At 42.3% G+C, this 258,205-nt stretch overlaps 2 protein-coding genes across 5 annotated transcripts; both read left to right on the top strand.

Moving 5' to 3' along the window:
• Nucleotides 1–96,150: 96,150 nt before the first annotated feature.
• Nucleotides 96,151–225,394, top strand: GALNT10 (polypeptide N-acetylgalactosaminyltransferase 10). 4 transcript variants are annotated; one of them, XM_033927749.1, is made up of 13 exons: nt 96,151–96,407; nt 121,847–121,951; nt 140,538–140,640; nt 150,586–150,724; nt 159,659–159,825; nt 188,030–188,215; nt 192,106–192,289; nt 193,680–193,797; nt 200,806–200,913; nt 206,707–206,928; nt 213,782–213,898; nt 219,724–219,873; nt 225,129–225,394. In XM_033927749.1, the coding sequence occupies exons 1-13, from the start codon at nt 96,240–96,242 to the stop codon at nt 225,294–225,296; spliced, it is 1,935 nt and encodes a 644-aa protein (XP_033783640.1). In that variant the 5' UTR covers nt 96,151–96,239; the 3' UTR covers nt 225,297–225,394. The 4 variants fall into 4 exon arrangements, with proteins under 4 accessions (XP_033783640.1, XP_033783639.1, XP_033783641.1 ...); XM_033927748.1 differs by having other exon boundaries at nt 121,847–121,957; XM_033927750.1 differs by lacking the exon at nt 121,847–121,951 and having other exon boundaries at nt 96,240–96,407.
• Nucleotides 225,395–240,775: 15,381 nt separating this feature from the next.
• Nucleotides 240,776–256,464, top strand: SAP30L (SAP30 like). Its single transcript, XM_033927681.1, has 4 exons — nt 240,776–241,153; nt 251,201–251,323; nt 252,632–252,730; nt 255,053–256,464. Exons 1-4 carry the CDS (start codon nt 240,917–240,919, stop codon nt 255,179–255,181), a joined length of 588 nt encoding a protein of 195 aa, XP_033783572.1. The 5' UTR covers nt 240,776–240,916; the 3' UTR covers nt 255,182–256,464.
• Nucleotides 256,465–258,205: the final 1,741 nt, after the last annotated feature.

The raw sequence follows: 258,205 nt of genomic DNA, 5'->3' as shown, positions 1-258,205 counted from the left end.
TGAATGTCCCACGCTGCTCCTGATGCTCATAGAGTTCCTAGGAACTCTATTCAGCGCGGCTCCCTGTGCTAATAACCGCTATCGCGGTTTAGGAAAAGGGGGGGTATATTAGAGTACAATCATTTTAGATAGTGAGATTTATTGTAGTTAAACATTTTTGGAGTCTAGAGGACATCAATTACTCTGGGGCCCTTTAACTATAGGCTGTGGTAAAAAGTGGCCTTGGCTGACAGGGAATGCCCATGACTACTTAACAGACTTGGCCATCTTACTCCAGGGTGCTTCCAACAGATATTCCACCAGAAATCTTTTCTACTTAAAATTCCCAGTATGCAACGATATAAAGTCTACCAGGCAAATTACCTTATCCATCCAATATCAGTTAGCAAAATGCGGGAACCGACTACCACTTACACTAGAATCTTGAGACCACTATCTGAGGTTCAGAAAACTCTTAAAAGCATTTCTGTACCAAGACAGGGAGCCAGTCCTGAAGTAACTGAAATGGTAATTGTAAAAGCTCATTTCTAAACTATCTAATGCAACTCCTGGGACAAAACGAAGAGCTAACAATGACCTACTTGTGACTATGTATTTGTAACTATGACCTAACTGTATTAACAGTTGTACTCATCTACCTGTACTAGCAACCCTATTGAATGTCCATGTCAAACTCTTCATTGTAACTTCTTGGGTAACTGACCCAACCTTTTTCAATGTAATCCAAACTTGAACTGAGTAAGTAAAGATGGAATAGAAAACCTGATTAACATGACATAACATGACATTATGAGCTCTTGTCCTTATTGGTCATAAAAAGCTCACTTTTATGAGTATTTATTAAACTCCTCATAATGTATGAACAATTTTAAATGTAAACCCCCCAGTTTGTTAACTGGGATGTGTAGTATTCAATTTAATTTAATTTCAGGTTAATTTCTAAGGACTGTTTTGCCCCAAACACAATACTTACCTGAACTCTTCACGCTCTTCTCATAAGTCCAAGACATCCATAAACAATAATTCCACAGCATTTGTCTCCAAATACGCTATCCTGTGCTGTCCCAACAGAGTTGCATTACATTTCATTTAATCAATAAGCTGCTTCGGGGGAGAAAAAAGTATCACATTATTTTTATCCTGTATGAGACTCCTCAATAACAACTCATTGGCGTGGCTACTGGAAAGGCTCAAAAAGCTCAACTTATATGTACTGACTGATGACGTCATTAGACGTGCAACTTTTCCAAACTTCAAATGATCCAATCAAAAATTATTTACTCAAAAGAATGCCTGCCATTCAACAGTGGTGTTTAAACCTTTTGGACATACTGAATTTAACTTGAAGATCGTTGCTCTTTTTGACGTAAGTGCCTTCCAATAGTGCCTCGGCGAATGCCCAGAACTAATTATTCCACAATTGTACATTTAAGCATTTCAAATGTATGTCTCAATTCTACACAGTGTGTGGCTAAAGGCACTCTTGATTTTTCATCTTCAGACAAATAAGCACATAAATTATATTACAAAATTGACATTTTGTATTGGCTCGTAAATTATAATGTCTGCCAGTGCCAGATCCACAAATGCAGAAGTATCACTCATAATATCACATAATGAGTATTGTTTGCAAGGTTGATGTCTCCCAATCGTTTCTTTCTGCACTAAAATCTTCTTTAGCAGTATGACATAACAAATCTCCAAAATTTCTATTTTTGACAAAGGTCACCATTAAACGTTTAGAAGAAAAACACAGGAGAGTTATAAGCAATGAAAAATGTTGATTAATTATCTTGGATATACTTCTAGAAGTCTGCATGGAATGACATCTGATGAAGTCAGAACATAAGAAGTTGCCTCCACTGGGTCAGACCAGAGGTCCATCTCGCCCAGCGGTCCGCTCCCGCGGCGGCCCATCAGGTCCGCGACCTGTGAAGTGGTTTCTGAACACCTCTACAACCTACCTCAAGTTCTATCTGTACCCCTCTATCCCCTTATCCTCCAGGAACCTATCCAAACCCTCCTTGAACCCTTGTACAGAGTTCTGGCCTATCACATCCTCCGGAAGCGCGTTCCATGTGTCCACCACCCTCTGGGTAAAAAAGAACTTCCTAGCATTTGTTCTAAACCTGTCCCCTTTCAATTTCTTCGAGTGACCCCTAGTGCTTGTGGCTCCCCACAGTTTGAAGAATCTGTCCTTATTTACTTTCTCTATGCCCTTTAGGATTTTGAAGGTTTCTATCATGTCCCCTCTAAGTCTCCTCTTCTCCAGGGAGAACAGCCCCAGCATTTTTAACCTGTCAGCGTATGAAAAATTTTCCATACCTTTTATCAGTTTAGTCGCCCTCCTCTGCACTCCCTCGAGTACCGCCATGTCCTTCTTGTGGTACGGCGCCCAGTACTGAACACAGTACTCCAGGTGTGGGCGCACCATTGCGCGATATAGCGGCATGATGACTTCCTTCGTCCTGGTTGTGATACCCTTTTTGATGATGCCCAGCATTCTGTTTGCTTTCTTTGAGGCTGTCGCACACTGCGCCGATGGTTTCAGTGATGTGTCTACCATCACCCCCAGGTCCCTTTCAAGGTTACTCACCCCTAGCTGTGTTCCCCCCATTTTGTAGCTGAACATCGGGTTCTTTTTCCCTACATGCATGACCTTGCATTTCTGTACGTTAAAACTCATTTGCCACTTTTTTGCCCAGTCTTCCAGTCTCGTTAGGTCCCTTTGCAGGTCTTCACAGTCTTCCGTGTTTCTAACCCTGCTGCAGAGTTTGGTGTCATCAGCAAATTTGATAACCTCACATTTTGTCCCCGTCTGACTTACTTTTTCTTTCAATAGAGCTGTTCAAGGGTTATGTAATGCTTTTTTTTTAATTATTTTTTTTTTTAGCTTGTTTGATCATCTTTTGGGGATATTTCCTCTCTTCCAATTGCATCTGTAATTTTGAAACATCTGTCAAATAGGTATCCGAGGTACTACAGATTCTTCAATATCTAACAAATTGTGCAAACGGAATACTAGTTTTTAAATGTAATGGGTGCATATTTGTCAGTTTCTTTTTTGTATACAGGGTCCAGAGAAGAGCGACAAAAATGGTTAAGGGACTGGAGGAGTTGCCGTTCAGTGAGAGATTAGAGAACCTGGGCCTCTTCTCCCTTGAAAAGAGCAGACTGAGAGGGGACATGATCAAAACATTCAACATATTGAAGTGAATAGATTTAGTAGAGAAAGAGAGATTGTTCACCCTCTCCAAGGTGGAGAGAACGAGAGGGCACTCGCTAAAGTTAAAAGGAGATAGATTCCGTACGAACGTAAGGAAGTTCTTCTTCACCCAGAGAGTGGTAGAAAACTGGAACGCTCTTCCGGAGGCTGTTATAGGGGAAAGCACCCTTCGGGAATTCAAGAAAAGGTTGGATAAGTTCCTATTGGAACAGAACCTATGCAGATAATGCTAGACTCAAATAGGGCACTGGGTTTTGACCTAAGGGCTGCCGCTTGAGCAGACTGCTGGGCACGATGGACCACTGAGTCTGACCCAGCAGCAGCAAATCTTATGTTCTTATTCTGCTGATATTGAAGACATACATCCAAAAAGTATATCTGTGTTTTCTGTAGGATAATTCAAATTTAATAGTTGCATGACACATATATTCAATTGAGTCACAAAATTCCTGAGAGGATTCAGAAGCCATCCAAATTAAAAATGTCATCTATAAAACACCACCAACAGAGTACTTGAGAAAAGGCAGGCAATCTATATATAAAATGCTCTTCAAACCATGACATACTGGTATATAAATTTATTTATTTATTCATTTTTCTATCCTGTCCTCCCAAGGGGGCTCAAAATGGTTTACATGAATTTATTCAGGTAGGCAAGCATTTTTCCCTGACTGTCCCAATGGGCTCACATAGTAACATAGTAGATGACGGCAGATAAAGACCCGAATGGTCCATCCAGTCTGCCCAACCTGATTCAATTTAAATTTTTTTTTTTTTTTCCTTCTTAGCTATTTCTGGGCGAGAATCCAAAGCTTTACCCGGTACTGTGCTTGGGTTCCAACTGCCGAAATCTCTGTTAAGACTTACTCCAGCCCATCTACACCCTCCCAGCCATTGAAGCCCTCCCCTGCCCATCCTCCTCCAAACGGCCATGCACAGACACAGACCGTACAAGTCTGCCCAGTAACTGGCCTAGTTCAATCTTTAATATTATTTTTTGATTCTAAATCTTCTGTGTTCATCCCACGCTTCTTTGAACTCAGTCACAGTTTTACTCTCCACCACCTCTCTCGGGAGCGCATTCCAGGCATCCACCACCCTCTCCGTAAAGTAGAATTTCCTAACATTGCCCCTGAATCTACCACCCCTCAACCTCAAATTATGTCCTCTGGTTTTACCATTTTCCTTTCTCTGGAAAAGATTTTGTTCTATGTTAATACCCTTTAAGTATTTGAACGTCTGAATCATATCTCCCCTGTCTCTCCTTTCCTCTAGGGTATACATATTCAGGGCTTCCAGTCTCTCCTCATACGTCTTCTGGCGCAAGCCTCCTATCATTTTCGTCACCCTCCTCTGGACCGCCTCAAGTCTTCTTACGTCTTTCGCCAGATACGGTCTCCAAAACTGAACACAATACTCCAAGTGGGGCCTCACCAATGACCTGTACAGGGGCATCAACACCTTCTTCCTTCTACTGACTACGCCTCTCTTTATACAGCCCAGAATCCTTCTGGCAGCAGCCACAATCTATCTAATGAACCTGGAGCAATGGGTGGGGGGATGGAGTGACTTGCCCAGGGTCACAAAGAACAGCGTGGATTTGAACCCACAACCTCAGGCTTTAACCACTGTGCCACACTCTCCCCCTCTTTGCCACGGTCGGGACAAAAGAAGCCCCCATACCTCCAATATCCTGTACTTGGCTCACTTTTACTACATTTTGATTTCTATAGTAGCGCAGTGGTTAAAGCTACAGCCTCAGCACCCTAAGGTTGTGGGTTCAAACCCAAGCTGCTCCTTGTGACCCTGGGCAAGCCATTTAATCCCCCCATTGCCCCAGGTACAATAGATAGATTGTGAGCCTACCCGGACAGACGGGGACAAATGCTTGAGTTCCTGAATAAATTCGTGTAAACCGTTCTGAGCTCCCCTGGGAGAACAGTAAAGAAAACTGAATAAAATAAATAAATATTGAAATCTCTCTCATATTGGATAACGGGTGTGGCAGACAGCAATAAAAGAGTTAATGGCATGATAGTTAAGAGAAGAAAGCTCTGTGATGTGTCTGTCTCTTGCTTCCCTAAGCACATGCTTATTTTGTTAAATGGTTAATCCAGGGTTCAGTGAGGGTGGGGGTGGAGAAAGATTGGTCATAGGCAAGAGAATAAGACAACTTCCTGACTAGAAGAATAGCAGGATGGATGGAAACGGAAGGAAACTTGAAGAGTAAGAAACAGAGGGAAATGGGAAGACAAGGAGGAGGTATGAGAGACGGGAGCAGAAATGGAGGAAGAGAGAAGATATATTGGGGGTGTGGGTCAGGTGATTAAATTAAACTAGAAAATAGGTAGAATGAATCTAAATGGAGAAAAAAGAAGGGAAATTAAAATTAGATACATGACAGCAAAGTTTAGGAAGCTGTTTAAATGTTTTAAAATATTTACAATTTGGATTTTCAACAAAAAATGTACCTCATGTATGAATACTTCTGTAATATACCATAATTGTAGAAAAACACCATAAACTGGATTTATGAGGAATCGAGTGAGAGTACTTGAAAAGACTCATGTTCGTGTCTGTAATATAAAGTACATGTAAATTTGTGTAAGTGTGACAAAGATGTACTGCAGAATCTCAAAAACGGTGCCAAAGAATTTTCTCTCACAGATTCTATCCCTGTCGCAGAAAGCAAAAAAAAAAAAAAAAATTCTAGCTAAAATCTGAACAAATAAATATTGATTTCCAAATCAGCTAGAACAGTGGTCTCAAACACGTGGCCCGGGGGCCACATGCGGCCCATCAGGTACTATTTTGAGGCCCTCATTATGTCTATCATAATCACAAAAGTAAAATAAAACAGTTTCTTGATCATATGTCTCTTTAGCTATAAATGACAATATTATTATTAAGACTTAGCCAAAAGGAAAGATTTATAAACTATAAAGAGTTTTACCTCATGCAAAATTGTGATTTCTTTAATAAGACATTAACTATTTTTTCTGAGGCCCTCCAAGTACCTACAAATCCAAAATGTGGCCCTGCAAAGGGTTTGAGTTGGAGACCACTGGCCTATAGGAAGAGGAGATGCAAATGTTAAAAGCCTTAGCCAATAGGGAGAGGAGGAAATAGTGAATGCTGCGGATGGTAAGACTGGATGGGCCATTTGGCCTTTATCTGCCATCATGTTTCTATAAACATAAAGTTCTATGACATCATAATGCAGTTGCAAAGAGCCTTAGCCTATAGCAGTGGTCTCAAACTCGTGGCCCACCAGGTACTATTTTGAGGCCCTCGGTATGTTTATCATAATCGCAAAAGTAAAATAAAACACTTTCTTAATCATATGTCTCTTTAGCTATAAATTACAATATTATTATTAAGATTTAGCCAAAAGGAAAGATTTATAAACTATAAAGAGTTTTACCTCATGCAAAGTTGTCATTTCTTTAATAAGACATTAACTATTTTTTCTGAGGCCCTCCAAGCACCTACAAATCCAAAATGTGGCCCTGCAAAGGGTTTGAGTTTGAGACCACTGAGCTAGAAGAACGCAGGTGATGAAACCGTACGCCTAGTAGTTGTAATGCGAAACGCTGATGCTCCTTCAACTCCCACATATTGGGAGACAATTTATAGAGCCGCAGGAAGTTGCATTGTGTGCCATCCTCTCCTGCTATCACATTCTGACTGCTGTGATTTAGTATAATTACATCCAGCCGACAGGGTAAAATCTATTTCTCTGAAATGCCCAGTTCTCTCTCATCAACGTTCTCTTCCGAATCTTGAACGGAGCTGCAGCCACCCGAGTTTAGTCGAGTTCAGGTTGCCTGCTTTTGGCCATCTGTTGCAGATGGGTTCTAAAGATGTAAGCACTTTTTTCTTTGAAAATATTTTTATTGAAGGAACCAGTCACGAGAGGTACAATCAGCAACCAAGCCAAAAAAGGAATAACAGCATAGATACAATAATCAGGTACACAATACAGCTAGGCCAGAGATCAGGCAGTCAAACATAACCTTCTCATGAAAGTTCACAATTTTCATGTTTGTAACAGAACAACCGGAAAACAAACCTCCCTCCCTCCCCCCGCCCCAAATCCCCCACCCCCCTCCCCTTGCATCCCAAGGAACCGACCCAACTTAGAATGAGTCCCAGCACGCCACATAGGCCACTGATTGCCAGCTAGTGGCATCCTTCTTGCGTTGCCTCTCCCATACCGCCATCTGGGACATACTAGCTCTCCATTGTTGAAACGTAGGGCACACACTACCCACCCAGTGCTGCAGAATTAGCTTCTTAACAAGCCCCAGGGCCACCAGCACAAAGCGTTGCAAAGGCGCAGAAATACCAGCCTCAGTTAGGGGGTCCGTGACACCAAGCAGCAGAGTCTTGTACGACCATTCCAGAGAGCACCCCAAAACATCCTCCACCTCTTGAAGTGCACGTACCCACAGCGGTCCCACCAAAGAGCATTCCAAAAAATGATGCACTAGCGTCCCCTTGAGAGCAGGACACCGGGTACAAAAGGCATCAGGCCACAGGCCCATAGTGTAGCCAACGCAGCGGGTTACATACGCCCTATGCACGATCTTAAGATGAATTTCATGTAAAGCAACGTTAGGAGTCGCCCCCGCACCATCCGCAAAGCATTGTGACAACTCATCAACCGTAACCTCTTCACCCAACTCAGAGCTCCAGCCATCTGCCATTCGGGACAGAAAAACGTCAGCAGGCCTCCAATCTCTCCCCAGTTTGTACCAAGCCGATAGCGAGTTAAATTCAAGGGAGAGGGAAAGGAAAGCCCTATCCAGCGGGGAAAAGGTGGGTAACTCCCCGGACGGCAGCCGAAGCGAAGAACAATAACTACGTAGTTGTAGATAGAACAGTAAGGACCCTGCAGTCCACGCCCAGTACTCCTGACATGCAAGAAAATCCGGCAGTCGCCCCGAACCCAGCTCCACAAGCTGGCCAACAAATCGGCACCCGGATCGACTAGCCCGCACAAAGAAGACATGTGTACCCGCAGGAAAAGCAGGATTAGCCACGAACTCCAAGAAAGGGGAGGGGCCCGACGAGCCCCCCACTTCTCTGCGCCACCAACCCCAAGCGGTCCGCAAAGGTCGCAACAAGGAAGCACAAGAGCCAGCCCTGGGTCTCAAGAGATTGAACACTGATACCGGGTCCGCCAACATGGACCAAAATCCCCGCGGGGCAAACTTAGTCTCACCCGTGTAGAGTTCGTGCACCCAACGAAGCAAAGCCGCCACGTTATAGAGACGAAGATCCGGGAGATTTACCCCTCCCTGAGACCGCTCTCTAATAAGCTTTGGGTAACCAATTCGCGCCCGTTTAGAGCGCCATATGAAAGATGAAACAATGCCTTTATATTTCCTAATATCTCTGCATGTGACCCACAGAGGCACCATCTGCAAAGGATAGAGCAACTTAGGTAAGAGGACCATCTTAAAAAGAGCAACGCGACCGAGAAAAGAAATCGGAAAGTCCATCCACCGCTTGCAAAGCGCTCCAACCGCATCTAGTTTGTCTAGCACATTTTTCCTATATACCACCCGAGGGTCCGCATGCAAAAACACTCCCAGGTATTTAAGCGTGCCCCCAGACCATTTTAATGGGAAAGAAGGATCATGGTGAGCCACACAGTGCGAGTGGACCGCCAAAGCTTCCGACTTTTCAAAATTAATACTCAGGCCGGAAAACATGCCAAATTGTTGGATAATCTGAATTAGTGCAGGCACTCCCGTAAGAACATCCCCCAAAAATATAAGCATATCATCAGCAAACAAATTGATTTTAAATTCTTGCGACCCCAGATGTATACCCCGCAGTGTTGTAGAGTGCCTGATCTTAATCGCTAAAGGTTCAAGGGCCAATACGAACAGCATAGGAGAGAGCGGACATCCCTGATGCGTGCCTCGAGCTAAGGAAAAGGAGGAGGTGAGCGCCCCATTCACCAAGATCTGTGCAGTCGGCTGCTCATATAGGGAACGAACCCCGGCCAGAAAGCTCCCCATGATACCCATCTGTGGTAAAATCCAAAATAGATAATCCCAGAGAACTTTATCAAATGCCTTTTCCGCATCCAGGCTGACAATAAGGGCATTCTCCTGGCCCTGGTGTTTCCGTAGCAGCGCCGGGTTCTGAAGCACAGATAGGGCTCGCAAAACATTAGCAGACGAATACCGCCCTGGGACAAACCCGGCCTGGTCCGGGTGAACCAGACCGGGCAAGACCTTGCCAAGTCGTGCAGCCATAATGGCCGCGAAGAGCTTAATATCCTGATTTAACAGGGATATAGGCCGATAGGACCCCAGCTGGTCCTCCGCCCTTCCAGGCTTCGGTAATACAACAATATGAGCATGAGTAAGCCGATGTGGAGACAAACCCCCCTCACACATGGCCTGACATAAAGCCTGAAAGGGACCAATAATCCTCTCCCCCAGCAATTTGTAGTATTCGGGGCCCAGTCCATCCGGGCCAGGAGCCTTCGCAAGCTTTAGAGCCCGTATAGCTCTCTGGATCTCAATGCCCTGCACTGGAGCGTTAAGTGCATCTCTCTGGTCCTGGGACAGCTCAGGAAGGGGAAGGCCTCGAAAAAACTCTGCTCTCTGCTCAGTGTCACAGCTCCCCCGATCGTATAGAGCCTGATAAAACTGTACAAAGCTCTGTTGAATAGCCTCGGGCGAAGTTGCCTCAGAGCCATCAGGAGCCCAGATTTTGGGAATATGTTGCCTGCGGGCCCTGTGGTTAACCAAGGAGGCCAGCAACTTCCCCGCCTTATTGCCCCACCTATGCAAACGGTATTTATACATCTGAATATCCCTTAGGGCCCTCTGCGCCAGCAAATCATTAATTTGACGTCGCAACTCCATGTATTGACTCTTAAGGGCTATGGAACTCTTTCTATGCAGCTCCCCCCGCACCTGGCCCAACTGGCGGGACAGATCCAGCAGAGCCTTATCCTGTACCTTCCGCTTATGGGAGGTGTAAGCTATAATTTTACCCCGTAGAACAGCTTTACTAGCCTCCCAGTATACCACCTCAGAAACATCAGAAGAGGAGTTATCGGCTAGATAAGAATCCCATTGATTTACCAAGAAAGTGCGGAAATCTTTATCCTCATACAAAGTGGGATTCATTCTCCAACCCGACAAGTTCCTCTGGGGCGCCTGGTGATCAAGAAGCTCCATCCAGACCATGTGATGATCGGAGAGTACTCCGTCCTCAATCATCACTCTCCGAACTCCGGACAAAAGGGGTGGGGCAACTAGCAAATAATCCAATCTACTGTGTGCTTTATGCACTGAGGAGTAAAAAGTAAAATCGGATTCGTCTGGATGGAGCGTGCGCCAAAGGTCCACAAGGCCCAACTGCGAGGCAACAAAATTGATCCCCTTGTGTTCCCCTTGAGGTAAACGAGGTCTGGGAGGCTTACAGTCAATTAGGGGGTCAGCAGTAATATTGAAATCTCCACCGAGCACCAATTGGTACTCGGAAAAGGGGGCAAGGGCAGCAACTAAAACAGAGAAAAAACGGTGAGAATACACATTAGGGGCATATATAGAGCAAAAAACATATTTCGTTCCCTGAAACACCCCTGCCCAGATTACATACCGGCCCTCAGGGTCCGAGATCAATTTGTGCATAGTACAAGTATGTTTCTTGTGGAAAAGCACAGCTATACCCCTCTGTCTGTTATTAAAGGACGCAAAGACAAGCTCACCCACCCAATCCCTGCGGAGCTTAGCATGCTCAGGCGCGTTGAGATGTGTCTCTTGAAGAAGCAAGACATCCACCTGTAATTTCCTACAGTACTGAAGTACCTTGCTACGCTTAACAGGAGAGTGCAACCCATCTACATTAAAGCTAGCAATCCTAACCCCCGGCATAAGAACCAGATATATCCAAAATACACAAAAAAGACCAAAGATCATACGGGACGGCAGCACCAGCCTCCCAGCCGAGCCGGCGCTCCGTCCACTCAGACAAGAATTCAGACTGAGCCAGATTCCTAGGATGCAATCCATACCCCAAACTACCCACCAACTCAACTTTCAACGTCTTCAAACAAACCCCCCCCAACAGACAAAATAACCCACCTCCCTCCCCTCCAGCAAACCCACCACCTCATCCCCCATCCACACTGGCGACCACACCCCCATGCCACCAACACCCACCGCACTCAAACACAGATGCTCACACTCCCCCCGCACCCTCCCCCAACCCCCCCCCCCCACGCAACTCCCGCCACAAGTACCGCTCGCAGCCATAACCAAACCAACATAAGATAAAACAGTGGAGAATAGAGGACAGGAAAACATCCCCGCCCCTGGACATAAAGACCAAACACAGAGGGTCACAAAATAGTAAAAGAGATCCAAAACAGCCAGCCCCGCACAACAAAACAAGGCAGCTAGCTCTCCTGAGCAGGTCAAAGAGGGATTCAGAATATAGTTATCAGAAGTCCAATCCTGCTCAAAAGCCGGCTGAAAGGGGCAGGAGCGTCCCCTCCCCAAGTATCTTGCCAACAAACCGCCAATGGCCCCGCAGTTCGTATCCGGTGGCAGCACAACTATATCCAAGCCAAGCAGCTCCATCCAAAGGGCAGCAAAGTAGTCCAAACAGGCAAGAATAGTCCTTGGCCTAGATGAGTCCCCAAAGCAAAAGTCTCCTAATCCTCTGGCAGGGATGCCCCCTGAAGAGCAAGCTCATTACTGAGCAGGGAGACTCTCAATGAAGCGCTTCAGCTCCTCTGCCTTAGAGACCGTAAAGGTGCGGTTCTCATGGGTCAAGCGCACCTTAGCCGGGTAGAGAAAGGCAAATCGAATTCCTCTGGAAACCAGTTGAGAGCAGTAAGGCGTGAAGGTTCTTCTCAGCTCCGCCACTTTAGTGGAGAAATCCTGAAATATCAGTAGTTTAGCGCCCTCGTATAGCAGATGTCGCGCCCTCTTAAACAGATCAAGTAAGCGGGCCTTAACAGCATAGTTGTGGAAGCGGGCCAGCACAGCTCGAGGTCTGGTACTACCATCTGAATCACGCCGGTGCCCCACACGATGGACACGCTCCACTACCACGGGTCCCTCAGCGTCCGGGAAGCCGAGCTCCTTGGGCAGCCAATGTTCAATCAAGTGCTTTAGCTCAGAATCTTGTACAGTCTCTGGTATTCCAATAAATCTAAGATTCTTTCTGCGAGCCCGATTCTCCTGATCTTCCACTTTCTCCTCCAGCTGGGAAACCCGGGCTTCCAGAGAAGCAAGCCTGCCATCCGCTATGCCAGCCCTGTCTTCTTGAGCCGAAATTCGCTCCTCTACTTGTTGCAGTTGAGCAGCCTGCCCCACCAGGGTATCTTTAAGGTCATCCATAGAGGCATGCAGCTTGGCCAGTTTTTCATCAAGCAGCTGCGAAAGGTGCCTCATGGAGACCTGCATCACCTCGTCCGGGGAGTGGGCCGTCACGGCATCTGTTTGGGTCTCCGCCATCTTGCTCGCCGGGCTCCCAGAGGTCTTAGTCGGCCGCGAAACCTTTGGCGGCATACTCTGCCGCTGGAGAATGCAAGTCTTGGTGGTGCTCAGCCCCCGGCCGGTTTCCTGTTCTTAGCAACCACTGCACCTTCAAAGATCTTGCAAGGGTCTATCAGTGTTGCCACAATGGGTTCAGTATCCTATACTTGGCTCACATAAGAAGCAGAGTATGAAGGGAGTAAGATGAATACATGCGAGGGAGGCAGAGTGGATCTCAGTCCAAAAGCTCACCAGCCAGCACGTGGTCCCCCGCCATCTTGTGCGCCGGGCTCCCTAAGGACTGTGGCGGCCGCAAAATCGCTGGCGGCATACTCCTCCGCCGAGGCGCGCAAGTCGCGTTTTCAGTCCTCCGCCGGTTCCCGGCGCCTAGCAACGGCTGCGCCGCATAGTTTTAAGCCGATTCTGGGCAGGATTGCGCCGGGAGGGGAGGAAGTCAAGGGAAGCAGAGCGGAGCTCGGTGCCCAGACGTCCGCTCAGGAACCAGCCATCACGTGACCCCCCAAGATGTAAGCACTTTTAATGTTTCCACGGTGCAAGGATTGTAAACTTTCGGGCAAAAAACTCCCTTTAATCCAGGGGTGTCCAATGTCGGTCCTCGAGGGCCGCAATCCAGTCGGGTTTTCAGGATTTCCCCAATGAATATGCATGAGATCTATTTGCATGCACTGCTTTCAATGCATATTCATTGGGGAAATCCTGAAAACCCGACTGGATTGCGGCCCTCGAGGACCGACATTGGACACCCCTGCAAATCGGCAGAGACTGCTGAATACTTCTTTCTGGATTAGTGATTCTCAAGATATGGGTTGCTGTTCAGGAAGACACTCTCTCACGTAGGGTTACCTTATGGCTCCAGAAAAAGGAACTCCAAAACTAGTGCTTAAAGGGAGCAGAAGAAACTCCAATATACAAACTGAGATAGATATTTAAATTTTTAAATGTTAGTACAGAGTCCTCAGTGTGAGGTAGTAAGCTACAAAGAGCAGATTACAAGGCATCTACTCGGCTGCTTATAGCCAAAGGCAGAAACTTACTGGGTTCCAGCCGCACACCATCATAGGCACTAATATAGTGCTCTTAAAAGTGCATTAAGTGATTAAATTAAACACTACATTGTAATGTTTCCTGATTTGGCCAGGGACACACAGAGGTGGAGAAAATAATTTTTGTTATTGAGACCAGCAATTACTGCCCTGGGTGCTACCTTTTTTTTCGGTATCCCTGTAAATGTATAGTCCATTATAAGTTGCATAAATTTGTTTTCTTTGAACCTTCACAACTGACAACATTCCTATCACTGTCAAGGCTGGAGAAAGCTCATGATGGATAGATGACTACCTTAGCACAGTTTTACCTATAACTGGGTTTTTTTTCTTCATTAATTGATTGCTTAAATTCCGTTTAATTTAATCTTGGATCTTAATATGAGGACTTGAGCGAGACTTAAGATAGAACCTATTTCTTGATTTTTATATATTATGTTTGATGTAATTTTTATATTTCTTGAATCTTGCTTTCTGTACAAGTGTATACTTGATTGTTATATTTGAAAATTTATAAATAAATTTAAAAAAAAATTAAAAATTAAACATTACATTGAAAGCAAAGGCAGGAAAACCCAGATGTCTCAATCCATCCTCCTTTTTCTGGAACCATATGGTAACCCTACCCTTATGGGATCCCTAGGTTTTTGTCGACTTGTGATCTGAGCACTAGGGGGTAGGTGGGGGTATGATGAGTTTAGGGGAGGGTGGGAGAACTATGCTGTGTTGTTATCTTAGGATTCCTGTGAAGGAACAATGCAAGTGGTCCTGAATTTCTTGTCAGAGGTTAGGAATTGGGAATGGGATGGGGGAGAGGTGTGGTTTAGAAAAAATCTGGTACTGATACTGGCTAGTATTATACTCAAAAATTCAATGCCAGGCCATGTCTGGTCTGGCACTCAATTTCCAGGTTTACAAAGCCAGCTAAATCATTGTTGGTAAATTGCGATATTTAACACTTCACTAGTTGTGGTAAGCCACCTAATCCCCTCCCCTTTTTTTTACTAAGCCGTAGGGTTTCTACCGCAGCCTGGGATGCTAAAAGGTCCAACGCTCATAGGAATTCTATGAGCATCGGAGAAGCATCAGAGCATTTAGTGGTAGAAACCTTTACTGTGGCATAGTAAAAAGGAAGGGGGGGAGGGGAGGAGATAGAGATAGGACTGACTTTTATGTGGTCCTATTTATGCAGTGACCTTGACTAGTTCAGTGCTAAATATCAGCATTGAATTGGCCAAATGCCGACTCTGCCCCCAGAACGCCTTCACAATAGCCACTAACCTGACATTTTCAGTGGCATTAACCACTTAAATGCCGGTGAAGATGAGCAGTTTGCCCCAAACAAGTGATTTAACTGGCCAGAAGACATTTCTGGCTGATTAAATTACTTTGAATGTCAACCTCCTGGTTACAAAAATAGGCAACTTTTTAGATGCCGAGCCTCAAAGTAGAGAGCTCGGGATAGTGACAGTGAAATATTTCCGTGCTGTGGAATCCAAGAGCTAATCAATAAATTAAGAAAGGATTCATTGCACAGAATGTCAGTCGAGCATTGAAGCCCAAGAGTACAGGAAAGTCTCTCATATATACATGACAGGCTTCTCTTAGAAAGGAGACAAGAACTTCCCTATCTTGTCCCAGAGGAAGAACCCTTCAGGCAGAGACATGGCTTGTGAATTTTTTTTTTTTTTTAGTATTTCCAAGAAGCAGAGACTTTAGATGCTGGGGACAGTCCTCATGCACTTATGTCAAAGCATTTCATAATCCTCAATGGGTTTCTTATCCCTCTACAATTCTGCTAGTGCCTCAAGATTCCAGTGTTGTTTGTTTTTTTATAATTCTTATATCTGTTTTTTAATTTGCGTTGTATTATATGTTCTGTTTTATAATATTTATATGATTATTTTGCATTAAAGTTTGCTTTAATGTAGGGATGAAACACAGCACACAGGATACGAGTCGGGCGGAGGCGTTGCCATAGGCTAGCTCTGAACCCTTTTATTATGCTTCTATGCTCATGGCATTTCATAATCCTCAATGGGTTTCTTATCCCTCTACAATTCTGCTAGTGCCTCAAGATTCCAGTGTTGTTTGTTTTTTATAATTCTTATATCTGTTTTTTAATTTGCGTTGTATTATATGTTCTGTTTTATAATATTTATATGATTATTTTGCATTAAAGTTTGCTTTAATGTAGGGATGAAACACAGCACACAGGATACGAGTCGGGCGGAGGCGTTGCCATAGGCTAGCTCTGAACCCTTTTATTATGCTTCTATGCTCATGACATCAAAGTACCTCCCTTGATTACATTTCTAATGATTGGTGGATACAAAGTCACATGCCTTTACATCGTGTCACCATCAACTCAGCAAGTAGTCAATGCCTGTCAACTGATGTCCTTTTCCAAATAAGGACTACTTAAATAAGATAAGGGTTAATTTGTGACAAGGAAGGGGGAAAGGGAATGATTCAGCATTCTGTCACAGGGACCAGGAAGTCAGTGTGCTGTCCTCGCCCTGATTCAGAATGGCGTCTCTACACTTTAATTTTAAGCTATATTAATACTTTTATGCGAGAGTATTTACAATAACAATTTGCTCCTGTTGCAGTCCCTCAGGTGAAACATTGCCATGCTGGGTATGCGTATATAAATACCCAGGAGCACATATAATGAATACTATATATTCTTAAATATATGCCAATCAGAGTATAAGACGAGGTACCCTTTTCCCCCATAAAAGGAGGAAAAAAAAATAAGATGGGGGAGGGGGTGTTTAACATTAATGTGTCCTACCAGTCTGGCAGGGCAGGGAAGGAGCAGGATGCAGAGCCTGGCAGAGCAGGGAGGGAGGGGGAACAAGATGTAAAGCAGGGCAGGGCACTGCATTAAAATATAACACACACATACTTTTTTTGGGGGAAAATGTTACCTCAGTTTATATTTGGATCAGTTTATATTTGAGTATATACGGTAAATCTTATGCTGAATAATAAAGACTATGGACAACCAATGTAACTGATAAAGCAAAGGGATTACATGATTGAACTCTCTTTTGTCATGGAGAAGTTTTGTAATATTTGAATTTTTTAAATTAATACCATCGTCCCATCTGGGAAGGGAATTGCAATGATGAAGGTGATTTAAGATTATGGAGTGGATGAGGTAGCAATGATCCCTTTTGTTAAGCAAAAATCAAAATGGACAAAGTCGTCAAAGTCGGAAAAAAGTAGAAAGAATTATCAAATGCCCACAGGGAATCTAAATTTACTTCCAATACAGAGACAAAACTCTTTTACCAATAATGGAAAGCTCCTGATTTCAGGGGCTAAAGTAGTTATAGAAGAGAAACGTTTTTACTTTGCTTGTCTGGTAGTTTGCTGGGTTGTTTATTTCTTGGATTAGTGAAGAGAATTCTATTTGAGTCACATTATAGAGATATACGATTCCAACAAGATGTCTTTGATTAATGGAGGGTTGAAGATTTGTGGTTCCTGGTGCTTGAAAGTTTAAGTGGAATTCTGGTCAGAAATGAGATGCTCGAGGTATAATGCCTTTCCTGTGGAATTATCAGTGCAAATACCACCCCCCTCCCCCTTTTACAAATCTGCATGGCAAAAGTCCCAAAACCCTTTAAATCTCTATGGGCTTTGGGGTAGTTAACAGAGCTGCAGCCGCTAGTATGGCTTTTGAATTGGGGGGAGGGGGGGTAATTAGAAGCAGTGTACTTGACATTTTGCCCCAGTATCAAATGGGTGCTAATTCATCTCTAGTGTTCCACCTATTTGTCTTCTATTTGTGTGTGGAGGCTTTTTAATGGAACATTCATCATTGCAATTATGTCTTCTTATTGCAATCTAATATAATAAAACGCTAGGCCGCGCATGCGCACTTCCTATGCGTGCGCCGGTTTTCCGTGAGCTGTAGCGACCCATAGGAAGTGCGCATGCGCGGCTTACGGTCTGGCCTGCTCCCTGTTGAAAGACGCAGCTCCCTTCCTGTAAGTTGGCCGTCCCCGCCGTCGTCATTCCCTTGTGCACCGTACTCTCTCCGCTCTCTCTCTTCCTCCCCCCCCCTCGAGTCGGATGTCGGCCGCAGTGGCTGCTGGCCGCGGCGCCTGTCGGCGGCTGCAGGCCGCGGCAGCCAAACCCGGAAAGCATTTTAACATGGAGTTCAAGAGGAAGGTATGGGGGGAGGAAAATACTGTACAGGGAAGTGGGGTGGGAGGGAAATGCTGCAACACACGGAAATGGAGGGGCAGAAAAGGGGTTGATGGACAGGGGAAGAGGTGCTGATGAACAGAGAGGGGGGTCAGAAAAATGAAGACAGGCCTACTGCTGGACAGGGGGAGCAGGAAGGAGGTGATGATGGACAGGGGGAGGTAAAACAAAGGGAGAAGGGATTCTGCTGGATAAGGTGAGCAGTGATGGGGTGGTGGAGGACACAGGGGAGGTAAAAGGAAGGGAGAATGGACAGGGGGAGCAGGCAAGGGGTGGTAGTGGACAGCCAAGGAAAAAAAAAAAAATGACAGACAGAAATACAGAAAGCGACAAAGGAGAGAGAAAAAAAAATAAAGACAGACACACACACATATATTCTAGCACCCGTTAATGTAATGGGCTATAAGATTAGTTATCAATAATTTTCTTCTCATTTATATTTGTAGGTTCATAGTCTAAAGCGCGCGAGGACAAAGGCGCGCCGACAACCGAGCGCGGGCAACTGAGCGCAGGACTTCATTGCGCCGAAGAAAAAACGTATTTTAAAGGGCTCTGACGGGGGGGTGTTGGTGGGGAACCTTCACCCCACTTTACTTAATAGAGATCGCGCTGGCGTTGGGGGGGGTTTGGGGGGTTGTAACCCCCCTCATTATACTGGAAACTTAACTTTTTCCCTGTTTTTTAGGGAAAAAGTTAAGTTTTCAGTATAATGTGGGGGGTTACACCCCCCCACCCCCCCAACATGGCAGCGTGAGGCAGCGCGATCCCTATTAAGTAGAGGGGGGGTTCCCCCCACACCCCTTGTCAGAGCCCTTTAAAATACGGGTTTTCTTCGGCGCAATTAAGCCCTGCGCTCAGTTGTCCACGCTCGGTGGTCGGCGCGCCTTTGTCCTTGCACGCTTTTGACCCGTCACCATATTTGTATGCATATGATGGATCCTCAGCAGGTTGTCTTGAGTTCATCATATACTCAATAATATAGCTAATTTCGTCATAGGATCATTTTTCATTTTTAAAACTTTTTTATTGAATTTTTCGTAAAACCATACAAACAGGAAAGACAATAACAGGTCATGGGACAAATACATAGATGAATATAATTGTTATTTGTGACCAAAGACATGTAGAGGCTGAGCCAGTATTATAAATCTTGCCTTCTAACATGTGCAGAAATCATCATAGGATCAAATTTTTTCTTTTATGCTTTTTTTTTTTTCTTCTATATGAAGAACTCAAGATAGGATGCCGAGATTCCATCATAACTCATATCTTCCACTTTCCAAGTATATGCCCAGTCTTTAAATCACAACTATTTTAGAACTTATCTTCGGGCCTCAGTACCACCACTCCGCCGCCATTAATATTTTTTAGCGGGAAGAATTACGTGAGAACTCCTCACTGGCCCATATAATTTGCTTAAATATTTTTACTTTTCACTACCATAATAATTTAACTTTTTTTTTTATATAAAGTGCCAAGTGCTTTAATTTAAACTTATCTTTATAGTTGTTTTTCTCATGCACACCTGGGAAAGACAGACCCGACATGTTTTGCATCAGAATGCTGTTTCAAGGGTCTCCCTACAATACAAAATGAGAGCATTAAGAACAACATTTTCCATTCAAAATGCTCCACTCTAACACCAACTCACCCCACACTTACCGCGGCCAATTTTATCATCCGATTCCCATTAATTTCAAAGAGTAAGATGGCGGCGGCGGATTTTTCCACCAAAATACTGGAAAATGCTTTAACATGTTTCTGTGGTAGCCTATTTGTGTGCAACCACCATGTTTTAAAGATTTCGATGGTACTTTGTGTGTCTGAGTGCTTCGAAACTGAGCTCCTTAATCACATACTGTGTTTCCCCGAAAAGAAGTCACTGTCTTATTTTAATTTTGGGCCCAAAAAACGCACTAGGTCTTATTTTAGAGTAGGGCTTATTTTTTTCATGTACATGATCATCTCTCCCTTCCTCTCCCCCACATGTGCAACATTTTTCCTCCCCTTTCAACCATCCCCTTGTGCCTTCCCTCTGCAGCATCTTTCTATCCCTCCATCCCTCGTGCAGCAGAACCCTTGCCCAGCTTCTATCCTTCCCTCCCTCCCTCCCATCCCTCGTGCAGCAGAACACTTGCCTAGCTTCCATCCTTCCCTTCCATCCCTTGTGCAGCAGAAACCTTGAGCACCTCCCACCGCTCCTGCCACGTAGCCGAACCCCCGCTGACCCTCCATCCTTCCCTCCCAACCGAACCCTGCCAACTGCGACCATAAATACCTTCTGTCAGAGCAGTGTTGGGCCGGCAGCACTCTAAACAGGCTGCTTCGCAGCTTTCTTGCCGCGTTACTGATGACATCATCAGTGATGCAGCAGAGGGACTTCCCCAGCGAGAAGGACACGAAGCAGCCTGTTTAGAGTGCTGCTGGCTCAACGCTGCTCTGCCGGAAGGTATTTATGGTTGTGGTCAGAAGCGTTCAGTTGGGAGGGAAGGATGGAGGGAAGGGGGCGCAGTGGGGGCAGGGGGAAGCACGGCTGCTAACTACTAGGGCTTATTTTTGGGGTAGGCCTTATTTTGGGGGAAACACGGTAGATATCAGGTCACTTTCAGTATTTTACAGTATGTATTGTAGAGAGAGACTACAGTTAAGCTTGATTTGCCGAAATATGGTACATAGAAACATATACAGGAAAAACGTATTTGGCATTTATTTTTTTCAATGAGGAAAAGCTGTGAATATATTTCAGTAAATCCAAGGAACATGGGACTACATTCAAGGAAAGACCTTACACAGGTGTTGGATGCCAGATGGTTCAAGGGAACAAGTGAGCATTCTTGAGTTCTTTGACCCATTCTATTATCCCCAGCCTACGGTCCAGATTCTGACGAGCAAGATTATTTAAAACCCCAAAAGTTCAATAGGAGGGAAATTAAAAAAAAAAAAAAGATGAAACTGAATCAGATCTCTATGGTGACAAGCAGCTTTTCTGCTGTCTTCCCACAGATGCATGTTAATGAAACAATTTTGAATACAAACATAATTTTGTAAGCAGAGATTAAAACAGGGACATTAAAACCTATGATTTTATTAAATGGGCTCTACATCACACATCAATTTATTCTGACTCATATGAAACAAAGTATCTGAACAGCTGGAAGCGGGGGGAGGTAGAAAAAGGATGCTTCAGACCTCAGTAATCATGCCACATGCTCAGCTGTTAACATTTTTAGTTTATCCCCTGCTTGGGAATGACAATCCAGCCAGCTTGTCGTCACCATGACTCTTATACATACAAGCCCCATCCACTGCAATAAAATGCATGTCAAAATACCCCTCCCCCACCTACTTACCCTTTGGAAATGTAATGTTTCACATTTTTATTCCTACCCTAGCATGCCAAATGCATAATGTTATAAGAAAGGTAATTAGAACTTAATTTATTTTTCATTTGAATACTTTGGCAGTGAAATGATGCTTCAAGAGAACATGGGTTGTTTACTACTGAAGAAGTTTTATCCTATATAATAAAACCCTAGCCGCGTATGCGCACTCATACCTGCGTGCTTCCGTGATCTCTGATCTGTGAGATGTAGGTCCGTGGCCGCAGGAGTGTGCATGCGCGAGTCCCCAGCATCTACTTACACTCGCCAGCAGGACTGGCCGCCAGCGCTGGACTCCCTGCTCTCCAAAAGATCGCGGTGTCGGCTCTTCTCACGAGAAGGTTTCCGACGCTGGCGGGGATTGAGAGGAGCCGCCGTGACAACTTTAAAACTTTTTTTTAAAAAATTTGCCTGGAGCAGGCCAGATTGTGGGGTGGGCAGGGAAGTGCCGACAAAAAAGACTACAGCCGCGAGCCGCTCAACAGGTCCAAGCAGGCAGCCAGCCACGCGATGGAGGACAGCACAATTTAAAAAAAGGTAACGTGCAGGGAGAAGCTGGGCCTGCCTGCGAGGAACGCAATAAGGGAAGGGGGGCCCTTGGAGCAGGCTAGACCATGGGAAGGGAAGGGGGAGGGTCCAAAAGGAGCAGACCACATTGTGGTAAGAGTAGGGAAGGGGTGGGGGAAAATGCTGCTACTGCTACACAGGGACCTGGAGGGGAAGGGAAATACCGCTGCTGCACAGGGAAGTGGGGGGCGGGGGAAGAAAATGCTGTTGCTGCTGCATGGGGAAATGCAGGGAAAAAATGACAGACAGCAGGAGGGAGGGAGACGGAAAGAAAGGAAGAAAGACACAGGGGCAGGGAGAGGGACAGAAAGACAGAGAAAGGGGGCCAGGGAGAAAGATAGACAGTGGGAGGGAGAGAGAAAGAAAGAAAGACAGACAGACATATATTCTAGCACCCGTTAATGTAATGGGCTTCAAGACTAGTTTATTTATATAATGCTTATAGCTTAAACAGTTTACATTGAATAGTAATCAAGTACTCTGTGTATTTTACCTATCTGTTCCAGCTGGCTCACAATTTAACTATGGTACCTGGAGCAATGGAGGGTTAAGTGACTTGCCCAGGGTCACAAGGAGCAGCGCTGGGATTGAACCCGCAACCTCAGGGTGCCGAGGCAGCTGCACCAACCATTAAGCCACTCCGATTCTCCATTCTGCAACATCATTATATGTGTAGTAGGGCTCCCAAAATGTGAGGAAGTTTTTAGAGCCCTTGGCTTTTATTTTATGATAGGTACTAAGGCGATATAAGAGGCCATGGGCCTACGTCAGTGGCATAATCAGGATACTGAATGGACGCCCATATACCACCATTGCCCCCTCCCCCCCCCCCAAGGGAGTAGGGATGGGATGGGAGCCAGGATGCACATTTCCCAAAGCAGACATATTACAATTAATAAATTCAGGGAAAAAATACTTGTTTTTCTACCTTTGTTGCCTAAGCATTGCATTGATCCTAGTGTCTCTTTTCTGCTTTTCTAGTTGGGGTTTTTTTTTAACTGTCTCCATGGTCTGTCCTTTTTACATTTCTTCTCTATATCCATCTTCCATTTTTCTTCTGTGTCTTAATTTACTGCCTTATAGTTTGTTTATCGTGCCTGATTGTGCTGATTTTACTTTAGCTTCAAATACAGTTCAACCTCCTATTACTGACCTTCAAGTGTGTTCATTCTGCTGCCCCTCAATATCTGTCCTCTCTTCTTATAAACCTCCCAGAGAATTCTGTTCCTCAGATAAGCCGCTCTTAGCTTTACCCTTCTCCTCCACTGCCAATTCCAGACTTCGTTCCTTTCATCTAGCTGCCCCCTATGCCTGTAATAAATTACCCGAGTTTGTCTGTCAAGCCCCTTCCCTTGTTTAAAAGCAGACTGAAAACCTTCCTTTTTGATACAGCCTTCAGTCCTTAACCCTACTTCTCTGCCCACCAACCCGATTGTGCTGATTTTACTTTAGCTTCAAATACAGTTCAACCTCCTATTACTGACCTTCAAGTGTGTTCATTCTGCTGCCCCTCAATATCTGTCCTCTCTTCTTATAAACCTCCCAGAGAATTCTGTTCCTCAGATAAGCCGCTCTTAGCTTTACCCTTCTCCTCCACTGCCAATTCCAGACTTCGTTCCTTTCATCTAGCTGCCCCCTATGCCTGTAATAAATTACCCGAGTTTGTCTGTCAAGCCCCTTCCCTTGTTTAAAAGCAGACTGAAAACCTTCCTTTTTGATACAGCCTTCAGTCCTTAACCCTACTTCTCTGCCCACCAACCCAGCCAGCTGATTAACCGTTCCCCTTAACTGTATCCATGACATCCTATTTGTCTGTCTTGTTTGTTTAGATTGTAAGCTCTTTTGAGCAGGGTCTGTCTTCTTTTTCTTTGTGACTCTCTACAGTGCTGTATGCGTCTGATAACATTGTAGAAATAATTAATAGTAGTAGTTTTACAGTTATTTCAGTTACCTTAGTGGGGTCCTGAGATGCTGCTCCTCGCACTCACACATGCTGGCATCATCTGAGCCAACCAAATTATTTCAGTCACCTGGTGCATCCGAGGAGGGGGCCTAAGGCTCTGATTGGCCCAGATGCGTAAGGCCCCTCCCCACTGCATTCCATTTTGAAAAGGCGGACCTGCTGGCTGGAAGGAGTGGGCATCCCTCTAGCCAGCCATCTAAGTAAGGTAAGGAGGAGAGGGCATTGTACACACGTGTGGTTGCACGGTGGCTGGAGAGAGCGGGCATCCTGCTGCGTGGGGATGCAGTTGCTTGGCGGGAAGGAGTGTGCATCTCTCCTGCTGCGAGGGGAGGGGGGTTATTAGTGGTGGCAACGTGGCAGGAGAGAGTGGGCATCTCTCTTGCCAAACTTTAATTTGGGTTGTTTTTTAATTATTTTAATTTGCATGGGGGAGACTTAGCAGTGTCAGGTGACTGTGCGACATGGCAGGAGAGAGTGGGCATCTCTCCTGCCGATCTTCAATTTGGTTTTTTTTGGAGGGGGTATTATTATTTTAATTTCATGGGGGGGTCTGAGCTGTCAAACCTTATTTTCCTGTCAGTGCCTAAGCCAATCAGTGCTCAGGCACTGATCAGAAAGTAAAGCAAGTTTCAAGTTTAAGTTTATTAGGATTTTATATACCGCCTATCAAGGTTATCTAAGCGGTTTTTACAATCAGGTACTCAAGCATTTCCCCTCTCTGTCCCGGTGGGCTCACAATCTATCTAATGTACCTGGGGCTACGGAGGATTAAGTGACTTGCCCAGGGTCACAAGGAGCAGCGCGGGGTTTGAACCCACAACCCCAGTAATGCTGAGGCTGTAGATCCAACCACTGCGCCACACACAGTTCAGACCCGTCAGTAAATTTTGGCTGCAAAGATGGTGCAACGAGGTTAGAGAATCACTTGGCGATTATAGAGAATTGCTTGGAGTGATTATTTTAATATTAATGACCTCATTGTACTACATTTGCATGGTAGTATCGGAGACTGTTAGAAAACTCAGAAAAGACCTCGCTGAGCCATTTTGATAATCCACCGCTAAAATACACGCACGCTAAATCAGCTGGAACTGGTTTAGCGAGCACATTAAAGGCAGATTTTAGTTTTGAGAATCTGCCCCTCTTTCCTTCCCTTCTGTGCTTCCCCCCCCCCCCCCCGTTGTCTGGTATCTCTCCTCTTTTTTTCAAGTCACTTAAACCTCTACTTGACAAAATATGTAAGTACCTGTATATAATAAGTAAACCAACAGGCAGCCAATCCACAAAATCCAGGATACAAAAATAAAAAGAGTAGATCACTAGAGGTCCAAAACTCCAATGCAAAATTTATTCACCACGTAAAGTAATTGATTAATTAAAAGCCAGACAGGGCCATGTTTTGGCCTCATAAGGGCTGCGTCAGGGGCTGTAAAAATCAAAAGGTGTTATTCAACAGGTGTCACCTATTGGCAATCGCTTTTCTCCTCTCCTCTCCCTTGCAAACTGCGACTGTTTCACGGCTTGATCCCACTACTTTCGACACTGGCCCGATCACTCATTGCAAATGCTATTTGTGTGTACACGTCTCTCTGTATTCGCTGTGATAGGGGATTAACAGATCCCGCAAATACAGAAAAATCGTGAATAACTTTTTTATATGTGATTCGCTGTTTTCTATTAAAAACCATCGTGAATATGGTGAAACTGCGAATACCATGGTGGGAGACCTGGCCTGTTCCTGAAGGAGAGGCAAAACACGGTGAAGAAAGTGCTGGGAATCGGCGATTCCTCTATGCAAGCTGACGTAATTTGGGGGGGGGGGAGGAGCTAGCAAGCTAAAAATCACGAATAATCGAAACCGCGATTGCTGAAACCGCGAATATGGAGGGAGAAATGTATAGTTACATATTCACAGAAACAAAATATGAATGAGGGTGGGAAGGAGACGCATTAGTGAATTCTAAAACCATGAACTGAATTTGCGCAGCAGGGAAGGGCAGATCACAATGTCATCTCGGAACATTTGAGTTAAAATTCAAATCAGCCTTTCTGATCAGGTTAATGACGAGCAGCAGACACAGTGTAGCATAAAGTGATATAGCAAGAAAAGCATAAGTGGGTGGGGGGTGAGAGGCAATCTTTAAGTGACAGAAGCTGATCAGTGATTCACAGCCCATGTAATCTTTACAAGAGTGCTTTTCTTTAGAGGCAGAACACTGTGAAAACATTTTCCTTGATTTAGGACATTATAATGAGTTGATTGCAGTGGAGGCCCTAAACTAGAGAGAAAAAAAAAAGGTGAGAAAAATAGCCAGGACACAGACAGTTGAATATAAATGTGAAAGGAATAAATACACCGCTCTATCGGCCTCAGCCCTGACCTGCAGTGCCTCCCATTAAATCGACTATTTCATCCTCCTACATTTCTGTTAGCACATCCTAATCTTAACTTAAGAACATGAAAATTGCCATACTGGGACAGACTGAAGGTCCATCAAGGCCAGTATCCTGTTTCCAACAGTGGCCAACCCAGGTCCCTAGTACCTGGCAGAAACCCAAAGAGTAGCAACATTCCAGAGCTCAGATTGTGATGTCATAATGCCTCATTCCACAAATGCCTAAGAGCCAACCTCATGAGTGATGTCACAATGCCTTGATTGTCCTATACTTGGCTCACATAAGAGTTGCCCTACTGGGACAGACTGAAGGTCCATCAAGGCCAGTATCCTGTTTCCAACAGTGGCCAACCCAGGTCCCTAGTACCTGGCAGAAACCCAAATAATAGCAACATTCCAGAGCTCAGATTGTGATGTCATAATGCCTCATTCCACAAATGCCTAAGAGCCAACCTCATGAGTGATGTCACAATGCCTTGATTGTCCTATACTTGGCTCACATAAGAGTTGCCCTACTGGGACAGACTGAAGGTCCATCAAGGCCAGTATCCTGTTTCCAACAGTGGCCAACCCAGGTCCCTAGTACCTGGCAGAAACCCAAATAATAGCAACATTCCAGAGCTCAGATTGTGATGTCATAATGCCTCATTCCACAAATGCCTAAGAGCCAACCTCATGAGTGATGTCACAATGCCTTGATTGTCCTATACTTGGCTCACATAAGAGTTGCCCTACTGGGACAGACTGAAGGTCCATCAAGGCCAGTATCCTGTTTCCAACAGTGGCCAACCCAGGTCCCTAGTACCTGGCAGAAACCCAAATAATAGCAACATTCCAGAGCTCAGATTGTTATGTCATAATGCCTCATTCCACAAATGCCTAAGAGCCAACCTCATGAGTGATGTCACAATGCCTTGATTGTCCTATACTTGGCTCACATAAGAGTTGCCCTACTGGGACAGACTGAAGGTCCATCAAGGCCAGTATCCTGTTTCCAACAGTGGCCAACCCAGGTCCCTAGTACCTGGCAGAAACCCAAATAATAGCAACATTCCAGAGCTCAGATTGTGATGTCATAATGCCTCATTCCACAAATGCCTAAGAGCCAACCTCATGAGTGATGTCACAATGCCTTGATTGTCCTATACTTGGCTCACATAAGAGTTGCCCTACTGGGACAGACTGAAGGTCCATCAAGGCCAGTATCCTGTTTCCAACAGTGGCCAACCCAGGTCCCTAGTACCTGGCAGAAACCCAAATAATAGCAACATTCCAGAGCTCAGATTGTTATGTCATAATGCCTCATTCCACAAATGCCTAAGAGCCAACCTCATGAGTGATGTCACAATGCCTTGATTGTCCTATACTTGGCTCACATAAGAGTTGCCCTACTGGGACAGACTGAAGGTCCATCAAGGCCAGTATCCTGTTTCCAACAGTGGCCAACCCAGGTCCCTAGTACCTGGCAGAAACCCAAATAATAGCAACATTCCAGAGCTCAGATTGTGATGTCATAATGCCTCATTCCACAAATGCCTAAGAGCCAACCTCATGAGTGATGTCACAATGCCTTGATTGTCCTATACTTGGCTCACATAAGAGTTGCCCTACTGGGACAGACTGAAGGTCCATCAAGGCCAGTATCCTGTTTCCAACAGTGGCCAACCCACTATCGGCAGCATTCATGGAACCGGCATAACAAAGGGGAAAATACCTTGATAAAGCCCCCTGGGCGAAACATAGCCTATGTTGGTGAAGAGCCCCTGCTATGCTTCTCTAAAAGAGATGAGTACTTTTCTAACTTTTCTATAATTAAAATATTTAAATAAGAAAAATAATTTATAAAAAAATATATAAAATAAGACCGATGAAGACTTTAGTGCAAACAACCCTGTGAATGAAATGCTCTCACAGCTTGCACCGCTGAGGTCCTAAACGAAAAAATATGTGTATCTAAGGTTATATATGTGATACTAATTGAACCTAATCTTGGAAAAGAAATATACTCTTTCTTGCCTTATTTGCTTGTATTTATCACATAAGAGTTGCCCTACTGGAACAGACTGAAGGTCCATCAAGGCCAGTATCCTGTTTCCAACAGTGGCCAACTCAGGTCCCAACTCCCTAGCTAGATCCCAAGTAGTAAAACAGATTCTATGCTGCTTATCCTAGGAATAAGCAGTGGATTTCCTCAGACCATCTCAATAATGGCCTATGGATTTCTCTTTTAGGAAATTGTCCATGCTTTTTTTTTAAACCCCGCTAAGCTAACTGATTTCACCACATTCTCCGGCGACAAGTTTGAGTTTAATTATACATTGCGTGCAGAAATATTTTCTCCAGTTGGTTTTCAATCTACTGCTTCATCGCATGCCCCCTAGTCCTAGTGTTTTTTGGAAAGAGTGAACAAGCGATTCACATCTACCCTTTCCACTCCACTCCATATTTTATAGACCTCTATCATATCACCCCTGAGCCGTCTCTTCTCCAAGCTAAAGAGCCCTAGCCGCTTTAGCCTCTCCTCATAGGGAAGTCATCCCACACTTTTTTTTTTAATCATTTTCGTCGCCCTTCTCTGTACCTTTTCTATTTACGCTATATTTTATTTTAGATACAGCGACCAGAACCGCACACAGTACTCAAGTTGCGGCCGTACCATAGAGCGATACAAAGGAATGATAACATTTTCATCTTTGTTTTCCTTTCCTAATAATTCCTAACATTCTATTTGCTTTCTTAGCTGCCGTCACCGCACACTGATACGAGGGTTTCAACATAGTGTGTGGCGCAGTGGTTAAACCTACAGCCTCAGCACCCTGGGGTTGTGGGTTCAAACCCACGCTGCTCCTTGTGACCCTGGGCAAGTCACTTAATCCCCCCCATTGCCCCAGGTACATTAGGTAGATTGTGAGCCCAACGGGACAGACAGGGAAAAATGCTTGAGTACCTGAATAAATTCATGTAAACTGTTCTGAGCTCCCTGGTGAGAATGGTATAGAAAAATTGAATAACTAGTGTGAAAAGCTTCAGTCTCTGATAACCAGAGCTGGTATTGTGACATCATAATGCCTCATTCCAGCAATGCCTAAGAGCCAACCTCCCCAGTGATGTCACAATGGCTTGATTTCCTATACTTGGCTTACTTTTACTATATTTTGATTTCTAGAGTGGCGCAGTGGTTAAAGCTACAGCCTCAGCACCCTGAGGTTGGGGGTTCAAACCCACACTGCTCCTTGTGACCCTGAGCAAGTTGCTTAATTCCCCCCCCCCCAATTGCCCCAGGTACATTAGATAGATTGTGAACCCACCAGGACAGACAGGGAAAAATGCTTGAGTACCTGAATAAATTAATGTAAACCGTTCTGAACTCCCTTGGGAGAATAGTATAGAAAATTGAATAAATAAATAAAAATAAAAAAAATATTCTCAGTGACTCCTAACACAGAACCCAGCATCACATAGCTTTAGTTCAGGTTCTTCTTGTGGGACCATGCATCACTTTGCACTTGCTCACATTAAGGGCTCCTTTTACGAAGGCTTGTTAGCGGTTTAATGCGTGTAATAGCGCACGCTAAACCGCCGGCCGCGCTAGCCACTACCGCCTCCTCTTGAGCAGGCGGTAGTTTTTTTGGCTAGCGCCGGGGGTTAGCACGTGACGAAAAGTCACGCGCGCTAAAGCCGCTAACGTGGCTTCGTAAATCACTTATAAATTATGTTTAATTATCTTTAAGACTCTGATCAATAAGACCCCTGCATTTTTATATCGATTTCTTATTCCTTATTCTACAAAGAGAACACTACGTTCCAGCGAACAAAATCTGCTCTCTGTCCCTTCGTTAAAAATTATCAATACAAGGAGACAATTTATTTTTTCATGTACTGCACCGCAGACATGGAACGCCCTTCCTATTTTTTTACGCGAGGAAAAAGAACTTGGAAAATTTAAAACTGAACTCAAAACCTTCCTTTTTAAAGATGCTTTTATAACATAATTTTAGTTTTAGTATCATGTTTTCCTATATGAAACCTGTGTTAATTATTTCCCTTTGTGTTTCCCCTCAATGTTTCTTCTTTACTTTATGAATTGTAGTTCATCCCTCCTCTCCCATGTTTATCAATGTTAATAATCACGAGTTCTTACCCATTATTTAAATAATTGTATGTACTGTATTGTTTGTTTTATTTTTTATATTTAATAATTGTTAAATTTAAAGTGTACATCGCTTAGAATATTTGATTAAGCGATTGATCAAGTCATCTAATAAACTTGAAACTTGAGCCCTAAATGCCATCTGCCATTTCGATGCCCAGTCTCACAAGGCCCTCTTGCAGTTTTTTGTTTGTTTCTGGCCCAGTAGAACAACAATAGGCAAAATGGATCACTGGAGACTAGGCTGACTTTAAAGGTCTCTTTTAACGGACATTCCTGTATCCCAAATCACAATTCAGCAGCCTAGCACGTCTACAAAATTATATCGATGCCATATAACTGGCAGAAAACGAAAGGATCTATATCTAGCATCAACAATTCTCCATAACCCCGCAAGATGTCTCCGCTCTGCATCTGAACATGTCTATCCTTTTGTTTCCTTTTCCTGTTTGGATGGTGTCAGGTCAAAAGCGCGCCGGGACAAAGGCGCGCGCAGACAATTGAGCGCAGCGCGGAGGCGCGCGCCACAGAAAATTACAGTTTTTACGGCTCCAACGGGGGGGGGGGGGGCGTGGGGGGGAATCCCCCCACTTTACTTAATAGAGATTGCGCCGTGTTGTGGGGGCGTTGTGGGGGGTTGTAACCCCCCACATTTTACTGAAAACTTCACTTTTTCCCTGTTTTTAGGGAAAAAGTTAAGTTTACAGTAAAATGTGGAGGGTTACAACCCCCCAAACCCTCCACAACGCCGGCGCGATCTCTATTAAGTAAACTGGGGGGGCTCCCCAACAAAAACCCCCGTCGGAGCCCCTAAAAACTGTAATTTTCTTTGGCGCGCGCCTCTGTCTTGCGCTCAGTTGTCGGCGCGTGCCTTTGTCTTTCGCCGAGTTGTCTATGAACCGTTTGGACTCACGAGACACTCCCACCTTCTTTATTGGAACTCTCTTCCTTGACCATTGTATATGGAACCTCCCTAACTTATTTCAGATTGGTTTTGAAATCACGTCTTTCTCTAGCACTTCCAGGCTCTGTGGGTGGCGTGGGTGAGTAGACGAAGGCACGAATAGCAATCTGTATAATAGTCTAATGGTTTTGTGGGTTTTAAAAAATCTGTTCTGCAGTTACTGTCTCCCACCTCTTTCTCGCCTGCCCTATTTGTAATGGTAGTGGTTTTCCTTCTTTGCCTTTTTCTTATACTGTTTGTAAACTGCTTTGATTACCCAAGGTTTATAAACAAACATAAGTCCCAGAGTCAGTGCTTTTTTAAAATTGCAGCAGTGTTCACTATTTCATTAATATTCATCACCGCTATCTATAGAAGTGGCAGTGCTGGACATACGAGGGATCTTCAAAAAGTTTCTGCACTTTTATTTTTTTAAACATGTAGGAATGCCACAAAGGAAGCACACACATGCAATCTTGGAGTCGAGAGGAGATGCTTCAAATGAATGGTCTCTCCCTCTTTTTATTGAGAATCATATCTCCATTAATTACTTAGTTAATGCTCTACAAGGTTATAATTTCATAATTCATTTACAGTGAGGATTAAACCATTGTTTATCTATATCATGTGTGTCTCAAAGCTACTATCTCATGTGACATATGAATACATAATAACAGTTATAATAAAGTGATTTCCAATGTGTACCTTTCTGATATGTCTCAAATCTTACTATGGCATGTGACAGTCCAAAGGTTATAATGCATGCTTCTTAAGCTCTCTTGATTAGCCTTGCTCAGGCAAAGTCTGATTGTTGCCCATATAAGGGATGCTTAAACAAGATAAGAGAAAAAGGGTAAATGTATGTCAGGTTAATATGTGGCAAGGGAGGGGGGAATGCCTCAGCCTTCTGCTCAAGGTGCAACCCTTGTCCTTGCTTAGAATGTATACGTGGCAGGAGGGAGTGGGAGAGGGAGAGGAAATGAGAAACAGGGCCTCAGAACCAAATCCAGGCCTGGATCCACACATAGGCCTCGATCCACACACAGGGCCTAGGTTGGTGTGCCGACCTGGCCTGCGTTCAGAACCACCTGCGTGTTAACCCTGCCTTTGTTCTGATGCCATGGATCAGAACTTATCAGATCTCCATCCCTACATAAACACTATTACCGTATTTCCCTGCATATAAGCTGCCCCCATGTATAGGCCACAGAAAAGGGAGGCCTATGTTTAAAAACCGTAAGATAAGCTGCCCCAAGGTTTTAGCCACAGATTATCTTCTGGTACCTCCCCTGCCTTTTAACATCATCCCCCCCACTCCCAGTACCTTTATCAGAGCCCCCTGGATGGCGAATCTCCAGCGGTGCAGGGTAGCCGCGATCCCCTGCCCCACCTGCTGAATGGCCGATGTCAGCTCTCGATGGACTTGCGAGAACTGACGTCAGTCACTCAGCAAGTGGTGCAGGGGCAGGCCGGATGCCGAAGAGATCGCGGCTGCCCTGCACCGTTGGAGATTCGCCATCCAGGGAGCTCCAATAAAGGTACCAGGGGTGGGGGGGGGATGATGTAAAGTCCTTACATAGGCCTCCCCATATAACTAGGCCACGCCCCATATTTGTAAAACCCATGTATAGGCTGAGGCCTATATATGGGGAAATACAGTAAATATCTGAAAAGCAAATTACATCACTACCAGCAAGGTGAGTTGGTGTGCCTGACTGGTCACATGACGTTCTATGACACGCCCTCTTACCACTTCTCCCGCCCCCAACCATTTCCCGTGAAAATATGAGTGTGGAAACTTTGTGAAGACCCCTTGCACATAGTAGACAGCTGTGACTGTCACTGCTATGCAGCTAAGAAGTTTAATTTTTTGGGTGTCCTACATTGTCACTTAACTACACCGACAGCTGATGAAATTCAGATACGATCTGCATAACTATGTCGAAAGCCTCTGGTCTACCCTCACTCCATCCTGCCACTATTCGGATAGACCCAGATTCCATAAATGGCACCTTATTTAAAAAATTTAATCGGCACTGATAATAAACAATTAGCACCTCAATTGGCTTAAATTAAAATTAATTGGATGATAGGCGCGTAGATCGGTAGGCACCTACCATTTGCACATAAACGTATAGTCCAACGTGTCTACCAGAAAATAGGCATGGGTGCAGGGGTCGGATTGTGGGCATGTTTTGGAGTTAGGTGCCTATTTTGGACCTAGGCACTGTGATAAGGAAACAAATGTGCTGGAAGGGAGAGGTTAGGCGACAACACAGTCTCATATGAACAAAACACTTTTTATTCACACTTTACAGAAAGTTATCTTGGCTTACCTCAGCTTACCTTACCCACAGCTCTGCCCTCAGCTGATGTCTAGGGAAAAATCAGGAGTTCACCTCTCTCGCTCAGGGTCCTGCCTGAGCGGACCCCAGGCTCATGCATATATTCTCCTTCCTGCCTGAGGACCGCCCCTGTGACTCAGAAGGACTGTTGAGCCCAGCGCATCCTGAGAGCTGTGGTTTCCGCACTATTGGGCCAGCGCCCTCTGCTGCCCGGTGATAGAATAACATCATTACTGATGTTAGAATCCCTGCCTCTTACGTAGGCCAAGAAAATCCTGCCACCTAAGGTTTAGACGCCTACCAGCACCTAAGTCCACCTTAGGCACCACTTGATTCTATTAAACGGTGTCTAACTTAAGAGTGACATGCGCTATGACTAGTCGGAAATACAAGGCCAGATATTCAGCCACTGAGTTTGGTGTTTTGCCTGCAATAGTTAAAATCCAGATAGTCGGCACCTGTCTCTGGGTTGCAGTTGGCATTGAATAACCGGATAGTGGCAAACAGCCATGTTATCATGATAGCGGCAATATTCCAACCACAATCGGGATAGCTAACCAGATAAAAAGAGGAGTGTGTGGCGCAGTGGTTGGATCTACAGCCTCAGCACCCTGGGGTTGTGGGTTCAAATCCAGCGCTGCTCCTTGTGACCCTGGGCAAGTCACTCAGTCCTCCATAGCCCCAGGTACGTTACATAGATTGTGAGCCCACCGGGACAGATAGGGAAAATGCTTGAGTACCTGATTGTAAAAACCGCTTAGATAACCTTGATAGGCAGTATATAAAATCCTAATAAACTTGATAACACGTGTTCTGTCCTAACTTTATACAGGTTATCTGACTATCACTGCCGTTTGGATAACTGTCAGGACTACCCACGCTCTATCCACACACTATCTGGGTAGGGCCGCTGAATATTCCCATAACCAAAATATAACTCCCCTGTATGCAGAAACGGTTCTCCAACAAACGCACATATTCAAATACTAAAATAAAACATTTTTGTGAAAGAGGAGAGATGAAGAGATAATGGTTACTGCGGACGGGCAGACTGGATGGGCCATTTGGCCTTTATCTGCCGTCCTGCTTCTATGTTTCTAAATTCTATCACCTCCAGCTTCCTTGTTCCTTATTTCCACATATTGATTTTCTCAAATCTATGGATTTAGTAGTTTGTAAAAGTTTATTGGCCGGTGAAATAATAACACTAAAGGATCTAAAATAGGCCTGAGGATTATTTTCCATTAGAGAAAACACATTTTCGATATTTCAAGAGCCTTAAGGTGGGAAATATTCTTCTGAAGGTTTCTGGAAAATAATACTCCGGATCGACAGAACCAAAAGCCCCACCTTCAGTGCAGAGAAGCTGGAGGAGCACGCATGGAGTCGTTAGGATAGTCTCCTCGGATGGATTTTGGTTTATATCACTGGAGGCAGAGTTCCAAGGCTTCCATCTGGACAACTTAGGGATATTCTGCTTCTTTTTTTTTTTTTTTTTTGTGAAACCATCTTCTTCATTTGTTCGACAGGTATATCTATCTTCTGTTCCCACTTGCCTCCAGGAATTGTATAATCAGGCCCATTAAAGCTGTGTTTCTGTCAAAGATGTTAGCACAGAGAGCACATTTTATGCTGCTATCAATAAACTCCTACTAAAAGTTATGGTAGCTACTGCAGTTGTTTTTTTCTAACTAGCTTTGCTCTGCTCGGTCTGGCAGGAAGATCACAGTTTCAATTCCACCTTGTAAAAATGCAATGAGCTACTATGAGTCCCAGGCACCAGTGGCATAGTAAGGGAGTGGGGGGGAGGTAGAGGTCCGCCCTGAGTGCGGTGCCCCTCCTCCTCTCTGCCACCCCCACTCATCTCCTTGCTTTTCCCCACACCTTTTTTTTTTCCTCCCCGGCGCAAGATTGCTGCCTGTGTCGGCATTGACGCTCTCTCTGACATCATTTCCGGGACCCACGCCTAGGAAGTGATGTCAAAGGGCAAGCCGACACTGATGTGGACATACTGCTCATGTCGGAGCAGTTAAAAGGTATGGGGAAAGGGAAGGGGGCACGTGCACAACAGGGGTGGGGCGCCTCCACCCTGGGCACTGGTCAGCTGTACTACGCCACAGCCAGGTACATTTTGAAAACAATTGGCTTCCTCTGATTTCCAAATGGATTTCCGACTGGGGATATCCAGAGGGCTGCATTTGGAATCATGCAAGAATTCATACGGTCCCATTTATGTGGTAAACTTGGTCAGTTAAGTGCTGAATATCAGCACTTAAGTGGCCAAGTACTGACTCTGCCCCTGGAACACCTCCATAATAGCTGGTTTGCTGTTCAATACTAACCGATTATTTTCAGCAGTACTAACTAGTTAAGCGTCATTGAAAATTAACGGGGTAAATGCTATTAAACTCCTAGTACGTTGGTACACTACCCCGGTTTTAATTAGTAAATGTACCAAGCAGAGTGATGCTACTTGTTGGAAAGGATGTGGTGAAAGAGGTACATTCTATCATATGTGGTGGGAATGTCAGAGGATCCAGAAGTTTTGGAAACAAGTATTTAAGTATGTAAGCAGATTAATTCAGATTCCACTTAAGCTGAATAAGAACATAAGAAGTTGCCTCCGCTGGGTCAGATCAGAGGTCCATCTCGCCCAGCAGTCCGCTCCCGCGGCGGCCCATCAGGTCCTGACTTATAAGGTGACCCTTGTCTAAAACCCTTTAATCCCCTTTATCCTTCTATCCTACCCTTTCATAATCCTATCCCTACCTCTTATCTGTATCCCTCAATCCCCGTGTCCTTCAGGAATGTATCCAATCCTTCTTTGAAACCCCGTAGTGTACTCTGTCCTATCACAACCTCCGGAAGTGCATTCCAGGTGTCCACCATGCTCTGAGTGAAAAAGAATTTCCTAGCATTGGTTCTAAACCTGTCCCCTTTTAACTTCTCTTAGTGCCCCCTTGTTCTTGTGGTTCTCAATAGGCTGAAGAATCTGTCCTTATCTACCTTCTCTATGCCTTTCAAGATCTTGAAAGTCTCTATCATGTCTCCCCTGAGTCTCCGCTTCTCCAGGGAGAAGAGCCCCAGCCTTTCTAACCTGTCTGTGTACGAAAGGTTTTCCATACCTTTTATCATTTTTGTCGCTCTTCTCTGAACCCTCTCAAGTATTGCCATGTCCTTCTTAAGGTACGGTGACCAATATTGGACACAGTACTCCAGATGCGGGCGCACCATCGCACTATACAGCGGCATGATGACTTCCTTTGTCCTGGTTGTAATGCCCTTCTTAATAATACCCAACATTCTGTTTGCTTTCTTCAAGGCTGCTGCGCATTGTGCCGTTGACTTCATTGTTGTCTCCACCAGCACCCCCAAGTCCTTTTCAAGGTTAATTTCCTCTAGTACTAATCCCCCCATTTTGTAGCTGAGCATCGGGTTCTTTTTCCCTATATGCATGACCATGCATTTCTCTATAGTGAAGTTCATTTGCCATTTATTTGCTGAAAGGGCATTGTTGGGAGTAAAAATAGAAGGTATAACACTTTCTCAGTCTAAACTTTTGGACTTGGCATTCATAGCTGCTAGAATGATACTAGCTCAACAATGGCGTACGCTAAATGTACCCATTTTAAGAGATGTGAGGGAACGTTTAGGTAATAGTGTGTGAAAAATATAGACTTTCGGCCCTTTTAACCAATCAATGGGCAAAATCTAATGATATATGGGAGAGTTATATTGAACTGGAAAAAAAAGCTCTATGAAAGAATTATACTACTCCTATGGTTTTGGAAACCAGGTCTCCTGGGGGGGGGGGGGCAGATAGGGAATGGGATTGTTTTAATTGTAGTAAAGATAAGATGTATTACTCTTACTAGTTTATTAAGCCTACGAATTATATTTAATGTTAATTGTGTGCTGTATTGAGATTACTGTATTAAAATTATTAAATAAAGAATTAAAAAAAAGAAAATTAACGGGGCGGAGATGTCTTCACAGAGGCCAATCCAAGTCACAAGTACCTGGCAAAACCTCAATAGTAGCAGCATTCCATGCTACTGATCCAGGGCAAGCAGTGGCTTCTCCCATGTCTGTCTCAACAGCAATTTAGGGACTTTTCCTCTAAACTGTGCAGAGAGTTGAGTCGGTTCAGCGAATGGCCACCAGGATGGTCTCAGGTCTCAAGGATCTCCCGTATGAGGAACGACTGGGTAAGTTGCAGCTGTACTCACTCGAGGAACGCAGAGAGAGGGGAGACATGATCGAGACGTTCAAATATGTCACGGGCCGTATCGAGGTGGAAGAGGATCTCTTTTTCCTTAAAGGACCCACGGCAACAAGAGGGCATCCGTTGAAAATCAGGGGTGGGAAATGTCATGGCGACACCAGAAAATATTTCTTCACCGAAAGGGTGGTTGATCGCTGGAATAATCTTCCACAACAGGTTATTGAGGCCAGCAGCGTGCCAGATTTTAAGAAAAGATGGGATTGGCATGTGGGATCTCTTCATGGAGGTAGTTAGGGGGTGGGCCATTAGTGTGGGCAGACTAGATGGGCCGTGGCCCTTTTCTCCCATACGAAGAAAGACTGAGCAAATTGCAGCTCTACACTCTCGAAGAGCGTAGGGAGAGGGGAGACATGATTGAGACATTTAAGTACATCACAGGATGGGTTGAGGTGGAAGATGATATCTTTCTTCTCAGGGGACCCTCGACCACAAGAGGACATCCGCTCAAACTCAGGGGAGGGAAGTTTCGTGGAGACGCCAGGAAGTACTTCTTCACGGAGAGAGTGATTGAGCGTTGGAACAAGCTTCCAGTGCAGGTGATCGAGGCACGCAGCACCCCAGACTTCAAGAACAAATGGGATACCTATGTGGGATCCCTACGAGGGTCATGCCAAGGGATAGGGTCACTAGGGTATAGACTTGAATGAGCGGGTCAGTAGAGTGGCAGTATAATTACAATTATACTTAAGGGGGTCAGTAGACAAGTGTGGGCAGACTTGATGGGCTGTAGCCCTTATCTGCCGTCATCTTTCTATGTTTCTACCGCCTGAGTTCTAGCGTGTGGCATGCTTCAGCCGCTCCACAGTCTGAATTGCATAGGGCAGGTGGTTCAAAGCACAAGAGCACGCCAACTTACCCCCACAATTAGAACACAGGTGGTGGCCTCCTGTACTGCTTAGACAGAACACTGACGATCACTCATTTCATGTGACGGGAAGAATTCATTTTACAGTTTCACAATCCCAGACCTACATGACTAGACAGCCCTGCAGACACAGGAGGGATTTGAAGAGGCGTGCAACCAGCTGTGAGAAGGCTGTAAATTGGCAAACAGACTCTTTAACTAACAAGCAGCTTCTCTGTATGCAAATGCAAATATATCCAAGTGAGAATACTGCCTTATGGTAATTACGGTGAAGTAATTGCCTGTCCCTGAGCTATTATCCAAGAAGCAAGTTGAAGACAGGAAAGATAGGAGACAGAAAGAGGGGTTCAGTGGTCGCTGTGTAGCAGAATAACATTTCTGCAGTAAAATGCTACGAAAGTCTTCCTTTTTTTTCTTATCCTAAATTAAACCTAATTCTTTAGTCCAACCATTAGTAAAGGAATTATTAAGCAGGAACAAGACAGCCATTCAAATCAGCTTAAAATTATTTTTAAAACAAACAGTTGGTAGTATGTGGTGCCTTATTCTCTTGAATTGGTTTTGGATAAAACCTGGATTTTTTTTATTTTTATTTTTTCTGTTACAGCTCCTCAAACTTGGAACTCCCTTCCTATTTATTTAAGAGAAGAAAATAACTTAGATAAATTTAAAAGTAAACTTAAGAGCTTTCTTTTTAAAGATGCCTATGATGCTACCGCTATAAACTCTTACAAGGTTACTATCTTATTCCCCTCCTATTGTTCTCTACCATAATTGTTCCTCTTTCTATCATCAATATTGTATTTCCTTACCCATTCATTCCTTCTGTTTCTTCTGTTATTGTTAGTTACTAATCTGTTATGTTTGCTTAGTGTCTACTTGTTTTTAATAACAAGCAAGAGCACAACGGACAATATGAAACACGACCTACTCCTATTGGAGCAATGGTCAAAGACCTGGCAACTGAGTTTCAATGCCAAGAAATGCAAAGTCATGCACCTTGGCAGTCAAAATCCATGCGAGACTTACACCCGAAATGGCGAAATCCTAGCAAGGACAGTTGCAGAACGGGACTTAGGGGTGATCATCAGTGAAGACATGAAGACTGCCAATCAAGTGGAGCAAGCTTCATCTAAGGCTAGGCAGATCATAGGATGTATACATAGGAGTTTCGTCAGCCGTAAGCCTGAAGTCATTATGCCGTTGTATAGATCTATGGTGAGGCCCCATCTGGAATATTGCGTGCAATTCTGGAGGCCTCATTACCGCAAGGATGTACTGAGGCTTGAGTCAGTCCAGCGAATGGCCACCCGGATGGTCTCGGGACTCAAGGATCTCCCGTATGAGGAATGGCTGGACAAATTACGGCTATACTTGCTCGAGGAACGCAGAGAGAGGGGAGACATGATCGAGACGTTCAAATACCTCACAGGCTGTATCGAGGTAGAAGAAGATATCTTCTTTTTCAAAGGTCCGACGGCGACAAGAGGACATCCATGGAAAATCAGGGGGGGGAAATTGCACGGCGACACCAGGAAATACTTTTTCACCGAAACAGTGGTTGATCGCTGGAATAGACTTCCACTTCAAGTGATCGAAGCAAGCAGCGTGCCTGATTTTAAGAGGAAATGGGATCGTCACGTGGGATCTCTGCACAGAGTTAAATAGGGGAGGGTTATTAGGGTGGGCAGACTAGATGGGCCGCGGCCCTTATCTGCCATCTTTTTCTATGTTTCTATGTTTCAGTTTTAATCTGTAATTTGAAAGATTTGTTCATCGCTTAGAAATTTGAGTAAGCGATTAATCAAATACACAGTAAACTTGAAACTTGAAACTTGATTCTATTAACAGCTCTGAGTGCAAAATGCAGCAGTTTTGGCCATTGATTGGAATCTCCAGTTTTTTTTGTTTTTGTTTTTTTTTCTTATTATGTATAACAATTTTTATTGAAAGAATCAAATAATCAGTACAATAGGATAATACAAAAATACATTCAATACAATAAGAATTACAATAATATTTCATACAAATTTAAATCATTCTTTCAAATTTAATTTCCATATGAATTAATTCAATCTTATCTACACCCCCCTTAATTCCATCCCCTACCCACTATCTTCCCCTAAATGAAATCCCTCACCCTGGATGAAAGTTGACAAAAATAAAGAATTAAAATAAATAACTGGAATGTAATTATTAAACCTAATTTTCATAATAAATCATTGATAACCAAACTTCGTATTTTTGGTGAAAGATTCTGAATATAAGGATCCCAAACGTCCATAAAAAGACGAGTTTTTTTAGGCGAACCTCGAACCTCCCAACTCTCAAATAAAAATAAGCGATGTAATTGATTCCTCCAATGCCAAAAACTTGGAGATTCTTTCTGCAACCAAAATTGCATAATACATTTATGCCCAATCATATAGGCTTTCTGAAATAAAAGACATTTTGGTTGGCCAAAAACCCCACAAGCTGATGCTTTACCAAAAATTATTCCCCTAGGACAACCCACTATCGAATTACCCCATAAAGAACCCCAAAATAATAGGATGGCAGACCAAAATGAGTTTTAACCGTTGGGCGGCCCTGGACAATTTGCTTGGCTCGTCCCTGCTTTCTGCATCAGCCCCTAAGATTGTAAATTCTCAGGGGATACCAAAATGCCTACTCAAAATGCCTACACTTGTACCTCAGGTGTAGCTTGCCTTGAAAACTGAAAAAGTGTGAATTAAGCTCCAAATCCTTTCCCCTTCGCCCTTCTTTCCAAATAATCAGTGCTGTTGTATATAACATGCAAGGCAGGCCTTCATTACTTTTCAATAAATATTCCAGAGTTTCTGATGCTATTTGAGAGGCAACTGCCATACAAATATGAAAAGCTACGGAGAACAATTATTACACATAATAAAATTCCACAAAAGGCGCTGGAAGAGGTAGCTGTAAGCTTATGTGTCATTGTGTGTACGTGGGTGAGAGGGGGGGTGGGGTCTGAAAATAAGGACAGGAAAGAGTACCGTGGTCTCAAAAGACCTTTAGCTCTGAGCAGTCTGACAGCTTCCTTTGAAAGCCTCTTGACACGGCCAGATCAATCAATACAGTCCATTTGACATCCATGGGGAGTCTGAGAGCTGGAGTGGAGGTGCTGAAGGGATCAAATTTAATAGACCTTCAGTCCATTTACTTGGCTATTAGAGGACTGGTGTTCTTTTAGGGACAATTAAACCCAATGGCCTCTTATCAGCAGAAGCTAACAGTGTGGACTGAGCAATGATGCGAACAGCTCTGAAAACAGGATAACAATTTAAAGCCTAGGAAAACGAGACACAAAGGAGTGCTGTGGTCCGATGCTCGCCTTGCCAGACTCATCAGGTTCTGGAAAAGAAAGGGCATAACCTGGAGAGTCACAGGATGAGGATTACAATTGTACAATGTGTCAGAAATAATGGTTTCAAGCTTCAAAGAATGCCCAAAATACCAGCCCGCTATTGCAGAGGCAGAAATCCTGTTGAGTGCAATCCAGAGCTTCTTTTCAAATGAAAGAGGCTCAACTCATGCACATTTATATTACGTAGGAATTTAAACGTCTCTATCATATCTCCCCTCTCCCACCTTTCCTCCAAAGTATACAGATTGAGATCTTTAAGTCTGTCCTCATACACCTTATGACGAAGACCACAAATCATTTTAGTAGCCTTTCTCTGGACTCACTCCATCCTGTTTATATCTCCAGAATTGTACACAATCTTCTAAATGAGGTCTCACCAGAGTCTTATACAGAGGCATCAATATCTCCTTTTTCCTACTGGCCATACCTCTCCCTATGCAATCTAGCATCCTTCTAGCTTCCGCCGTCACCTTTTCAACCTGTTTGGCCACCTTAAGATCATCACATACAATCCCATCCAAGTCCCGCTCTTCTGTCATATACATAAGTTTTTCACCCCCTAAACCAGTGGTTCCCAAACCTGTCCTGGGGGACCCCCAGCCAGTCAGGTTTTCCAGATATCCCTAATGAATATGCATGAGAGGGATTTGCATATAATGGAAGTGACAGGTATGCAAATCTCTCTCATGCATATTCATCAGGGATATCTTGAAAACCTGACTGGCTGGGGGTCCCCCAGGACAGGTTTGGGAACCACTGCCCTAAACTGTACTGCTCCTTTGGGTTTTTGCAGCCCACATGCATGACCTTGCATTTCTTAGCATTAAATTTTAGCTGCCAAATTTCAGACCATTCTTCAAGCTTCACACACATTAGTAAAAGGATACCTCAACAAATTGTGCATCTAAATTATAGACAAGCTCTAAATGCCCACATAGCAGTTACGCATAATTTTAGTAAACAAATGGCATTTACATTTAAGCATCAAAGTTATAGAACAGGGCTGCCCAAGTCCGGTCCTTGAGATCTACTGGCAGGCCAGGTTTTCAGGATATCTACAATGAATATGCATGAGAGAGATTTGCATACCAAGAAGGAGTGCAGGCAAATCTCTCTCATGCAGGTTCATTGTGGATATCCTGAAATCCTGGCCTGCCAGCCAGTACATCTCGAGGACCGGACTTGGGCAGCCCTGTTATAGAATGATAGAGATTAACTATAAGCCCTCTGGGGAAGGAAAATCTCTACTGTACATATATGTACATCACCCTGGGGCCAGATTTGGAATAGTGAGTCGGTGACATACCAAAGGTGGAGCGCCCCGGGTGCAGGGACCCCCAAGGTTGCCGGAGCAGTCGCAGGTCTATGGGTCCACCTGCGTGCAGCCGTCAGCTCTGCTGGTTCCTGCACCATCTGATGCTGAATTCCTGTTCTGGGGCGGAGGACTGGTGGAGCCAATAGCTGCACATAGGAGGTGCTCTGCCCCGGGTTCCCACCCCGCGAAGTTCGCCACTGCAGTGAGTAGTGAAATCTGAAATCCAAAGTCAACAAATGTTATGCTGTACCATAGGTGACTTTGATTGCATACGTTAGAAGTGCAAGGAGTAGGAAGAGACAATTTTGCATCAGCATCTGCAGCACTTGGGAGACCCAGCCCCCCCTTCCCCCCCCCCACCAACTATGTCCTCAGCTGTACTATCAAGATTAGCTGACATTTCTCAGCTTTTCTGTAATCAGAATTCCTTATGCAGATCTTGCTGACCTTGTGCAGCTCTAATATGTCACACAGACACTGCCAGTGAAAAATCTGAGCTTAGCCTCAGTTTTCTTATCTCCTTCAGTCTGGACAGAAAGCATTTCACTGACAGGATGATTACCACCTCCCCAGTCCTGGCCTTCACTGTTGCCGCTCCTGAAATGAAATCAACCCTCCTGGCGCTTAACATAGGACCTGCCAGTCCAGAAATCGTTTTCCTGGATGTGCATGAAATGGTTCACAGGGTTAAAGAAAGAAAACAACTGGCCTGTCTCAGCTCCTGCCACTCATTCTAGATCAGGGGTGGGCAATCCGGTCCGTGAGGGCCGGAATCCAGTCGGGTTTTCAGGATTTCCCCAATGAATATGCATGAGATCTATGTGCATGCACTGCTTTCAAAGCATAAAGAATTAAAAAAAAAACAAAAAACCTCCTTTATATTAGTGAGTCTGGTAATCTTTTATTCTGCAATTTTTAATCCAGTATAATCCAGCATTCTAACCTGATCTAACTAAATTTTTTCTCCTTTTTCATGACTTTTCTTTATGCAGGCTAGAAGTCCATTTGCTTTCTCAATTTATGTCTTTATGTTCAGTTACTGGCATATATATATTTCTTGATATAGTTCATGAAATATAAAATGAACCATCTAATAAAACTTTTATAACATGCTTGTAGTGCCTCGTAGATTTAACAAATCATTTCAAATTCAGTATTATTACTTAAATAACTTGTTTGACCACTATTCTGACCGAAAAGTCCAACAGATGTGTATTGTAGATCCCTTTTTTTCTAAAGAAAAAAGGAAAAGCTGCTTAGACCTCCATTTTGCAGAATGTCTCTCTATTTCCAGACGGATAAATAATATGATAACAAATTACTTGGGAGATCATTTCTTTTATCTTTCCTCATCTCTCCGAGTCACATTTTAATTAAATTGCCATCAATTTCTCAAGGAATGAGCCGTGCTTATTAAGATCCTGCCAGGGGAGGGATTTGTGCAACTGTTTTAAATGCTGCTTTATGCAGGAAGAATGGTCAAATCCAGAGCAGCTGAGTGGTCCATCCCTAAAAATTGTGGGAACAAGGAGAAATGAAATGTTCTCTGTTTTAGCTCCTCAAACCTGGAATGCTTTACCACTTTATATTAGACAGGAAAAAGACCTTCTCTCTTTTAAAAAACTTTTAAAAACATTTTTATTTAACGACGCTTTTAATAACTAAGCGACTAAACTAATGTGTATCTCTTTTTAAAATTACTTCCCCCTTCCCTATGTTTTTTATCCTTTTATGTTTTTTTCTTGCTTAAAATATTGTAACTTTTCCCTTTTTCCCTTTTGTATCATGTTTGTCACTAAGCCACATGTAAAAAGAAACTCTCTAGCACTTTGACTTTTTACTTGTCTCTTAATAATATTTGTTGTCTAACACATTGTCTTAAAATTGTTTTAAAGTTGTTTTAAAATTTGTTTGTTTCCTTTTACTTTATTTTAATATTGTTCATCGCTTAGAATGTTATTAATAGGCGATTTATCAAATAAATTTGAACTTGAACTTGGTCAAATGTATTTTAAGGATGCCTGGCATTAAGAACAAGTAGTGCCCAAAAGCTGAAACCCTGACCTGCAAGCTGCCTGCTCAGAGAATGCCAATGACAGGCAGGATATTAAGTACCCAATACACATAAACATAAATAAATAAATGTGAGAAAATCCCTCTGTGGCCTCCACCTACAGAATTAAGTAGGTGAAAATTGTAGTTTTACAGAATTAAGTAGGTGAAATTTATTTATTCCCTACCCAGGGCAAGATTCTCAAAACTTTTAACGCGGTCGCTAAACTGTTTTCCGGCAGTTCAGCCTGCACGCAATTTAGCGGTGGATTATCAAAATGGTTTATCTCTCTCTTTAGTGAGGTTTCTAGCAGTCTCTGACAATGGCCTGCAAATGTGCTCTTTAATATTGAAGAACATAAGAACATAAGAATTGCCGCTGCTGGGTCAGACCAGTAACATAGTAGATGACGGCAGATAAAGACCCGAATGGTCCATCCAGTCTGCCCAACCTGATTCAATTTAAATTTTTTAATTTTTTCTTCTTAGCTATTTCTGGGCAAGAATCCAAAGCTTTACCCGGTACTGTGCTTGGGTTCCAACTTCCGAAATCTCTGTTAAGACTTACTCCAGCCCATTTACACCCTCCCAGCCATTGAAGCCCTCCCCAGCCCATCCTCCACCAAACGGCCATACACAGACACAGACCGTGCAAGTCTGCCCAGTACTGGCCTTAGTTCAATATTTAATATTATTTTCTGATTCTAAATCCTCTGTGATCCATCATGCCCAGCAGTCCGATCACGCGGTGGCCCTTAGGTCAAAGACCAGTGCCCTATTAGAGTCTAGCCTTACTTGCATATGTTCTGTTCCAGTAGGAATTTATCCAACCTTGTCTTGAATCCCTGAAGGGTGTTTCCCCCTATAACAGCCTCCAGGAAGAGCGTTCCAGACTTCCACCACTCTCTGGGTGAAGAAGAACTTCCTTACGTTTGTACGGAATTTTTCCCTTCTAACTTTAGCGAGTACCCTGTCGTTCTCTCCACCTTGGAGAGGGTAAACAACCTGTCTTTATCTACTAAGTCAATTCCCTTCAATATCTTGAATGTTTCGGCGTCGGCTTTTGGCAACAAAAAGCAGCGACTGGTCCAGGGGTGCCGTTACAGCGCCAACACTTGTGCTTTGATTGTGACTAATGAAAAAAAAATGTGAATCTATATATTTTATAAGTGGAGGGTAATAAAATCACACTTGAGTTTTTGGGAGACACAGGCATGTTTCATGCATGCTTGTTAAAAGCCAACGTTTCTTCTTGAGTGCATGTATGAAACCCTTGTTTTGTGTGTTTCTGGATGTGGGTCTTGATTAAATTTTACATTAAAAACAAATTACAAGATTTATAGTAGTTTTTTTTGGAGAGAAAGGCATGCTTTATGTACGATTGATAAAAGTCAATGTTGCTTCTTCCCTTCTCTCCTTTCCATTCATCCAATAGTGCAGCAGGAGAGTGGGGTTTTGGGGGTTTTTTTAAACGGCATTTTTTAGCGCATGTATGTGCCTATCAGCGATGGCCACATGCAAATGTAGGAAATCTATACCTGCGCAATTTTTGGAGAATGTCTTGGGTTTTTAGATTCGGGATCAAAATGGCTGTGTTAGTAGACCGTCGCTTTTTTTTTTATTTTTTTTTTAATTATTTGTTTATAAAATTTTTCAATATTTCCAAGCGTATACATCTTGTACAGTAAAGTGAGATCAAACAACATATTAAACTAAAATTGCAAAATTATTACTACAAGGAAATACTGATCTAGCTGATCTCACACTAGTCCTCAATATTATTGGATCCATAATTAAGAGTAGAACATATATAATTCAAATTAATTAAATAAGAAAAATCCTTATCTGACTAAAGTGCAGGAAACTAACTTTCCATGGACGTTGTTATTCCTTTTTCTAGACATTTCATTGAGAGAAAGCTAATCAGTTGAGATGGTTCTGTAAATATATACTTCAATGATAAATATCTAACTACACATTTACATGGATATCTCAAAAAGAAAATACCCCCTATTTGAGTCACTCCAGGTTTTAGAATTAAAAAGTCTTTTCTTCTTTTTTGAGTCTCTAGACCGTCGCTTTTTAACGCGGGTTTTTGAAAAATCCCAGTTTTTAAGGTGTAAGCATCTTTCAAAATCTATTCACGTGCAGATGATAAAAGGGAATCAGAAAAAGTTATGCTGTGTTTTTGATATACGTATGTACATGGAGTATGTGCTTCCTCAGCTCCATTTATACTCGACAATACTCTTTATACTCAATTCCATTTATACTAAGATCATCCCTATATAGTTATTACTCTCCACAAATAAGTTGATGGTGAATCGATGCAGGTAGAGTCTAAAGAAGGCAATAGTGAAATAATATACAGTATACGTAATTTAATCATTCTAGCCTCTGTTCAATGGAAAGAGAAGATGATCAGATCATTTTAATGTCTGTGTATTAGGATTTCTGTTCCTGTTGATGGGAGATTCGATCACTACAACAGAGGTCTGCACGGGAACGGGGATCACAGGAATCTCGCGGGTTCTGCGGGGGTCCCGCAGGAATCCCCCTCTGGCCCACTGGACTCCCAAGGGCACCCCCCTGTAGCCAATGGGACTCCCACGGGGATGGAAGGCTTTGGAAGCAGGGTTTGTCCGTATAATATAATGAACCTCAGCCTTAGTAAAAGAGGGGGTTATAAGTTAATTACCAACTTCCTTTTGTATTTTCCCAGTATGTTCTTTCTTTACTATAAAAAATGTATTTCATCCCCTCTTACCTTTTGTTTATATTATAATTAATTTAGTGTATGTAATGTCTTTGTTTCCTAATGAATGTATATTTTACTGTACATCGCTTAGAAATCCGATTAAGCGATTAAACAAGACAACTAATAAACTTGAAACTTGAAAACAAAAAAAGGGTTCCACCAAAGAGATTCCACAAGGAAAACAGCAGCCGCAAACACAAAAGAAACTGTGGAATTGATGATCCTGTCAGAAGTAATTGCTGCTTTTTACGGGGACGGGCGGGGATGGAGGTAATTCCTTGCGGGGACGGAGAGGATCCTGACGGGGACGGAGAGGATCCCGGCGGGGACGGGTGGGGACGGAGAGGATCCTGACGGGGACGGGTGGGGACGGAGAGGATCCTGGCGGGGATGGGTGGGATTTCTGTCCCCGTGCAACTCTCTACACTACAACCTTTGCTGAGAACACACCTTTACACAGCCTGGAGACCTCTATACAAATCTTGCTGTTGTGAGCAATTAACCTTTACCAGGCCAGATTTCAAAGTCATTTACATAGATAAAGAGCAACTTACACGTATACACTTTATTATGAGGTGTTCTCAAGGGTCTGTTTACTCATAGGAAGAAAAAAGGAAGAGTTTGTATTTTCCAAGCCACATGTAATTTCCTATAAAAAGTAGCCATCTCATTTTGCGCTATATAACCCCGTGAGGATGAGGATAACCAGGAATTGTAACCTATTTGCATACCCGAAGATTTTAGGCTGTAAACTTAGGGCTCCTTTTACGAAGGAGCATTAGGGCATTAACGCGCGGAATAGCGCGCTCTAAATTGCCCTGTGCGCTAGCTGCTACCGCCTCCTTATGAGCAGGCGGTAGATTTTCAGCTAGCGCGCGCTAATCCGGTGCATGCGCTAAAACGCTTAGCACACCTTCGTCAAAGGAGCTTTTAGGTCTTATTTAGACAGGATGTTGCATTTCAAGCGAGCAAACAACAGTCCTGGTTGGGTAACTATATCAGCGGAGCCATGCTGTCCTATGGCGCTTTCAGAAAAAAATTAAGACAGTATTATTTGATAAATTTAGCTCTTAATTTGGGCTTTTATTCTTAACGCAATAATTTTACTGTATTAATTTAAATTTTTTATGTCTTTTTAAATAATAGGCTGTATTCTTACCATTACCATTTTGTATTTCACTGATTGTCCAGTTTTTCTCTTCTGGGGAAACCGCCTAGAATTCTTTTGAGTAAGGCGATATAAAAAAATAAAGTTATGTTATGTTATGAAAATACAATCTCTTCCTTTCATTCTACCTGCAGCAAGTTTCAGAGTGAAACTATATATTACATTACATTAGTGATTTCTATTCCGCCATTACCTTGCGGTTCAAGGCGGATTACATCCAAACTAAAACAAAAATTACATTCAAAATTTGAAGGACTAGAATAAGCGATGACATAGAATTTGTAAGGTAATATATGTTGGGTAAAGAGTTACCAAAGGGAAGTGGAGGTCTTTAGGAGGTAAGAATAGGGTAAAATTATGGGTTTTAGATAACGTTTGGTACATAAAAGAGTATTAGAGAGATCTAAGGGTAAATAGAGTGTTGGATATTGGGTTGGGATTGGTTGTGCTGGATAGGTTTTATGTGTTTTTTGAAGAGTATGGTTTTAATTTCTCTCCTGAAGGCTTTGTAGTCTGTAGTCGAAGATAACAGAGTGGTGATTTGTCTGTCCAGTTTAGCTGCTTTGGAGGCTATTAGGTTATATAGAGTTTTCACATTGAAAACGTGGCAAGTCCACGGAGTTTACAACGAATTGTAGATTTTGTATCAATTTGGAGCTCGCCCCCTACTAGAGGCTTGCACAGACATTTTCAGTTTGATTTTAGATTTTTCCTTTTTTTTTTCAAATTTGTTGATGTATATTAGAACTTTTTAATCTGCGCAAATCAATTGTGTGCATGTTAATTCATAGTTTACAGCACATTCAATTGATTTTATGGGCATTGATTTTTTTTTTTTTTTAAAGCATCTTAATAAACTGAATGTACATTCAGAAATACACATCCTTATCCCCTGCATGATTAACATCTTGCCTTGCTTCCTTCATATATCTTCCTCACTGTTCTCCTATGCTGATGTTTCACTGGTGTGTAATAATGGCCAGTTCAAATGAAGATGTAATTCAAATGGAGCACAATGTACTGTATAATTTCCAGCAAAACACTGTGATAAGTGCAGTAGCAGTTTACAGTATAGCCGTACAGCGAGAGATTAGAGAAACTGGGCCTCTTCTCCCTCGAAAAGAGGAGATTGAGAGGGGACATGATTGAAACATTCAAGATACTAAAGGGAATAGACTTAGTAGATAAAGACAGGTTGTTCACCCTCTCCAAGGTAGCGAGAACGAGAAGACACTCTCTAAAGTTAAAAGGAGACAGATTCCATACGAACGTAAGGAAGTTCTTCTTCATACAGAGAGTGGTAGAAAACTGGAACGCTCTTCCGGAGTCTGTCGTAGGGGAAAACAACCTCCAGGGATTCAAGACAAAGTTGGCCAAGTTCCTGCTCAACTGGAAAGTGCGTAGGTGAGGCTGGGCTCAATTAGAGCACTGGAATTTGACCAAGGGCCCGCTGCATGAGCGGACTGCTGGTCTGACCCAGCAGCGGCAATTCTTATGTTCTTATGTGTGGTTATTCTGCTAAAGGCTACAATTATGGGGACAATGGTAGTACCAAAACGTTACATAAAAAGAACTCATTACCTACCAAAATTCTAATGCAAAAGCCCTGTATGCAGGTTTATTTATTTACACTGTTCTCCCAGGGGAGCTCAGAATGGTTTATATGAATTTATTCAGGTACTCAAACATTTTTTTTTTTTTTTTGGGGGGGGAATTAAGTGACTTGCCCAGGGTCACAGAGAGCAGCCTGGGCTTGAACCCACAACCTCAGGGTGCTGAGGCTATAGCTTTAACCACTGTGCCACTCTAGAAATCAACATGTAGCAAAAGTGAGCCAAGTAGAGAACCATCAAGCCATTGTGACATCACTGATGAGGTTGGCTCTTAGGCATTGGTGGAATAAGGCATTATGACATCACAATACCGGCTTTGGTTAACACTATTCAATTTTCTATACTGTTCTCCCAGGGGAGCTCAGAATAATTTATATGAATTTATTCAGGTACTCAAACATTTTTCCCTGTCTGTCCCAGTGGACTTACAATCTATCTAATATACCTGGGGCAATGGGAGGGATTAAGTGACTTGGCCAAGGCACGCCTGGGTTTGAACCCACGACTTCAGAGTGCTGAGGCTGCAGCTTTAACCACTGCACCACAGCACACTAAATCCAGTGGTTCATAGACAACGGCGCAAAAGACAAAAGCGCGCCCGGAAAATTGAGCGCAGCGCGGAGGCGCGCGCAGCTCTAAATTACTTTTTTTAGGGCTCCAACGGGGGGGCGTGGGGGGAACCCCGCCACTTTACTTAATAGACATCGCGCCGGTGTTATGGGAGGTTTGGGGGGTTGTAACCCTCCACATTTTACTGTAAACTTAACTTTTTCCCTAAAAACAGGGAAAAAGTGAAGTTTTCAGTAAAATGTGGGGGGTTACAACCCCCCACGCCCCTCACAACGCCCCCACAACGCAGCGCGATGTCTATTAAGTAAAGTGCGGGGGTTCCCCCCCCACGCCCCCCCGTCGGAGCCCTAAAAACAGTAATTTAGAGCGGCGCGCACCTCCACGCTGCGCTCAATTGTCTGGGCGCGCCTTTGTCCCGGCGCGCTTTTGACCTGACACCAAATACAGTACACTTATGTATCTCAATGTAACTCACCCTGAGCTTAGATTTTGCAAAAGGTGGATAAAACATCTACTGTAGAATCCAAATTCATAATATGTGTGGAAATCTAGGCTTCACACTGTACTATGACTGTGGCCTCTGTTGGACCTGCATAATTGCACAGAGCCAAAAAGAACAGAAATCCTTTACAAAGCCTGGAAATATTCTTTTCTCAGCAAGAATCCTGTTGCGGGAGATTGGCCTGGGAACAATCGGTTGTTATTTTTGCTTTATTTTCAATGAAGCACTCTACCACCTGTGTCACAGAGAAGGGAAGCAAGCAAAATGCTCAAGATAGCACAGGGGGAAGTACTACACGCTGATGTGATGAATACATTAAAACCACAGCTGAGCTCAGTCTTAGAGGTCTGCAATTGTGGGGTAATTACTAAGGTCTTGCATGAGAGTATATGTGACACAAGAAAAAAAAAACTCCAAAAACTGAAAAGCGGAGACTTAGAGGAGACATGATAGAAACCTTCAAGATCATGAAGGGCATAGAAAGAGTAGACAGGGACAGATTTTTCAAATTACGGGGAACCACAAGTACAAGGGGGCACTCAGAGAAATTGAAAGGGGAAAGGTTTAGAACAAACGCCAGGAAGTACATGGATACATGGAACGCGCTACTGGAGGATGTGATAAGCAGGAGCACGCTACAGGGCTTCAAAGAGGGTCTGGACAGGTACCTGGAGGACAAAGGGATTGAGGGTTACAGTTAGGAGTAGAGGTAGGTATTAGGGATAGGATTAGAGGATTAGAGGCAGTTACAAAATTAGTCAGGGACACTGTTTAGGCAATTAGGCCTGATGGGCCGCCGCGAGAGCGGACCGCTGGGCAGGATGGACCTCTGGTCTGCCTCAGCGGAGGCAACTTCTTATGTTCTTATGTTAACTGCCACCAAACCTAAACAAGAGACCCACAAAGAGGCAGAGATAGTCAAAAGGTTCAGAGCGCGATCGCTTAAGGCAAAATACCTGAAAAGAACACAACGCAAAATAGTGCGTGAAAAACTTAAACAATGTGACGGTTGTAAAGGTGCCCTCAGTGTGAAGGAACAGCGAAGGGAGACAATACTCCAACGCTTCACAGATTCAGGTAGAGGTAATGTACCTCCACCCGCACACCATCACTGGGCACCCAGTGTGGGCAATAATCAACAGTGAAATAATCACAAATCAAAAAGTGAATAACAGGTATAGGCACTGAGCGACCACTCACTGAACCCTCCCCCCAGCCAACTCCCCAACAAAAAAATCGAAAAAGCATCGGACTTAGCTGTGTGATGTAACAAAGTCATTCAAAGGGCAAAAGCGCCACATTGGAAAGCTGGTCCTCAACCTGGCAGCTAGGCTTCAATGCTAAGAAATGTAAGGTCATGCACCTCGGAAGCGGAAATCCATGCAGGATGTACTTCTTGAATGGAGAAACTTTAACTAGGACTTCAGCAGAACGAGATTTAGGAGTAATCATCAGTGCAGACATGAAAACTGCCAATCAAGTGGAGAAGGCTTCATCTAAGGCAAGGCAGATATTGGGTTGTATCAACAGAAGTTTCGTCAGCCGAAAGCCTGAAGTCATAATGCCGTTGTACAGGGCCATGGTGAGACCTCATCTGGAGTACTGTGTGCAATTCTGGAGGCCACATTACAGTAAAGATGTGCGCAGAATTGAATCGGTTCAGCGGATGGCCACCAGGATGATCTCGGGGCTCAAGGGTCTCTCGTATGAAGAGAGACTGAACAAATTGCAACTCTACACTCTCGAGGAACGTAGGGAGAGGGGAGACATGATCGAAACATTTAAGTACCTCACGGGATGTGTCGAAGTGGAAGATGATATTTTCTTTCTCAAGGGACCCTTGGCCACAAGAGGGCACCTGCTCAAACTCAGGGGCGGAAAATTTCATGGTGACACCAGAAAATATTTCTTCACAGAGAGAGTGGTTGATCATTGGAACAAGCTTCCAGTGCAGGTGATCGAGGCAGACAGCGTGCCAGACTTTAAGAATAAATGGGATACCCATGTGGGATCCCTACGAGGGTCAAGATAAGGAAATTGGGTCATTAGGGCATAGACAGGGGGTGGGTAAACAGAGTGGGCAGACTTGATGGGCTGTAGCCCTTTTCTGCCGTCATCTTCTATGTTTCTATGAAAACCAGGTCCAACCAGCCTGGTTTCGGGAACACAATCCTTTCTTCAGGAACCCATGATCACAAAGTCACTGTGGGAGTCCGAGCCAGCTGGAGGGAGGGCGGAGCATATGTGAGACAGAGTATATGTGAGGCAGAGAGTAACTTGCACAAGCAAAGAAGCATTTGGTAAATAACAGCATACAGGGGGTGAATCATAGTGAGCGAGCAAGTGTGAAAACGACAAGTAGTGGGTCAGTATTGAGCTGGTGCCAGTAAGTGTAACTACACTGGTCACCACAGGCTAATGTAGACTCGGATATTAAGTGCAAAGATATATCCAGGCTCCGGGTGCCTCAGGTTCCACTTTCTAATGATTGTGGAAGACTGAATGGAATCGAAAAGGGAAACAGCCAGACACCACTATAGACCAGGAGCCAACTGAGTCAAATGCATACTTTGGGCAACGCAGAGCATAAAGAATACTGAAACACAAACACTTGGAAGAGAGAGAAAGCATAGAAGTGGATCAATGGACGTGACCTTTGAGAATCCAAGTAATGGATGATTTTGAATCACTCAAACTGCCTTTACAGCTGAGCCACGAAAGATATATTTCCAACTATTTTCTCATAAAGCATGTCTCGGATACATTGTCGTTCAGTTTTTTTGTATAACTGTTTATTTTTATAGAGGTAGGCATAGCCCCCCCCCCAAAAAAAAAAAAAAAAGCTTGTTTTTAAACTAGTTTTTCCCCAATTTTCAGGTATTTTTTTTTCAGTTTTCTCATATATTTTTTTAATGTGCACATAATGGGGGAAATTCTATAAACTGCACCCTAATCAGGGATGACTAACTGAATTCTTTGCAAAATGTAATGGTTTTTAATTGGTACTCTTCTCCCTCCGTATTCGTGGTTTTGTCAATCGTGGTTTCGATTATTCACGGTTTTTAGTATGCTGGCTCCTCCCCCCCATTACATCACTGAAATCGCTGATTCACACCTTTTAAAGAGAAAATCGCTGATTCCAAATTGCACAGAACATATCACTGATTCCCAGCGATTGTACAGTACAGAGAAAATCACTGATTAACACTGTTTACAGAGAAAATCGCTGATTCCCAGCAATGCACAGAAATAAATCGCTAATTCCCAGCAATGCCCTGATTTCAAGTTTCACAGAGAAAACCGCAGATCCCCAGCATTTAAAGATAAAATTGTTGATTCCCAGCACTGCACAGAGAAATCGCTGATTTCAAGTTTCACAGAGAAAACCGCTGATCCCCCAGCATTTAAAGATAATGTGCAGCGCAGCAGTGTGTTATTCAAAAGTTGCAATAAATGTTTTCAACTTAAATCGTGAATCTCGTATTTTTTTGGTTATTCGCGATTTCTCCTTATTCGCTCACGAGTTTTATTAGAATACCGCGAATAACATATGAAAGTTATGTGCGGTTTTTCAGTATTCGCTGTCCTGCTATTCCCCTATCACCGCGAATACGGAATCACCACGAATCACTCTTTAATCATTTTTAAACTTGACTATTGCAATTCTCTAATGTTAAATATTACACAAAAAGAAAAGAAACGCTTACAAATTATACAAAACACTGCCGTTAAGCTTATTTATAAAGGTAAAAAATATGATCATGTTACTCCCTTTCTGATTAAATCTCATTGGTTCCCCATTAATCATCGTATTACTTATAAAATCTTATTACTAACATTCAAAACTCTTGATACTAATGAGCCTCTATTCAAAAATAAAGTACTTATTCCATATAGTACCCCACAGAAGGGCGGTATATTAAATCCATGACCCTTTACTAGTAGAGATGCTAGAAGTCTCTGGCATGTAAGCAAGGGTGTCAGGTCAAAAGCGCGCCGGGACAAAGGCGCGCGCAGACAATTGAGCGCAGAGTGGAGGTGCGTGCCGCAGCAAATTACTGTTTTTAGGGCTCCGACGGGGGGGGCGTGGGGGGGAACCCCCCCACTTTACTTAATAGAGATCGCGCCGCATTGTGGGGGCGTTGTGGGGGGTTTGGGGGGTTGTAACCCCCCACATTTTACTGAAAACTTCACTTTTTCCCTGTTTTTAGGGAAAAAGTTAAGTTTACAGTAAAATGTGGAGGGTTACAACCCCCCAAACCCCCCACAACGCTGGCGCGATCTCTATTAAGTAAACTGGGGGGGGGCTCCCCAACAAAACCCCCCGTCGGGGCCCCTAAAAACTGTAATTTTCTTCGGCACGCGCCTCCGTCTTGCGCTCAGTTGTCGGCGCGCGCCTTTGTCTTTCGCGGGGTTGTCTATGAACCGTAAGCAAGGTACAGTCTTAGAGGTATAACTTGAACATGTCAATACAATGGCGATATAGGGAAGTTCATCACTTCATGCTTTTGCCAATATATGCATGCTATGCTAGTGGTCTGATATTGTGAGAAATCTACCAGGTTGAAATTGGATGCCGAATCCCTTTTACATAGTTAACAAGCAAACATATTCCTAAAATGAAGAACCGTGGAATATATGACATTGACTTTCGCCTTCTCCTACATTGCTGCCTTAAGAGATTTTTTTTCTATTTATGTTGAAAGGAAAGAACAAACTAGATATTTCATTTAAAAGTGGAAACCAGGAAGAGTTGAATGTTAAAAGTGCATTTCTCCTCACAGACAGCTAATTAAATATTTAACCAGAACAATAGCTCGTTAAGTATTTTCTGCATGTGTTGGCATAAAGACAACCCAATAGGTTTCCATGCTACAGTAAACTAATGTTAAGTTCCATGCTGCACTTGCAGTTTTCAGTAGGTCACTGTGCCCTTTTGAATGTCTTTGCCATTCAATTCCTACTGCATTAAGGTCTCATTATTTCCAGTCTATCCCCATAGGCATAGCAGCCTCTTGGAGCTGAAATTAGCTCAATAGTCAAGGCAATGATTTTGGTAAGGTTTTAAATTTGAGTGATAGTGAACTTTGTACAGTCCAGTGGGTTCAAAGATCTGAGGAAATATGTTATTTTCCCAACGGCAAGTTTGACGTCTTTCATTGGTTGACCAGAGAACTAGATTGAAGGCATACACTAGATGTGTTCTACTTGGATTTCAGCAAAGCCTTTGACACGTTCCTCATATGAAGTTTGTGAATGAACTGAACAGCATGAAGTTAGGACCCGAGAGGGGTGAACTGGATTAGAAACTGGTTGACTGAGAGATGGCACGGCATGGTGATCTATGGAATTCACTGACAGGAAAAACGATGAAGTAGTGGACTGCCTCGAGGACCAGTCTGAGATCTGATTCTGTTCAATATCTTTGTGAGCAATATTGCTGAGGTGTTAGAAGAAAAATCTTTCCTTTATGCAGCTGACCCAAACGTTTTCAACAAAATAGACACTGCCAAGGCTGCCTATTACATACCAGATCTTGATATCTTGATTCTTTTTGCGGCATCCTCCTTGATCCTGCTGGGCCTTATCCTTGTCCTTGCCTTGCACCTCCTTGGTTGGTGTCCTGTACTCCTATTTCCTTTCTGAGTACCTCTGACTTCTGATTCTCATTTCTGGGTTCTGAGTTCAAATAGCAAAGGTCATCACTACCCCCCACCCCCGTTCTCTATAGTAAGCTCCCTTTGGCAAAGGCAGACTTTTATAGACCACCAATTTGGTGGCCATGGTGAGGCAAACGGCTTTCGAATAACAACTATTTTGGAAAGTATTGTCTCAAGACAGATTTGAGCTGCTAATACGCTATAGGTGGAAGGTTCTGCATTTCTGTGCCAACACCCTAAGTTATTTAGGGGATGGGTCACTAAACAGCATCTGAACTTTTCAGTTGAACTCACTAACATTGTAATTAGCAGCCTAGTCACTAGCCTAATGAGGTAGAACAGAGCATAAACATGGTAACAAGAAAAGGCCTATGCCAAAGGCAGGTGTTACCAGATGTCTGGATTTCCCCGAACATGTCCTCCTATTGAGTGGGACTGGGCGGGCCTAAGGGGTCTGGATTTTCCGAACGGAAAATCTAGTAATGCTAGCCAAAGGGAACTTACTATAGAAAACAGGGGGGGGGGGGAAGATGCTGCACAAGGGGACGGGTGAGAGGGGAGGAAAGATGCTGCACATGGGGGGGGGGGTGATAAAGGAAAGAGGAAGAATTGGGGTGGAGGAGAGGAAATGAAAGATGATTGTTGTACATGAAAAAAATAAGACATCCCTGAAAATAAACCCCATAATTAATATAAAAGACACTGTCTTATTTCCGGGGAAACACGGTAGGAAATCTATGAGCATCACAGCATTTACCTCATCAGCTCGCAATAAAAACCTCTAGTGCAACTTGATGAAAGGGGCCCTAACTTAAGTCAGAACAAAGGGAAAAAATTAGAACATAAGAGTTGTTATATTGGAACAAACTGAAGGTCCATCATGCATGATATCCTGTTTCCAACAGCGGCCAACTCAGGTCACAAGTACCTGGCAAGATCGCAAAAAGTAAAACACATTGTGTGCTGCTTATTCTAGGAATAAGCAATGAATTTTTCCCAAGCCCATCCTAATAATGGCTTATGGACTTTTCTTTTAGAAAATGACCCAAACCTTTTTTATTTATCAAGTTTCAAGTTTCAAGTTTACTATTTCTCTTGATTAATCGCTTAATCAAATTCTAAGCGATGAACAATTTAAAATACATTCAATGAGAGACAAACAATACAAACTTTAAATAATAACATCAGGTAAGTGACTAATACATTATTCTCATTACACAAGGTAAGATAGGATTTTGAAATACAATTTATTTATATTTATATTTATTTGTATCATTTTATTGAACAAATTATCAAGAATAACTTCTTGTACAGTGTATGATCAAGGCAATCAACAAATATACCAAAGGAAAATAAAATGAAGATTTAAAAAATATATTCTTCTGCTTAATCAATTTTAAAGGCCCCTATTTATAATCCAAGCTGGTAATCTGAGTGAAAAAAAACAAAAAACTACATAGATATAACAATTTATCAACTAGGCGAAAAGCTGAGGGTGGATCACAGGAGCACATCACTTGACTAAGTTGTTACAACCTCACCTTCCAGACATTTCATAGAGAGAAAACCTGTTAGCTGTGAAGGTTCGAAGAACACATAATTAGAAGATTTATACTTTACATTTACATGAATAATGTAATAAAAATAAAGCCCCCATCGCAGTGACCCCGGGTTTAAGAAGCAAGAACTGTTTTCTGCGTTTCTTTTGTCACATCAGGGAATATTTGAACTCTCTGTCCCATAAATTCTTTGTGTCTATTTTTGAAATATAACTTTAAGATCCAATTCTTGTTAGGCAGCAGGACAACTGTAGCTAATAGGGTAGCTGGCTTAGCTACCTCCTGCATTGAGGTTTCCAGGATTCTGGTTAAATCCATCAGTTCGCCCTCTACCTGACGTTGTTCCTCCGAGATCTTTGTAGGGAGATAATATATTTTTGAGAAGGGAGGAAAATTATCTTCTGAGACATTAAGTACTTCCTTGAAATATTTCTTTAAAACTTCTTTAGTGGGCAATGAAGGTACCCTTGGAAAGTACAAAATTCTAAGATTATTTATTCGGCTGTTATTTTCCAATACTTCAAACTTTCTTCTTAAGTTGAGACTATCTCTAATTAAGGCTGTTTGCACTTCCTTTACTTCCAATATCTCTTTCTCAACTTTTTCTATATATATATATATATTTTTTTTTAAGTTTTAAGTTTATTAGGATTTTATATACCGCCTATCAAGGTTTTCTAAGCGGTTTTACAATCAGGTACTCGAGCATTTTCCCTATATTTGACTTCACAATCATTATATCCTGTTTAAATCCATTTAATTCCTCCCTTTGTTCAGACAATTTATTTTCTAAATCCTTTATTTGCGGTGATAATGTCTGTCACAGCGCAGTCACTAAATCCCATAAGGAATCCAGGATAACATTGGTAGGTTTAGGCAATGAAAATGTACTTGCAATTGTTGATACAGACTGGGATGTTCCTGGTGTCTTTCCCTCATGGAAGTCTTGTCTTTCACATTGGTCCCTCGTTGTCTTAACCACAGGAATATTCTCCAGTGCTTCGCTTGATTCAACCTCCCGAGATATAGTGTCTGCCTCTTTGGACTGACTACTTTCCCGTGGCGAGCTTGCACTCTGTGGTTGAGGGGCAGAGTTCTGGCATCGGGGCTCAGCATCGAGTCCAACCCAAGGAGACTTGCGGTAGCCTCACTCCTAGCCCGCGGCTCCAGCGGACGATTCCCCGACTGTGTCGGCTCCTGGCAGAGACGCCTCAAGAAGTCATCGAGAGTCGCCTGTGGAGGGGTCACCATGCGCATCGAGGCTCCAGAAACGCTTTTCCCTCTTCGCTTCGGCTTCAGGTTTGTCAAAACAGGAAAATTGGCTGACGAATTCTGTGAGCGTCTCTCACAGCCTCAGCAAATCGTGGCCGTCTTGGATCATCTCCCCAAATCTTTTTTTAAACCCTGCTAAGTTAACTATTTTCATCACATTTTCTGGCAACAAATCCCAAAGTTTAATTACACATTGAGTGAAGAAATATTTTATATTTAGTAGCTTCATTGAGTGCCCCCTAGTCCTAGTATTTTTGGAAAGACTAGTAAACAAGTGATTCACGCCTACCCATTCCACTCCACAGCACTTTATAGACCTCTATTATATCTCCCCTGAAATGTCTCTTTTCTAAGCTGAAGAGCCCTAATCCAAGCTAAATGAACTAGTTGGAGTGAAAGGTCATGCTTTCTGTGAAAAACATATTTTTAGGATTTGTCCCGCTTTCATGTGCTTGAATGTGGGATCCTTTTTTTTTAGAAAAAAATTTGAAATGTAAAAATGGCCAGTAATACTGAGATACAACAGGCATTTTTTTTTTTCAACTTCAGGTGCCACAATCAAACAAAACACAAAACCATGAACACCTGATAATCTATAAGGCATGTGAAGGATATGTTATATAGAAAAGGAAGAAAGACCTCAGAGACCTTATGTCAGAACAGATATTTAGCAATTCTTGACTTGAATAGATCAAATCTCAATCATTGGTCTAAAAACTCCCGGTTTATGCATTAACTGTGCTAAGAAAACTTTTTTCAAACAATTTTTTAATCATTTTTAAAGCTGAATTTCTTAAATAAAGCGCCATTATCAGCACTTATCTGTGTTGGTAGAGAAACATCACTTTTAAACTCCAGCACTGCTTCTTAAGCCCTATGGGGCTTCCGTTTCACCAAATATCGAGGCTTCAGCACGGGCAAAGTGCTGTGGATTTTCAGCGACTGATTCGTTCTTAAAAATGGCCCCATAGGTTTTAAGAAGCAGAAACTGGGAGTTTTTAGGCCAGTGATTGAGATATGACCTATTCAAGTCAAGAACTGCTAAATATCCGTTCTGATATTAAGATCTCTGAGGTTTTTTTCTCCCTTTTCTATATAACATATGCTTTATACGCCTTATAGATTATCAGGTATTCATGGTTTTGTGTTTTGTATAATGGGCATTTCCCTGTTGCCAAAGGACTCGATGTGAGAGAGTAAAGTGACTTGCTAAAGGCACAGGGTATATTAGTGGGATTTTAATGCTGGACTAGTCTGCCAATCAAGTGGAGCAGGCTTCGTCCAAGGCAAGACAAATCATGGGCTGCATACGAAGGGGTTTCGTCAGTCGTAAGGCAGAAGTCATTATGCCATTGTATAGATCCATGGTGAGGCCCCACCTGGAATACTGTGTGCAATTCTGGAGGCCGCATTATCGCAAGGATGTGCTGAGACTGGAGTCGGTGCAAAGAATGGCCACCCGGATGGTCTCGGGACTCAAGGATCTACCATACGAAAAACGGCTTGACAAATTACAGCTATACTCGCTCGAGGAGCGCAGAGAGAGGGGGGACATGATCGAGACGTTCAAGTATCTTACGGGCCGCATCGAGGCGGAGGAAGATATCTTCTTTTTCAAGGGTCCCACGACAACAAGAGGGCATCCGTTGAAAATCAGGGGCGGGAAACTACGAGGTGACACCAGGAAATTCTTTTTCACCGAAAGAGTGGTTGATCGCTGGAATAGTCTTCCACTACAGGTGATTGAGGCCAGCAGCGTGCCTGATTTTAAGGCCAAATGGGATCGGCACATGGGATCTATTCACAGGGCAAAGGTAGGGGAGGGACATTAAGGTGGGCAGACTGGATGGGCCGTGGGCCCTTATCTGCCATCTATTTCTATGTTTCTATGTTTCTATGACTCCCTGGTTCCCTATATGTAGCTTAGTAGTTAAAGTGCTGGGCTTAACATCCAGGGATGCCTGGTTCAAACTCCACTGATTCTTATGATCTTTGCAAGTCACTTAACTCTCCATTGCTTCAGGTACAAAATCAGATTGTGAGAGAGATAAGGAATACATACACCTTTTACCCTGATATCTCGCACTTCTCTCTCTCCTTTTCATCTTCCTCATTCCTACTGATTTGTTTATTTCCAATTGTAAACCATGTAAAAGCTATTTCATGGTTTACATGGCTATTTCATGGCCTTTTATGATTTATCAAAGAGCTGTAAATAAATAAGTGGAAATTTTGATTTATAGGCACTGCAGGTTCGTTGTTTCTTCCAGTTGTTCCTTTGGATGACCATTGGTGAAGTGGGTTGAAGGTCTCATCCACTTTCCAGTGGATAATACCATTGCTTCAGCTGGCCCAATTTTTTGTTGTAAATTGTAGAAAATAGGGTCTTGGATGAGGAAATGGATTGAGGCACATTAGCAGACGTGGACAGGGGCGTGCATCAAGCCACCACCTTTGAAAACTCAAGGAGAATCTGGGTCTTCTCATCAGCAGCTATTTCACCTACGTTCCTCATTCACATATCAAAAAAAAAAAAAAAAAATCTAAATCAAAACCTTGATCTTGTCTACATGACAAATGACAACGAGTGAACAGAATCTGGCTGAAAAACAGAAATTCTTTAAAATGCACACACACTTCTGTGATGGATCACTACAGCAGGAAGCTAGTGAAGATTTATTCTGAGAATTAATATATTTCGATCGATCCAGCATTTCCCCATTGTGATTACATCACAAATTATTGGACTTTCTGTCCACTCCATCGCAGTAAAGACATGTGCGCTGAATTATTCAGGAAAGTAGTTTATGCTACAGCTGCCTCTGTCAGTCTAAGGTCAGACTGGAGAAAGCAGAAAAACTTTGGTTTTGCCTAATTAATGCTTGTGAAAGATGACCATGAAATGACGGGTGCCCTGCCTGGAAAATATATTATTTCCAATGATGTTTGCTCTAAATCTCCGTCTCAGGGACCAAGGACTGTTAAGTAATTCAGGAGTCGATATTCAGCTGACTGGCCTTCTTTCTTGTTATTCCTAGATACTTTGCTTTATGCCACATGTTCCTGCTTGCCTTGATTGTTCCTGTTTGAATTCCAACTTTGGATGTTTGCAATGGTGAGTACTTTCTTAACTTAACCATTGTACTAAAGGCTAGTGTTGTTTAAACCCGCCTGTTTCATTAAGGCCAGTGCTATTAAAACGTGCTTTTAAACTGCACAGTGGAGTGAACTCTTTATTGCCCTCTTTAAAGGGACCCCTTCCCAGAGGTCACCCTATATACTGGGGTGCTCTGACATTATTTCAAGGTCATTTAATTGAAAAGTGGGAGTCTGTCAAATGGAATTTGTTTACAATTTTTCGTAACATCCGTACCTTGATCCAAAGGGTATCTGCAGAGAGATCCTAGTCAGAGTTTGCTCAGTAAGAGGTGTCATGAGAAGAATGGGCCTTAGGTAAGTTGAAAAAGTCATTCGACTTAGAAATGGGTTTTCAAACCATCCTCAGGACACACTTAGCCAGTGAAGTTTTCAGGATATACATGACTAGTATTTTAGCCCGGTACAATAACAGGTGCTAGAATATATGTCTGTGTGTCTTTATTTCTGTCTCTCTTCCCTGGCCCCCTTTGTCTGTCTGTCTTTCTGTGTCTCTCTCTACTCCTGTGTCTTTCATCTTTTCTTTCTATCTATCTGTCTCTCTCCCTGCCTCCTATGCAGCAGCATTTCTCTCCCACCACTTCCCTGTGCAGCAGCCACAGCAGGATTCCCTCCCCCTCCATTTCCCTCCCCCCACACCACTTCCCTGTGCAGCAGCAGCATTTCCCGTACCCCCCCCCCTTTCCTTCCCGCGGTCCTGACTAACCTTCCGATTCAAGCAGCGTCTGCAGCACTCTACATACTGCTGCTTCGGGGCCTTCAGTAGAAGGCCCCGAAGCAGCGTGTGTAGAGTGCTGCAGACGCTGCTTGAATCGGAAGGTTTCAGGACCCGCAGCCCTTGCCGGACCCAAAGTGAGCTCTGGGGATTTTTGGTTTTTTTTTACACGGGCCCAGCCGGAGCAGGAGGAGAAGCCTGGGAGGCAGCAATTAAAGTCCGTTCCGGCCCCTGCTGATGTTGCCCTGGCCAGTTCACATCCTTCAGGCTGCAAGAGACGCCACGTCCGACAGGCTCTGCACCGCCGCGTCCGACAGGCTCCGTGCCGCCGCGCGCTTACACACTCCTACCTTCGGGTCCCTACAGCTCACGGAAAATGGGAGCACGCAGGTGGGAGTGCACATGCACGCTTAGGGCTTTATTATAGTAGATATAAATTTGCATGAACTACCCTCAATTGTATGCAGAACTATTTCATTCATATTAATTAGGGGGCTCATGATCTAAAAGACAGGTCATCCAAGTGCCGATAATCAAACCAAATTTCTAGGGCTTGTTTAGAAAACTATTCAAGATGCAATTATTTGTGGACGGCATTTTCTGGCCAATAACTTGTTTCTCTGGTATAATTGATGAATTATTCATGACTTCTTTATATAAGCTTTGGTGTAAGTTTGCAGATATGATCTCTGAGAATTGTTTGTGTGTTTGCCTTATTATGTTAAAAAAAAAATAAAAAAATTTATGTATGTAAATTATGTAAACCGTTTAGCGTTAAACGGTATAGAAAATTTTAAAATAACTAAATAGACATATCCAAGGACTTTTTAGGCCTCTGAATGTTGATGTGCGCCCAGAGCTAAAAGGGACGTATCTGGAGGAGTGGTTAGGGCAGTTAGTGGGCGGGATGTGGGCCGACCTAAACTTAGTCGCCCTGCAGGGATAATCGAATGTTTCACGAGACTTCCTGGATGAAACTTATACGTTGTGAGTTACACTAAACTAAACTAAACCTTAAGTTTATATACCTCATCATCTCCACGGATGTTGTGGAGCTTGGCACGGTTTACAAGAACTTAAAATATAGGAAGAGAAGGAAAAAAAAGGTTTACATGAACTTATATATAGAAGAAAAGAGTAAGGGGGGATAGAATTACCTTTTGGTGAAAAGCCAGGTTTTCAGTTGCTTGCGGAATAATTGAAGGGAGCCCAGGTTCCGCAGCAGGGTAGTAAGATCGTTCCAAAGACCTATGATTCTGAAGAGAAGGGATTTTCCCAGTTTGCCTGCATAGCGAATACACGATGTAAAAGCAGGTATAAGTGCCATAAAGGTATGCAAAGTGACCAGATAACCACTGCAGAGACAACATAATGACCCACACACACTCCCCCAGTGTCACAAATATCAGAATAAAAATGTACATACCCATCTCCGGAACATCAGCACCTGCTAAGTCTAGTATAGCCTGCATACAGGTGTCTTAAGCAGCCTGGGGGTTGGGCTAGTGAACCCTAGAGAGGAGGACCCCAGGCCCATAAGCCACTCTAACCACTACATTCTGGTAGCGCATTCCAAGTGTCCACGACCCTTTGGGTGAAAAAAAACTTCCTTGCATTTGTTTTGAACCTATCTCCCTTCAGTTTCTCCGAATGCCCCCTCGTACTTGTTGTCCCCTTCAGTCTGAAGAATCTGTCCCTATCCACCCTCTCTATGCCCCTCATGATCTTGAAGGTCTCTATCAAATCTCCCCTGAGCCTCCTTTTTTCCAGAGAGAAGAGCCCCAGCCTATCCAACCTCTCGGCGTATGGGCAGTGTTCCAGCCCTTTTACCAGTTTCGTTGCTCTCCTTTGGACTCTCTCAAGTACCGCCATGTCCTTCTTGAGGTGTGGCGACCAATACTGAACGCAGTATTCCAGATGTGGACGCACCATCGCTCGATACAATGGCATGATGACTTCCCGTGTCCTGAGCAGCTCCTTCACTGTGTTCCTGGAGAGTAATTTGTATTACCCTCAATCATGTTGAAATGCACAGACAGATACCCAGTAAATGCAAAGCATAAATTAGGAAGAGAATTACGCAAACAAAATATGAAAGAAGCATCCCAAAACAGTCAAACATGGCATGTGCCACAACCCTAGAAGAATAAAATAGAAATGCATTTCCCAAAACTAACATATTCTTGTCAAATTCAAAATGAAAACACCTTTTTCTACCTTTGCTGTCTCAGATTTAGTTTTCTCTTTTGCTAACTCTTTCCAGTGGCTGCTGTCTATTTGTCTTTTCTCCTCTCTTCTCCTTTCTTCTTCCATTTCCTCTTATCTGCCTCTGACATAACAATCTTTCCTCCGTTTCTTTCTCTTCTGCCTGCCTACTCAAATTTCACCCTCTTTCATCCACAAGTTCTCCACTTCCTTCTTTTCACTTACATATCAATTTTCAATCTCCTTCACTCAGTCCCTAACTCTTCCATTTCTGACCCAAACAAATAAGAAAGACTGTGGAATCGATGTTCTTGATGCTAGTGTAAAATTAAGTCCTCAGAAAGTGCAAATACATCCACATGAAGAAACAATGTCAAAACTGTTTATTGGATATTTGTAGGATACAATTTTATCCACATGAAATAGCAGTAGTGCAGACCAAACACAGTCCGTGTTTCAGATGGAAAAGCCTTTTGCCTCAGGGGTCCCGATGTTGGGTGTATGATGGTATTGGACACTAGTGTGGATGAGAACGATGTTGCCAAGAAACCTCTTTCTGAAACAATGTAGGAAGCATAAAGTTCACCAACATTTTTTTTTTCCTACATTGCTTCAGAAAGTTTTCTTGGAGAAATCACTCTCATCCACACTAGTAACCAATGTTTTGCTTAAAAAAATAAATAAATCAGTGACTCGCTAAAAAACCTTTTTTTGTTAATCTTGAATACCTGTTAAAAAGTTTCCATTGATCTACGGAGGTTTTTGTGCCTATGAAGTTGCTTGTCCTTTCCAGTTAGACAAGGGTTTCCTTCCTAACATGGCTCTGAGGCTTTTCCTCTGGTATTTCAATTATAAGAAACCATATACCTTTTCTACTTGCTTCCACAAACAATATCACAGCTTTATTTGGATAAACAGTAGGGTTCCCCAGAGGTCTGTGCTGAGATTCTGCTTTTTAACATATTTATCAATGGTCTAGACTGAGATAGGAATAACTAGTGAGATAATTAAATTTGCTGACACAAAGTTGTTCACAGTTGTTAAATTGCAAGAGGATTGTGAAAAATTGCAAGAGGACCCTGGGAAACTGGGCATCAAAATGGCAGATGAAGTTTAATGTGAGCAAGTGCAAAGTGATGCATGAGGGAAAGAGGATCCTGAACTACTGAAGGAGTCTGGGACTGGTTTTCCTAAGTGTTGAACTAAATTTTCTCTTTAATAAAATGCTGAATTATGTTTAGCTGCAGACCTAACTTATCTCATGTTCTAGCCTGCCTGCACTGGGTGTTTTAGCTTGGGCATTCTAGCTTCTTATGGCTATCTCAGCATAAACGACATGTAACAGAAAGACTGCAGGGCTTAGATAAGTGACCTGCTAGAGACCTGTTAGTGTGAGCTTAGGACCAATGATTGTTAAGAAAAGTAACACGTGAAAAGTTTTTCCTAGAATTCAGTTGTACAGCCAGAAGAATGTATAAATATCTCTGTAATTTCCTGGTTTCTGGACTTCTGAAGCCAGCTTGGGGTTCAGGGGTCTGCATATGCTGAATAAACATCTGTGCTTTCTTCAAGTCTCTAAGTTTTGTGGCTGCCCAAAGTGACCTTTCACTACAGCTATGTGATGCTGGGTTCTATGTTGAGTCACTGCTTAGGAAAAGAATCTAGGTGCCATTGTTGAGGATACGTTGACACCCTCAGCTCAATGTGCGGCAGAGGCTAAGAAAGCAAATAGAATGTTAGGAATTATCAGGAAAGGAATGAAAAATAAAGATGAAAATGTTTTGACGACCTTGAATCACCCTATGGTTATGGCCACACCTCGAATACTATGCACAGTTCTGGTTGCCAATTAGAAAAGGTGCAGAGGACAATGAAAATGATAAAAGGGATGGGACTTCCCTATGAGGAAAGACTAAAGTGGCTAGGGCTCTTCGGCCTGGAGAAGAGACGGCTGAAGGGTGATATGAGAAATGTTTATAAAATACTAAAAGTGGAGTGGAAAGGGCAGATGTGAATTGCTTGTTCACTCTTTCCAAAAATACTAGGACTAGGGCATGCGATAAAGCTATTAAGTAGTAGATTTAAAACAAACTGGAGAAAATATTTCCTCACTCAACAGGTAATTAAACTCTGGAATTGATTGCTGGAGAATGTGGTGAAATTAGTTAGCTAAAAAAAGGTTTGGATAATTTCCTACACGAGAATTCCATAGGCCATTATTGAGATGAGGCTAGTCCATTGTAATGTAAGAAAAAAAAGTTGGTCATTTCCAGCGTCTGAAGCTCATCTTTCTTTGCACAGATTCCTTGCTGGCAAGCTTTTGCCTAGAAATCTTCTCTCTCCCTAATCTTGAGCTGTAGACACTAGAGAGCGATCAGGATTTATTGCTGTGCTGATTTGATGACTTGTCTTCCCTCTTAAGGACACAAGAAAATGATGGATTTCTTGGCAGTATGAGGGCAAGATCCATGAGTCTCTGCAGAAGATAAATTGCAGTCCTGGTGCCAGGCTATAGACAGACGCTTGTACGTCGGACATGTTTCTCTGAGCCTGTTCTTTCACACCAACTGCACAGCATGTTACTCTTATTTCTTCCAACCCCGACTTCCCTTTTCTCAGACTGTAGAACTGGCTTAATGTGCATTTCATTTGAGCAGGGGCTGGAGAATAAGCAAAGCATGACAAACGTAGTGCCATTCTTTGAGCTAAGGGGAACACGCAGGAGTTTTATAAGTCTGCAGTTCATCCAACCAGGTATAGGAAAGGAGACGTTTCTAATTCCTTGAAGCCTGAACATCTGAGTGAAAAATTTGGTCGAAACAAGAATTTTGGGCAGAAGCCACCAATGGTATTCCATTGGGGAGAAGCTGGCCCACATACAAAAAACACTTGCAATCTAAGAAGTACTTGCCAAATCTTTTTATTTCTCCTGATAGGAAAAAAGCAGCAGATCTGCAACCCTAATTTATCAAAATGTGTCTCTCGGTTTTACGGTCTCTGTTTGTTTTACGCTGTGTAAACTACGGGCTCCTTTTACTAAGCTGTGATAGCGGTTTGCAGGTGCTAAATTGCCACGCGCGTTAGTTCTAGCCGCGTAGCGTGGGTTTAGCGCACGCTAAAATTCTGTGTGCGCTAAAAACGCTATCGCAGCTTAGTAAAAGGAGCCCTAAGTATTTATAAGGCACTTCTGACATATGATTCATCAAGCTTCTCTCTTTTTTTTCTTGCTCCGTTTCCTTTTCTAGGTGGCTCCTCTCTCTCTTCTTGCCTTTCTCTGTGTCTCTCTCACCATGAGTCTTCTTTTTATTCAAAGACACATGGGCACCTGTTTCAGATTTTAAATCTTGAATCCATTTCGCCAATGTTCATAGAATTAAGCTAAAATGCCCCCCTCCCCCATATCTCCAACAACTGCTGGATGAAACACAAAAATATTCTAGAAGAGGCTCAAATATGTTTCTTTGTTGTTTTTTTTATTATTATTTATCATTTTATAATTATTTATCAAGTATAAATTTGTACAGAAAGTAAAATTTAAGTCAGAAGTAAGAACATAAGAAGTTGCCCCCGCTGAGTCAGACCAGAGGTCCATCTTGCTCAGCGGTCCGCTCCCGTGGCGGCCCATCAGGCCTAGTGCCTGAACAGTGGTCCCTGATTAATTTTGTAACTTACCTCTAATCTACCTCTACTCTTATCTGTACCCCTCAATCCCTTTGTCTTCCAAGTACCTATCCAAAGCTTCTTTGAACCCCTGTAGCGTGCTCCTGTTTATCACATCCTCTGATAGCGCGTTCCATGTATCCACCACCCTCTGTGTGAAAAAGAACTTCCTGTACATAATCGTATTAATCAGAATTGAATCCATAACATAAAATTTACTTAAATTTTAACTCAAGTCCTCCACAACGGATCAAGATGGAACAAGAGCGGATTTAATAATAGAAAATAATATATCATAGAAGAAATATGTTTCTTTGTTTTTTTTTAACTTTGCAGCGTAGGCAGCTTCTAGTGTTTGGGATCGGTCTCTTCTTTAGATGGGACCTCTTTCCATCACTGAAAACCAGAAGACAGATTGAACCCCCACCCCCCCAAAAAAAAAAAACCCCAAACAATTTGAAATTATAATTGTATGGTGATCAGCATAGAGCTGGATGGGAGGAAAAGACCCCCAGAAGCCTTTCCAGAGATTAACATTGAAATATCTCAATTGATTAGGCTAAACATTTTTTCCATTGGTCATTAAAAAAAAACCCAAACACCTCCCAGAGCCATTTTTGTGTAATCTTTCAAGTACTTCAATTCCTGCACACACTGTCCCCCAGATTCTACATGGGGCACCCAAAATTGAGTGCCCAAACTTAATTATGGCCCTCTTTTACTAAGTCGCAGTAGAGGTTTCTATCGTGGCCTGAAATGCTAAATGCTCTGAAGCTTCTAGGAATTCTACGAGTGTCAGAGCATTCAGGAAGTTAATCAAAACCTACCTTTTTGACAAATTCCTCTGATCTATCCACCCTCTTCCCTGCCTCGTCCTCTGATCTCGACTCACCCCAGACTCTTCACCGCCGTATGTAATACTGCTATTTGTAACACCGCTGCATGTAACTTACAGCAAATGTAACTACTCAGTATATGTCAACCTAGCTGACAAAACAACTGCACCGTTAATTTATCGTCTAAAATGTAAATGGAACATCACTGAAAATGTAACTTCGCTGTAAATGTACAGTCTCTTCATTTGTTAACCGCATAGAACTTCCGTGGTAGTTATAAGAATAAAGTTATTATTATTATTACTATTATTTAGGCCCAAATTCTGTAACCAGCACCTAAAGTTAGGCACCTATTTCGGAGGCGCCCAACTAGATACAAAGGCGCCTATCTAAATCGAGTAACGAGCTCAATTAAACTTTTTAATCAGCATTGATTGAAACCTAGGCGCCTATCAAGACAGCGCGATTCTGTAACAAGGCGCCTCTAAAAATTTAGGCGGCCTTCATAAAAATAGGCGCTATTCACGTTGGGCGTGGGCGTGGCTACACGTTAGACGCCTTGTTGCAGAATCGCTGCTCTTAAGCGTGCTTAAGCGCTCAGCTAGGCGCGTAACTTTTAGTTGTGCCTAGAGCTGGCCTATTTCTTGGGCGCCTCCAAAATAGGTTCCGCTCAGCGTGATTCATTAAACAGCACCCAATTTTACTTGAATCGCGCTGAACAGGGCCTAATTAGGCCCCTAACTTTTGGGCGCTTCTTATAGAATTTGCCCTTTAGTGCTCCAGGACATGGTAGAAACCTCTATTGCAGCTTAGTAAAAAAAAAAAAAAAAAAAAAAGGGGGGGGGGAGTGAAGAACTATTAATTAGCAACAGTTGGACACTAAACCAATTATTTCAGTAAATTGGCTTTAATTAGTATTTGGAACGCCATTGGTAGATGACTACACCAAAGTGTACGGGTTTAGCTATTAGCAAAGTACATTAAATTTCTGTTATTTTCCACAATAAAGTGCAGATATTGAAGGTTCATTTAATAAAATACTACTAGATTCTTTGCATAAAATGCCTTTTCATCATTATTTGACGACAAGAGAATGTTTTCCTATTTTCTTGTGGTTGTAACACTGTATTAGTGGTTGGTCTCATCCATAGAGAAGAGAAATTTTTTATTCTCGCAATATAGCATTGTCATTTATTTAATTCAGTGTCCATGTGCCCAATTATACATTGGGCACATGATTAGATCGATAATGACATGCCTCACTGAACACAAAACACAGATACAACACCCTTAGTTAATCATTGAAAATTAATGGACCTTACACTATATGATATTAAATGGCATATTACTGATATGGTTTAGAAGAGGTAGAATGGTGGGAACCTTGAATATCTTTTAAACCTAAAAGAGCAGCATTGGATTTTTCAGTTTAACACCGATCTCGGAGGGATTAAACGAGGAAATCGATTGGATGTCTTTACTGTGATAATTTCTCCAATGGATTAGCTCTACATATGAGTGATATTTTCACGTTTGAATACGTTTGATGTCAAACGCTATTTTTGGAATTTCAGGAACATCATTGCCGCGATGACAAAGAGAGCAAAGTGGGACTTTCACAGCATGCAATAGCAAAGATATTTTCAATTTTAACACTCAATTTGTTGGAACTCTATTCTACTTCTCAATTTGATAAATTCTTGAGTTTTAAATTTTGGACTAATCAAATGAGACTTTTATCCTCACTTATGTGTACAGTATTCATTTACCAAGTATGAAGTGCAAGTTGTTCCTTGACTCCGATGAAGATAACTGAAATGTGAATTCATATTGGGAGAGGTCCTTACAGCAACTTTTTCTATTAAAAAGATTGAAAAGATAAGGGGTGGAGGGGAGGGAGAGATGGTGCATGGGGGAGAGAGGGAGAAATGGACATAGGATTGGAGGGGAAGGAGATATAGTGCATGGGGAGAGAGGGAGAACTTGTATTTCAAACCTCCTTCTCTACCCACTGCGGCTCTTTGTAAATCTTGGGTTAAGCATCCTGTATAATAAAACCCTAGCCGCGCATGCGCATTCCTATCTGCATGCTTCCATGATCCATAGGTCTGTGGCCGCAGGAGTGCGCATGCACGAGTCCCCAGCCTTACACCTACCTACACTCGCCGGCAGGACTCGCCGCCAGCGCTGGATTCCCTGCTCTACAAAGACGGGGGTCATAGGAGGCCTGAAATCACCCGAACTCACAGCTACATACAGGCCTCCCTCCAGCGTTGGCAGACGCAGCACGCTAAACAGGCTGCTTCGCCGCTTTCTCCTGCCGATGACATCATCAGTGACGTGACAGAGGGACTCAACTGCAGGAGAAAGCTACAAAGCAGCCTGTTTAGCGTGCTGCGGCTGCCAACGCTGGAGAGAGGTTTGTTAAGGTCATGCCGCATGGGAGGGAGACATAAGAGAGTCACCGGGGGTTGGGATGGGAGGGTAGAGAAGCGTCTGCCTCGGGTGCTTCAGGCAGCAGCAGCGTTTACAATTCGCTGCTGTTGCCAGCTTCAGGCCTTCCTCTCTGTCGGGTCCTGCCTAAGGATCCGGCAGAGAGGAAGACCTAAAGCCGGCAAAAGCAATGAATTGTGAATGCTGCTGCTGCCTGATGAAATTCAAGGAGGAAAGGGAGCAGAGGGGGAGAGAATGGCTTGGAGGAAAGAAGACATGGCAGGGCATGGAGGGAGGAGGAAGGTATGCCAGACCAAGGGAAAAGGAAGGAGGAAAGGAAGGAGAAGATGTCATATGGAACAGAGAGAGAGAGGGCGGACACTGAATGGAAAGAGAAGAGAGAGCAGTAAATGGAAGGGGCAAGACAGAGGGTGAACAGTAGATGGAAGGGGTAGAGAGAGGGAGACAGACACTGAATGGAAGTGTGGGGGACAGGGGGAAGGAAGTGGAGAGGAGAAAGAAAAAAGAGCACATGTAGGATTGAGGGAAGAGGATAGAGTTAGAAATAAAGATAGAGAGACAGGGGGCCAGGGAGAGACACAGACAGAAAGAATGACAGACAGACAGCGTCCAAGGAGAGAGACAAATAAAAAAAACCAAAACAGACAGACATCTACTCTAGCACCCATTAATGTAATGGGCTAAAACACTACTTTAGGATAAAATGGCTCTTTGCTTGTAAAAGGTTGCTGACCCCTTGACCTTGTCCTATGCCTTAAGTAGTCCTGAGGAGGGCCAGCTTGGTTTACCTGGACAGGTACGGGTGATGAAAGTGAGCAAACATGAAATAATAAAAAATTCAGCTATTACACTTTCTCATATTGCACCAGGATTTACTAGTTAGAAAAACCTGTTGATAGATAGAGCCTAATCCAAGAGCAAGTGAGAATGTGGTATTGGTAGCTAAATATATGAAAATTAGATAAGCTGGAATAAAATAATCAGAAATACAAAAGTTCAAGATAGAGAATCTAAGTTAACATATTGATTTGATACATGTCTCATGTGCTTGAGGGTACAAGAAGGCAGGCTAAGACATTTTGTGATTGATAACTACCATACCAAATTTACCCCAGATGGAAAAGCTTAAGTTTTATAGGGCTTCTTTGTTTTTTAAGAGTGACCAGCCTGAACTAGGCCAATCCTCAGGGAAACATAGGCAGACAGGAGTTGGCTTTTGACCTGGTATCCATATACCAGGGGGGCCCTAAAGTTGCCATGACTTGAGTTTTCCTGTGGGAAAGACAGATCGAAACCATATGTGTATCATTGTATGTAATTGATCCAAAATTAAGTGTTAGTAAGTTAGTAAGTCAGTAAAATTGCATAATAGGAGTTTATGTAGCTATAGGTAATAAGTTAAGTTAACAAGTAAGAATATATTTTATTTTGATTTTCATATATCTGAAATCCTGGAGATCCTGATAAGGTTACAGCTGGTGTTTGACCTCTGACCTTAAGCAACTTCTTTCTACTCGTAGAATTGATGGGAGGGGGAGCTAACTGCTCTGTCCATCTTTTCTTTGTTCAGTCTTAGTGAGACAGAGATCTCAGTATAGAAAAGACACACTGATTTTTACAGGAAAGGATTTAAAAGCTGCATAGTTTTGTGAGTATATTACAATATCTGTCTATGTATTTCTTTTTATAAAATATGTAAGCTCAATGTGAGTATGTAACTTTTTAGGTATAAGGATGTAATTTTAGGAATGTTCTTGTGAAACGCCTATATGAAGCTAGCCTTATATGGAAACAAATAATTTGGACCTATTAGATTGCAGTTGGATTGTAACGAAGGAATGTTGTCATTTAGGATATATATGGATGTGTAACTGGTAAAACGTTGGAATTTATTATGAGCAAGGCCAGCTTTTGGTTTCTGTAATAATTCTCATGATGCAAATGATAATCAATTGATAATTAATTGATAATTCTTATTATCTAATATTGATAACCAATAAAAAATAATATTTTGGATTTTATATTTTGCATCATTATTTTTGTCATTTCATTTTACAACCCTAGAATAGCTATAAGTACGCTTGTGTGTAATTATCCTGATCACCCTGTCTTAGGGACAGGAGGAGATAGTGGATGCTGCAGAAAGGCAGACCGGATGGGTCATTTGGCCTTTATCTGCATCATGTTTCTCTGATTCTATATTTGGGTGACCTATATAGGGTTAATTCTTTGAAATAGGCGCTAATATTTATGTGCCAATTGTGCACATATATTTCTAAAATAATGAATTTATGTGCACACACACACACACGTGCAAATACAAAAAATAAAATCTGCTTAAGCACCAATCTGTAAATATGCGAATAACCTTGTACTGGCTTTGCAACTTTGTGAATGAAGAGGGTATGTTTAGTGATGCTACTGAACCCCATCAGGTCCTGTAAGATCTCCATTACTATTCCAAAGTTATTCAGACGTCTATTTTTATATTCCAGTCACAAAATCCATGACCCTGATGCACATTTTCTCTTCTCTGGTTGAGAATGCCGTACTACATCATATTAAACTACACTTCTCCCTCCGTATTCGCTGTGCTAGGGGATTAACAGAACCACAAATACGGAAAAACCGTGATTAACTTTTTCATATGTTATTCACTGTTTTCTATTAAAAACCATCGTGAATATGGTGAAACTGTGAATCACATAGTGGGAGACCTTGCCTGTTCCTGAAGGAGAGGCAAAACACAGTGAAGAAAGTGCTGGGAATCAGTGATTTTTTTTTCTGTAAATCCTTGGAATCAGCGATTTCTCTACACAAGCTGATGTAATTGGGGGTGAGGAGCCAGCAAGCTAAAAACCGTGAATAATCGAAACCGCGAATGCTGAAACCGCGAATATGGACTCTGGAGGGAGGAGTGTAGATTTCCTGAAATAGCTCATCAGGCCAACCTACTGGAGTTTTGCAGGACCTTTATTTACTCTTATCATCCCAAAAAATATTCAGGTGCACAGATGAAATTGGGGTCAAGGATCAGAGCACAGTCCAATCATTCATAGCTTTAATAATATCTACATCATCTTCCTTCAGTATAGAGTGAAATATTAAGGGGGAAAAAGCATTTTTGTTGAGCAAATAAAAACTTTCAGAGATCAAGCAGCTTTTTGTTAAAAAGACAACATTAAGTGGCTGGCTGTGGCACCACTGCCTGAAAAACAAGACTTGTTGGCATTTCAGAAGCTCATTTAGAGCTCAGAGAAGAGTTTGGCTGGTTGAGGGTGTGCGCTTGCACATCATTCCACTGACATTTTAAAATGTGACCCAAGAACTAATGAGGACTTGTTTCTGGAATCTCAATCTTTTTGTAGTTGTCTCAGCACTGGAGGTTAAACTCTGTATATGAGTGTGTGGTAGGCAAAGAAATTGATAAAAAGTATTGGAAAAGGGAAAGGTCAGGGTTGGCACTAATTAAGATTTGCTTGAGGGAAAGGGATTGGAACTTGTATCCCACTTTTTTTTTGTTTGTTTTACAACCACATTCAAACTGGTTTACATACAGGTACTTCAAGCATTTTCTCTATCTGGACCGGTGGGCTCACAGTCCATCTAATGTACCTGGGGCAGTGGAAGATTAAGTGACTTGCCAAAGGTCACAGGGAGCAGCACGGGGTTTGAACCTACAACCTCAGGATGTTGAGGCTGTAGCTCTAACCACTGTGCCATACTCTCCTCCAATACAATAGCAGGAGAGAGCCAAGAATAGAACTATGAAGCCATTGTGACATCACTGATGAGGTTGGCTCTTATTGGTGGAATGAGGCATTATGTCATCAGGGAAAGGGATTGGGACTTGTGTACCACCTTTTTGTAGCTTGAAGCATTTCCCCTATCTGTCCTGGTGGGCTCACAATCCATCTAATGTACCCGGGGCAGTGGAGGATTAAGTGACTTGCCCAGGGTCACGGGGAGCAGCATAGGGTTTGAACCCACCTTAGGCTGCAGCTCTAACCACTACACCACACTCTCCTCCATCTGGCTGTGTGCTATTCTATAACACAGGGCACCCAAATCCCAAAGTGTGCAACCCAAATGGAGGTGTGGCCATGGCAAAGGAAGGGCAGGTTATGGGTATTCCAAAGCATTGCACAGTATTATAGAATTTTGGGGATGCGCGTGCCCAGATTACACACCGGGATTTACTCCAGGTTTCAGCTGGCATAATTCCTTGTGCCCAAAGTCGAGTGCAGGAATTGGTGCTATTTGTGATTCTCTAAAGATAACTCATCCCAGAGAGCCCTTCAGAGTAGGGGTGATAAAAGGGGTCATAAATTCTATATACAGGAAATAAGAGAGATCAAATTCTTTCCAAAAATACCTCTCCTTTGTATTTTATAAATATAAATTTTATCAGGGAGAAATGGCGGTGAAATATTTTCTATGAGCGTGAGAAATAACGCCGAGAAGTCCAATGCCCTGACGCAGCCATATAGCGAAACGCCAGCTAGCTTCTGTCGGCAATAAGTGGACCAGAAAAGACAGCGGGAGAATTAACAACACTGCCTGCAGTTCAACTTGAACCCTGCCTAAGCTAAGTTCTTTGCATTATCCTTTTGTCATTGACTGCAGGTTTTGAAGAAGAAAGGCATATTACTACATTAACATACGAAAGTGTGAGTTAGCATTGAACAACGATATTAGGCAGGAGGGGGGGGGGGTGGAGCCAGTGAGAAGTTTTCCCTTTCTAGTGTAGTTATTCAGTTAACACACTTCACTTGTTTGTTTTAGTCAAATGTTTATTGTTAATTTGTGAACCTCTTTTAACTTACTATATATTGTAATGTACATCGCTTAGTGATTTCAATAGGCGATAAATCAAATTCTGTTAATAAACTTGAATAAACTTGATAAACAACGCACGGGGATCTGAGGCTCCTTCCCCTTTTGAAATACTATATATTCTAAAACATACTAAAGGCAGGGTGGGGAAGAAAATATTTTGCCTCCATTTCTCCCTGATAAAGTGATTAAAGGGGTCCACAGGCCAGTTGTGTTTTCAGTATATCCTTAATGATTATGAGAGAAATTTGAATATGTCATGTGTGTCCATTATATGCAAATCTTTCTCATGCATATTCACCTGGGATATCTTGAAACGCAACTGGCCTGTAGATCCCCAGTATAGGTTTAAGTAACCCTGCTTTACAGAACAGCACTGTGCCAATTTTTCCCAGTGCCATTTACTGACTCTGGCTCCCAATTTCCTCTTCGCCTCCCGCCTCCCCCTGCTCTCTGTCCTCTCTTCACCCTCCATCTCTGGCCTCAAAGTCAAAATATATCTGAGCTGGTGGGGATTCCCAAGTCCTGCCGGTGAGAACATTTCCAAGCTGGGCAGCCTGCACCAGTGTCCCCGAGTCGCCGCCATTGCTCCTCAGCCCCCTAATCCCTAATTCATACATGCAAGGGGCTTATATATATGGGCAGAGCATGAATGCACATGGTTGTGGTTCCCACTTACATGTATAACATACATAATACTGTAAACTACATGCGTCTCTGCCATATTTACTTGCCTGTAGTTATGCCAGGCCTATGGCTGTTATAGTTGTTGGTATGTAAACGTGACTGATATACGGTTAAGCTATTATTATACATATAATGGAATCTGGATGCCCAAATGGTGTGATAGGATACACTCCCACCATGCTTTCTCAGGGCACCTAAAAGCAACCCAGTAATAGAAAAACCCTCATAGAGCCAGAATCTAGATATAGTGCTCAGATCTGCACACCCAAATTTGTGCACATACACATTCAAATGACATCAATAATTGGTTACTAACACTTATTAATATTTGCACATGCATTTGGCTGCATGCGATTCTATAAGGCAGTGTGCCTAACTCCCATAATGCGTATATTGAAAGGGGGTATGGGAGGAGCATGGACGGGTCAGGGATGTTTCAAAAATTTGCATGCGTAGCTATAGAATTTTGAGTCAGTGCACCTAATTTGGAGGCTAGCATTTACACCGAGTTTCAAAGTTATGCGTGAAATCTGCACTTAAGCGCTATTTGAAGAAGGATGCATGCCTTTTATAGAACAGCACTTAAGTGCTGATTGTTTCTGGTGCCTAATTTTGGGCGCCATTTATATAATCTGGCAGCTTTTACCTGTATATGATGAATTTCATGAAGGTTTACACTTTCGTGTAACATAAACATAAATGGGAAGTTCTCAGACTGGGAGAAAGTGACTAGCGGTGTACCCCAGGACTTGGTACTTGGGCCCATCTTATTTAATATTTTCATCAATGACCTAGAAGAAGGAACATCCGGTGAGATCATCAAGTTTGCAGACGATACAAAGCTATGCCGGGCAATCAGATCGCAGAAGGATAGCGAGGATCTCCAGAGTGACTTGTGTCAGTTAGAGAAATGGGCAGAGAAATGGCAGATGAAGTTTAATGTGGAAAAGTGCAAAGTAATGCATTTAGGCAGAAAGAACAAGGAACACGAGTATAGAATGTCAGGTGCAACTCTGGGTAAGAGCGAACAAGAAAAGGATCTAGGTGTACTGAAAGATAGGACCCTGAAACTGTCAGCACAATGTGAGGCGGCGGCAAAGAAAGCAAATAGAATGTTGGGCATGATAAAGAAAGGAATCACGAGTAGATCGGAGAAAGTTATAATGCCGCTTTATAGAGCAATGGTCAGACCACACTTGGAATACTGTGTCCAACATTGGTCTCCCAACCTAAAGAAGGATATAAAACTGCTGGAGAGGGTGCAGAGACGAGTAATGAAACTAATAAAAGGTATGGAGAACTTGGAATACGAGAAACGACTTAAGAGACTGGGATTGTTCTCCCTTGAGAAGAGGAGACTGCGAGGGGATATGATCGAGACTTTCAAAATACTGAAAGGAATCGACAAAATAGAGCAGGAAAAAAAATTATTTACAATGTCCAATGTGACACAGACAAGAGGACATGGACTGAAGCTGAGGGGGAACAAGTCCAGGACAAATATCAGGAAGTTCTGCTTCACGCAACGAGTGGTGGACACCTGGAATGCTCTCCCAGAGGAGGTTATTGAGGAATCCACCGTTCTAGGATTTAAAAGCAAACTAGATGCACATCTCCTTACGAGAGGCATAGAGGGATATGGGTGACTAAAAATACGCCAGATGTACACCTGGCTGGGCCACTGAATGTGCGGATCGCTGGACTTGATGGACTGAAGGTCTGATCCGGAGATGGCAGTTCTTATGTTCTTATAAACAAAACGCAGCAATCTGCCTCCTACACAACCTCAACTACCATGACCCTATCTCCCCGCGCAGAGCACTGGCTCTCGATCAACCAACGCTGTGCTTTCAAGGCCCTGGTGATAGCACATAAAAGAATCTATGCCACCACCCCAGCATACATAGGATCCAAGCTAACCCTGTACACCCCCACCCACCTCCTCCACTCTGAAGCGGAGAAACGCCTATGTATCCCTCAGGAAGGTCTCTCCTGTCAGAAACTGCCTGCAAATGCTCCTACAGCCACTTCATCCCCCATCTCTGGAACCAACTCCCCCCACAAATCAGACAACAGAACTCTCTGATGACCTTCCGGAAAACAGTAAAGACCCTCTTCTTCAACTGAAATTCTAACTGCAAACTACCCCTTCACCCCCTTATATTCCCCCTCCTTTCTACACTCTCCTGTACTTAAGTTGCTGTATAGTCTTTGAACTGTCCAAAATGTACTTAAGTTGCTGTATAGTCTTTGAACTGTCCAAAATGTACTTAAGTTGCTGTATAGTGTTGGACTGTCCAAAATGTTTTCCATTGTGAATGTTGGCTTCTAACCCGTTCTGAGCTACTGGGAGGACGGGATAGAAATCGAAATAAATAATGTACATTTATTTATTTAAAAAATTTATAGACTGCCTAAGTTTAAGTGGTATACATACAAATAACATACAGCTCCGATTCATCAAAAACATTAATTCTTTGCATTTCTCATTATTATATCTTTGTGTAATATATAGTAACAGTACAGAATACCACAATTGGGTAAATTTTTCTATTTCTGAATATGATAGTTACTCCATATATTATCAAATTACATTGGTTACAAGGATTTATTTTAAGCTTCGTGTTATGATTTTTAAGATTATGTACAGTCTGGTGCCACAATATATAATGGAATTAATTTCATTTTTAGTGGGTAGGCCAGATCATGTTCTACGGAAGCAATTTTATCTTCAGTTTCTGTCTCCAAAGGCAAGTCATTTACTGTATGGAATGATTCTTTTTTTTTATCAGGCTCCTTTAATTTGGAATGACCTTCCCATCCTAGTTAGATCAGAAGGTTGTTGTATAGTGTTTATAAAACCACTTAAAACATTTCTGTTTAAGAAGTTTTTATCATGAACATTGATGTTATACTTTGCAATTTATTATAGTACGGACATCTGTCACTATGTTTTAACTGGGTTTGTTTCCAAAATTTGACACTTATTATCTGCCTTGAACTCGTAATGTAATCTAGGAATCATCGCTGGAATGGAATGGAATGTATATCATAGAATGTGAACTATAAGCATTTTCGCCAACTTACTGTTTCTCACTTCAATAAATGTCAAACAGTGAATGTGCAGTGTTAGCTAAGCTTATTGTTTGACATTTACCAGAAAATACACTGCCTGTATCAGACTCTACATAAGCTTCAGCCTATTGTATTGTTTATTTCTATCTAACACAGAATCTTGAAATATATATATAAAAAATAATTGTAATAAAATTGCAGGGCAGGATTGATATACTCTTCTGCTAGAATCATGATTATGGCCAGAGTGTAAAGCAATTCCATCATTTCTTTAGACTAAAACCTGATTTTCCATGATCTTCACTGATAACTTGAGTTTGCTAGGGAGGAGGAAGAGGAACACAAGCAGCCTTCAATCAACAAACTCTGCCATCTTAGCCCTGGAAAACAGTGAAGGAGCTTGCTCTTCTCAGCACTTGCTTCTCCTGCAAAAACCGTCCCAGAATGCAGTCATTACCACTCTCCGATACTGCTGGAACGCTCACAAATTCCAGTCGTTGCTCTCTGCATTAGCATATTGGCTCAGCCGAATTACATTGTTGAATTTAGGGCAAGAGCAGGAATCTTGGGCAACAGATTCAGTGCTCTTCAGGACCTAGAATTCTCTCTCCCTCCCCACTTAGTAATAAAAAAAAAAAAATAACCACAAACATGTACCCTCCTCATGCTGGAATTTTAGAAAGAACTACCAACATCGGGTCAGACCAAAAAGAAAAAGGGATTTGGAATTTAGCTCTGTTCCTGGAGAGCTTACGGTGGAAGTTTGCACCTGAAACAATGATGTGCCCAAAATCTCAAGCAGCCCGAGTGGGATTTGAAAAAGGCTTTGTTCTAATCGTTTAGTTACTCTTACACTCCACAAACTTCAAAATATTCCCACTGGTATTCAATCATTGAGCTCAAAGGTCAAACTTTTTCCACAGTTTATTTTGTTTACATGTCATTACCTTATCGGGGTGAAAAAGCCTCAGAATATGGAGCGATATACCCAATTTGGGTCTTTTTCGTGAGTACTTCACCTGCTCACATCATAGGCAGAAAAAAACCCTTGATGTCTTAATTTTTATTTTATTATACTTTTTATTTAATTTTATCTACTTTTATTTAAAAATGAGTCTTTTTACCCTATACCACAACATGCAAATTATCAGCCACTGCCATGTTAGTTGTATTAATTGTACTCAATTGATCCGGAAGTAATCCATGATAGAAAGAAATGGTGACAGATAGCTTTATAACTTAATGACTATTTAATGTTCTACCACTTTAAACATTTCATAATCTTAATAGAAATGTGGTATTTATCTCAGAAGGTCTCAAATGCTGCCTTAGTAAATCTTCAAATCATTTCTGCCATTACTAATTTAGAAGACGATTCCGATAATGGGTCCATTGGGGCGGGAGGAACCTATGTAGATTTTGGTGTTACTATCGATCTATCTGTTGATCCATTGCTTACTATATTTTCATTAGAGAAGAACATTCTAATCTCTTCGGGTCTTTATCTGCCGTCATCTACTATGTTACTATGTTATGTTATGTAAGAATCTTTCTAGTCTGAAAATAGTCCACATTTTTAATCGGGACAAATGTTAAGCCTCTAGAAAGAACTTTAAACTCATCCATTGTTAATTGATGACTTGCAAGGTTAATCAAGGGATTCTCTGTCCCCTCTGTGAACGTGTTTGATTGTAATTCTGGGCTTGTCCTCGAGGGTTTCCCCATCTCCATCTGCCTCTTCATTGATATCGTGGTCTGGTATCTAAAAAATCCTCAAAGGAGCTGAAAATACTTGTGGATGACTCTGAAGTTCTATCAAGTCACTTAGATGTTTTCTCATGTTCTTTGATTCTTACCCACGGATACACTCTCTGAGTTATATAATCTTCTTCATCTTTTTTAAATTTCTTAAAATTTTTCTTCCGATTTTAAGATCTGAAAGCATCTGTACCTTTTCTAATTTTGTTATATCATTTTTGAGAGAGGGGTGTTTTGGCCACCAGCATTCACTGAGCTCAGGTTTTTGTTACTTAGATCCTTGTATCATGTAACTATCCTTTGGATTATTCTATAAAGTGCACCTAAAATTCTATAAAAGCACACCTAGCTGATGTAGGTGCCTAACTTAGGCCTAGATGCACTAAGAGGATCGGTAAGACTGTGTGGGTCTGTTCCAATCCGATTTTTTGGCCGATTCAGAAAGAGCTATTGATGCACTAAAAAGTTTGCATGCAAATGATTCACGTGGATGCTCGTCGTAATCCCTGACTCTGCCGTCCGATTGATCGCTGGGAGAGAGACACACACATACCCAGAGCAGGCAGGGGTAGCCTGAACAGCTGAGAGGTAGGGGAAAGCCCCCTGCCACTCAGATGTTTGGGGTAAAAAAACTTTTTTTTAATGGGCACAGATGCTGTGCTTGTTACACATTCACAATATCTGCCCATTAAAAAAAGAAAAAGCCCCCTCCCCTCGACAATGTCAGCCCTCCTCAATGCAGCACTGGGAATTCCCCCTCTGCGCTAATGAAAATCAGCAGCAGAGATGGCCATTCCCTCCTGCCATTTGCTGCCGCCACCCCCCCCATGACAAAAATGGCAGGCAGGAAAGTAGGTTGCCCATTCTCTCCTGCTATGCTGACTCCACACACACACACATCCCCCCCCCTGTGGCAGTGAAGAGGCAGGAGGGATGACCCTTTGCCAAGCACCCCCTGAACATCCCCTACCCTTCCTCTTCCCCCAGAAAAAAAAGGCAGGAGAGATGTCCACTCCCTCCTGCCACTGAAGGTCTCCCACCCCTCAAATCCCCCCATACCTTTTCAGAGAAGTTGGAGGAGGGAAGCTCAGTCTGTTTCGCTTGTGGGCTTGTGGGATTTTCCCTCCCTGGAGAATCATGTGATGCACAGGGAGGGACCTAAGGCCCTGATTGGCTCAGATGCCTAAGGCTCCTCCCCTTGGATCAGTCAAGCCAATCAGGGCCTTACACTCCCCCTTTTGTATCCCCCCTTGTATCCCCCTCCCCATATTCCACACGCAACCCAAATTAACAATTAAACTAATTGTTTTTAATGGTTTTTTAATGGCTTGGTCAATTACCACACCATTTAACCCATTAAAAAAACAATTATCTTAGGCATAGATCAGTGGTATATATACTCCTATTGGTATTGAGAAGAAATCACTGCCTCAAATAGAAAGTCCTTCCAGCATTGAATCTTTGGACTGCCAGTCTGACCGTTGTCTGACTTGAGCCTCCAATTCCTACTGATGCACAAAAAAAGGGGGAGACAAAATGCGGCCGGCACCCTGTGAGACCCTGCTGAGCCACCTAAGGATGCCTAAATCCTGCGCTCAAACCCCTACAAAGTAGTAGGTGAACAATGCTACCATGGGACAGCCCTGAGCTCCAAAAAGGCTTCTGCATGCTGGCTAAAAGGTACCACAAGGGATTGGCCTTTCACCTGCAGACAGAGCTGGACCCTTCGATGAAGAAAATATTTGGAAAAAACACCGACCAAAAATAAAGAAATAAGCAGAGCAGATTAGAAACATTCCTTCAGGCTTGCTTGCATGAAGCCCTCGGTATGTTTAACATAATCACAAAAGTAAAATAAAACCGTTTCTTGATCATATGTCTCTTTAGCTATAAATTACAATATTATCATTAAGACTTGGCCAAAAGGAAAGATTTATAAACTATAAAGAGTTTTACCTCATGCAAAATTGTCATTTCTTTAATAAAACATTAATTATTTTTTTCTGAGGCCTTCCAAGTACCTACAAATACAAACTGTGGCCCTGCAAAGGGTTTGAGTTGGAGACCACTGGCATAGATTAAGGTAGGTGTATCTAGGCGTCTTCAATGTAGGTACCTAACCTAGGCACCTCTTATAGAATTTTCCCATTTGTGCAATAATTAAATGCTAAGCAACCTGTTTGAAGATTTTTATTTTAACAACGCTGGTCTCTTGTTTTCTAAGTATATTTATTTAAGTCCAGCATTTAGTTTGTGGGTTCATGGTTATACTATTGTCCAGTAAAGTGGTCAGAATTGAATCTGTCACTCCATGCCTGTTACCTCCATGCCTTTGCATAGGGCTCTGTTCTGATTATCCCCTACCCCTTTCTATTATTTAGGGCTGTACTGCTACTCGATACTGGTAAATACCCCCATCTCATGCATTTTATGAAGTACAAATGATATTTAAAACTTTTGATTATAGTTGGAAATGTTCTACAAAAAAATAGAAAGAAGATAAATTGATGCATTTTCGTTGGACTAGTTTAACACATTTTTTTGACTAGCTTTTGAAGGCAATACCTTCTTCTTCAGGCCAGAAATGAGCAAAAGATGACAAGAATGTATAAGTGCAGCATAACAAAGAAAAATGGGGAGACCCAATGATCCACAGTGAAAACAATCCACCAATGAAAACAAAAACAAAAACAGTGGATACAGATGTTCTGGAGATAATTTATTAAACACTGACATATAAAACCATGAAAATTCAATTAAAAAAGTACAATGATAAAAAATACTGTGATAAAAATCCAACTGGACCCTACACGGTCCGTGTTTCGGTGAACACGCCTTCCTCAGGGGTCCAATGGTTTGCAACCTCACATATCAAGAAGCATTTTTTTTTTTTGCTACTTCAGCTTGTCTGCGGTGTTCTTTGCTCATATGTTTAAAGACAATAGACTGTTTTCAGTCCAATTCATTATATGTGAGTTTGCAAACCATGAGGAAGGCCCCTGAGGAAGGCGTGTTCGCTGAAACATGAGACATGTGTAGGGTCTGGTTGGATTTTTATCACAGGATTTTTTATCATTGTACTTTTTTTAATTGAATTTTCATGGTTTTATGTGTCAGTGTTTAATAAATTATCTCCAAAACATCTGTATCCACAGTTTTTGTTTTTGTTTTCATCGGAAGAATGTATAAGTGAAACATAACAGTATAAGTGAAACATAACAGCATTCCTATGATAGTCCTAGGGGAAAAGGTAGAGGTGGGTGAGAAACAGGGAGAGATGGATGGGTGACAAAGAAATATAATGTAATGGTTTATAATTTGATAGAAAATTCAGATCTGTGTTAAGTCCTGTCTAGTGAGTGTCACAATATTTCATCTATCAATGGCATTTTTCAAGTAATTGATGCCGTGCAGCCTTTGGCACTCTCCTCATTTGGATTGCACTTGATATCTAAGACATATTTATACTGAACAAATGAAAAACCAAGAGCACTGTGATACTTCTCTTCTGCCTCTTGTCTACTCTCCTCAGATCACATGATGTCTCATAACACATCAGCATTCTCCTTAAATCAATATACAAAAACCTTATTGCCCGCAACTCAAAATATTTTAATGGCAAACTAGGAGAGCTAATTAAAACAAAAGGTATAAACCAGTTTTAATATGTTTGGGCTTAAGGAGCTGTAATTTCTTCTAAATTAAATGCTTTTCATGGTCATGTAATTACTTGCAATAAAATAAAGGCTATTAAACTTTGTTGTGAAGCGCCACCTACTGGACAGATCATTAGATTCTGGTCGGCGAAAAGACCACCTACTACATCTTACATTTCAGTCAGCCCACTCCAGGCATAATAAATATGCACTCCTTACTAATTGCTTGCAGAAGATAAGCCTATTTTTCAGACTGCCAAATGATGATGACCTTTAGGCACCTGCCAAACAATCTTGCTGCAAAAGAAAATACCTTCCACATGATTAAAATAAATCTTTAAGCAAACAAGAAGAGGAAAGAAGAATTTTGCTGTGTTGCTAAAATAAATCTTTATCATCTTAAGCAGATGATCTCTGAAGCTAACTTGCTGAGTTCATTACAGGAAACTTTTCTAATGCTTGCATTCTGACTTCTTCACTTCTTTTCTCTTTCTGATCATTCATCAGTAAGCAATTTCTCCTGCACTCAGTGGCACAGTAAGGGGTCGGGGGCGAGGGGGGTGAATGGGCAGACTGCCCTGGGTGCCGTCTTGGTGGGAGGGCGCCGGCATCTCTCCGTTCCCCTACGCCATACTCGCGCCCTCCCTTCCACGCCCCCTGTACCTCTTTAAAATCTTTGCCAGCGTGAGCAACTGCTCTAGCCTGTTGCTTGTGCAGGCCTAGCTCCCTTTGAAATCACTTCTGGGTCACGAGGCCAGGTAGTGACATCAGAGGGAAAGCCAGCGCAAGCAGCAGGCAGAGAGGCTGCTTGCGCTGGAGAAGATTTAGAGGTATGGGGAGGGAAAGGACGGCGTGTGGCATGTGGATGTGGAAGGAACAGGGGGGCGGAGAGGAGGGTGTGTATATGGGTGTGTGGGTGGGGGTTAGTGCAGAAGGATCGGGGAGGGTGCGGGGGGTTACCGCCCAGGGTTCCTCTCGCCCTCGCCAGAGATACTTTACAAGAAAACATTGTTTGCTCCTACATAAATTCAGTTTAATTTCTTCTGGAATTTAAATATGTTGAAACAGTCTTAAAAACTCCCTATTAAGAGGTGAAGTTATGAATGTGGACTACTGTAAAGACATGCTGGTTTATTGTTAACCGCAGTTATTAATAACCAAATCTCATTGTATAAAATGGGACTTGTGGTAAAATAACACATCTTAACAGTAGCTGCATTTATATTTATTATTAATTCTAGCAATGCCTCCACCATGCCTACATGGACATCAGTGAAACCAGTGATTAATTCTATCTGCACAAAAGAGCTTGGAAATGCACCTCTCCCACACTCACATGTCAAGTGAAGGAAAAGAGATCTCAGAAACAAAGAGCAGCAAAAATCTCCCTCATGCTTGGTGGTCACTGGGCCAGCTACTGGGTCTTCATGGACACTGGGTTGCTGCCAGAGTGCTTCAGAAGCTTTATGCGTTAGCCTGGCCACTTCCCAACAAAAGCTAGTTTGCCTTATAGCAAGGGTAGGCAATTCCGGTTCTCGAAAGCCGGAGCCAGGTCAGGTTTTCAGGATATCCACAATAAATACGCATGAGATCGATTTGCATCTCAAGGAGGCAGGGCCTGCAAATCCATCTCATATATATTCATGGTGGATATCCTGAAAACCTGGCCTGGCTCTGGCTCTCGAGGACCGGAATTGCCTACCCCTGCCTTATAGTATCAGGTTTCTGCCACAGTGATAGCAAACGTAGTTAACATAATAGATGATAGCAGTTAAAGACCTCTTGCTGTGTTCATTCTGCCTCTCCAATTGCCAATAATAGATCCCAATTTCTGGCCATAGGATGAGACTACTTGTAAGAAATCACTGGTTATCCAAAACAGCTTGTATTACCTTCCTCTACTGCAGTGGTTCCCAACCCTGTCCTGGAGGACGACCAGGCCAATTGGGTTTTCAGGCTAGCCCTAATGAATATGCATGGAGCAGATTTGCATGCCTATCACTTCCATTATATGTAAATCTCTCTCATGCAAATTCATTAGGGCTAGCCTGAAAACCCGATTGGCCTGATGGTCCTCCAGGACAGGGTTGGGAACCACTGCTCTACTGTACTCCACCCTCTTGTGTAGTTGAACAGACAGGGCCCCTATTTTTTAGATGACACCGACTCAACCTCAGGATCCTACAATCATCAAAATAGCCACTAACACCAAATGGAATAAACTTGACAGAATTTTTGGAAGACAGTCAAGATGTGATTCAGAGTAGATCCACCATGGTAATTGAGGCCAGCAGCGTGCCTGATTTTAAGGCCAAATGGGATCGGCACATGGGATCTATTCACAGGGCAAAGGTAGGGGAGGGACTTTAAGGTGGGCAGACTAGATGGGCCGTGGGCCCTTATCTGCCGTCTATTTCTATGTTTCTATGTTTCTAACATGCATGAGTGAGATAGACAAGACGTTAATAATGACACTTTATTTTAAAAACAGGTTAACTAAATTTTGTGGAGATTTAGTTAGGATTTTTCCTGATGTCTCGAGAGCTACGCAATTAAGGAGGAAGGAATTTTTTGAAATTGAGAGAAAGAGTTTTAGCTCTTGAGGCATCATTCTATTTAAAATTTCCATGTAAATGTCTTGTTCAATTACAACTGAGTCCTGAAGAAACCCGAAAAATGGGAGAAGAGATTATACTCAAACAACAAAGATTCTCCCGAGCCCCAAGAAGGAGACTGAGATGAGAGGGAAAGACCGCAGGTAGAGAGGGTCCACTCAAAGTAAATGTTAAATCTATTAAGTATTAATTATTGATTTTTGAAGAGAGCCCTCAGTCACACAGCCATCCTCCAGTCCCCCGGAGGTAACGGCTGTCACTGGTTTGCACCCAGAAAGGTGTCAACTGTGAAACATCCCCGGGCTCTCTTCCCTCTCATCTCAGTTTCCTTCTTGGGGCTCGGGAGAATCTTTGTTGTTTGTTCAATTACAAGACATTGAATATGTATTTTGGGATCCCATCCAATTGCAACAATTTTTAATGGCTCGAGAACAGAAATGAGGTTTGTTGGTTTAATGTTTCACTACTGAGAATAATTGGAGGAAAGTCAGAGTCCCCAAAATAAGGAATGGTTAAGATTCGATGAATCAGTAACCAAGTCTTAGTTTTCTTTATATTTAATGTTAGTTGATATTTAGGTTTGACTCCCCAAATTTTTGTGGGCTTGAAAATGAATTTTGTATTGTATGTACAATTATTGTAAAACTTTGTGAAATAATCCTTTTTCTTTGGTATCATTTGATATTATAAATTGTTAAATTTGCATAAATAAATAATTTTAAAAAAAAATAGCCACTAACACTGATGGCTGCTCGCACCAAAGTTAAAAAGGTATGAGGAAAGGGGGGGGGGGGGTGCACGCATATGACAGGGGGAGGCAGGGAAGAGGTGGGGAGGGGTACCACCGCCCTAGGCGGTGCTCATCCTCACTACGCCACTGCCACACCTAGTAAGTTTACATCATTGTTCACTTTGTTGATAATATAAAACAAGAAAGCATGTCTGAACAAGATGATTGAGGACCGGTTGACTAACAGTCTGAACTAAGCACTAGGTAAAACTAGAAAAGACTGGATTAGCATGGAGAGGCATTTTCAATAGTGCATCTAAGTCTGACTTTGGATGACCTGAGAAGGATGCCCTGAGCAGAACATCCAATATCCAAATCTCCAAAAGATCCACCTACTTAGACGTCTTGGCCATCAGGATGTCCATCCTTAAGACGCCTAACTTTTGGGGGCATTTCAACCACAAAAACTTCCAAGTTCAAAACGTCCAAATCCAGACCATTTGGGCGTGAGAGGGGCCAGCATTGTAACGGACCGGTCACAGAGCAGTGGGGCACTTTAGAGGGCATTGCTGTGAACTTCACATAAAGGGTTCCAGAAGTACATCTCACCATAATCCCCTTATAATGTATGGTGAGCCCTCCAAAACTCCAAAACCAACTATACCCACCTGTCTCCTACCCCAATAGCCCTTATGGCTGCAGGTGGCACCTATATGGCAGTATAGTAAGGTTTTGATAGTTTTCCATAGGCTCATACTTTCCACCATAAATGTAGTGTTCAGAATGGCTTATGAGCTTGGGTCCTCCTCTCTATGGCTCACTAGTCCATCCACCAGGATACTTAAGACACTTGTGTGATGCTCTACTAAAATTTTCCATTGCAGATGTTACTATTCTAGAGACAGGTATGCACTGTTTCATTCAGATTTTTGGTGGGTGGGAGGGGGGTTAGTGACCACTGGGGAGTGTGTGTGTGTGTGTGTGGTGGGGACATTACTTAATCCCCTCGTTCCGTTCTGGATGTCTTTGGAAAGGTTTATTGCTGCAAGACTTCCAAGTCTAAGCATGCCCATAACAGGCCTCCAACACGGCCCCCCTTGAATTCTGGATGAACAGCAGCTAGGAAGCCTAGCAAGACATCCGGAAAGTCAATTTTGAAAATAGGCACTTGGATATTTTGGCGATTAAGATGTCAAAGTGCCAATTTATTGCGTTTTTTGGACATCTGAGTCCCTTAGTGTCTCAGTGTTAGTGCCACACAAAGGCACCTCAATTTGATTCCCAGTTTAAGTTATCTGCTTCCATTAGTTAGCTATGAGTAGGAATGCTATGGAGATAATATTCACAGCTCTAGTGGGAGTTGTGAAGTGTTAGAGCTGCAAAGTTACTCACTTCTAAGAGATTGGACAGTCCTGGCTTTCTGACATCTTTATCATGATGCATCATGGAAACTGAGCATGGCAGAATCAGGGACTATAAATCCCACACCGCTTTAGGTTGTATGTGTATGATCAGGATTAGCTAAAAGGTCTCCTTCCTGGAACTGGCTTCTCTAAGGTGGGGAGCCATTGCATAATGATGACATTTAGAGGCAGGATACAGTATGGGATTCATGACTGCATTCCAATAGGAACTTTGGTGTTTGGCTGCAAGCTGATACAATGACTAGACATAAGTACTGTATGTGAAAGGGATAGAAAATAGGGGAGGGGCAAAATCCATAGGGTGTTGTTACTGTTTCATGGTACTAGATTCCAAACTTAGTCTCCCAGAAGACAGAGACAGATGGAGAAGGTGGAGACAGAGGCTGTGTATGAATTCAAGAGGGCCTGGGATAGGCACGTGGGATCTCTTGGAGAGAGAAAGAGATGATTACTGCGGATGGGCAGCTCTATGACCTCACAATGCAGGTGCACAGAGCCTTAGCCTATAGGAAGAGGAGATGCAAATGTTTAAAATCTTAGCCAATAGGGAGAGGATGAGATAATGGTTACTGCAGATGGGCCATTTGGCCTTTATCTGCCATCATGTTACAATGTTTTCTATAACTATAAAGTTCTATGACATCACAATACAGGTGTAAAGAGCCTTAGCCAATAGGGAGGGGAGGAGATAGTGTATGCTGCAGATGAGCAGACTAGATGGGCCATTTAGCCTTTATCTGCCATCATGTTTCTATGTTTCATTTAATCTGGAAGCCCAAAGGACAAGGCACAGTTCAATAACAGTTGGGTAGAGTTCACTTCATAATTCTTTGAGTTTTGCTGATTCTATCAGCTTGAACAGCCTAAGTTATATTATAAATGAGTCTTTATTGGACTAAAACCACATTGCACTCATATTCTTACTTTCCCCCAGACATTCACAGTTGAACAAGCTTTTTCAAGGCTGGGCAAAGTGAACAGGAAATACAGGTTGCCAAACATTTCCACAGGATCAGCTACATAAGCTCAGTTATTTTTCTGTTGGAGACAACATCAAAGATTTCAGGTGAAGTTTTAAACACATTACTATTTTTATTTATTTATTTATCAAGTTTTCATAACATATCAAGTATCCACTTGTACAGAAAGATAAAGTTAAACAGAAAAGGAAAAATATTTTCCTAATAATAAAAATTTAAGCAATGTAAAAGCAATATAATAGCTTAACTTTTAACTCGTCCTCAAAACAGAACCAAGGATTAGAATCAGCGAGCAATTAATAACACAAATAGGGAACAAAAGAAATAAGGAAAATCCATTATTTAAGGAAGTATATCAAACTTCAATAAGCACTCATGTTGTCCCTGCTTTCAGTCGGGCCTCAGACAAGAAGGTTATCAGTTGGCTAGGGTATAAAAAAACAACATATTTTTGGGTTTGATATTGTATCACACATTTACATGGGTGACGAAGAAAAAAAGTATTTTGAAAGTCTTGATCATATCCCCTCGCAGTCTCCTTTTCTCAAGGGAGAACAATCCCAGTCTCTTAAGTCGATCCTCATAGTCCAAGTTCTCCATACCTTTTATTAGCTTCGCTGCTCGTCTCTGCACCCTCTCCAGCAGTTTTATATCCTTCTTTAGATTGGGAGACCAATGTTGGACACAGTATTCCAAGTGTGGTCTGACCATTGCCCTATAAAACGGCATTATAACTTTCTCCGATCTACTCGTGATTCCTTTCTTTATCATGCCTAACATTCTATTTGCTTTCTTTGCCGCCGCCGTGCACTGTGCCGACGGTTTCAGGGTCCTATCAGTACACCCAGGTCCTTTTCTTGTTCGCTCTTACCCAGAGTTGCACCTGACATTCTATACTCGTGTTCCTTGTTCTTTCTGCCTAAATGCACTACTTTGCACTTTTCCACATTCCAATTGTCTAAAGATTCCATTTTCCTTCTCAAATTTATATTGTCTCTTACTAGAGTGTCTGTAATTTGTTTAGATCCTACAGAGGAATTTTTTTAAAGTCCTGTAACTCCGTTTTAAGATCTTTAATTTCAGATTCTTGGATGTTGACTTTGTGCTCCAGCTGAAACAGCTGGAGCTTAATTGATTTAGCCAGGTCGGCCACGAGATCCCAAATGGAATCCAATGTTACCTCTGGGGGGGCTTTCTCCAATATGAAGGAAATCTTTTGAGTCTCAACATCCATATTAGCACATTACTCGCAGCCTTTAACCATCCCAAATCGAAGGTGTTGTTTTCCATGCGCTATGAAATAAATAAAATAAATTGATAGATATTATGATTTCAGTTGGTATCCAACATATTCTGCAAAATTGGAAATCAGCCTCAAGATTGAACTTTACCTTCTGGTGGCATTCTTTATGCTTATATAAGCGTTTTGAAAGTTTCAAGTTTAAGTTCAAGTTTATTTAGCTCTTGATGAATCGCCTATTTCGAATTTTCTAGGCGATGTACATAATAAAATAAAGCAACTTTAAACATAATAACATAAAATTCCAATAATAACTAACATGAAAAGAGGGAAAGGGGGTAAAGTTACAATAAGGGCGCAGGAAAAAAAGGGAAAAACAAAAGGTAGGGTAAATAATTTAAAAGCACACTTTGTGAATATTAATTAAAACAAAATAGATAATTTAGAATTTTTAAAGGTCATAAGCATCCTTAAACAAATAAGTTTTTAAAAAATTTTTAAAAGCTGAAATATCTTGTTCTATTCTAATGTACTGGGGAAGGGAGTTCCACCATTGTGGACCTGCGACAGTGAACATATCTGCTCTTCTCGTTCCGATGATTTTTAAAGAAGGGACAGATAGTGACTTTAATTCGGATGAACGTAAAGATCGTTGGGGTTTGTATGGGATCAGCGATTTAGATATGAATTGTGGTTCACTAGCTGTCAGGGTCTTAAAGATTAAAAACATTAATTTGAACAATATGCGGCAGAAAAACTACCATTGAGACAGGGACAATCGACTCAAACTCTTTGGTCCCCCATTGACGAGTACTTGCAATGCATGTAATCATTTTGATATATACGATACCATATGTTCTTATAAGTATGTTATGTTTTACAGATTCCTGTTCTATGGCTTTTGTGAACTCTGATTGTTCTTGAATGTCATTTTGTATATGTTCATTATTCAATAAAAAGATTGGAACTAAGAAAAAAAAAAAGAAAGCAATTCGGAGTTAAGGCTGACTTGTCAAACGAGTGTCCTCCAGCTTTACTTCTGCCAACCTGTTAGCTCTCTGTCCAAGCGGTCTCGCGCCGCGGGGTGCCCGCCTGTCCCATTTCTACTTCAGCCGGGCTAGTGACCCATTTCGCTAGAGCGAACTCTTGTGACTACCCTAACACGTCGTACTGTCCTCTGAAGAATTTAGGACTACGGTCAGAGGAGCCTTAGGGTCAGCGTCTGGCAGCAGCACGCGCATTTTCCGCTCTGTCGAGCCACTTCCCCCTCCGGACGAGCGCAGATGGTACAGTCCGCTCCGCCCGGCCCCGCCCCCCCCCTTCCCCGCGCGCCAGCCCGTTGGCGGAAGTGCAGCCGCAGTCCTGAGCTCCGGCTTTTCTGCCCGTGGGGGAAGTTGTCGCGAGTTCCCCTGTGACGGCGGCCCACCCACCCATGAGGCGGAAGGAGAAGCGGCTCTTGCAGGCGGTCGTGCTCGCGCTGGCGGCCCTGATCTTCCTGCCCAACGTGGGTCTGTGGTCGTTGTACCGGGAGAGCCGGCTGGAGGGCGCGCACGGGGCGGGGGAGTTTCCAGGAGCCCTGGTTGAGGCGGCGGCCGGGCAGGTAAGAAGAGCCGGGAGCCGTGATTGGCTGCTGCTTTCCGCGACCCCCGCAGGTACGGATGCGGGTCTGCAATTGGCTGCCTCTTGCCGCGTCTCCTTGGAAACCGCGTCCCGGCTGTGGTACCTGGAGGGATGGGATGGGAATCTCTTGTCTCTTCTCAGAACCCCTATGGCAGGCACTCCCTCCAAAGTTCTAGGCTACCTTATAGGTGCACTTTTCGGAACAGCTGAGGATTATTATTATTTTTTTTTTTTAATGAGCTATTATGATCTGTGTTAATACCCCACAGCTTTGTCTCTCTTCCTTTTCTGCAGCTGAAGCATCACTTTCTTGCCAAGTTGCTTTGGTCTGGGACTTCTCAAAGTTACAGTGTATAATAGCCTTCATTGTGGGAACGAGATGGCTTCTTTTGTGGATGAGACGCCTGGGTTCAGTCTATGTTCTTGGTGCTGAAATGAATATTCTATTTTCTTCCCATCTTCAAAAAGAGACTCTGTCCCCAGTCTAACTTAAGAAAAGCGAAACTGTAAAGGACTCTTTGTTGAGGCAAGAGCCCAGCAATGAGGTATTTGCTGTGCTTTCAAGACAAAGTCTAGTTTTGATAAATGATAAACCTCTCTAGAAGTGCACTTAACATAGAAAAAGGTTAGCAGTATTCAGCACGTCCAGAAAGTGATTTACCCCTTTTCTTTTGAATGAAAGTAATTGAAGTTAGTATTTTTGTTTTTAATTAAGCATTTATGATCGAAGTAGTTCATTTTGTTTTCATTTCTCCAGTGATGATTCAGACCTCAGCCTTGTTGGATGGTTGACAAAGACTGATAAATTCCTCTTGTATAAATGCAAATTTCTTTGGTACCATACTCCTCATTTGCATTAAATAGAGCTATCGGTAGGATTAGGATTTACACCAGAAAAGAGATTCTGATTTTAAAACAGTAGTTTAATCATAAAGGTTTGACATATTCAGCTGTGGTTAAGTACAGTTATAACTATGAGAGAGCTGTGATCTATCTAAATAGATTTAGTTAGGTGCTATCGACTCATGCTCGAGGCCTAGCAACTTGATGAATTACAGAACTAAAAAGAGATCGGTTTTGTGCTAATCAGGTAAGATCCTCCAGGTTAATAATAATAATAATAACAGTTTATATACCGCAGAACCGTGAAGTTCTATGTGGTTTACAAAGATTAAAAGATGGTACAAATTGATTGAACTTAATAGAGGTGAAAGAAAGTGGTTAATAGGTCAAGAGAAAGAAAGAGTTGTACGGGTCAGCTGTCTAGATACTTCAGGAACAGATATGTTTTTAGGTGCTTCCTGAATTCCTCATAAGTAGTGGGCGAAAGCAATTGTTCTAGATCTTTACCCCATAATGCTGCCTGATGTGAGAGAGGTGTTGATGGTGTTTTTTGAGTTTACATCCTCTAAACAAAGTTCAAATGTGAGCTTCTCTTATGCCTGTTGGCTGAGAAGGAGAAAAGGTCAGTTATGTATTTAGGGGCTAGTCCGTATAGTACTTTAAAGCAGAGGAAGGCAAACTTAAACTTTACGCGTGCCTCCATCGGTAACCAGTGCAGCTGTCGGTAGTAAGGTGTCACGTGATCAAACTTATTCAGCCCGAAAATTAGTCTGACCGCTGCATTTTGCATTAATTGTAATCGTCGCATATTCTTCTGGGAAATTGCTAAATAGGCGATGTTACAGTAATCAAATTGACTCAGTACGAGGGATTGTACCAGAATTCTGAATGCTGACATATCAAAATATGCTCTAATGGATCGAAGTTTCCAGAGAGTGAAAAAACCCTTTCTGATTAAGGAGTCTACTTGGTCTTTCATGGTTAGGCATTGATCCAGTGTTACACCCAATACCTTCATAGTAGTCTGAATAGGGTAACTAAGTTTATTGATGCATAGTGGTGTTTTGGTGTCGAGGATGTAGCGAAGCAACAAAGAATTTAGTTTTTTCTGAATTAAGTTTTAGCTTGAAGTCAGTCATCCATTGCTCCATCAAATTTAGTGCTTCTGATGCCTTGGGAGTAATTTCCGAGAGAGAGTTAGCAAATGGGATGATGATTGTAAAGTCATCTGCGTAGCTGAATAATTTTATCCCCCAGCTGGGTTAGTTGTTTATATACAGGTTAAGCTGTATATAAACAACTATTGCTCCATAGTTTTATTATCCTGTAAGCTTCTTTTAAAATTTTTTAAAAAGTTTAAAATTATAATTATTCAGTGTGTTAATTGAGCAGTGGAGGGATATGTGAAGGAGTCTATAGCAATGGTTCCTAACCCTGTCCTGGAGGTCCACCAGCCAGTCGGGTTTTTGGGATAGTCCTAATGAATTTGCATGAGAAAAATTTGCATATAATGGAGGTGACAGGCATGCAAATCTGTCCCATGCCTATTCATTAGGGCTATCCAGAAACCCTGAGTGGCTGGTGGTACTCCAGGTCAGGGTTGAGAACCACTGGTTATAGGACACTACCATTCTCCCTGCTGGATACTCCCTCACAGTGTCAGAGCCACCCTAACCTACATAGCCCCTCCCTACGTGGAAGTGACATGGGAGGGATGAAGTCAGGGAAGCAACTACTAAGAAGCAGGGCCAGGGCTGGGTAAGAATGAAATGACCCCCCAGGATACGCCTTGACTATGACATCTAGATATTTTGCTTATCCAAGGTAAGCCAAACTTCTTTTTGCTGGATACTTGTAATCTCTGTTCTAAGATCTGGCTTGGTTGGACCTTGTTACCTGACTAGAGAGATTTTGCAGACTCTGTTTGGGGCCACGGAGAGTGTCTTTGCTTTTGTCAGCCAAAGGCCCATCTCAAGACTTTTGCCTGATGAATAGAAAGACTGTTTCTTGGGTGCCTGGTCCTTTGAAGGTTTAGGACTTGGGGTTTTGAGTTAATAAAGAATTCTTATTTTACTTTCTTTGGGTACATCTGGCTGTGTTTGCACAGACCCACACCCAATCCTTGCTCATGCTATTACATTAGTGATTTTTATTCCTCTATTACCTTGCGGTTCAAGGCGGATTACAGAAGAGGATTTCTGGACATGTCCAGAGATGTTACAGAGTAGAGCGGGTTGCTACAGAGGATTGAAATGTTTCATACGGTATTAGTTAGTCTTCATGGATTTCTTGAATATCAGGGTATTTATTTCTTTTCTGAAAGTTTTGTAGTCTGGGGTTGCGATTAGTAGATTGGAGAGTTGGTGGTCTAGTTTTGCTGCCTGTGTGACTAGAAGCCCATCATACAGTTTTTTCTGTTTGATGACTCTGATTGGAGGATATGTGAATGGTGTCTGGGTTCTCCTGTAGTCTGGTTGTGATAGTTTGGATTAGGCGGTTGTTCAAGTAGGCTGGGCTGTCACCATTTATGGATTTAAATAATAGACCATAGAATTTAAATAGTATTCTTGCTTGAATTGGGAGCCAGTGTGAGTCCAGGTATGCCTCGGTGACGTGGTTTAGTTTTCTTAGTGAATAGATTAGTCTCAGGGCTATGTTTTGTACTTTTTGTAATTGTTTTATCATTGTTGTGGGGCAGGGGAGATATAGGATGTTGCAGTAGTCAAGGAGACCTAGGACTAGAGACTGGACCATGAGCTGGAATTGTTTTCTGTTGAAGAATTTTCAAACTTGCCATTGTTTTGTTGATTTGTGTTTGTATGGTGCAGCATCTGTCTATCGTCATTCCCAGAAGTTTTAGAGTGGGTTCCCAGAAGTTTTAGAGTGGGTTGAATGGGGTATTTGATTGAGTTTATTACTAAGTTTGTTATGGTTGAGGTTTTATTTTATTTTTTTTTCGAGAAGTATGAATTTTGTTTTGTCTGGGTTCAGTTTTAGCTTGTGGTCTTTCATCCAAGTTGCCACTGTTTCCAGAGTTCTGTGTAGTGTGTCTGTCATAGTGGGCATTGGCTGATCAAAAGGAAGGAGAATGGTGATGTTGTCTGTACAGTTATATAGGAAGGGGAAGGAAAAAGACCTGTACAGGCGAAGATCCTAAGACCTCCATGAAACTGGAGGTGAAGATAGACCCCTGTGAACCCCAGATTAACAGAAATATGACAATACTGTTATAGGCCTGAAAGCACCCTGAACAAACTGTTAGAACAATCACATCTCTCATACGATTTCTCTCTTTGCTAACATAAGCAGGTTTCATGTGAAACTCATCTGCTAACTATGACAAACAAGAAGTTTGTTTGTGAGAATGGAAATTACCAGCATCAAAAGGAAATTACCACATCTCTATAACTTAGGTCGAAGTGGACTTACCAGAAAACAGTACCAACCATAAGGATATAAAATTGATAACTGTGCAAATAAATACAGGAATAAGATGGGCCTTGCTCGGAAATGAGTGATTCTTGATATTAAAAGCACATATGTCAGGGGAAGTTAGAAAAGCCATTTGGCAATAAGACATCATGCTTCATTATGACTCAGAAAGTATAAATGTTGACCAATCAATGAACTGATAAAGAAAATGACAATTATGAATATCCAATAGAAATCAAGAACTTAGTAGCATCTACTAATGTGGTCTTAGGTTGCTAAAAATGTTTAAAAAGCCAGTGTGCAATGGATTAATCAGAACAGACACCAGGTATATGAAAGCTGGCTTTCTGTGTATATGCTCTGTTAATTCAATTGGCTGAAGGACTTGTTCTGTAAGCTGACTATTATTGATTACTAATAAATATATTACTTATACAGCAAATTGGGTTGTTGTGTGAGGTCACTGATTGATGGAGACTTTCACAGCTGGTTTTCACTATAGGAGGTTAAGCCTATTTTGTCTAGGCAGGTGCCGAGGGATGCAATGTAGAGATTGAAGAGTGTTGGGGATAATGGCGATCTTTGGGGTACGCCACAGGGGTTGGACCATGGGTCTGATTTTTCTTTGTTTGTCTTTACTCTGTAGGTCCTGGATTGTAGGAATCCTTGAAACCATGTGTGTACTTTGCCTGTGATTCCTATTGTATCTAGTATTTGTAGCAGGATGTCGTGGTCAACCAGGTCAAATGTTGCAGTGAGATCTAGTTGAATAATCAGCATTTTTTTTTTTTGCAGTGCTGAGGTGTTGTCTAGCTGTGTCCAGAAGGGAGCCTAGTAGTGTCTCAGTACTGAAGTTGGTTCTGAATCCAGACTGTGTAGGGTGGAGCAAATTGTAGTTTTCTAGGTAGTTGGTGAGGAGTTTAGCTACGAGGCCTTCTATTAGCTTGACATATAGTGGAATTGAGGCTATGGGTCTGTAGTTGGATGGTTGATCTGTTGCTCCTTTTGGGTCTTTTAAGATCGGGGTGACAATGATTTCGGAGAAGTCTTGTGGGAAAAGGCTATCTGTGAGCATAGTTTGTATCCATTGCATGAGGAGAGTGCGGAATTTTAGGCTGGAGGTTTTTAATTGGTATGGAGGGCATTGGTTGAGGTTACAAGCTGCGTGACTGTATTTTTTATAAAGTTTGTTAAGGTCAGAAAATTGTATAATGGAGAAGTGGGACCAGGTTCTATCTGCTGCAGCTGATTCTTTTTCTGTTGGGGGCATTGTGATCTCTTCTAGGTGGGTTGGGGTTCCTGCGAAGTTTGTCCTGGCAGTTGTAATTTTGTTTTTAAAAGTATTCAGCTAAAAGGGTGGCTGAAGGGGGAGGGTTGTCATTTTTGGCTAGGTAGGGTTTGGTGTCTCTGAGTTCTTTTAGTAATTTGAATAGTTTTTTTTGTGTCTTGGGCTTCTATGCCTATTTGGTTTCTGTAGTATGTCTTTTTTTTTCTTTTAGCTTTAGTTTGTATTGTTGGTTTAGTTTTTTCCATGCTGCTCTTGTGTGTTCTTGGTTACTTTTTCTCCATTACCGTAAGAAACATAGGGCTAGATGCACTAAAGATATCAACTGGATCGCTGTTGGCTGATTCTCTGGCCAATTCTCAAGCAGTGATCAAGGCACTATCAAGTTTGCATGCAGGGGGTCCCTGGCGCACAGTGTGTGTGTGGGGGGGGGGGGGGGCATGGCATGGGGGTGTTCTGCATGGCAGGAGGGAGTGGGTACCCTCCTGCCAATTTTCTTTTGTACCGCAAAATATCTGTGCCATTGAAAAAAAATGAAAAACCAGGCAGACCTGTCAGTAACACCTTAGACCAGTCAGTTTTTCCAATCGTTAAAACACCTTTTTTTTTTTTTTTGGGAATAGCCAAGTGATGTTAGTGCATCAATCACTTGGCTACTTTGCATGGGTTTTAGCTAATTTGCATGGACTGATCAGAAAATGGGTGGTCAAGAGAAAAAACACATGGTGGGCCGTTTTGTGCATCGGGTTGGTAAAAGAGCAAAACATTCACAAAATCGGTGCCTCGGAAACTGAGTGTGCCTCGATTTACGAGTGCCCCCCACGATCCGGCACCCTCCCCCCCCCCGCGATGCGGCACCTCCCCCCCCCCGCGATCTGGCACCCTCCCCCCCCCCCCGCGATCCGGCACCCTCCCCCCGTGATCCGGTACCCCCCCCGCCATGATCCAGCACCCCCCCGCTGCGATCTGAAGTCCCCCAGACCCACCCGAACCCGCTTCTTACTTTCATCTCGGCCTCAGCACCGGCACCGGCATGTTCTCGGAGAGAGCGTGAACTCGCAGGCCTTGAGCATGCGCAGATGCTCAAGGCCCAGCAAAGAAGAGGAGGCACTAATGCACAGGACATGCCGGTGCCGAGGCCGAGATGACAGTAAGAAGCGGGTTTGGGTGGGTCTGGGGGACTTCAGATCGCGGCGGGGGGTGGGTGGGTGCTGGATCGCGGCGGGGGGGGGAGGGTGCCGGATCGCGGGGTGGGGGCCTTCGGGGGGAGCAATGCCGGTTCTCTTAGGGGGGGATAGAGCAGCGCCGCTGGCCTCGTGGGGTGGGAACATATCAAAGCGAGTTTCCATTATTTCCTATGGGGAAACTCGCTTTGATATACGAGTATTTTGGTTTACGAGCATGCTTCTGGAACGAATTATGCTCGTAAACCAAGGTACCACTGTACCTTGCATTCCATTGCAAACTAGTCTTCATATATAGCAAGAGATTTTTTTTTCTTCTCTCAACCAGACCTGCCTAATTTAGATGGATTTCTTGGGAGTGTAAGTTGTTTCATCCGAGGGGCTGAAAGCTCCTGAAACTATTGCTTATGATCTTGAAATCTTGAAGGACAAAATTAGTCTTGCTTTAAAAAATATCATGGTGCCAAAAGGGTGAGGACAGAAACAATGTTTTATTGTGCCTAAGATTTATTCCCTCTGATTAAAGTAGATTTTATTGGATAGGGAGTAGGACCTCATTAGCCATCCTGAAACATCATCTGGCTATTAGCCTTGTTGGTCTTCTTATCAATAAAGAGAGAACATTGCTGCTAGCTTGAAAATCTACGGAATATCATACACAGCAAGCACACAGTGCTTGCTACCTCCTAGCAGTTTTCTGTAATGAACCACCATGTGACAGCTGCACCATGAAAAGCAATAAGCTGCTTGAATTATAACCATAGTTATTTTATAGCAATGACTGTTAATCTGCCAGATAAAGGCATCCTAGAAATGTCTTCAAACTTGTGTGAACCAAATCCAGTTGTAAGGGCTCTGCATGTTTAGTCCCTCCTGCTGTTGCAAAATCAATATAAAGGTGCTATGTTTAACTGATGCATTTTAAAAGCAGGTTTCAGGACCTGAATTGTGCCCATTTCTCTGTTTTTGGCAGTTTATATAACACTGGCTGCGAGAAAGTAGTACAGGAATAAACAAATCCCTTCCCTAAGCAGTTTATAGTGCAAGTTAATTCAGTACTTCAGCAAATCACTATCTGTTGTCTTATGCTCATAAGTAGAATTTGAACCTTGATCTGCAGCTCATTACTCTAACCTCTGTCTCCAATGGTATTTCATATACAAATGCTGCAGCTCATTGTTGAGTAAGTAGCCGGTTCATAGACAACGGCGCGAAAGACAAAAGCGTGCGCCGACAATTGAACGCAGTGTGCGCCGCCGCGCCGCACAAAATTACAGTTTTTAGGGGCTCCGACGGGGGGTTTTGTTGGGGAACCCCCCCAGTTTACTTAATAGACATCGCGCCGGCATTATGGGGGGTTTGGGGGGTTGTAACCCTCCACATTTTACTGTAAACTGAACTTTTTCCCTAAAAACAGGGAAAAAGTTCAGTTTTCAGTAAAATGTGGGGGGTTACAACCCCCCACAGCGCCCCCACAACGCGGCGCGATGTCTATTAAGTAAAGTGGGGAGGTTCCCCAACAAAACCCCCCGTCGGAGCCCCTAAAAACTGTAATTTAGAGCAGCGCGGCGGCGCGCGCTGCGCTCAATTGTCTGGGCGCGCCTTTGTCCCGGCGCGCTTTTGACCTGACACCAAGCAGGGTTCATAGACAACGGTGCGAAAGACAAAAGTGCGCGCCGACAATTGAGCGCAGCGCGCGCCGCCGCCTGCTTATTTATTTTTATTACTCTTCTTGTATAACTCGCTTAAGCTCAGCTCATTGTTTGGTTTTCAGAGGTGAGGAGTGGCCTAGTGTTAGAGCTGCTGTCCCAGCATCCTGAGGTCATGGGATCGAATCCCAGCGCTGCTCCTTGTGACCCTGGGCAAGTCACTTAATCCACAAATCCTCCATTGCCCCAGATACAAAATAAGTACCTGTATATATGTAAACTGCTTTGAAAAAGGTAGTATACAGGCCCCTTTCCCCCTCCCCTTTCCATTTTCTTTTCTTTTTATTTATTTATTGATTTTCATTTAAGTACATAATTGTGCTTAACAGGAAATATACAGAAATTAGTACATCCAATTAACTAATGGGTTTGACAATTATAATTCACGCCAAAACTGGCTTAAGAAACAATATACCTCGATCACATGCTTTTCCACTGCAATATGGTTCATTCCTTTTGGCTTCGTATTTGGGATACCATAAAATCTATTACTAAATGTTCAGAAGTGATCTCCATGGACATTATAATTCTTCGTTCTCAACACCCATGTTTTGCACAATCAAACTGCCCGCCTAAACTCATTGACACCATGTTTGTGACAGCTCTAATGCATATTCTGAAAAACTGGAAATCATCCTCATTACTAGACTACACCTTCTGGTGGAACTCTTTAAGTATGTACCACAAATTTGAATCTTATGCATATGAGAAGAAATTGTTTTCTCGACCCTCCACAAACTTGACACGAAACAAATCACCTTGGTCATTCTTAGATTCATATGTTCGTTCTGCTCTATAGACACTTCTGCCTCTCTCTCTTTCTCTCTATCTCTCTCTATTTCTCTTTCTCTCTCTCTTCCTTTATCTTTCTCTCTCTTTCTCTTATCCCTCCTGTTTCTCTGTCTTTTTCTGTTCCTTTTCTAAGCAGTTCCAGATACTCTGGATCCTTTTCATTAATCTAGTTCTATTCAAACGATTGTAGATACAAATATTTGATACATGATTTTTATTATGATTCTATGTGTTTGAGCTGCTTTCTGTTTATATTTCTTATAATATTCAATAAAATTATTGAACTAAAAAAAAAAAAAAAGAAACAATATACCTTAATACATAGTCCTCAAATAAAGAAGGAAGGAGACAAGAAAGAAATTCTTACAGGAAAGAAAACAACTTATCAATATTATTAAAGGAAATTAGAGCAAATTAACTTCGGCTTTAATTACAGACTTGAATTACTCTATCATTCACTGGGGTGCAAAAGAAATCCCTTTCCCTTCTAAAAAGAAACATAACTGATCAGGGCCATAAAATATATACTTATTATTCTGAAACAATACGAAACACTTGCTTGGAAACCTTAACTGAAAAAAGGCACCCAAGGAAATTACTTTTTCACGATAACGTAAAAATTATTTTCTTCTTAATTGAGTCCATTTGGAAACATCAGGATATACAAATATTCTTTCTCCTAAGTAAGTAACTTGCTTTAAATTATAATAAAGTCTCAAAATTGAGTCTTTATCCTGATGAAAAACCAAGGAAACTATTAGTGTAGCCCGTAGAGAGGGTTTCAGCAGGTAAGCCCACTAGTAGCGCATTGCAGTAATCTAAGCAGGATAACACAAAAACATGCATTAGTTGAATAATTAGTCCCAGTACTCTGCAGAAATACTGATTGGAATGGTTTCTGAGAAGTATTCACGGATGCACTTTAGCTGTCGGAGGTAGTAAAAGGATGATGACACTAATGTGGGTACATGATCTGAGAGCAATAAATTTGAGTCAAGAAGCACTCCCAGGCTGCGGACGTCATCCTTGGCTGTAAGGGTGTCATTTCCCCAAAGCCAACCCTGTTACTCCGTTGGAGCTGGACTGGCTACCTCCTCCCCCAGTAGCAACTATGTGCATGGACGGCGCATGCAACGACTCACACAATCCACGTGGCTGGCCCACAAGCCTTCCCTCTGACGTCAATTCTGCCATCGGAGAGAAGGTTCCGAGTCAGCTACGCAGTGTGGGAGTCCCTGCATGGAGTGCTGCTGGGGAAGGTGGGAGCCAGTCCAGCTCCAGCGAAGTAACACTTTGGCTTTGGTGGGGGGGGAGGTGCAGCGGGCCGGCAGACAGGCAGGGAGGGAACCCCGGCAGCGGGCAGGCAGGGAGGGATCCTTGTCGGTGGCCAGGCTGCGTACCCCCACAAGCAACTGCGTATCCCCAAGGGTGCACATACCACGTGTTGAGAAACACTGGTTTAGCACACCCAGTCATTCTTTAAAATTGACTTCTATGATGAGATCTATCACCATTTGCTCCTTTTTTTTAAGGTAAGAGATGTCATTCTGAAACAGTAGCGATACTGATAATTGTATAGTTTTGCTTTAATTAAGTATATGATTTCATCTAGACCAGTGATACTAAGTCTTTGTTCTTCACTGACCCAGTTTGATAGTGAATTAAGCCTCAAAGAGCCACATTCAAACTTTGTAGTCTGTAGCTGGGAACAATTCTGTCTCTGTTCTGAGTTGTTTTTCTGTGGTGTAATTGTGTGTGTGGTTTTTTTTTTGGGGGGGGAGAGTACAGCATTATCTTGTGTTTGAGCAGATGCATGTATATTGACTAGAATGCAGAAATGGTTGTTTCTAGTTTGATTTATAATTCAAATCAAAATGTACACCAGAAGAGTTTCACTATTAACAGTGATGAATTTGCTTACTGGGTTATTCTTTGGTTCTTGTAGACTAACATCTTAAGGTGCCCAAACAGGTTGAAAAGGCGACGGTGAAAGCTAGAAGGATGGTAGGGTGAAGAGGGAGAGTTATGGATAGTAAGAAAAAGGAGGCATTAATGCCCCTGTATAAGACTTTGATGAAACCTCATTTACAATATAGTGTATAATTTTGGAGACCACACCTTACTAAAATGGTCGGTGATCTTTGTCATAAGATTTCAATATGTATAAAGGCGGGAGAGGGGAGATATGATAAGAGATGTTAAAATACGTCCCTGGCATAAATGCACATGAGGCAGGTCTTTCATTGAAAGGAAGCTCTGGAATGAGAGTGCCTAGGATGAAGTAAAGAGGTGGTAGGCTCGGGAGTAATCTAAGGAAATATTTTTTTACAGAAAAGGAGGTAGATGCGTGGAGACAAAGACTGTATCCTGGTAATAATAATAATAACTTTATTCTTCTATACCGCTATAGTCTTGAGACTCATAGGCGGTTTACATTGAAGAGAGCTGGACAGTCAGCGAGTTATAATATGCAGAGATAAGAGAAATACAGCATGCACAATCTTTAAAAAGCTAGCAAAATACAATATACAGATGGTTTAACAGATGTTAGAAATTTCAGACTTATACACAGAGAGGCCACGTTTGAAATCTTAGAAATTGATTTAGAGTTTTGTGTAGATATTTATTTTTTATTTTTTAGGTGATATTTCTGTCGACTAAGGCAGTTTTTTATAGCTTTTCTAAAGGCGACATAGGTCAATCTTTCTCCATTAATGTAGTTGCCAAGCCAGTGTTGATGTTTGTTTGCTTGGTACATAAAAGTTCGGTGTCAGGTCAAAACCGCGGAAGACAAAGGCGCACGCCGACAACTGAGCGCAGTGCGGAGGCGCGTGCCGAAGAAAATAACTGTTTTTAGGGGCTCCGACGAGGACGGGAACCCCCCCACTTTACTTTATACAGATCGCGCCGCGTTGTTGGGGCATTGTGGGGGGTTGTAACCCCCCGCATTTTACTGAAAACTTCACTTTTTCCCTAAAAACAGGGAAAAAGTTAAGTTTACAGTATAATGAGGGGGGTTACAACCCCCCAAACCACCCACAACGCCGCCGCGATCTGTATTAAGTAAAGTGGGGGGGGGCTCCCCAACAAAACCCCCCGTCGTCGCCCCTAAAAACTGTAGTGGCTAGCGCGGCCGGTGGTTTAGCACGCGCTATTACTTGCGCTAAACTGCTAACGCAGCTTCGTAAAAGAAGCCCATAAGTGCTTAGCATGATTTGATAAAACATACTCACAAGTGGAATCATGTTAAGCTCCATTGTAATCGGCGCCGATTTTTATGACGCAATATAGAGAATTAGTCCCTTTGTGGATACCTTTCACTGCTACATTTAGAAGCAATATCAAAATGAAATGCCTCATCTAAGCTTTATGCTCATTAGAGAATGACACGGTGACAAAATTCATCACCATTCCCGTCCCTGCGGATAACCGCGGGAAACCATCTTCATGTCATTCTTTAAGGAGAGAGGGAAGAATCAGAGTATGAATGGCCACAACCACTGACCCTCAAGCTTTGCTTTGAAGAATGCTGGTGTAGAAGGACCGAGGTTGAAACAGACACTACAGAATGACAGCCTCTGATATCCAGAGCAGATATTGTGATGTCATAATGCCTCATTCCATCAGTGCCTAAGAGCCAATCACATCAGTGATGTCACAATGGCTTCATTATCCTTGGCTCCCATAAGAATCAGAGTATGAATGGCCACAACCACTGACCCACAAGCTTTGCTTTGAAGAATGCTGGTGTAGAAGGACTGAGGTTGAAATAGACACAAAGAATGACAGTCTCTGGTATCCAGAGCAGATATTGTGATGTCATAATGCCTCATTCCACCAGTGCCTAAGAGCCAATCACATCAGTGGTGTCACAATGGCTTCATTATCCTTGGCTCACATAAGAATCAGAGTATGAATGGCCACAACCACTGACCCGCAAGCTTTGCTTTGAAGAATGCTGGTGTAGAAGGACCGAGGTTGAAACAGACACTCTCTTGTATCCAGAGCAGATATTGTGATGTCATAATGCCTCATTTCATCAGTGCCTAAGAGCCAATCACATCAGTGATGTCACAATGGCTTCATTATCCTTGGCTCACATAAGAATCAGAGTATGAATGGCCACAACCACTGACCCACAAGCTTTGCGTTGAAGAATGCTGGTGTAGAAGGACCGAGGTTGAGTAGCAAAATTCCAGAGCTGAGATTGTGATGTCATAATGCCTCATTCCACCAATGCCTAAGAGCCAACCTCATCAGTGATGTCACAATGGCTTCATTATCCTTGGCTCACATATGAATCAGAGTATGAATGGCCACAACCACTGACCCGCAAGCTTTGCTTTGAAGAATGCTGGTGTAGAAGGACTGAGGTTGAAATAGACACTAGAAAATGACATGGGATTATTTCCCGCGGTTATCCGCGGGGTCGGGAACGGTGATGAATTTTGTCACCGTGTCATTCTCTAATGCTCATCACTGTTTGTAACAAGGAATATTATGGATAAGAAACATGTTTTTTTGTGTATTTGTTTTGTCATTGATTGTAGACTTTCCTTCATACACTCGTATTCAAGACTTGTAGGCTCACCACATTGGAGAAACAGGCAATTTGCAGTCTAATAATAAAACTTTGTATACCATCTTTCTTTAAATATAAAAAAGGTGATTTATAATCAAAATTGTAGTTCTATAGTGTGTTTAAAAATATTCTCAAAGTTATAGAAAAGGAAAGCAAAACAAAACGGATAATTATTCTACAATCCAGCTTTTCCAAAATATTATGCATGGAGATGTACAAAAAATTCTATATATTTTTTCTGTAAGTCTGATACTCTTAAAGCACAAAAAAGAAAAAAAAAATCATGTTTGTGTGCCATATTCTAATATGCTGCAGCTGTTATACAATTGACCAAGTCTCCTCTCAGCATATTTTACAGCCACCAGACATACCGAAAAGCTGTCTGACTAGACATGCCGAGAAGGGAACTGAGGAAAACTATAAACTATGATGGGCATCAGATTTCTGAAACCACTAATAGCTTAGAGGCACTTTACAGGGAGATTGCTACTAAATGTGTATAGTAAAATGTACATTCATTTCAACTACGGTATATTGTAAATAGTTTATTATAGCAGATTTAAAAAAAAAATCAAAATGAGGCCATGCCATAGTCATGAGCCCAATTAGTTACTTTTACCTCTGGAGCTGTCAGAGATGAAGATAGATGAAATATAGATCATCTAGGAAGAATAGTTGTCGTAGGACAAGCAGACGGTATATTCTCACATGTGGATGATGTCATCCAGAGAGCTCCAGCACTGACAGTCAAAAAGTGTACTGTCACTTTAAAACTTTAAGACTGCCTGTACCGTGTCAATGCTGGTACCTTCCTGCTCAACTTCGGCTCATGGGACCATCAGTTCTTAGCAGAGCTGAGAAGCTGTTCCTGAGTTTCTCTCAGCGTGTCAAACTTATGCCTTCCCATTTCCTTTTTCCTTCGGTGTAGTCATATTTTTCTAGGTACTGTGTTTCCCCAAAAATAAAAGTGTCTATTAATTTTGGGTCCAAAAAACGCATTAATGCTTATTTTCGGGGGATGTCTTATTTTTTTTCATGTCCAACAATCATCTCTCCATTCCTCTCCTCCACCCCATTTCTCCCTCTTTCCTTGCATCCCCCTCCCATGTGCAGCATCTTTCCTCCCCTCTCACCTATCCCCTTGTGCAGCATTGTTCTATCCCTCCCTCCTATCCCCCTGTGCAGCAGAACCCCCACCAACCCTTCCACTGTGAGACTGAAATACCTGCGCTCCGAGGCCTTCAAGAATAGCAGCAGCATCACTCTGAACGGTCTTTTTCATGGCTTTCCCTGCCAGTTCTTCCCTCTGCTGCATCACTGACGCATCAGGGATGCAGTTGAGGGAAGACCCCACCTGGGAAGGCCGCGAAGTAGCTTGTTCAGAGCGCCGTTGCCACTGCTGCTTTAGGAGGCCTCAGAGCAGAGGTATGTCAGGTCTCACCGGGGGAGGGGGGTGGCACTGAATTGACAAGTCTGATTTTTTTCAGTGCGGGGTGTGAACCCACAACCCCAGGGTGCTGAGGCTGTAGCTTCAACCACTGCGCTACACACTCCTCCATTACTTCTAGGCGGTGGTATAGCCTACCTTCCTCATCTTGCGAGCTTCTACTCAAGTGACATCCTAGGCAGCAAAGAATGCAGAAAGCTCAGTTGCAGCCTCAATCCAAGCAGCAACAGTATGACTCCATACTAGAGAGCATAGTCAATATTTCTTAACTCTTACCTCAGACTCTTCCTATAGGAAATTGACTCATCCGCTATTTTCATTGATGGTTCCTCATAACTTCACCTTCAGGTGGTGAGGCAGGGATTATGCCCTTTGTTTCCAAAAAAACACTTCCACCTCATCCTTCAAAAGAGTCAAGTTTTAACTTTCAACAGAGAACTCTCAGCCCTTCTCCAGCTCAGTGCCATAGAACAAGCACCTACACAGGAGAGGGATCAAGGGTTCTACTCAAAATATTTTCTCTTACCAAAGAAGTCTGAGGGTCTGTGCCCCATTCTAGATTTCCGTGCTCTCAACAAATACTTAGTGAAGGAAAAGTTTTACATAGCCCCTCTGGGAACCCCATTACCATTGCTAGAGAAGAAGAATTGACTCTGCTCTCTAGACCTCAAAGAAGTCTACAGACACATTCCCTCCTCCTAGTCCACAGGAAATATCTTCATTTTCGACTGGGTACACGCCACTTCCAGTACAAAGTACTGCCAGTCGGGTTGGCATCAGCACCCAGAGTATTCACCAAGTGCTTAGCAGTAGTATTTATTTATTTTATTAGGTATTAGGTAGCCTCACTTCTCCATATGTCCAGCCTTATGACTGTTTGATCAAGGCCTCAACAAGCTCACCAGGTCATGAATTCTACAGTATGTCTAATAGAACTTCTCAGATTTGCAGTGAATTACAAAAAGTCTCATCTATCTCTGGAGTTCATTGGAGCAGTAGGCACAACTCAGTCTCGTGCTTTTCTGCTTAACAGAGGCTCAATACCCTTCTACAAATCTACCAGAAAGTCTCCTGGTCCAATGCATCACTGCATGCAAAATGATGTGTCTCCTGGGCTACATGGCCACTAGAATTCACGTGACTTCCTTTGCCTGTCTACATCTCAGGGTGACTCAATGGGTGTTCTCGACTCAATGGTCTCAGACCACTGGAACTCTGTCTTAACTCATCCAAGTGACTCTAGCCCTTCGTTAGTCCCTTCAGTGTTGGTTGTTATCGACCAATCTGCCCAAAGACCTTCTTTTTCATACTCCGCCGCATTAGAAAACATTAACAACAGATGCTTCCATACTCGGTTGGGGAGTTCATCTTGACATAATCCACTCTTGGGCGGGAAAGCATTAGCACGCACACAATACCGGCGGTTTTAAAATGACAGTACACTTTTTGACTGTCCGTGTCAGGGTTCCATGGATGATGTCACCCACATGTGAGAATATATGCCTACTGTCCTTGGTTAACACCTGGTAACTATGATTTTCTAGCATATGGTTTTGAGCTGTTTTTGAACGTTTGCCTGGCACTGGACCCACATAACTCTCTCTTTTTCTTTTGTAACCAGCTGCAGATGATGTATCCATTATTGCTTCTGAATACACTTTTACAAATATTTCTTGGAAGCCAGCTGCTCTGCCAGTCTTACAAGCACTATTCTTGCCTTGCTGAAATTATTCAGTAAATCTTTGTTTCCTTTTGTTGGTGTAGAGAGGGCATGTTTCTGTATGAACCAGGCTGAGATTGTGCTTCATTGGGTGTTCCTTGCTCAGATTGCTATTTTGTTTTTTCTTAAGGGCTCCTTTAATCAAGCCGCGCTAGCGGTTTAGGGCGCGTAATAGCGCCCGCTAAACCGCCGGCCGCGCTAGCCGCTACCGCCTCCTCTTGAGCAGGCGGTAGTTTTTGGCCAGCGCAGGGGTTAACGCGTGATGAAAAGTCGTGCGCGTTAACCCCGCTAGTGTGGCTTGATAAAAGGAGCCCTAAGTCTTTATTAGTTTGGCATGTATTTTCCAATATTTATATCCGACTAGGGTAGTTAAAAAAAAAAAAATTTACATTAAGCAACAATTGGTAATCTTTTCTAGTTGATCCTTTACAATAGACATATCTACTCATTGTTCATTGGGTAGGAGAAAAAATTGGGGATGTACAGCCCAAACATTTTCATTTTATATAAGGATTTAAAAAAAAAAAAAAATTGTTTTAGGGGCAATTTTGAAAAGTGTGTGCGTTTTGTTTTGAAAATAATTTTTTTTTCTTTCATTGTAGTCTAATAGATAGGAAGAGTTTTTCCTTCATTTCAGAAAAGTGGGTGCACCCCCTTTAGGAAAGAAGGTTCCCCCCCCCTTCTTTCTATTGTTTCAACCTAGAAACAACAAGAGACATTTCAAAACTAATATACAACCTCAGGAGAAGCATAAAACATTTGCTAATCGTGGTGGAAGCATAGGTTATATGAAATTGCAGTAATACTCTTTTAGTTTATTGTTGCTTGATATATTCCTATTTGGAAAATCCATCATAACTGTTTAAAAATAAAATAGTATTGGAAATGTTAGTGCAGCGGAAAAAAATAAAACAAGTTATATCGTCACACTTATTTTCACTTTTAGTGAAAAGATTTCATGCCATAAAGGTCTGGGCACCAACCCAGCTGTAGTTTCCATCCCTGTTTTCTTGTTTGAAGCAGGAATGTTTTTAGGTTTCTTCTGAAGTGGGTGTAGGAAAGTTCTAAGAATAGACTGTTTGGCAAATGATTGCAAAGGGTGTCACCTACTTTGCTAAAAACTCAGCCCCTTTGCAATTATTAAGCCAGCAGTGGATATAAATTGCTAGTTAGGCCAGTCATTGTTTTGTCAGTGCCATTCAACTGGGTTGGTCTTTTATGGCTACCGCAGTGGCCTTGTAAAAAAACTCACACGGTACCTATGGGTGGAAGACGTAGCAGTAGTACCGACAGGCCACAAAAGAATGGAACAATGCTTTCCAATCCTGTACCTCAAGAGGATGCTAAAACTATTTGTGTGTTATCATTTTCAGATCTTGAGCATTAGGAAGCATTGGCATGTTCTTCAGCTTCATTCTAGCTTTCAAGATCTTCCTCGCATTGCATATTCCCGTGCTAAGAACATAGCAGACATGTAGTCCACTCCAGGTACACTGTCGATGCTGTCCGTGCCGGTTTTTCAGGACATGCTCCGGGTGTTCGAGGCGACTGGGGGCAAGGTGCGCTGGTCCCGGCGCCTCTCGTCGTCCTCGGACTCCTTGCCCCGGGCCTCGAGGCGATCTTCCCCCGCGGGGCTCTGAGGCGCGAAGAGTCGCTCGAAGCCCGGGGCGACCTCTGTCCGGAGGGTGGCTAAGCGCGCCCGAGGTTCCCCGCCGAGGCGAGGCCGTTCGCCGACTGCCCGCGCTATGGGACCGCTGAGGGTTTCGTGACGGACAACATCTAAAATGCAGTGACACTTGTGACATCTGTAAAACTACGATTGAGGGCACTATGTGGAGACATCCAACGACCCACAAAATATATACCTTCAAATCAGCTACGACTTGTAAATCCAAGTGGGTTATATATGTTATCGTATGCTCCTGCCATATGGTATATGTGGGACGTACTCAAAGAACTATAAAAACACGTCTCATCGAGCATCGCTCGCGGATCAATACCCAAGCGATGAGTTCTCCTCTCGTGCCTCACTGCATTCAATTAGGTCACACTTTTCAGGATTTACGTTGGTTCGTGATTGAACAAATATATGAGGACTATCAGGGGGATAAGCTATCATTGTTACAACGTAGGGAACAATACTGGATTTTTGAACTCCAGGCTTTAGTTCCCACCGGACATAATGGCAGCATACTTTTTAACCGTCCTTCATTCTTTCCTACTACAGGGGTTCTTTTCCCAGTTTGTGGTTTCCCTTCAGTTTCTTTATTTGGAGGTCACATGGGGAGATGTGTGGTTCTCTCCCCTGCGGCTCGCGTAGTCATGTGATACGTCAATTCAATGACGTTTCTTGAATCTGCAGTTTAAATTGGAGGCGTTCATTCCGGTCAAGCGCCATTTTCCGCTTTCTCAAACTGCTGTGCCTGATGACTTGGGGGTTACAGCGCAGCCCAGGTGTTCCTGAAGAAGGGGGTGTCTACCCCCGAAATGGAGTCCCGTCAGACGAATTTATCATCTACTGGCTGTACTTTCCATGGAGAAGCTAAGTACATCCAGTTGGTTTTTGTTTTGCTGGATTTGGACGTTTGATTCTTGTATATTGGCCTCCTGGATAAGGGGTAGAGACAATTTTATTGAATCGTAGAGTGTGTTTTTGATTTATTTTTTGCACTCAGCACTATTTGTGTGCACTTTCATCACTAAATTTACACGGAGAGAGCCCGGGGATGTTTCACAGTTAACACCCTTTTGGGTGCAAGCCAGTAACAGCCATTACTTCTGGGAGTTCCCGGAGGGAGGCTGTGTGACTGAGGGCTCTCCCATTCACTGAAATTATTTCATTTGGTTGTTTCAGTATTATTACCATTCTTGGACTTGTCTCTCCCCTTTATCCAGCTCTATTTCTTGGGGATCGGGAGCATTTGTTTTTCTTGTAAACAATGCAACAACATAATTTTATTTTGCACTCAGTCAAAAAATAAAAAAGAGAGAAGAAGCAAATACTGAGCATATGTGATGAAAATTATTTTGCCTATAATGGAGCAAACCAAAGTAGAGTAGGTTATGGATTTCTTGCATTGGTTCTCATAAACTTTTTGATGAAGAGGATGCAGTTTGCATGCCTTTGATGGCAGTCCTTTCTTTGTTCTACCTTCCTTTTTGGCAGTGTTATTTCATGGAAAAGTAAACAGAAACCTAAAATGTTTCCGCTCAAAATACCTAGGAATCCTTTTACTAAAGCTTAGCATATAACAGACCTTAGTATACACAAAATACCATGTGGCCCATAGGTAAAAATGGGTTGTGCAGCATTTAACACACACTAATAATGCCTGTTAATGTGTGCTAAGTCTTAGTGCAAGGATCCCCTAGTTCAGGGGTCTCCAAAGTCCCTCCTCGAGGGCTGAATCCAGTTGGGTTTTCAGGATTTTCCCAATGAATATGCATTGAAAGCAGAACATGCACATAGATCTCATGCATATTCACTGGGGAAATCCCGACTGGATTCGGCCCTCGAGAAGGGACTTTGGAGACCCCTGCCCTAGTTATTTAGGTATGTTGTACAAATATGGGAACTGATTTTAACAAAAAATGGAATATCTGCTTTACTAAGAAATATATGGTATGCTGTATTTGAAAAATAAATCCCAATCAGTAATACTGTTGCTAGAGGTGTAAACCACAAGAGTCTATACCAGGGGTAGGCAATTCTGGTCCTCGAGAGCCAGAGCCAGGTCAGGTTTTCAGGATATCCAAGATGAATATGTATGAGATGGATTTGCATGCTCAGCCTCCTTGAGATGCAAATCTATCTGATGCATATTTATTGTGGATATCCTGAAAACCTGACCTGGCTCCGGCTCTTGAGGACCGGAATTGATAACCCTGGTCTATACCATAAGAACATAAGAGTAGCCTTATTGGGTCAGACAAATGGTCCATCAAGCCCAGTAGCCCGTTCTCACGGTGGCCAATCCAGGTCACTAGTACCTGGCCAAAACCCAAGGAGTAGCAATATTCCATGCTACCGATACAAAACTCAATAAAAAAAAGAGGTAGAGGAAAAGGCCTCTAACTTACTTGGCAGTCACAATATAATATAATATATATAAATATGTAGTGGGGCATATATGGAGGGGCAATATGTGGACGTAGGGTGCTAGACGCTCAAAGTTGGCAGTGGAGAAATGTCCATTCTCGAAAAGTATGTCTTAAAATATTTTTTTTCTTGAAAATTGTCTATCTGGACGTCCAGGCGGTTGATCATCCAGACCGCAAGTATGTCTGCCTTTTATACCATATTCTCGACCAAAAATTTGTCCAATTCCGAAATGCCCAGAACAAGACCATTTGGATATGGGAGGGGCCAATCTTGTGATGGACTGACCACCAAGACATGGCAACAGAGCAGTGTGGTACCTTACAGGGCACTGCTGTGAACTTCACATAAAGAATGCCAAATAAACATCTCACCAGAACTCCCTTATAGTTTATGATGATCCCTCAAAAACACCCACAAAACCCACTATACACACGGGTCTACAACCTCAATAGCCCTTATGGCTGCAGGTGGCACCCATATGGCAGTAGAATAGGGTTTTGGGGTCCTCACATTTTCCACCATAAATGTAGTGGTTAGAGAAGCTTAAGGGCCTGGATCCTCCTCTCTATGATTCACTATCCCACCCCCCAGGCTACTTAAGACACCTCTGTGCAGCTCTACTAGGCCAGATGCTGATGTTTTGGAGACGGGTATGTATGTTTTTATTCTGTTCTTTGTAGGGGTGCATTGGGGTCAGTGAACACAGAGGGGAATGTGTGTGGGTCTTTACTTTGTCTATGCAGTGATTATCTGGTCACTTTCAATACTTTTTGGGCATTTATACCTGTCTGCATTGTCTAACTCACAACGTATAAGTTTCATCCAGGAAGTCTAGTAAAGCATTCAATTATCCCTGCAGGACGACTAAGTCTAGGTCAGTCCACATCTTGCCCAAATACCGCCCTAACCACTCCTCCAGATACGTCCCTTTAAGCTCTGGGCACACAGCGGGATTCAGAGGCCTAAAAAGTTCCTCGATTCGTCCAGAAATTCAGTTTGATTAGCGGCACTTGACGATCTGTCTTTAGGTCATCCAAGTGCAGACTTGGGCAGGTTTTTAGATGTGTTTAAGTTTTGATTATGAGCCACATACTGCCTTAAGCTTAATCACTGGCAGAAAAAAACCCATCTAGCCTCCTTCTTAATTTAGTCTAACTTGCAGTATAGTTTCACAAAGCAGGTCAAAAGCTTATCTGAACATGTCCAACGGATCAGGTCTCAGTCAAAAGTGCCTCACATCATTCCACAAACTCTTCATATATGCTGTATTTGAAGGCCTCTTTCATTATTTTTTTTTGTCCCCTTCACAAAGGATTTTTAAGTCAACAGCTAGCGTACAGGAAAATGAAGTCTTTTTATGAGGAGGAACATTCTTTTGTTGTACGCTTGGATATATGTTTTAGCAACTAAAAGGCTGTAGGTACTACTTATAAGTTGATTTCCAAAAGAATTTTGCCATTCATCAGAATAGCTACAAAGACTAAAATTCTATTTATATTCTGCTCACAAACATAAATGGAAAATCTGACTGGCTCTTATTCCTGTCTCTTGGATGAAGAAAAAATGTTCTCTTGCTGGAGGTAAAATTAAAACAGAAAAAAAAAATTGATACCTGTTATGTTCTTTGTTTTTTAAGGATTTATGGTAAACTTGTAGGGCTTGACTTAACTAGGAATTTTCCTTATAGAATGTGGTGAGGAAAGAACATTATTACTCATAAAATTTGAAACATTGAACTTGTCGGTAGTGATAACTTTAGCAAATATAAAATTTGGCATTTTATGGGGAAAGTTAATTTGAATTTTACCACAGCCTTAGGGGTGCTTTTATCAAGCTGCGATAGGGGTTTAACGCACATAATACCGCACGTTAAACTGCCTGCCGCATTGAGCAGGCGTTAGTTTTTTAGCCGGCCGCGGGGGTTAGTGCGTGATGAAATGTCCGACGCGCTAACCCTGCTAGCGCAGCTTGATAAAAGGAGCCCTTAGTTTATCTGATTATCGTGGTGTGCGTCTATAGCAATTTTCCTCTTTCTTGGTACCCTGCGGCCTTTATTTGTTAGTGCTGTCAGGACAAGTGTTCCCATTTCCCCCTTTCCTTTTTTTAAATCTGCACTAACCCCCCCCCCCCTTTTTTTTACAAAACCGTAGCGCGGTTTGTAGTTCTGGCTGTGGCAGTAACATCTCCGATGCTCAAAGAAATTCTATAAGTATTGGAGCTGTTTCTGCTGCGGCTGGCGCTAAAAACTGTACTACGGTTTTGTACAAGGGAGGGGGGAGTGTTTTTTATTTATTTTTCCGCAGCTTGTTGGCCCACTTAGGCCTGAGACCTCCAGTTGAGATATGAATTTTATTCATTTATTTATTTTCAATCATTTGAGCTCATTTGGTTTTACTTCAGCTATATTCCCCTGCATGTTTGAAAAACTCTTAGAGGTGCACCTGGTGTGCCAGAACCATAGTGCATACTAATATCCATTATTGGTGTCTGGTATGATGATTCTTCTCATTATCTCTGACATCAGATGTCCAAGAGGGTCATCAAAAGTCGGGAGCAGCGTGAAAATCATTTTTAGCATCAAGAAGTCTGGTCTATCAGTGTTGGCAGTGTAGGCGTTGGTCTCTAAGGTCCCAGGAGCTATGTTGGACATGGGGGATGCGTTGATATAGAAGTTAGTTTTGTCTGCCTCGGCATTGAGTGTTAGCTGCACCCAAAGGATCCGGGCACCCTCGCATCCAGTACTGAGGTCTCGTAAGGATTTGACATTGTCCTCATGGGGGGGGGGGGGGGGGGGGGAGACAAAAGGCAGAACGTTGTAGCATTTCAGATCTTTTTATGTCCTTAGTGAGATATGGCCTCCAAAACTGAACATTCCAAGTTGGTGCTCCCAACTTCTGTTGGTTAAGCCCTCTTTATGCAGCCTAGCATCCTTCTGGCTGTGGCTAGCACCTTGCACGTTGTTTTGCCACCTTGAGATCCTCAGGCACTGTCAACCTAAGGTACCTTTCTTGATCTGATCTTATTAGCCTCTCATTTCCTATCACATACATCTCTTTTGGATTTCTGCATGTTAAATGCCTCTTGCATCACTTTGAAGTTGCAGTCTCCTGAATTCTACACAGTATTCTAAATGAGGTTTTAGCAGAGTCTTTTATACATGAGCATCATCACTTCCTTTTTTCCAATTGCTGTTCCTCTTCCTGTGCACCAAAGCATTCTTCTAGCTTTCACCATCACCTTTTCTACTTGTTTGGTCACCTTAAGATCACACCCCAATCCTGCTTCTTTCATGCGCAGTTCTTCACCCCAAAACTGCATTGTTCACTCAGACTTTTGCATTTTTTAGCATTAAAACTTGGCTGCTAAATTCCAGACCATTTCTTAAGATCTGATAAGTCCTTCTTCATATGATCCATATAATCAGGGGTATCTACCCTATTGCAGATTTTAGTATCATCTACAAAGAGGCAAACCTAATCAGACAACCTTCAGTAATATCACTTCCAAAAATGTTTAAAAAAAGGCTCAAGGACCGAACCTTGCAGCATACCACTGGTAACATCCTTTTCCTCAGAGTGAGTCTCGTTCAACCAGTTCCTAACCCACTCAGTCACTTTAGGGCCCATACTGAGGGCACTCAATTTGTTTATTAGTTACCCAAAGAAGTTAATCAAATTTGTCTGATAAGACCTGCCTGTAATGAAACTGTTGCCTTGGTCCTGTAATCCCTTAGATTCCAAAAACTTTACTATTTTCTTTCTTGACTTTTCTGTTTGACAGAGTTCTGCTACTTTCATAAGTGTTATTGTTAAATATATTTATCTTTCCAAAACTGAGTACCCTAATTAAACACACATATATTTGTTTGGAGGGATTTATTTTCTCCTATTTCATATGTTGTGAATATAATGTAATGCCACCTAATAAAGTTATGACCAGGCATATGATTTAATTAGCATGCTGTTTTACCGATTCATAGTCACTTTTTCCTGTTCACTAGGGTTTGTTGCATAGGAGTCATAACTGCTTAAAAATCATTTTATTGCATCTAATCATGCATTTGACAAAAATAGGAATCCTGCCTTTATTCCATTTCTGGGGATTGTTCGATTTAAAGATTTAAGAAAACGGCTCTCTTTAATTTGGCCAGAAATGGAATATTTGATATAGGCCTATAGTTTTCCACTACCCCTTTTCATAATGATTAATGACATAGCCTTTTAAAATGTTAATATAAGAGAATCATAGCATTTTAGAAATAGAAAAGGTCATAGAGATGTAAGTGAGATACTAAAGTCAAACTAGTTTTTGTTCTTCTATAAGGTGTGTACCCTGAAGAAGATAAAATGGCGAAACAGTGGCTATTATTGGTATGAACAACAAAGGGAGACAACGAAGAGCAAAGACATTTTAAATATCGAAGAAAAGGCAAGGGTGAATGTTTCATATATAAGATAAGTTTTATCACACATAATATAAAATTATAGAAACTAGAAGATATGAAGAAGGGTGTTTAGACCACTGATGTTACACATTCGGTTGTAACAATATGATGCAAAATGATTAAGAACTACGGTAGATCTTTTTCTCTATTATGGTGCTTTGATTATTGGGAATCTGTTTGTAGTGTTTACATGTGCTTTTATTAGATTTAATTTTTCTCTGTATGTGGATATTGACATTTTAGAAAGTCACTGCTCCATTTCAGCGTTTCTCTTCTGTACTGGACATATCTGGATCCTCCTTTAGGCATGGTAAGACACACATCCAGTACCAAAAAGTATTCTGTTTTTTATAAAGATAAAACAAGCTCTACAATAATCTCAGCAAACTTAACATCCCATCTTTCTCAAACCTTATCAGTGAGAGAAGGCTCAACCAAAGCAGGCTGTGCCAGTGCAATAAACCACCTTTTCAACTATCTTATGTAATCCGCCTTGAACCATAAGGTAAAGGCGGAATAGAAATCACTAATATAATGATCATCTATCACAGTTGAAACATAGTAGATGACCGAAGATAAAGACCCATCTAGTCAGCCCAACCTGATTCAATTTAAAATTTTTATTTTCTTCTTCTTAGCTATTTCTGGGCAAGAATCCAAAGCTGTACCCGGTACTGCGCTTGGGTTCCAACTACTGAAGTCTCTGTCAAAACTCACTCCAGCCCATCTACCCCTCCCAGCCATTGGATTGATTCAGTGAGGCTTCTTCTTTAGGGGAAACCTATGCAAAATAACTCTGCATACATGTTTTGCTATATTCAGTATGTCTTAAGTAAATTGAGCACAGTCCCTTTTATATACAGCGCTACAAATGAAAACTATGACATGGGAAGAGCCTGGCTTGTATCAGCGCTGTACATACACGTAGAGTCCCTGCACCATACAGAGTACATAAGAACATAAGAATTGCCACTGCTGAGTCAGACCAGTGGTTCATCATGCCCAGTAGTCTGCTCACGCGGCGGCCCTCTGGTCTAAGCCCAGCACCCTAACTGAGACTAGCCCTACCAGAGCACGTTCTTGTTCAGCAGAAACTTGTCTAACTTTGTCTTGAATCCTTGGAGGGTGTTTTCCCCTATAACAGCCTCTGGAAGAGCGTTCCAGCTTTCTACCACTCTGGGTGAAGAAGAACTTTCTTACGTTTGTACGGAATCTATCCCCTTTCAACTTTAGAGAGTGCCCTCTTGTTCTCCCTACCTTGGAGAGGGTAAACAACCTGTCCTTATCTACTAAGTCTATCCCCTTCAGTACCTTGAATGTTTCGATCATGTCCCCTCTCAATCTCCTCTGTTCGAGGGAGAAGAGGCCCTCTCGTTCTCTCTACCTTGGAGAGGGTGAACAACCTGTCTTTATCTACTAAGTCTATTCCCTTCAGTATCTCAAATGTTTCTATCATGTCCCCTCTCAGTCTCTTCTTTTCAAGGGAGAAGAGGCCCAGTTTCTCTAATCTTTCGCTGTACGGCAGCTCCTCCAGCGCCTTAACCATCTTAGTCACTCTTCTCTGGACCCTTTCGAGTAGTACTGTGTCCTTCTTCATGTACGGCGACCAGTGCTGGATGCAGTACTCCAGGTGAGGGCATACCATGACCCGGTACAGTGGCATGATAACCTTCTCTGATCCGTTCGTGATCCCCTTCTTTATAATTCCTAGCATTCTGTTTGCCCTTTTTGCTGCCGCTGTACATTGTGTGGGCGGCTTCATCGACTTGTCGATCAGAACTCCCAAGTCTCTTTTCTGGGAGGTCTCTCCAAGTACCGCCCCGGACATCCTGTATTCGTGCATGAGATTTTTGTTATTGACATGCATCACTTTACACTTATCCACGTTGAACCTCATCTGCCATGTCGATGCCCATTCCTCGAGCTTGATTATGTCACGTTGCAGATCTTTGCAATCACCCTGCGTCTTTACTACTCTGAATAACTTCATATCATCCGCAAATTTAATCACCTTGCTCGTTGTACCTGTGTCCAGATCATTTATAAAGATGTTAAAGAGCATGGGTCCAAGCACCAAGCCCTGCGACACCCCACTGGTGACGCTCTTCCAGTCCGAGTATTGTCCATTTACCCCCACTCTCTGTTTTCTATGCTCCAGCCAATTTTTAATCCACGTGAGTATTTCACCCTCAATTCCATGGCTTGCAATTTTCCGAAGTAGTCGTTCATGCGAAACCTTGTCAAACGCCTTCTGAAAATCCAGATATACAGTGTCGACCTTGTCTATCTGTCTGTTTACTCCCTCAAAGAAGTGCAGCAAGTTCGTCAAACACAATCTGCCTTTGTTAAAACCGTGCTGACTGGTCCTTTGAAATTCCCTTTTCAGAAGTTCAGTGCCGTGGCTGTCGTTTTGGACCGATGTTTCTCCCCTGCGTCCAGATGAAAGCGGATCATATTGTGATTACTGCTTCCCAGCGTCCCTTCTACTTCTGCATCTTGTGCTGGTCCTCGTAGGCCATTTAGAATTAAGTCCAGAATTGCATTTCCTCTAGTATTTTCCTTGACAAGTTGTTCCAGAAAGCAATCGCCTACAGCATCCAAGAACTTGGTCTCTCTAATGCAGCTGGAGGTGCCTAGGTTCCAGTCTATTCCCGGATAGTTGAAGTCACCCATAATAACTGTGTTGCCTCCTTTGCAGTTGCGTTTAATCTCATCTGTCATTTCTCCATCAATTTCTTTGGACTGCCCTGGGGGTCGGTAGTAGATGCCTATCTTCGTTCCCAGAACATTTGTTCCTGGAATTTTGACCCATAGAGACTCTAACTTATCCATCAGTTGTGGCGTGTTCTCTCCAGCAGATTCAATTTCCTCTTTGACGTATATGGCAACGCCCCCACCTTTTTGAGCCACTCTGTCTCTGCTGTATAGTTTGTATCCCGGTAGCACAGTGTCCCAGACGTTTTTCTCAGTCCACCATGTTTCCGTGATGCCTATGATGTCAACGTTATCTTTTTGTGCTATGGCTTCTAATTCACCCATCTTATTTGTAAGGCTCCTTGCGTTTGTGTACATACACTTGAGTTTGCAGCTTTTTCCTTTCTTGCATTTCCTTTCCTCTTGTGTCCTTTTCGATCTCTCTTGCCTGTAATCCGGTGAGTCTTTCCCTCTATCTTCTTGCACGGTATCCTCTGGGTATACCGGTTCCCGAACCATTGACTCTCTTTCTCTGTCGACTGTCGGCTTTCCCCTTCTTCCTAGTTTAAAAACTTGTCCACTTCTCTCTTGATGTTGCTTGCAAGTAGCCTCGTTCTGTCTCTGCTGAGGTGGAGTCCATCCTTCCTGTAGAGCTTGCTCTTCCCCCAGAACGTTGTCCAGTTGCGCACGAAGTGGAATCCTTCTTCCTCACACCAGCGTCGCATCCACGCGTTGACTGCTTGCAGCTCCATCTGCCTCTTCTCATCTGCCCTGGGTACCGGCAGGATCTCCGAGAATACTATCCTCTGTGTTCTGGTCTTCAGCTTCCTTCCTGGTCCTTCAGTACTTCCCTGTTGTAGTTCCTATCTAGTTGACTGATGGATCTTGAGAACAGAATGTACTATGATGATAGTCTTTGCTTTCTAAAGCCTGAGAGAATAATCAGAAGGATAGGTGTAATGGATGTCAATAGACGAAAAAAGTAACATGATTTTGCTCTGCTTTCTATATCTGCAGAGGAACAGAGAAAGTGTTTTGGAAGATAACTTTGAGGTTACAGGCTGGAGGAACTGGGAGGGGGGGACACTAATGTTATCCACAGAGATACAGAAAAGAGGAGGAGGAAAATGAAGTGATGAATTTGGATTTTAAATATATTACTTACTTTTCTAAATCCAAGCTCAAGATGGGTTGCAATCTGGTATACGTACAAGTTATTTTTCTGTCTAGGTGGAATTATACTCTGAGTTTCTGTAAGTTGTACCCGAGGCAATGTAAAATGAAATAACTTGCCCATAGATGCAAATAATGGAGAGGTGAACCCTGGCTTTCCAAGTTGGCAACCTGTTTCATTATCTTATCTCTCCAAGGTTTGTCCTAGCCATGTTAACTTTCTGGAGATAGCTGAACAATCAAGCAGTAATGTCAGACAGGCAAGCTGGGAGTTGGGCATGGATCCTGGGAGAGAATTGAGATGCAGAGAGGAAAATAATAGAAACCATGGGAGGAGATAAGAGCCCTGAGGGACACCATTCAAAAGTAAGCTAGCTGTCTAAGAGGCTTCACTAGGGGACCATTGAAAGTATGATGGGAGAAGTTAAGAGAATCAAAATACAGTTGACTCATGGAATCCAAGTGAGAACAACAAAAGCAAGTGATCAGTTGCATCAAAAGCTGCAAAGAGGTTAAGATAGACAAGGATTGAATTGTGGCCTTCTGGTCTGGATCATGATGAGATCATTTAAAACTCACCAGGGCTGTCTCAGCAGAATGAAGAAGGCAAAATTCAGACTGGAATGGAACAAGAATATTTTTAGATGTTAGCTCAAGGCAGCATGCATAATAAACAGAGATTGTGAAGTAGCCAGTAAAGCCTCTAGGGTCCTGCAACAAGATTGGACTGGGCCATCACTTCAAACCTCTCTGTTTCCCAGTTACCTGCTGCAGCCCTCTGACAGCACATCCCCGAGTACTCTGGTTCTTCCTTGCTATATCCGCCCTCATCTCTAGCTGCTTTCTACCATGTGTTTCCTCCTTAAATCTTGCCTTAGCTGTAGTTGCTGGGCTATCCTCCTACTACTCACCTTATAGCACCAGAGGCGTTTGTCTTTAAAGGCTCAGTGAAGCCACCTCTTATGAAGGCTATATAAGTAGGACAGTTAACTCCCTGAATCATAGGATCAGCTGTTATCAAGACAGCAACTTGGGGGACACAGGAGAAGTATGTAATCCCAGTCCTTTCAATACTATCTTTACCCTATTTAGAAAAAAAAGCATGAAACAGAGGGGGAAGAAGAGTTGCTACTATGATTGACAGTACAGGCTCTTGTGTCAAGTGTTGTTTACTTGATAGCCATACTAAATTCTACAACTTGTGATAGGCTTTAGACCACAGCTTCAGTTTATGGAAAAACATCCCAATATCTAATATCCCGTGAGGTAGTCCAATTCTCTACAATGATTCTTTTTAAAAAAAAAAAAAATTGCTGTATGCTTATTCTTCATTTCCCAATAGTCATCACTTTAGCAGCTGGAAGCCACAGTTTCATTTGTTTACCCCCCACCCACCCCCAATTATTTGTGTGGCATTTTTGGCAAAGGCATTTTTTGACAAATCTGCACGCTCTGTGCTTTGATGCAGTATGCCAATCATATCTACATGAGAATAGTGAGTATCTTAGAATGTTACATGTAAACCTAGTGAGGTGCAGTCAAAAAGATTTCATTTTGTTCTTTTTCTTTTTTGTTCTGTTCCTTTGTATTTTGTTTTGTATAAATGAAAGAAAGTTGTTAGGTCAAGATTCAAAGTGATTTAACTGGCCAGAAATGGCTCCTGGCTTTTTTAATTGCATGTGCAAGGCTATTTGCCAATTTTCAGCAGCACTTAACTGGTTAGTGCTGTTGACAATAACTGATTAGCGCCAAATTGAAAACCAACTAGTTTAGGGGTATTTGGGTGGGGGGGGGGAAGTTGGAGTTGTTACTTGCCCAGCAAAGTGCCGATATTCAGCACTTAAGGCTGATGTTCAGAACCTAACCTAGTACCGGTGCTAGGCCATAAACATGTTCAAAGACTGGAAGGTGGCGAATGTTACGCCGATCTTCAAGAAAGGGGTGATCCAGGAAATTGGTGACTCTGACCTCGGTACCGGGAAAGATGGTAGAGGCTTTGATAAAGGACTGCATCATTGAGCACCTTGACGGACACAATCTGCTGAGGACCAGCCAGTATGGCTTCAGCAAAGGAAGATCTTGCTTGATGAACTTGCTGCACTTTTTCGAGGGAGTAAACAGGCGGATAGACAAGGGTGACCCGGTAGACATTGTATATTTTTGGTTTTTCAGAAGGCGTTCGACAAGGTTCTGCATGAACGACTACTTTGAAAAATTGCGAGCCATGGAATTGAGGGTGAGATACTCACGTGGATTAAAAACTGGCTGGCAGATAGGAAACAGAGAATGGGGTAAATGGACAATACTCGGACTGGGAAAGCGTCACGAGTGGAGTGCTGCAAGATTCGGTGCTTGGACCTGTGCTCTTCAACATATTTATAAACGATCTGGAAATTGATATGACGAGTGAGGTGATTAAATTTGCGGGCGATACGAAGTTATTCCGAGTAGTAAAGAAGCGGGAGGATTACGAAGATCTGCAACGAGAAATGGGCCGTGACATGGCAAATGAGGTTCAACGTGGATAAGTTTAAGGTGATGCATGTCGGTAACAAAAATCTTATAAACGAATACAAGATATCCGAGGTGGTACTTGGAAAGACCCCACCCAAGAAAGAGACTCGGGAGTACTGGTCTACAAGACGATGAAGCTGTCCGCGCAATGTGTGGCGGTGGCGAAAAGGGCGAACAGAATGCTAGGAATGATTAAGAATCACAAACAAATCAGAGAAGGTTATCATGTCGCTGTACCGGGCCATGGTACGCCCTCACTTGGAATACTGCATCCAGCACTGGTCGCCGTACATGAAGAAGGACACGGTACTACTCGAAAGGGTCCAGAGAAGAGCAACTAAAATGGTTAAGGGGCTAGATGAGTTGCCGTACAGCGAGAGATTATAGAAACTGGGCCTCTTCTCCCTTGAAAAGAAGAGACTGAGAGGGGACATGATAGAAACATTCAAGATACTGAAGGGAATAGACTTAGTAGATAAAAGACAGGTTGTTCACCCTCTCCAAGGTAGAGGGGCACTCTCTAAAGTTAAAAGAGGATAGATTTCGTACAAACGTAAGGAAGTTCTTCTTCACCCAGAGAGTGGTGGAAAACTGGAATGCAATTCCGGAGGCTGTCATAGGGGAAAACACCCTCCAGGGATTCAAGACAAAGTTAGACAAGTTCCTGCTGAACCAGAACGTACGCAGGTAGGGCTGGTGTCGGTTTGGACACTGGTCTTTGACCTAGGGGCCTCCGTGGGAGCGGACCGCTGGGCACGATGGACCACTGGTCTGACCCAGCAGCGGCAATTCTTATGTTCTTATGAGCACAGAGAACAGCACTGGTGCTGAAGATTAGTGCAAATAGTATATAAATGCCGTCAAATGCGAGGTATTTAGCCATTCCCTTCTAATGTTCAGAAATAGCACCCTTGCAAAAACTCTGCCCTACCATATGAAAACGAACGCCAGCTTAAAGCTGGTGTTAGGATAGGATTTGTTTTAACAGCCGCAGCTGAAGCTTATGCACATGTGTTTTGACAACCACAACTTTAGGGGCTTGTTACAATCCCTCATCAATACACTTGAGTGGATGAAATTGTTAGTGGGAATAAAGTAAACCTTGCTGGGAAATGAGTCATCACTGCACAGCTAAAGAGAGCGGGTGTAAGATGAAGTGCATTATGGGATTATCCTCTTCCCAGCTCCCTACTTTGAGTGGACTTACACACTGGAGCTTTGCTTACATTCTGTTCTTGTGTGCTTGATAGGCTTCAAAAAGCCAAAAAAATATTACCAATACAATGAAAAGCTCAAGTAGAATAATTGGTTAAAAAAAAACCAAACCAAACCTTTGACTCCCAACGAATGATGACACCTGCAATTTAAATTTAAAACTTAAAACATCCAGATAAGGGGATTTCAGTACGGGCTCAATTATCCCTTCAAATCACCAAAAGCCCCGGTCAGGTATTCATGGGTGACTAGCACCAGACCGAAGGTCTAAATAAACCCTGCCCCCCCCCCCCCCCGTACATCATCTTTTCCCTTATTTCAAAACACTTTTCTGGTGCAGATGAATAAATATATAAAGTGCAGGTGTGCATTCAAAGAAGGAAGAAAAAGGAGATATAAGATGTGCTTGAAATCCCCAGAAAAATCAGTCACAAATAAAAATCAATCAATCAAACGGTGAAAGTCACAGTTAGATATCAAACCGCTAAGATGCAGGTCAACTTAGCTGGATCCTCTCAAGTTCATGTCGCCACTGTGTCTCCACTCGACAAGGCCCCGTTTCGAAATCTTCATCAGGAGTGGGAAATACTGGAGGGACGAGAGAACTAGTCTATTAGCTAAAAGCAAGTGTACAATCAATTCTGTTTTGCTGGCAGCAGCATAATCACACTGGAAATGGAGACAAAAAAACAATGGCATCCGAGGAATTCAAAGACGCTCAGGAGCCCCGCCCACAGCAACGCACTCAAAAATGTAATAACGTATATCTGACATAGAAACTCATAGCAGTCAGGACTGCTGCATACCCGGAGGGAGGAGAGAACTGCAGGCAGGCACCCCAGCGGCTACTACCCGACGGCTGTCGGATTCGGGAGGGGAGGTCCTTCTCCTGATTTTAAAAGATCTTATTGCCGCGGAAGTGTGGCCGAAGAGGCTGAATTTGGCCCCTTTGGAACCACGAGGAGTAACAGGACAGGAATAAGGAGAAAAAAGATGGGAAAGAGGAAAGCTAAAGTCTTCCCAATGGCTCCAGTTATGGGACCGATGGACCGCCACCTAAATCCCAATCTGGTAACATCTCTGGAAGGTAAGATTGACCTCCAGTCCCATTCTGCCTCGCTTTCCTCTGGCGAACCTTCTCCACCCCAACCTGTTCTAAGTATACTTGAGAAAATTAGCCCTACACCTGAAGTTGGAATAGAGCTAATTTCTCCTAAATTAACTGATCTGGACTCAACTTTAATGTTTTTTTTTTTTTTTAAATATTCTTTATTCATTTTCAAAATTACATTAAGTGTAAAATATATTCATTCACAGTAACAATAAATATATCACTTATAAACAATCATTGGTACATTATATAAATTTTTATCCCTTCCCCTTTCCCATCCCTCCCATCCATATCTTCCATTATTATATAATATATGTACCGTATTTGCCGGCGTATAAGACGCCTGGGCGTATAAGACGACCCCCCAACTTTTACAGTTAAAATATAGAGTTTGTTATATACTCGCCGTATAAGACTACCCCTTCTTCCGATTCGCGACCCCCCCCCCCAAGCCGGCAAAAACAGCTTTGCACCGCAGGCCCAGCCGCCCAAGACGAGTCGGAGGCCCCTACCCGCCGCATCCTGCACGTGGGCAGACTCAGCACAAACGCTGCTGATGGCCCCAATCGACACGCTGACCTCCCCGCGCACGCTGACCATCTTCTCTCTGCCTGCACTTTCCCCGCGGCCCTCTTCGGCGACTCAGCAGGGGCAGCGATCAAGACAGGCTGCAAACGTCGGGACCTTCCCTCTGAGTCCCGCCTATTTTGTTTCAACTTCCTGTTTCCGCATAGGCGAGACTCAAAGAGGGAATGACCGCCTGTCTTGATCGCCCGAGGCTGGGAGGAACAGAAGATTTCTGCAAACACCATCGGGGCAGAAATTTTAACGGGTCCATCTCGCCGGTCCTGTGCGGACCGGCAGGAATTTTCTGCGGACCGGCACCGATTGAAGAACTGTGATGTAAACAGTACCCGGCGTATAAGACGACCCCCGACTTTGGGGAGGATTTTAAGGTACTGAAAAGTCGTCTTATACGCCGGCAAATACGGTAATAATAAAAATACCCAAAATACCCCCCTCCCTATATCCTGAACTGATAATTAAAAGGGAAATAATTTTACTTAATCCTGACAATATTTTGTTAATGGTTTCCACACATCCTGAAACTTCTTAAAATATCCCCTTTAATGTTGTCTGAGAATTCTAAAACGGTGTTAACTCCTGTTCAAATGCCTCAGTGTTCTTCAACATCTCCGGGAGGGGTGATAAAGTTATAGCATTACAAGATCTTTGGACAGTGGTTAACAGAATTGAGAGCTCGTTACAGACCATGTTACAGCTTTGCCAATTTTCTACTGATATTACTAAGAAGGTGAACGAACAGGGAACTCAATTAGAGTTAATGGAGAAAAGAATTGATAAGGTTGAGAGACATCTGTATCTGTGATCCAGTCTTGTTTAACATCTAATGTGAAGGATAATGATGCTTTTAACATCTGAAACTTTTATACTTTTTAGAGATGCTCCTAACAGCGCTGTGGATTAATTACCCCTTACCTTTTGCTCTTTCCTTTTTTCTACCAAAAATTTAAGATTGTAACTTTTAATTTTTTCCCTCCCGATTCATGTCTGTATTTTATGTAACCACATTGTTAAATGTTAGTTTCTTTTTATTATTCTTTATTTGGATTTTGTACATCGCTTAGCAATTTTAATAGGCGATTTATCAAATGTACTAAGAAACTTGAAACTTGATAATACCTTGATTCATGTTCAGTTAGAAAAAATGGAAAATGCTAGGAGATCCAGGAATCTTCGTTTTTTGAATTTTCCTTGTCCTCATTATTTGTCTCCGATTGAGCTCCTCAGGATGTATTTAAAAGATATTCTTAATTATAATCAGGCAGAAGGTTTTCTCCCTGATAATTTGTACTATGTCCCGAGAAGCTCTAAGATTATATCAGAAGAAGGGGGAACGGATCAGCTTGTATCCTCAGATAGTTTAAATATATCACAATTTTTGGAGTCATCTAATGACTATATTGCTAAAAGAGCTACCCTGTTAGTCACCTTCAAAACTGAATTAGCGAAGCAAGCTATTCTTAAACTTTATTTTTTTAAATAGACAGTCCTTGTTCAGCGGGCAAATATAAATGTGTTCCCTAATGTCTCCAAGCAAACACAATATAGACGAAAACAGTTCCTACAGCTAAAGGCTCGCGTCCTAGCTGTGGGAGCTTTATTTTTTCTTAAATTTCCCTGCAAATGCTTGGTCACATATGAGAACAATAAATACATTTTTGTTGACCCATCTCAGTTGGAGATATTTTTGCAAGATAAATCTAAATTGGATAATTTACCCCAGACTAATACAGAGGTTTGAAGAGAGGAGATCTAAAAAAGTTGAATTTACATCCTGCCTGCAGATAAGGTACAGTGGTACCTTGGATTACGAGCATAATCTGTTCCAGGAGCATGCTTGTAATCCAAAATGCTCGTTTATCAAAGCGAGTTTCCCCATAGGAAATAATAGAAACTCGCTTTGATGCGTTTCCCCTCCACCCCTCCCGAGAACCGGCATTGCTCCCCTCGAAGGCCCCCCCTTGTGATCCAGAACCCCCCTGCCTCGAACCGGTCCCCCCCCGCCACGATCCGACCCCCCCGACACAATTGGGCACCCCCCGCCACGATCCGATCCCCCCCCTGACATGATTGGGCACCCCTCCGACACAATCCGACATCCCCCCGCCACTTCTTACCCTCATCTGGGCACTCTTGAAGTTCGGCCTCCTCGTCTGCTGGGCCTTGAGCATCTGAGCATGCTCAAGGCCTGCGAGTTCACGTTCTAAACGTGAGCGTGAACTCGCAGGCCTTGAGCATGCTCAGATGCTCAAGGCCCAGCAGACGAGTAGGCCGATCTTTAAGAGTGCCCAGATGAGGGTAAGAAGCGGCGGGGGGTGCCCAATTGTGTCGGAGGGGGGGTGCACAATTGTGTCGGGGGGGTGCACAATCGTGTCGGGGGGGGGTCGGATCGTGGCGGGAGGGGGGTGCCGGATCGCAGGGGGGGGTGCCGGATTGGGGGGGGGGGTGCTCGTAAATCGAGCCATGTTCGGTTTCCGAGGCACCGATTTTGCAAATGTTTTGCTCGTCTTGCAAAACACTCGTAAACCGAGGTACCACTGTATTATATATATTTTTTTATATTATTTATAGATGCTCCTCCACTGGGTTAATAACAGTAGTCCTAATAATGTGGACTAGAAATATAAGTTTGTGTATGGCAGGGGTGCCCAACGCATCGATCACGATCGACAGGTCGTTCGTTCAGGCGACCCCAGTCGATCGCACAGCAGATTCCCTTCTTCCCTTCTCTTTTTTTCCCCTCCTGACTGGCCCGCCTCTTAAAGAACGCTGGCCAATCAGAGTGCTGGAAGGGCTGGGTGAAGGTCGGTGGGGGACGGAGCTCAGCGCATCACAAGAAATAGAAGCGCCTGTAATGATTGAGGTAAGAGCGAGGCCTAATGCTGCCCGATATACAATTTTAAAAACCCCAAAATCGGCCTCCCAATCAGTGGCGTACCGAGGTGGGGCGGTCCGCCCCCACCCCGGGTGCACGGTTTGGAGGGATGCACAGCCGTCCAGGTCCTCCTGCCTTTCCTTTCCACCGGTCTGCGCACGGGGCTCGCACCCGCCGCCCAAATGGTGCTGTTGGTTATCGCGAGACTCGCGGGAGTTGACGGCACCATTCGAGCGTCGGCGCGGGACCAGGCAGGCGCAAGCCCCGAGCGCAGACCGGGGGAAAAGAAAGGCAGGATGACCCGAACCTGGCCGGCTGTGCACCCCTCCAAGCCGTGCACCCGGGCGGATCGTCCCCCTTCTAAATCCATTGTACTTGTCTTTTATTCAGTTCCACTAATGAGCATTGTGACAGGCAGTTCTTATGGGGCAGTTCTTGGAAGTATTTCTTTGTTTTTCTGTGCCTAAGTATTCTATTAATTTAACTTCCTTATTCCTGTGGGGATCTCCAAAGGGGACGAATGGGAGACGGCCGGTGGCAGGTGGTACTTTAGCAATTCTTACAGGTTGCCATAGGCCTCAGGAGCTGTCTTCCCTCTGCCGTGGTCCTGCCCCTCCTCTAAGTCAGAGACAGGCTTGGGGCAGAGGGAAGACAGCTCCTGAGGCCTATGGCAACCTGCAAGGATCGCTAAAGTACCAGCGATCCTCTCTGCAGACTGCTCCCTGCTGGAATTAGGTAAATGGATGTGGGGAGGGTAAGCCTTTGGGGGGGGGAGTGCAGTCCTTCAAGGGGTAGTGCAGGCCTTCAGGGGGGGAGTCAACCTTTGAGGAGGAATGTGCAGACCTTCAGGGGGGGGTCAGGCCTTCGGGGGAGGGGGGCTGTATAATAAAAAAATATTTGAACATAAATACAAAGTACACTCGGTGTGTGTGTATATATATATATATATATAAATAAATAAATATATATATGTTTAGCATTTTTATTGTTGGTAGATCATTTTGACTTGGTCATTTTAAAAGTAGCTCGCAAGCCCAAAAAGTGTGGGCACCCCTGGTGTATGGTATTATTGTTTCCTGGAATTGATTTGTAATTGCTTATTGTTTTTATTTGTTGTAATAAATGAATAATCTTATAAATTTAAAAAAAACAAAACCCAAAAAACAACTCACAGCGGTGACTCAAGTTTTGTGATTTATGTAATATCATGTCCCTGTGGTATCACCTATGTAGGCAGTATAACTCGGGCAGTAAAAGTCAGATTAACTGAGCACCGTAGTTGTCTGAACACGGGGAAACAATCGGCTCCCATGGCGTCTCACATTATGTATCATCACAGTTTTGCTCAGCTTAAATTGTGTATTTTGGAACAAATACCTATCTCTTTCAGTGGAGGCAGACTTACTTATTTACTACAAAGGGAAAACTTTTTGATTTTTCATCTCAAGGCATTTCCTCCGTTTGGATTGAATGAAAACATTGAGAAATGCTTTTCGGTATAAATATAAATCACATGATATATTTTTCATTTTGTTATATGGGACTTAGTCCCAGCCCCTTATACATGTTTTATATCTTTCAGCTGTGAGTTTTTACGTCAGATATACGTTATTACGTTTTTGAGTTCGTTGCTGTGGGTGGGGCTCATGAGCGTCTTTGAATTCCTCGGACACCATTGTTTTTTTTACCTCCATTTCCAGTGTGATTATGCTGCTGCCGGCGGAACAGAATTGATTGTACACTTGCTCTTAGCTAATAGACTAGTTCTCTCGTCCCTCCAGTATTCCCCACTCCTGACGAAGATTTCGAAACGGGGCCTTGTCGAATGGAGACACAGCGGCGACATGAACTTGAGAGGATCCTGCTAAGTTGAATTGCGTCTTAGCAGTTTGATATCTAACTGTGGCTTTCACTGTTTATGATTGATTGATTTTTATTCATTACTGATTTTTCTGGGGATTTTAAGCACATCTTATATTTCCTTTTTCTTCCTTCTTTGAAAGCACACCTGCACTTTATATTTATATATTTATTCATCTGCACCAGAAAGTGTTTTGAAATAAGGGAAAAGATGATGTACGGGGCAGGGTTTATTTAGACCTTCGGGCTGGTGTTAAGAACATAAGAATTGCCTCTGTCGGGTCAGACCGGAGGTCCATCGTGCCCGGCAGTCCGCTCACGTGGCGGCCCCTCAGGTCCAGGACCTGATAGTGTTCCTATCCTAAAACTCACATACGCTTTTCGCTTTTGTCCTGTAGAGTAACCTTCTATCTATACCCTGCAATCCCCTTCGCTTCCAGGAAGTCATCCAGTCCCTTTTTGAAACCCAGTATTGTACTATGTCCTATTACCTCATTTGGAAGTGTGTTCCAGGTGTCCACCACCCTCTGAGTGAAGAAAATCTTCCTTGTATTAATTTTGAATCTGTTCCCTCCCAGTTTTTCTGAATGACCTCTTGTTTTTGTTGTCCCCGCTAGTCTGAAGAATCTGTCCCTCTCCACCCTCTCTATGCCTTTCATGATTTTATACGTCTGTATCATGTCTCCTCTCAGTCTCCGCTTTTCCAGGGTAAAGAGCCCCAGTTTGTCTAACCTTTCGGCATATGAAAGGTTCTCCATTCCTTTTATCATCCTAGTTGCTCTCCTCTGGACCCTCTCAAGTATCGCCATGTCTTTCTTAAGGTACGGTGACCAGTATTGGACATAGTATTCCAGATGTGGTCGCACCATTGCTCGATACAATGGCAGGATAACCTCCTTCGTTCTGGTAGTGATACCTTTTTTGATAATGCCCAGCATTCTGTTTGCTTTCTTTGAGGCCGCTGCACATTGCGCCGCTGGCTTCATTGTTGTATCCACTAATACCCCCAGGTCTTTTTCTAGGGTGCCTTTCCCCATCACCCTTCCTCCCATCGTATAGCTGTACATGGGGTTCCCTTTCCCATGTGCAAGACCTTACATTTCTCCACATTGAAGCTCATCTGCCATCTTTTTGCCCACTCACACAGTTTGTTCAGGTCGCTCTGCAGTTCTTTGCATTCCTCAACAGTTTTGACCCTGTTGGAGAGTTTTGTATCGTCCGCGAACTTGATAACTTCGCACTTCGTGCCCGTTTCCAGATCATTAATGAATATATTGAACAACAGCGGTCCCAGCACTGACCCCTGCGGGACACCACTCGTGACCCCTCTCCAGTCAGAGTAGTGTCCCTTTACTACTACCCTCTGCTTCCTATCCGCCAGCCAATTTTGGATCCATCTGTGGACGTCCCCTTCCACCCCGTGGTTCCACAGTTTCTTCAGCAGGCGCTCATGGGGTACCTTGTCAAAGGCTTTTTGGAAATCCAGATAAACTATGTCAATGGGGTTACCTTGGTCCAAATGTTTGCTTATCCCCTCAAAGAAATGTAGTAGATTCGTTTGGCACGATCGTCCTTTATAGAAACCGTGCTGGCTTGTTCTCATCATTTTATTTTTTTCTATATGCTCATTGATACCTTCCCTGATCAGTGATTCGACCATCTTCCCCGGAACTGAGGTCAAGCTCACCGGTCTATAGTTCCCCGGGTCGCCTCTTGATCCTTTTTTGAAGATTGGTGTAACATTTGCTATCCTCCAATCTTCCGGGATTATCCAACCCCATCTAGCTTTTTTCCCTCTTTCTTCCCCCCCCCCTGCTTCTAGCATCTGGCTTACTTGTCTATCCTTCCCTTTCTTTCCTGCTGTGGGTTTTTCCTTCTGTCTTCATCCCCTTGGCCCAGAATCCTTTTCCCTTTCACTCCCTCCTTCCAGTTTGAGCCAGGAACATGGGCAATCGCACGGTACCTGCAGCCCCCACCCGCCTGCCCAATCGATCCTAGTGTTTAGCCAGCTCTCTCCCTTCTCCTCACCTTAGTTTGCAGGCTTTCTTTTTCGGCGACCTGCATGCTTTCCCAAAGAACCGCGCACGCGCGGCTGCTCAGTGTTCAATCTTCTGCTCTGCTGCAACTTCCTGTTTCCGGTTGCGTCAGAGCAGAAGATCGAAACTGAGCAGCAGCGGGTGCGCGGCTCTTTGATAGTGTGTGGGTCGCCGAAAAAGAAAACCTACAAACTAAGGTGAGGAGAAGGGAGAGGGATCGATTAGGCAGGCGGGTGTGGGCTGCGGAGACCCGCGCGATTCATCATGCCTCACTGCGGGGACAAGACCATTCACCGCTCCACGGGGCGGTGAATGGCCTTGTTCCCGTCCCCGCAGCGACTGCTAGTTTTTGTTCCCCATTTCGTCGGGTTACCCATGGCTAAACGCGGTGGCTGCGGGTAAACCGCCACCGTGTCATTCTCTAAATGAATGTTGAGTGTATGAAAAATAACAGCCATAGTTTATTATTTATTTATTTGAATTTGGCTCATACCTTTTCAGTTGTAGCTCAAGGCAAGTTACATTGGAATACAGCCAGACAATTCCTCAGCACAAGCAAAGCTGGTTATACAACTAGATCTCACTGCAGTATTTGACCTGTTAGACCATGACATTCTATTACAAATACTAGAAACAATAGGAATCACAGAAAAGGTGCACACATGGTTTCAAGGATTCCTACAATACAGGGTAAAGACAAAGAAAAATCAGAACCATGGTCCAACCCCTGCGGCATACCCCAAGGTCTTTATCCCCAACACTCTTCAATCTCTACATTGCATCCCTTGGCACCTGACTAGACAAACTAGGCTTAACTTCTTTTAGCTATGCAGACGACATCACCATTCTCCTTCCTTTTGATCAACAAACGCCCACCATGACAGACACACTACATAGAACACTAGAAACAGTGGCTACATGGATGAAAGAACACAAACTAAAACTGAACCCAGACAAAACAAAATTTATACTCCTCGAAAAAACCAAAACCCCAACCACAACAAACTTAGTAATAAACTCAATCACATACATTCAACCCACCCTAAGACTTCTGGGAGTGATGATAGACAGAGGCTATACCATGCAACCACAAATCAACAAAACAATACAGAAATCATTCACGGTCATGCAAAGCTTAAGGCAAATCCGAAAATTCTTCGACAGAAAACAATTCCAGCTCATGGTCCAATCCCTAGTCCTAGGACTTCTAGACTACTGCAATATCCTCTATCTCCCCTGCTCCGCAGTCATGATAAAACAACTACAAACTGTACAAAATACAGCCTTGAGACTGATTTATTCGCTGAAGAAATACGACCATATCACAGCAGCATACCTTGACTCACACTGGCTCCCAATACAAGCAAGAATACTATTCAAATTTTACTGTCTACTATTTAAAGCCATGAATGGAAATAATCCTACTTATATAAACAACTGCCTTACCAGAGCCACAACAACCAAGCAAAGGAGAACCCAGACATCATTCATACACCCCCCAATCAGAGGCGTCAAACAAAAAAAAAATGTACAATGGCCTACTGGCCACGCAGGCAGCGAAACTAGACCGCCAGCTATCCAATCTACTGACCACGACTCCAGACTACAAAATTTTCAGAAAAGAAATAAAAACCCTGCTATTCAAAATACTGAAAGGAATCGACAAAATAGAGCAGAGAAGATTATTTACATTGTCCAATTTGACACGGACAAGAGGACATGAAATGAAGCTAAGGGGGGGCAAGTTCAGGACTAATATCAGGAAGTTCTGCTTCACACAGAGAGTGGTTGACATCTGGAATACTCTCCCAGGGGAGATTATTGCGGAATCGACAGTCCTAGGCTTCAAAAGCAAACTAGATGCATATCTCCTTGAGAGAGGCATATAAAGATATGGTTGGATATAAAATAAGCCAGGTGTATACCTAGCAGGGCCTCCGCGTGTGCGGATCGCCAGACTTGATGGACCGAAGGTCTGATCCGGAGATGGCGCTTCTTATGTTCTTATGTTCAAGAAATCCATCAAACTAACACCACAAGAAGCTCGTCAGTCCCCCGAAGTAACCCGTTCAACTCTGTAACTCTTCTGGAAATGTCCAGATAACCTCTTATGTAATCTGCCTTGAACCGCAAGGTAATGGCGGAATAAAAGTCACTAATGTAATATAATGTAATAAAGTTGGTATTTCTGTCTCCCTGGAGAGCTCACAATCTTAAATTTGTACCTGAAGCAATAGAGGATTAAGACTTCTGCCCAAGGTCACAAGGAGCTGCAGTGAGATTTTAAGGAGGCTTACCTGGTTCTCAGCCTGATGTTAACTATTAGGCTACTGTGTTGCATGATCTGAGGGGATGTCACTAGTTGCTGCTTTCTTATCACAAGGATTGTTGATTGAATTCATGGATAAAGAACTGCTTATGTTGCTGCTTTTAGTTGTATTGCATTTTACTATATGAAATTCCATGCAAAACAACTATATTTTACATAGCTCTTTACTTTTTTTAAGGATCAACATGTACCTCAGAAGGATGTTTACTTCAATGGAAATGGGCCAAGGAAAAAGGACTGGCATAATTATGAGTCAATTAGGAAAGATTTGGAGAGGACAGGTATGTATGAAACTTATATACTGTACAGGGCAGGATTAATTCTTCAAGGGCCTATTCCCAAGTACACTGGGCCTCCATTTATTTACCTGTTTTTTTCCACTTGAATTTCTTTTTTTTTTTTTTTAAATTCAAAGCAAGCAACAAAGATCACCATACCAGTGCCAGTGTACAGTTTTTCTTCTATGCAACTCCCAAACACATCCCCCCTACCTTCCCTTCTCAACTACTTGCCCAAGACTTAAACTCTGAACCCTTTCCATACGTATATAAAAGTGTACTGCAACCTTGATTCATCATCAGGTGGGATTTCCATTTGATTTCAAGAGCAGCCTCTATAAATAGCAGCTTTACTTTTATTACAGCAGTCAAAACATGTCCGATGATAATTTAGGCTTCTTTTGAACCTTCTTGTCCTGACACACACTTTCAAAATTCAAGTTTCAAGTTTAATGAGGTTTTGATTAATCATAAATTCTAAGCGATGTATACAATAGTAAAATTCCCCTTATAGGAAGTAAAACTATCGTGGTAAACCAATTCTACACAGTCCTTGCTAGCCAAGGATATTAGGAACGGTAAACCCAGTTCTTAGAGCTAGATTCCAATTATTGGAAGGTCTAATGAACTTCTGGAAAGCAGTGAAACCTATCTCTTCCGATATCCAACCACAGTCTTTGAACTCATATATATAGACTAAGCAATGACCGTATGCGTAACCATATGACGCTACAAATGAATCTGCAGTTTATAAAACAAAATCAATAGTCATAATCTACAAACTGAGCTAACTTGTTATGCTAGACTGCTTACATGTCAAATTCATTCTGGACATCAATCAGGTCTACAACTAGAATTTTTCACATTGTTCATATGCATTGTAAAGCAGTTGTACTATCCGAAACATAAGTCTATATTAATAACCAAGGGGTCCTTTTACTAAGGCATGCTAATTTTTAGCGCATGCTAAGACGCACTAGCGCACCTTAGTAAAAGGACCCGAGTTTGCAATTCCTCTCAACTGCCTCATTCTATGTAGTCCAACTGTAACCCATATGTATATATAAACATCCAAATCTGTAACTCCTCTAGTACATTCCACTCCATGTATGTTAACTTGTAACGAAACAACAAGGCAAGTGGTCCACCAAAGAATCCAACATGGAACAAAAGAAGATTGGCAGACAATAAGGAGATTCAAATCAGGTTTATTCAAGGTGCTCCCAAGAACCATGCCTGATGCGTTTCGCCAAACAAGGCTGGTCAACGCTAACAGAAAGCTATGTCTTTCATACACACAGATCACAGAACCACCCTCACCCAGTATGGAATAAGTAATCACAAACTAACCCTCACCCCCCCCCCCCCCCCCCCCTTTTACAAAGCACGGAAGAAATTTTTAGTGCTGTCTGGCGGGCTGAATATTTTGCACTAATCTGGCGCTCATAGGAACTCTGACTGTTGGAGCATGCTGGCCAGTGCTATAAACCAAAGGAAAGGTACAGTTTAGGGAGTGAAGAACTTATGTGCAAGACAGAAGAGCAGGACTTGGGTATAATTATTTGTGATGATCTTAAGGTGGCCAAACAGGTTGAAAAGGTGACGGCGAAAGCTAGAAGGATGCATCACCCCCAAGTCCACCATCTCTGCCTTTCTCTTTCCAACTGTCTTCCTTTCAAGTATCTCATTCCCGTTTCCTTCACTGGACCCCATGCCCAACTACTCTTCTTTTCTCTCCCTCCAGAACATTGCTCTCCATCTCTCTCTCTAGTACCCTTTGTGTTCTTCCCCTTCACTCCCCACCCCCAGTCTAGCATGTCTTTGAAACCCATCCCCCATTCTACTTAAAAAAAAAAAACCAAGCAGTCCATCCTCCCCCCTTCACCGCCGCTAGCAACCATTTCTTGTTGTAGGGAAATGTCAGCTGTGGCAGTGACTCTGAAATGTGTCCTCCCATGCATTTTCCTTGTGCCGCGGTCTGCCCCTAATGATGCAACTTCCGTTTTCAGCCTGGGTGGACCGTTGCACAATGAAAGCGCGGAGGGAGGCCGTGTTTCAGGGTCACTGCCACAGCAGGCATTCCCTTGCAACAAAAATGGATGCTCACGGAGGTGAAGGCGATGTTGGACCTGCACGCTTAAAATGGGGAGGATATGCCAGTCCACGGTGGCCCCCAGAGCCCAGCTGCCCTGTTTTCAACCCCCTAATGCCAGTCCTGGGCCCAGGGCAGCTGCTTTGTTTGCTCTCCCTAAAACGGCCCTAAAGCACCACACTGGCGGCCCCCCTGTTATTTTCGGGCCCCAAGCACGTGCCTACTGGGCCTACCCTTGAACCCAGCCCTGCTTATATAACAGTTTTGTTTCACAATTGCTGGGAACCGAGATCCTTTATTCAAAAATAAAAAGTTTAAACTCTCTACTTTCTGGGAGTGAGTTCCCTTGTAATTTCTAGCTTCAAACCTGGTAATTGTGTTGACTATCCTTTACATAAATATACTGTATCAATATTTAAAAATGCTGTGTAACAAGCATTGATAGCAGGGGTGATAATTGGGAAGGTTGAAATACCTTAATTTTAAGTTTTTTTGAAAACTTGTTGGTCTCTTCAAATCTTGGAAGTAGACATTGGCAAGAACATCACAAATTACATCAAACATGTTAGATTTGATTGTCTGCATTTGGAGATGATGCACAGATTATATTGCACAGACATGCATCTTTATTACTAGAAAAAAATGTGTTAGTATGATCTTTGAATATATGGTAATATTGATGTTGCTGTTCTGCATGTTCTTATTGCAGATTGTTTGCTATATAAATGATTGTAATACTGCACAAACTAGTTTTGTCAGTGAAATTGCCACAAATTGCATCATATACAAATATAGAGCTGCAGCATTGAGAATTTAAAGAATATGTAAAATAAAAGTACCTTATATACTCAAATATTAAACCGACATTTTGGGGCCAAAAAAATGGTCCAAAAATGGGGTTCTCGGTTTATATTCGAGCCTCCTTCTGATGATGGTGCTTTTTTTTTCTCTCCTCCCTATCCAGTGAACAACACTGTTATCTTACACCCCCTTCGATGTCCAGCACTGCTATCTCTCCCCTGATGACTGGCACTCCTATCTTCCACTACCTATAATCCCCTGCCCCAGATCAACATGGCACTTACAGTTCTAGTGCTCAGAAAGCCGTCGCTACTGTTATATCCCCCCTCTCTGATGACCAGCACTCCTATCCTCAGGAAGCCGACACTACTGCTATCTCCCTTCCCCCCTCCCCCCAATGACCAGCACTCCTATCCTCAGGAAGCTGATGCTACTGCTGTTCTCCCCACACCCAAGCCCAGGGACCGGCATTCCTATCCTCCACTTCCTACAATCCCCTGCTACAGACCAATATCATACTTACTGTTCTAGTGCTCAGGATGCCAAATCTAATGCTCCGTGCTACGCTGGAAAGGGGCCTTGAGTCTGTGCATGCTCAAGGCCTGCTGGTTCCTACCCTCTCTAGGATTCTCAAGGGAGTCAAGCAAGCCTTGAGCATGTGCAGATGCTCAAAGCCCAGCATCAGCTCTACACAGTGCATTGGCGTCCACTTCCTGAGCAGAACTGTAAGTGCGGATCCAAGATGGTGGATGGAATGGTCAACTGAATGTTCTGGCACAGACGCTTGAGCAACAATCTGTCTTTCCTTGCTTCTAAGAGAAGTTAACCTCTGAAATGCCAAAAAGGAGGGGCCACAGTGCTGCTGGAGCCTCACGGAATTCCGGTCCAGCCAGGCTCGGTAATATCGACGAGCTCCTTCACCGAATGCAGGAAGTGTTGGCAGCATTGGCACCTTCCTCCTTTTTCTCAGACTGCCAGCTCCCCGCGGGTGGAGGAGCAGTCGGAAAGCGGTGAGCTTTTCTTCCCGGAGGCTTTGGATATCAGAGAGGGGAGCTTGGAATTGGACTCCCTACATCTGCAGGAGAGTTCCGTGGAGCCTGATGTTTCTACTAATCAGAGGGTGAATTGCGATCGGGAGAGTCGCCACCAGGAGGAGAGGTCAGTTGGTGTGAATACAAAAATTGAACCTGAAAAACTTTCCATCATATAATAGAAACCCCAAGAGTTAACTCTGGATGCCATTTGGGATCTCGTGGCAGATCTGGCCAAATCAATTAAGCCTCAGTTGTTTCAGTTGGAACAAAAACTAAATACTTATGAAACAAGTTTCAAGTTTCAAGTTTATTAACGTTTTTGATTAATCGCTTTATCATACTTCAAAGCGATGAACATAAATAAAAAACATTAAAAATTACAATATTAAAAAGTAATACAATATTTAACATAAACATAAAAACAAACCAGACTATACACAAACTTCACAAACAAGATAAAAGGGAGAAAGGGAGTTGAACTACAAATTATTATAGAGAGAATAGTCAGGGAAAAAACACAACTGATATTAAAAATCTCAAAACTGACTTACAAGACCTTAAAAACTCAAATGTTGCCTCTAAACAGATCACAGAAACACTAGTGAGAGATAACATAAATCTGAGAAGGAAATTGGAATCTTTAGACAACTTCTCTCGTAATAACAACCTCAGATTAATTAACTTTCCTAAAGTAGCAACAATATGGCCTAGAGATATGTTAAAACGCTATACGATGGAAGTATTAGAAATTTCAGAAGAATTGTTGCCACCATTTACCCAGGTGTATTATTTGCCTATACGAAAAGAAGAACAACAACATCAAAAAATACATAGTAACATAGTAGATGACGGCAGATAAAGACCCGAATGGTCCATCCAGTCTGCCCAACCTGATTCAATTTAATTTTTTTTTTTTTCTTCTTAGCTATTTCTGGGCGAGAATCCAAAGCTTTACCCGGTACTGTGCTTGGGTTCCAACTGCCGAAATCTCTGTTAAGACTTACTCCAGCCCATCTACACCCTCCCAGCCATTGAAGCCCTCCCCTGCCCATCCTCCTCCAAACGGCCATACACAAACCACAAGATGATCAGCAGCCACTAAATATTTCAATGATATTGGAATGTTCGGACAGAGAAATGGCTACACCGGCAACATTACTGGTTACTTAGACTTTTCTTCAAAAATAAACGAAAAGAATTTCTTGGATATAAAATACAAATGTTTCCAGACCTGGCACGAAACATACAAAAACGCCGTCGTGAGGTTTTTTTTCTCCGTCACCCATGCAAATGAGTGATACAGTATCAAACACAACTGACAACCTTTTTGTCGGTTGCTCGCCTGACAGCAGGGACAGCATGAGTGCTTGTTGTTTAATTTTGACATTTCCTTCAGCTGATTGAATTTCCTGTTTTCTTCTTTTTTCCTTGATTTGTTTTTAATAATTGCTCATTGAATATACTTCCTGGATCCTGGTATTGAGGACTTGAGCTGAAGTTAAGCTTTAATTCCTTATTATGGTTGTTTATATTATTACAATTTGTAATGTTTGTTTGCTTCCTCACTTAACTTCATCTTTCTGTACAAGTGGATACTTGATATGTTTTTGGAAAATATGATAAATAAATTTAAAAAAAAAATAACAAAAAACTGTAAATGCGATGTCAGTCTGGGGCAGAAGGGAATGGGCAGTGGACAGAAATGCCTAAGTCTGTAGCCTCCTCTGTACTGTTTGCCACGGTCCACCCCTATCTGAAGCAACTTCTTGCTTCCGCTTGAGCAGACCACAGCAAAGGAACCGTGCAGAGAAAACCGCGGACAGTGCAAGAGGATCGCAGCTGCGCTGGCAACAGGGGAGAGCATTTGGTGGAGCTGGGGGAAGGGAGGTAGGAAGAAGGGAGAGATGTTGAATGAGAGGGGACAGAGAATAGAGGAACAGGGGTGCATGGATGGAGGGGAGAAGGAAAAGATGGTGCACATGGATAGAAGTGGGAGAGAAGAGGCTAGAGATGGTGCACATGGACAGATGGAAGTGGGAGAGAAGAGAGGGATGGAGGAGAGGGTAAGAATTGGAATAATAGATCTGAGATGGAGGCAGAAAAATGAAAGAAAACAGAATATGAAAATCAGTGCCAAAGATGGATGTAGTGCAAGATGTGAAGGAGGAGAGGAAAGAAACAGCAAATGCATAAGGAGTTAAGAGCAGCTGGAACAAGATGATCAGAAAAATAAAATTGCCAGGTAACAAAAATGTTTTTATTTTCAATTTAGTGATTGAAATACTGTATGCCAATTTTGAAAATTTACATGTGTCTTTATATTTGAACTGTTCAGAAAGAAATACATTTATTTCTGTTTCTGTTGTAATGTACTGTGTTCAGAGTCTGGCGTATTAGGGTTTCATTTGTTTACTTTTACTTTGTGGGTTTGTATTTGAAGAGGGTTTTTTTTTTCTGTTTTCTGCATTTGTGGCTGAGGCCAGGTGTTCTGGTGGGGATAGAAATATTTGTTGGCCTCCTTCAATTTTTTTGTATATGAAACAGCCGCAGCTGAAAAAAATTAGTGATTATTTATGGCATGATCCCTGACAAATGACACACATATACCCAAATTTCTAACCTTGGTTTATATTTGAGTCAACCCTTTTCTTCCTTTTTTAGGGGAGGGGAGGAAATTACCTTGGTTTGTGTTTATATTCAAGTATATACAGTAATAGTTTTAAGTGAAGCAGAGGAAGTATATTTTTAAATATCACCTCAGTTCAAAAGGATTCAACCAGGATGAAATTTGGTGTTTCTCATAGTTTTCAAGTTATAATATACCAATTTTAAAATCTATTTTACCAATTTTATTGAACCAAAGTTTGATCTTATTTATTACTTTAATCCATAATTAAGGGGATAACTTTGGGTTTAGGTGCAGAAAAATATTTTTTAATTAATAGAATTATATGCCCAAAGCTCATGAGTTTTACCAAAATGAACAGAGGTGTTCTCAGAAGTAAAGCCAGGAAGGAATTAGTGCTTACATTCAGACTTCATTAAAAATAAATGTAAGAAAACCAATGGTAGGTATGATAGTACTTTGTCTTAAAATTTCTTTCATTCATTCAAGCATTTGTTATACTGCCAAATGATCAAAATATATTAAGGTGGCTTACAAAGGAATAAATACAAGGGCTAATGAGACCCATGGAAGAACCACAAACAAAACAACAAAAAACTAAATGCACACAAATATTGCCAAAATACAAAAAAAACCGTCTAAATACTAGAGGGATAGAGATGGAAAAACGGGAGAAAGGAAGCACAGAACAGGTCAGAAAAGAGCAACAAGCAGAATATCATCCAAGCCAGGACTCAAAGGCCTGCTGAAAAAGCCAAATAAATGTGTGTAATTTTTGTGCTTGCTTGCTAAACAAGTTAAGTGGGCTTTTTATAAAATTAGCCTCTCTACATCGGAGGAGAAAGAGACAGATGGTGAAGGGAAAGAATCCTATATAATAAAACCCTAGCCGCGCATGCCTGCTCCTACCTGCGTGCTTCCTTGATCCGTAGGTCTGTGGCGGCAGGAGTGCGCATGCGCGAGTCCCCAGCCATCTTCCCAGCACCTATCTTGGCGCCAGCAGCAGCAGCTCCTCTCACGAGCCCCCAGCACTGCTTTCAGCTCCTGCTGCACGGGGCCCACGCCGAGCCATCCAACAGTACCAGCGGCCTCACGCACGGCACGTTAGACGGTGCGGGGACCCAGTGAGAGCAGGCTAGCATCAGCAGACCAGATCTTCCCCACCCGAAGCCCTACGCCCGCTGCTATGCCCCTAAACTCCCACGCAGCCTTGGAATCGCTTTTAAAATCTTCAGGTGCGAGCGGCGGCTTGCCGCATGCGCCCCAACACCAAGCGCCTTTTTAAAATCTTCAGGCGCGAGCGACGGCTTGCCGCACGCGCCCCAACCTCCAAACGCCGAGCAGTGGCTTGCCGCACACACCCTGACCTCCAAATCCCCCTGCCATCTATTTTTCCCCATCCTCCCTCTCGCCTGCTCACAGCGTTTAAATGAAAAGCGCTGCATTGTGCTGCCACTGGCCTCACTATCTTCTCTCCACTGCGGCCCGCCCTCTCACAACTTTCTGTTTTCACTAGGGTTAGCCGCAGTGTAGAGAAGACACCGAGGCCAGCAACAGCGCGGTGCAGCGCTTTTCTTTGAGGCAAGTAGATTCCTTGCGTATGCACAGGGGGAGCAGGAGAGGAATGGTGATGGACGGGGGAAGGGAAAAGGAAGGGTACAGGGGGAGCAGGCAAGGGGTGGGTGCACAGGGAAGGGGGGGAATGCTGCTGCTACACAGGGAAAGGGGGGAATGCTGCTGCACAGGGAAGGAGGGAATGCTGCTGATGTACAGGGAAGTATGGGGGAATGCTGCTGTACAGGGAAGGGGGAATGCTGCTGCACAGGGAAGGGGAGGAATGCTGTTGCTGCTACACAGAGAAGGAGGGGAATGCTGCTGTTGCTGCACAGGGAAGTGGGGGAGGGGGGAAAGGGAAAGGGGGCCAAGGAACAATCTTGGGGGGGGGGAGACAAAAGGGGGCCAGGCAGGCAGCGCACGAGAATGAAAGACAGCAGGCAGGGAGAGAGACAGAAAGAAAGAAACACAGACAGACAAAGGGGGCCAGGGAGAGAGACAGACAGAAAGAAACACAGACAGTGGGAGGGAGGGAGATAAAGAAAGGAAGAAAGAGACAGGGGCAGAGAGAGATATAGAAAGAAAGAAAGAAAGACATAGACATATTCTAGCACCCGTTAATGTAACGGGCTTAATGACTACTCTAATATAATAAAAGCCTAAGCCGCGCATGTGCACTCTTAACTTCGTGCTCCCATTTACTGTACGCTGAAGGTCCCTGCAGGTAGGAGTGCGCATGCATGGCTTAGGGTTTTATTGGATTCAGGCGGCGCGGAGGCTGTCGGCCACGGCTGTCGGCGCCTGCAGGCCGCCGCGGCTGCAGGCGACGGCAGCTGTCGTCAGCGGGCAGAAAGCACATGATGAACTGGGGCAGGGCTTAAGGCCTGCAGTTCATCAGAGGAGCAAGAGGGACTGAGCACCCCTCCTGCTCCCAACTTTTAGAGATAGGGGTAGGGGAGGGAAAGCGGGGGTCTGCGTCCAGTGGTAGGAGGGAGTGGGCATCCCTCCTAAACTAAACTAAACTAAACCTTAAGTTTATATACCGCATCATCTCCACGAATGTTGTGGAGCTCGGCACGGTTTACAAGAACTTAAAATATAGGAAGAGAAGGAAAAAAAAGATTTACATAAACTTATATATAGAAGAGACGAGTAAGGGGGGATAGAATTACATTTTAGTGAAAAGCCAGGTTTTCAGTTGCTTGCGGAATAATTGTTTTGTTTTGTTTTTTTGTGGGGGAGGAAAGGAGTTGGCCCGATGGCAGGAAGTCCTGCCATATTTTAGAGCACTGTGGGGGGGAGCGCTGATAGGAGGGATTCTGCATTCCTTTTGCCATTTTTGGGGGTTCAGGGAGGGGGGAAGGGAGGGAGCGCTTTGTCAGGGGAGGCTTTTTTTTGGAAGGGAGGCCTACTGCTGGACGGGGGAGCAGGAAAAAGGTGCTGATGGACAGGGGAAGAGATGGGGGTGGGGGAAGAAAAAAGAAGGGAGGCTTACTGCTGGACAGGGGGACAGGAAAGAGATGCTGCTGGACAGGGGGAGATTAAAAAAAGGGAAAAGGGCTGCTGCTGGATAAGGGGAGCAGTGAAGGGGTGGTGGTGGACACAGGGAAGGTAAAAGGAAGGGAGAATGGGTGGACAGCCGAGGAAAAAGAAAGACAGAAATACAGAAAGCGACTAAGGAGAGAGAGAGAGAAAAAAAGAAAGACAGACACACACACATATATTCTAGCACCCGTTAATGTATCGGGGTATAAGACTAGTACATAATATCTTTGTATGTTTATTCTGGTTCTATATGATTTGTAATGACCAATGAAAATGGTCTCTCTGATTTTCCATAGGAAATGGTGAACGGGGGAAGCCATTTCCATTGGGTGATGCTGAACGAAGTGACCAGGCATATAGGGAAAATGGCTTCAATATTTATGTCAGCGATCAAATTTCTCTCAATCGTTCAGTTCCTGACATCAGGCATCCCAAGTGAGTATATTTTTTGTGTGTCCATTTCAGTGTAGAAGGGGAAAAGCCTATTATATTATGGTCAGGGAATGGCAGTCTAGCAAGGATAATGGCCCCAAAAAACTGGGAGAGGGCTCCCTAAAAAGGGCAATGTCTCCTCTCCAGTGTTTACCTTTTAGTGTAGAACTTTAGAGTACTATCATTATAAGCATATCCTTCACTCTTCTTTTTTTTTTTCTTTCTTGGCTTTGCTTATTATGCGTATTACTTTCGTGTTTTTTTGGGTTTTTTTGTTTGAGACCAGGAAATAAAAACCTTGGGGTAATAGTATCTGAGAATCTCAAAATAGTGTGACAAGGCTGTGGCCAAGCCAGAAACAGCAGCGCACCAAGCTAGAATCACACCCTATGTAATGTGCTCTTCCCCCCCCCCCACCCAAGCCCTTGCTCCACCCATTGTACTACAGCCGAGAAGAGAAAATAGTGATTGGGAAGCAATTTTGGTGCCCCCCCCCCCCACCTACCCTCTGCCCTGTGCAACCACAATGCTTGCACAATCCTCATTGCAGCCCTGGCCAAAAGAATTCTTATCTCCATTGAGAAGCAGAAAAAGGAAGTGCTAATGTCACTTTGCAAGTCAATGGTGAGACTGTGTTTTGAATACTTCAGTTTTGGAGGCTATATCTTGCCAAGGACATAAAGAGACTCAAAGCTGGTCAGAGGAAAACAACCAAAATGGTATGTGGTTTGTGCCAGAAAACATATGAGAAAAGACTTGAAAATGTATACTCTGGAAGAGAAGAGAAACGGGAGATATGATACAGATATTTAAATTACTGAAAGAGTAAGGAACAAAGCAACCATTTTCCAGAAATGGAGATCTAGAGGACAAGAAATGAAGTTGCAAGGAGGGGAAATTAAAAGTAACAATGGGAAATACTTTTTTTACGGAGAGTGTGGTGGATGCCTGGAGCGCTCTTCACAGGAAGTGATGGGCTTTGAAATTCTGTGACCGAGTGCTGTAATTGAAGCTTTGACTTGTCGTATGTCCTGGTGGCCCTGACGCAGCGGATGCTTTTGATTAATTATTTCCGCGAAACGCTGGCCGCGTCGGCAAATCTACACTAGAGACTGCACTCTTCCATAAAGACAAATCAGCAAAGTCAGCAAAGTCAGCCATAAAAGCTAAGTAGTTTGGTTGCTAAAAATTTTTTAGTTTCTGGCTTACACTTCTGTTTTGCAACCCGGCTGTGGGTTAGCTGTTTTAATTGCTTTTTGAAAAATGCTTTAAAAAAATATATGCATGTGGGTCAATGATTGGAGTTGGAGCGATTATACTACGCTGATTTTCCTCAGTTTGTGATTGTCACTGCTGCGCGTAGGCTCCGTTTCTGAGACCCGAGCCCTTTCAGCTGTCTGGGCTTACATTTAGAAGTGTAGTGCTGGGTAATAGCAGTATCTGTACTGGTTTTCTATGATATATTTATATATATACTGCTGGGGTATTTTGTTGGGGTAGAAAACAGTGACAGAATTCAAAAAGGTATGTGGGATAAGCACAGAAATCCCCCTATAAGTCATGAAGGTGGATAAAGTTATAATGTATTTCTACTCACATTAAGGGCTCCTTTTATCAAGCCGCGTTAGCGGGGTTAACGCGCGCAACTTTTCATCACGCGCTAACCCCTACGCTGGCTAAAAACTACCACCTGCTCAAGAGGTGGTAGTGGCTAGCGCGGCCGGCGGTTTAACGCACTCTGTTACGTGCGTTAAACCGCTAACGCAGCTTGATAAAAGGAGCCCTAAATGTTTTGCACTTTATGGCTCCCCCCCCCACCTTAGAAAGGGATAGACTGCATTGAGTTGATTGAACAAGATTTTATTTCTTTGCTGGCATTGATGCCATTTCATCACGCTCAGGTTTGTAGCTTACCAGACACATTTGCACCTAACATATTTGTTATCTTTTTAACTTACTAAATAAAAATAAATTGACATAAACAGAGCACTTAAATGTCAAAGACCCAGCTATCTTTATCACCTCATGCAACTTCATTCAAAAGGAAGTTTGCTGGAAACCAGAAGTAAACCAGTAATGGCCCTAGTGACGCAAAAATAATCGGATGGGTGTCACTAAAAAATAATTATACTTTATATTACTCACTAGTGTTCAAGCCCGTTACATTAACGGGTGCTAGAATAGATGTGTAAACTTTTAGCACAATGGGGTGCTGAGGCCTTTCTTTGCTTCCTGCTCCCCCTGTCCAACAGTAGCCCTTCTCCCTTCCTTTTACCTCCCCCCTGTCCAGTAGTACCTGTTCTCCTTTCCCTGCTCCCTCTGTCCAGCATCCGCTAACCCAGGCAGCCTTGGGGCTTTTGCTAGGCCGGCCCGCCTTGCATTAGCCAAGTGGGCCAGCCTAGCAAAGGCCCTCGGCTGCTTGATGAAACCATGGCTGCTGCCGCTGCTAGTCCGGGGGTGAGAAGAAGAGGCGTCCCAGCAGCATAGGCAGAAGGCAGGAAGTCAGCCGGCGTTGGCGATCGGGGCAGGCATGGGTGATCGGCGGCAGGCGAATTATTGTACTGCGCATGTGGATGCACAGAGGCACAAAGCACGGATGCATGGAGTTTGAAGTGCACATGCGCGCTAAGGGTTTTATTATAGCGGATTACTGAAAAAAGTAATATTTTACAGTTACTTATTATTTTTTCATGAAAGTAATCACATAGTAATGTATGACAGTAATATATTACTAGACCAACACTGCATAACAAAGGTGTAACTCAACTGAAAACAGTTTTATAACTAATTTTTCTAGTAGTTGTATTTTGTATCAATTGGACTTTTTGTAAAGAAGCTCAAGAAAGACAAATGTATAGTAAATTGCAATAGTCTAACTGAGCTAGTATGAATTTGAACTATCCACTGAAGATTGTCAATAGAGAAATATGAATGAACCTATTGTAAAAAGCATAATTTTACAAAAACTGCTGAAATTAAGCGATCAATCTGAACATTCTCTGTCAAAGTTGAATGAAGCCAGACTTAGGACTATGAACGAATGTTTGAAAAGGAAGAGATTTAATACCCATCCATAACAAGGAAGACTTTTCTGGATTCAATGTAAGAAGCTGTGTTGTCATCCATTGAGAAATGTTATGAAAACACTGACTCATAAATTGAAATACGTAGAGGGATTTCTAGTTCCGAGTCTGATTCATTTCTGATAACAAGAGAAGATGCCACACACACTTATGCGTGCCCTCTACGTTCCAGTTGTTTGATGCAGGATTGCAGTCTATCTTTTTTCAAGCCAATCTTTATGGGGCTCACTCCTTCCCTTCATCGCTAATTCCGCTGTCTTGATTAAACTTAAGACTTTCATCTCCAGTTAGAAATAATAAATGGTATGAAAAGGTTTTAAATGGTGAATAAGTTATTATTGTGATTAGTGAAGTCCTGGCACTGATGCTTCTTTTTTTGTTTGGTGAATTGAATTCTACCGTACATTCTAGATGCAGCTGTATTGGTCTCAAGGATCAGATAAACAGCTCTATGTTTAATTGATATATGGGTTAGGGAAAAGTTGGAATGAGGCTTTAAATAATTATGCTGGGATTAAAGCGAGAAGAAAACAAATGGCAGGGGGATAATGGCTATTGTGTCCTTGAATGACACATCTTTAGTGTTAGTAATTAAGATGATTGTAATGAAGTCTGTGAGGTGCATAATAAAAAAGATTAAATATTCTCTAAATATATAATAATGCTAGTATACTACTTACTCATCTGTCACTACCTCTGGCCCATCTCTATTCTTGCCCCCCCCTTCAAAAACTCCAAAGAAGGAAGTCTTTCTGTACTACCGTACAAAAGAATTTCATATTGCTAGCTTCGCTTTCATTATCTCTCAAGTAATAATAATAATAATAACTTTATTCTTCTATACCGCCACAATCTTGCGACTTCTAGGTGGTTTACAATCAAGAGTGCTGGACATTCAGTGAAATACAGCAGGGTCTTAGTTATATATATGCATGTGATACCAGATGCAGTAATTTCCATTCAGATTTGTAGTACAGTAAAACCTTGGTTTGCGAGCATAATTCGTTCCAGAAGCATGTTTGTAATCCAAAGCACTCGTATATCAAAGCAAATTTCCCCATAGGAAATAATGGAAACTCAGACGATTCATTCCACAACCCAAAAACGTTAATACAAAATGCTATACATACTTGTATTGCAAGACCTCGCTCGTTTAGAACAGTCATTACACTCCCGCAGCATCAGAGAGAGAAGAACCATTGGCTCAGTTGTGATGATGTGACGCGTGTATATTGTGTGTACTTGTATTGCAAGACATTGCTTGTGTATCAAGTTAAAATTTAATCAAATGTTTTGCTTGTCTTGCAAAACACTTGCAAACCAAGTTACTTGCAATCCAAGGTTTTGCTGTACTGTACTTCCAATTTGTAATGCTTCTATACTGTAGGTGTATATACACTTCTCTCTCCGTATTCGCTGTGATAGGGGATTAACAGAACCGCAAATACAGAAAAACTGCAAATAACTTTTTCATATGTTATTCGCTGTTTTCTACTAAAAACCGTCGTGAATATAGTGAAACCGTGAATAACATGGTGGGAGACCTGGCCTGTTCCTGAAGGAGAGGCAAAACACGGTGAAGAAAGTGCTGGGAATCAGCGATTTTCTCGGTAAACGCTTGGAATCAGCGATTTCTCTATGCATGCTGATGTAATTTGGGGGGAGGAGCCAGCAAGCTAAAAATTGAATAATCGAAACCGCGAATGCTGAAACCGTGAATATGGAGGGAGAAATGTACACTTCTCCCTCCGTATTCGCTGTGATAGGGGATTAACAGAACCGCAAATACAGAAAAACTGCAAATAACTTTTTCATATGTTCGATGTTTTCTACTAAAAACCATCATGAATATAGTGAAATCGCAAATAACCTGGTAGAAGACCTGGCCTGTTCCTGAAGGAGAGGCAAAACGGTTCATAGACAACGGCGCGAAAGACAAAAGCGCGCGCCGACAATTGAGCTCAGCGCGTGCCGCCACGCCGCTCTAAATTACAGTTTTTAGGTGCTCCGACAGGGGTTTTTGTTGGGGAACCCCCCCAGTTTACTTAATAGACATCACGCCGGCATTATGGGGAATTTTGGGGGTTGTAACCCTCCACATTTTACTGTAAACTGAACTTTTTCCCTAAAAACAGGGAAAAAGTGAAGTTTTCAGTAAAATGTGGGGGGTTACAACCTCCCACACCCCCCACAACGCGGCACGATGTCTATTAAGTAAAGTGGGGGGGGTTCCCCCCCCACGCCCCCCTGTCGGAGCACTAAAAACAGTAATTTAGAGTGGCGCGGCGGCGCGCACTGCGCTCAATTGTCTGGGCGCGCCTTTGTCCCGGTGCGCTTTTGACCTGACACCAGCAAAACACTGTGAAAAAAGTGCTGGGAATTGGCAATTTTCTCTGTAAATGCTTGGAATCAGCAATTTCTTTATGCAAGCTGATGTGATTTGGGGGGAGGAGCCAGCAAGCTAAAAACTGTGAATAATTTGAACCGCGAATACTGAAACTGCAAATACGGAGGGAGAAGTGTATGTGTTTCTTGAAAGTGTCTTCACATATGACCAATGTCAACGAACATAACCTAGAGTGACTAAAGCTTCCTCTTTCTGGTCAAGCTTTACTGAGTGTGAGTGGGATTTCTCAATTCACAGTACTTACACGGGGCTCTGTGAGTTCATCTTTTTTCTATGGTTCCCAGCAATTGTGAAAAATGTTATCCCTGTGATTGGGCCAACAAAACCCCAAAACCTTTGCAGTGAGCCTCTTATTAGCCCTTGATTGAGTGATTATATGTCGGGGCTCCTCCAGCTGGGGTGATAGGCCTTTGCATTTTTTAGTCCTTTTAGCTTTTAAGTATTTTTTGTTTTTCACAGTACTCATTTATTTATATAATTTTGTTTCACTTTTCTGGGGGAGTTTTTTGCCCCAGCTTCTCTGCACTTTGTTTTTTGGATTTATTCATTTAAGTTTCATATTATATTATATTTGTGTTTGATAGGTAGGGCTCTGTTTAGTATCCCCTCATTTTTTGATATAATTTTTCCTTTTTTAATACCTTTTTGGATTATTGATTTATGCACTGATCTTTGCACTAGGTTATTTTCTACACATCATATATTTATTATATAGGTGGCATGATGATGTACGGGGCAGGATTTATCTAGATTTTTTATCTATGAGTGCGTGTCACTGCATAAATGCCTGCCCGGAGCCACTGGTTACTCTAAGAGTTCTCCAATTAATTTTTTGATTTTGTTTGGTGTGTAGGAATTTTCCTACTGTTCTGCAGAATTTTTCTGGCAGTGCATTTATTTATACCTTGTTGGTATAGAATCGGTGGGAAATTATATCTTTTCCATACCAATTGCTTGTGTTGTGATCCCTGTGATTGGTCATGGTTTTGCAGGATTTTAAAATACCTTAGATCGCCACTTATCAAGATGCAGTAAAAGGCATTCTTTTACTGCACCTTGATTTACCACAGAAGTCAGCAACCTGCAGTATCTTTGTTGTTGACTCCCGTGGTAAATTAGTGACACTGCTTGTGAGCCACCTTGTATAAGAGGAATTGATCTTGAAAGGGTTAAGAGCTGCTTAGACATCAAAGAAACATTGTTTATCTTCTAAGCTAAGCACAAGAAAGGCTATGGGAGAGTGCATCTTCTAGTTCCACCTGAAGAAAATGAAGGATTCTACCTCATTGGCCTCAACAGTTACTTTTTTTTTTATTATTGATCATTTTTTGATTACATATTTAAAACGAAATAAAGTAATGAAATACATAGTCCACATCAATGGAAAGAAACAACAGGAAATTAGTTAGCAATTTATTAATTAACCTAGAAATGGACCCTGTCAGCTATACGTACCGATAATTTCTTTTTCATTTTGCACTTCTTTATCAACCCTACCCCACTACAGAAACTTCTTTTTCAATGAACAGCCTTTCTAGCTGAGAAGGATCAAATTAAATACAAGTGGTACCTTGGATTACGAGCATAATCCGTTCCAGGAGTATGCTCGTAATCCAAAATGCTCATTTATCAAAGCGAGTTTCCCCATAGGAAATAATGGAAACTCGCTTTGATGCGTTCCGCCCCCCCCCCCCCCGAGAACTGGCATTGCTCCCCTCAAAGGCCCCCCTGCAATCCGGCACCCCCCCCGAGATCCAGCACTCCCCCAACACGATCTGGCATTCCCCCGACGCGATTGGGCACCCCCCGCCATGATCCGGCACCCCCTCCCCGCCACGATTGGGCAACCCCCGCCACGATCTGGCACCCCCCCACCACGATTGGGCACCCCCGCCGCTTCTTACCCTCATCTGGGCACCCCGAAGATCGGCCTCCTTGTCTGCTGGGCCTTGAGCATCTGAGCATGCTCAAGGCCTGCTGGTAGTTTGGAGCGTTTCTCAGTGGCTGAATATTTTCTTCATTTGCTTATGACGCTTGCAATTATGCCTCACTCTAAAAGGAAAGGTGTTGTTAAAGCTGTGTCCTCTCCAGCTTGGACATCGTCACCTACTCAGCTTACCCTTGATCGCTTCGCTGCCAGCTGAGGGGATTAGCGAGGGAGCACTTCTCTCCTCCATGGGATTGAATATCATGCTCTTCCCTCCAGCATCTAATTTACCGCCATGTCTGGCAGATATACGGGGCCAACCTGTCGACCCCGCAGGGACGGAAAGCGTCAAAGTGGTTATTGTCAAAGAGGAAGGAAAACACCAGCAACTAACTACCGAAGGTTTATCTAAAGGAGCATTGGTGAGCTCCAGTGCTCCTCCAGCGGTTTCTTTGGTGGATGATCTTGAAGAAACTGGATTCTACAGTTGAAAAATCTTCTATGGTGATAACTCTGATATCGAGTCTTTGTCTAAGAACATGGATATAGGGAGAACAGAATGTTTGGGCCTAGTTAAGCAAGTTCAGAATGAAGTTGATACTCTTAAAGAAATAGTTGCTGAAATTATGAAAGATAAGTTGATGGTTCATTGAAAGATAGAGCAGTGTGAAAATTATAATAGATGATTTAATCTTTGTGTATTAAATTTTCCTAAATCTGCTCTACTTGCCCCTAAGGATTTCTTTAAGAAGTATTTGATGGAAAATTTGATGCTGCCAGAACAAACTATTCCTCCGATTAATAAAATTTTCTACTTACCTCAATTACCATCGAAACAAAAATTGAGTCTAAATAAAAATCAATCTCTCTCTCGGAAACAAAATTCACAAGAACTGAAATCTCTGGGAAATGTTTCAGACTTACTGGATCTATCTTTATCTGAATAGAGGAAAGAGCTACTCTTGCTCAAAGACTAATGATACTATAAGACTTAAATGCAATTATGAAATTATATTTTCGCAATAGTCAAAAATTATTTTGTGTACAAAAGATTTGAATATATCCTGACTTGACAAAGGTGAGTAAATCAATGGAAATTTTTGTTGTTTACCTGCAATTACATCACTTTCTTTTCCAGAGATAAATTAAAAAAAAAAAAGATTTGACATCAATATATGAACATTTCTTAAGAAAAAACTGAATATTTCATGGGGTGAACTAATTTTTTCACATGACTGTATATATAGTCAAAGCTCCCAGGTTTCTATGGGTGAATCATTTAACAACAATTAGAAATGTTTGCAGAACAGTTTTCAAGATTCTGTTTCTCTATTAAACTGCTTTGCATATTAAGCACAATATATCTCATATTTGTAGGCAACAAGAGACAGAGCAAAATGGCAAGTAGGTTTTATAGGAAAAATTAAGTATATTGACTGGGCCAAGAGACCCTCAACTACTGGTGGCTATGTTACCATGATCATAATCACTGTAACATTTTTCCCTCCATCTTGTTTCAGCTGCAAGAGTAAACTTTATGCAGAGAAGTTGCCAACTACCAGTGTGATTATTCCATTCCACAATGAAGGCTGGTCGTCTCTTCTCCGCACAGTACACAGTGTTCTGAATCGCTCTCCACCTGAGCTTATTGCAGAGATTTTGTTAGTGGATGACTTCAGCGAAAGAGGTGTGTTGACTTAGTATCATAGCATGCATCCATATACTCAGGTTAAGTTTTCAGATGCCATCAACCAAGTTACAGAATGTCCTAAAATCCTCAAGAATCAGTTTAATAACTTTTATAGCTTTTTCTAACTCGTAGCTTTTTTTTTTTAGGGTGGGGGTGGAGATAGAGGGTTAAAGACATCATTTTTGTTGTGTCCACACACTCCATTTATTTTTAAAAAAATTTTGTTAACAAGCAGGATAAATCAAATATATGAGTGAGTGACCTTATCTGACAGTACCGACACGGATAGCTTATTCAGCACTTCTCATTCAGTCATCTGCGTTACGAGTTCTCCCATACCTTATGATTTTTGCCCATACTTAACACCTAGATGCAATTTCATGATCTGTTTGCTTTTTCTTGTCTTTGACAGTAATCAGTCGTCCAGTTAAATTTCCTCAGAGGCTTCTCTTAAAAATTGATCTCTTCTTTATAAGCTTCATTTTCATGCCTTCCAACCTACAATGGTTCAGTATGGCTCCTTGAGGCACTTGCCAAAGATACTACCATTGGAGTTAATCATGATGATTCTGCTCCTGTTGTGCCAGAATGTCGCTAATGATTAGTATTAACAAAATCAACATGAATACACGAATACAGGATGTCTGGTGCAGTACTCGGAGAGACACCTCAGGAAAGAGACTTGGAAGTACTGGTCAACAAGTCGATGAAGCTGTCCGCGCAATGCGCGACAGGGCAAACAGAATTCTTGGAATGATTATGAAGGGGATCACAAACAGATCAGAGAGGGTTGTCATGCTGCTGTAGGTGCGCTCTCACCTGGAGTACTGCGTCCAGCACTGGTCGCCGTACTTGAAGAAGGACACAGTACTACTCGAAAGGGTCTAGAGAAGAGCAACTAAAATGGTTAAGGGGCTAGAGGAGTTGTCATACAATGAGAGATTAGAGAAACTGGGCCTCTTCTCCCTTGAAAAGAGGAGACTGAGAGGGGACATGATTGAAACCTTCAAGATAATGAAGGGAATAGACTTAGTAGATAAAGACAGGTTGTTCACCCTCTCCAAGGTAGGGAGAACAAGAGGGCACTCTCTAAAGTTAAAAGGGGATAGATTCCGTACAAATGTAAGAAAGTTCTTCTTCACCCAGAGAGTGGTGGAAAACTGGAACGCTCTTCCGGAGACTGTCATAGGGGAAAACACCCTCTAGGGATTCAAGACAAAGTTAGACAAGTTCCTGCGGAACTAGAACGTAAGCAGGTAGGGCTGGTCTTGGTTAGGGCGCTGATCTTTGACCTGGGGGCCACCGCGGGAGCGGACTGCTGGGCACGATGGACCACTGGTCTGACATAGCAGCGGCAATTCTTATGTTCTTATGAGACCTCTAATTATCAACTCAGCCTCTTATACTTTAGAAGTGTAAGAAACAAGGTGAGAATTCCATGGGAAGAGAAGGGTGTCATTCATCTCCGGGGAATGGGTCCTCCTTAGGGCATGCAAGCAAGAATACTATCCAAAGAAGATTTTTTTCAAAGGATGATACTTTGAGAAGATTGAAACCTGAAGAACCAGCCTACCCCAACATAAGGTTCTGGGTCTTTAAACAGTAGGAATTCATGCTTCTGAAAATTCAGAATGAAATTATTACAAGCCAACCAATCTACAGTTTCTGCAGATCTCCCCAATTTACTAAGAAAGGTAGACTTAGCATGGTTAAAATTAAATTAAACTATACTATATACTAGGGAGATTCAAATTACCCAATGGTGATAAACTAACAGCTCTATCACTGACCACCTTAAATAGATAATAATAAATAAACTGTAATTTTATTATATATATTATATTTATTATTATCTATTTAAGGTGATCAGTGATAGTGCTAAAATTAAATTAAAACACACAAATACTTAAACACACACAAGCAATTGTAGAATGATTACTCAAAAAAGATTCCAGCCAAAGAGGTCCTTAGCTCTCATCGCTAACAGGTCCCAGCAATGACATATTTATAGCTAAAAAGTCTTGCTAATTACGCTTGACTTGTCCTCTGTATCAAACACAGAGGACAGGTCAAGCATAATATAGCAAGACTTGAACACCAGCAACCTAGTTTCTCAGTAAGTCACCTTAGGGCACTTTGAATGTTGATTCTGTTCTCTGACCTGGGCAAACGCTAAGGGTATAAAACTATATTGTCTCTCATGAACTTACTTGGCTGCTAAGATTTCTTATGAAGGCTTTTCACAGATATCTTTCTCCACATGATTGCAGTTTAACAGTTATAAGTTGTTGGGCTTTTTCAGGACTTGCTCTTTGGCAATGCAATAAGCTCCTACCACTTCCGGATGCCTCGAGCCATGGCCACTATGTTTAGTGTGCTGCGGCTCGACAAAGTTTGCGGGACACTGCTTTAATGTATATATGTATACATATCCGTTTCAAGACTGTAGACAATAGAATATAATTGACTTTTTGTAATTTGAACAAGCTAGCATTTGCAAGTCAAAAAAAGATCAAATGAAGGAGACACAAGAAATTTGAATGCATAAATCCCAATTACTTAAAATATCCCAGGGCGGAGCAACCTGGGTCCTCAAGAGCCACAACCCAGTTGTGTTTTCAACATTTCCCAAATGAGATCTATTTACATGCACTGCTTCTTATATGCATGAGATCCATTTGCATAAAATTATTGGAGAAATCCTGAAAACCCAACTGGTTTGTAGCCCTTGAGGACCGAGGTTGACTACCCCTGCAATATCCTAACAAGTTCTGTATAATCTTTAAACTTCACCCACACAGGCACATAACTTAAACTCCAGTGCAGCTTCATATTCTTCTTAAGATTTTAGCACAATAACTGTGTGTTACTAGGATAATGTGTTAAGACAAGATGGAGAGACAAGGAGGAAGATAAATGCACTATAAAGTTTGTGAAATATTAAAGGAAGAGACAGAAGAAAACAGGGAGGCAGAAAGAAAGAATACACATATAAGATAAACTTCCAAACAATTGCCTCAAATGCAAAATGTAGTAGCCTAGACAGCTATAATCCAAGGCTTGAAGAAACAAAAATAACTTAAGTTTCTTTTTGAACTATACTCGCCCCTTGAAACTCTTTTATTTGATTTTTTTTTTTTTTACCAATTTCTTCTTTGTTTCAAATTTTAGAGACAGCACTCCACTATACACTTCTCTCCCCGTATTCGCTGTGATAGGGGATTAATATACCCGCGAATACAGAAAAACCAATGAATAACTTTTTCATAAGTTATTCGCTGTTTTCTATTAAAAACCGTCGTAAATATGGTGAAACTGCGAATAACACGGTGGGAGACCTGGTCTGTTCCTGAAGGAGAGGCAAAACACGGTGAAGAAAGTGCTGGGAATCAGCAATTTTCTCTGGAAAATGCAAACTGATGTAATTTGGGGGGAGGAGCCAGCAAGCTAAAAACCGTGAATAATCGAAACCGTGAATGCTGAAACCGCAAATACGGAGGGAGAAGTATAGCAATGTTGAACAGAGTATAAAAATTACTGTATTTTACAACATTTCCTTACTAATAAATCCTAGTATAGTAATGGCTATCAATAGCTCTTGCCCCAAACCCTGTTTTAAGATAGGGGATTATGGTGATGTATTTCTTTGTCACTGCTATATTATTGTCTAATGTTAACTTTATGGTCTGCTGTAACTGCAAAGTCCCAGCAAGTCATTCAGTATTTTATATTTTATGCATTTGATAATTCATTCCTAAGTATAGTATCTTGCAGTTGCTCCTGTTGTGCAGCGTTCCAGTAGCTGTATTTGTTCTGGCAGAAACTGAAATATTGTCAAACTGTAATAGCTTATTAGTCCAACATCTAAAGCAGTGTTTCCCAACTCATTCTAGAAGCATATATAATCACTAATTTTCAGGTTAGCTACATTGATAACCAATTTTTGCAAATATCTTATAGATATTTATTACATATATCCTGGAAACTATCGCTGGCATTTACAAAGCCACAGGCTGACGAGGTAAATGCTCCAACGCTCATAGAATTCCTAGATTATTTATCTCACTGGCCCTTGATAGAGACTTCGACCATGGCTTTGTAAAAGGAGCACTATATCAGTTAGGTGTGTTTCGAGAACAGAGTTGAGAAACCCCCGTCTTTTCTTTTTTTTTTAATTAAAGGCTACTGAGGTTTCCAAAACTTATATGCTACAGCAGGGTTAGCAACATTTTATGATGAAGTAACAAAAGCTTATATCTCCTTTCAGTCTCAAGACTGAATCTGTATTTTGATCTCTGCTACTTTCTATTATATTCATCCATTTGCCTTATAACACAGCTTCATAATGCAGCCCACACTCATCAATATTGTCTTTGACCCTCTGCCTGTGAAGCCTTTTATAAAGTACATATAAGGCCTTCGGAAAAATGCATGTATTTGACGACACATACAGAAGGATCAGCGGCTTTACAAATAAATACAAAAAAAGGGGGTGGCTTTACTCAGTGCTTTGTACATGTAAGTGGCAGATTTGTCAAAACCGTGTGTACAAAGGAAACCAGTTAAGAAGCCAAGTTCCAAAACTTTAATTCTTTGGGTGGGGAGGAATTATGCTTACCTTGTTAGATTTAACACTCCTCAAAACCTTGGGTTCAAATAGACAATTAGTTGACACTTGTGTACTTCAAGGCAGGTGTAAATATAAGCAAGGATTTTTATTATATATGCTTTTCTGTATAATTTTAAAGGTCCAATTAAACCATGCTTAGAATGTGCCTCCATCAAATCTGTACATTCTGGATGTTCACACATACATTGTAGTGTCTCTCTGAAAATTGCTACTCATGTTTGTGGTGGTCTTCGTCTTTAAATGGTATTTTTAGACGTGTAGATCTTGTAATATTGTTTCCATGGAAGCAATGTTGCTCACCTGCAGCAAATGTGTTTTTTTATTCCTCAACCAGACACAAGAACCCACTCACTAGTCTCCCACCAATCATCCAAAAATGTCAAACGAAAAAAACTTTATGACAACCTTATAGCCTCCAAAGCAGCTAAACTGGACAGACAAATCACCACTCTGTTATCTTCAACTACAAACTACAAAACCTTCAAGAGAGATACCAAAACCATACTCTTCAAAAAATACATAAAACCTATCCAGCACGACCAATCCCAACCCAACATCCAACACTCTCTATACCCTTAATACTCCCTAATATTCTTCTATTTACCAAACGTTATCTAAAACCCCTTAATTCACCCTATTCCTATCTCCTAAAAAACTTCTACTTCCCGTTGATAACTTTTTTTACCCGACATTTTTATTACCTTAAAAATTTTATGTCATCGCTTATTCTATTCCTTCAAATTTTGATGGAAATTCTTGTTTTAGTTTGGATGTAATCCGCCTTGAACCCGCAAGGTAATGGCGGAATAGAAATCACTAATGTAATGTAATGTAATAGCAAGATTAAAAAGGCACTCAAGTAGATGAAGACATCAAGTAGATGTCCCAGTGGCGCTGGGACAAAACTTCTTCCCTACTCTTCTTTTTTTTTCTTTTTAAGGGGATTGGTAAAAGCACGCTTCTTGAGTGCATGTATTATAGCTGTGTCTTACGTGTTTCTGACTGTGATTCATGACATTAAAAACCAAAAAAAAACAAATTTCAAGATTTATATTAAAAACAAAAATCAAATTTCAAGATTTACATGAATTGCAGTAGTTTAAAAGGCATGTGTTATGCGTGCTTTTTTAAAAGCTGATGTTGCATCTCCCCTCCCGCCACTTGGCAACATACCCCCCAACATCCTCTCGGCAGCGAGAGAGATGCCCACTCTCTCCCGCTGCCAAGCAAACTCCCCCCCCCCACAAACATCTGCTTAGTAGTACAGAGCATTTTTATACTATGAGCCACCTGGCCAACCCCCTCCACTTTTCTTTAGAAACTGTGCTATAAGATTAAATAGTCAGTTCCCCAAAATGATCAATGCCTCCAATTATATTAACACCACATACTATTCTACCTGTTAGACTCAAAATTTATCTCCGGTTCTCTCCAAATATTTATTTGGCTTGTCTGTCTCATTTATTATATGTTAATTTCCACAGAGCAAGAATTGTCTCTTATGTGTGGCACCATTTAAATGTTATAAGGAAGTGGTCTCAAACTGGCGGCCCGGGGGCCACATGCGGCCCGCCAGGTACTATTTTGAGGCCCCCTCAGTATGTTTATCATAATCACAAAAGTAAAATAAAACAGTTTCTTGATCATATGTCTTTTTAGCTATAAATTACAATATTATTATTATTAAGACTTAGCCAAAAGGAAAGATTTATAAATTATAAAGAGTTTTATCGCATGCAAAATTGTCATTTCTTTAATAAGACATTAACTATTTTTTTGGGGCCCTCCAAGTACCTACAAATCCAAAATGTGGCCCTGCAAAGGGTTTGAGTTGGAGACCACTGGTATAAGGTGATAGTTAAGTGGCACTGAAAAGGTTAAATGTTTGTCCGCTATTTTTCTCCACTAAAAGCACTGCTTGTAGCTCAGCTATTAAACTGATTCAGTTTCAAATGCTTCTTCAGCAGTATTTGTGTACATTAAAATCTGAACACTAAAAGCAGTACAGTTTGACATCACTTTGTGCCCTCTGCTTACTTTTGAAGATGCAAATTATATGCCGGAACAGTTGGAAAATGATGGCATTAGCTATGTGGTACCCATAATTTCTTTCTTTTCCTTTTTTTTTTCTTTCTGAATCAAAGGAACTTGAATAAAAGACTCACCTAGAAGAGCACCAAGAGGAAAAAAAATGTTAGAGATTCTGATTCCCTTAAAAAGCTACAGTAATTGTGAACATTGAGGCCTTTTATCTTCAACAAAACAGATTTCTCTTTCCATCCTTAACACTACTGGAAATTCTTAAATTATTCAAAACGTTGAAGCTTTACTGTATTTTGAAAGGCTGTTTTGTAATTGTTAGAACATAAGAATTGCCATACTGAAGCTTTTGTTTTACTAGTTTTGCGTCGCACACTCTAAGTGGAGAAGGATACCATATAGACGGCTGTTTTATACCTTTTATTGCAGTTTATTTTATACCTTAGCAACCATGAACCTTTGAGGAAGGAGTGTTTTCCGAAACACGGACCATGTCAGATCCCTTGGTTTGTTATAAGGTGGTATTTTCAACGGCATAAAATATTTGGTATAATAAACATTGCCTGCATTGGAAACAATTATAAAAAATAAAATTGTGGAACACATAGACAAACATGATTTAATGAGACAGAGTCAGCATGGTTCAGTGGAGGGAGGTCTTGCCTCAGCAATTTGCTTGACTTCTTTGAAGATGTGAATAAACATGTGGATAATGGTGAATCGGTTGATGTAGTATATCTAGATTTCAAAAAAGCTTTTGATAAAGTTCCTCGTGAGAGGCTCCTGAGAAAATTAAAGAGTCGTGGGATAAGTAGCAAAGTTTAGTTGTGGATTAGGAATTGGTTATTGGATAGAAAACAGAGGGTAAGGTTAAATGGTCATTATTCTCGATGGAGGAGAGTAAACAGTGGAATGCCGCAGAGATCTGTACTGGGACCGGTGCTATTTACCGTATTTGCCGGCGTATAAGACGACTTTTTAGTACCTTAAAATCATCCCCAAAGTCGGGGGTCGTCTTATACGCCGGGTACAGTTTACATGCCCTTACTTGCGGGGCTGGATGTACTCAGTCGCGCGGCTCTTCTTCTCCCTACCTTCTCTGCTTGCAGCACAGAGCCGAACGGAAGTCTTCCTGACGTCAGCGCTGACGTCGGAGGGGAGGGAGGGCTTAAACAAAGCCCTCCCTCCCTCCGACGTCAGCGCTGACGTCGGGAAGACTTCCGTTCGGCTCTGTGCTGCAGGCATGGCAGGTAAGGAGAAGGAGAGTAGCCTCGCGGTTCGAGGGGCGGCCGCCCCGCCCCGGTTGCAGCACAGCCGGCCAGGTTCCCTTACTTTTGTGGCACTTCCCCGACCGACTGATAACAGCCCGGGTCCGACAATCCTCCCTGCCCTGTAGCCGCGAATCTAAATACCTTCTTACAGCAGCTGTAAGAAGGTAATTTAGATTCGCGGTTAAGGGCAGGGAGGTTTGTCGGACCGGGGCTGTTGTCGGTCGGTCGGGGAAGTGCCACAAAAGTAAGGGAACCTGGCCGGCTGTGCTGCACCCGGGGCGGTAGAGAAGGTGTGCGGAAGAAGGGGTCGTCTTATACGGCGAGTATAACACAAAACTCTATTTTTTAACTGAAAGTTGGGGGGTCGTCTTATACGCCCAGTCGTCCTATACGCCGGCAAATACGGTAACTTATTTATAAATGATCTGGAAATTGGAACAACAAGGGAGGTGATTAAATTTGCAGATGATACGAAACTGTTCAAAGTTGTTAAAACGCAAGCGGATTGTGAAAAATTGCAGGCAGACCTTAGGAAATTGGAAGACTGGACGTCCAAGTGGCAGATGAAATTTAATGTGGACAAATGCAAAGTGAGGCACATTGGGAAAAATAATCCAAATCACAGTTACCGGGTGCTAGGGTCTTCTTTGGGGTTTAGCGCCTAAGAAAAGGAACTAATTGTCATTGTAGACAATATGATGAAACCTTCCGCCCAATGTGTGGCGGCGGCCAAAAAAGAAAACAGGATGCTAGGAATTATTTTTAAAAAGGGATGGTTGACAAAACTAAGAATGTTATAGCGCCCTTGTATCACTCAATAGTGCGACCGCACCTGGAGTATTGCGTTCAATTCTGGTCTCCTTATCTCAAGAAAGATATAGCAGCACTAGAAAAGGTTCAAAGAAGAGCAGCTAGGATGATAAAAGGGATGGAAATCCTCTCATATGATGAAAGACTAAAACTATCAGGGCTCTTTAACTTGGAAAAGAGACAGCCGAGGGGAAATATAATTGAAGTCTACAAAATCCTGAGTGGAGTAGAACGGGTACAAGTGGATCAATTTTTCACTCCGCCAAAAATTACAAAGACTAGGGGACACTCAATGAAATTACAGTGAAATACATTTAAAACCAATAGGAGGAAATATTTTTTCACTCAGAAAATAGTTAAGCTCTGGAACGCATTGCTCGAAGTTGTGGTAAGAGTGGATAGCGTAGCTGGTTTTAAGAAAGGTTTGGACAATTTCCTGGAGGAAAAGTCCATAGTCTGTTATTGAGAAAGGCATAGGGGAAGCCACTGCTTGCCCTGGATTGGTAGCATTTAATGTTGCTACACCTTGGGTATTGGCCAGGTCCATGGGAGAATACGGAGGAACATGCTGCAGCCAGCACATAACAACAGCTCAGTCCTGGCAAAACGTGGGAGATGCAGGTTGAAGATGGTAAAAGAGATACCGAGATGCGGTTGAGTTATCCAGACAAAACAGGCAGAAAAAAAAAAGCTCAATTTTGGATTAATGATTTGAATATGCCAGCTTTGGTAATCTGGATTTGCAGCACCTCTGACATCTTTGTATTTTGCATAACACAGGAGGAAATTCATTTCTATTTTAAAACGTACTTGATAAGTGCGGGACGTAAGGAAGCCACGGAATCAATTCAGCACCTCGTCCCTGATACCAATGGCGTCTAGGCATTGCAGCAGTTTCCCGTGGTCTACTAGATCAAAGGCAGAACTCCATCCATTTGCCTAAATTAGGTGTGGATCCTCCTTTTTCTATAATTTATGTGCATAAATCCAAGGAACGCCCTTAATCCACCCATGACCCTCCCATTTCCTTGCCTTCTTTTTTTTTTTGACTCGCATGTGTAACTTGTATAATTGCTCGTTAAAATCCCAATTATTGGTGCCAAATGGCTCATTCAATTAAATTGTGTAATTTTTATAACAGGTTGCTTAGATTTGGAGGTGGAGAAGGCACTTATTTTGAAACTATTTTTAAAAGATACATAGGCAGTAAAGTGACAGTCTAGACTGAAGTTGTAGATATTTATACGTACTTGGGAATAGGAGTGAATGTTAGTGTATGAAGTACACAACGGACCATCTGATGTAACTTGAAGTCATCAACATTAAAGGATGCCTGTTTTTGGCATTGCACTTATCACCTTGAATAATATTTATAAAAGTTATTATGTAACTCCATCTACCTAAGCCTAACAAAGAAAAGCCTTCATAGACTCCAGCGGATTCAGAACACCGCGGCTAAACTAATCTTCGCAAAAAGCAAATTCGACCACGTCTCTCCGCTTCTGTCTAAGCTTCACTGGCTCCCAGTAATCCTTAGAGTTCACTACAAATGCGCCTGCCTAACCTTCAAGTCTCTACACGGCATCCTTCCTCCCCTTGGAACTCCTCGAATCCCAACACCACCAGATCTACTCAAAAATTCAAACTATCCTTCCCCTCTTTAAAGGGCATATCCCATGCAGGAAAATTAGGGACATCCCTCTTCTTCAGGATCACCGAACTCTGGAACAGCTTTACTATCCCGCTTCGGAGTCTGACCTCCCTCCAACTCTTCCGAAAACATTTAAAAACATGGCTTTTCTCTAAAACGTAACGACCTCTCCCTCTTCGATATACTAAGTCTCTCTAAACTTCTCTGTACCAAGTTCTTCTACTTTTCTTTGGAGTTCTTTTCTATATCAATTCCTGTAAACCGTGCCGAGCTCTACTTCTGTAGAGATGATGCGGTATACAAACTTAAGGTTTAGTTTAGTTTAGTTTAAAGTTTTTAAAAAGATTGCCTCCAGTGATTAAGGTTCTATCCATATTTCCTGTATGCTGCAGCCAATATAACCACTCTTCTAAGAACGCATCGAATGCAACTGCTTAAATGTGATTGGCATTGTAGCAAATTGTTAGCTGCTGTGTTTGATACCAGTATTTGATCATGGATTTCTAACCTGCACAGAGTAGCCGCCTTGTTAAAGGGTGTACGGATGGACCATGCAGGTCTTTATTTGTCACCATTTGCTATGTTACTATGTAAGAGTGAGGTGTTTTGAGGACCTGTAGTTTCAAGGTAGAGATTTATAACAGTCCAACTTGCTCCTCCCTCCCCTCCCCCCATGCCTTTTCACGGATTCTGATTGATTGCTTGGGACTTGGCTCTTGTGGGAAATTTATGGACTTTTAAATATCTATTCTAATCTAATCTAATCCTTAGATTTGTATACTGCATCATCTCCACGTTCGTAGAGCTCGACGCGGTTTACAGTAGCAGCAACGACTTGTTTCCTAAATTATCTGGCCCTGAGGCAGTGGGTTCGAGTTTACGCCCACGAAACGTTGGCCACGTTGGCTGTCTTGAAATACAAGTGCTGACTCAAGATAAGTTTGGATGAATGCCTTGTTTAAAATAACTATCAATAGATATAACTGAAAGCAAGCAGGTTTATGAGAAAAAGGCTGTTATGCAATATAAATGCTGACTCAAGACAAGTGTGAATGAATGCCTTGTCTCTATAATAACTATTAATAGATAAAACGGAAAGTAAGTAGGCTCATAAGAGATAGATTGTTATGAAAGGGGTTAAATAAGAGTGTAGTGAAAGAATTAGAATGTGAGTATAATGAAAGGGGTAGTATGAGTGTAATAAAAAGTTTTAATAAGAATAAGTTATAAAATTGAAAAGATAAGAAAAAAATGATAATTTAAATAAATAACTTTTAGCAAAATTATGTGTTTGAATTAAGTATAGTCACAAGAGTGAGGCCAATGATTGGAGAATAAGGAGCAAGTATAACTACGCTGAATACCCCAGTCATTGATTTTGGCTACGCGTAGGCTCCATTACTGAGGCTATCTCTTGTTAGTATAATTGACCTTTCATTAACATATTAGATTAAGTGGAAAGTATTTGGTTTATATTATTTGGTATAGGTTTTTCCACTGGGGAATTTTTGTATTTAGTGTGTTTTATAGAAAAAGAGAAACATGATGGCAGATAAAGGACAAATGGCCTATCCAGTCTGCCCATCCGCAGCATCCGCTATCTAATCTAATCTAATCTAATCCTTAGGTTTGTATACCGCATCATCTCCACGTTCGTAGAGCTCGACACGGTTTACAGTAGGAGAAATAGGAAGGAACTACAACAGAGGGTTAGAGGTAGAAGTGTGATGAAAATTTAGAGGACTTGGGATGCCAAGATATAAGAGTTTCCTTGATTCCTAAGTTGGAGGGAGACTTACATTTTTTGAGAAAAGCCAGGTTTTCAGATGTTTGCGGTATATCTACATTTTATCCTACATACATTTTTCTTGGTTAATTTAGACACACATGCTAGCTTTTCTCTGACCTTAACTAAGTCAGAGTTAAATTACATGTGTGCAGGCTGGATATGCATAATTTTACCCATGTATTGGAATGGATGTGCAGCCTGTTTTCTACATATAAAGCTTTATCAACAAAATGCTTTTAAAAATGACCCTCTAAAATGACTGCCAGAGTAATTAGGAGCCTGTGTCTCTCATAAAAGGTGGTTGTTGTACTTACCCTGGCTTGTTGCCCCATGTTCTGATTTCAGATGATGGAACTGAAACATTCTGTTAGTCTCCATTTATAAACGCAGTGATTCACCTGCAAACTCGCATTGATTTTTCTGCTCGTTTTAGTACTTCCTATAATGTAGTAACTGCTGTGTTCCATCAGATGGTAAGTGCTCAAACATAATTTATTTTCATGATTTTAAGAGTATTGCCTTGGCTAGTACAAAATCCATTTGGATGCGCATATGTTGGGGATTTATTGTACATGCTTTTTAAATCATTCAGTTTAGTTTTCTTGAGTAGAACAATAAAAAAAAAAGCCTGAACAGTGTTCTGGAGGATTAAAGGGCAGATCATACTGGGCCTCCATGCTGAAACTGCTAAAACTAATGCTAAATCATTCCAATTAATTTGATGGTGGTATTTTAGTAATGTGGATATTTGTCTACTGAGATTTGGAATTTGGCCATCATTTTATTTCACCTAGGTGATAGGATGTCTTTCATATGGTAATGGCTCTTGGTCCCTACTATTCTGGCCTGGATTTGAGCCATTGATCAAGATGGTTCTGCGTTGTTCTTAACCATTAATCCTTCCAATCTTCCAGTGAGATGAACAACTTTGAAAGTAAAGTAAAAAGTATATACAATTCCTTTAAACAGAGGGGGGAATATAAGGCACAGTTTTTGAGCTATAAAACAGATCTATGCATAAAATCAATGGAGAAGAAAAAATAAACTCTTGTACCAGGCATAAGAACATAAGCAATGCCTCTGCTTGGTCAGACCTGAGGTCCATCATGCCCAGCAGTCTGCTCACGCGGTGACCTATCAGGTCCAAGACCTGTGTAGTAGCCCTCTATCTATACCCTTCTATCCCCTTTTCCTTCAGAAAATTGTCCAATCCCTTCTTGAACTCCAATACCATACCTTGTCCTATCACACCCTCTGGAAGCGCGTTCCAGGTGTCCACCACTCGTTGGGTGAAGAAGAACTTCCTAGCATTGGTTCTGAATCTGTCCCTTTTCAATTTTTCCGAATGCCCTCTCATTCTTGTAGTTGTTGAAAGTTTGAAGAATCTGTCCCTCACATTTATATCATAGGAATTTGAAATAGAAGTTATTTCTGTCTCCTTGATTTTCATTGCATCATAATTAATTCTCCCTAAATCACACAAGCTGCTTTATTTCTTGTGTAACTCTGTATAGTGCTGCTTACGTCTGGTAGCGCTATAGAAATAATTAATAGTATTAGTAGTAATGCTGGTAAATGGTTTCTTGTGTCAAAATTGTCCAAGTTCTCATTGAATTTTGTTAGTTTTTTTTGTATAATAAATGTACAGCAAATTGGTTTTGTCATAGCTCTCTCAAGTCTCAAGGATGGAGCGGTCTAGTGGTTAGAACTACAGCCTTAGCCTCCTGAGGTTGTGGGTTCAAATCCCATGCTGCTCCTTGTGATCCTGGGCAAGTCATTCAATCCTCCATTGCCCAAGGTACATTAAAAACATAAAATTGCATGTATGGTTCACAGAGCTATATATGGAGAAAGCTCGACTGAGCTAACTTCAACCATCCAAGTTTCACACTCCTATAACTCAAGAATGACTCAGCATTATAAATTACATCTTCCTTCTCCACGTCAAGTTCGGAGGAAATTACTCTTTGAATCCTCCTTTGTGTTTCAAGGCCCCAAAATTTGGATCTGCCTCCCGACCTGCTTACGTCAGACCTCCTCTTAACTTCAGTTTCGGAAGATACTAAAAACGCATCTGTTTTCATTATAGTCTTGCTATGATTCATGTTGCCTATGTTGCTAACTTTGTTACTCTTATGTAAACCTCAATGATTCCCAGTTGACATTTGCGGGGTATAAGAAACAATATGGTATGGTATGGTATTAGATAGATTGCGAGCCCACCAGGACAGATAGGAAAAAATGCTTCAGTACCTGATTGTAAACCGCTTAGATAACTTTGACAGGCAGTATATAAATACCTAAAAATAAATAAATATACAGTAAACCCCCGCAAATTCGCAGTTCGCAAATTGCAGACTCGGTAATTTGCGGTATTTTCCGACCACCTCTTCCTGGCACTAAAGTCATGGTTACAACAATCAGGAGCTGCTTTGACACGCTATCTGGCGTATCAAAGCAGCTCCTGATTTGTGTAACCCTGACTTTAGTACCAGGAAGAGGTGGTCGGAAAATGTGCCTGGCTTCGTAAGTACAATTTAAGCACCCAGCTGCCCTCTCCTGCCTTCGATCAGCTGAAAAACCGTATTTGCGGTTTTTCAAAATTCGCAGGTGTTTCTGGAATGGAACCCCTGCGAATTTTGGGGGAGTACTGTACTAAGGTGAAAACACAATAGTTGAAACTGTATGAGTCAGAACTAGTCATCTAGTGATTTTTTTTCTTTTTAACCAAATCCTCAATTGTGGCTCACAAGTCATGGCTATGTGAATCCATACTGGTAAAAAGCAAGAGAAGGTAACCAAAACCCTACATGAGTAAAATCCAAAAAAAATCAAAGTAGGGATAGACCAAATAATATCCAACAACAGGTGATAAAAATAAAATACTTATCTTTTAAAAAGCCCTGACGTGGACTGTTTTTCAGTGGAGAAAACTGCCTGCTTCAATGGTCAACAATATTCTTTTTTTTTTTATATATATCTTTATTCATTTTTAAAATATGGAAACAAGTGTACAATATATCAAATCATAATATACATTCTTCACTTGAAATTCTACAGTCATCTTATACTATAAATTACCTCCCATCCCTCTCTTTCCAAATATACTTATAATTGCCTATCACATTTTTCATAAAACCCACCCACATATACATACTAAATGGGGATAAATACAATTATTTATTATAGTAATTTATTAATGGTCCCCACACATCTTTAAATTTCTTAAAATAACCTTTTCTAATCGCCAATGTTTTTTCCATTTCATACACACGACACACCGAATTCCACCAGAAACAGTAGTTTAACCCTCTATAGGGTCAACAATATTCTGTTTTGAATCCTTGACGCTGCTGAAAGGTTATACCTAGTGTCCGTCATGGATTAGATGCTATTATAACTGCATATTCCATATTTATTATATATTAATATTCAATAGAATATTGTTGACCCCCTGAAGCAGGCGCATATTGTATCCCCCGGTTGTTGGAAATAACTTTGTTTTTGGGGGGGTTCATACTGGTGCCTGGGTTATGCCCCTTTTCTACTTGTGTTCTTTATTTTGCTTGATTCACTAATGAACTTCTCATAAGCATTGTCCTTGTTTGCTACATCGAAGTCGTTAGAAAAAATGTGCTGACCCCTGCCAAAACATGCAAAATGTAGAGTGTGTGCTTTGTTGGTAATTAGGAAGCTGGTAATCAACTTAATGGTTTCTAGAAGATGGTTAGGCATTTTCTAAAGCTGCTCATCCTTCTGATGTGTACCATCTTAATGTTAATAACAGCTACAGGAGATGGCTGTTGAAATTAAAGTTTGTTGATTTTTAATTGGCTTGAAAAGCTGGATTTGCGATGGCTCATATTTTTCCCATTCTATAATAGCACTAGCTTAACTTTTCGCCAAGGGCATACATTCAATGTAAACCAAGTCAGAGGGTGAAACAAACCTTAGTCACACCTTAGTGCCCTGGACTACTCATAGGTTTTACCCCGATCCTCAGCCACACCACTTGGAGCTCAAAACAATCTCATTGCTCCAAGCTTTACGTCACTGGATCGTTTCTATTGCGATATTTATATTTTTCAAATTTTTCTTAACTTTTGTGTATTCTATATGTGTAAAACTTCAATATTCACATTTTAAGATAATTTTAAGCATATCACTTAGCTTAGTCATGTGGTCTTTTAACCCCCCTGCCAAAGACCACATGACTAAGCTAAGTGCTATGCTTAAAATTATCTTAAAATGTGAATATTGAAGTTTTACATACATAAGTTTTACACATATAGAATATACAAAAGTTAAGAAAAATTTGAAAAATATAAATATCGCAATAGAAACGATCCAGTGACGTAAAGCTTGGAGCAATGAGATTGTTTTGAGCTCCAAGTGGTGTGGCTGAGGATCGGGGTAAAACCTATGAGTAGTCCAGGGCACTAAGGTGTGACTAAGGTTTGTTTCACCCTCATATTTTTTCCATGCATTTTCTGAGAACCAGCTTTATTTTATTTTTTTTCTCCTTTGCCAGTTGCACAGAATGTGAAAACATTAAAGGTATGAGCAATATTTCTACTTAAGACACCCCGGCTGTGGCAGTAACAGCTCCAATACTGTTACCTCTGTGGCCGGTGCTAAAACCTGTGCTACGGCTAAACGCCGTCCCAAACCACTGTATTCTTAATAGATATTCAACTGACTCTCTCTCTCTTTGCACACAGTGACTCCCTGTGCATGCTTCAGGCTGCAAGTGTTTGCTAATCCAGAACAACTGAACTAGACACATCTCACTGTACCCTATTGCCTTAGTCTTCTCTTCCTTGTTGTTAATTGTTAGGTATGTTACCATGTAACCTGCTCTGTGGGCTCCTTTGGGAGGATGGGATACAAATTGAATTAAATAAATAAATAAAACAGTATGGGAATTCCCCACGCCTGACTTGAACCCCCTCGCCACATATCTAAAATACAATGCTCCTTTTATGAAGGTGCGTTAGGGCCTTAACTGTCCAGCTCTCTTCAATGTCCCCTCTGAAATTCTTAACAAACTGTGTACAATTCTGGAGACCACATTACCGTAAAGATGTGCTGAGAGTTGAGTCGGTTCAGCGAATGGCCACCAGGATGGTCTCGGGGCTCAAGGATCTCTCGTATGAGGAAAGGCTGAACAAATTGCGGTTGTACTCTCTCGAAGAACGCAAGGAGAGGGGAGACATGATTGAGACATTTAAGTGTATCACTGGTCGTCTCGAGGTGGAAGATGATATTTTCTTTCTTAAAGGGCCCTCGTCCACAAGAGAGCATCCGTTGAAAATCAGGGGCGGAAAATTTCATGGTGACACCAGGAAGTATTTCTTTACCGAAAGAGTGGTTAATCATTGGAATGAGCTCCCAGTGCAGGTGATCAAGGCCAGCAGCGTGCCAGATTTTAAGAATAAATGGGATGCCCATGTCGGATCTCTAAGAGGGTAGAGCTAAGGGGATTGGTCATCAGAGTGTGATCTTTCAGAGGGTTAAGGGGGAGGGTCAATAGAGTGGGCAGACTTGATGGGCTATGGCCCTTTTCTGCTGTCATTTTTCTATGTTTTTCTATAGTAATTCGCTGCATTTTTTTAAGATTCTACTTACTATAATTTCACTGACTATCTACATATTGTAACTCGCTGATTGTCCAGCTCTCTTCAATGTGAACCGCCTAGAAGTTACAAAATTATGGCAGTAAAGAAGAATAAAATTATTATTATTATTAATGCACGGAATAACACGCGCTAGCCACTACCGTCTCCTCTTGAGCAGGTGGTGCTAATCCGGTGCGTGCGCTAAAAACGCTAGCGCACCTTCGTAAAAGGAGCCCACAGTGTCTTATATACTGCAATTTTCTGCAAGGAATATATTTTGTTTACAACAAAATTTACATCAAGTTTTAGAAGTTACGTTTTTAGAATAAAAGATGGTTGTTAGGAGGAAAGGAGTGGAAGATAAGAGAATGGTTATATCTGCCTGCACACGTTTACTTATATCAAGAGGACATCATCTTGTCATCTTTATTTCTTGACCAGGACAATCTAATTTAAAAAAAAAAAAATCCTTATTTCTGAAATATTCTTGGAAACGCTGGAGCTGCTTAACAGGGTTCATAGACAGCCCCGCGAAAGACAAAGGTGCACGCCGACAACTGAGTGCAAGACGGAGGCGCGCGCCGAAGAAAAATTACAGTTTTTAGGGGCTCCGACGGGGGGTTTTGTTGGGGAGCCCCCCCAGTTTACTTAATAGAGATGGCGCCGGCGTTATGGGGGGTTTGGGGGGTTGTAACCCTCCACATTTTACTGTAAACTTAACTTTTTCCCTAAAAACAGGGAAAAAGGGAAGTTTTCAGTAAAATGTGGGGGGTTACAACCCCCACAACGCCCCCACAACACGGCGCGATCTCTATTAAGTACCACGCCCCCCCCCGTTGGAGCCCTAAAAACAGTAATTTTCTGTGGTGCGCGCCTCCGTGCTGCGCTCAATTGTCTGCGCGCGCCTTTGTCCCGGCGCGCTTTTGACCTGACACCGCTTAACAGTCCAAGAGATATTTTGCAATTTACCCTCTCACGGATCAGTCGATCCAAGTGCATCTTTTCCTTCTCGGGTCATAGCAAAATTGGAATCCATATCCATAGAATACGCCAAATCAGATGGATAGTTCTAAAAATGTAGTACTGAATGTTCTCTGGACTCTGTAATTTAAAAGTATTCTTTATGATTGAGAGGATCACGGAAAAGGGTATTTTCGTCCTTTTACATCACAAATATGCATTTAGTTTGTGCTTTAGAAACAAACAGGCTTGGTTGGTTTTGTCATTTTACATTTATTTGGTGTTGGGAAAGGTGACAAGAGGGCATCCGTTGAAACTCAGGGGTGGGAAATTTCATGGTGACACCAGAAAATATTTCTTCACCGAAAGAGTGGTTGATCGCTGGAATAGTCTTCCACTAGAGATAATTGAGGCCAGCAGCGTGCCAGATTTTAAGAAAAAATGGGATTGGCACGTGGGATCTTTTCACGGAGGGAGTTAGGGGGTGGGACATTGGTATGGGCAGACTAGATGGGCCCGTGGCCCTTTTCTGCCGTCAGTTTCTATGTTTCTATGTTTCTTTGAAGAGACTTGACCATTGTGCCATTTTGTGTCAATTGGCTTTATATCAGTGGTCTTACAATTTAAGTGTACCTATAGGCAGAACTTGCATCTTTTCAGAGTATGAGCACAAATTAATAATTTCACCACTGTAAAATGCATTAGCAATTTGGCTTTAATATCCAAACCTCACTAGGGAACAGCAAATTAACTAGCACATTTAAACTCCCTCCATTAGAAACATAGAAATAGACGGCAGATAAGGGCCACGGCCCATCAAGTCTGCCCACTCCAGTGATCCTCGCTATCTATCTTTGCGGATAGATCCCTCATGTCTATCCCATCTGGCCTTAAAATCCGCCACACTGGTGGCCTCAATAACCCGAAGTGGAAGACTATTCCAGCGATCAACCACCCTTTCAGTGAAGAAGAACTTCCTAGTGTCACTGTGCAGTTTCCCGCCCCTGATTTTCCACGAATGCCCCCTTGTTGCCGCGGGACCCTTGAAGAAGAAGATGTCTTCTTCCACCTTGATGCGGCCCGTGAGATATGTCTCGATCATATCTCCCCTCTCTCGACGCTCCTCGAGTGAGTAGAGCTGCAAATTCCCCAACCGCTCCTCGTACGGGAGCTCCCTTCTTTCTTTTTTTCTGCTGCCCCATTTACATTAATATTAACATGCATTGCTCCTATTGCAGAAGCTTTTTGTTTATTAATAGAGATTAAGCTTTGTTTATAGAAGCCATGGGATCCATTACTTGTAAGAAAGCTTGTATTGTGACCATAACTGGGTTCTTTGGCATTTAGAGAGACATCTGATGGATTTGTACAAACTTTTAGAATACATCTTAATGAAGTATTAAAACTATATCTTGCACATAAGATTATCTTTTTTTTATTAAAAATCAGTGCACGGTAGTTTGCCCATCACTGATGGATCCATAGTCTGTTATTTAGAAAAACATGGGGGAAGCCACTTCTTACCCTAGATCAGTAGCATGGTATGTTGCTACTCCTTGGGTTTTGGCCAGGTACTAGGGACCTGGATTGGCCACTGTGAGAATGGGCTACTGGACTGATGGACCATTGGTTTGACCCAGTAAGGCTATTCTTATGTTCTTATGTACCTACCAGGATCTTTTAGGATCAAGGTTCAAGGTTTATTAATATTTGATTTATCGCTGAATCTGTTTACAAAGCGATGTACATAAGTAAAAGAATAAAATACAGTGGTACCTCGGTTTACGAGTGCACCGGTTTGCGAGTGTTTTGCAAGACGAGCAAAACATTCGCAAAATCGGCGCCTCGGAAACCGAGCGCGCTTCGATTTGCGAGCGCCCCCCCTGCGAACCGGCACCTTCCCCCCCCCCGCGATCCAGCACCCCCCCCCCCGCCGCCATCGGGCACCCCCCCCCCCCGCCGCGACCTGAGGTCCCCCCATCCCACCCGAACCCTCTTCTTACTTTTCTGTAGCCTCTGCAGCGGCACCGGCACCAGCATGTCCTGTGCGTGGTGCCGGTGCCTGAAGATCTGCTTCCTGTGCAAGGCCTGAGAGTTCACGAGATAGCTTGTAACTACAATCCTATGCTTTCACCACAGTATGAGGGTTCAAAACGTTTTAGGCCATTGACAGGTTACAAGTAGAACAATTCTTATCCTTTCTATTTTCCTCTCCTTATTTTATAGTTTCTCCACCGCTGTGAACCTCCCTCAGCTGCCAATCTAAATTGATTCTCTTCCTTTCACGTCCTCTCTATGTTCATAGCTATTTTAGTTTCTTCCTCAAGTTCACCTGGAAACTCCCAGTCTTGATTCTGCTCTCCCTCCTTTGACTTAGCAGTGACTGTTTAAATCTGCAGAGTGTGACCCCCCTCACCCTAGCCTCTTATTTGCACCATGAGATGCTGTTTTGTCTGCCAAGGAAATTGGGTTTCATTATTATTCTTCTCCTTGCCTGTGAGATGGTGTAAGTCTGCTCTAAGCAGACAATACCCTCCTCCTAGGGTCCATGACAGGTTTTCCTTTAACTCAGGAGTTTGGGGCCATCCTGGTCTGCTGCTAAGAACTTCCCAGCTTAGAATTCACCATTTAGAGGGGATTGTTGGGACTTCCTCATTACAATATCATATAGTATTTTAGAAAGAATGTTCACATTCCAACTTCATTTCCCCCCCAGTGAGAGGTTGCAAACTGAAAAAACACCATGAATTCCTTCTCTCACACCAAGCAGCATCATGGGGTAAAGACCTAGAACAATTACTTTCGCCCTCTACTTATGAGGAATTTAGGAAACGTCTAAAAACACACCTGTTCCTAAAACATCTTGACGACTGATCCACTTATCTCTTTCCTCTCAATAGCGACCTACTGTCCTTTTGATCACTTTTCTCCTCAACAATGAATTTCCTGTCTAATTACTTCTCTTTCTTCTTCCCCTCTTGAAGTCAGTCAATTTGTACCTTTGTAACATAGTAACATAGTAGATGACGGCAGATAAAGACCCGAATGGTCCATCCAGTCTGCCCAACCTGATTCAATTTAAATTTTTTTTTTTTTTTTCTTCTTAGCTATTTCTGGGCAAGAATCCAAAGCTTTACCCGGTACTATGCTTGGGTTCCAACTGCCGAAATCTCTGTTAAGACTTACTCCAGCCCATCTACACCCTCCCAGCCATTGAAGCCCTCCCCTACCCATCCTCCACCAAACGGCCATACACAGACAAGTATGTCCAGTAACTGGCCTAGTTCAATATTTAATATTATTTTCTGATTCTAAATCTTCTGTGTTCATCCCACGCTTCTTTGAACTCAGTCACAGTTTTACTCTCCACCACCTCTCTCGGGAGCGCATTCCAGGCATCCACCACCCTCTCCGTAAAGTAGAATTTCCTAACATTGCCCCTGAATCTACCACCCCTCAACCTCAAATTATGTCCTCTGGTTTTACCATTTTCCTTTCTCTGGAAAAGATTTTGTTCTACGTTAATACCCTTTAAGTATTTGCTTAATCTTTTGTAAATTTGCTTAATCTTTTGTAAACCGCATAGAACTTCACGGTATTGCGGTATATAAGCTGTTATTATTATTATTTTTATTATTATTCAAATGAGAATCAGACAACTAAGAATTAGTGAATGACACGGGGACAAATTTTTCCCCGTCCCTGCGGGAACTCATTTTCCCATCCCATCCCCGTAAGTTCTTTTCCTGTCCCTGCCCCATTCCTGCAATCTCTGTCCTCATCTGCACAAGCCTCAAACACTTTAAAATCATAAGTGTTCGAGGCTTGTGCGGTTAAGGTAGAGCTTACAGGAATCGGACAGAGACAGTGACAAAACTCGTGGGGATGAGACGTTGAAATTGAGTTCCTGTGGGGACGGGGACAAATTTGTTCGTGTGTCATTCTCTACTAAGAATGTCTGAAGTTCCTCTATAATTTTAGAGCAGTATCTGCTGACACAGAACCTGTTCTGACATGGTGAAATGGATGTCTATGTAGAACCACATGCAGTAGGAATATCTATTTTATACACAAACCCATCCAAAATATGGACAGAGAAACAGGCACAGAGACATCCATTTCACAGCACATGAATATGTGTTGTGCAGTAGAATATAGACATCCATATTGCTGTCCCCCAATGCCCCATCTCAAATTTCCTTCCCAACTCCCTGTACTTTCTGATCCCTTTCCTGACACCCAAAACCCTTAAGGCGTGCCCTCACCCACTCCAAACTACCCATGCAGTAGATATCCCATTGTAGTATCCCTGTTGGAAGCCAGAATCCAAGATGGTGTCTCTGCCTTCTGGACAGCAACTCCAATAGTTGGAACCTAAGGACAGTATTGGTCAGACTTCTATAGTCTATGTCCCATAAATGTCAAAGAAAATTTAATCCTAAATGAATAAGGTGTATGACTGTTGGGAAGACTAGCTGGACCATTCAGGTCTTTATTTGCCATCATTTACTATGAACATAAGAACATAAGAAGTTGCCTCCGCTGAGGCAGACCAGAGGTCCATCTCGCCCAGCGGTCCGCTCCCGCGGCGGCCCATCAGGCCCATTGCCTGAGCAATGGTCCCAGACTATCCCTATAACCTACCGCTACTCTTATCTGTACCCTTCAATTCCTTTATCCTCTAGGAACCTATCCAAACCTTCTTTGAAGCCTTGTAACGTGCTCCGGCCTATCACAGCCTCCGGAAGAGCGTTCTATGTGTCCACCACCCTCTGGGTGCCCTCTGGGTGCCCTCCCAGGCAGCAGTGGAGAGGGATCAAGAGTGCAACAGCTGTTCTAGGGTATGGTTGTATATAGGGGAGATCAGAAGACTTGGGAAGGTTGGGAAGAAGATTAGAACTGTTGGAGGGCAGGATTGGAACATGGAATTGGCTTTGGGTTTGGGGGACAACATCACAGAATATGGGGTTATGTGGGGGTTATGTGTACAATACAGGTAAGGCAGTTTTGCAGTGAACACAGAATAAGTGTCAACAGTTACTGACCTTCTCACCAAGGGTCCCTTGGACATTCCTAGCAGTGGGACTAATCCTGATGTTGACCTACATGGACATGACATTCCTTCCTATTTTGCAGAGGAGAATGAGTATCCATATTTTTAGCTCACTCAAGTCCCACCCAGAACATGCTCAGACAATGCCAAACGCATGTTCTTCAGTTTTAGATGTTCCTATCCTGGCTTTGTAAAATCAGGATTTGAATACCCATACAATATGTCTAAGTGCCAGTTTCTTAATTTCTAAAACATGACTTGTGCTTCTAAAATAAAAACCATATATAAATATAATATACATACATACACACACAATATTATATCTGTTTATACTGTATGTATCGTGTGTGTGTACGTGTATCCCACTGCTTTTTGAAGTTTATCCAACTTACCTAACAACTTTAATTAAAGAAAATTGTCTTGGCAATAAAATCACCCAGCATGACTAGCTGCTGTAATATAATATTTTTAAAAGTTCTATCAAATTTTCAATGCATTTTATGCTCTATAGTGTAACTTTATATTTTTTAATGTTTGAAATCATTCCATCATGATTAAGGTAAACTAATAACACACCAGGAGAATGTGTTCATATGAAGATCACTGCACACCCCAGGTATATATATTCCTGAGAGCTACATTCAACAGCTCAAGTCTTATTGGATTCATAAAATATTTTTTATTCCAAAAATGCAATTTGTTTATTGATATTGTAATATTTACTGTTGTTCTTTAAAGCCATCCATGCCTCCTACCTAAAGCAAAATTAAATTCTGCCAAGTGTAGGAAGGATAAATTTTATGGTAAAATTACTCTGTTTTAATGATTTCAGGTAGGCTCACTTCAGTAAAAATAAAATCTGTTTCTACTTAAAGCAGTAATGACTTCATGTAGCAAAAATAAAATTTGCAAGTATTGCAGCATTTATTTACAGAAATTGTGAAGTGCAAAAGTTCAAAAGTAAAAATAAAATCAGCCTCATAAACAGAATATTGTGATACTTAAAATGATAAAAACAGTGGATAAAACAATAAACAAAACAAACACAATAGTTAAGTCAAAAGCCTGAGGAAAAAAGAAGAGCTTTTAGAGTCGTCTCAATCTGTAAATAACCATCCTCTACCTGCAGTTGAAAATGCAGAGTTCCTAGCCACTACTAAGAAGCATTCTACCAATGAAGTGAAGGTTCTACTAAGTAAGACCCTTATGAATGCAGAGTAACATGACATATTAAAACTATTCTAGTAGATCTGCTGAACTGCTATATATCTTTTGTTATCTAGGAGCTGAGAAAAAGATCTAAGAACATAAGAATTTGCCGCTGCTGGGTCAGACCCGTGGTCCATCGTGCCCAGCAGTCCTGTGATGGTCCCCAGGTCAAGACCAGTGCCCTGAGACCAGCCCTACCTGCTTACGTTTTGGTTCAACAGGAACCCATCCAACTTTGTCTTAAATCCCTGGAGGGTGTTTTCCCCTATAACAGCCTCTGGAAGAGCGTTCCAGTTTTCCACCACCCTCTGGGTGAAGAAGAACTTCCTTACGTTTGTACGGAATCTATCCCCTTTTAACTTTAGAGAGTGCCCTCTCGTTCTCCCTACTTTGGAGAGGGTGAACAACCTGTCCTTATCTACTAAGTCTATTCCCTTCAGTATCTTGAATGTTTGGATCATGTCCCCTCTCAGTCTCCTCTTTTCAAGGGAGAAGAGGCCCAGTTTCTCTAATCTCTCACTGTACGACAACTCCTCCAGTCCCTTAACCATTTTAGTCGCTCTTCTCTGGACCCTTTCGAGTAGTACCGTGTCCTTCTTCATGTACGGCGACCAGTGCTAGACGCAGTACTCCAGGTGAGGGTGCACCTACAGCAGCATGACAACCCTCTCCGATCTGTTCGTGATCCCCTTCTTAACCATTCCCAGCATTCTGTTTGCCCTTTTCACTGCTGCCGCGCAGATGGCTTCATCGTCTTGTCGACCAGTACTCCCAAGTCTTTTTCCTAGGGGGGTCTCTCCAAGAACCACCCCAGACAGCCTGTATTCGTGCATTACATGCCATTACCTTTTTTTTCTCCTTTCCCTTTTTAGCCTGTATTTTTAACACCATTCAGCTTTTTCAGACCTAATGTGCAAACTAGTAGCCCCACTTTGATGAGATCATTAGAAACTAAGCTGCCAGCTGTTCTCTTTGCTATGAGAAATATTTGCATCTTCCCAACTCGACTGAGTTTTTAGGAAATTGTACATAAAGAGTTGAAAATGTCTGCCCATCTGTCTGGAGGCAAATTAACTCTTGGAAAAACTAATGGAATGGAACCCAATTTAGCAAGGGGTAAACACATTAAGTTCATACATGGGCAAAATCAGACTTAGGGTTCTAAAGAAATAGTTCTCCAAAAATAGGAAAGGTAGTTCTAGCACCTGCAGCATAGAAATGTTGATACATTGAAATATAGCTGATAGAGAATTGCTTCTTTTTATCTTCATTTCATTTATTTGATTTGCTATATACTACAAGGGTGACTCTTAGGGCCGGATTCTGCAACCGGTTCGCAAGTCGGTGGCCGCCTTAAAAGCGGTCGCTGATCGCCTGTCAATAAGTCCAGGGCACCGGTTACAGAATCGCTCCAAGATAGGCGGCTGAAATGTAGGCCCAGAAAACCCAGGGCTACATTTCAGCCACTTATCTTTGCCATAGACAGCAGCAGCTGATCGTGGCAGGGGCATTCCCCCTCCCCCATCAGCTGAGCGGCAGGGATTCCTCAAAGCTGTGATTCTGTAACTAGGATGCACTGGGGAGGAACCATAGGAGGGACTTTAGGCACCTGGGCCAACTGGAGTCTTAGACCTCTTTCCCAGTGCATTCCGGGATGTACTGGGAGTGGCCTAAAACTCCGATTGGCCAGATCCCTATGGCCTCTCGGAGCATCCCTCTGGCTGGCCTTCCATTAAAAGGCATGGAGAAGGTTTTGGGGGGGTGAGTGTGTTAGTAGAGGGTGCCGGCAGGAGGGACTGGGTTTCCCTCTTGTGGGGGCCGCCAGCAGGAGAGATTAGGCATCCCTCCTGCTGGGGATGTTTGGGGGGGGGGCTGCCGGCAAGAGGGATTGGGCATCGCTCCTACCGTGGATGTTAGCAGGGTTGGGGGCGCCGGCATGAGGGAGTGGGCATCTCTCCTGCCAGCTGACTTGAGATTGGGTATGGGGGTTCCCTGCCACAGCTGATCGCAGCAGGGGAATTTCCCTCTCCAAAATCTGCTGAGCGGCAGGGACTCCCTAATGCTGCAATTCTGTAACTGGCGCCCAAAACTCGTGGCTTTGGAGAATCCCTGGCACTCTGCTGGGGGAAGGGGGAATTCTCCTGCCGCGATTGGCTGCTGTGGTCTAGGCAAAGATAGGCAGCTAAAATGTAGGCCTGGGTTACCTGGGTCTATATTTCATCCACCTATCTTGGTGTGATTCATGGCTGGGTACTGTTCAAGATGCAGAGGACCAGTCTGAAAGAGACTTGGAAGATGGGGAGTCTATGCCTTTAAGTATGTTATCAAATTTGGTTTCATTGTATTTGTTCTCAACCAATGGAAGGTTTAGAGAATCACTCCATGCAAACTGCCCCTTCTCTTTCTTAGGTGAGAGGGACAGATACACATGCATAGGGGTTAGAAAGAATTTCATGAGCCATGCTCCATATATTTTTTAAATGGTCGTTTTAAAGAGATAATGGTCCCAATAGTTCTCTGTCTTACTGCAGTAAAGTTATATTTTCAACTTGTAATTCATAAGTAAATGGCTCTGATTCCTTAATTAACTGGCTACCAGGAAAATGGTATTCAGTGACAGTCTCCCTCTTTCTCAACCTCTTTTCCTATTCACTATAACCAGAATATACTGGGTTCTAGCTATTAGACTTTATTTGAATGGTGTTCGTGTTAAAATGCACATTTATATTCTAATTATTTTTGAAGTACAGAGGTTTTAGAGCTGTTTTTCATGGATTTCCAAAAGAATTGGCCATTAATGAGCTCACATTCTACTCAGCTCGCATTTATTTGTACCAAAAGGCATAAAGGCCAGCTGCTCCTCTAATTCATATTCATTTTATTATGTTCCACAATTTAATATATAAACATTATTAACCCAAACGATTGTTTCACTATGCAATATTCATCCACTCAAGTCAACCCAAATAGCATGTGTATGAATCAAATGGAGTGCTTTGGAATATATATTTCTACCTTAATTATCATGAGTAAGTTGTGACTATTTCAGTGCAATACGTCTGAGAATACCAATAGAATTATCCTAAATACAGCGCTAAATTATCAGATTTTACAAGACATAGAGAGATTTGAGATTGCCTTTTTAACTATGTAAATTTTTGTTCCTTCAGAGCATCTGAAGAAGCGTTTGGAAGACTATATGGTTCATTTTCCCAAGGTGAAAATTGTCAGAACCAAGAAGCGTGAGGGACTGATTAGAACTCGAGTGTTGGGTGCCACTGAAGCAATTGGAGATGTCATCACATTCTTAGATTCTCACTGTGAAGTCAATGTGAATTGGCTACCGCCTTTGCTAGGTAAGGAGACTTGGTGAAGTATTTATCTGACAGGTTTATCTTTTTTTCACAAGGGTGAGCAAATTTTTAAGCTTCATTGGAAGCAATAGCTGGATAAAGGGGTGCCAGTCAGTGGTATGGGGGGGGCCTCCTTGATCCCAGTGGATGTCTTGGATATGAGTGGGAAAGGAAGGTAATGTCTCCAAATGCCAGCAGAGGTCTAGGGCTATCCACTAGGTCATAAGAACATAAGAAGTTGCCTCCGCTGAGTCAGACCAGAGGTCCATCCTGCCCAGCGGTCCGCTCTCGCGGCGGCCCATCAGGCCTAATTGCCTGAACAGTGTCCCTGACTAATTTTGTAACTGCCTCTAATCCTATCCCTATTACCTACCTCTACTCCTATCTGTACCCCTCAATCCCTTTGTCCTCCAGGTACCTGTCCAGACCCTCTTTGAAGCCCTGTAGCGTGCTCCTGCTTATCACATCCTCCGGTAGCGCGTTCCATGTATCCACCACCCTCTGAGTGAAAAAGAACTTCCTGGCGTTTGTTCTAAACCTTTCCCCTTTCAATTTCTCTGAGTGCCCCCTTGTACTTGTGGTTCTCTTGTACTTGTGGTTCACCTAAGCTCAGGCCAGAATGTGAGTGAAGTGGAGGAAAACAAGATCAAAAAGAAAATGATAACTATCTTTAATACTCTCCCTCTTAACTGCTAAAAACAGGACAGGAAAAAAGGGAGGAAGGAGAAATCCCCAAACAAAAGGAAATTCCCTCCCAAAAAACGAAAAATGAAAAAAGCATGAATTTGCACATTCAGAATATTGTCTTCCCTTTGCACTACTATTCTTTCTATCTTTTCTCTGCCCTACCTATTCACAGCTAGCAGGAGTCGAAATCTCCCCATTTATTCCTCAGGCTTCAAGGAGAGAGGACTAAACAAGTGGCAATGTCAACTGATTTGGCTTGCGAGCTACTTTTAAAATGACCAAGCCAAAATGATCTACCAACAATAAAATTTTTAAAAACACAAAGCACACTGTACGCAGAGAAAATGTTAATTATCATTTATATTCCGGGATTTTTTTTTCATAGAGGTCAAGGCAGAGGACTTTAAAATATGCAATGGCACCTCAGTAACAACCAGTGGTCTCAAACCCGTAGTCCGGGGGCCACATGTGGCCCACCAGGTACTATTTTGAGGCCATCAGTATGTTACCATTGTTCTGGAGCGTTGCCCACCTCACTGCTGTAACCTCACATAAGCGCTTTCCTGCGTCTGTACCCGATTGTGAGGTGGAGTGGAGAGGACAATTGTGTACAGACGCAGGAAAGGGCTTGTGTGAGGTTACAGCAGTGAGGCGGGCAACGTTCCAGAACATAAGGTAACCATTGGAGGCAGTGCAGCTTATGCGTGTGTACGTAATCTCATGAACTCTCGTAAAATTCAGCACCTCTCCTGGTGGTGACTGCTTGATGTAAGATGGCAGTTGTATCCAGTGTTAGAGGAGGTGAGAGCTGAAGGCGGTTGCGGACGTGACCACCGGACACTTGAAGCACAGGTTTTCCAGGCACAAGTCGGATATTGATCCTCCCCTCTACAAAAAAGCCTAGAGGACTACCCCAAAATCTTGTTTCTTGCAGTTGATACCTTAGATTAGAATCTATATCACAATTTTGCATGAGGTACTTTATAAATCTTTCCTTAATAGCTTCTGATAATTTCAGCTATACACAGCTGAAAGCAGTGAAAAACTATCTAAACTTCATTTTCTGCATGTTACACTGCTTTCAGTTGTGTATAGCTAAAATTATCAGAAGCAATTAAGGAAAGATTTATAAACTATAACGAGTTTTACCTCATGCAAAGTTGTCATTTCTTTAATAAGACATTAACTATTTTTTCTGTGGCCCTCCAAGTACCAACAAATCCAAAATGTGGCCCTGCAAAGGGTTTGAGTTTGAGACCACTGGTAACAACTATACAAAAATAGACAAATATATCCCCTCCCCTTTTACTAAATCGCAATAGCGTTTTTTAGCACAGGGAGCTACGCTGAATGCCCCGTGCTGCTCCCGACGCTCATAGGCTCCCTGCGCTAAAAACCGCTATTGCGGTTTAGTAAAAGGGGGCCATAATGCAAAATATAGACAGCAGATATAAATTCTCAATACAGATACATTTTGATTACCAAAATGAAATAATTTTTTCTACCTTTGTTGCCTGGTGATTTCATGAGTCTTTAGTTGCACTTCCTTCTGACTGGCTGGCCCATAACTTCCTCTCCGATGTCAGAATTGACGTCGGGGGGGGGGGGGTAGGGAAGGGGGAAAGGTTTGTGGGCCTGGTGCTTGTGCAGTGGCTGCACGCGCCTGGCTTTTGTGGTGTCAGGGAAGCAGGGAGAATGCAAAGGCAACACAAGTCCTCCATGATCGATTCGCATTGCCCTTTTGGGCACCCCTGTTATAGAATATTTCTTCCACAGCTGTAGAAATACCTAGATCTAATAGATATGTTCCATCTTCAGAAATTCTTCCAGCAGCTTTGGCCTTTTCTACTATGCTTCTTATTTTATTAGGATACCACTAAATACCCAGAATAAATTTTGGTTCCTTTAATCCAAATAAGCTTGACTAACAAGCTTACTTGTAGAAGTTCCTATTATATATCCCCAGAAATTATCCATATCTGTTCTTTAAGAGTTTTATAGTCTCACTATGAGTAAGTAGCTGTACAAAGTAAGGGTTTACTATAGCAGTTTAGGGATGTCTGGTTTCTGTACTTGATGCTACTTTTTTCATGATATTAAGCTATTATGATTTTGTATACCTACCTCTTCGTTTTCTGGTTTTATTTTGTTGTTAAGGTTTTAATAAAGGTTAGAGAACTTAAAAAAAAATAGTGTTATAGTTAATTAAATATTAACATGGTAAATGAGGGCAGATAAACACCTGCATTGTCCATCCACAACATGCATCTAATCTGCCGATTTTTCTAATCCCCCAAATTAAGGATCCCCTGTGACTATTCCATACTCTGTTAAATTTAAATAATTGCTTTTGCCTCTACTTCTAGTGGGAGACTATTGCATGTATTTCTTCCCCTCACTGCACAGAGCTTTTCTGTGAATAACAGGGGTCTCAAAGTCCCTCCTTGAGGGCCGCAATTCAGTCGGGTTTTCAGGATTTCCCCATGAATATGCATGAGATCTATATGCATGCACGGCTTTCAATGCATATTCATTGGGGAAATCCTGAAAACCCAACTGGATTGCGGCCCTCAAGGAAGGACTTTGAGATCCCTGCACCAGAATGACACACTTATTGCACTAGAACAGGGGTAGGCAATTCCGGTCCTCGAGAGCCACATGCAGGCCAGGATTTCAGGATATCTGCAATAAATATACACTAGATCAGGGGTCTCAAAGTTCCTCCTAGAGGGCCGCAATCCAGTCGGGTTTTCAAGATTTCCCCAATGAATATGCATTGAAAGCAGTGGATGCAAATAGATCTCATGCATATTCATTGGGGAAATCCTGAAAACCCGACTGGATTCCGGCCCTCGAGGACCGGAGTTGTCCATGTCTGACCTAAACCCTTGACTATTGCTGTAGGACAGGGGCCGCAATCCAGTCGGGTTTTCAGGATTTTCCCAATGAATATGTATGAGATCTATGTGCATTCACTGCTTTCAATGCATATTCATTGGGGAAATCCTGAAAACCCGACTGGATTGCGGCCCTCAAGGAGGGACTTTGAGATCCCTGGTGAATAAGTATTTCCTTATATTCTTGATTCTCCTTCCTTTCTGCCTCATACAATATGGCATCCTGTTATAGTAAAACAAGTTCTTTATGTTCATTAAATTTGCTATTCCCCTACATCACTGCCTCCTACTTTAAACATCTCTCCTTAGATCGCATTGCTCAGAATTACAAGACCATAGTATGTCCAATGATCGATGTCATTGACTATGATAACTTTGGCTATGAGACACAGGTTGGAGACGCCATGCGAGGAGCATTTGACTGGGAAATGTTCTACAAGCGGATCCCAATCCCTTTGGAGTTACAGAAATCTGACCCCAGTGATCCTTTCGAGTAAGTAATTTCAATACAGCATAGTTAAATCAAAACCAAAATCAAATGGCAAACAATGTTTCATTGAATTTGTAGTAATAACTACAAACCTTATAGACTTCCACAGCTAGAATATTGTTAGAGCAGAGCAGTAGTAAATCTTTGTTATTATGCTGTACCCTCTTCTCCCAGCTGCTGTTCTTAGAAAACTACATCTCTTGTTTTCTCTATTTGCAAGACATTTAATGCAATGACTATAACAAAAACCTCACTCAGGAGTAGAGAATGACACGGTGACAAAATTCATCACCGTTCCCGTCCCCACGGATAACCGCGGGAAATAATCCCATGTCATTTTCTAGTGTCTATTTCAACCTCAGTCCTTCTACACCAGCATTCTTCAAAGCAAAGCTTGCGGGTCAGTGGTTGTGGCCATTCATACTCTGATTCTTATGGGAGCCAAGGATAATGAAGCCATTGTGACATCACTGATGTGATTGGCTCTTAGGCACTGGTGGAATGAGGCATTATGACATCACAATATCTGCTCTGGATACCAGAGACTGTCATTCTGTAGTGTCTGTTTCAACCTCGGTCCTTCTACACCAGCATTCTTCAAAGCAAAGCTTGCGGGTCAGCGGTTGTGCCCAATTATACTCTGGTTCTTTCCTCTTTCCTTAAAGAATGACATGAAGATGGTTTCCCGCAGTTATCCGCGTGGACGGGGACGGTGATGAATTTTGTCACCGTGTCATTCTCTACTCAGGAGCTACTTTCAATGCTGCTTATCTGGCAGAGAGCAGTTGAAAGTCCTTGTTTACTAAACAGCCTTGAAGTTTTACACTTTTGCAATTAATGCGAATTAACTCATGATAGTTACTAAACCTCAGGGAGAATTATGCAGGATGTTCTTCTACCCTTCTGCATCCCATAAGATGAAACTCTACAGCAGGGGTGTCCAACCTTTTGGCTTGCCTGGGCCGCATTGGCCGAAAAAAATGTTTGGGGCCGCGCAAACGCTGCAGCAAGACAGAGGAGGGAGCCGGCAAGACGGTAAACACCTGGGGGCAGCAGAGGAAAACACTGCATCGCCCTCAACCGGGGCCGCATAAAATACTTCACTGGGCCACATGCGGCCCTCGGGCTGCAGGTTGGACACCCCTGCTCTACAGCATTTAATGTGCACTGGTAATGCAAACTGTTTTATGAGCTTCATCTTAATAGTTGATGCATGTTATGATGTTCAGTAAATCAGGGTCTAAATGTAGGTCTAGTTTATCCAGTCCCAAATCTGTAAGGGTGTCTGAGAAAAAGGAAAATATTTTGTCTACCATCTTATCCTTTACTTAAAGAGAGTTTGTTTGGAGATTTCTGTATTTCCTTTTCTTTCATGTTTTCTGTTTTCACATAGGTCTCCGGTGATGGCTGGTGGATTGTTTGCAATTGACAGAAAGTGGTTCTGGAAGCTAGGAGGATATGATGTAGGTCTGGAAATCTGGGGTGGAGAACAGTACGAAATATCCTTTAAGGTACGCTATGTTCTGTTAATACCACTTCAGTGGCATAATTGTATGGGGCATTGGGTGCTGAACACCAGCCTGAGTTAGGGACACTAAAGGAGCAGCTAGGAAGCGTACCACTGGTAAGGACATGGAGATGGGCCAGGCTTGGAAAAATATGGCACAAACTCTAGCTTTTTTTTCTGTAATTTAAGCTGAGCTCTTTCTTTCCCCGTGTCCCAGCAATGAGCAGCATTTAAGAGTAGTTCACTTCCAGCGCTCAACTTTTACTTTGAGTCTGCCTCTGTGTGCCAGAAATTGGGCTGCTTTTCCCCCTGCAGAGAGGGAAGATTCTGGACATGGTAGAACCGTGTAAAGGAGACCACAGTGAGTGGGGGAGGCATTAGGCGTCGCAAGGCACCTCCATGGATGCGATTCTTGTGAAAAAGGAAGCGCCAGAAATGTAGGCCTTGAAAAACTCTTTCCCACATTTCTGTCGCCTACCTTTCACATAGCCACAATTCTGTAAACGGCGCTGTTGCATGATTGACACATGGTCGGCTGCCATTTTTAAGGTGGCCACAGATAATGGCGCCATTTACAGAATTCAGGCCTAAGCTTGTAGCGCCAGGGAGTGGGCCCTTTTACCGGTAATAAGCTTCTAAGTCATGGTACTAGTGAGCGCCTAGCAAATATGAGTACCTTAAGGCTGTAATACAGCAAACTGCTCATCTTTATTGCATTATGGGCTCCTTTTACAAAGGTGCACTAGTGGTTTTAGCGTGCACGCTAGAAGCTAAGGCCTCCATAGAGCTGGCGTTAGTATTTTCCATGTAGCGCAGGGTTAGCGCGCACAGCATTGTAACGCGCTAAAAACGCTAGCACACCTTCGTAAAAGGAGCCCTATGTGCTACTGCTGGAGACTGCTCAGTTTGTTGCCATGAACTGTGATACCCACTAAACTGGTGCTTGGAATGGCTGAACTTGGGGGAAGATTCTCTAATATTGACGGAAAAATCCGATGGGCCGCTCTAAGTTGTTTTTTTTCTTTAAATCTGTCTCTTTAAACTCCTGTTCTTCTGTGTGGTTTTTTGACTGTCACCTTCTGTCTGTCTATCTCTTTGGCTGCTGTCTGTATTTCTTACTTTTGGTCTCTCTGTCTGTGTTTGTTGTGGTGTTTGTCTCTTTGGCTGCTGTATGTGGATTTTTTTTTTTTTCTGTGTCTTTCTCTCCTTTTGTCACCTACCTTTTTTTTGTGTAATAACGGAAGTTTCACAGAGTAAGTTGTTTGAACAGTTTAGTGTCATCTGCAAATTTAATCACCTCACTCGTCATTCCAATTTCCAGATCATTTACAAATACGTTAAATAGCACCGGTCCTAGTATGTTGTGTGTGTAACTTTTAACTCGTGCCAATTAGCGTCAATTGCCAATTATCAGAGTTGATTAGACTTGTTAAAAAATTAAGTTGTGTGCACAGCTTATAGCATTGTGTACAGAATTTGGTGGTAAGTGTAAGGATTTCAAAAAGACAAGTCATTCTTGAAAAAATTACGCATGCAAATGAGGTTTGCGGAGGGATGACAAATTTACATGAGATGAGTCACTGGTGATAGCAATCGGCACATGTGCAGAATAGATGATGGTAAGAGGTATACATGTGCCGGGAAAGCTATGCCATAGGCACATCTATGAATATGTTTGCCCGTGGGCAGAGTTAAAGCTTGTGTGTGTCAAGTCAACTAGAACATTTGTGCCTTATTGAAGCACAATATATGCTACGTTGTCGTGTCAGTCATAGGCGTGCCAGCGCTGTTGAATGAAGATGAAGGGAGGAGAAGTGCAAGCGTTGGCTTTCAACAAGTGCACCTAGGACACTCCTTTCATACACGTGCTCAAGAAGTGTGCTTTTGAGATCTTTTTTTCCCCCCCAAAACTGCTAAAATTTATGTGAATGGTGAATATTTTTTTTTTAATTTTATGATGAACCAAAGCCAGAAACACATGTCTGAAACCTGCTTTACACAGTGCCAGCACCCCCCGACCATTGGTAATTTTTGGTCATCAAAAGCCGGCGCCGCGCTTGGGGAATCACCCAGCAATGATGGAGAATTGCCTGGAGTGCTTCTTTAAATATTAATGAGCCCATTTTACTACCACTTTAATATTTATGACCTTGTTGTAATACATTTGCATGGCAGAGTCAGAGTCTACCAGGAAGCTCGGAGAAGACCATGATGAGCTATTTTAATAATTGATCAGTAAAATACCGCCATGCTAATAAAACAACTCATACCACACAGATTCTTATACTAAATTTCTAGAGAGCCAAAGAGGAATGTGCTGGAATTCTGACACATAGTAAACAACGTTCTCTCTAATATTTTTGGTCCATGTGCACATGGAAAACATTTTGGGGAGAAATTCTGTAAATGGCATCTAAAAAGATAGGTTTGAAAGGCCTACATTATAGGTGCTAAGTCCTTTAGAGCAGTGTTTTTTAACCTTTTTACACCTATGGACCAGCAGAAATAAAATAATTATTCTGTGGACTGGCATCGGTCCGTGGACCAGTGGTGGAAGAACACTGGGCTAAGTTGTGGGCCAGATCCCGCCCATCTCTACCCAATGTCCACCCCAGACCCCGCCCTCATAATAGTACTAATTGCACCTTGCACGTCCCGTGCCTCATCTGGAAGCCTTCCCTCTGACATTGCAACGTCAGAGAGAAGGCTTCCGGTTCAGGCGCAGGATGCCCGTAGGAGCCACTGCCCATGGCTTTGTGGACCGAATCAGTTAGGAAGAGGGAGCTGGCTTGAAGATAACGCCGCATCGATCGCACCATGGACCGGCGGTTGAAAAACACTGTTTTGGGCCTGATGCACATGCTGGCTCTGTGGACCGGCAGGAAATTTCTGTGGACCGGTGGTTGAAGAACACTGCTTTAGAGAATAGTGCCTAGAAGCACCTAATCTTCTCCTAAAAATGCTTACTTTGGAATTAATAGGTGCCATGCAATAGGTACCTATAACACAATTTTTTTTTTTTTTTTACAATTATGAGCTTCTTAAAGCTTATAATTGAGCCACTTTACTAAGGGCTCCTTTTACGAAGCCGTGTTAGCGGCTTTATCGCGCGTGACCTTTAATCACGCGCTAACCCCCCGCGCTAGCCGGAAAACTACCGCCTGCTCAAGAGGAGGCGGTAGCGGCTAGCGCGGCCAGCAGTTTAGCGTGCGCTATTACGCGCATTAAACCGCTAACGTGCCTTCGTAAAAGGAGCCCTAAATTAAGTGCCTATTTTTGGACGCCTCTTATAAAATGCCCCTCTTTGTGCGTGCATTTTCAGCTTTGATTAGCCTATGTTCACAATAAAGAAAACTGACAAAAATTTTGTGCCCACGGTTCCTAGGCATGAGCTCTCCCTTTTCTGACCTGTATGTTCGTGCATAGCTTAGAGTGAACACTGGTAAACATTTATAGTCTTATTTTAACAACAGTATATTCTGCCAGTACTCTGGGATGTTTTGTTGCTATAAAAGCTTGAGGTTTAGAAGCAGAAGCTCAGCAAAGCAAATCCAAGTGCTAGTGTTAGGGAAATGAGTGTCACTAATTTATTATTCTCAACATCATCATACACGTTCCACACTGGTACATTCAGGATGCTGCTCCGGGTCTACACTATCCGTGAAATAAAAATTGCATTTACTGGTAATTAAATAATGTCACACTCAGGGCAGGATTAACCAATAGGCCAAGTAGGCATATGCCTAGGGCCCGAAATAGTCAGGGGGGCCCGATGAAGGAGGGCATCAACATTGGTTTTTCCAAATGGCAATGCACCCCTCCAGCATCGATCGGCAACGCAGGCCCCCCCCCCCCGATCGGCAATGCAGGCCCCCACCCCGATCAGCAACGCAGCCCCCCCCCCCCCCTTTGACAGAAAGTAAGACAAGCAAGCAACACAGATAAGAAAGGCAACGGAAACTAATTGTGTAAGCGGTGCTGCTTGCCCAAAGCTTCCCTCTGACGCAGCTTCCTGTTTCTGCCTAGGCGCATGGTGGGTTGGGGCGGGGCAGGGGGCCCAGTGTACTTGTGTGCCTAGGGGCCCTCGACGAATTAATCCTGCCCTGGTCACACTCTTCAAACATTTAAATATATTTATGAACTTGCTATCTTAAAATACTGTACTGCTCTAAGAAAAAGAATGCCTCAACATAATAGCCCATCATCCATCATCCTATCCAAACTAGATTACTGCAATGCCATCTACTTAAATCTATCAAAAAAAAGTCTTCATAGACTCCAACTAATCCAGAATACTGCAGCCAAATTGATCTTTTCAAAACGCAAATCTGACCATGCCTCCCCACTCCTTGCCAAACTACACTGGCTCCCAATGATCTCCAGAATCCATTTCAAATGTTCCTTTTAAGATCATTCACGGCATCCTTCCTCCCCTTATCCCTCTATCTTTCAACTCCTCCAGTCCCGACTCTTCCAGAACCGCCCAAATGTATAAACTAGCCTTCCCCTCTCTACGCGGCATTCACTATGCAGGCAAACTGGGAAAATCCCTTCTTTTCAAAATCACAGGACTTTGGAACGACCTCACCATCCCGTTGCGGAACCTGGGTTCCCTCCAATTTTTCCGCAAACAACTGAAAACTTGGCTTTTTACCAAATTGTAACTCTATCCTCCCCCCTTTTTCTCCCCCCTTCTACACATAAGTTTCATGTAAACCTTTACCCTTCTCTACCTATTATTTAAGTTCTTGTAAACCGTGTTGAGCTCCATATTCGTGGAGATGATGCGGTATATAAACTTAAGGTTTAGATTAGATTAGATTAGAAAATAGCCTTATAACAAAATAGTCCTTGACAAAATGATCCCTGTAAGAAAATAGTTCTTGACAAAATAGCCCCTGTAACACAATCGTCCTTTGACATTTCTTCTCTCTCTCTGTCTGTCATCCATCTATCTGCATCCCTGTCCAGCATCTGCCATCTTAGTTTCCTATCCACCCCTTTTCCAGAATTTCCATCTTTCTCTGTTCTTGCTCCATGCCCAGCATCTCTTATCTGTGCCCTGTCCCTCTCCTCTCTCTCCTCCCTTCCTCCACACCCCAGGGTCTGGCATAACTCCCTCTCTCCACTGTGAGTCTAGCATCTCTCCTCTTCTCTTCCACCCCCAATCCAGCTCCGTCTCTTCCCTCCTCAAGTCTGGAGGATTTGAGGTGGGGAGAAGATAAGAGAAATGTTTTGGCCCGGGAGGAGCGCTTCTGTTGCCCCTGCCTAAAGCTGACCCTGTCAAAAAATACACTGAAGGGGTAACAGACTCATCCACTAAATGAATGCAGTAGAGTGACTAAAGAAAACTGTTTGAAAAAGAAAAAAGTCACTACTTGAAAAGATCACTTCATAAAGATATAGTCATGAACCTTTATACATAATCTTGTACAAAGAACTCTCTGAGCAGAGTTCTTTGTACAAGATTATGTATAAAGGTTCATGACTATATCTTTATGAAGTGATTTTTTCAAGTAAAGCTGACCCTGAGCAAGTACCTCAGGAGGACGCAGCTATTTTGTCAGGACTATTTTGACCTGGTACCAAGAAAAGAAAAACCATGGTAAGGGTATGTGGTTGTCACATTTTTGCCCTGTGATTGGACAACTTGTGACCTCAAGCATGTTATACTTGCTATGGTTTCCTAGGATTTTAAGAGGCTTTTTTTAACCTTATTGTCTTTGTGTTGCATTGAATAGAGAACTCCATTAAACATAGCTCTTAATTCCAAAAGAAATGTTTTCTGTAATCCTTTCATGCTGTTAGCAATTCTAGTCTCAAAATGGTTTAATCAGGGCTTAATATACTACCCACTGTGGGGTGCTTCTAAGCGGATGCCAAAAGTGAGATTTACAAGCAGTGTGCCTGAGGTATAAATTTATAGTTTGTTAGCTTTCTTTGGTGCTTCTGAAAGGATATCGACAGTATTAGCAGTATCAATACAGTTTTCAAAGGAATTTGCCCAGGTAATGTAAGCAGTTAACCAAGTAAATTCCCTGGACTGAAAACTTCCCTTAGTATGCACACAGGTACATTTGTACCAGTGGACTTCATTTAAGTCAGCTATTTTAAACTCTTCATTGGCCATAAAGTACGAACTATACTATGGTTAAAATTAGGTTTAAATCTTTAGCCTCCTAAAATTTGGACAGGTAGCTTCAGGGCTGCTATTTGTGCACCCAGGATTAGCCAGAGATGTTCTTTGAAGCCCCATGAATGCTTCTTTGGCCACCCATTTTTGAGCTGGTAAGTAGAGGTGCACAAAGGGCAAACAGTTTTAGTTTGTGTTTGATATACTTTGGCTTTGTGCTCAATTTTCTGACCTTTATTCGTTCATTTCACATACTCATTTTTATAGACCTTTTTAACGTATTACAAGTTTCTAATGTGCTCTGGTTGACTTAAAGCATGTTAGTTTGTTTGATAATATACATCAGGGGTGTCCAACCTTTTGACTTCCCTGGGCCGCATTGGCCGGAAAAATGTTTCTGGGGCCGCGCAAACGTTGCAGCAAGACAGAAGAGGGAGCCGGCAAGACTGTAAACACCAGGGGGCAGCAGAGGAAAACACTGCATCACCCGGGACTGCACAAAATACTTCACGGGGCCACATGCGGCCCTCAGGCCGCAGGTTGGACACCCCTGCATTAAATCAAGTTGGAATGCAGTAATGAACCAAATTTGAACTGCAACTGCACATTCCTACTGCTAAAGTAAACTATATGGAGGCTAATTGTACAATGGGGCTTATTTATGCCTGTTTTATAAAGGCACATATGGACATTTATAAACTAAACTCCTATAATGATTCGGAGTAATGCACAAATGGTGTTGCACAAATTTACACCTGCTGCAAAGAAGAATAAAATGACCTTCTAGAACTATGGTATCCATTTGTAATCTTTACATGTTTTAAATTCACATAGTTGTAAATTCTAACAAGCTAGAAAATGTTTTTCCTCATCTTTTAGGTATGGATGTGTGGAGGAAAGATGGAGGACATTCCTTGCTCTAGAGTGGGTCATATCTATAGAAAATATGTTCCCTACAAGGTTCCAGCTGGAATCAACATAGCAAAAGTAAGTATTTCTCATATCACATTTCCTTAGCCATTTCCTAGGATCTAGATAGGAAGGGTAATTAATATGAAGTGATTAGGCGCATATGTGTACACCTATATACGTAAATGCTAAAATTCTGCCTTAGCTACAGGTGTCAAAGGCCCTCCTTGAGGGCCACAATCCAGTCGGGTTTTTAGGATTCCCCCAATGAATATGCATGAGATATATTTGCATGCACTGCTTTATTGTATGCTAATAGATCTCATGCATATTCATTAGGAATATCCTGAAAACCCAGCTGGATTGCGGCCCTCGAGGAGGGACTTTGACACCCCTGGCCTAAGCACTCATATCCTGTAAATAAGTTCACATCTTTCACCGTTCATAATTTGACCGATGGGAATACACACAAGCTGAGGCTGGATGGGGTGCATAAACACCCCCTCTTTGGATTCTATATATCCCATTCAAATTTGAGCATGCTGCTGAGATGTGCTTGCAAATTAATTGGTTAACGAGCTCTTAACCATTGGATGCCAACAACCAGTTTATTGATAATTGGCACTGACTAGAATTTACACCCGCATCTAGGAGAGGGGAGACATGATCGAAACATTTAAGTACCTCACCGGACGTGTCGAAGTGGAAGATGATATTTTCTTTCTCAAGGGACCCTCGGCCACAAGAGGGCACCCGCTCAAACTCAGGGGCGGAAAACTTCATGGTGACACCAGAAAGTATTTCTTCACAGAGAGAGTGGTTGATCATTGGAACAAGCTTCCAGTGCAGGTGATCGAGGCAGACAGCGTGCCAGACTTTAAGAATAAATGGGATACCCATGTGGGATCCCTACGAGGGTCAAGATAAGGAAATTGGGTCATTAGGGCATAGACAGGGGGTAGGTAAGCAGAGTGGGCAGACTTGATGGGCTGTAGCCCTTTACTGCCGTCATCTTCTATGTTTCTGTCTGTCTGCACACTATTCTATAAGGCAGGGTTCCTAACTCCCATAGTGCATATCCCAGACGGTGATTTGGTCATGGGAGGGGCATTCCGAAAAGTTATATGCTTAGATACAGAATACTGCCTCAGTACACCTAACTTGGGTGTCAGCATATATACCAGTTTCAGTAGGTGTAAATCTGGCACCTAAAATTAGGAGTGAAAATCGGTGCTACTTGTAATTCTGTAAAGGCCAATTCTAGAGAGCTGCACTCAAGAGGATATTCTATAAATGGCGCTAAAACTTAGGGGCCAATAGGCACCTTACTGGCACCTAAGTTAATTGAGAAACACCGTTTAAAATGGTAAAAATAAAGCACCTACTGCTATCTAAATGAAAAGCACTGGAATCGTGCTTTAGACTGCCGAATGCCAAAGTAAGCATGACCAATGCCGGAAGTGGCATTAGGTGGCCTAAAGCAGTGGTTCCCAACCCTCTCCTGGAGACCACCAGGCCAATCAGGTTTTCAGGATAGCCCTAATGAATATGCACGAGAGAGATCTGCACATAATGGAAGTGCCAAGCATGCAAATCGTGTTCATGCATATTCATTAGGGCTATCCTGAAAACCCGACTGGCTTGGTGATCCTCCAGGACAGGGTTGGGAACCACTGGCCTAAAGCACCTATGTAGCTATGATTTACGCAAAGATAGGCACCAGAAATGTAGGCTCGGAAAACCCTGGCCTACATTTCCAGTGCCTCTTTGCCAGGGGGATCCCGAAAATAGTGCACAGCTTGCCATCAACTGATCACGGCAGGGGAATCCCTGATCAGCTAAGCTGGCAGGACTCCCCAAAATCACGGCTTTGGGGTGTCCTGCCGGCTCAGCTACTCAAAGATTTCCCTGCCAAGATTAGCTGATGACAAGTCCTCGACTATTTAGATTTTTGAGGCACGATTCTCTTAACAGGCACTGTCACGTGATTAGCACGTAGTCTTGTTCTGGGTGTTTGGGACTTGGACAAAATTTTGTTCGAAAATGTGGCATAAAGATAGACGTCCTGACGGTCTGGGCGTCCCAATGGCTTGGATGTCCAGATAGAGGATTTTTGAAAAATATATATTTCTTGACATATGGTGGTTTGCCTTTTGAAAATAGGCATTTTCTTACTGCCGACTTTGGATGTCTAGCACCAAACGCCCAAATCAGACTTAGATTTTGAAAATGCCCCTCTATGTGAGCATATAGTCAACATTCAGAAATGCATACTGAATGATATGGGTTCTCAACAAAAACCGGTTAGAGCAGGGGTCTCAAAGTCCCTCCTTGAGGGCCGCAATTCAGTCAGGTTTTCAGCATTTCCCCAATGAATATGCATGAGATCTATGTGCATGCACTGCTTTCAATGCATATTCATTGGGGAAATCCTGAAAATCCGACTGGATTGCGGCCCTCAAGGAGGGACTTTGAGACCCCTGGGTTAGAGGGACCAGGCGTTAGCACGTTTTTTGTTTGGGGTTTTTTTTGCCAATTTTGGGGCACCATTTGTAGAGTTCCTCCACAACTTATAGGTTATTCGCTAATGTAAGTGCTCTTGCCTAACTGTACATGTGCATTTATACTCAGTTGATACCTACTTTCTTTTGTAGAATAGATACAACATAGGTGCTCTGTTACAGAATTAATCCCAAAATATCAAAGCCTCACATCCCAAAAACAACTTCATTTGAAAGAAGATTTTAATTTTGTATGCACATGGGAGAAGAGAATACACTTTTAACGTGTTGCCTGTCCTGGTAGTGTTGAAAGCCATATTTTAAATTAAGGACTGCAGCTCCCTCTAGTGAGGTAGTGATGCATTTTAAGGAAACCAATAGAAATAGAATTAGCCAAGAGTGATTTTAAGTACAACTTAGGGCTCCTTTTACAAAGCCGCGCTAGGGCCTTAACACGTGGAATAGCGCACGCTAGCCACTACCGCCTCCTTTTGAGCAGGTGGTAGATATTTGCGCGCTAATCCGGTGCGTGCGTTAAAAACGCTAGCGCACCTTTGTAAAAGGAGCCCTTAGCTCCAGTCAGTGATTTCAAAAGTGCCTAATGCTTTCTTTGTAATTATGCTTCACATTTGACCTACTGTTTAGGCTCAGGAATTCACAAGCATCTAATTCCTTGTAACAATCCATTCTAGGCTTGTTGTGTTATACCAGAAAAGGATAGAGAAGAGAAATGGAGGGTGCCAAGAATGCACATAAATTACTAGAATTCCAGCATATAGAAGGGTAAATCATAAAGTAAAGGCAAAATGCATTTAATGGCTTTAATAGAAGTAACTATGAGCAATTGAACATATCACTATTACATGTAGTCCCCATGCAAGACGACACATTTGTTGTATTGTTCAACTAGCTTCTGCATTCTTGCTAAGTTTTTCAGCTGCTCCCAAAGCCAGGTGAGCACCGTTTCCTTTGCTTAATCATATTTTGTCTTTTGCTCTCTGGGTCGCAGTAATGTACCCATGCCCTGTCACCAGTGAAAGTATTTTCTTGTTTGTTAGGGGGAATACTATTGCCAGCCCCTCTTAAAAGCAGCTCATGAGCAGAATGAAAAAATAATGCTACCTGCAAGGCTGATTGCAAGCCGTGTTATTTTTGTACTTTGTGAGTGACTGCTAACCTTTGGCGAAAACCAAAAAAAACTCTGTGGAGTGACGATGTTCCTAAATGGACTTTATTTGAAAGTGTCAAAGTTCCAAAGGTACACTGAAATCATCCACATAAAATAATTTCATCCACATAAAAGCCTTAAAGGACCTAGTCCGCTAGGGATACAGGACCCAACACGGTGCGCGTTTCGACAAAAAGTCTTCTTCAGTGTCTCACTTCCGGCTCACCACACAATTGTTTCCCATGTATTCACCTTTATAGGACCCCCAGGTCCCCCTGAAGAAGACTTTTTGTCGAAATTTTAAATCACACAACAAGTGTACAGAAATACATCATTTTTAACTTCTATATAACACTTGAAATTCTTTCTAATATCATCAGAAAAACATATATCCCTTCCTTCCCACCCTTCCTTAAATATTTCAAACAAAACTTATCATAAACATATTATGAATACTTAATGATTGTATACTTCTAAAACCACCCCCCTCCTCCCAGTGTGTATATATAGTATCCAAGGAAAATGATGTCTACTCATTACAATATTTTTCCAATGGCCCCCAGATCTTTATATGTTACATTTACATTTAAAAATGACAAATTAATAATCTAACAAACATAGGAGTCCTTTTACTAAGTTGCAGTAAAAAGTGTCTTTAGCTCATCCTTACGTAGATCTTTCCAACATGCTAAGGTCGAGTGATATTCTACTCCACTCTGTATACTGAACGAAGTCATTCAGTATTTCATATTTGCTATATCGCAATTACTGTACTAGGCAGATCAGTCCTGATATTCTACTTTCATATCTACACATTGGTGTTCATATCTTACTTTGTTGAACTCTTTTTTTCTTAGATTGTAAATTGCTTAGATCTGCCTAGTACAGTAATCCTTTCTGGAAACGTCAATCGCTCCTCCTAAACTTACTTGCTCCACTTCATCACTGACGCTGAAACCGTGGATTGAAGACAAAGTTTTATTTTATTTTTCTTTCCAGCTTATGATTTATCTTTAATCTTATCTATTGTTTTGCCTTTTGTCTTTGTTTTGTTCTATTTCTATCATTTAAATTTCTCCAGAATTCTACTGTTCAACGGCTCCCCCTTCTGCTTCTATTCCTTTCTCTCCTCTCTTCTACCTTCCAAAGTATTTAGATCAATGCTGTCTTGTTAAAATGTTTATTTTATTTTTATTTTTCCTCTAACTCTACTTTTCACTTCTCTATTACCCTCCAGGTACTTTAGTTAGATTGTGAGCCTTCGGGACAGTAAGGGAATTTTTCAAGTACCTTTCTTATTTCTAATCTTAATGTATATTTTCTGTAAACCGCTTAGAACCTAACGGATGTAGCGGTATATAAGAAATAAATTACATTACATTAATTGCGCTATAGCAAATATGAAATATTATTTTTACCGCAGCCATAAAATGTCTGATTTGAATTAATGGGTGTGCAATAATTTTGCCATTAGCATGCAGCCATTGAAATATTAGCACAGGAGCCTATACCACCACCAAATCCGTAGACAGTAAGAAGAATAATAATAATAACAGTTTATATACCGCAATACCGTTAAGTTCTATGCGGTTTACAGAAGATTAGTGGGGTTCAAGTTGAGTTGACGTACAAGTTGTGTTAACTTAAGGGATGTGGGAACAATGGGGAGAAAGGGCAAGAGAGGGGAAGGAGGAAATTTGTAAATGGTGCCTAAAAAGATTGTTTCTATTTAGTCACACTTAGCTTTGTTTTTTTACCACCGTGGCTGGCAATAAAAAAGCCTAGTGCAGCTTCTTAAAAGGTAGGTTCCTCTTATAGAATTTCTCCATAAGAGCTAATCATGCACTAATCAGTTAGCATGTGATAATTAATGTAAATGCACTAATTATGCAGAAATGCCCACTCTCTGCCCCCTGACATCCCCCTTCTGCACTAAAAACAATATACCATATACAGTATACTCTAATATAAACTGAGATTTGGGGGCCAATAAATGACCCAAAAATGGGGGTCTTGGTTTATATTCAGGTTCACCTTAAATCCTGGTGGTCCAGTGGTGTGGTGAGCCAAGCCGGGAGGTGAGGTGGCGGGTCCTGTCCCGGCTGTGCTAAAAGTTGTTATTGTTTGTGTCTTATCTTTGTTGTTTTTATTTTTGTAAACTGTTTTAAAAGATTTGGTTAATGATTTTGTTTTCTTTCACAGAATTTAAAGCGAGTGGCTGAAGTATGGATGGATGAATATGCAGAATATATTTACCAGCGCCGTCCTGAATACAGACATCTCTCAGCAGGGGATGTGACCTCGCAGAAAGAACTTCGCAGCAAACTGCACTGTAAGAGCTTTAAATGGTACATGACAGAAATTGCCTGGGACCTTCCAAAGTACTACCCACCTGTGGAGCTTCCAGCAGCTGCCTGGGGAGAGGTAAACCTAAAAAGCATAGAGCATGTGGGAAAAGGTTATTATACGTGGATTCAAAATGCCATCCTATAGAAAAAAGTGAGACAAATAATAATAATAATAACTTTATTCTTCTATACCGCCACAATCTTGCGACTTCTAGGCGGTTTACAATCAAGAGTGCTGGACATTCAGCGAAATACAATAAGTAGATATTCAGAGGAAATACAGAGATCAGAGACCTCAGGAGGCAATAGTATAGAAATACAATTTGCTGAGCGAAAATGTAATATGTACATTTTAGTAGGTAATGTCCGACAGGACCTGTTGGGGATAAATAGCAACGTAAAGTTACGATAAGATGAAAATAACAGATTATATTTATAACAGTGCTGTAAGTTCAGGTGGAATAGGGAGGGGGGAGGGAGAGGGAGAGTGGGTCAATTGTTTAGGTATTTCTGGAACAGGTATGTTTTTAGGCGTTTCCTGAATTCCCCGTATGTAGTGGGCGAAAGCAGTTGGTCTAGGTCTTTGCCCCATAGGACTGCTTGGTGAGAGAGAAGGTGTTCGTAGTGTTTTTTCATTTTGCAGTCTCTAACTGGAGGGGAAATGAGTTTTGGGTGTGTGTTTCTCTTGAGTTTGTTATTAGAAAATGCGAAAAGGTCCGTTATGTACTTGGGGGTCAGGCCGTATAGTACTTTGAAGCAGAGGCAGGCAAATTTAAACCTTACTCGGGCTTCCATTGGTAGCCAGTGCAGCTGCTGATAGTAGGGTGTCACGTGGTCGAATTTCTTCAGCCCGAAGATAAGTCTGACCGCAGCATTTTGCATTATTTGGAGACGTCTCATATTCTTTTGTGAGATTGCTAGATAGGCGATGTTGCAGTAGTCAAGCTGACTCAGTATGAGGGATTGCACTAGGATTCTGAATGTTGACGTATCGAAGTATGATTTAATGGTTCTGAGTTTCCAGAGAGTAAGGAAACCTTTTCTGAATAGGGAATCCACTTGTTCCTTCATTGTTAGGCATTGGTCTAGAATAACACCTAGTATTTTCATGGTGGGCTGAATAGGGTAGTTGAGTTTATTGATGCATAGTGGGGTTTTATTGTCAAGCAGGTGAGGGGAGGCAACGAAGAATTTTGTTTTTTCTGGGTTGAGCTTGAGCTTGAAATCTGTCATCCATTGTTCCATCTTCTTCCAAAGACTTACTATGAGAGTTGAGGCAAAGTGAAGACCCATTGATAGTGAAAAAAATGTAATGTTGTAAATACAATTTCTTAAATTTAAGGGAATAAAACTTTGTAATAAAAGCAAGTATATCTACAAAAAAACATAGTAAAACAAATAAAATGCACTATTAGTGTTAACTTAGACCTGACATTACCATGTTTCAGCATAATGCCTACATAGATATGCTTCACATAGTGTATAACACAAAATTAACAGAAGTAGACATAGAAAAATATAATCCTCATGAAGTCATGATTGATGCCATTTTTCTAATAATTTTCTATTAATTATGTAAGATTTAGTGTTGGGTGGGGGGTGGGTTTCCATTATATGAAAGTATAATAATTAGAGGGATTCGAGGGTGGGAGGGGGAGGGTTATATTTTTAATTATAAGATATAATGATAAGATGTACAAGTGCTTAGATTTATTTTTTTTATTATAAATTTTTGTACACTTGATGAAAGTTTTAAAATGAATAAAGAATTAAAGAAAAAGAAAAATATAATCCTATTGAAAGACTAACACTTAAGAAAGAAATAGCATATGGTCACACCTATGAAAAATGGAAAGGAGCGTTTCTGTTTCTGACTAATCATTACAATCCAATCACTATGGGGCCCATAATCAAAAAACATAGACGTCTAAAAAGCATCCTAAATCAGCACTTGGACGTCCGAATCGCCAGGATATCCAAGTGCCGAAAATTGAAATCTTTTTTCTGTACGTCTAGCAAGATGTTCCAGCCTCTGTACGTTCAGAGCATGAGATGGTCATGGCTGGGGGTGTGTTGTGGGTGGGCTTCAGGCAGTCTCAAGGGCGGGTTAGACATGGACGTCTTGCAGTGATAATCATTTTGCAAGACCTCCTGGATGGAACTTATATGTTTGGAACTGGACCTGTTTTAGAAGGGTCTAAGTCAGGGATCTCAAAGTCCTTCCTTGAGGGCCGCAATCCAGTCGGGTTTTCAGGATTTCCCCAATGAATATGCATTGAAAGCAGTGCATGCACATAGATCTTATGCATATTCATTGGGGAAATCCTGAAAACACGACTGGATCGCGGCCCTCGAGGAGGGACTTTGAGACCCCTGGTCTAAGTGCTACAAAGATGCCCAAACTGACCAGATGACTATTGCATGAATTAAAGTAAGACACCCCCACACTCCCCCAGTGCTCACTGACCCCCCTTCCACCACACAAAAATGAGAACAAACGGGTACATACCTGTCTCTAAAACAGCAGCATCTGGTATGGGAAAGCCTAGCAGAGCTGCACACAGGTGTCTTAAGTAGCCTGGTGGGTGGGCTATTGAACCATAGAAAGGAGGACCCAGGCCCATAAGCCACTCTTAACTACTACATTTATGATGGAAAATGTGAGCCCCCCCCCAACCCCACTCTACTGCAATATAGGTGCCACCTGCAGCCATAAGGGCCATTGGGGTTGGGTGGGTATTGAGGGGCTCATCATAACCTATAAGGGAGTTCTGGTGAGATGTTTATCTGGCACCCTTTTTGTGAAGTTCAGAGTGGAGAATGTCACGGAGACAAATTTGTCCCTTTCCCCGCAGGAACTCAGTTTCCCTGTCCCCGTGAGTTTTGTTGCTGTCCCTACCCCATTCCTGTAAGCTCTGCCTTAATTGCACAAGCCTCGAACACTTATGATTTTAAAGTGTTTGAGGCTTGTGCAGATGAAGACAGAGCTTACAGGAATGGGGCAGGGACAGGAAAAGAACTTGCAAGGACAGAATGGGAAAATGAGTTCCAGCGGGGGACGGGGACAAATTTGTCCCCGTGCCATTTCCATTCTCTAGTTCAGATCATTTTCCTACTGCTCTGTTACCATGTCTGGGTGGCCAGTCCATTACAGGACTGCCCCTCTCACGTCCAAATGGTCTTGTTCTGGGTGTTTGGGACTTGGACAAAATTTTGTTTGAAAATGTGGCATAAAGATAGACGTCCTGACAGTCTGGGCGTCCCAATGGCCTGGATATTGTCCCACCTGCCCAGCTCCTGTTCACGGCAGCGAGCTGGAACACTGTGACTGTTCCTGTCCATACGTGTACCCTTTAACCAGGGTACCCTTCAGGCCTTCTTAGGCGTCTGCCTAAGGTATAATATCAGATTCCCTGACATTACCAAAAGAAAAACAGGCAAGGGAAAAGAAACTCACACACCTCAAAATCCAGTATAGTAGAATAATCAAACAAAGGTTTTATTATGTTCACGGGTTGCATTGAACAAAAAGGAAAAATGCTTCAGCTTAGCAGACCTCAAAACAAGCACTCAAAACTATGAGGCAAAACACAAGCTGTTCAAACAGAGCAAAACTTTCAAAGAAATCCAGTGTCCAGGTTTTTGGGTGTGTCTTATTTTAACCTATAGTTCCACAGCCTCTGGACTTTGTTAGCACATCTATAAACAGTCCTGTTCACCAGAGCAATTTGGATTTAGAAACTTTCACTGAGCTGCTTCAGCTCCAGCAGCTGTGTCATTTCACAGGCATGAAACATTCAGAACAGAAACAAACTTTAACCCAAAATTGTGCAACAAGAAACCTGGCCAGCATGTCACCTGGTTTTCACAGCCTAACGTGGCTTATCACATACTGTAGCTCTGTAAACCGTATTCTCTTCTTTAGCACTGAATTCACAAGGTCCGTGCAGGCTCTCAGCACAGCTCCCTGCTGTGCCTTTCAAGTAATTAATTATGCACAGCTGTGAGGACGAACGCTCTCGGCTCAGCTTGGCTGCTAGCAGAGAGAACAAAAAAATGCCAAAACATTTGCTAGCTTTACAACTAAAGCTTTCAAGCAGCAATTAACAGTTCATTATCAGCAGGGAGAGAACTACAACTCCCCTTTAAACTATCACTGGCATAACTGGTAGCTTCACTACTGTGGACCCAGGCAATACACATCCCCTTACTGCTTATCAATGTCCATGGACACCTCCTCCGGTCCTACCAGACTCTCCTGGATTTCCATGGGTTCCCCTGGGGTTCCTTCCTCACTCCTTGGGTCAGCAGTAAGCTCTTCTGTGTCCAACATTTGCCAGTCTTGGTTCAGCTCCTCAGCATTCCGTTGAGGAGGAGAGGGTTCTCCACCGAGCACACCCTGAAGCCTCCTCGGCTCCTCCTCCTCCTGACTCTCTCTCAGCTGCTCTCTTTTAACCCCCTCTAATTCGCCCCTTCCTGCTGCAGAGTGAGAAGGGAGAGAAAACTCTCTGCAGCTGTGCCTGACTCAGTCACAGCTTTCTGTGCTGAGACTGGCCTTCTGGGAGCTGTAGTTTCTTAGCTCCTGGGATAGTCCAAGTGAAGTCAGCTTTTCATATTCTGCAGGGACAACCTGACCAGCTCTCCTGCCTCGGGGACTACCTACCTTCTTCACCACTGTGTCAAAGCTAGGGATAGCGCTAGATTTGTCACAATATCCAAATAGAGGATTTTTTAAAAAATATATATTTCTTGACGTATGGTGGTTTGCCTTTTGAAAACTTTGGATGTCTAGTACTATACGCCCAAATCAGACTTAGACTTTGAAAATGCCCTTCTATGTGAGCATATAGTCAACATTCTGATATGCTTACTGAATGATATGGGTTCTTAACAAAAACAGCATACAGGAAAAGTATTTCAGGATGTTAACGGTATGCTCACGTAAAAGTTTATTGTGATGATGATTAGTCATAAATAGAAACACTTCTGTCTTATATTTTTCAAGTGTACACTTCTCCCTCTGAATCAGCGAGGGTTAGGGGCAGAGCCGGTCCGCAAATACGGAAAAATCGCGGATAACTTTTAGGGCCGACCCTGACCTACCCCTGCCTCCCTCCAGCATCCCGGACCTCACCAAACCTTACCTGGTGGTCTAGCGGTGACATGGGGCAGGAGCAATCTTCCTATGCTCTTGCCCCGTGCAGAGCCATCATCAAAAATGGCTGCCGTGAGTTCCAGTTGTAGTCTCGTGAGACCACAGGAACTCACAGCAGGCAATTTTTGATAAGAAGATCGCTCCTGCCCTACGTCACCGCTAGACCACCAGGTAAAGTCTGGGGAGAGGTCCGGGACGCAGCGATTCAGCGTTTTAAAACAAGGGGCAAAAATCACGAATAACCGAATTTGTGGGTACTAAACCTGCGGATTCAGAGGGAGAAGTGTATAAAGAAGAAAACCTTTTAAGTAGTATCTGGCATAAAAAAATAAAACCCTCAAGTTTTCAAATCAAAATTGTTTTAATATATATACACATATAGATAGATTTGTCTACCACATGTCTTTTTGGAGTTGTACTAACATTGTAAATCCCTATGATACTTACTGTTGTTCAAATAGGAGTTTTACCACAAAAATTTCAATAAATAAATACCTTGGATGCAGAAAAAGCCTTTGATCGGGTGGAATGGACTTTCATGTATCAAGCTATGGAATGGTTTGGAATAGGTTCAAGATTTATACAAATAATTCAAACATTGTATAGCTCCCCTGTTGCAAAACTATATATTAATAATAATTTTTCAGAATGCTTTAATTTGCGGAGGGGGGTTAGACAAGGTTGTCCCCTATCGCCTTTGCTTTTTGATATTGTTTTGGAACCCTTGTTATTAGCTATTCAGCAAGTATTCCTTATTCAGACCGGGAATACAAAGTCTCTGCATATGCAGATGATATTTTGCTTCATTTGAGAAATCCAGAAATAACCATTCCTTGCTTACTTGAATTGATTGAGAAATTTGGAAAATTTTCAGGGTATAAGATAAATTGGAGTAAATCTGAAGTTCTTGCACTAAACGTGTATTGTACAAAAGGATTGTTTGATTCATTTTCTTTTGTATGGAAAGATAATGGATTAAAATTTTGGGAATTTGGATAAAAAACATGTTGGAAGATACAGTAAAAGAGAATGAAAAATCTTTATTGCAGAAGGTAACAGAAATGTGCGAGCAATGGAATCCATTACATCTGTCTTGGTGGGGGAGAGTTCAAACTGGAGGGGGTAATTGTGAATTAAGGAGAAGAAATAAGTAAACCTTTACTCTTCAAAAAAAATTCTAATTGAGATGGTTCATAAAAAACATGAGTCATTCTCAAATACTACTACACATTTACAAGGATACCTAAGCTGAAATTTGGCACCTCTGTCTAATAATTGTGATAAAAAATCAAAATATTTTCTCCTAATTCGTGTCCATCTGGAAACATTGGGAAAAATAAAAAATCTTCCCTCCAAGAAAATTGGAATCAGATACTTGGAAGAAATGGAGAAGCAATGTCTTTTTATCTTGGAGGAAGACTAAAGAAATTAGCAATGTTCCTCTAGATATAACCTCATCCATAAAGCTTTCCAATATTTCAGTAACGTTTAAACTATCTGAAGAGACATACTAATGAAGCTTCTCCTGGTTTTAATAATTTCTTAGAAGACATGGCTGTTAAAAAAGCATATCTCTGTAAAGGAGGAGAGTCTCAGGTGGATGCTGAAATTTCTTTCAGAAAAATATAAAATAGATATTTTGGATAAACTTAACATTTGAGGAAAATTCAAATTCAAATGTCTTATATAATTGTAAAATATGATAACGTTTTTAATCAGCTTTACTTTGGTTCAGATATGAGAATAGTATGTAATTTACAATGAATCTTTCTAGATCCGTAACATAGGAACCGGTCTGTGTCTCGATACAAAACGTGGAGTCGTGGGTTCCGTGCTAAGGATGGAATTGTGTGTAAAGAAAAAAGGAGAAGCTTCTTGGGGGTATATGCAGGTATTTGCTCCTTACTCTTCCTTATCCCATTATCAAGGTTTTTTTGTATTAAGCACATTTCTTCTAAAGTAATTCTTTCATCAGGTTAGGATCCAGTGAATCATGAAAATGTTCTTTTAAATGGCTCGAAAGATTAGGTCTTTAAGTGTATATCACTCAAGTGATAGTATGTGATAAAAGTATGTTTGTTTGTCTGTCCATCCATCCATAGGAATGATATTTTAGTTGCAAAAGTGCACAAACTAGCGAATGAAAATGTGTTTTGAGTGTTGTTCCTTCAAAATGACCATATGCACTTTTACTTTGAAAATACAGCAAAATCTGCTAAGTGAAAACTAAATATGTATTTTTCAGTGCAGGCCATTATAAAATTACCCCAATCCAATTAAAAGTATTGTCTATGTTCATACAGCTAACACCCAGAGAGCTATTTTGATTATTATATCCTTGATGATATGCATTATAATGTCTCATTCGGTGTAGATCCCGTAAATAACAATAGTTTTCTTTCTACACATTTCTGTTTTGATTACTTTGAATTCTAAATATGCACAGTAATTACAAAGTGCTGATAATGATAATCAAGTCTCTTCCCCAAAAAGTCTTCAGTTTAAGCAGGTATCCAAGGCCAAGGGAAATAGTATCAATTGCTCTAGGGGTGGGATGTAAATAAACACATTGCTCAGTGTTTGGCCATTCTATCTGACAGAAGCAATGGCTTAGCTAGGACTCAGTAGGCCCTGGATGGGAGGACCGAGATAAGGTCCACCGCCCCTTCCCCAGTGTGCTTGTACGCTCACCCAGATCCAGCACTTCCTTCCTTGCACTCGGCTACTTATTTGCCTGTGGGGTCCTCCATAGTTACAGCATCAGAGACAGCAACAAAGGCTGGCCAGCCGAGCTTTTCGTCTGCCGCGTCCCACCCACAGAAGTTGGAAATTGGATCAGCATGGTGGGATGTGGCAGAGGAAAAGTCCCTTTAGTGCTGTCTCTGATGCTGTAGCTGTGGAGGAACCCACAAGAAGGTAAGTAGCTGAGTGCAAATGGGTGGGGTGAGTGTACCTGCACACTGGGGGAGGGAGGTGGCATCTCAGTCTTCCCATTCAGGGCCTACTGAATCCTAGCTAGGCCAACCACCCATCCCCCATGCCCCCTCACCCCCTTTTTTCCCTCCTTATCTAACTCATATCCCTCATCACCAATCACACCCTTCTCACATACACACAAGCATACCTACCTCTTCACCCCATATTCTTCCCACCTTAGTAGATTCGTTGCCAACTCATGCATCCCTATGATCCAAGCAACACCCCTACTCCTGACTTAAACAGTGTGACAACCAGCCCCTTCTCTACACACTGTACACTCTTTCCCCCAGCCACATGCCACAGTTTTCCATACCCTTCCTTGTGACCCTGGGCAAGTCACATTTTAAAACTTGTATTCGGCTTTTACTAAGCGGATTACAAAAAAAACCCCACATAACCAAATTATTTACGCGAAGAATCAAATCTTAATAACTTTAAGACGAAGCTAAAGACATTTCTCTTCCTTGATGCCTTTGAGACCTAACTGTCCTTTTAAGGGCAATTAAGCGAAAATACTAATGAGTTTAACAGCATCCCTCCCTATTATTTTTTCCCAAATTGTTCTCTTTTACTTTGCCTAATGTAATTCTTGCCTTTTACCTTTTGTTTTAGTTTGTCTTTGTTTTTAATAGTTTTTAAAGTTTTTATAGTTATAGTTTGGTGACGTATTGTCACCTCAAACGTGTATTTCTGTTAAAGTTTGTCCTCTGCTTTTTACAAATTTGTTCACAGCCTAGAAGGCTGATTGGGCGGTTTAAGAAATTTTAAATAAACTTGAAACTTGAAGATAAAAACACAAAAAACCCCACTATTTCCCTTAATCACATCATTCCTTCAGTCTATGCTTCTTAACCACTTAAAAAGCTTCTATAAAAAGAAATGTTTTTAATAAATTTATCTTTCACCAAGATATATACCAAGCTCAGTAAATATCTCAAACTCCTCACCTCCAATATATAATTCCCAGCTCCTCAGAATTACCACCTGGGCTCAAAAGTTTTCACTGCCCTAGCCTTTATGTACTACCTCCTCACTGGAGCCGCTATCAATTTTTACTAACAAACTTTACTTTTAAATTTTAATTTAACAACCCTTCTAGCATATTTCAAGGGTACTTAACTTTTAATTGTGGTGAGAGTTTGATTGGTGATCCTCACAAGAACATTTATATATAAAAATTGATTGCCGTTTGATTAATTTCATACATTTATAACATTCTGAAAGTTATTATTCATTCTCAGTTGTCCAACCAGATTATTCCAAAGCTTCACCCCTGCCACAAAATAGGCCATAGTACTAGTTTCAAGTTTCAAGTTTTATTGAATTTGATAAATCGCCTATTTTGTACTAAGCGAGCAACAATTAAAAAAGAAATGCTGTACATAGCTTTAAAAGAGGTACATAAAAAAAAACTTCAGACAGACAATACAGACAAACTAGAGAAACAATGGGAAGGGGTAAAGTAGGTTAAAGTTACATAGTGCGTTTCTCGGAGGAGAAGAAAGTGAAAATATGATAGAGGAAAAAACATTAGGGTTGGGGGTTTAAAAAGTCATATTGAGAGAAGTTAAGAATAAAAAGAAAAAGGGATTATTTAAAATTGCTGATTAAAAAATTAAAAATAATAATAAGGAAGAAGGTTTTAAATATTAAAAGAAGTTTTAAAAAGGAAAGTTTTTAAGTTAGTTTTAAATAAGTTCAGGTCTTTGATTTCTCTAATGTATAAAGGAAGGGCGTTCCAAGTAAGGGGAGCCATGACTGAGAATATGTCGTGATGTCTGGTTCCGATGATCTTTAGGGAAGGTACAGTAAGTATTCCTTGAGCAGTTGATCTTAATGCTCGGGGCGAGCTATATGGAATTAACAGTTGATCTATAAATAAGGGTTCATTATTGAATAGAGTTTTGAAAGTTAAAAGTTATATTTTATAGGTTATTCGTTGATTAATTGTATACCTCTCGTGCAGTAACTCATCAACAGATAAACACATTGTGTTCTCCGACCTTAAGGATTGATGGGGCTGATGTAATGTCACAGCATGTGAAAGATATCACAGCATCTCTTGGTGAATTGTTTGAAAAATAAAAACAGTACTCAAGATTTAAAAGGTAGCCAATGCAGTTTTCATAATAAAGGTGTCACATACTCAAATTTACTGCCACCACGGATTAAATGTGCTGCATCATTCTGAACCACTTGTAAAGATCTACGTTTGGATGATGACATGCCTAAATACACTTCTCCCTCCAAATCCGCGGTTTCAGTATCCGCGAACTTGGTTATTTGCAAATTATTTTTTTTTACAAAAAAACTATTTTCATGTTTTGGCTATTTTTAAGCTGTTCAAGCCTCCCTGGAACCTTACCTGGTGGTCTAGCGGTAAAGCAGGGCAGGAGCAAAACACAGCAATAAAGATAATTTCAGGCTCAAAAAAATTTGACCATGTCACCCCATTACTGCAAAAAGCTCACTGGTTGCCAATTACATATTGGATTACATATAAAATAGCTCTTCTAGTCTTCAAGACTATACAAACCAACGCCCCGGCATTTATAGATAGGCTTTTGATTCCACAGAACTCATCGAGAGTTCTTAGATCTACTTCACAGTTTACCCTTAATGTTCCTTCTTTGAAAATTATCGGAACACGCCGTGCTTCTATTTTTTCTGTAACTGCTCCAATGACTTGGAATTCTCTTCCCTTATATCTAAGACTCGAACAAGATTTGCAGAAATTTAAGAGTAGTTTAAAGTGCCTTCTTTTTTAAAGAAGCCTTTAACTGAAAATACAATGTCCAACCATTTCAGCCATCTCCAAATTAAGATTTTTAATAGCTCTTTTATTTGACCCCATCTCCGCCAGCAATCCTTTTCTTCCTACCCTCCTTATGTACTTCCCTTTTATGTACTTTTTCTTTAAAATTGTATTTCCTCCCCTCTTTCCTACTGTTTCCCATGGCTATAAAAAGCAAATACCCAAGGAGGTCTGGTAACGAATTATGTATATGTGATTTCTCTAAAATCATATTTTTACCTTTTGTACAACGCTTTGTAATTTGCTAAAGCGTTCAATCAAATAATATGAATAAACTTGAAACTTGAGCGATCTTCCTATGCTCCTGCCCCATGCAGAGCCATCATCAAAATGGCTGCCGTGAGTTCCCGTTGTAGTCTCGAGACTACAACGGGAACTCACGGCAGCCATTCTGATGATGGCTCAGCACGGGGCAGGAGCATAGGAAGATCGCTCCTGCCCTGTTTCACCGCTAGACAACCAGGTAAGGTTCCGGGGACGCAGAAGAGAGGCGGGGGTGGGTCAGAGCCAGCCAAGAAGTTACTCACGATTTTTCACACTTCGCGGTCCGGCTCTGCACCTAACCCCCGCGAATACCGAGGGAGAAGTGTATAGTGCATTACAATAATATAACCTTTGCAATACAACACTCTGAACTACAAGATGAAAATCATACGGGGACAGCATAGGTTTGTTTGTTTTTTTTCCCAGTTCTTTATTCATTTTAAAATCAAACAAGTGCACATAACTATATCATAAATTAATTCCAATAGGTTTTAATCTACTCAAAAGCTGCATCTAAAAGAAAGCAGATTTAATGACAGGTAAAACCTGATCCTTCATGACTAAAAGAGAATCCGAATGCCTAAAACTTTCATTTTTCTTTTTTTTTTTTTTTAATAAACTACACAGGTATACATACAACAACTCCAAACAAATGAAGACCGCAAATCTCTTAAAAGTAAACATTATTCTGTTAGCACATATAATAATCAATCTGGGGAGTTAATAACTTACTTCTGTGATGAAAATACCGAATACCATCAAATAATCACAGAATTTTAAATATATAACAAAAAGCCCAGACCCCCCCCCACCCAAACCGCCCAGCGAAACCACCAAACTGCGGCCGCCACCAGGACCACAACCGTCTTGTAAAGGCAATGATGGTTCCAATGGCAACCACGACCCAGCGACCCCACCAAACGGCCCAGATGAAGGGCCCGAGCACTACACTTCTCCACTTGCCTTGTATCCAAAACTCTGTGGTGTTCGGCACATATAATAATCCACACAATTTTATAAAAGCCATTTTCACACTAGATTATGCCTCACACAGAAAATATTGTAGGCAATTACAGTATATTCATCGTGGTTAAAAGATAAAAAAAAAAAAAAGGTCCAATAACAGTAAAATTAAGAGCACAGGACGTAGCAACGTCTTGAATTTTACAGATTCAAAGGCAGTTAATTGTGAGAACGTAGACTTGTGTGCAATGCAGGAGCACAGGAGACCACTGACAGGTTGGTGATGCTCTTCACCAGAACACCCACAAGGCCCATCTGAAACGGCGGTGCTGGACGACATGGGACCTCATTTTTGTGTAACCACAAGTCCCATCCCCACTGATTCCCTCACACCCGTAAGCTCGGGTCTGATAGTGGTGAAATGTGCCATTGTATACCACTATAAATGTGTACTTTCCCACTTGTTCTTGGATATTTTGCTTGTTTTATTACCTTTTCCTTGAAGCTGTTACCTCCCATCTTGCTTTTAATTTATTTTACCTTTACACCAGGACTTTTCCTTTGATTCTATATACTACGGTTGTAAACAAGGCGGACTATAAACTTCTGTGGCGATGATCATCTCTCTTTTCTTTCCCCTATTATTCTTGAAAGTTCTGTGTAACGTTACAAAGCTTTGTTCAATATGATTGCAGGTATTCACTTTCAGCTGGCACGAAGATATCCGTCCTGGGGATCCACTCCATACAAAAAAGGTCTGTTTTGATGCTATCTCCCATACCAGCCCTATCACACTCTATGACTGTCATGGAATGAAGGGGAATCAACTATGGAGATACAGAAAAGTGAGTTGAGAAAGAGAAAAGAGCATGGGACGAGAAAGGAAACTAGGTCATTACTGCTGACTTGGAAGGGTTTAGTAGAAGAAACTTCACTCTACAGAAGCTCTACTTTTTATATTGCTAGTGCTTGATATTATTGGAGACAGCATGCTGGAGAATCATTTGTAGCAATGCTTATGCTGGTGGTTTCTTGTTTGCTTTTGTGAACGCATCTTTCAATGCACTGATTTCCCTTAAAAATGTCAGTCTTATTTTTACGTAATTTGCTAGAGAGAGAACTCAAACTATTTATTTATTTATTATTATTTTTTTTTTTCCTTCAAGTTTTGTTTGTTTTGTTTTGTTTTTTAAACAATCCTTTGCCTTTAACAAATTCATTCTATGTGTGTTTGTTTTGAGTTCCAGGCCACTTGACCTCAAACAGACTAGATAGCTAAGGTAGGGTTGGAGGAGCAAGGCCATCAGTTTGAAAACAGCTGAGCTCAGCAATTCCTGCTCTAAAGGGATAAATCTAAATACTAAGGGGCTCATAATCGAAAGAGAAAAACGTCCAAAAACCGGCCTAAGTCAGCACTTGGACGAACATTGTCAAAATACGTCCAAGTGCCGATAATAAAATCGGGTTTTGAACGTATTTTTAAATGACCTAGGCCTTCATAGTGCCACTATACGACCATAGTTAAACGGAGCATTTCAGGAAAAGTGTCGAGGGCGGGATTTGTGTGGGACGTGGGCAGGCTTAGACTTAGTCATACAGCATGTATAGCCGAAAGTTATACAGCACAGGATCGACGGAACCTGGACATTGTGACTTAGACCATTTAAAACATGGTCTAAGTCACCCACCTAAAGTCACCAGATAAGCACTGCAAACACATAATACAGACCTCCACACAGTACCTCAGTGATCACCGACCCCCCCCTCTCACCCCCATAAAATTATTAATCACAATTTGAAAATTGTGCATCATCACTTGGTAGCCTGGCAGAGGAAAGCCTTGTCGTGCTGCACAGAGCCATCATAAGTCGTCTTGGGGGTGGGTTAGGAACCCATGGAGAGGAGCACCCATGCCCATAAGCCCCTGTAATCACTGTATTGATATTGAAACATGTGCACTCCCCTATACACCCCAAAACCATTTTTTACTGTCATATAAGTGGCTCCTGCAGCCATAAGGGCTATTGGGGTGGTAGATAAGTGGGTGTAAGGGATTCTGGAGGTGGTTTGGGGGGCTCACCATGACTTATAAGGGAGCTGTAGTGAGGAGAAGACATGTTACCCTTTTTGTGAAGTTCACAGCAGTGCCCTGTAAGGTACCCCACTATTTAGGTGCCATGTCTGGGTGTTCAGTCCATCACTTTGCAGACCCCTCTCACGTCCAAAATGGCTTGTTCTAGGTATTTTTGACTTAGACGAAAAGTTGGACGAAAATGTGGTATAAAGATGGACGATTTAGCAACTTGGACGATCAGATTGGTAGGACGTACACTTAGACGATTTTTGAAACAAAAAAATATTTGGACGTATTTTTCGAAAATGTGTCCTAAGCTGTTTTTTACTTTGGACGATTTGCGACTTTGACGAAAACAGACTTAGACGTTCCTTTCGATTATGCCCCTCCAAATGAAACACTCCACAATCATACAACCCCAAAGAATCCAACAATTCAATACTCCAAACACCTAGGGGATATACTCCGAGGAGGTGTTTTTTGTTTTTTTTACTATAAAAACTTATTTTAAATTATAAAATTATTTATTATGAAATTATAAAATTAATTATTTGATTATGAAATTATAAAATCGATATGGAGTTATACAATTAATAAAGAAATATAGGGAGGAGGAGGTTTTTGAGCCAAAGAGGTAGCTCATGAATACAGCCTGCTTGAAAGCTAATGAGCAGCAGCAAGAAGTGAATCCAAGATGGACGCCACTACCTGCTAGCTGGGAGGACGCCTTCGATCGTGGTTCTAGTTTCCTGAAAGCGGTGAAAAGCATTTCCCACTAATTCCGAAGAGAAGGGGGAAGAGCAATGGTGGAACCTCCCGACGCTCAGAACCGCCATCAATTACAATAGACAACTTTCTTAGACGCCTCCAACAAGGGCAATTACCATCGGGGAATCGCCCGCTGGAGCCGCCGGCAGAGAGTAATGCCGCCGCGGTTTTCCCTGGGCTCGATGTTACTCTGAGCCCCAACATCAGGACTCCGCCTCTGCAGCCGACTCCGCAAAGAGCAAGCTCCCCGCGAGACGAGATTACCCCGGAAGAGGAAGTTTTCTCAGTCTCAGAGACCAGTACTTCGGAAGGCTTGCCAGTGGAAACAACTCAGAGAGGTTCTTCCCCTCTGGATGGAATTGCGGCAGGAACATCTCAAGCTAATGAGGCACAAGCGCCTCAGGAGGTTAAAACAATTTAAAGAACAGTATCTTTCTACACCTGCAACAGATTTTCTGCACTTAAATCCCCGGAGGTTACCCTAGATGCTCTTTGGGACTTGGTGGTGAATTTAGGTAATTCTCTTAGTCCACATATAGAGCATTTGGACAAAGAATTTAAAACTCAGAAAGAGGATTTTAAGCTTCTAAAACAAGATTTGTCTTTGGTGACATTAGATGGTTAAAAAAGGGGAAAAGAGATAATAACAATTAAACAAAATCAAGATTTAATTGTGAAAGACAATATTATCCTGAGGAGGAAGCTCGAGGCCCTTGAAAACATTAATCGTGCTAATAATTTGCAGCTGATAAATTTTCCTAAGGTTTCCTCAATCACTCCTCGTGATATGATCAGACGTTATTTCATTGAGGTATTGGGAATATTGGAAAATTCATTACCCCCCCCCAAAAAAAACAAGGGCTTATTATTTACCTTTAAAGCTTCAAGAAACTCAAAATCAGCATCCAGACCAACAAGAAGGTCCCTTAGATGTTATCGCAATTCTGGAGGAATCTGTTACAGAAACAGCTGTTCCAGCTACTTTATTGATGACTGTTTATCCCCAGATAAAGACTGGATCCTTAAATTGTTCTTCAAAAATAGATTTATGGACTTCCTGGGGTTCAAAATAAAGATTTTCCCTGATGTTTCGAGAAAAACTCAGAAGAGGAGACGAGAGTTTCTAATTTTGAAACCAGGGGTAATCCAATTAGAGGGTGTTTTCTTTTGCGTTATCCCTGCAAGTATATTATTAGATACCGCTCTTTAAAATATGTTTTTGTAGATCCTTCTCATTTAGTTAGTTTTCTCTCCCTAAAACGCTTGGAGAAAGAAGGTGTAACAGCTCCTGTTTAATTGAATAGCTCTCTGTTCCAGCAGCAGATATACATATCTTCATTATTTTATTAGGACTTAGTAATTACTCTTTTCTTACTTCTTGGATCACTTATGAGGACTTGAGTGTATTAAGAAATGTTTTTCTTATTTGATGATTTTTGTTTAAATTGTTATGTCTTAGATTACACTTTCTGTACAAGATGTTAAAGCTTGGAAAATAATTTTGAAAATTTAATAAAGAATTTAAAAAAAAGAGCAGCGGCAGCTGGGAGTCTGAGGCTCTTCCCTCCTTTCCTTAAAATAATCCTTTGAGCTGAATATATTATGATAGTATAAAATTATATTAAAAGTTAATTCCTTTTAATTAGGGAATAAGTGAGTATATCCCCTAGGTATCTGGAGTAATAAATCTAAATACAGTAAAACCTTGGATTGCAAATAACTTGGTTTGCAAGTGTTTTGCAAGACCAGCAAAATATTTCAATAAATTTTAACTTGATATACAAGCAATGTCTTGCAATACAAGTACATACAGTCTTCACACATCACAACTGAGCCGATGGTCTTTCTCTCTCTGACGCTGCGGGAGTCTAGTGACTGTTCTAAATGAGCGAGGTCTTGCAATATGAATACATACAGTATACACGCGTCACATCATCACAACTGAGCCGATGGTCCTTCTCTCTCTGACACTGCAAGAGTGTAGTGACGGTTCTAAATGAGCGAGGTCTTGTATTACGAATACATACAGTATATATATGTCACATCATCACAACTGAGCCAATGGTTCTTCTCTCTCTGACGTTTTGGGAGTCTAGTGACTGTTCTAAACGAGCAAGGTCTTGCAATATGAGTACATACAGTATACACACGTCACATCATCACAACTGAGCCGATGGTCCTTCTCTCTCTGACACTGCAAGAGTGTAGTGACGGTTCGAAATGAGCGAGGTCTTGCATTACGAATACATACAGTATATATATGTCACATCATCACAACTGAGCCAATGGTTCTTCTCTCTCTGACGTTTTGGGAGTCTAGTGACTGTTCTAAACGAGCAAGGTCTTGCAATATGAGTACATACAGTATACACGCGTCACATCATCACAACTGAGCCGATGGTCCTTCTCTCTCTGACACTGCAAGAGTGTAGTGACGGTTCTAAATGAGCGAGGTCTTGCATTACGAATACATACAGTATATATATGTCACATCATCACAACTGAGCCAATGGTTCTTCTCTCTCTGACGTTTTGGGAGTCTAGTGACTGTTCTAAACGAGCAAGGTCTTGCAATATGAGTACATACAGTATACACGCGTCACATCATCACAACTGAGCCGATGGTCCTTCTCTCTCTGACACTGCAAGAGTGTAGTGACGGTTCTAAATGAGCGAGGTCTTGCATTACGAATACATACAGTATATATATGTCACGTCATCACAACTGAGCCAATGGTTCTTCTCTCTCTGACGTTTTGGGAGTCTAGTGACTGTTCTAAACGAGCAAAGTCTTGCAATATGAGTACATACAGTATACACGCGTCACATCATTACAATTGAGCCGATGGTCCTTCTCTCTCTGACACTGCAAGAGTTTAGTGACTGTTCTAAATGAGCGAGGTCTTGCATTACGAATACATACAGTATATATATGTCACATCATCACAACTGAGCCAATGGTTCTTCTCTCTGACGTTTTGGGAGTGTAGTGACTGTTCTAAGCGAGCGAGGTCTTGCAATACAAGTACATATAGTATTTTGTATGAAAGTGTTTGGGTTGTGGAATGAATCGTCTGAGTTTCCATTATTTCTTATGGGGAAATTCGTTTTGATATACGAGTGCTTTGCATTACAAGCATGCTTCTGGAACGAATTATGCTCGCAAACCAAGGTTTGACTGGACTCCCAATTTTTATGAATAACTCTCAAATACCAGGTTTTATAAGTTTAATGTTCTCCTCTGATCTCTGTTCTTAGGACAAGAGTTTTTACCACCCAGTCAGTGGCAGCTGTATGGACTGCAATGAGGCAGAACACAAGGTTTTCATGAACACCTGCAATCCTTCCTCTCCAACGCAAAAATGGATATTTGAATACACAAACTCCACCATCTTGGACAAATTCAACAGAAATCCTGACTTATAATGACAGAAACTATATATTATATAAATATATATATATTTTGCAGCTATATTTTTTACTGGAGTGGAGTACAAAAATTGTATTAAAAAAAGGATTTTCATTTTGTTGTATGTTTAAAATGGAACTGTCCGAGGTGGGAAATAGCTACCTGACCTTTATTTTAAAAATACTGTGGTGGTGGGGAGGGGCACTTGTTCAACATTGATGATTACTTAAAGACAAATCAACTAATCCAGTTTCTGAACTGGATGTACTTTATTTCATGATTTTAAACTCAGAAACAAGGTGTGTTAGATAATAGACTAAAATTGTTGCAAAAGTAAGATATAACCAAGTATGTACCTCAGGGTCTATTGGGAAGAACACGTTAACCACTCAAGAAACACCAGCAGCCTATAAGAATATGCTTCCTCGAGTGCCTTTTTACAATTCTAAAAATGCAGGAACAGTTTTTTTTTTTATGAGAAATGCCATATAGGTTTCAGTCATTTTAAAAATAGATTGTGAATTTTTAGAGGGGGGAGGTAGTGGAATATCCTTCCATAATATTATGGGGTCTATTTATCAAGGCACATTAGTACTAACACAAGCATTAACACATGTTAAGTTGGAATTAATGTCCCTGTGTTAATGGAAAAACTACCCCAAATAAACTGGATGTGTCATAAATAGCATAGATGCATTAATGCCAAAACTTGAATTACATCTAGCAGTGTGTTTCTGTGTTCATGCTTGATTTCTAGATATGCTAATTAGCACTCTGCCATGTTTTGCATATAATTACGTTTTGACTACAGTGTTAAAATTGGAGCACTAACTCACTTTGGTAAGTAGACCTCTAATTCTTTTCTTTTTTATACCAGGATCTTCCATAGTTGCTAGACAGCAGCTTTAAAAATTGGTCTCTTTTGAGGTGAATTTCTTTGCCGTTACCCAGTCACATTATATTTCTTTTTTTCCTATGCCTTAGTAAGAGATAACAGTACTATAGCAAAATATCTACAATAAATGATCATTATTAGTAATGAATCCCTCAAATCAGTGCTTCTCATCCCTGTCCTGGAGGCACATGTACTTAGCCAGCCAGGTTTTCCAGATTACCACCAAGAGTATGCAGGATTTGCATACAATTTGTCTTTTGATCTATGTAAATTTATCTCATTCATACTCATGGTGGTAATACTGAATTATCCCCTCTCCTCCAGGAGAAGCACTTCCTTATATGATGCAATGGGAAAACTGTGTGGTGTTTAAATATCAAAGCTAACATCTATACCTATGCTCAGCACATCACTGCTTCAAATCCTGTTAGGCTATAATCAGCAAAGCTTCTATACACTGGATCTTCTTTGTAATGGTCTCTAATTAAGTCTCATCGGCCTTGACTGCAATTCCACTGTAATGATGTACAAATTACTGTTACCTACCTGAAAATCCCAAGCACTACACTATTGTGCAAAATAGCAGCTCTAGCAGAGCTGATAGGTCCTGATTATTCGTTTCCCTTTTCTTGTTTCTCCAGGTAATTGTAAATTATTAAAGTGCGATATAATTATTTTACTTAAAACTCAAAGTATTATGACACACTTTGTGATCTTTATCTAACTGTTCTTCCCATTTTTCCTTCCTGTTGCAGTATAACAGACATTATTTGTAGAGAATGACACGGTGACAAAATTCATCACCGATCCCGTCCCCGCGGATAACCGCGGGAAACCATCTTCATGTCATTCTTTAAGGAGAGAGGGAAGAATCAGAGTATGAATGGCCACAACCACTGACCCGCAAGCTTTTCTTTGAAGAATGCTGGTGTAGAAGGACTGAGGTTGAGATAGAGACTACACATTGACAGTCTCTGGTATCCAGAGCAGATATTGTGATGTCATAATGCCTCATTCCACCGGTGCCTAAGAGCCAATCACATCAGTGATGTCAAAATGGCTTCATTATCCTTGGCTCACATAAGAATCAGAGTATGAATGGCCACAACCACTGACCCGCAAGCTTTGCTTTGAAGAATGCTGGTGTAGAAGGACTGAGGTTGAAATAGACACTAGAAAATGACATGGGATTATTTCCCGCGGTTATCCGCGGGGACGGGAACGGTGATGAATTTTGTCACCGTGTCATTCTCTAATTATTTGATCTCTAGCATTCCCCTTTTCCTTCCAAAAATAATGATCCTCTATGCCTAACCCATGTGTTATTAATTTCAGTAATGTTTATACCTCCACCAGGGACTGTTCCATGCACCCACCAACCTTGCTGCGAAGAAATAGTTACTTGTGTTCTGAGTCTGCCTTACTTTAAAGCTCATAACATGATCTCTTGTTCTAGAACTTCTTTTGCACTGAACTATACATAGGGAGGAATTCTATAAATGGTGCTCAAAAGTCAGTGCTAAGTGTGATTCTGTAAATACGTGTGCCCTTTATAGAATCACACTTAGCATTGATTCTCATGCTTAGCTTTAGGTGCCAGACTTACGCCTGCTGAAATCTGATATAAATGCTGGCACCCAAGTTAGGCAGTACAGTGGTACCTCGGAATCCGAACGCCCCAGAACTCGAACGATTTGGAATCCGAACTTTTTTTTTTTCTTCATTTTTGCCCCAGAATCCGAACGCTGCTTTGAAATCCAAACTGCAAGCAGTGCTCAGCCTAAAGCTTCCCCTCTGACGCAGCTTCCTGTTTCCACTGGGAGGGAAGCTTTAGGCTGAACACCACTTGCAGCTGCCGTTGCCGATCTTGCTGTCTTCAAGTTTCAAGTTTAATATTCATTTGATGAATCGCTTATAACAATATCTAAGCGATGTACAATTTAAAAACCATCAGAATGTGGTGATACAATTAGTTAACAAAAATTTAAACAAAAGACAGATAACATTGGACAGACATGAGAGGGTGGGGAAGAGGGGGAAAGTTACAGTTTTTATATTTAGAATTTAACATCAATGGGAAAGTACATTGGGTAGTGGCGGGTATTAATAAAATAAGAAGAATATGGAAACCTGAAATATTACTTTTCATGCATCAAAAGCATCTTGAAATAAGTATGTCTTTAAAATTTTCTTAAAAGAGACTAGGTCTGTTTCGTTCTTAATAAAATTTGGAAGAGAGTTCCACAATGTAGGGGCTTTCACGGAGAACATATCATTGCGTCTTGTGCCTATGATTCTCAGCGATGGGATTGAGAGTAGTTGTGATGAAGAGGATCTTAATGAGCGAGAAGGTCTGTATGGGATAATCATTTTTGCTATAAATTGGGGTTCGTTGAAGCTCAATGTTTTATATACCAAAAATAAAATTTTAAAAGTTATTCTATAAGTTATGGGAAGCCAGTGTGATTTAATAAGCAAAGGGGTGACATGGTCGAATTTTTTTGCATTGTGAATTAACTTGACTGATGTATTTTGGATGATTTGGAGACGTCTATTTTCTTTTTGTGTTATGTTAATTAGAAGAGAGTTACAGTAATCCAATTTAGAAATGATAAGAGAATGAACTTGCCGCTGGGGATCCCGATCTTGCTGCCTCTGCTGCTGGGGGTCTCGATCTTGCAGAGTTTGTGGGACCAAGGAACGGATTAATCCAGTTTCTATTCTTTTCAATGGGAAAACTTGTCTTGGAACTCGAACAGGGTTCTGGAACGGATTAAGTTCGGATTCCAAGGTACCACTGTATTCTGTAAGAACATGTATAATTTTTCAGAACACCCCTGATATGCCCATGCCTCGTCCTTGGCCACACCCCCCTCTTGAGTTACTATTAGAATATGGTGCCATACTTTATAAAATAGTGCGCTGCCAGATGCTGTAGCAAGGACAAAGGGAAAATCAACAAATCGGCAGTAAAAATACGGTGAACTGAAGGCAAAGAAAGATACTGCAGACAGATGCACAAGATGCAGGCAAAGTTTATTTTAAACAAACAGATTGTTGAGTATAAATGAACCGCTTTATATAAAATATGGGACCCAACACGCTCCGTGTTTCGAACAAACAGCTGCATCAGCTGTTTTGCAGCATATCATTACCGTCTAAGTACACAACACACAGATCAGGCATTTGTTGTGCATCCTTTATTACTAAACTTGCATAAACTTTTAGCTAAAGCACAAGTTAATATATCCAAATGAATATAATAGAGAACTACGAACGATCTCAAGCGCTCACAGCTAAAAAGCCTGATGTATGTTTCAAGCTAATAGCCACAGGGTGAGCTATCATTGATCTTGTGTGTTCTCTTTTTCAATTTTTTGAGTATTTATATATTTTTTAAAATTTTGTTTTAAGTTTTGTCTTCTTATAGTATGATTGCTGGCGATTTCCTGATGAAGCTCCTCTAAATGTATGAGCGAAACGGAGATCTTCCGTCGTGAAGCTAAGTTGTGAAGCTAAGTACTTCATAGATTCTACTTTCAAAGGGAAAACACTGTTAAATAAATTAATGAAGACCAGTATATAAACTAAAATTAGACTTGAAAGAAAAAATTTTAAAAAATATATAAATACTCAAAAAATTGAAAAAGAGAACACACAAGATCAATGATAGCTCACCCTGTGGCTATTAGCTTGAAACATACATCAGGCTTTTAGCTGTGAGCGCTTGAGATCGTTCGTAGTTCTCTATTATATTCATTTGGATATATTAACTTGTGCTTTAGCCAAACGTTTATGCAAGTTTTGTGTGATTCACAAAAAATTTAAAGGTTTATTAGCATCCTTTATTACTGCCACTTTTTGGGACCCCTGAGGAAAACTGTTCGAAACACGGACCGTGTTGGATCCCATATTTTATATAAAGCGGTTCATTTTTACGCAACAATCTGTTTGTTTAAAATAAACTTTGCCTGCATCTTGTGCATCTGTCTGCAGTATATTCCCTCGGAAGCCAATCTTTTTTTGCCCAATGTTCATGTTTGGCTGTACTATCCCAAGGGCATAACTACCATCCCATAACCATATCTAAGAAACTGGAGCTGATGCGGTCTATCCAATGCAATTTTCTGAATCAGCGCTCTAAATAACCCCAGGAACCAATTTTTATTTTTTTTTTTTGGAGGGGGGGTTTTGGCTTGGTGTTATAAGATTTTGATTGATAATAAAGTGTTAAAGTAGCATCTTTTTTTTTTTTTCTTAGCAATGCAAATCTAGACACCATATATAGAATCCTTTCACACACAGAAAAGCCAAACTGTGGGTGGTGTAAGGATTTGTGCTAGTGTCAGCAAATTGAAATGTGAAATTAATTTTCCCTGTTGTATATTTTATGCTGTTTAATAATCTGAGAGAAGAGAATTTCTTTAAAAGAAATGAGTTTCTAGTACTTGGAAGCAGACGCTATAATTGCATTCACTGTGCTCTTTCAGTTTAAAATGCATACTTATATATGTTTGTCAGAAGCGTCCTCTACATCATTTTTCACTTGGGAAAAACAGACAAAAATTCTTATTTGTACCCTATAGATTGCTGATTCTGACTAAAGCTGCCTCATTTATATATGCCAAAGATGGCAGCAGATAGTAAAGCTGTCTTGAAGTTTTGAGGTTCAGGCCCAGTACTGTTTTGTAATAACATTTGTGTGCAAGAAAGTAAAATAAGAAGAGGCTGCTAAGGTCCCTTCAGAGTGATATTTTTATTATGTTGTATTATTAAGCCTATTGCTTTACAAGGCTGGTCCAATGGCTCAGGTGCTAAATGCTATGCACTGGCATGTGGAAGATCCCCAGTTTCAGAAATGCTAAGTAACCCAGTTCCAATCCGGTGATTTTGGGATAGTTCTAGATTTCTGTGCCCCCCATCCTGCTGCATTATTGGACATGCAGCATTGATTTCAGCCACTACAAATCTCTCGGGTTTATGGGGTTTTGCCAGGAACTAGTGACCTGGATTGGCCACCGTGAGAACGGGCTACTGGGCTTGATGGACCATTGGTCTGACCCAGTAAGCCTATTCTTATGTTATTAAATCCCACACTGCTTTGGTATGTGAGTTTGAAACCAGGACTGGCCAAAAAGTATCCAGCTCCATTCATTAGGCAAGTCTTTAATAACAGTACCTTTCTCATCCACTGCCAATTGCAGACTGTCCCTTCTGTCTTGCCTCTGCCGTATGCATGGAACTGACTGCCTGAGTCATTATGTCAGGCTCCGTCTCTTGCAATATTCAAATCCAAGCTTTCAACTCCTAACTCCCAACTCTCGCTCACCATAAAATTACCTATGTCCTTCCTATCGTTCTCTCTGCAAGGAACTCCCCTACCCCTATTTGTCCAAACTAGATTGCAAGCTCTTCAGAGCAGGGACCGACTTACATTTTGCTATGTACACCTTTCAGTTCTTTAGAAATGTTAATACTGTAGTTATAGTAGTAGTAGCAGCAGCAGCTTGGAACTGAGTAACTTGGCATCCCTGGCATTTATACCCTATGTCAGGTCTTCCACTTGGGCTGGGGACGCCGTAAAGACAACAGTCTGGGAGGGGGGGGGAAGAGTTGAGATCATTGCTTAAGGGACCCAAGAAAATAAAATACCGTATTTGCCGGCGTATAAGACGACTTTTCAGTACCTTAAAATCCTCCCCAAAGTCGGGGGTCGTCTTATACGCCGGGTACTGTTTACGTGCCGGTCCGCACAGGACCGGCGAGATGGACCCGTTAAATTTTCTGCCCCGATGGTGTTTGCAGAAATCTTCTGTTCCTCCCAGCCTCGGGCGATCAAGACAGGCGGTCATTCCCTCTGTGAGTCTCGCCTATGCGGAAACAGGAAGTTGAAACAAAATAGGCGGGACTCAGAGGGAAGGTCCCGACGTTTGCAGCCTGTCTTGATCGCTGCCCCTGCTGAGTCGCCGAAGAGGGCCGCGGGGAAAGTGCAGGCAGAGAGAAGATGGTCAGCGTGCGCGGGGAGGTCAGCGTGTCGATTGGGGCCATCAGCAGCGTTTGTGCTGAGTCTGCCCACGTGCAGGATGCGGCGGGTAGGGGCCTCCGACTCGTCTTGGGTGGCTGGGCCTGCGGTGCAAAGCTGTTTTTGCCGGCTTGGGGGGGGGGGGGGGGTCGCGAATCGGAAGAAGGGGTAGTCTTATACGGCGAGTATATAACAAACTCTATATTTTAACTGTAAAAGTTGGGGGGTCGTCTTATACGCCCAGTCGTCTTATACGCCGGCAAATACGGTACCATGAACCAACCCAGTTATTAGTCAAATGATCTTATATAGAACACTGGAAAGTCCTCAGTCAAAAATTAACGAGACCAAACTAGAGTCATGCTCCAACACAGCTCTCTCCTTTTTCAATCATAGCACTCAAAAACTTATTATTGTTCATAATGCATACTCAATGTGTCTAATCAAAAAAACCTCTCAACTTATCTGTCTGTGTCATAGCCAGTTTTTTGCAGGTTCTGATGCATTTTGCCAAAAGCAAAAACCCGCAAAAAATTGGCTATGACACACAGATAAGTTGAGATGTTTTCTGATTTGACACATTGAGTACCCTTTATGAATAATAAGAAGTTTTTGAGTGCTATGATTGAAAAGGGAGAGAGCTATGTTGGAGCATGATAAATAAGGGGGTAGTTTACCTGATGTGAAATAATGATAAAGCCCTAGTTCTGTCAAGTCAACTTTTAGTAGCATCAGTAATAGCCGTGAATCCTATTTGTTTCATAATTCCTCACTTTTTTCCTGGCAGAGGTATAGTAAGTTCTCATTTCTGACACTGTTGTCTTCATTCATGACACTGCCTTTCATTTCCAGCTAGTTCAAAAAGAAAATTGTATGGATCACAGAAGTATCCTAATTCTAGAAAGCAAACGTTGACCCAGAGTCACTGCAAGGGCTCAGTGTAGGCTCTTGTGAAACTATTAACTGAAGCCCATGTTCTATAACTTGAGTTGGAAATGCAGTTTAAAAACATTTTAAAGGATTTGAAAATTATAGGTGCATACCGGTGCCTGCATCGTGCTTACAGAAGGGCTTTATAATGCCTAACGCCACTGTAGGTGTGGCTAATGCCAGAAATGGCGTGTCCATAAGCACGATTCACATGAAAGGTAGGCCTACATTTCCAGCATTCACGTGAAAACTCTGGCCTACATTTCCCAAAGCTTCAATTCTATAAACAGCGCCATTGCATGATTGACATGCAATTGGAGACCATTTTTAAGGTGACTGATGACAGCGCCATTTATAGAATCCGGGCCTGAGGGCAGAAACTAAAGCAGACCTTTTACAAAACTAGTGACAGTAAATTCTGCATAGACAATAGGAAGGCAAAGGGCAGAATTCTAGTTTTGAATGCAGTGTGTCTAAAAATGACTGTGGGTTTAATCATTCATGCTGCAAGCATTCTTTATTTTCTTTCAGATTTAGGCAGTGCCTCCTGAATTAACTATTTATTTCTGTGCACAAGTGGGACTATGCACCTGATATCTTAATGGACAATGATGCCTAGCACTTTAATCTTAGTAGCTTTGTTTAATCAGATAATCTTTCACAAGTAACTAAGGGTTTTTTAAAATTAAACTTCTTTGTATAATGTATTTAAAATAAATTTTTAAGTGTTTTTTGAAAATGTACAGATGTTAAAATGGTATGTGTTTTATTTTATATCTAATCTAATCTAATCCTTAGGTTTGTATACCGCATCATCTCCACGTTCGTAGAGCTCGACGCGGTTTACAGTAGGAGAAATAGGAAGGAACTACAACAGAGGGTTAGAGGTAGAAGTGTGAAGAAAATTTAGAGGACTTGGGATGCCAAGATATAAGAGTTTCCTTGATTCCTATGTTGGAGGGAGACTTACATTTTTTGAGAAAAGCCAGGTTTTCAGATGTTTGCGGAAAACTTGGAGAGAGCTCAAGTTCCGAAGAGGGGAGGTAAGGTTGTTCCAGAGCACAGTGATTTTGAAGTGGAGGGAGGTCCCTAGCTTTCCTGTCTTACTGTCACACAATTTGCAAACAAAATTTTAGACTCTCATGTGTTCCTCCTTTGGAAAATAAGTGAAATTAGAGAACTAAAGCAGTCTTAGCACTTGTTAGGTGCCATCGACTTGTGCTCGAGTCCTAGCAACTTGATGAATTGTCATCCTCATGGTTATTTCAACACGTAGCCAGTTTGATCTCTTCCAGAACCGATTTGTTAGCTCTTCTAACATTCCATGACACGCCTAAAATCCTCCAGCACCAAAGCTCAAATGAGTCAATCTTCTTTCTGTCTTGTTTCCATAGTCTCCAGCTTTTGCATCCGTAACTAACCACTGAGAAAATGAGTGCATGGACAAGTCTGATCTTCATTTGGAGTGTTACCTCCTTGTCTTTGTTGAGAGCTTTCATTGAAGAGCAACCAAGTGCTATTTTGCGGAGTATTTCCTCCCTGCTAGTTGTTTTTTTGTTTACAAAAGAGCCCAGGAGATTAAAATCCTTTACAACTTCTATTCTATCATCTTCAAGCTCAAAATCTTCATAATTTTCCATGTTCATGAACTTCATCTTCTTTATGTTCAGTTCTAATACCATGTTACGACTTTCAGCTTTGACTTTTCTCAGAAGAAACAGCATGTTTTCTTTGCTGCTGGTGATGAGCATTTTATCATCTGCATAGCGCAGGTTGCTTATATTTCAGCTACCAACTTTGAAACCGACACACTCTTCTTTCAAATTTGCTTTTCTGAAGATGGTTTCACCGTACAGGTTGAAGAGGTAAGGTGACAAAATGCATCCTTGCTTGACACCACGTTTTATTGGAAACCAATCATATTCAGTTCTCACTGCAGTTTCTTAATTTTCATATAGGCCCTCTATCAGCTGAGTTATGTGGTTGGGTATTCCCATTTGCACTAAAGTTCTCCATAGTTTACTGTGATCCAAACAGTTAAAATCGTTGCTGTAGTCAATGAAGCAAAGGTGTGGGGCTTTTTTGTATTCTTTGCTCTTCTCCATCTAACATTGGCAAAAATGTCTCTTGTTCCTCGACCTTTTTGGAAACCAGCCTGAACTCCAGGTTGTTCTTGCTCAATGTATGATTGGAGCCTTTTTTGTATTATTTTCAGCAATATTTTGCTAGCGTGTGGAATTAATGAAATTGTTCTGTAGTTATTACAGTCCTTGGTGTCACCTTTCTTCGGTATAGGCATGAACAGTGATCTTCTCCAATGGGATGTCCATGTTTTTTCCTTCCAAATCGGTTGACACAGTCGAGTTAGGGCCATGATAGCATCTCCTAAGCCATTGGAATACCATTGATACCGGGTGACTTGTTTTCAAAGCTTTAATCACTACTATGACTTTTTTAAAAAAATTTATTAATTATCAAACTTAAATACCAAGTATACACTTGTACAGAAAGCAAACTTACATTGCATTAAAGTATAAAACTTTAACAATCATTAACAAAAAAGAAAAATAACTTTAGCCAATTATGCTCAAGTCCTCAAATAGGATCCAAGATATTAAGAATTAGCAAGATACTAGAAAAATACAAAAGTATATATTTGAAGTATGCTAAAGGCTATAGAGCCGAGTATGGAGTTTCGTATTTAAATCAATAGGGCTCAAGATTTTTCTACCTCCAGCCGAGATAATGTCAGAAAAGTTGTCAACTGACATGGTTGAAAGAAAACATATTTAACAGTACGATAACACAGGATACACTTACAAGGATGCCTTAAGTAGAAATTAGCTTCCAAAGATATAACCCCAGATTTCAACAAAAGAAATTCATGATGATGCTTCTGCGTCTCTCGTGAAAGGTCAGGGAACATCTGTACTTTAAGACTAATAAATTATTTCTGTCTATTTTTAAAGAAAAGTTTCAACAACCACGCTTTATCAATCGAAAGAGCTACGGTTATAATCAAAGTGGCTGGCTGCCTCTTTATCTGACGTCTCCAATAATTCTGAAACATTCATTGGCTCTTGATCTGGAAGCCTTTTTTGCTGTTGGGATTGATTTTTATCAGACAAATAATATACTCAAGAAAATGGGGGTAGCATTTCTTCCAAAACCCCCAAAATTTCCAATAAGTATCTCTTGAGCATTTCCATAGGAGTTGCCAATGCAAGGCTAGGGAAATTAATCAATTTTAAATTATTATTGCAAGAATTATTCTCAAGCATTTCCATTTTTCTTCTAAGATTAAAATTGTCTTTTATTAAATTATCTTGCAGTTGTTTGAAAGTTCTTATTTCCTGTTCAAGTTTCTGAATGAAGATTTAGAGACAGTCACCTCAGTTTTCAAATCTTTTAGCTCTTTAGTATGTTCAATCAATTTTCCTTCAATATATTGAAAATTAGGACTTATGATCTTCGCCAGGCCAGCCACAAGATCCCATAAGGATTCTGAATTAAATGAATTAAAGATTGGTTAGTGAAAAAGTGCTCACCGAGCTGTGGAGTTACTTGGCGTTTTCCTCCCTGGCTCAATCCATCCTCTGAAGTTGAATTTGCCCCAGATTCTTCAATTGGGCTTCCTTGAATAGGAGCCCCAACCTCCAAAGCTCTCTGCTGTATAAATGCTTACCTCAGGAGAGTGGAACACCCCGACCTCCGGGGCTTCTGCACCCCTTGGAGAGCTGGTAATCGGAAGCTGCAGGGGTGGCGCCATTACATCAGGGCTGAAGGTTGTATCTGGGCCCAAGAGGAACCGCCACAATCTCGCCAGTTCCCTGCATCCTCAGTGGGCTGCTCTCTGACTCCATCGAAACTCCCTGCATCCGCCTCATAAGATCCTCAATGTTGCCGAAACCAGGCACTCCGGTGCACCGTGAGGCGCCAGCCGCGCTCAGGCCTCTTTTTTCAGCATCATGGTTAAGTAACTTTACCGTTGAGAGAAAATTGTTTAAACAAAACGCAGCTCCGATGTGAACCTCTCAATGCATCCAACCAGCAGCCATCTTGGATCCTACTGTCATGACTTCTTATTTTAAAATATCTGGTTCTTCTTCGGCTTCAGTTTCCAGTTCAATTTCCCCAATGTAATCCTCATTCTGTTACGTCCCTTCTGGATTCCATACGCTAGGTGTTCAATCCAGGAGTTGTAGAAATCCAACACTTTTCTGAGCACATGCTCCTCCCCCTTGCCCAGAGGCCGTTCTGCAACCTGGCGCAAAATGCCTGCGTTCAGAGTCTGGGAACTCTTTTGGTACGATGCATGTGACTCAGCAGAGCTCAGCCATGGTTACGGGGTGTGACTTTTCACCAGATTTTATTCAGCTTCTCTGGAAAGCACATTCTTCGGACCATGCTCGTTTGATGCGGCTAGCGGGCGCATCTGGTCTTAGCCTGTTGTGCCGGTGGTGGAGCTTCCTGTTCAGGAGCCCTCTTGTTCTGCTATGGCAGACCTCGATTGCAGTAGTTGTCATTCAGATATTATGCCTCTTCTATCTCCTGTCACAGCTTCTATATTGGATCCAACTGATACCCTTGCTGGGACTAGTCACCGCGGCTGCCCTGAGTGTCTACATTTGGATGATGATCCTTCTGTCAGCAGACTTTTTAAGCATGGTTCTGTCCATCTCTTTATTGCTGATGTTCTGAAAGAGCTCAAATTGGATTCTCCACCTTTCACTTCTCAGGGTCCAACTTGGGGGTCAGCGCTCATGAAAAAGATCTGGGTGTCATTGTGGACAATACGCTGAAACCTTCTGCCCAATGTGTGGCGGTAGCCAAGAAAGCAAACAAGATTCTAGGAATGATTAGAAAAGGGATGGTAAACAAGACTAAGAATGTTAAGCCTCTGTGCCGCTCAATGGTGTGACCTCACCTTGAATATTGCATTCAGTTCTACATAGTAACATAGTAGATGACGGCAGATAAAGACCCGAATGGTCCATCCAGTCTGCCCAAACTGATTCAATTTAAATTTTTTCTTCTTATGTATTTCTGGGCAAGAATCCAAAGCTGTACCCAGTACTGTGCTTGGGTTCCAACTGCCGAAATCTCTGTTAACACCTACTCCAGCCCATCTAAACCCTCCCAGCCATTGAAGCCCTCCCCAGCCCATCCTCCACCAAACGGCCATATACAAACACAGACCGTGCAAGTCTGCCCAGTACTGGCCTTAGTTCAGTATTTAATATTATTTTCTGATTCTAGATCCTCTGTATTCATCCCACGTTTCTTTGAACTCAGTTCTGGTCTCCTTATCTTGAAAAAGATATAAGGGCACTAGAAAAGGTTTAAAGAAGGGTGACCAAGATGATACAGGGCATGGAACTTCTTTCGTATGAGGAAGAGGTTAAGGCTCTTCAGCTTGGAAAAGAGAAGAATGAGGGGAGATATGACTGAAGTCTACAATATCCTGAGTGGTGTAGAACAGGTGCAAATAGATCGATTTTTTTTTTTTTTTTTTTTTACAGCATCAAGATTTACAAATCTAACCTTAAAACCTTTCTTTTTAAATACACCTTTGATGTTTAGGCTAGGAGCAGGATTATAGCTATTCTACATGCTCCTTTGTTTTTCCCTTCCCCACTGATTTTTTTATTTTATTTTAGAGAAACATTGTAATCCCACCTGCCTCCCTTTGTATCATGTAAAGTTTCCCCTGTTGTCCTTATTATATTTTAATTGTATTGTCAGATCCCACCCCCCTGTTTTTAGATTATTATGTAAACAGCTTAGGAAGGTTAAGCAGTATATCAAGTTTAAATAAACTTGAAACTAGGGGACACTTGATTAAGTTAGAGTAATACTTTTAAAACCAATAGCAGGAAATATTTTTTTACTCAAGAAAATAGTGAAGCTCTGGAATATGTTGCCAGAGGATGGGGAAAGAGCAGTTAACATAACTGGTTTTAAAAAAAGTTTGGACAAGTTCCTAGAGGAAAAGGCCATATAGGGCTAGATTCACTAAGGCAGGGGTAGGCAATTTCGGTTCTCGAGAGCCAGAACCAGGTTTTCAGGATATCCACAATGAATATGAGATGGATTTGCATGCACTGCCTCCTTGAGATGTAAATCTATCTCCTGCATATTTATTGTGGATATCCTGAAAACCTGACCTGGCTCCAGCTCTCAAGGACCGAAATTGCCTACCACTGCACTGCACCGATTCTGTCCTGACCACTTTGCGACCCAATTCTCCTCTGACCCGATTCACTAACCTCCTGGTCGATCAACCTCTGCCCCAATCTGATCTGCACATGCAAATGAGGGGAAACGGCATGCAAAGTAGGAAGGACAAGATTCACTAAACTAGCAATGCGCTTTTGCAAAATATATAAAAAAGGAACTCTTCCTTTTTTAAATATTCAGGCAAAAACCACATTGCTAGCCTGTGGTTTTAACCCACCTGCTGATGCCCATCACCTATGGTAGGAGAGATACTAACTCCCTCCTGCCACCCAAGGGACACCCTGTCTTTGGTCCCTCGTACCTTTAATGGAGCGGGAAGAGTGCTCAATCTTTCCTGCTCCAATGCCTCCCGACTCCCCACCCATCTACCAACCAAAAAACAAATGGCAAGCGATACTGACTCCTTCCTGCCACCCACTGGATGCCCCCTCCCTGTTCCGCCCTCCCCTGAACCTTTAATGGAGCAGGAGGGGTGCTGAATCCCTCCTGCTCCAATGCCTGCCGTGATGATTCTAAGGCCTTAGGCTCTGATTGGCTGAGGCGCCTCAGGTAGGTGGCAGGAGGGAGTCGGCATCCCTCCTGCTGTTTGGGTGGTTTTTGTGTTTTTTTTGGGGGGGGAGGAGTCGGGAGTGGGACCGATGGCAGGAGAGAGTGGGAATCCTGCCATAATTTTAAAAGGCACATTTTAGGGGGTTCAGGGAGGGAGGGGGGGGGGACAGACAGGGCACTTGGGAGAGGGAGGAGGGGTTAATTTTTTTTTTTAATCGGGCTATTTTGCGTGTTTAAAACAAGCAAAATATCTGCTCAATAAAAAAAAAAATTTTAAGCCAGCAGAAGCAGTGACAGGAGGCTGCCTCTCGTGTCACTACTGTCAGGGCTCTGCCCCAACTCAATTGGTTTTGAGTCGAAGTTTGCATGCAAATGATTTGCACGCAAACAAGATAGTGAATCGCGCCTGCCCGGCCATGGATCAGGTCCGATCACCCACGGATCAGATCTGTGGCCTTAGTGAATCTAGCCCAAAGTCTGTTGTTGAGACAGAGATGGGAGAAGCCACTGCGTGCCATGGAGTGCTGCTACTATTTGGGGGTTTGCCCAGGCACTTGTGACTTGCATTGGGCTCCGTGCAGCCGGGATACCGGGCTAGATGGACCACTGCTTTGACCCAGTATAGGGCGAGAGTGCATCAATCGGAGGAGTTTGAGCTGAGCAGAATGACCCGGGCGGGGAACGAGGCGCTGCAGCAGAGCTCAGCGTCTCACTCGCTTCTCGCGCTCAACCACGTTCCCCCAAGGCGCACGCGCTAGGCGCAAAAGGAAGCTGGCGGCAGCCACCTGTGACGTCTATGCGTTGTCGCGCATGCGTTTGAGAAGGGCTGCCGTCGCCCCGCCCCCCTCTCATAACCCGGCGACCGCGGGAGCTGAACGACCGGAGCGCGCGTGGAGAGCAAACCGAGCGCGCGAGCCGACCCCTCCCCCCTCCCCGGTTGAGAGAGAGCGGTCCCGATCCCCCCCCCCTGGGCAAGGCTGGGAGGCGGCGGGAGGCGAGACATGAACGGGTTCAGCACGGAAGAGGACAGCCGGGACGGGCCGCCCGCTGCCGCCTCCGTCGCTGCTGTTGCCGCCGCCGTAGCCCCGCCGGCCCCCTCGGCGCCCTTCTTCGGCCAGAGCTGCTGCCTGATCGACGACGCGGAGCGCTGCGTGCGGCCGGCCGGCAACGCGTCGTTCAGCAAACGCATCCAGAAGAGCATCTCGCAGAAGAAGCTGAAGCTCGACATCGACAAGAGTGTGAGTGGGGGGGAGGGGTGGGGAGGAGACGGGGCCCGGCCCGGCCCGGCCCGGCCCGGCCCGGCCCGGCCCGGCCCGGCCATCCGTGCAATTCGATTGTGAATCCCAACCGACCTGCTCTGATCGTCCCGGGGGAGGGGGGAAGGCTGTGTCAAACTGAGATCCAGCGCTGACAACTTTCAGTTTCAAAACGTTAATTAAATTCTTAAAAACAAACAAAAAAAGAGAGCGGCCGATGAACCTGGAACAGTTCTCCTTTAGTACCCGGAAGCGTGCATAAAGTCTTCTATTTTCTACTTCTTAGACATTGGAAGCGTCGCGAGCATCCTTTTTTCGTTCTGGATCTCTCTAGCTGACGGCACCCAATTGCAGCACCTGCTGGGCCCACCCGGCCGGGCTCCCTCTGCCCGCCTTGCCCGCTCTGCAGTTGGCTCGCGACGCGTGCACCTGCGCCCCATCTTGCTTGCTGCCTGCCTTCAGGTTGTTTCCGCCGTGCACGTGTCGTGGGTGAACAAGTGCAGCGGTCCTGTCACTTGTTGAAAGACAGTGACTCCATCGCTTTAAGAGCAGTTTAAAGTCTTTCTTTTCTTTCTTTATAGGTTTTTGCTATTTAAAGATGCCTTTCATACTTAAGTATCAAATGCATCAGTGGTCTCAAACTCTTTGCAGGGCCACATTTTGGATTTGTAGGTAGTTGGAGGGCCTCAGAAAAAAATAGTTAATGTCTTATTAAAGAAATGACAATTTTTAACGAGGTAAAACTCTTTTATAGTTTATAAATCTTTCCTTTTGGCTAAGTCTTTCAAATAATATTGAAAGTTATGGCTAAAGAAACATATGATCAAGAAACTGTTTTATTTTACTTGTGTGATTATGATAAACATACCAAGGGCCTCAAAATAGTACCTGGTGGGCCGCATGTGGCCCCCGGGCCACGAGTTTGAGACCACTGAAATGCATGATACTTCTTTTTAAAGAAGTATACAGCTCAGGAAACATCAGAAATTCCCCCTGTCAGCCCTTTATGTGCTTCTCTAGACTGTTCTCTTTTCTACAGCTATTTTAGTTCAACCCTTTTCCTTGTTCTATCATGTTGGTCCTTGCACGGTTTGTTATATGTACTCATTTTATAATAATGTACATTGCTTAGAAATATTATAAGCGATACAATCAAATTTTAAATAAACCTGAAAACTCTACCTTGAAATTGGACTGATCAGAGATGCTTTGGCGTTCTCTTAGTATTGCTGCTAATAGGGTAAGGCTCCAATTTTCAGTTTGTGTGCGTTTAAAGGATGTTTTCATTCTCTTATTGCATTACGAATTTCTATTCCGCCATTACCTTGCGGTTCAAGGCGGATGCTTGGGGGGTTTTATGTTTCCATGTCGGGAGCAATATTGTTAGTAGTGTTCTTTAGGGAACTGAACCTAATTCCTGTGGTTCTCGGGTAACACTGCGCTAATTATTAGGCAACCCCTTCAGGTGGGAAATGTTTCCAACCAATGCCCATCTCTCTTTGTGAACTGGTGATGGCTAATGCTGCAGTGACCGTTTCCCAGTCACAAAAGATAATCTATGTTCTCTATATTGCTGGTGTAATATGGGGTTAGTACAAAGCTATTAATAAAAGATTCTGGGATCATATTAGTAATTAATCAATGTCAGATAGAATTCAGTTTTTTGGCCTTTTTTTTTTCCTTCATGTTGAAAATAAAAAGGTTATCTGGATCTGATTTTTCTGCCTAGTTATACGCATGTTTGCAGAACTGGTGTCATTCGTCAGTTGCTGAAAGCTCGAATGGTAGCTGTTATTGCTGCATTGAGGCATAAGAATATATAAGCTATGCCAGTCAAACCAGCATCCTGTTTCTGACAGGGGTCAGAAGTACAGGTCAGTTTCTTATAGCTTTTGTACAGTATAAGAAGTTTTGGAAAATCATTAATCAAGCTTTTTTTTTTTTTTTTTTTTTTTTTTAACTTGAACCATGCAATTTTAGCCATTTTGACCATTGCCTCTTGACAACAGATTCTACAGCTTATTTATGTGAAAAAATACTTTCTCCAATTATTCAAACTGCTGGTTAGTTTCATGGTGTATCTGCTTGTTTAATGGTGGTCCCAATTTTGTTTTCCATTCCTTTGCAAATAACTCCCGACTGCATTTTTTTTTAGCCGTCACAACATACTGGGCTGAAAATGTCAACAAACACATAGTGACTTCAAGATGTTTTTTTTGGATGGCGACTCTTAATAAAGAACTCAACGTTTTGTACGTATAGCCTGCTTTGCACTTGTAAACATTCCATTTCATCTACCATTGAGATCCTTCTGCGCTTCTTCACAATCTTCTGCTGTTTTAATAATTTTGATAACTGCAGATTTAATTGAAGTTCTCCTCCATATATGAACTTTAAACAACAGAGATCCTTGGGGCACTCTATTTTATCTATCTGGGGGCAGATTTGTCCCCCATCCCCGCGAGAACTCAATTTTCCCTGTCCCCGCGAGTTTTGTCCTTGCCCCATTCCTGCAAGCTCTGCTTTAGCCTCACAAGCCTCGATTTTTAAAATGTTTGAGGCTTGTGCACATGAGGATGGAGCTTATACCGTGTTTCCCCGATGATAAGGCAGGGCCATCAAATAAGACAGCCCCCCCTTTTTAGAAAAAATTGTAAAATAAGGCACCCCCTCCCCCCCCCCCGCAAATAAGCCACCCACCGATACCTGCGCTTACCCGAATCGGGTGGTACGGTGGGTGACTCCGTGTGGTCCCTCCGTCTACCGCGGGGGTCGGCAACCCGCGGCTCCAGAGCCGCATGCGGCTCTTTTCCACCTTTGTCGTGGCTCCGGTAGTGTGTAACGCAGGCATGCAACTTACAAGTCCGGCGTCGCGGCGGGAAATAGCCATGCTGAGCAGTGAGCTCAGCACGTACACAGATGAAAGCCTTGCTTACTGATTGGTCCGGCGGCCGTGCTGCCGGACCAATCAGCAAGCAAGGCTTTCATCTGTGTAGTGCTGAGCTCACTGCTCAGCATGGCTATTTCCCGCCGCGACGTTGGACTTGTAAGGTGCACGCCTGAAAAAGAAATCATCCTGGCCGGGGTCGGTGTCATGCTCCGGAGATCTACAGCCTTCCTATCTCCCTCTCCCTTCTACCTGCTTCCGGCCACATCCCCTGCTCCGCGGCTCTCTTCGGCAACTCAGCAGCAGCGATCGACACAAGCTTCTGACGTCGGGGCCTACCCTCTGCGAGTCCCGCTTGTTTCAACTTCCTTTTTCCACAAAGGTGGGACTCGTAGAGGGAAGGCCTCGATGTCGGCAGCTTGTCTTGATCACTGCTGCTGACAAGTTGCTGAAGAGAGCCGCGGAGCAGGGGGGTGTTGCCAGGTGCAGGTAGAAGGGAGAGGGCCAGATGCAGGACTCGTGGGTGAGGGAGCAGAAGAGAGAGAGAAAGAGAGAGGGGAGGGAAACAAAAGGAAATATTTCATACTGGGCTGGGCCGGAGTGGAGGGAGGGTGGAAAGATTCTAGCTACAGGGTGCAGTAACAAAGGAAAAGGGGGGGAAAGCTGAAAATGGAGATAGTGACACAAAGAAGAGAAAGGGTAAGCAGGACCTACTGAATAAGGATAGAGATACAGAGGGGACATGAAAGGGTAAATAAGGCATCCCCCCGAAAATAAGCCCTAGAGCATATTTTGGCCTTCCAAAAAAAATAAGACAGTGTCTTACCATCGGGGAAACACGGTAGGAACGGGACAGACACAGGAAAAGAACTCGCATGGATGGGAAAAAAATGTGCCCCCTTGTCATTCTCTACCAGTTCTACTTTAACTACTTACCAGTCCATGATACAATGCTGTCTCCTATCCTATGACTCTTTTTTAATGTACTGAGGAACTTTGTCAAATGCCTTCTGAAAATCTACATCAGATTTGCCTTTCCATTTTCCAAAAAGAAAAATCAAATACATTGGTGAGATGAGACTTGCCTTTGCTAACTAACCTCACATTGACTCGTTTTCCAATAAGCTGTGCCTGTCCATTTGATCAGTAGTTTTAGGACTAGCTTGAACCATTTAGCCCAGGGATCTCAAAGTCCCTCCTTGAGGGCCGCAATCCAGTCGGGTTTTCAAGATTTCCCCAATGAATATGCATTGAAAGCAGTGCATGCACATAGATCTCATGCATATTCATTGGGGAAATCCTGAAAACCCGACTGGATTCCGGCCCTCGAGGACCGGAGTTGCCCATGTCTGACCTAAACCCTTGACTATTGCTGTAGGACAGGGATCTCAAAGTCCCTCCTTGAGGGCCGCAATCCAGTCGGGTTTTCAGGATTTCCCCAATGAATATGCATTGAAAGCAGTGCATGCACATAGATCTCATGCATATTCATTGCGGAAATCCTGAAAACCCGACTGGATTGCGGCCCTCAAGGAGGGACTTTGGAGACCCCTGATTTAGCCCAACGTTGACATCAGGCTCACCAGTTGGAGCCCTTTTTAAAAATTTGCCATGCTTCAGTCCTCAGATGCAGTGGCTGTTTTAAATAAATAGATTACTAGTAAAAAGTTATCAGTCGCATTTGAGGTTTTTTTGTTCTTAATTGTTATTATGATGCTACCACCTTTGGAAATCTCTGCATTAATGAGACCATTTTTCAAAAACCATTTACCAAGGTGAATCAGCTGTTGGAAAATTGCCCACCACATGTGATTGATCACCTCTTAATACTTACCAGGCAATGGGCATGAATGTGAAACCATTAATATTAAAAATCCACATCTCCTGGTTATGATAAGGTGTGTTTATTCTGCCATTTACTATGCTGCATTTTCTAGAATTAGATCAGTGCAGAACTCACATCAGCCAATCACTACTGGCTCTTCACGGAGCAGGAGTGCGGGAAGGTTGCTCCTGCTTCGGTTCACCACTGGACCACTGGGGATTGTAAAAGATACACGGAGGAGGAAGGTAAAGGAAGGTACACCACTGGCTCACCAGGTCTTGCAGCAGGCCTGGCAGAGGACTGCAAGTCATTGGGAGGGAGGGAGGAAGAGGGCACAGGGCAGAGAGGGGACAGGGTACAGAGTCAGGGAGGGGGCTAGGTACTGATTCTGGCAGGACAGGAATGGAGGAGGGACAGGGTGCAGAGGAAGGGGGGGACTGAGTGCAGGGGAGGGCGGGAGTGAGGGAATTGGGCTGGGTTCAGAGCAGGGTACTTGAATATTAACACGCACACTGGTTTATATTCGAGTCAACCTTTTTTTCCTCTTTTTTGGGGAGGGGAAATTTACTTCTGTTTATATTCGGATCAGCTTATATTTGAGAATGTACAGTATTTCTAAATAGTCTCATTTGAGATTTAAAAAAAAGACTACAAACATTCATACTTTGAGAATGCTGTAAATGCTTTTAAAAATAAAAGCATTTGCAGAGGTCAACACATCTTACCATAGGAAAAGGAAGTAGGCTGTGAGGCAGAGATTAGGGTGGACAAGCAAGAGCACATATCATTCTGGATTGTCCATTCTATGCAGATGCCGTTGTCTGCAGTTTTCAGAGGGCATATACTCGTACTCCCCCCACCCTTTGTAATTGGTACAAAGTATATAGATAAAAGTGCCTGTAGACTTTGCAATTGTGCAGGCTGATCTAGAATTGCTTTCCATTAGCATTTTGAGGCCAAGCAGAAGGTGATATTTCTACAGTGTGAAGCATTCAGCCAGTACTGGCTGTGAAAACATCCTGCTTGCAAGGTGAAAGCCAGCATAGTATCTGAGCCGGTGGAGCAGTAATTCACCATCTCTGGCAAATGTGCAAGAGCATCAATGTGTTTCTTGTTACAGGTTACCAGACGTGGCAACATAAATCTCCTTTGGAGGCAGGTTTTCCTTGTTTGGGGCAGGTTTCTAGTTTCCCGGACTTTTGCAGGTTTTAATGTAGGTATTGGGATCTTTTCCAGCTTAATGCAATAGCAACAAAAAATTGTTCATGCTGTAATATAAATTATAGTTATCTATTCAAGCAAAATATTTGGGTCTTTCAAAGAACTTCTTGTCTGAACTACAGCTTCTTCAAAACACAGCTGTGAAAGTACTTCCCTATAAGTCTAAATTTGATAGCTACACTATTATTAAGAGCTTCACATTAGTATATAAAAAAATTTGTTATATTTATAGGGCTGGTGGGAAAAATCCAGAGCCATGATTTAGGAGTCCTTTTTATTAAGCTGTGTTAAGCGCTAATGCAGTGCCAAGGGGCGGGTACTTGGAATGGGCAGACTTGGTGGGCTATAGCCCTTTTCTGCCGTCTTTTTCTATGTCCCGCAAACTTTTTGGCTGGAAGGCACTCTAAATCCAGCGCCCCGGCCAGAAGGCCCCCAGAAGTGCGCGGAAGTCAACATGATGACATCAATCGCATGCGTGGAGGCCCGTCTGGCCACGACCCTTAACCCTTCACTTCGGTGGGGGATCCTGAAGGAGGGGAGGGGCGGAAAGAGGAGGACAGATAAGAACATAAGCAATGCCTCCACTGGGTCAGACCCGAGGTCCATCGTGCCCAGCAGTCCGCTCACGCGGCGGCCCAACAGGTCCAGGACCTGTGCAGTAGCCCTCTATCTATACCCCTCTATCCCTTTTTCCAGCAGGAAATTGTCCAATCCTTTCTTGAACTCCAGTACCGTACTCTGTCCTATTACGTCCTCTGGAAGCGCATTCCAGGTGTCCACCACACGCTGAGTAAAGAAAAATTTCCTAGCATTCGTTCTGAATCTGTCTCCTTCCAACTTTTCCAAATGCCCTCTTGTACTTTGATGTTTTGAAAGTTTGAAGAATCTGTCCCTCTCTACTCTCTCTATGCCCTTCATGATCTTGTAGGTCTCTATCATGTCTCCTCTGAGTCTCCGCTTTTCCAGGGAGAAGAGCTCCAGTCTCTCCAATCTTTCAGTGTATAAAAGGTTTTCCATGCCCTTAATCATTCGTGTCGCTCTCCTCTGGACCCTCTCAAGTATTGCCATATCCTTCTTAAGGTACAGTGACCAATACTGAACATAGTACTCCAGGTGCGGGCGCACCATTGCCCGATAGGCAGGCGAGGAGAAGAGTCAGCGCCATCTGACTGCCTGCAAGACTCGCCTCTCGCCATGAGAGGCACGTCCTATAAGCGGTCAGTCAGCGCCTCTCCTCTTTGTCTTGTCGGGGCACACCTTGAATCTGCTGCGGTATACAGTTTCCGATACGCTGTGCTAATGCATTAGTTTTTGCATGTCTGTGCACTAACCACACACTAAATATTTGTTGTCTTTTTTTAGGGGGTAGAGAGTGGGTATTCCTGTGCTAACCAGTTTGCACAGATGAGGCAAGAGCCCTTAACACCTTCTGCCGTAATTTTTAAAATTGGCTATGCACTAAATGGCAATATGAGCACAATAAATAAAAATGGGGGTAGGTGGGGGTTACAGCCATAATAAAAATGGCCATAGCATGCCCTTACACAGGTTTGCCCACACGCTAAGGCCAATTCTTACCACAGCTTTGTAAACGGATCCTTATTGTACAAATAAAAAGGAGCCTGAGAGTTTTCCTGACTCTTCTTTGTCCCTGGCTTTTCCTTGTACTTCAAGGATTCACCTAGCCTGGGAAGATGTTTATACATTTGCACTGGGATAGTGAGAGCTGTAATGTAACTGTATTGCCACAGCTTTGTACATAAAGAGTTGTAAGTTGCTAGTCAATTTGGAGCAAAATACTGAGTACTGACCTGTTTTTTAGAGGCACTTAAAAAAAGTTTGATAAAATCTGGGCTTTCCCATGCACTGAGCCCAGATTTAATGCAGCATTATTGTGATACCTTTTTTAAAGGAGGTTTTAAATGCTCCTGCATTTATCCAGTTAGCACACAGCAATCATAATGCGCTGACTGGATAATACAATTCCTATGAACGGCGGAGCATTTAGCACTCCGGACCGCAGTAGAAATCTCTACCGCAGCTTAGTAAAAGTGGGAGTAATAGAATTATTATATATTTTGATATTCATTTTCGGCGTTCACATACAGAACACAAAATTCCTTACTGCTTGCTCTCATCTCTACTCCGACCCAAGTACAGATCTAACATACAGTGGCACACACCTAATCTGTGTTCAGTCACATAGAACAGTGTTCTTCAACCGCCGGTCCGCAGAAATCTCCCGCCAGTCCACGAAGGACCAGCGTCCCCCACAAGCACGAGATAAAAAGGTGGTTCACTGCAAACGCCTCGTGGACCACCCAGGCAAAAACACCAGTGCAGCCGTCCTCCAACACCTCCGGGCAGTGCCGGGGCTGCCAACGGGGAGCTCAAACGAACCTGGTCTGATGGGGGAAAGGCATTTGAATCTCAGAGACTGGTACTTTACACAAAAAATGGTTCATTATGAATTAACTCGTAATTCTGCTTTTTTTTTTTTTTTTTTATTTCCATCTCTATGGAATGACCTCCCACAAGTTCATTTGAAATGAACTTTCATTTCTAAAATTTTAAATCTACGTTAAACTCTTTTAAAAAAAAAATTGGCAGTTAATTTGACATAATTTTTAGATAGTTAGTGGACGTGGAAAGACTGCATTCAGAAGTTTGGGGGATCCTTTTACGAAGGCGCGGTAGCGGTTTAGTGCGCATAATAGCGTGTGCTAAACCGCTGGACGCGCTAGCCGCTACCGCCTCTTGAGCAGGCAATAGTTTTTCAGCTGGCGCAGGGGTTAGCGCGTGATGAAAAGTCGCGCGCCTTAAACCCGCTAATGCGCCTTCGTAAAAGGAGCCCTGGGTCTTTCCTATTGATAATGGTCTGCTTTTCCCTTTTTTAATTGATTTTATTCTGTTCTGTAAGCTGCGTTGATCTGTTGTAAATTGCAGGATATCAAATTTTATAAACATAAGCACAGCTTTTTAATCTCATAATGTCCATCTGGTCGCCTCTCCTGCCATGAAAAGTGTCTGATGGGAACCTGTCTGCTTTTGATAGTTTACTAGCTACCGATTCAGTTATGTAAAACTAAAATCTGTTTGCCAAAAAAGCTCTTATCTTACAATCGGAATACATTTAGTACTACTTCTGCTACAGATTAAGTATTTTTTTCACTATGTCACATATATAGAATGGAACGTTCAATAGCAATACAAAATGGAAATTATAAAAGGTTTAATGAAATATGGGGGCCATTGACATTGTTTTGTAATGAATAAACACCATTTTATTAACATTATTTATGATTGGAAGGGAAAGGGGAGGGTTTATATAAATGAAAAAAAATAAATAAATAAAAATGTAAAAAAAGAAATATGACAAAGATTGATTCAATTAAATAATTGTATGGAAAGGGAGGGGGGAAGAAGGGTTTAGATATATATACCTTTGTTATGATCTTGATAGATTTATCAAGTGATGTTAGTAAATCTATGTATTACTTATATTGTACACTTGTTGAAAGTTTAAAAATGAATAAAGAATTATAAAAAAAAAAAAAAAAGTATTTTTTTCAGTAGTGCAATAAGAAGCAGTTTTGTGGTATTAAATCATTTTTGAATGTCGACATGTTGTGTAAAGTAGTGATGATAGGGGAGAACTAGACCAGCATCGGAAACCTACAGCTTTTACACATTTGGGTCTCTAAGGGTTATCAGCTGCAAGTAGGGGCAGAATCGGACTGTTCTCTTTTTATTCTATAAGTCTTTTCACACCGGCTACCCTTATGAATGCATATGGGTACTTGGTCAGATTCTCGGACCACTTGCCTCTAGCCATGTTCATTTAATTGATGGGTACTGAAATGGGACCTCTGTAGAATAAGTGCTGAAATTTAAAACCCTGATTGTGGATCCTACAAGTGAGAGAATAATTATAGTAAGCATGTTTTTAAAAAAATATTTCTCCCATTTTCTGTGCTTCTTATAGGCAAAAAACCCCCCCACGATGGCTGTTAATTTAGAATATGTTTCAGCAAGCACCACCGCACAACCTCCCAGTTCTCCTCTTTACCATTGCTCCCTCCTCTTTTCTGTGCAGGTGAGACATCTGTACATCTGTGACTTTCATAAAAACTTCATCCAGAGCGTTCGGAACAAAAGGAAGAGGAAGACCAGCGACGATGGGGGTGATTCTCCTGAACATGAAACAGATGTTCCAGAGGTAAGGTGTGACAAATTGACCCTTGCCACTTCCCAAAGCAATATCATTAATGAGACTGATTGAGATATGTACAAATGAAGCAACTCCCAGCCTGCCATATGTATCTCCTTCCAGTCATCATGGATATCCCAAAAATCCGACTGACTGGATGTACCTTCCTCTCTGAGCAAACTACCCGGACCTTTGTCCACACTCTCGTAACCTCACACTTAGATTACTGCAATCTACTTCTAATTGGTCTCCGGCAGTGCCGTCTCTGTCCCTTGCAGTCTGTGCAAAACTCTGCTGCAGGACTCTACCAACCTCGCTACACTCGTGTCACCCCTCTCCTTAAATCACTTCACTGGCTCCCTATCCACCATCGCATACAGTTCAAGCTCCTTTTGCTGACCTACAAGTGTGTTAATTCTGCTGCCCCTCAATATATCTCCTCTCTTCTCTTTCCTTATACACCTCCCAGAGAACTCAGATAAGCTACTCTTAGCTGTACCCTTCTCCTCCACTGCCAATTCTAGACTTTGTTCCTTTCATCCAGCTGCCCCCTATGCCTGGAATAAATTACCCGAGTTTGTCCACCAAGTCTCTTCCCTTGTTTAAAAGCAGGCTGAAAAATCACCTTTTTTATATAATCTTCAATCCATAACCCTACTCCCCACTGCCCACCAACCCAGCCAACAGATTAACTGTTCCTCTTAACTGTATTCCATGACATCCTGTTTGTCTGTCTTGTCTGTTTAGATTGTAAGCTATTTCGAGCAGGGACCGTCTTCTTTGTGACTCTGTATAGTACTGTGTACGTCTGGTATCGCTATAGAAATAATTAATAGTTGTAGTACTAGTAGGTTGGGTTGTCCCAATTCTTTCTCATGGAAGGGTGTTTTCATGTTTATCACTTGTATTTCATCATGCGCAATAACTGAAACTTTAGAAAAATTGATATTAATCAAGAAACTAATATCTGCAGGCCAATGAGATTTAAAACTCAATATGCAAAGGTTTTAACCACAGATTTGGTTCCTTCCTGAGGGTCTTCTGGAACTTGACAGCATGCACCAGGAGACTAGGAATGGGCACTTCACTCTGAGACATTTTACCCAGAGTAAATAGTTTTAGTCTAGTCGGGAGCAGATCTTTCAGGGAGGCATTTGCTGTAGAACAAAAAATTAATTTAATGAATTAAACTGGAAATGTTGCCCTGCTTGTAAGTCAACTGTTTTTGTGTAACCAAGAGAAACAGATAACGGTGTTGCTTTTTCTTCTGGTTTAAACCACTGTCTGCCCACCCTCACCATCCACTTGTTGTTTCAGGTTGACTTGTTCCAGCTGCAGGTGAATACGCTCAGACGTTACAAAAGACATTATAAGCTGCAGACCCGCCCTGGCCTTAACAAAGCGCAGCTTGCAGAGGTAAAAGGGATGGGAGGTGGGACTCTAAGCCAAGCATGGTCTGCAGAGATAATTGGGACAAGGTTAGGGGTTGAATTGAGCACATCCTGCTGTGACAAAACAATAGAGGCTCTATAGATCTGCAGGTGGTCCAAATATGAGATTGTCTTTATTGATAATTGTATTTATGCTTCTAGTTTTTACCCCTGAGGCAGGGGGATTGCGAAGATGTACAACGTGACATAATCAGGCCCGAGGAATGGGCATCGACATGGCAGATGAGGTTCAACGTGGATAAGTGTAAAGTGATGCATGTCGGTATCAAAAATCTCAAGCACGAGTACAGGATGTCCGGGGCGGTACTTGGAGAGACCTCCCAGGAAAGGGACTTGGGAGTTCGGATAGACAAATTGATGAAGCCATCTACACAATGTGCGGCAGCGGCAACGAAAAGAGCAAACAGATTGCTAGGCATGATAAAGAAGGGGATCGCGAACAGATCGGAGAAGGTTATCATGCCGCTATACCGGGCCATGGTGCGCCTTCACCTGGAGTACTGCGTACAGCACTGGTCGCCGTACATGAAGAAGGACACGGTACTACTCGAGAGGATCCGGAGAAGAGCGACTAAGATGGTTAAGGGGTTGGATGAGCTGCCGTACAGCAAAAGATTAGAGAAACTGGGCCTCTTCTCCCTTGAAAAGAGGAGACTGAGAGGGGACATGATCAAAACATTCAAGATACTGAAGGGAATAGACTTAGATAAAGACAGGTTGTTCATCCTCTCCAAGGTAGGGAGAACGAGAGGGCACTCTCTAAAGTTGAAAGGGGACAGATTCCATACAAACATAAGGAAGTTCTTCTTCACCCAGGCGGTGGTGGAGAGCTGGAACGCTCTTCCGGAGTCTGTTACCCTCTAGGGTTTCAAGACTAAGCTCGACAAGTTCCTGCTAAACTGGAACGTACGAAGGTGAGGCTGGAATCATTTAGAGCCCTGGTCTTTGACCTGGGGGCCGCCGCGTGAGCGGACTGCTGGGCACAATGGACCACTGGTCTGACCCAGCAGTGGCAATTCTTATGTTCTTAATAAAAGACTTTTATATGCGAGAACCTTCCTTTGGGATCTGGGCTCTTTGATCACATGATCAAGAACACACATCTTTGACAGGTTCAGCTATAGAGGGTAGTGGCGTAGCGAGGGGCGATGGCACCCCCCTGCCCCCCACTCCTTCCTGACCCCTCCCCTTCCCTTCCCCCATATCTTTTTAATATTTTAGGCGGGCGCAGCATCACGAACTTGCTGCCCGCGTTGTGTTGGCTATCTCTCTGACGTCACTCCCTAAGCGCGGGGCCCAGAAGTAATGTGACACCGACATGGGCAACAAGTTCGTAATGCTGCTCGCGCAGGAAAAATTAAAGAGGTACAAGGGAAGGGGGGGGGGTCGGAAAGGAGCAGGAGGGCAGAGAGGAGGACAGGTGCCACCCCCGGCCTCCCCACCTTACTACGCAACTGATAAAAGAGTGCGACTCCTGCCTCTTCCTATGTGTATGTAATTTGAAGCTTGTTTTGTTGCAAGCTAACTCGAACGTTCATTGTCCCAAGGATTAGCAGGACATTCATATCACAGATGGGTGACATTACTGGTAATATGTGTTCTGCTGTCCTCGGAAAACGCCTGCTATAATAATAATAATTTATTTTCTTATATACCACCCAACTGGGAGTTCCGGGTGGTTCACAGCAAGAGAACTGAAACATATCAGCGAAGACACAAAATTCAGTGGAATGCAATATTATGGTATACAACGTAATATAATGTGAAATCATTGCATAAATTTACCAAACAAATAGGTTTTTATTGATTTTTCTGAACTCAAGGTAAGATTGGGATTGGACAATTAAAGGACACAGCCAAGAGTTCATTTTCCCCGCTTGAAAAGCCAGAGTTTTGTCTAAGAAACTTTTAAAACGACAGGCTTTCAGAGCGGGATACATAAACAAACCCATGTTTCTTGTGCTTTTATTTGATGAGAATAATTTTAGTTGGTTGGTAGTCCAAAGAGTGCTTTATAACAAATGCAGCCGAATTTAAAAATAATTCTAGTTTCAAAAACTTTGCTTTTCTTCTGCCCTCAACTGACGCTACCCAATGTGCCTGCTTGTGACACTTTTACCGTCTGTGCTATTTGCAAGAGTTTGTCACTTTGAATTATGCCAAAGTGCTATCAGATTGTGGATTCTGGTTTCTCTTCACCTGAACTCCCCTGCTGTTCTTTATAAAAAAAAAAATGTTATTTTATTGTAAGGATGTCTGGTTTATATTTTTCTTTTTTTCCATTTAGACTGTCAGCCGTCACTTCCGAAACATCCAGGTAAATGAGAAGGAGACCCTTACGTGCTTTATTTACATGGTGAAGAGCAACAAGGGGCGACTGGAACAGAAATCAGAGAGCAGTAAGCAGCTGGAATGAAGAGAGGGAGAGAGACTGGTCCTCAGAGGACAACTGAGACACTTAGTGATTAATCCTATAAGGACTGTTATACTACATTGTAAATAATACACAAAGAAAACTGTAACCTCAACTGATGAAGACCTTTCTCATCAAGAAGGACTTAGTTCATAAACTGAGGGAAAAAGTTCCAAGCAGAGCGCAGGGAAAGGGCACAGTGGCATGACCTGAGGATGGCTTGTAAGCTCTCTTTATTGGTAGAAGCCAGAACTCAGCTCTGGCCTGTTTTAAGTAGAGAGTTCAGTTGGTCCCATTCATGTCCTTGCTGCAACGCAGATTCCTCTTACCGAAGCAGTGAAGGCTGCTGCTAGTCCATAGTCTGATGGGGAGTGGGGAAACGGGATACAAGAATTTGCTTCCTGTCTAGTAGCTCCGTGTCTGACTCTGGACAGTACAGTTCCTTTCTGCCCTGCATAAACCTTTTTCAACAATACTTGATATAATCATGCTGACTATCGATCTAATGATTCCATGCATGGGCTCATGAGTAGTCACTTTTGTGGAATGTATACATTACAGCTCTGTTAGGAACACCGAGCGTATGTTTGGTTAGGGCAAGAGGAGAGCAGTTTCCTTTTGGTTATCTAGAAGCTTTATCTGGGGAGGGGAAAAGCTGAGCCTCTAGGAAATTTTGCAGCCTATTGAAAACTAATTCCTGTCCAGTCTCCAAGAATAGCGACCAGCAGTGGTCCCTGGATAAGGACCATTTCAACCACTTCCCCTCAAGCAGTACACATCTGGCTTTCTTTTGTAGCTATTAATTCTAAATAGCTGAAAAAGGTGCATGCCATTAGCTTGGTGGTTAGAACATTGCCCTTCAGGTTTTCCAAAATCCTCATTGTTTCACTGGTTACTCAGGTCAGAGGTGGACACAGATGGATCCCAGTCTTGTCTTGTCTTTAGTGGGGGGGAAAAATAAGATGACTTTAGGTGGCTATAGAGAATCTCCTAGCAGATGAATGTGTAACATATATATTTGTGTGTATGCATGCATACGTTATGTGTGGACACCCGAGTGCTTAGATTTCTCATCGGTTCATGACCTAAGAAGGCGGCCATCTGAAAAAAGCCATCATGGACTAGCCTTTTTTTCTTGCAGCTTTCAGGACAAACTGACATACCTCATTTTTATGATGGGAATAATTCTTACTCCCCAGAAAGAATATGGGCTTTGCCTTAGATTGTTACTATGGTCATCACATCCTCCCTCAAGGTTCTTATAATAAATACATCCCTTTATTGCACTGGGCATGCATTGTGCATCATCTGCTTCTACCATGAGAGAGCAGGACTGGACCAGCAATGGAGGCTTGCAGCTTTTGCATTTTTGAGCCTCTGGAAAAATTCTCAGCTGCAACTGGGGACAGACACCCACTGCCCTTGTGGTCAGTCCAATCATTTCTAATCATTTGCCTTGTAGTCATGTTAATATATTTGTTGGGCACAGACATAGGACATTTCTATAATGAATAAGTCCCCTTTTTGCACTGTACATGCATCATGTACCATCTGCTTCAACCAGGGGATTTAGGTACATCCCTTACAGGAGACTAAAGGCATTGCAAAGCATCAGTTATGCAGTGCTGTAGTTGAAATACTTGGCAATAAAATATATGTATAAAAAGAACTAGAAGCCTTAATGATGCTGCAGTTTTTCCTGGAAGAAAATCAAACATTTTGACAGGAACCTGCTTTCCTTATCCTGTGTCTTTTCAGTGCCATTTACTCCTAAGGCATCTTTAAGACCACTCACCCAATCCTATGTCTGCTCTCAGTGTGATTGCCGAATAATTACCTTGGACTACTTTTGAAAATCTGTAAATAACACTGGGCAAAGGCCACATCTTTTTTTGGGGAAAAATATTTTTTTGCTTTCTTTCAGCTTTGCTGTTGCAATAGAAGCTTTTCCAGTGCAATAAGTGAGACACTCTAGACAGCTGGGTTATTTACCCATACCCGCCTACTGCAGAAGGAATCCACTACGGATTTTTCACTCTGCATCTGGTGTACTTCACTGTGCAGTTTCGTGTCCGCTACAGTTTTTTTCTTCTGCACGCATGACTGCAATTGTGTGTGTGTTCTGCTCTCCCAATTTTATTTTAAATTTGGGGTAATTTTGTGATTAATGCGAATTTAACGCTCTGCCCTTTTTGGGTACCTGTTGACCAGCCTGCATAGTTTTATCTGGAACTTAGGGCAGTTCCAGAAGTGGCTCACCTACTGTTAAACAGGGGTGTTAGGTGTCCTTAGGAGGCTCAGCGGTATCTCGCAGGGTGCTGGTTGCATCTTTACGCCTCCACCCGTCCCGGTGTGCATCCATTGGTCCGCAGGGGTGGAGGTATAGTCGGACAGAGGAGTCTGACTGGCAGCCTGAAGATAACTTTGAGGGCCTATTCCAAGCATTGTGGCAGTGAAATTCTCATACAGCTACTATGAGGGAGCTGAAAGCAGGTTTGCAGCATGAATCCTGTCGGGTCACAGTGAGTACACAGGCTCTCAACCTGTGAGAGACATCGGGGGAGGTTGGAAAAGTGGGGTTGAGTGTTTATGAGTTTTCTCCCTCCCCAGAGGCATTCCAAGTGCTTCGATTTCGTGGCCATGGCAAGTTGAAGATCCAAGCCCGGAAGCGAGGGGCTCAACACTGGTGCATTCGTGGCCTCGGGAGATTCTCCTGTATGTCTTTCTTCCTTGACCGATAGTCAGCCGAGTCATTCGGAGGATCACAGTTCTTCCAGGCCGCATCATTCTGGTGGCTCCAGATTGGCCTCGCAGACCATGGTACACAGATCTGATGCGTCTGCGCATGGGTTGCATCCAGACCTTCGCATGCAGGGGTCTGTTGCCATGAAGGATCCAGGTTACTTGCTCTTCCGGCATGGCTCGTGAGCGCACAGCCTTAGAGCAGAAGGATATTCTGCCCTGGTTGTTGATACTCTTTTCAAGTTTAAGTTGTCGTCCTCGGTGTCGGTTTACGCTAAGGCGTGG

Source organism: Geotrypetes seraphini, chromosome 18 (assembly GCF_902459505.1).
Source record: "Geotrypetes seraphini chromosome 18, aGeoSer1.1, whole genome shotgun sequence".
Taxonomy (NCBI): Eukaryota; Metazoa; Chordata; class Amphibia; order Gymnophiona; family Dermophiidae; genus Geotrypetes; species Geotrypetes seraphini.
Note: the sequence above shows the minus strand (reverse complement) of the source record. Positions and strands in the feature narration are given on the sequence as shown.

Excerpts from the sequence above, each read along its gene's own strand:
- SAP30L (XM_033927681.1), top strand. The coding sequence starts at position 240,917 with ATGAACGGGTTCAGCACGGAAGAGGACAGCCGGGACGGGCCGCCCGCT. Across the intron at positions 251,324-252,631 it reads ATGAAACAGATGTTCCAGAG|GTTGACTTGTTCCAGCTGCA; the intron begins GTAAGGTGTGAC and ends TTGTTGTTTCAG. Across the intron at positions 252,731-255,052 it reads ACAAAGCGCAGCTTGCAGAG|ACTGTCAGCCGTCACTTCCG; the intron begins GTAAAAGGGATG and ends TTTTCCATTTAG.
- GALNT10 (XM_033927748.1), top strand. The coding sequence starts at position 96,240 with ATGAGGCGGAAGGAGAAGCGGCTCTTGCAGGCGGTCGTGCTCGCGCTG. Across the intron at positions 121,958-140,537 it reads ATATCGAAGAAAAGGCAAGG|GATCAACATGTACCTCAGAA; the intron begins GTGAATGTTTCA and ends ACTTTTTTTAAG. Across the intron at positions 213,899-219,723 it reads CTTCTTGGGGGTATATGCAG|GTATTCACTTTCAGCTGGCA; the intron begins GTATTTGCTCCT and ends ATATGATTGCAG.